The 288,358-nt window shown below is 44.1% G+C and overlaps 2 protein-coding genes, 2 non-coding genes and 2 pseudogenes across 7 annotated transcripts; 4 read left to right on the top strand and 2 right to left on the bottom strand.

The window, feature by feature from the left end:
* Window positions 1-94,087: 94,087 nt before the first annotated feature.
* trnar-ucg (transfer RNA arginine (anticodon UCG)) lies at window positions 94,088-94,160 on the bottom strand. The gene has a single exon. It is a non-coding gene; the product is annotated as a tRNA-Arg (tRNA).
* Window positions 94,161-98,550: 4,390 nt separating this feature from the next.
* On the top strand, window positions 98,551-153,581 carry polg (polymerase (DNA directed), gamma). The gene is made up of 23 exons (XM_070858461.1): window positions 98,551-98,958; window positions 101,033-101,643; window positions 102,800-102,995; window positions 103,931-104,098; window positions 105,874-106,020; window positions 112,863-112,942; window positions 114,359-114,541; window positions 119,231-119,379; window positions 121,581-121,704; window positions 122,955-123,179; window positions 126,112-126,229; window positions 127,797-127,883; window positions 128,419-128,544; window positions 130,812-130,972; window positions 132,049-132,102; window positions 134,013-134,130; window positions 137,639-137,774; window positions 143,494-143,740; window positions 146,062-146,184; window positions 147,819-147,987; window positions 148,845-149,053; window positions 149,680-149,840; window positions 152,706-153,581. Exons 2-23 carry the CDS (start codon window positions 101,054-101,056, stop codon window positions 152,768-152,770), a joined length of 3,636 nt encoding a protein of 1,211 aa, XP_070714562.1. The 5' UTR covers window positions 98,551-98,958; window positions 101,033-101,053; the 3' UTR covers window positions 152,771-153,581.
* fanci (FA complementation group I) lies at window positions 152,634-242,676 on the bottom strand. 4 transcript variants are annotated; one of them, XM_070858457.1, is made up of 40 exons: window positions 242,606-242,676; window positions 241,234-241,341; window positions 240,530-240,594; window positions 239,875-239,968; window positions 239,562-239,634; window positions 238,167-238,297; window positions 232,090-232,243; window positions 231,829-231,886; window positions 230,905-230,946; window positions 230,673-230,796; window positions 230,327-230,412; window positions 229,915-230,047; window positions 221,071-221,163; window positions 216,752-216,888; window positions 216,094-216,274; window positions 215,601-215,688; window positions 215,004-215,134; window positions 212,182-212,252; window positions 209,823-209,937; window positions 209,214-209,336; window positions 208,691-208,759; window positions 206,842-206,943; window positions 204,988-205,182; window positions 201,535-201,656; window positions 195,612-195,776; window positions 192,325-192,504; window positions 191,680-191,846; window positions 182,826-182,905; window positions 182,525-182,641; window positions 178,383-178,434; window positions 177,124-177,251; window positions 170,882-170,950; window positions 169,923-170,019; window positions 166,651-166,835; window positions 162,424-162,480; window positions 159,930-159,989; window positions 159,038-159,127; window positions 157,521-157,616; window positions 155,989-156,120; window positions 152,634-153,128 (listed from the first exon to the last, which is right to left on the bottom strand). In XM_070858457.1, the coding sequence occupies exons 4-40, from the start codon at window positions 239,956-239,958 to the stop codon at window positions 153,063-153,065; spliced, it is 4,053 nt and encodes a 1,350-aa protein (XP_070714558.1). In that variant the 5' UTR covers window positions 239,959-239,968; window positions 240,530-240,594; window positions 241,234-241,341; window positions 242,606-242,676; the 3' UTR covers window positions 152,634-153,062. The 4 variants fall into 4 exon arrangements, with proteins under 4 accessions (XP_070714558.1, XP_070714561.1, XP_070714560.1 ...); XM_070858460.1 differs by having other exon boundaries at window positions 169,923-170,016; XM_070858459.1 differs by lacking the exon at window positions 242,606-242,676 and adding an exon at window positions 242,532-242,552.
* Window positions 242,677-243,222: 546 nt separating this feature from the next.
* trnar-acg (transfer RNA arginine (anticodon ACG)) lies at window positions 243,223-243,295 on the top strand. The gene has a single exon. It is a non-coding gene; the product is annotated as a tRNA-Arg (tRNA).
* Window positions 243,296-257,538: 14,243 nt separating this feature from the next.
* LOC139228139 (UDP-glucuronosyltransferase 2C1 pseudogene) lies at window positions 257,539-259,156 on the top strand (annotated as a pseudogene).
* A 7,890-nt stretch (window positions 259,157-267,046) lies between these two features.
* Window positions 267,047-268,652, top strand: LOC139227592 (UDP-glucuronosyltransferase 2C1 pseudogene; annotated as a pseudogene).
* The last annotated feature ends 19,706 nt before the right edge of the window (window positions 268,653-288,358 follow it).

Here is a 288,358-nt window from a genome sequence, read left to right as displayed (position 1 = left end):
GCGATGGCCAAGCATTTTCTCACGGTGGTGAAATTGGGTGGAGAGTCAAGAGGGTCGAAAGCGCACCGCGCACTCACACGACCTCCAATCTCTGTGGGTGCAGCACCAACAGGGGCCTTGGAGGAACTTGTCCATCCAGTTGCCTGTTCGGATGTGGATACTGTGTGCTGCAGGATCACGATAAGCCCATAAAGAGTGACAGACAGACAAACACACACACACAGAATCCTTTAACTATAAGCAACGCCTTAAAAATAAATATTCCAGTTTTTCGTGGTGTGAAATAACTCTGTTCCATCCCTCACAGCCTTGATGAACCAGCTATAAATGCAGAAACAGAGTGGGGTGGGGGCGAAGGAACCATTTTCTGCAGAAAAATATCCTCAGGTTTTTTTTTCCTGATGTAAGGAGGAGAAAAATAATGAAGGAGCTTCAGTTAAAAACACAATTTTCAGCTCTAACAGTAAAAAATACTGGTGGGGGGAGGGGGGGGGTAGACCTTACAGCATTTGCATAATAGTTATAACAGACTATGAAAGCAGAGAATCAGCAGGAGCATCAGCTGCTATAAAAACTAACACTAAGAGCATGCAATTAAGAATAATTATTCTTAATGATTACAGAAAATCGAGCGGGAAGGTGTGCATTTACTGAGGGTCTTGCTGCCCTTGCATTCAGATGAACAGGATGCAAAGCTCAGTGCTGAAACAGAGACTGCTTTCTGTAAAAATAAATGCACACCTATATTTCCTGGTTTCAAGGCCTCTCATTTAGCAGCTGCATGCCAGGGACGTACAGCTCTGTGGATTTAAGCTGACAGGAAGGGCTTTTAAAAAAGCAAAACGTTTCTTCCCAAAAGATATAGGGATTACGTTAAAATAGCTACTTTGGCGCAAGGCGACCTACATTTACTTCCTTTCTCAAATATTCTTCTGGTTTTTAATCCAGTGCAGAATATCCATTGGGGAATATTTCTTTGATTCCAAACAGTTTTCCCTGAAACAATTTTTTTTAGGCCGCAATTTAAAAAAAAAACACTTTTGTTGTATCTAACCAACACCGTTGTTGCCAAGGTGTAAAAGACACAGGGAATTCTATCTTTTTTTGTTTTTAAAAAAAACGTTTATTTTTAAATTTCAATATTGAAATAAATGTGACAAAGTTTAAAATGGTGTAACGTTAAAAAGAATATGTTCGCAGAGTATGTATGATGAGGGTGACAAAGGGGCTACTGTTGTTTTAACTGTTCACAATCTGCTCGCCAGCGGCTATAAGCTCTCACTCCATGTAATTATGTTAATATACGGCAGCTTGTCAGGATTTTGTTCATTAGGGGCAGTTGTTTCATTGCTTATATTTCTCTCTCTCTCTCTCTCTCTCTCTCATAATCTCCGTGTGATTGGGGCCGATGTTTACAATCTTGAAACACGGATCATCGCCTTGTTTGCGCTGGGAAACCTCGCAGTCCGGATTGCCAGTCATTAGAATTTATTCTCTTTGTTTTATTTAACTGTTGCAGCTGGAATTAATCCCGCCCCCCCCGCCAACCCCCCCTCCTCCCCTCGGCAAAAAAATATTTTACTAAAAGATCTGAATAAATAAAATTTTTGCAAATTTGCTCAATAATTAATTCTCATTTATGTACAAGAATTCTATCCGACATTAAAATAAGGTTTGAAGTTTTTTCCTATTGGTTGAGAAACAGGTGAGAGAACACAGAGAACCTTAGTAGGAAATTAGGCTCAATAAATCTGTCCATTTCGATCAGCAAATGGGGACAAGATTTAGTTCAAAGTCAGAAAAATAAAAAGTTTGCAAATATGTCTTTCAAAAACATTTTATCTACATGTTCTTTGTGACTGCTCTATATACCTGTTCTGGGCAAACAGCTGACATTTTAAACTGAAATACATGGTGATTGACTGCTGTTTAATGTATAACAAGATAGGGTTTTAAAAAATATAACTACGATCGAGCTTGAAGTTTTGTTCATGTTCAGGGGACATTTTAATACGTGAGACATTGAATAGCATGAAAAAAAAAAATTCATTTATAAAGTTGACAGATTGAATAATATTTGAATCTTGCAGAACCACACAGATAATGGTCTGGCCAAATACAGTGTGCCCATAAACTCTTTCTATAACGTTCCACAGTATCTGATAGAAGCAAAGTCCAGACAACTGGCATATAGCCTTAAATTCCTACTGGCTGTTTTATGATGTATAACTACTGTAGTTACAAAAAAAAGTATATCGTTAATGCATCAAAACTGATTAATCTGAATAATAGCTGATGTATTGGACAATAATCCTTCGAAAAGTTGTAAATTTAGCGGACATCCAAACCTCTATACTTTGAATAACTGTGTTGTGATCTGTTCGTAGTTTCTAGGGTTTATGAGGCCGATCCTTGTGACTGGGAAACAGGGCGCACGAGACAATCAATACCTGAACTGTACAACTTAGATACAATAATCATGCAAAGGAAATTACAGGTTGGTGCAAAAATCAACATTGTATGTAAAAGATGCTAAAAAACCTATGCAGTAATAGAGATTTAAAATCAGCGTCTCAAAATTTTCCCCATTGTGAATAAGTACAGTATCTTCAGCCATCTCTGCTCATTCATCTCCAACATTCAATGGAAAGACAATGGTGGCACTGTTATTTGTGTAGAACAATATTTTTACAATAAGCCAAAAGACATGGGCCTCAGAACTTTACAATTGCGGATGGTGAGTCTTACAAGTAAAAGTGGGATCGTTATACCTACGTACATATTGAATGATATTTAACAGGCAAATGTTTACGATGAATAGATACACAAAATGGTCATGATTTGACACAGGCAAGTGTTTATTGGTGGGCATGTAAAATACTAGAGAAGCCAGGCTGTTCATGCATGGTAGGCCTCAGACCAGCACAAACAGCAGCTTACTAAAGCAGGCTGCATTACATTAGTACTGAATCGTATAGCCACATGGCCTTTCCCTATTCAGAACATTCTCTCTTTTCGTGTAGATCAACCACAAAGAGATGGCCGTTCCGGGGCAAAATTATCTTTTTTTCTGCTCCGAAAACATTGCAAAAACCATCCTCAACATGTGGAAAGGAATTCCTTCTGTGTGTAACAAAATTAGAATCCTATTCTTGATAAACAAATGCAGGAAATCTTCCCGGGTGATTCCTACCCCATCATGTTTTATGTTCAATCACAATGTTCTTTCAAAAACAATTTTACAAGATATATTTTGTTCTCTTTAGCACCAAATTCATGTTTAATTTTAAAAAGTCTACAACTTTGTGATTTTGAATATGATGTACCTAATTCTATTTTTAAAAGTAGTTTTTCATATGTAAAGAAAGAAAGACTTGGATTTATATAGCGCCTTTCACAACCACCGGTCATCTCAAAGCGCTTTACAGCCAATGAAGTATTTTGGAGTGTAGTCATTGTTGTAATGTGGGAAACATAGCAGCCAATTTGCACACAAGCAAACTCCCACAAACAGCAATGTGATAATGACCAGATAATCTGTTTTTTTGTTATGTTGATTGAGAGATAAATATTGGCCAGGTCACCAGGGATAATTCTTCTTCAAAATAGTGCCCTGGCATCTTTTACGTCCACGAGAGAGCAGACGGGGACTCGGTTTAATGTCTCATCCAAAAGACTGGCACTTCCGACAGTGGAGTCCCAGCCCAGGTTTTTTGTGCTCAAGTCCCTGGAATGGAACTTGAACCCACAACCTTCTTACTCAGATGTGAGTGTGCTGCCCATTGAGCCATGGCTGATGCACTAAAACTTTATATGAAATAGGAGGAGGACAGCAGAATCAATGTATTAATTTGTGTGGCACAGAGGGCTTTTTCTGTTTCATTGCTCCTTCGCCACCATCACCCACTGCAGAGACAGAATAAAGCTTGCCAGTCCCAGGCAGGCTGTGCATCACGATACCTTCACAAACAGCATGTTTGTTCCTTATAATCCAACATTGGTCTTAACCCGGGTCAAACAGTCTGTTTTTTATTGTCAACTCTCAGCTACTAAAGAGAAAGGTTGGTTAAAACATCACTTTGATTTCCTCCAAATTTCAAGCTTCCCTTTCTTGAAGGTTCTGACTATAGTTCCACGCTTTTCTACAAAACTCCAGTGCCTCCTCTAAGCGGCCATTCTTTGTGGACCGTGTAGTGTTGACAGGCTATTTTTTTCTGGTGGCATCACAACTGTGTCCTCACCCAGCATCCACAACATGCCTTGCCCACATTCAGAGAGAGAAGTCAAATAAAAGTCAGTCTGGCTTTCTGCGTTGATTGTAATCCAGTGCCCCTTGTGTGCAAAGGAAGCGTGTGCGTGGATGTTGGGTGAGTACAGGATTGGGTCCTGCTGTGAAGTTCCCATGGTGGAATGGTCAGGCATGAAGAGTGGAAACTGAATGAGGTTCCGGAGGCTGGTTGATGCATGTGGGCCTGTGTTCCCAGCAGTAGTCAACACCCTCGGAAGAGATGGGGTAAGAAAAGTGGAGGGAAAAGAAGTAGATTGGCCAGAGGGCAGTGAACAGCAGGTACAGATCGATGCACAAAGACTGACAGGGAACCACCGATTGTGAAAATGTGTAGCACATCTGCACAGACCCTCTTGGACGTTTAAGCATCAAGAAAGTGATGGAGAATCATCCATATCTTCAGGATATTAAATGCAGTATATATTTTTTTAATATTTTAAGCGCGCATGCTCTGGAGACGGGCTCCCCATGAGACAAAGTGCCATGACGCAAAAGGCACATGCTGTTGCTATGACAGGTTGCTAGGAATCTTGCGGCCCTTTAAGGCATCGGTCACAGCAGTCAAGGGTCCACTTCCCTGTATAATATGCTGTTCCCTGTGCCAAGGATTCAGTATTCAAAGGGTTAACATTGACACAAAAACATGTGATTATTTTATTTTTGTTAAATGCGTCACGTGGAATAATCATTCATTGGAAATATTAAATTCCAGCAATTTCAGAAAGAAAACGTTTCTTTAAAGGAGAAACACCATAGATTAAGGAGGTGGCGGGTGGGGGGAATTAAGTCAGCCAGTGTTCCCGGTCCTGATCTATTTCCCCCATGGCTCCATGCTGAAAATTGTGCAAGGGCAGAATCGTGGTCGGATGTGATGGCCCACACGGTAGATTGCCCTGCTTGCATTCACTTGCTGGGCACATGCACGAAGAGGTGCAAGCGGCTGAACCTCAGAGAACACAAAAAGTTAGCACTTCAGTGGACAAGGGGAACGAATCAGCGAAAAAAAAACACACAACGTAGTGTGAAAATATCTATCTACAGAATGAATTTTTTTTAAATAGCCAAATTGTTACTGTATATATTCCTACAAACCCAAAAATCAATGCAATTTAATTTTCTTTTGCATTTCCAGTTAATCTTTGATTTTTATTCAAAGTTAATAAAATCCTGCTTTATCTCAAAACATCACTGAGTGTTATATTTTTGTCGGATGCAGTGTTTAAAATCTCCTTACTGTATCAATCTAAGTTGGGGGTGAAGGAAAGTCAGACAGTGTCTCTTTAAATGCTATTTACACGACGGCAATTATTTGGTAAAATCCCCAAACGAGTTTATTCACTGCAAATGCTGAAGCGATAGAGGGCACGTTATTCATCGCCCTTCTATAAAAAGGATGGTAGGAATGATCGAAGAAGTCAGAAATAATGTTAATTCAATTAAAATTGAGGGCAGATTTTCTGCTTGAAAGAATACGAGAGACAGGATTGGGTCACGCGAGCTTCATTTATCGCTGCTTGCTTAGGTAATTAGTGTAATGAGGAAAGTCGAGGGGGGGGGGAGGAGGTGTTAGTGGCGAGCATGATCGTGGATTTGACAATTGTGTTGCCTACCTTATGCCCACACTGAGTGGTGACACGTCCATTTTAGAAGCTGCAGGATTCCCCCCTCAAGATGGCTGCAGAGCAAAGAGCTCTCTCTGCACAAAATGGCACCCGGCTGGCCATTCAGGATGGCATTCCCCTTGCCTTCTGGCACGTTGCTGTGCATGATTCACAGCGGCAGCTTCACGTTTTCAAAAGGTCACAGTGCCGTCTCACCAGGGAAAAAAAAATAGATCGCAGTCTTCAGAGAGGATTTCAAGGCTGATTTGGGTTTTTGTCGTATCGAAAGATGTGCTGGAAAATAGGAGCAATGATTCTGTTATTCTCTCAAGCATTCATGTCTTGCCCTAGCTCTGCTGAACTGCTGTTCTGTGTCTCACTGATACATGGCCTCACTGGGAGGTGAGATTCTTAGGGATGGGGAGGGGAGGAAAGCTGGAAAGAAATGGGGGTCACATTCTTCTCTTTATGCTGCAATCATTTCTCATTCTCTTTGTAACGACCCTGTTATAATTTTTGTTTCCTAATTAATAACCAAGCTTGGTTGGAGAATTCTAGAATCTGGATCAGAAAATTTGGCTTGCAGAAGAAAAATAAAAAAGTGTACAAAAGCAAAATACTGCGGATGCTGGAATCTGGAATAAAAACACAAAATGCTGGAAATCTCAGCAGGTCAGGTAGCATCTGTGGCGAGGAAGTAGTGTTAACGTTTCGGGTCGAGTGATCGACCCGAAACTTTAACTCTGCTTCCTCTCCAAAAATAAAAGTGTTGATGATTGCAATCATTGGGATAAAAGAATCACGGACATGTTTCAAAACTGAACCCCTGGACACGATGCAGTTATAATTATCCGACTGTTGTGAGAGATAACATCAATACCCAGTAGTGTGATAATTCATCGATTTCAAATGTGAGGTGCCTGGATATCATATCCTGTTCCAAAATACGTTTTTAATTCTCCCCTCCTGTCCTCACCTCATGGTGCTGCCTTTTTCTGGGGTTACTCTTTCACTGGTGCCAGAAGCTCTCTGGTATATCAGCCAAGTGGTCATTCTTGCTGTGTGAATCTAGGTGCTCAGTGATGGCAGAGTATTCGATCACGGAGTTTGGGGGAGGAGGACATCACAGCAAGCTCGACGCCCCAGCTCACACCCTCCAATATTCCAGCATTGCCCGACTGGGCATCTTCCCCCCACCCTTCCCCAATACCCCTGCCCAACCATATGTGGCAGAGCCTTCCGTCATCTCGGCCCCACACTGAACTCTCTCGCTAAACCCTTCCACCTTATTATTTCTCTCGACAACTTCAGTAACCTCCAGAAGACCTACTGCTTTGCCCTTACTTCACCTTTGGCCACCTCTCCTAACTACTCTTCTACTGCAGCTTGTCTGTCTCACCAACCCCCACCCTGTCCCCAACCCCCTGCTCCTTTTCCTACTGGGGCGCAGCTTGGGTGCTTGTTATACTAAAGTGCAAGTTGTCACGAGCCAGATCCTGTCCTCACATAATGAATGTGCGCTTTCTGGCAGGAATCAGTAACTGTGATCAGTGGAGGGATACTTTAAATGATTTTCCTCCTCCCTAACCCAAGGGCCTTAGTCAGGCTAAGGTGTACCTGTCCACTTAAAAAGCAATTCTTCCTTACAGAAACAACCTAGAGCATGATCTGCTGAGTGTAAAAGTAGTGGCAGAAATAGGGTTGCCTCATATGCTGTTAGACACAGGAAGATAAAGAAGAACCCGGGGCACTGAGGATAATTATAACTCCCATACTGCTGCCCCAGCCAGGAAGAGTGAACGAACATGGAACTTTCCAGGTTGGTATGTCTCACATCAGAGTATTTACCAACTGAGCCATAATAGGTGTGGGGCGGGGGCGGGGGCTGCGGGGGGGGGGGGGGGGGATGATCGAAATAATATTGGGCCAGATTTTAAAACATAGTACTCAGAGAGGAGCCAATTTCTCACCTTCTATGAATAAGAGTTTTACACCATCCTTCTACCAATGTCTTTCATTCTGGTCTTATCAAAAGCTACCATCAATGGTGCTTTATCAATTGAGAATGAGAATGTTGACGCCCAGCACAGAATTCCACAGGGATATTCTACGCTATTTAGACTTGAAATTCATGTCTACATAACTAGCGCACGGAAGTCTAATACCTCTCTGACCACTAGATTAATAAGGACATGACTCCATCTTGAACAGGTTGATGCTGCGTTAGAGCAGCAGACAAGAGAATATCACACAAACACGTTAAGCTTTTGATGTTAATATTGCAAACATGAATTCCTATGCTGCTAATTCATACACTATCACAGGGTGTAAGATTTGCAGTGGAGGAACATTGTCATGGGCTCCAATAATTTATCTTATAGTTGTTTTTTATGTCAGGGAACCAGATTGCAATGACTCTATTTTCCTTGTTTTTCCTCCCTTTGGCTCTCCCTTTGGCACTCTCTGACGGCTGACAAGACCAGTTGCCAGGACTATCAATACTGTTGTGAGCTGCCAGTGAGGACGTGTGAGAGAACGGGCTGGGGAGAAGCAGGGAGATGCCAGTGAGATTGTGTCAGAGAATTGCTCAGGATGAACTAGAAGCCTGTAGTTAGGAAGTGTGGGAGAGAGAGCCAGGCAAGGGATTACTCTCGCCCTTTTCCATCTTTCTCCATGAAGAGACTCTGGCCTCTGCTTACTACTGTCCCAAAGAAACACAGCCAAAGCCAATAATGCAGCTAATTAAACCTGATCCTGCTGTTTATTAAACATCTATTTCAACTTGCTTGCAATTATATAATATAACATTAGGAAAAAAATGTAAATTAAAGGGCTGTCTGAAAGCTCAGTGGGCAGCACATTCGCCTCTGATTCGGAAGGTTGTGGGTTTAAGTCCCACTCCAGGAACTTGAGCACATAAATCTAGGCTGACATTCCAGTGCAGTGCTGAGGGAGTACTGCACTGTTGGAAGTGCCGTCTTTCAGATGAGACGTTAAACCGAGGCCCCTTCTGCTCTCTCAGGTGGACGTAAAAGATCCCATGGCACTATTTCGAAGAAGAGCAGGGGGAGTTATCCCCGGTGTCCTGGGGTCAATATTTATCTCTCAATCAACATAACAAAAACAGATGATCTGGTCATTATGACATTGCTGTTTGTGGGAGTTTGCTGTGTGTAAATTGGCTGCCGCGTTTTCCACATTACACATTCCAAAAGTACTTCATTGGCTGCAAAGCGCTTTGAGACGTCCAGTGGTCATGAAAGGCACTATATAAATGCAAGTCTTTCTTTTTTCTTTACATGTACCAGTTGGTTCTGAGCCACACAGACCAACATGGTCCATTGCCAGTCTGTGCTGAGATAGTTGATCTCAGGCTGAAGCAGGGATGGAACAACTTGCCTCAGTTTCCCTGAGTTTGAGATGGCTCATGTTCCTGATCACTATCCAGTGACTCCTGCTGGAAAATAATCATGTGTCGGGTGAGGGCAAGATCGAGCTTGGTAATGCCCCCAGTGAATAGTCTATTGACACGCACCTATGCACACACACCAAGGATGGCATCAGAAAGTGGCTGGTGTTCATGGAATCCATACCCCAGCACGTGCCAGATGTGAAGAGAGAAAATTGGAGAAAGGAAAAAATAAACAAAGTATCTTATAATCCTATCTTTTAAACAAATGACTCGTTTATTTCAGAGCCATATCAGTAATTTTATTCGATTTAGAAAAATTCAGGGCTGAGCTTCGATACTAGTCTAGACAACAGCTGCACAATGCAGTGAAACTCAGTACTCGGTGGGGGGGGGGGGGCTTATGAATGGGTTTAGGGATTTGATGAAACTCTATGGCACTGTCAAGCATTTATTAAACCCAGCCTCTGAGTTTCTTACCAGATGTAATGACGAGCGATGCCATTGGTTTTTAATGATTGAGGGTCACCTCTGCCTCCCCCTCCAGTCGATGCAAGTGTCCTTCAGGAACGGTGAAGATGCCTAAATCAGAAAAATACAAAAAAAACAAATGCCAAACCAACTGGTAAGCCTCAAATTTGTGATGAAAAATTAGACAGGAGGGGTGGAAACATCTAACAGTGACACAACATGCAGACCCAAGTGCCCATGCTCTAACTACCCAATCTCAGGAGTGTCGCAGAAGCGAGGTACTGGGCAGAGGTCAGCTGATTGCCTGTCCTGTTGCCTTCTGACAGAGAAGACAAGGAGAACAGAATGGAGAGGAAAAAAATAGGGAGTGGAGCTGCCTGTGGACACACAATGTGTATTAAACACACACGCTCAATGCATAGCAAATTCCTTTTAAGCATTGCATCCATGTTCACTCAACACCAGATATGCAATGCCACTGGACACTGCAGGGGGTTGGAGAAGAGGCATAGGTCTACCTTAACACTATTGATCCTTATACTTTGAGCTCTGTGGGTTTTGGTAGAGTTCAAGATACAGAGCTTTGATATTGTGAAATTGAAACCTTTTTATTTTCACATATAGGTTTGTGGATCACACTACAGTATAACACAGGATCTTATGCCATGTTTATACAGGGTTTATTTGAAGGCCTCAATAACACATGAACCGTAGACAAGTTACAAGAGAAATTACAGTATAATTGGGGCAAATATATGCACCTATTTTCTTGCACAAAATTATTCAGCATTTTCTTTCCCATTTTCTCTAACTCCTCTCTCCCCGACTGAAGACGCTGATTCTCAATGGGGTACAGTTCCATGGGCACCGACTACCCTCCAGTACTTCATACAATAAGCCATTCTTCATGTGTAAGCCTAGGCAGTGACACACACGGCAATTATCAATGTTTCACCACTGACAATCGGTGTCTTGTGAGCCCAGTGTGGACCGAGCCCCTCCACCACCAACACTGCCCCCCCACCCCCCCCCCAAGTCTGACTTCTAATGGACCAACGCCTCTCCCCTTGGCACTGCTCCTAATGTTAATGGAAGTGATTCTGGCTGCTGTATACTGTACATGGGAATTGTGGCAGAATTAGGAATTCATGCCTGCAGAATCCAAGGGCTGGAATCACTCCCATCGGGTAGGAGCAAGACTGAGGAGAGAGGATTGGTGGGTGTGTGTAGGGGGGGGGGTGGGGATGAAGAGAAAAAAAAGCAGGAAATGGATAATAATGGAGGGAAGAGTGTAAGTGGAAAATGAAAGAGGGTGAGGAGTGTGCCAGCATGAACTAGGGGGAGGGGAAATGTGTGCCAACCTGAGCTGGGTTCGAAGGGTGGCATTACCAGATGGAACTGAGGAAGGAAAAGAGTAGCAGCTTCAATTAATGGGGAAAAATGGAGAAGAATGGAGAATGAATTTGAGAGGCTTGGAGGAGAGAGGGTGATTTGGAATTTCCACCACCAAGATGGCTGCTGGTTGGGGTTCCTATCTCCTCCCTCCCCAGTTAATTTTCCTTATTACGGCTATCATTTCCATTGTCCCAGGGATACCCAGATGTAGGAAAGTGATGTTGACGTAACTTTTGGAGAACCATTGGTCCAGTTGGTTTGTTAAAAATCCCTATCGCCATGCTTGTTCTTTTCTATTTAAGATGAATTAATATCCCCTTCTTTGGCTTGGCATCCATTTTTGTCTGATTATGCTCCTGTGAATTGCCTTGGGATGTTTTCTCTATGCTAATGTTGCTCCCACCGTGGCCTCACCCCTCCCTAGCTCTGTAATCTCCTCCAGCCCCACAACGCCCCCGTGCCCCCCCCTTCCCCCCCCCCCCCCCCCCGAGATGTCTGTGCTCCTCTAATTCTGCCCTCTTGAGCATCTCTGATTATAATAACTCAACCATTGGTGGCCGTGCCTTTTGTTGCCTAGGCTCTAAGCTCCGGAATTCCCTCCCTAAACCTCTCCGCCTCTCTACCTCTCTTTCCTCCTTCAAGACGCTCCTAAAACCCTACCTCTTTGAATAAGCTCCTGCGATCATTTCTATTTATGCGGCTTGGTGTCAAATTTTTATCTTATAATACTCCTGTGAAGCGCCTTGGGATGTTTCACTATGTTAAAGGCGCTATATAAATACAAGTTGTTGTTCTTGTTAAATGCAGGTTATTGCAGTTATTAAGTTGCAGCAGCCGTGTCAGTCACATCGTAGTTTTATAATCTGGGCTAGTCTACCGTGGTCAGTCCTTGAAGCTGTTGGTCATCTTTTACTAGTTTTCTAGATTGGCACTCCTGAGTGAGTGTTGGCAAAGTATCCGAATATAGAGGAGTGGGGGCGTATCACAGCCAAACTCAATCTAGTCCTCACCTGCCACCAGAACACTTTCCATCAGGGAGCACTCCACAGTGATCAAGAGTTGGAACCCTGACTAGTTTCCCCTAACCAAGGCTCATTGTTCTCAGTGCATAACCTCAGTCAGTCAGTTCCTGCTGCAGAACATTCTGCAAGACTGAAAATTCCACAGCTGATAAGAATATAGGACGTGATATATTTGGTTAAAAAAAATCAATCGCATACCAATTTCTCTTAATTTATTAATATTAATACTTTACTAGCAGGTCTCCCATGGGGTTGCTCATAAGTTGGATGATGCGCTGCTTTATCAGGACAGGAATCCTCTAACATGTAACACAAAACGATCAGGAATTTCCTCAGGAATTCACCTCCGATATATTATTCTGCTCCTAAGATGCAGCTGGGTCCCTTTTAGGATCTAATTGTTGTTAAGTATACACTGCCTGGAGTTGGAGTTTGCAATTTATTCAATCAGGGAACTTTGCAGATTGGAAAGTGCTTCTGAATTTCAAGCTGCAGGTAAGTAGCACCCAGCATTAAAATAGGAAGACTGACTTTCTTCCTATTTTAAGAGTTACAGATGCAAAATAACGTGTGCCATAAATCAATAGATACATTTATTTATATACAAATAGCAGGTCTTCTATAAAATTATAAGGGGCCTAGATAGAGTGGATAAGAAGGAACTATTTCCCTTGGCAGAGGGGTCAACAACCAGGGGGCATAGATTTAAAGTAATTGGTAGGAAGTTTAGAGGGCAACTGAGGGGAATTGTTTTCACCCAGAGGGTGATGGAGGTCTGGAATCATTGCCTGAAAGGGTGGTAGAGGCAGAAACCCTCACCACATTTAAAAAGTACTTGGATGTGCACCTGAAGTGCCGTACCCTACAAGGCTACGGAACAAGAACTGGAAAGTGAGATTAGGCTGGATAGCTCATTGTCGGCCGGCGCAGACACAATGGGCCAAAATGGCCTCCTTCCATGCTGTAAATTTCTATGATTCTATCTCCCATGGCATTGCTCACGGTGAGTCAGAGGTTACACTGTTGCAAGGGGGTAACAACTGAGGTGTGAAGTGGCAGAGGAATGTACCCCTCGAATGAACTCATTTAGAAACAATTTTGTAACAGGTCCCCTGAGACAGCAAGGCTGTGGATAGCTTAATAAATTACAAAGTATTTATAGCACAGAAACAGGCCATTCGGCCCAACAGGTCCATGCCGGTGTTTATACTCCACACAAGCCTCCTCCTACCCTTCTTTATCTAACCCCATCAACAAACTGTTCCTTCACACAAAAATAATAAATCTCCGCATGCAATACAAGGCTAGCAGCTCATTATTCTCCATCTGTTTAGTCTTTTTATAGCAAATGTTAAGAAATACATAAATCTGTTCTTATTTGCATTTTTCCTTATCTCTGCAACAGTAACTGGCATAGTTAAGCAGAATCTTCTGGTAAAACATTTTAAATTTGCACTTTTGTTCATAATCCCCCTCCAAACTTGAACAATGGTTCAGTCCTTCCAGAAGTTGTTACTATTTATCTTCAGAACCTAAAATCATCTGTTGTTCATATAAATCAAAAAGCATGATGGATGGATAGCATTCGATTATTTTGGCTATGAGTTGAACATAACTATGTTTTTTAGAGAATTGGGTTGAATGAGACACTCAACTGAAGCACAAAGGGCCTTTCGTGCTTGACGCCACTAAAGTACAAAAGAATAGGAAAATGGCCCAGGTAATTCAAAAAGTACAGGTTAAATTAAACTAACCTCGTCTTTTCAAAGCTTATACTTTGGTTAGGCCATATCTGAAATACTTTGTACAGTTTTGAGTTCCTCATGATAGGAAGGATATATTAGCCCTGGTGAAAGTGCAACATAGTTTTGCAAGATACCACCAGGGATGAAGGGTCTGGGTTACAAGGAAAGGTTAGAGCAAGTAGGGCTATATTTGCTTGTACTGAGAAGATTGAAGGGAAGTTTGATAGAGATGTTCAAAATGATGAAGGAGATAGACAAGGTAAACATAAATAGTTTCCATTGATAGGTAAATTGAAAACTAGAGGCCATGGTCTCAAGATAAGCATATGCAACAAAACAGAAGAGGTTAGAAGACTTATTTTCATGCAAAGAGTTATCGTAATGTGGAATGCTGTGTCACAAGTGATGATCAATGCTAAAATGCTTCACAATTATGTTCCCACTTCTTCCATCATTCTTTGTTCAACCACCTCCCATCAGGTTTCCATCTTGCCCATACCACCAACACAACACATGCCAAAGTCACTGTGACTGAAACCATGGCTCATTGTCCCTCTACATTCTCACTGATCTCTCTGCTGATTTCAATACTATGAACTATTCCATCCTCCTCAAGCACAGATCACCTCCCTGGCTCTGCTCACTCCTGCTTCCATTCCTACCTATTGCAACTTGGGATACTATATTGCTTCCAATGGCATCTCCTTTAATGCCCACAATAATTACCACTGGTGTACATCAGGGTTAGTCATTTACATGCTACTCATTGGTGATAGCAACTGGAAGCATTGAAGTCAGCTTTCACATGTATATTGATGACACTCAGCTCTATCACTCTACCTCTTCATTTGACCCTAGGGCAGTTGACATTGTCTCCAACTGCCTATTTAGCTCAGTTGGTATCACGCTCATCTCTGAGTCAGAAAGTTGTGGATTCAAGCTCCGCTTCAGGACTGAAACATATAATCTAGGTTGATACTCCAGTGCAATACTGATAAGAGTGCTGCATTGTCTGAGATGTTAAACTGATCTGCTTGTTTGGTGGATGATCCCACAACACGATTAAAAGAAGAGCAGGGAGTTTTCCCAATGCCTTGGCCAATATTCCTCCCTCACCCAAAACCAGTAAAAACAAATCAACAATTCAATTATCTCATTTGTTGTTTATGGGGTCTTGCTGTTTGCAAATGGGTTACAACCCATGGTCCCTGTAATTTTTTGGGGGGGCCACAGTGCCCATTCAAAATACTGCGCATGCCGCCAAGCTAGCTGCATGGAACCTTCAGAGCTCTGTGTGGCTGCACAGCTTAAAGGGAACATTGGTTACAAGATATACCTTCATAACAATGGCAAGTACATTTCAAATATATTCATTGGCTTTGAAGTGCATTGGGACAGAAGATACTACTTACCAATAGAATTTATTTCTCTGAAGACCTGGATGAGCCAAAATGTCCTCCAGCCGAATGTCAGCAAATTCCAAACAATTGTATTTCAGCTTCCACAAATAAACAGTTAAGACCCTCTGGCCTCAACTCCATTTACCTTCCTGGTTGTTATCTCCGGCTGAGCCCAGAGGTGTGGAGCCTTGGTGTCTCACTCAAGGTCAGTCATAGCTTCTTCCCCACATTCATGCGTCATCAAGACTGCTTTCCCTCATCTCCGAAATGTGGCTCACCTCTGACCTCACCTTTCACATACTACCGATGAAATTATAATTCACAGCCTTTTTCACCTCAAGACTGCACTTCCCCAATGCTCTCCTTGCAAGCCTCCCCACTGCCAATATCCACAAACTTAAAATAATTCAAAACACCATGACCTACTTTCTCACTCAGTTGTTGCTAAGCTTCACTGGCTGCCCATGCCCCAAATTCTCATCCTGATTCTTAAACTCCTCTCTGCCTTGCCTCCCCCTGTCGCTATAATATTCTTCAGTCACATGTTCCTGCACACACATTCCACTTCACATTCCCTACTACTTCCACTCAGTCTCTAGCTGCTCTTTGGCTACTATGCCTTCCCCCACTGGAACTTCCTTCTCTCAGCATATCCACCTTGTGACCATCTTCCAAGGCCTTCTAAAGAACCCTCTATTCAGTTATGTTTTCACCCTTCAAAGTGCCTCTCATCCCTTTTGCCCTCCTGCTCAGTGACCACTGCCCTGCAAAGCACTCCCAAGTCTTCTGTCATGAGGAGCGCTATACAAAAACATGTTTCTGTAGTTCACCTGACTGGGACTTAAGAATTTAGAAACAGGAGTAGGCCATTCAGCCCCACTTGCCTGTTCCGCCATTCAATGAGATCATGGCTGATCTGCGACCTAATTCCATATATCTGCCTTTACTTCTACCATCCTTTGTGTGTAGAAGTGTTTCCTAATTTCATTCCTGAAAGGACTGGCTGTAATTTGTGACTATGCCCCCTAGTCCCAAATTCCCCAATCAGCGGAAATAGTTTCTCTCTATCTACCCTATCTGTCCCCCTTAATATCCTGAAAACATCGATTAGATCACCCCTTAAACTTCTAAATTCGAAGGAATACAACCCTAATTTGTGTAATCGCTCCTCGTAACTTAACCCTTGTAGACTTCTTGGTACAAAATCTAGAGGGAGCTTTACTCTGTATCTATCCCATGCTGTGCCTGACCCAAGAGTGCTTGATGGGACAGTGTCGAGGAAGCTTTAGTCTGCATCTAATCCATGCTATCCTTGCGGTTTACAGTAGGAAAGTGTTCAGTTTTCTATATCTAACATCTCTTGCCTTGAGAAGGACAAAAATCTACCCAACAAAAAGGAGACGCATGCACACGCACACACAGACATGCACCCGAGTGAATCAACATGCTGCCCGCACCAGGACACACACTAAAGAACCCTTGGACTTTTTCAAAAATCTTATTGGAAGGTCATTGACACACTTTCATTGTTGATGCGAATCACATCAAAATGAATTACTTCCAGAATATTTCAATACTGGGCGAGGACGTGGTTGTGGTGACGGAAAGTGGCAACTGTTCATCTTCCCTGTGATTAAGACTGTGGCTTTAAGTTTGGCTGGTATCCATTTCAGTAATGTAGACACGTACTACAGCCAATAACCCCATGTGTACTTAACCAAAATTGGGGATGTTCCAGTCAGAAAGAGAAGTGTCTGGCAAGGGAAGGAATTAGCAGAACTACAAAAGTAAAAATGTTAATTGATTAAATCGAAAAAATGAAAATCCCAAACTGCAGCACTACAGAAACTATAAATGTCAGAAAACCATTATAGCTGGGAAATATGGACAGAGTGACTAAGCCTGCAATTGATTAAAAAATAAACATTAATTCTGATGTTGGTGTAGATCTGATTTTTTTAAAATTTGATTTAATATAAGACATCCAAACTAGAATGTGCACCCATTGATTCAGCTGGGCCATTTGAAGCAAGCATTATTTGCATAGACATACAAACATGCTTCTTGGTCTGGATTGAACTAAACAGCGCAAACCTGTCTGGTGGGAAAATATAATTAACGAGAACTTCGGTTACATACTTAATAAATGGACGGAGACTCTTGCGTTTTAAGCAGTACTTGTCAGTCAGAGCTGGGAGAAGTGTACACAATACCACTATTCAGTGCAGAGGCCTAGAGATTTCAATTGAATTAAAACAGCACAAAGAAGCCAGATTTTCACAGCCTCCCCCCTTATTGATTATTAAAATCTCCTCACAGTATAGCATAGTGGAGAAAGAAGCTGGTTATTGTGCAGGTACCGGGTTGAAGTGTTAAGGAATGCGGGCAAAAAACATTCCAATATTGCGCTCTGGGCCTGAGAGGGATTACAGGCCAGCGCTAAGAGAAAAACAAAATGAGAATCCACAATGTTTGCACAGTGGGGTCACTCGATCTCAAGCCGCTTTCTCATTCACAGAAAAAGCAACATTAAAATTTCCCCCAAAGAAAATCCCTTTCTTTTTTTTTGCCAAGGGTTCTACCCTCCTGTCCTGAAGGCACTGACATGCCAAAGCACAGTTCCATGGGTACTCACCCAAGTAAGTAGCTACTCTTGAACTGTGAGCACGGACCGTGATTATCAGTGGGATATTCAGTTGTGTGTGTGTGTGGGAGAGGGGTGGGGGGGGGGGGGGGTGGAATGACTGGGTGAGAAAAGAACTAGGCTTGGCAGTGTGCATGCACTCCCTAGCAGAATTCACTGAATATAGATCACTGCCCCTGAAACAGATTGCGATGTTTAATTTTATGTCATGCAGTGGAAGCTGGTTCAATGATTCAGTGCCACTATTTGTTTAAATGCTTACTCACGCTGGTGCATTTTCTGGATTCCTGCCTCTCATCAGGCTTGAGCTTGAGCAGGAAGAGCATGGGAACAGTGGGAACACTGCAAGACTCCATGCGACTGATCTCAATCTCCACCGAGTCTGTAATTAAATTCCTTCACCACTGATCGTTCCCACAATGATGTGTTGTCATAGGCTGGTTCCTTCATCTCCCCTCTCCATTTGGGAGTATCAGAATAATGGCGAGATTGTGGGGAGCCCATCTCTGATGTTGCTGCATTTGTACCTAACCTTCAGTGATAACTTGGTGCAAGCATCCTAAGGGGACACCATTTGCAGGAAAGAAAGCATCTTTGGCAAACCCTTCTGCACACAAGACACAATGACATAAATAGCATTGTCAAATCATTTGCTGATGATGCCATTGTGAAGAGAGTAACACAGAGCTTTACTGCCTCCCCAAAACAAAACAAAAAATGGTGTCACATTTTTCGCATGGAGAGTGTATCCCAATAGCATTTTGTCTGCAGTGAAAATTCCATCCCCTCTTATGTTTTTTTAAATTCTAATATCAGGTGGGACTCTAGTTCAGAGCAATTTCTTCTTCATCTCCCTCTATTTTATCAATGCTCCGTGCTCCTCTAAACTTTCCGCTCTTCACCCCTCCAACTTCCAAATGCACCACCCTACACACTCTGCTGTATTAACATAGCAAAGTTCAGGATTGGGAAAGATTATGCAGTTCATCTGTTCAGTCCCAAAATCTAGTGCCATTCCACCACCCAATCTCCCAATATCTATCCTTGGCCATTCATGTTGGTTTCCCAGTTTTAACAACATATGCTCATCGTGGAATTCATATACTCAAGAGCAGGAACATATTGAGGACCAGGGCCCACAAAACCAGAACCAGTGATATATCACTGCATTAACAAACAAACTTCAAGTCACTCAAATCCATTCAAAATTAGCTTTATTTTTTTTTAAATTATAAATACTTCAAATAAATAGATGCATTATCATGACTTGCAATAGATAGGAGCTACATACACACTAATCAAAAGACTCAGGCAGAAATGGACTTCAGTACACCTCACAGATTTATCAAGTCACCCTGCTCCAGAGAATTATCCTATTTAGCCTACTTACAGCATGATTTTGTATAAAAGTAACTCATTTTATTTCACCTTATGGCCTGATCAGTAAACGCACAAACATCATATACAGCATGTATGTTCCAATTCAATCCCAGGTCTCTGTCAGTTAGTTGATGTCAGATACAGTAGAACTTGGCTGGTAAAATTGGCGTCAGTGTCCCTGGGCTAGAGAGGTATATATAAAAAACATAATCAGCCAGGTTGCTGCTCCACTATTCAGTGACTCCTACTATTATTCAACAGTCAGCTTAGCTCAGTCAGCATCACTCGGATCTTTTAGTCAGAAGGTTATGGGTTAAACCCCACTCTAAGACCTGAGCACATAATCTACGCTGATACTACAGTGCTCTATTGTGAGAGTGCAGAATATTCGGACACCGTCCTCCACATATGTTTTAAACTGAGGCCCTTGCCTGCCTGCCTGCCTGCCTACTCCAGTGGTTCAAGGAGGTGCAAGCGATCTCATGATACAATTGGAAGAAGAGTAGGGAATATTCCTGAAGTTTTGGTCAACATTTCTACCTCACATACCACCACCAAAAAAGAATGGAAGATCATAATAACTGGTCATTGGTCTTATTTGCTGCTTGTGTGACTTTGTTGTGCACGAGTTGGCTGCAGCACTTATTCACATAGCCTAGGAAGAATAGTTGCACATCAAAGTAATTGACTGCATGTAAAGTGCTTTAGGAAGTCCTGAGAGATTGATAAGGTACTACAGGGTATATAAATGGAAGTCTTTCCTTCTGTGTGAATGTGTATGTGTGTACGCACACATGTGCATGTGGATGTCAGGTGAGCACAGCAAAGAACTTGGTTCTGATGTCCATTCAATCAAAATAGTCTGCCGAGACTTGCTATGTAGGTGCACACATGAAGAATAGCCAATGGGATTTGGTGCTGGAGAGCTGCTGGGGCCTGTGCAGCGACACCTCAGCGAGAATCAGCACCTTCAGGAGAGGGAGGGAGAAAAATGAGAAGGAAAAACAAATCATTGTTTTCATGTCCTTCAGCCAACATTCTCCAATATGGGGTTAAAGAAAAAGATAATTTAAAAAAAAATCTGCCCTTCTTTTCCTTGTGAAATTTGTACCTATTGGAAGGATTGTTGCGACAACATTATGGGATGATATCGATTCACAGAGATACTGGTCAGTCACTGCAGTTGTAAATATACAGGCTTTTTTTTCAAAGAAGATGTGCTGCTTTTGGAGATTCACCAAAGAGAGTCAGAGACAGCGAGTGAGGAGGAACCAACACTGGATTCCACTGCTCTCAAGAGTTATCTTGATAAATTTGAGGCAATGCTACCGTATCGTGTTCCCCCTTGTTCCAAAATGTACAAGGAAATTACAGGAGAGAATGCAGCCATATAGTCAGAGATTACACTAAGCTTGCACAGATCCCTGGTGAGGCCACAATTGGAGTGTTGTGTCTCGTTCTGAACATCCAACCTTTGACAGGAAATTGATGTATGGGAGAAAGTTGAGAGAAGACGGCCAAGGATTATTCGAGGATTATTCAGGGCTCTAAGTTAAGTGGAATGAGTCACTGAACAAAACTTGTTTTCATTGCAGAAAAAGATATTGGGTTGGTGGTCATGATCCGATGTGCCAAAATCTATCAGGGGTCCTGAGCTAGGGATGAAAAAAAAGCAGCCAGAATTGCTACTAGCGATCACGATCCTTTTATTTCTGTTAGATTAGGAACATGTGCGTCCATTGGGCGAACACACATTCGGGCTCAGTTGCAATGCCTCCAAGTTGAATAGTCTTCAGACACTGACCATTTTGGATGCAGAATGGCCATGTGGTTGAGTAATCAATACAGGCTAAACATAAAAACAAAATTAATTTTGCATCGCATCTTTAGTTAAAAAAAATATTCTGCTATATGCATTACAAAGCTGCCTCAAAGCAATTGACAAAAGCAAAACATATTTATATTCGGCAAGATTTTTTAAAAAAACTGAGTTGAGGGAAGAGGCAGCAGCTGAAGATGGAAGCATTTTTAAACCATTTAGATTGTTTAGCCTTGGTGAAAGAGAAAAGACTCACCAGACATGCTGATGTTGAAAAATGCATTTCAATTTGTAAAGAGGCTGCCAGAAAACAATATAACTGTTTTCAAAAGAAGCTTCTGTTTGTTTAAGATCTCTCCCACATCCCTTCAGTTCTCACTGCATATTCTTCCCTTGCAAGCCACTCACCAGCTCGTCTCCCTCTCCAGCAAACTGCTGTTCTCAACTGACATCGTTCCTGCTCCAACTTCCAGGTGGTATTGATTAAAACCAATACAAGAGCCCATCCAATTTGAACAAATTCCAATTGGAATTTAGAAGGGGGAAAGGCAACTCTTAATCAGCTTGGTTGAATCACAGCATCTACTCGGCAAGGAATGGTAGATTATCGTCTACCAGAATTCCTGCTTCACCCTCCCCCACTCCCCAAACATATAATCATAAGATGCAGCATCTCAATTTCATGTGACAGCCCCTACAGCAGTCCGATTGGAAAACTGGGAAATTTATTTTAGATTTTGAAATCCAGGCGCAGCACCAAGGATAGTGCAAGGCAGCTTCAAGGTAGGAAAGAGTAGGGGTGAAGATGAGGCAAATCAAAAAATAGTGATTAGATAGCACTTTTCTTATGCTTTGAAGGCTTTTAGATTCTAGAAGGAAGGGAGGAGAGGAGTTAGTGTTTAGGGTGTGTTATTCTCAATTTGAAAGGAACGAGAGAGAAAAATTCAGAGTAGCAATGGCCATAGTAGTTTTGATAAAAAGGTATAAAAGAGAAAAAAAGAGACAGAGAGAGAGGCAGACACAGACTGACAGAGACAGAGAGAAAGAGACAGCGAAAGACAGAGAGACAGTGAGACAGAGGGATTAATTTTAACCTAACCCATCTGGCCGGAAACTGACACAATTGGATCGGCCACACGTTTTACGTCCTGTCTGATTTTACAGTCCATTAAAGTCAATCCGATCCCATCAGCTACCAACCAAATAGGTTATGTTAAAATCATCCCCAAAAAGATTAGAGGTGCGAGGGATTTTAAGATGAAAAAGCACTTTTTATGTCAGAATGTCCCAAAGCACTTCTTAATTAATGTATTACTTTTGAAGTGCAGTCACTTTTGCCAGGTTAGAAAATTCTGCAGTCAAGTTGTGCTCAACAAGGTCCCACAAACAGCAATGAATTAAATGACCAATTAATCTAATTTTGAGGGATAACTATTAGACCAGGACACTGAGAAAACTCGTTGCTTTTTTTTAAAATAGTGAAATGTGATCCAATGAACAGGCATATGTAGCCTTAGTTTAACATCTCATTCAAAAGACAGAACCACCAACAATACAGCACACACTCAGTACTGCACTGGAATATCATCTTAGATTATCTGCTCAAATCCTGGAGTAGAGCTTGAACCCACAATCTTCTAACTCAGAAGCATAAGTACTACTACGACTAAGCCAAGCTGACAATTGACCAGTTGAAACTCAACTCAACTGAGGCAATCTAAAATACAGCCTGCCCAAAAGTGATGAATCATTAAACATACCAGTTGAAAATAACTGGGTACCATATAAGTTTGAGGACTCGTTTCAGGACTCTTTCTCACTCAGAGGCATACAGAAACTGCTGATGGAGGTCAAGAACTATAAATGGTCCTTCCCAAGAGTTCCAATTCTATTCCCAATCAGGAATTTCAGAAATTTCAATAGAAATTGCTAGCTATTTTTAGGGGAATAATTAATATAATGATACTAATCTTTTGGCATTGGTACGGTGCTAACCCAATGCTAACTGTTGGAATAGATGGACTATAACAACTGTCACAGGTGGTCTCACACTGGGAAAGGAAGACATTAACTGCTGGTGTGAAGCTCTGCCAAAAAGGGATTTATTGAAAAATTAAAAACAAACTGTGATAGCATGCAGTACAAAATTCACATTTAAATGTGAATTGAGTCTTTCCAATAACTAAAAACTATATCGGTCAATCAAAGGTTGACCAGCAATGGTCCATAGTTGTGTTGGGAAGGCATTCATTGAGATCCACTTTCCTCAATTTCACACAACGGAATGAATACACAGTTTCCTGGTGTCTGCTGTTTATGGCTCTCATTTTTAATAGACACCCGCTCTAGCCAATGGCTTCCAAACACATCATTATACATAGGCTCTTGTATGGCACCTTACCACATCTGTTAGACACATCTCAAAGCACATCACATACAATAAATGACTTGTGGAGAGCAGTTGTTGTTTAAGCGAATTCAAAAGCCATTTTGAACATAGTTTTTTTTAAATGGTGTTGATTGAGAGACGAATGTTAGTCATGACACTAGAAGAACTCCCTACTCTTTTTCCAAGATTACATAGAATCATTAACAACTGGAACAGACAAACAGGCCTTTGATTCAGTTTTCCTCCAAGGAAAGGCACCTCTCACAGTGCAGCACTCCCCTAGTACTGGACTAGTGTATCAGCCTGGATTATATGCTCATATCCTAGAGTGAGGCTTGAACACACAACTTTCTGATTCAGAGACAAGAGCACCACCAGAGGCAGGTTGACACAAATGTGAGGCTAGCATCATACTTCAACAATCCTAAGCGTACACAGCATTCTCAAGCCCCAATTTCTCACAATGTTCATTGTTGGGCAATTTACATCAGTTGGGCTGCAGACATCTCCACAGTTGCCCTGTCTTTCCTCCTCACATGCATTATCCGTCTGTATATCTGATGGAAATTTAATTAGCCTAACCGCACCAAGCCAAGTGAATCCAGGACAAGTTCAGGCCTGATACTTGAATTTACACCTTCCCAGCTGGATTTGGAGTGCTTGAATTCCCCAACTCCCAGCACACCCTCCCCCATCCCCCTGATCCAAATAGTATCCTCTGTATCACAAAGCAAGGAGGTTCACGTGAAACCCATAAATGGTGGATATTTTGCTTGCTCTCTCTGTTTTGCTGGCATTCAGTAAAAAGTGTGCCCCTCCCCACACATTTCTGATCATGTTTTAAGTCTGAGCTGAAATTAAGTCACATTATTTTATTTTTGTTACATTTTTTTTTAACTTTTTTTTTAATTGCCTTGGATTAATTCCCAACATGAAATTTATTCTATCCCGGTAAAACTATTAATTCAGCTCATCTGGACCTCAACAAGGAACAGTATATTTTGAGAAAGTGAACAACATGTCCTTGGTGGTGAGGATGCCTCAGTAAATTGAACATATTTCCCTGGGAGGGGGCAGCAGAGGGGTGGAATATTTCAAAACATAAAATTGCATTAAGAAGGCCTATTCACAGCTACTGCCCCACTCATGTATGTTTTAATTCGTAAGTTAAGAACTAGTAGAACTTTGGTTAAAAGGGTTGGCGGTTTATTGGGCAAAAGTGTCCTTGCAGTATGTTACTGGGTTACACAGAACAGAAGTGCCAGATTCCATCCTGGTCTGTGCAGAGGTAGCTGACCTCATCTTGGCAGAAACTGGGGCACTATAATCGGTTTCAGTCCCTGTTTGGAGAGCGCAATAAACAAAAGAAAAATCAGGTAGTATTCCTGCTCTTATTGGCTAGGTGGTGACACCTCCTCCTTCTCAAAAGGGCATATGTATGGGCACTGGATGTGGGCAGGAGCAGGTTTGGCTGCTCACAGTGGCATGGCTACATTCATTAGGCATTTAAAAAATGGCCAATTGGCTAAGATACCAGAGGGCAACATACACTTGTGGAACTGTAACTCAGCAAGTGTTAGCAGTGATGTAAGAGGACAGAAAAAAAGCTGACGGTTAAAAGGAAAAGATTTGAGGGTGCAGGCAAAAAAAATCAGGCTTTAAAATGTATTTTAAAAATGTTTAAATTTAAATTTGCACTGTAAAACCTCTTCATCTCCAATACTGATCGTCCCAGCCAAGACAAAGAAAAAAAAGGAATATTGTGCTCTGATGAAAGGTTATCAACCTCGAACATTAACTCTGTTTCTCCCTCCACAGATGCTGCCTGACCTGCTGAGGATTTTCCAGCATTTTCTGTTTTCATTACAAAAAGAGCACTAAGGTCCTGTAGTTACACATCACATCTATTTTATTCTGAACTACTTGTGGTGTGTTCTGTCCAAAACCATTTCAGGATTAACCAGCTGAACCCTTGCATGGATTTTTTATATTGTCACGGTAAACAGAATAAATCCCATTAGTAAAAATGAAATAAGCTTGGAATTGAGAGGGGTAGGAAAATTAAACAAATCAAAGTAGATACTGAATATGATAAAGCAATATTAAAAAGTGCAGTGAGACGGGAGTATGCCCATTATACCAGTCCTACAGGGATACATGCACAGGGCAACCACATTTACTTCAATTTAATTTAATTTAATCAATATTTTCTCATTCAGCTCCATTTTGGAGGCACCATGCTCAACCTCAAGACCCTCTGTCCTCACAATAGTTCAACCACAATTGATCAGCAATTGATCACAATTGTTTCAACACTTCATTTTTAAAAATAGGTCGATTTTGGACAGAAAATACGTTACTCACTGTGAAAAAACTGTTTCTAGAATTTTCAGATTTGACCACTATTTAAAGAAATCATAAATATATCTTTAAAAAAATGTCCACAAGCCCAACAATTATCAAGAAATATTCAAGTAAAAAGAAAAACTGAGTACTGAAAATACACAGAAAGTCTGTCAGCATCTGAAAAAGGAAGAGAAGCTGCCATTTTGGGTGGGACTCCGCATCTTAACATTAACTTTGTTTTTCTCTTTCAGAAGTTAATTAATCTGCTGTGTATATTATATTTTTAAAGCTATTTTGACCCAGCTGTGTACTTTCTATCAGTGTTTCTCTGTAAACTAATTTTCCTCCTCCTTGCTTTAAGGTGCTGTGTTTTGCTGGGAAATATTCCTCACCTCACCCAACTTTGGCACTTCCCAACAGGAATCAGGGAATAGTGCTCAGAAATGAGGACCCTTTCTTGTAAAGCCAATTATTGCATCCAACCAAAGATTAGCTAGTTCAGCACAAACTTTCCTGGTCTGTGTGTTACAATGTCACACAGTTATCACAAGTTGCATTATTTTCCCAAATTAAATCTTAATTGTCAGTTATAGAGTAAACTCTTCCCAGATCTAAAGACACTGAAAAGGTCTGCCAATGGATCAAGTGTTTAATGAAATAGCTTTCTCAGCATTTGACACATTCAACGTACAGGTTTCACAGACCCAAACATTCTCTTTCATCATTTCATCTCGGTCATTGTGAAATGGGTGGTGTGGGAGTTATTGTAAGAGAACAGGAGCTGATAATAAATTTACAATTAAAGCAAAAAACATCAAGAATCTGCAGCTCAACCCAAAACCAGGTTGTGCTAACTCACAAATTGCTTTGCTAAAATAACACCCAGCTCCGTATATGCACTCCATTTGTACTCAGGTCCAAACATAATTGGGGAGCCATTTGCACCAGTCACACTGGCCTTTGCCCATATACCAATCCAACCCCACCATTAGATTGTGAACAATTTCTGCTCACGAAGGCATTCTACTCCCGATCTCAATTATAAGTTAGAGTAACATTTGGCCAGCACAGACCAAGGGGTCAAACCTTATTTGATTCTGTGGCTCAGTAATATATCATGCACTTATCAGCAGGACCATCAGGGCAGCCCATGTTATGGTCATTATAGTATATCGACCTCTCAGAATAAACAAGGTGATCATAACAGCAACAGCTTTCTATTTAAAGACTTCAATTAAAAACGTATTTCAGTTAAATCCCTGGCTAGAAATGAAAAGTTGCCCTTTCAACAGCAATTTATAAAAGCACATCCAATTCCACCAAAGATACAGGACTCACATGTGAATTATCAAACTCAGTGTGGAATAATGGGATATTGAACATCAGGCAAGTGTTTCAGGGCAGTGCCTATGGGTATGAGTGAGGCAAGGCTACCTGTACAACCAACTTCCTTGATTCACAAGATACTGTATGCCTTCCATTGATCATCAAGGAAGCTCGTGTGCCAGTTCTACAACATTGGGACAAATAGATGGGATGGTTGATAGATGATTTCCCCATAGAGTGCTTTAAATAGACTCCCTGACCGCACAGTGGGAAAGATTTGCATGGATCTTCAGCCGTGTAAATGGGGACATTTTTCCGGCCCCAGCTCTCGCTATTGAACCTGCATACTGCTCTGTTTATTCCAGTGTTAGTTCACATATACAAAAATAATTGATTGAAATTGGAAATATTCCAAAGCCCTTCTTAAGTGGGCCCTTCGTGATCAGTCAGTATTCTCCCGGCAAAGAAGAAAGTGTGGGCCGTAGAAAAAAGATTGAGTGGCGGGTGAGCAAAAAGGGAGACACTTGAACCCTTATCAAAATTCAAACTCAAGTTTTGGATCAAGCTGGTTGGAGTGGCTCACAGTGTGACCGAGTGACCGGATGACTGGGAGAAATACTGGCCTCTCACCAGTCTGAAGACAGATTGACCCAGACACTTGTGTTGTCTGATGATTTACGGGTCCCAGCCCCGGAGCAAAACGCCCTATTTAAAACAATCCCCAGCGCCCAGTATACTACCCTGAGAATAACTAGTCCAAAATTCACAAAAAGTCTGTGAAAAATGTAAAACCGGTGTCAAATTTATATTTCGACCCAGCATTGCGTTAATCCACTAGTTCAAATACTGTGAAATTATATAATATATATACTTCCGTCACACAAATTTCATATCGGTATTTGACCTTTGAAAAAAGTGTTTTAGAATCTCCTACTGATTCGCTTATGTTAATATCTATACTTGTTTTACTATTTTTATTTATGATATTATTTTTTATTTAAAATACATTTTCATTGTAAAAATCGTCTGAAGATTATTTTATAATCTATGAAGGAAATTTTATATTGCATTTCAATTTTAAATAATTATAAAATTAATCTTAAAAGTTTAGAAAGAGCATTTGCTATAGCCATGCAGTGTGTATCCTCGGAAGTGCTGAATTCCGATGTTGACTGATGGAGCGGGGTGATTATAGCCCTCACAGGATTAGGTCAGATATTAGGTGGCATTTTGGAGGGCTGGAAAAAAAAAGAACGAAAGTGAGACAGACAGAGCGGGGACTGCTCGTCGCAAAGTGGACATCTCATTAGAATTCAGCACCATGTCACTGGCGGATTTGAATGGACAGCTCCCAATGTGGTCTGTCTGTGATGGAGATGGGACTGAGGGTGCCTGACAGCCCCCGCCTCCTTCCAAGTGAAAATAAAGAAAAGTTGGCGTTATTTCTGCTCCACTTCATCGTTCCTGGATACCCAGAGGCCAGCAGCAAACAGCTGCCACCGTTGCCTGAAAAGTGACCAAATTATCGAGAACTTGACCTCTTAAAGGGGCCAACCTTAAACCCAATCAAAAAGTCTGGGATGCTAATCTGACTGCACATTCCGCGCCGGTTGGGTTTGGAGTGTAATCTAATAAAGGAATGTTTAATCTATTTAAACCAGAGGGCTGTCTTTGGTGAGCCGCTCGCATTAAACAATTACTGTGAACCCTGAGATCTGCACAGCGGATTTTAAGACGTTCAACCAATGTGCTCTTTTGATATGATAAATAGCAGAGGGGGAAAAAACAATTTAAGATTTCATTGCTGCATACAGTCGGGTGTGGTGCTTCACAATGTTTAAATAACATCACAATTAGCGTTATAAAACCAGCAATGGGCCTCTGCAATCGAGAGACTTTTGAAAATGAAGAGTTGTTCATCTTATGTAAAGGGAGATCATACTCACATTGTTTCGCGGCCCATGCTCCTTATTCGTATTGTCTCGAGTCGATCTACTAACTGTGGCTAGGAGTTTTCTTTTCTTACTCTTTCTGTGCATTCTCGTCATCGTTTTATTCGAGCTCTCCCTCTCTCCTCGAAGCTGTAGAAGTGGTTTCTACTTTCGGTTATCTAGCTTTATGATGGATCAGCAATACTCATACAGCTAGATAACCAAAGACAGCAGCCAACTTCCGCTCCACATCTCGGGCGGTGGAAGAGGGGGGTCAAGAAGATTTTCCATCTGTCATCAAAGAAGGGAGAGAGAATATCAGCAACAAACAACTGGCAACTCCACGCACCTCTCCCTTGGCGAGCTGGGTTCTCCCTGGACTTTTGGGGTTGGGGCAGGTTCAGGAATGGAGACGCTTCGCACGAACGGAGCTGAACGTGTTTGCATTCAAGTCATGATCTGATCTGAGTCTCCCACTGCCTGAGAGAGCGCGCTCTCTCTCTCGCACACTCTCTCTCTCACACACACACACACACACAAGATCCACCGCTATTCACATGCTAATTGGTCTTTCAATGGTGACGGAACTACAACGCCAGCCAATCCCAGTCTTCCACCAGCCTTATTCAAATCACAAAGATTTCCCGCCCTTTTCGCTTTCAGAAATTACCTCCAATTCAAATTGTGCCTGGCACAATTCACTAACTGAACCTTTGGAGCTAAAAGGGTGTCAGATTAAAACGATCTCCCCCACCCCTTTCCCCACCCCCAACCCCCCACCCGCCATTGATGAGAACGCAAGAAGTGAGATTGCCGTAAGAAATTCCACGATCAAATATTAAGAATGATTATTTTAGACCAATCAGGAGCCAAGGGCCAGTGGTGGGAGATTTCAAATTAAATTCAAACCTCCATTCACTTTGAGCATTAAATGATTTCCTGTGTCTAAATCCAGCCATATGCAGAGACAAAAACTGCATCCAAAGTCACTGTTTACTGGCTAATCCGTCAAAACATATTTAGCAAGAATCTCATTCTTAATTACAGTTACTGGCCGTTATGATTTCGTGTTCCAGATTGCATGGAACCGGTCATATTCCGCCGAATTATAACACACAATGCAGTGATCTTCATTTTCATTTTAAAATATATGTTTTAGTTTATTGCTACAATTACAAATTATCCGCATATTTTACAATCCATGCAAGAAAGGATCCTCACGAATCTGGTACCGTTCACGTAATTCCTTTTCGCCACTTCACCCTATGGCAGTAAAGGTTCCAGAATGGGATCTGGCAAATGAACAGGCTCATTATACACAGTCTGCAATTAGAGTATAAGGCTTGGATTCCCTGAAGAATCCTGAGAGCTCGGCTACAAAAGAGCTTACTCAAAAATAAAAATCGTGGCACCACAGTGTAAGCCACGAGCCGTGTATCCGGTATTCATTTTCAGCCTGTGCAGTTAACGTAGATTTCTTTCGCAAAGCAAACTAGGGCCAGTCATTAACCAGGAACAAAATCGACTGCAATTTAAGTGGGAACCAGAAAAGTGCACGGAAATTGAAAATTTGCACGCTTTCTGTGTCTCTTCGCTGCAAATTTCTGCGCTGCGTCTTCCAACCCACTGAATGCTTCACATCATTGTGGTTAAAATAATCAAACATGTTCTGGTTCTGATTTATCTCCTATATTTTGCTGCTTTTGCAAAAATTCCCCAGTTTCCAAAGAAATATGAAAAGTAAAATTAAAATAGGAATAAGGTAGGGATATTAAATGCACAGTAAATCTTTGTGATTTTTTGCAAAGAATATTAGACATACGTGCGCCCAGAGATGTGGAATTATTGTTTCAAAATGAATTCATGATAGAATTGAATGTTTCTGTGTTACAAACAGCAATGAACTGTACTTGAACTTGATATGACCTATAAAGAGAAAAGCGGGAATTGTTTTCTGTTTAAATAATAGTAATTCATAAAATAATGTAACAAATGTACTGCATTTGGATTTACAGATACTTTTTTCACCGGCTCGTTTATGACCAATTTCTGGGTATGTGCTGGCTGGGGTTAACACGGAATTAGCGATTAGTCGTGGGAGTCACTTAATTTAATTTAATTTAATTGCAAGTCCTGACGACCTCAGAAAGTCAAATCTTCTAAAGATAACTGGAAAATAACCTATTTACTTGCGTCTATTCTTCATACGCTACATCTCTCGTCCTGGTCTTAACCTGGCTGACAGAGTGCATCTGAACAGTTTACGATCCGAATTAAACGCAAAATTAGAAAAATCGAGGGGGTTTCTGAAATTTATTTGGAGTTCATGCAGAAGTATGACAGGTTTTTTGGTATCAAGTAGAACTCTAGGTGTTAGATTTTAGGATACATATACACACATTTGAATTTAGAAATTATGTATATACAATATACATAGATAGATAGATAGATAGATAGATAGATAGATAGATAGATAGATACCCCTCTATTTATAAGTGTGCATGGTTTCAAATAGCGTTTTTCACGAGAAATGTATACAAAAATGTCATTTACAGAAAATCAGCTAGTTAAAACGCCAAGGTCTATTTATCTTTTCATGTGTGGGTCTAACACAGAAATGTTCTGTTCTCTTTGCCAGTATTGTCCTCACATGCTTTTTCACTCATCCGTCTTAACCTGAAACAACACCTCAATTTAGTTTGGTGGTTGGGAATGTGCAAGGGTTGTTCTTTTATTATAGAAAGTCTGACACCAAATGAGAAAAATACACCGAGGTGTAATTGTAAAACTATGTTCAGAGAATACTGCACAGGCGCTCCAATACACCGCCAAAACCTAAGTGGTTGTTGCCTCTCCTGATTTTAAACTTACATAATGGAAAGGTGGCATTTGATCACCAGATTTACAAGGAAGTTAAAGTATTTCTAGAGTTTAACAAGTTCCTCCCGCTCCCCTATTTTTGGAAGGGGAGAGGTAGCAAACTCGAATTCTGCCCGTCCTCCGGCCCAGTTCAGTCTCTCTTTAAATGTCTCCTCTGATTCTTCAATCAATCAGCTCAAAAACATTGCTATTTTAAATTTTAGCTTTTCCTAAACACGTTCCAATCTCGCTTCAAGTCCACATTTTTAGCATTATTGCAAGGACGAGATTTCTGTTTCGATTTCAAGGAAATCAAAAACAATTACTGACATTAAAAAAATGAAATGCACAGGAAAATTATCCCGAGTAAACTGATCTCTTCTGGCATTCCAGTATTATCATTGAATTATTTCACAAAAATAAACATGTATTATCATCTTGATAATAAAAAATGTACATTTCATAATTAATTCATTTTATTTGAAAGATAAAGAATCCTAACAAAATGTTCCTAGCCTTTTTTTAATGTTAAAAAATCCCGTCTGCTTGGCAGCATTTAGTAAAGATTTTTATATATATTTTGCGGATTGAGCCCACGGTTCAAATCCGATTACATCGATTTGTCCCATCGATGCCTAATTCCGAAATCCTTTACCTCGGAAGGTTTGAGGCCTGCTTTTTGGGGAGGGTGGTTTGATAAATCAGTTCGGTTCGATTCATTAATTTTTGTGGTACAGACAGGTGGAAAGGATTCGATCCAACTCCTTCTGGAACTCTGTGATGCAGTTGCCTTGTGACGAGGCAACAGTTCCTCTGCCTCTTGGAGAACATCCCAGACAGGTTTCCCATAGAAATCTCTCAATCCAATGGACCTCGAGAAGTTTCGGTCTACAACAAATACACATTCATCTTTTTATTTCAATATATAGCTGTAACGATTGATTTTCTTCTTTCAAATGATTCCTGCAGTCTAATACAACGATTTCCTTTTTTCCCAATTCTGAAAGATCGTCAAGTCTTATTAAAATGCTCACTGCTGCCCATGATCCTTTCAATACAACCCCAATTCTTGACCAAGTCACCTAGGGGGAATTTAATAGACAGCAGATTAATCAATAATTTGCTGTGCCACCACTTCCGCCCCCCCCTCCGCCAATATTAATTTATAAATATCACAACTGCTGAAAACAACTGTTTCGTTAGAAAAAAACTAAATTGAAAAGTACATCATTGAATAGATATGGGCCAACACCGTGAGGTCAATTGATTCAAAAAACAGTGTTCGCCTAGGCAACATCAACATCTCATTGGTGATCCTTACAGTAAGACAAATCCACTCGTAACTAAAGCCGACATCACTTGAACAAATCGTACATCCCAACACATCCACGGTCCCGAGGCCCGACACCGCATGGAACAAGATTCATTTTAGCTTATTTAAAGTTTCCATAAAAGTACAAGGACTAAACAACGTCTTGTTTTCGCGTTTTAAAATCAGACACTGCAGCGCGCTGCCAGAATTAATGCTCGCCAGATTGACAACTGCAGGTTACAATACACCTTTATCATGAGAATCTCTGGTCAGCGTAACCCGTTCCAACCCCAACTTCATGCCTGCATCTTAAAAATAATAGCTTGTACTTTTCAAGCTGCACAATTGAAATTCAATCATTTTCGCCCAAAATCAAGGTGCCGCTGTGATTTTAAGCAGGTATCAAATTGAGAATTGTTCATTAGATTAAAAACTATTTGATTAGTTGGCGTTTTTATAATCTCTGAAAGTCACACTGAGGTGTTGAACACCCTTGGTTGTAATCAATTAAATACAAAATGGCTGCTTCGAATAACTAGTTATAATTGTCTAGGTATTTCTAAAACCATTCAGTGCAATGTTTTAGCAGGAGCAGGGAGTTATTACAATTCTCGGGATCATTATCGTACTTCTCACAATAGCTTCACCGTGTCTCTGGTGGTTTTTGTGAGTTTGTGATTCAACAGACGTATTCATTATTAGAGATCAACTGCAAATGATTTTATTTTGAATTACACGAAAAAAAGCTGTGTCACGATGCAAGTGTAACATGGATTTTGGTCATAACAGACACCCTTTCCAGTTGGAGGCTGGAAATAATTTAGATCTATGAAAGTATTGCGTTCATGTATAAAATAAATGTACCGAACAAAGAATTATCAGTTTTGTAATTTCCATATATAGCTGATCTCCACCACGCAACGATTAATTACATTGGATGAACTGCTTTAGATGAAATTCAAATCACATAAAATCTGGAGGCTAACGTTATGTAACTCAGATCTGCCAGGCCAATTACAGAATAATGTCTAACAGAAATCTACTCATTATTCGCTTCCAATCCAAGGGCCCCTTCTTGTTCAGATGAACTGATATTGTGTTAAATTAATACTTCCGACATTACAAGTGACTACACTTCAACACTACGTCATTGGCTGTAAAACGCTTTGGGACGTGAAAGGCGCTATATGAATGCAAGTCTTTATTTTAAAACAGATAGTAAGTGGCTTTTATAAAATTAAACTGAATATCACACAGCTAGATAATCTACATCTGGATTTTAAAAATCAATTATTGCATAGAGTAAATGTATTGCAGTTTCTTTCCTTATAAATGGAATCAGTTTTGAAGGAAAATATTGCTTGATCCGTTTATGAACACTTAAGTTAATATTTAGGTTGTAAAATTGTGCCACGCGAAGTGGGTGTTTGTTTTAAGAAAATCTGGATGCATTGTACAGTGTGCATATATGTATCGGGGTGTGTATGCATGTAATATATATAGGTGCATGTAAGTGTGCGTTTGTAGGTGTATATGTATGATTTTTTTTATGTAGGTATTATACAGAGGGTATGTACATTTATATATAGAGAGAAAGACAAAGACAGAGAGAATGTATATTGTAGAGCGTGTGTGTGTAGCTGTATCTATCTATATATATATGGAGAGAGATGTGTGCAGGTATATAGGGGTGTCTGTATGTGTATATATATAGATTTATAGTATTAGGAATGTTCTTTTGTTATTGGAATAATTTGCAACAGTGAAATGTTACACAAAGCATTCTAACAGAGCCACTTTGCTCTCCTGAAGCAGTCTTTACAAAATTGAGGGTCGTCATGCTACCGACGTTTAAAAGAAAATGATATTTTTCCCCCCAAAAAAGGAAGTATTTGATGAAAAATACTAGTGTCACATTTCACAGCGTCAGGTGTTAAACGGATTAGCGTTCTGCTGGGTTAAATGTCATGGCGATTGACATCTTCTTAGGATTGATACCAAGTGCCTACAGCAGTAGCGCAGGGTGGGTCTGGCCAGTTAATCTTTTTTTCAAGAAAAATTTGTCCAAAATGATTTACAACTGTGGAAGCAGATTTTGACTGTGAAAATGACCCCAAACTCTTAATCATAGGTAGAGAGAAATACAGACACAGACTCTCTCTCACATGCCCAGTCTGATCCAACGGGTGCTGACCGGGGTTCTGCAATAGTCCTGTCCTCATAAGTGTATACCTATTCCCATTTAGCCTATACCTATTCCCATTTAGCCTCAGCACGGATTGAACGTTCCATCTTAACTGGAAATCTACATGTCTTTACCGTTACATATAAATTGCAATATTAGGCGCTCTCTGGTGCGGTTAACCAAGACATGGGCAATATCTCCCAAGTGATTTCATGCACGTTACACATTTCCTGTAATAGTCAAGGCGGTGGGTGGACAAATAGTTAAAAGAGTGACACCCTACTTAGGAGACTCTGTCAGAATTTAATACGAGCGTTTGAAACAATAATCCCTCACGCCTCGTGTTGTACAGCATTTATTTATTTACATTAACTCTTGCAAACCATCAGGATCCTCCCCACCCCCCCCCCCCCAAAAAAATGCTTGCACGAAAGCTTGCTATTTTCAAGCACACGTGTTATATAATTGAGCCCAAGCCAGTGATTCAGTTTTACAATCACAACAAGCGTCGGATAATCAGTCTCCTATTCACATCAGGAAAAAAATTAATCACGTTGGGAAGCAGGCACGGTCCCCACTGTACGTGCATTGCGTCTGACGCACTTTCTTTATAATTATTACAAGTTATTTTTAGTAAAACCTCGAGTAACCTCCGCTATTTAAATTCCCACAGTGAGCCTTCTTTTAATCAATGCAAAGTGTGCTTGCCAAAGATCTAGCAGCAACTAAATCAAAAAGGCTTATCAGAAAATGGCACAAAAATGGTCGGGTCAGTAAAGATTGTGATAATAAGTGGCACTTTTACCCCCATTATTCATACCTCGTATTAACAGGGCCAGTGCACTCCAAACCGTCTTGTTCATGTATTCAGCTGAATTCGGCCCTCCCCTGGCCGAAATATAAGCAAAGTATAGCTCTGAATGCCTACTGGCCTGTTGCAATTAACTTACAATTACTATTTTTTGCCGTGTCTTGTTATGTGTCCAATCAAATTATTTCAACAAAAAAAATTGCAAAAGAATCCTGCTAGCTGCTGGTATTGGCGTAAGGTGTAAGCTGTTACATGCCGAAAAAGATATGGGTGTAAAAAATACAAAATCGTGACTGCGAAGAAAGGGTCAAACCACTCCGAACAATTCAACTGAAATTAACAAATAACAAGATGAAATGAACACAGAACAAAGTGAAATTAACACCCAGCCAAGTAGTGTCTCGGGCAATATAGAAAATAAGGCACACATTATACAATATTCCAACTCTAATTGCTTCCAAACACAGACTTTAACTGCCCGCTACCCTCCCAACACACACACACACAGACACTTTTACAGAATTATATATCCGTTTCCTGGCTCCAGGCAAATCCCAACCAGGAATAAACTAACCTTGTCTACAGGGATTCCCTTTTAAGAATCACCTAAGGTAGGACCAGCTCCAAAAGAGGCGAGTTGGACAAGTCGGAACAATGCGGTCTCGCTTCGGTTTGTCCGCTTCTTATAATTACCGTAAGATTTTTTTTAATGGGTGAGGGAGGGGGTGGGGGCGATTGGCGTCCTTTCTGGTATACAGACTTGACAGTGAACTGCGGCGTCAGCGAGGAGAAGAATAGGGAGCCGCCGGTGACCGTGGCCTTGTCCTTTCCCCCTCCCTGGGTCAGTTGGCCAGAGCTGCTTTTTTTTTTGAAGAGGGCGAGAAAGAGGGGTGTGAATTGAAACAATGAAAACGCGGGTCACCCTGATCACCAGCCTAGTTACCAAAAACAGTGCCCACAGTAAGGGACTAACCAAAAATCCACCAAGTTGAACGCCGCTACTTCGGCCTATCACATGTCCAATCACAGTTCCAACTTTAAACAGACCTTTCTTTACGGCGCCACTTGTCCCTCCCCCCCCCCCACACTTTTTGACGCAGGTTCGCACCCCACCCCCTCAAACTTTGGGTACAAAGCACATCGAGATTTGCACCGGCGGCTCGGCGCAATGAAAGCAGCTTCGGCGCCAGCTTAGCGCGGCGAGGCAGCGTGCACTTCCGCGCAGTGCTGGCGATGCACCGGCAAATGGAGACTCAGAAAAATAGAAAAACATGTCCCTTAAGGATATTGATGGCTAGATTTCAAATGACAAGGGTCAGAGGGGAATGGGGACGTGGGAGGGAGCTTTTCATCGCCGCTCTTGACCTGTACCTACCCGCCGATCTGAGATCTGCCTCTTTCTCTGCGTCTGAAGGCTGGGGCTGCGTCTCTCCAAATCTCTCCAGTCTCCAACACAAGCTTCTTCCTGCGCAGCCCCGTGCTGACGTCAGCCCCAGCACTAACCGACAGACTGCAACCATCCAGCTACTGTCGGGGGCGGGGGGTGGCAGGCATCCTAACACAACACGCAATGACTTCCCTCCAAATTCTTCGCCTTAATGAACACCTTTCAATAAAACCACTGTGAAATCAGACCCTTTCTCTCAGCTCCCGGAACCCATCTCCCATCGAGTTCAACTAACACTCCAATCACCCCTCAACTGCTTCAGGCAGCGATAGACCCGTCACAGAATCTAACACGGGCAGGTCCACGTTCACCTATCTGCATCCGATTTTATATATACATTTGTGGCATCAAGTTAGATTGATTGTTTGTCAACCCTCGCTCTCGTTTCCTTACATAAAATTTTGCAATGCAGAAAATAGAGCCACAATTTAAGGACACATTCTTTCTGTAACAAAATGTTGCAGCTCGTATCTAAATGATTGGTTTCGATATAAAATCAATCGTCCGATGCTTGAGCTGATTGTGTTTACTGACTATAACTTGCCTGGTTAATGTCAGATGCCTCCGCCCTTACTTGCTAGATGCTTATTAACCCAATGAGATATAAAATACCTATCAACCGCAGGGGGGTGTGGGGAGGGCGGTTGCGGGGGGATATCAGGCAAAGTTTTTTTTTAGTGTTTAATTATACTTTGTAATCTAATGAGGAGTCTGGGTATTTGTGACTGAGCTGCTGAGTTTAGCTCGTTCAGGAATGGCAAGACAAAAGTCTCTCGCCCTCGTCTGGGGTGTGTTGCGAGGGCGGAAGGTTGGTATCTCCCGCGGTCCACAAACGGCCAGAAGCAGCGGGGTAGGGACCGCCGCATGAACTTGACAGCGGGAGAGGCTATCAATCTGATAGCAGACAGCTCAAGTTCATTATCACCCGCCACCCCACCGTCTCTGCTCATTTTACATTCAGCTTCAGTCTCTCTCTCTCTCTTTCTTTCTCTCTCAATCTTTCCTCGCGGACAGGAGCTTAAATTACTAAACACCATCACTGATTTAAATCAATATTTCCTTTCCACAAGAAAAATGTTATTCGCACATCTTTTAAAAAATACATAATTTAAAATCTACTTTATAATTAATATACAGACAGGGAGGATTCTAACGCCTGCATGAAATATATTAAAATGTTAGCATTTAAAAAACTAATATAACACACACTTCACCTGTTATAAATTAGAATTTAAGAAACCTCCATACCTCATTCCTAAAGTATTTGTATTCATTCTCAGTCCAACCAAATGATTTGCCCCCGGGTTTTTTTTTACATTTTAGTTCCAAACAATTCCTAAGACAATAAGTTTTCTGAGAGTTCCTTTTCTCTAATTAATTTCACAGTGTCCAACTTGTGCGGTTCCCTTGTTACCAATCCCGCGTTTCCTATTGAATTACCTCTGCTCCATTGCCCCTCAAATAACCACGCCAAGCCAACTTTAGCCCCCAACATTTTCTCACAGACCAGCTTGGGGGGGGGGGGGAGGAGACACGGTGCTCAATCGCATTTTGCCCCCTTCCCCTCGCCACCGAAGAGAGCGAACGTGTCCTGAAACTCAACAACATCCAAATTCTTTGTTCCTGTCACATCGGGGCATCCATTGTCCGCCCTCTAAACCAAAGACTTCATTTTTAGCAGCTTTTCAATAAACTCGACATCAATGCGTTTTCTGCACACTCCGCCGAACAAAATGATTTATGTGCCAGCCGGTCTGGGGGGTGTGGGTGGGGAGGGGGGTGGGGGGTATATTTATATAATTCCACAATATTGGAACAATCGCGATTAAATCGGATTCGCACACACCAGGTGCGCTGCTGCTTCAGTTCCCAAGAAGTTTAGTAATTACTGCAAAAATTAAAAAGATTGTTTTTTAAAAAAACATCTTAGCACTACTGATTGTAGTCACAACCTCAAATGGCAGAGTGCGGCGCGCAGTCCAAGATCTGAGCGTTTGAATCCTTCCATTCTCCCTCCCCAATTAACAAAGTATTTTTGGGGGATTCAATCAAAAGGTTCTTGGGAAGCATGACTGGACTCTGTTACCTTGGGCAGCCGTCTCCTAGATTGCAATCCCAGCCAGCGATCTGTACGAGTTGCCTGCGCTCACAGTCTCCTTCTCCTGGTAGGGGGAGGTGTGCTATTTCTGAGGGAGCCTTTTCCCCCCACCCCTCCCTCTCTCTCTCTCTGTCTCTCCACGGGCTCCTGTTCGGAAACAGGGCTGGCGAGAGAATGAAGAGCGATGAGGAAGAACAGGAGATGTCACATAGGCATTTCTCGATGTGTCACCAGGGCAAAGCCTGTTCACGTTGCCCATACGTCACCTGCAAAGTGCACCAACCCCTTCATTCCCCCCTTAATTCTGCGCAATTATTCCGAAGGATCTCGTGCACCGATTGCAACAACAACTAAAAAATAAATATATATATATATATTTATGCATTTTGAATTGTAATGCTTTAAACATTTGCCGGAGAGCCCAACATTTCATACGGGACGTACAGTCAACGTGAGACGTATGTACGTTGGGAAACGTTATAGAGCAAAGGATTCTCATTGGAAAAAAATTAACTCGAATTTTCTCACTTTTTTATTTTTTTCTACCAAGTCGAAATATGCATCACTTTAAATATGGACCTGCTGCTAATTCCTACTCGCAAGAACACGATGGGTCTGCCTCGTGTCGTGGTGCTCCGTCTGGACTGCATATTATTGTCCCAAATAAATGCATTTAACATAGGCACAAAAAAACACTCAGCCCGAAAACATTTCTTTAAATCCGTATTGCTTCCCAATCTTTCGCACAAAAAGTATGCTTCATGGGAACACCTCCCCCACTGAGTTCAGATATCAAGGCTTCAATTTAACGTCCCTGATAATTTGGAGAGCAGGAAGGCTTTCTGCATATGCTTCAGGCGCGAATATTCCAAGCGTTTCATGTTTGCAATAAGGAATATTCATATTGTGGAGGTTAAACAGATAGCTAGATACTGGACTTATGGATACATTGACAGACAGACCTGGCGAATTAGTCCAGCTATGTTCTGTGTGAATATTTGTATTATTGTCGCTCCCTGTGATTGTCAGGTCGCTTCCAGATCTGAAGGTTATCTGTCAGGAAGCAAACTTCACATTTAGCACTTTGCAAAGATTAGCCTTGGCTGTGTGTGTGTTGAGGGGGGGGGGGGGGGGGCGGGGGGTGAGGTGCGCGATGTTCCAAATACAAGGAACCTCGTGAGATTTAGGAGTCGCTCTTGAAATAAAAGTATAACCAAAAAATGGGATTGAGCATATTATAATCTTCCCACCTCAGGAAATGCACAAAGGTAAATTACTGTCACATTTGCAGCAAGTCAGACAGAGTCAACACACAAAACAACAAGGTCCAGTGCTATTGAATATTTAACATCTCGGAAGCTGGACACTGGGAATTAAGCCGTTAAACAATTCTTTTATTGTCTGAACATGTGTTGCATGTAAGTGGATTGCTTACGTTCTCTGTCAGGTTGTCCGCACTGCTAATCCTTCCGATTCGAATATTTTCAGCAAGGTGGGATTCCTAATCGCACCCCCCCCCCCCCTCCCCCCTTCCCTCTCCCCCCAGTACGTTGCCATTTGTTTTCGGCGATTGTGAAGTTTAAGATGACAAGTTGTGAGAGCGGCGAGAGGTTTACGTTCACCGTGCGCTAAACGGCGTTGAAATTACATTCTGAGCACAGTGCAAACACTTTGGACTGACCTGATCTGATGTCCAGAACCCTAGATACTTAAGATTAAAGAATTTTAACACACATATATATATCCATCCATTTATAATCGAGAATTAAGAGCTGTTTGTAATCCATGTGTTAATTATATTTCATTTTATTGAAAATAATCTCCATAAAGGGTTTTACTTTATTGTTAACCAGTGTTTATTACAACTAATTGGATTTCCAACAGGGGGTTGAGTTAACAATGAGACTTTATTTTTACTTCTTAAAAATATGTTCTGTTCTGTGACTCTTTTGTAAAGGGGCAGGTTATGCAATGTAAAACCGGAATCGTATTTTTGAACACACATTTATCAAGCTAGCTCACTTGCATCAGATTTCTGTTTGAAGTCCACACGTGTCTGCGAGATTTGCTTTACTGTAAGAATCATTTAATGAGAATGCCGCTGAAATAAAGCGGCCACGTTCAAATCTAGGTGCACTCCCGTGCATCCTTACGTCCTATCGGTTGCGTTCAATATATAATTGATATTTTAACGTGAACATGTACACTAAAATAACCCCCAAGATTCAACAAGGGCCTAGAAATATTTACGTTTAAATATGTTTGTAGGAAGAGTTCTCAAAATATTCTATGATTAAGACAACGACTGTGGTGTTTCAGTACTTATTTGCTTTTAGGAGGGATTTTCAGAAGCAGAAATATTTCCAACCGACTGTTTGCTGAGAATATTTTTTTTCTTGCAATAGATTTACACAGATACCCGTCTTTGCATTTTTTTTCCAAATGATTTTTACACATCACAATTTGCCAGCGAATTCATTTTCTATTTTTTAGTTTTATTTTTGCACTGAAAGTTTCCTACCCTCGCCCCCTCACACACACACACACACACACACACACACAGATAAACCACTTCCTCAGAGCCCTTCTACCAAAGGGCGACCCCAATTCGCTGTGGAAGGGGCAGCGGTTAAGTTGCTATAATAAGGTCCTTGACCTCGGCCTCTGTTTTGTGCCTCTACTAGTGTGGAATGTTTAAAGATGAATGGAAATCCACTCGTTTTGTTTACATTGTGTTATTTAAGGTCCTATAAACAGTCTCTATTACCATTGTTGTGCCTCTTAATTACAGACTTGTTAAGTTAAAATGATGGAGTGCTTTAACGCCTGTTTCTGTCGCGGGCTCTTCACCTTGTTCCACGGGATATTATCCCTACGATCCACACATTGACACTTGCGTGTTTGCAGGGGTTTTCCCCGCAAAAGAGTAATCGGTTTCAACGTTTTACTTATTTGGGATAACTGTAATTTTTACAAAAAAACTTTATTTATTTATAAATAATTTCCCTTCTTCCCAAGGTTTGTGGAAATAAGGCATATTTGGGTTTTTTTAAGTGCCAACTTATACATCAATTTCTAATCCCCGAATAAGGGAACATGCTTGTGTCAAACGTATCTGAAATGTTTGTGTCAAAAGTAACTGGTGTAAATAAACACGAATAGCAGATGCGTGTCGCTTTCGTTCACAACAAATACTGTCAAAGATACAGGGCGAGAGAAAGAATAGTTAGGTCTTCTGGCTCCAGGTGAAAAGTCATTTTACAGCGAAGAAATAATTCAGAAAACGAAAGTTCTCATTGACGAAAAAACAAGAAGCAAGCTAATGTATGCCTCATCATTTTGGAGAAAATATTTTTGGCTTCTAATTAATAACTCTGATGGATTATTTTACCTATAAATGTGTGGTGCTATTGCAGTGAACTACTAAATTGTTTAAATCAGTGGCTATTTACTAAAACTTGCAGCAATTTACTAAAACCTCACTAAGCCATCTAATCAAATAGAACAACAGCTGGTTGAGGGGAGTGATAGAGTTGATAAATATATTTATAAATCTCTTTTAATAAATTACATTTGTATTAAATTTTTAAAACTTGTCTTCGTTATAATTAAGGCTTTTCGCCAGCTGTCATCTGATATATATTTCCAATATATGTGACAAACTTTTTAGTACAACACACAGTTTTGAGGATTCATATTCCTCCCTGGCCTTTTTAAAATATTGATATGTTTTACAGTCTTCAAACAATGCAGCACGGGCAATTCTAGGGATTGCTTCCAACCTTGCAATGAATTCACAAAAAATCCAAATCTGGAAAAAAAAGGTTTACGAATCATTCCCGAGCGCTGGTTTTGCTTCTTCTATTGCATGTTAAAATTCAGTTAACATGTGACGGTGAGTGTGTGGGGGAGGGGGGGGGGGGGGTGGGGGGTGCATTAATATAAAATGGAGACAGAATTTGCCAGTTTGTAGATCAGAGTTAACAGGAACTGTGATGGGTTTCGGGGTCTGAGGCCCAAAATGATGGAGTCGAGCGACCCCTAGTGGAGAGAAAGGTCACTCTAGCAGATCGATTCAACTAGGCTATTCCGACCAAACCACAAATATAGGGATGCTATTTAAAAAAGAACAAAAGTTGCATCTAATTGTAGAATATTTCGAACCTAAACTATATTATGGGGCACTTTATGAACGATACACATTACATAAAGCGACGATTGATCACAATGAATAATCACTCCCCTTTGTAGTGAAGCGTCTGGAACTGAAATAATTGGGAAATATCCGCGAATCCAAGATGGTTGGACACCAGAAATCTGCAACAAAATTAAGACCAATAATTACCTTATACTAAAATGCACTGTTGCCTCATTTGAGCTGAAACTATAGTGAAAATTGTAAAACTGGATCAAAGCGTGTGGAGGGTGGTTACACAAGGTGGCTGGAGACGATCTGCATATGCAAATGCAAATATATGTTGTTTAAAATCAAATCTAAACAGTTGCTGCTATTTGGCTCTCCCTTTGTGTTTTTAATTAGACCTGTCACTGAACCGGTGAATTTAAATATTGCGGTACAATTCGAATAAAACGACCCGAGCTGGTTTAAATATCATTGTTATTTTCTCTTTTCTAATATTTAAAAATAGTTGATATGTTTGGCTCTAAAAAACGATGTTAAAATATAACTCGTAAATCTCTCGATGGTTCTGCGAGATAACTCAAGCGATAGGAAATTACTGTGAACACATTTATTCAGAGACACACTATACCTAAAACTAAATTAAAAATGAACTCTGTTCCGCCTCACAGGGGCTGTTATATAATATGACTGATATGGCATTACAGGTGGTGATTCATATTCTGACGGAAGAAGTGATACGGGGGAGATGGAAGTATTTTTAGACGTGTATATTAAAATCTGTTTAAAGCTTCAGTTAGTTTGAGGCACAAGTGTGTGTGTTTGCAGAGGAGTCGTTTGAAATAAAGCCAGTGATTGCTGCATCAATTTGATAAAATGATCAATAACACAAACGGTTTATCTTTCGGAAATGTATTCTTTTTGCTCAGTTAGAAGACGAGATTTAGAAACAAATTTAGAATTCTTAAAATCTATGGAACAAAAGATGATTGCTGCCAGTTAATCTATAAATCTATGTGCTCTATAAATGAGTGCGTTGTGCAAGTGCTTTAAGGACCTATTGCATACAGTATGCGTGTATAGATACAAACATCTGATCTATGATTTAAAGTATACTCACAACGCTAATTAATTTATCTATTAATTTAATAGTGACGTTGGAAATTTGGAGGGACACGAAATTTATTTGCTGTATTTTAATGAGAGTCTAGCCGTCACAAAAATCCAATAGTATATCTCTCTTACACACACACACATATTTAGATCTAATATATACTGCACACACACACACACACACACACACACACACATATATATACTATATATACTGTGTACATACGGACATATATATATCTAATATATATATACTGCATACATACAGCCACACGTATATATATGTCTACATAACAGACACATCCGTATATAATATATATATACACAGACACACACATACATATAATATATATATATATATATACACACTGTCTACGTACAGACATACACATATATAATATATACTATATACATACAGATATACATAGATATCTAATATATGCACTGTATACATACAGGCACACACGTATATCATATAATATATATATGCTGTATATATACACACTATATACACACACACACATATATATATATATATATATATATATTAATGGCAGATATTTGCATCTTTCTATATTAAACTTTGTTGCCTTCGTTCAGATTAAAGTCCTTGTTGTATTTTAAGTTCTATTTGGCAAAAATCACAGATATGATTTTTAATACATGAATACATTTTACTGAAGCCGAGTCTAGTTTTATTGTTTAAATAGCGATAGAGGCACAAGTTCCCCTCAAAGTCCAAAGGGAAGTTAATCAGCCCGGAAGAGTTTTATACATCAAAATACTCAATTCCTCGCAAAATAACCGCCAGAGATTTGGGTTCTTCTCTGAGTTCCACCTGTTTTAATATTTATGAATTTATTAAGACTCCAGAGATGAGAAATATCTTCACGTCAATTGAACGGATATTCAGCGCAGTAACTTTTCAAGTTCTTTATTGAAAGTTTCAATCATTTTCTTGAAACAATTGGATCGACTCGAACACATTAGCTGGCTGGAAAGTTTCCTGTTACATTGAATCGAATTATTGAAAGGCATTTAATGCTTGTATCGATGGATTCATGTCTGGTCCCTTAACAATGTCAATTGCTAATTACAATAGAATATTGATCCAAACACGTGTTTCTTTCGGAATTAATACATTCGATTCCGCATCAATGGGATACTGCATCAGTAAATAGTTTGTTGAGGGATTACATGTGAAACTGGTGGTTTTAAAGAGTTTAAACGGCCCTGAGAGATATTGCTCTGAACCTAAATGCATATCTGAGAAATTAATTCTTAAATAATTACTTCCTACAGATTTTGCATTGAGGTTTGTTTGTTTATTATCCTTGCTGTTATGTGCCAGTAAATAGTATGTACCAGTGAATATTATGTACCAGTTAATATTATGTAGCCGTTAATATTATGTGCCAGTTTCATTTTAGGCTTCAAAATGAATCATTTCCCCTAGTTTTGTTTTTATGTCTGGTCCTGACTGTCCATTGTGATATTTGATTAGCAAAATATAATTTTTTATTGTTCATTATCTTAATATTTCGAAAAATTAAAGATTCGAAAAGTATCAAGCTTCTTTACATGGAACATACCCAGGGCGATTCCCATTCAAAAAATGTCCATTCCTGGCAATTAATCGAACAATAATTGGGCTTTGGTTCGACTTAATTTAAACAATCTTTGATTGTTGGGAATAAAACTGTGCGGCGCATAAAACACCATCTTCGGTTATGTCTGCATTTCCCCCACAGATTCACCAAAAATGTATTGAGGTGATGTTTTAATTTGAGATGTGAAACTAATCATGCGTAATTTACGTTTATAGTTTTTAGCAGCAGTATATATTCTGGAAGAATAGGCGAGGCATTTCATTTACCCCGCCCAAGGAATTCGAGTTTACCGTTTTCCTCGTTCATATTTCGTTGTATTTAACATTCCTTTCGAGCTGTCTAAGTGTTTTGAGATCAGAACCTGTTCCTAAATAGGAGAACATTCTTACAATGGAAAGATCAATTTTGTAACACTGAGATAGAACGTAATTGCTAACCGAGGTTACACTGGTATTGAGTGCAGGCGCATCTAGTTCTGGTTGAATTATGCAGAAATATGAAGCCTATCCCTTTATTTGACAATACAATTGCTATCAAATCCAGTAAAGTACTGGTGGAATTAAATAGGATATAAATGCAGAACTAAAATAGTCTTCCCCCCAAAATCTAAGTTTACATGGTGTTCATATTCTTTGATCGGCATATCAAACGGTAGTTTTACATCGACCGTCATTGTAAAATTTCATTTCAGTAATTAATTTGCTTTACTTTGAAATGATTAAATGAGTTTCACTGAAAATATTTCAAATTGTGTCTTAAATTTAATGTATAGGAATCCTAATCTCTGTTGTGCATTCCCGTGATATTCCCAGCCATGCTCCCCATCCCTATAATAATCCCATCCAAACTCCCCATCCCTATGATTCCCAGTCAAGCTCCCCATCATTGTGATATTCCCACGCAAGTTCCCAATCCCTGCGATATTCTCATCCAAGCTCTCCATCCCTGTGATATTCCCAGCCAAGATCCCAATCCCTGTGATATTCCCACGCAAGTTCCCAATCCCTGTGATATTCTCATCCAAGCTCTCCATCCCTGTGATATTCCCAGCCAAGATCCCAATCCCTGTGATATTCCCATCCAAGCTCTCCATCCCTGTGATATTCCCAGCCAAGATCCCAATCCCTGTGATATTTCCACGCAAGTTCCCAATCCCTGTGATATTCCCATCCAAGCTCTCCATCCCTGATATTCCCAGCCAAGATCCCAATCCCTGTGATATTCCCAGCCAAGTTCCCAATCCATGTGATATTCCCATCCAAGCTCTCCATCCCTGTGATATTCCCAGCCAAGATCCCAATCCCCGTGATATTCCCATCCAAGCTCCCTGTCAAACATCCAACTTGAGGGATCTATCAGAAAATGGCCTCACAAGTTTCAAATCAGGCAACCAACGATTTCACGGCGTGTCCCTCGGCAAACAAAGTACCCAATCTGAATATGTATTTGTTTTCAAAGGGATCCAGTCAGCATAAAAAGAAAACTGAAATTTATATAGTGGGTAAAGTGTTTTTGTATTTTAGTCGGCATTTAATGCAAAAAGCGCCGCTGCATTAGATGCGATATTTTCCATTTCCTATTAACTTCTAAAGTATTAAAAATGGAAACAAATGGAAGCCCCCAGCATCCCCTGAGCTGTGGTGAGGTATCTGACAGTCCTTAGGCTGTTGACCATGACCGGACTGTGTTCTGATTTACATTCATTGGGTTGCAGGTAAAATTACACATTCATTTGACGAATACCCCATCGCATCGAGTATGTCACTGTCTTGGGTAGCCAATGCATTACCTCTTAAACTCCTGCTACCGGTGTATGCACCGCTACCTGTGGGCTTTAGAGCAGAAACGTAGTTCGTTTGCGAACCCCGCGATATGTAATGAAGCAGTTTTGAAAGAGGAAAAAAAAACTCATTGCAAAACCATCAGTGTGCAGGAAGTGTCACCAGAGAGTGGGTAAGAATTCGGGGCTAAGTTGGCACATTCAAAACTAATAACATGATTTTTTTTGTGCATTTGCTTCTGATTGACTGCCACTCCGCAGAATCTCTTTTTGGAAACTCACTCCGTCCGTCCAACACAATGAAATCTCTTGGCGGAATGTGGGAGGGAATCCTGTACTGTACTTGAATCTGTAAACATTAAAACGCCCACATTCTGTCCGACAAATGCATGATCTTTTTACATAATATCTGTGTAGCGATAGAGTGAAAGAATGAGAGAAAGAGAAAGGGAAAGTGAAAAAGAGAAGGTTGAATAGAAAAACAGGTGACAAGAGTCAGATAGATCCGATTACTGATTGATGCAGGAAGAATTGGTTTGTCTTTTGCATTTATTTTCTGTAGAGTGTGGGGGCAATCTAAATGTTATTTAGTGTCGTGTTACCGTTTACCACGCTCTGCACACGGACACCACTCTCTCCCCCCAACCAAACCCCACCTTGCTATCCATTGAAAGGTGCTGATCTATACCCGATGTGACCCAGGACTGAGGAGGCGGCGCTCGCCTCTTCGTTAGAGGGTATCTCACACAGTGTTTCGAGGTGTCAGTTGAGTAGTTAATTATTGGTGGCCAACACTGAACTGCCCGAAACCAACATTTACATCCCCGAATTCCCTTAGAATGCCCTCCGTACTGAACTTTGAATATAACTGGATACTTTTTTTTTAATGTATTGTATGTCAGAGTTTAAGCTGACACAAAAATTCAGCTACAATTTTGTAAAGCTTGAGTGTGTCTGCATTATTATTTGCACCTTCCAAACAAAGCGGCACCCGCGGCCACCTTACCGACACAACTGAAGGCTGAAGCGCCGCCCACTTGTATTTGGCTCTCGGCTATTGCCTTTCGCCAGGTATTTGGCAACATGCAAAGCTTGTCAGGAACGCTCCTAGCGCCAGGAGACTGTTGGAGTTTATTCTGGTGTCGGTGGGCAGCTGCTCCTTGGTTTTAAAGTCACTCCATTAAAGCCAATCATAAAGCGAACTTATATTCGCAAATATGTCCCTGCTCTGGAAATGGGCGCTCATTAAACTGATCACGCTAACTGATCACATTGGTCATAGAATCATGGATTCATAGAAATTTACAGCACAGAAGGAGGCTATTCGGCCCATCGTGTCTGTGCTGGCCGAAAAAGAGCCATCCAGCCTAATCCCGCTTTAGCCCTGTAGGTTACCGTATTTCAAGTGTACATCCAAGTACTTTTTAAACGCGACGAGGGTTTCTGCCTCTGCGACCCTATCAGGCCCCCACCACCCTCTGGGTGGAAACATTCCTCAACTCCCCTCTGATCCTTCTACCAACTACCTTAAATCTATGCCCCCTAGTTGTTGACCTCTCTGCTAAGGGAAATATGTCCTTCCTATCCACGCTATCTCGGCCCTTCATAATCGTATACACCTCAATTAAATCTTGCGTCAGCCTCCTATGTACCAAAGAAAACAACCCCAGCCTATCCAATCTTTACTCATAGCTAAAATTCTCCAGTCCTGGCAATATCCTTGTAAATCTCATCTGTACCCTCTCTAGTGCAATCATATATTTCCTGTAATGTGGTGACCAGAACTGTACACAGTATTCTAGCTGCGGCCTAACTAGTGTTTTGTACATAAACCCCCTGCTCTTGTATTCTATGCTTCAGCTAATAAAGGAAAATATCCTGTATGCCTTCTTAACCACTTTATCTACCTGTCCTGCTACCTTCAGGGATCTGTGGACATGCACTCCAAGGTCTCTTTGTCCCTCTACATTTCTCAGTATCCTACCATTTATTGTGTATTCCCTCGCCTTGTTATAGCCCTCCCCAAATATATTACCTCACACTTCTAAGGGTTGAATTCCATTTGCCACTGTTCTGCCCACCTGCCCATTGATATCTTCCTGCAGCCAACAGCTTTCTTCCTTACTATAAACCACACAGCCAATTTTCATATCATCTGCAAACCACATGGCCGATTTTGGTATCATACCGACTGATCACACGGAATGACCTGGGTGAGAGGCACAACAGAATGACCGAAAATCTCCACAAAAAAAACAAAGCGGCAAATTAATTTTTAATTGTAAATAGGTCGGTTGATTTTCGAAACAATTAACATAATTTGAAAAGTTTACACAAATACATTCGTCCCTTTCTGCAACAAAATCTCTCTCACACTGTCATTCACTAATAGGAACACACAACCAGAGACTCTAATCAACTAGAGAAAGAGGCACAGAAATGAAACTATACTCATAAACTAGACAGACACGCACACTAATAAACGAAACAATCAGACGCAAAAACGGACACACTCTAGTAAGCTAGGCACACAGACATGAATAAGCTGGACATGGTAACACAGGCAGACACATACAAACATACATTAATACAGAGAAACAGACACCCAGACACGGGCAGCACATACATACACACACACTAATACAGAGAAACCGACACAGGCAGACACATACACAAACATATATATACTAGCCAGGAACATGATTACAGAGACACATGAATACTACCAGACACAGAGATGCGCCTTTCATAAACGAGATACAGACATTAATAAACTGGACATACTAGCACATACACGGATACTATTAGCCACATAGACACAGACATGAGAATAAAAGTTTCTGATTTGGATCCTGTCAGTCCTAAATATTTTATAATCTCTTTTTAAGTAGAAAGATTGCCAATACGTTATACACAAGCTACTGAACTGGTCCAAGTAGTGACACTGTCCTTATACTGGACTGTGGATTGGCCTATATACTGGACCGGTCACTCTACTGGACTGATTCCAGTTGGGTTTTTTTTTTAGCAGCCAGTTGCAATGCCGGGTACTGACGCCGATGAATGTGTCTGTAGGCGGGTTATTTGCGATTGCGGCAGGGATTCGGACACGGGCGTGGACCATTTCTGACTTTGCCCAAAATGCCTTTGATTTCCCTCAGTGTCTCAGACGGACGAAGCGGTTGGTTCCCACAATGTATATTACTGTGACGGGTTTCTGTCGTTTAAAATGTAATTTGAGCACGAAGTACATTTCTTTAAAATTACAAAAATCCCGAATTCCCCAATAAAGGAGGATGCGGGAAATCTTTTCATCTTGGCAAACAGAAAACAGAATTTACTGTGTATATATATTGTCAATCGCAAACTTCGGTCACCTGGACACCCCGATGCAAACTTTTACTAACGTTACATTTAAATGGTCTGTAGCAGAGTTTTGCATTAACTTTAACAAAAATGTAAATTCTATTCCGAGTTCTCCTGCACAGACTTGAACCTATGAACCTAAAAGGGTTACAAGTGTGGGTACAAATCTGTCCGTGAGCTTGCAATACACAACTTGCAAAATACACAAATGTTACTTGAACTTTCAAACTTACTGTGTGCCACTTGTCTGCTCTGCTCCCTCCCGCTGCCGCTGTGACTGGCCTCCACTTGGTGACTGCGCGGGGTTGAGCCGCGGCTCGTGCCCGCCATCTGCCGGGCGCGCTGGGGAACTGCAGCGAGGAAGGGTAGCTGACTGAACACTGGGAGGGAACAGAGATGAGACCAAAGCTGACCAAAAACAGCAGGCAGGGAGTTTGGCGCGCCGGCGCATTGCTGCTGTCACAGTTTTGGCAATTCACAAAAAAGAGGATTTCACAAAGGAAATGAACAGTGTCAGCTGTGACTCAGTGGGTAGCACTCTTGCCTAAGAGTCAGAAGGTTGTATATTCAAATCCCACTTCAGTGACTTGAGCACAAAAATCTAAGCTGACACTCCAGTGCAGTGCTGAGGGAGTACTGCACTGTCGGAAGTACCGTCTTTCGGATGAGACATTAAACAAAGGTCCCATCAGCTCTCTCAGGTGGACATAAAAGATCCCATGGCATCATTTCAAAGAAGAGCAGGGGAGTTATCCCCAGTGTCCTGGCCAATATTTATCCCTCAATCAATATTACTAAAAAACAGATTATCTGGTCATGATCACATTGCTGTTTCTGGGAGTTTGCTGTGCACAAATTGGCTGCTGCATTTCCTGTTATGTCTTTAATACTCTTAGGAATGACTCCACGAGGTCTAGTATTATACTTGAGCTGTTATGACCTTAGTCCCATTTATTGTAACTCCAGAGTGAGGCACAAGCATGGTGGGTAGCCTTTTATACTGGGCCCTGCACACCGATGCAGCTGACCCTCAGGTCTCCCACCGCAGTGCCCTCTGGTGGCACACCTTGTGTGACTATACAGTTAGTATACATGGTCTACATACATGACATCACTTCCCCCAAAACTTTAATGCAAATTGATTCGTACATTGACGGTGACCTGGGCTTTGCTCTTCCTGGTTGACCATTGGAGGATTGCTTCTAGCTTGGGTGGGTTGGTAGTGAGATTTGTTGCCAGTGGAGGGTCCCAGTGGCTTCTGGTTGTGAGTCCATGACTACTCCATTCACCCCCCCCCCCCCCATACAGAGATCATGCTAATGGCCCATTACATGCAAGTTGCATTCAAGTTCATCACATGGGTTTTACATTTACATCTTGGTACATTTGTTGGGTGGATTTCAATTGCGTTTTTTTTGTGTGGTACATTTACATGATCAGTACAGGTATATCAGTACAGGTACACAAGGACAGTCTAGTTCCAGCACGGCCGGATGAGATCTGGGTCGTCTGATGGCGGCGCGGTGGCCCATGCTAGTGGGTCTGTGGGCAAGGTGAGCTCATTTTGCTCGAGTTGCCGGAGCTCAGGGTTCTTGCCATTACTCCTAGTATCGGGCAGGCCCAAAGATAGCTGATGTGTCTGCGACCTCCCTGTCCTTTTCATTTGCAAAGTGTCACTGCTGCTCCCTGGGAAGCGGTCTGAGCGAGTGAGCGTTCCGTCTAAGCGATGGTGGGGCTGCCTCATCTTGTCTAGCAGTTCGCAGGGGACTGCTGACTCGCTTTCCTTGAGGGCACTGTTGTGAGCACTCTCTAGTTTGAGATCCTGGCTGGTCAAGGTCCCGTTCGGAGGAGCCGTTGCGGGTGACCCTTCGCTCTTGGGCATTGCCGTGGTGGCGACTGGGTTTGTGGGCTGCGCCTTTTCCACCCGGATGGTGGGCCACGGTAGCCAACTGCGAGCATAGGTGCAGTTTACTGTTTCTGGCCCATGGCGGTTCATGCCATCGGGTACCTGCACTGGTAAACCGATCTGATACAGGGTATCGCTACCGGTGCCTCTACTCTCTGGGGATCATTTACTCTGCGGCTTGTCTACTTCTGTCAGCTGTGGGGACACTTTATGACACATCATTTTGGTCCCGGGAATGCAGGCTACAGCATTGGGTAGCCTGCTGGACGTGTATACGAATGTTAGGTGTTCGCCCACTACATTGGCTGATTGCAATTTGCCCCCGACATCGCTCAGCAACATTTTGTTCATTACAGCTGGACTTTTACATTGCTTACCAATTTCAAGCAGTTCATTCAAAAATGGCGGGTTGCTGGCCTCCTTTAAAATGGCCTTACTACTTTTACCCCAATCGTCTTCGTTGCGTGGAACCATTTGTCTTTGCTCCATTAGCGCTGCATCTCGTGGTTTGGATGCCATCTTTTCTCTGTCCATGATGTCGACTGCCGCGATCTTCTTTCCCAGGGATTCTGCTACTGAAGCTGGGAAGGCGCCCTCGGATCCAATCTTCCTCCCCAGGAGTCCTGCCACTGAAACCGGGAAGGTGCGTTCAGGTCGCCTCGGTCGGATCATCGCCACGCAGTCGTGATGAGCGGTCTGTGCCTCAGGGGCTGCGCGGATCTGCTCTCCGGTGCCTGGTCCAACTGAAGGTGGGGGCTTGCTCTGCCTCTGAGCATGGGGCACATCGATCGCTGGAGGGATGAAGACTTCCCAGTTCCAATGAATCTTCCCCATCCATCTTTTTCCAAGTAGCGTTGGTCCATCACCTGAAACAATCCACAATGGTAAATTGTGCACCACGCCATCATGGGATACATTTACATCCGCAGTACCAACAACTGATATCAGTTCCTTGGTGTAGGTGCACAGCTTTGCCTGAACCGGGACCAGCTTGGGTCATTCAGCTTGATCGTTCCATAGCCTCTCAAATGCTTCCTGGCTCATTACTGACTGACTCGCCCCCGTGTCCACTTCCATGAAGACTAGAACGCCATTTATCTCGACTTCCATTATCACTGGAGGACAATCTGTGGTGCAGGTATATACTCCATACACTTCGTCCTGGGACTGAGCTGCCTCTCTAGCCATCTCCTCATAATCCATGCTGGATTCACAGCCATCTGCTGACTCCTCTTCCACTTGGTGAGTCACAGCTCTTTTGCACATTCGTTGGAGATGGCCCTTTGTTCTGCAGCCTTTGCACACATAGTCTCTGAACCGACACTGAAGAGCCCTGTGATTACCTCCACAATGCCAGCATGGTGCTACTCGACTTATGTATGCACCCCTCGGCGGACTCTGAGTTAAAGGACTCGGGGGCTTGTACGCTCTGCCCGGGGCAGATTCATGTTCAACAGTTCTGCCTGTGAAAGGCGCCTTTCTAGTTACAGTACTTGCCGGGTTTGAGTCCTGAGAATGAGTCATCATCTGCTTGGAGTTGCAGTTTGAGGTCATGAATGCCTGGCTGATTGCCTTCTGCAGAGTGACGATGGTTTTGGCAGACAGTAGCCTGTGAATAAGGGTCTCATGACCAATGCCAGTTGCGAAGATGTCCTGGAATGCATCGGCGAGGAATGCGCCGAATTCACACGGTCCTGCCAGCCTTCTGAGGTCGGCAGCGTACTTCGCAATTTCCTGGCCCTCAGGGTGGCGGTGTGTATAAAATCGATGCCTGGCCATGAGGATGCTCTCCTTCGGTTTGAGTTGGTCCCGAATTAGCACTTTCAGCTCCTCGTATGACTTGGTCATTGTTTTCTCTGGTGCAAGCAAGTCCCTGACGAGGCCATAGACCGCGGGCCCACAACTGGTCAACAGGATAGCTCTGCGCTTATCTGCCAGCGTGGCCAGATCATCGCCTACCAGGTCATTTGCTACGAAATATTGGTTGAGCCGCTCTGTAAAGGCTTCCCAATCTTCATCCTCTGAGAACTTTTCTAATGCACCAACATTAGTCATTTTGTGTGAAAGTTCGTAATCTCGTCACCAGTTGTTATGTCTTTAATACTCTTATGAATGACTCCACAAGGTCTAGTATTGTAGTTGACCTGTTGTGACCTTAGTCCCATTTATTGTAACTCCAGAATGAGGCACAAGCGTGGTGGGCAGCCTTTTATACTGGGTTCTGCACACCTATGCAGGTGACCCTCAGGCCTCCCACCGCAGTGCCCTCTGGTGGCACACCTTATGTGACTATACAATTAGTATACATGGTCTACGTACATGACATTTCCTACATTACAACAGTGACTACACTCCAAAAGCTGTAAAGCGCTTTGAGACGTTTGGTGGTCAGGAAAGGCACTATATAAATCCAATCTTTTTTTTCTACTCACACTCAAATGAACTTTTCATTTTAATAACACTTCTGATTTTCCCACACTGTTCATCCTGATGATATTCTGTTGAATTGAAAGATCTCTTTATGGGGAAATTGTGTTGATTCCCAGTGAGTATTGGTATTGTTGAGGACATTTTGAATCTAATAAATGTGACAGCTATTTACAGTAGATTGTCCCAATTAACAATAGTTTGCGTATACTGTACACATCAATGTTAAAGTATATTTTTTAAGTTTTTGTTTCAAAATTCCCAACAGATTTGTATTCGTGTGCTTTCCTATCAAAACATCTCAAGCTGAAGGCAGTTTTTTTTCAAGTTTCTCCCCTCCTATCCAGAGGGGCTGGTTTTTGTTGGAGTAGAGTTCCACAGGCCATCCTCCTTCCAATACCGAGTGGCTCAAGCAGCCATTCTTTGTGATCCATGACAGCACAGCCATACTCAGTGCCCTCGTCACCAACATTCACATCCATGCTCTTTCCAGCAGGGGTTACTGGGTAGAGGTCAGGAGCAGGAACGCTGCCTAATTTCCACCCCTCCCCCCTCCCCCCCCCCCTTCCTAGCCTAATGGGGTTGAGTTTAATCACAGTGTTTTGGTCCTGTCATCCCAGCCTGTGGAGTTTGCACAGACCATGGATGAAACGTGTGATTTTTCATCTTCTCGTTGTGTATGCTTCAGTTCCACGGTGAGTAGTACTGCAACCCACTGAGGCAAGAAAGAACTGTATATAAACAAGCTGCAGGGTCTTGAGGTTAGAAACTGTTAGTGATCACAAAAGAGAGAATATTACACCATCGCACTGAAGTTGTGATTGTTCTTTCACAAGGACAGTTCTAGCAGCACATGACAAGAATCAAGTTCTTTCTCATGATTGAAACTTGCTTCAATAAAACACTATCATGTGTGTGACATTTCAAGAGTTATTCACGTAAGTTTCTAAAGTAATTCTGGAAATTGAACGTGTGATAATGCACTGCACTGAGCTATTGCTTTTAATATCTGCACAGTGAGAAATCACATCCACCGACAGTGACATTACCAACAGAATAAAAGTACCTCTAGCCTCCCATTCCCCTCTAAAGTCTGTGAAGTGTTGTTTCCCAGCTCTGTGCTGATCTCTTCAGTTTGAATCTCTTCAGTCTAGTTTCCACCCTGCTTACAGTACGAACACCATCTTGGCCCAAATCTCCTACGTTCTTTGCAACCACAGCACATTGTCCCTCCATGTTTTACTTTACTTTTCCATGGCATTCAACATGGTCCACATTACTATCTTTCTCCACTACCTCTCCTCTAAGGCTCACCTCTTGTGGCAGTGCCCTTGTAAGGTTCCAATCTTTTTTTGTCCCAATGCAGCCAGTGTACCTTCAGCAATGGATTCTCTTCCTGCCCGCACAAACTCACTTCTGGAGCTCCCCTGGAAGGATCTAACCTTGGCCTGTCCCTCTTTCCCATCTACATACTGGCTCTCAGTGGCATCTGCAAGCAAGAAGGTTAGCTTCCATATGTCTGGTGACGACTTCCAACTATACTTCTCCACCACTTTCCTTCACTCAGAACTGCCCATGTGCTGGCAAACTGCCTGATCTAAGATGTGGATCAGTCAGACTTTCCTCTAGCTGAACATCCATTTTGTTGGCCCAAATTCTGCCACCCACATCCTGTCCCGATGCCCGATGAACCTATCACCCTCTTACCGTCAAAGCCAATTCAGGCCCAAATGGAGGAAGTAAATAGTGATTGGAAAATATATTCAGTGTAGATCTTTCCTTCCCAGTCCTCTCATCTGCATACATCTAGCCACATATCCCAGGTTGCAGAGTCAAGAACTAGGTGGCATAGTCTAAGGAAAAGGGTCTGGCCATTTAAGACAGAGATGAGGAGGAATTCCTTCACTCAGAGGGTTTTGGAATTCTCTATCCCAGAGGGCTGTGGATGCTAAATCATTGAGTAGATTCAAGGCTGAGATCGATAAGATTTTTGGACACTAGGGAAATCAAGGAATATGGAGATCAGGCGGGAAAGTGGAGTTGAGGTCGAAGATCAGTCAGGGTCTTATTGAATGGTAGAGCAGGCTCGAGGGGCCGTGTGGCCTACTGCTGCTACTATTTCTTACGTTCTTATGTTCTATGTGGAATACATTTCTATTCAGGACCACTACATGGATTGTTCTTTGATCGTGCTGAAGACTATTAAAATAATTGTGTGTGGGGGAGTGAGCTCTTCCAGATCATCAGGTTAAAAAACAATAACATGGAAATGCAACACTTTTGACACCCAATGGTAATATCAGGCACTCCCATGTTAGGCATAGCATAGTTAGGTGCAGAGTACAACTCCCTCTATGGCTACAGTTTGCTGGAAGGGGCTGATCATTTGTAACCCTGTTATGGTCTAGGCTCACACATGACACATCAGTGCGATGTTGGGAATCGTTGGTACCCAATGTGTATCACAGCCTTTAAAAGAGGAGAAAATAAAGGCAAAAGAATATCAGTTGCTATTGACTTACATTAAAGTCAGAGGGGTCTAAATTTAACATCGCTGTGCCAGCTTTATGGGCCTAAAGCAGGTCCAAGTGTAACCAGTTTAGCAGTGCTGAGGCCGGGAGTTCGGACCACTGCAAAATTGGCTGGAACCTTTTATAAGGCAGCCCTGATGGCTGCCTGAAATGAGTGCAGGCCTGATTTCAATATAGAAATGAGGCTCGAAAAAATCCCCCAAAATTTGGAAAACGTTTCGTATTTTGTTGAGTTGGAAGAAGCAATAATGTTCCTCCTGGCTTCACAAAACAACTGTGGGCTTCTACCAGCTCACCATGCCCCACCTCCCTATTTCATTATTTCAAAGAAGAGCAGGGGAGTTTCCCCCGGTGTCCTGGCCAATATTTATCCCTCAATCAATATTACTAAAAACAGATTATCTGGTCTTTATCACATTGCTGTTTGTGGAAGCTTGCTGTGCACAGATTGGCTGCCGTGTTTCCTACATTATAACAGTGACAATACTTTTTTTCAAAGTACTTCATTGGCTGCAAAGCACTTCGGGACATCCTGAGATTGTGAAAGGCGTTATATAAATGCAAGTCTTTCTTTTTCCCGAGCGTCTCTAGCCTCTGGACTTGGCTCTGGACCTTGGCCCAGGCCAAAATTTGTGAGGCCCCGAAATTCGTAAGGCCCTATCAGGCGAGCTGCGTCGGAGAGTCTGATTTGTTCTAATGAGGCACGAGGACGAATATATTTAGGCTTATATGTTCCATGTGCCATTGCTGTGTGCTGCCATAACCACATTTGGATGTTGAGGAGTTTAGGCCCCAGAGTTTCAAGGAAAGCGCCAGAGTTCAGAGCGAGAGACAGAGAGTGCGAATTTGCAGTTTCTGCATGCTTCTTTTCAGATGATTCCAAATTTGCTGACTTTGAGTAGAGGTAGGTCAGTGAAAAGAGCCTTTGTTGTGAGGAATGTCAGGCTGACTACTGCCTAGAGGGCGGCTTCTGCGGCTTTATCAAAGATGGAAGAGATGTGCGATCCCAGTGTGACTTTTCTCACAGTACAGATGTTTCAGGGCAGTTTCAAAAAGCATTTTGTTCATCTAAAAGGTTTTATCACACAGTGACCGCACTTAAAAAAACCCTCTATTTTATATTCTTATTAAAGGAACACGATAGCCTTGCATTCATTTTGGTTCTACTGCAAGCTCAGTATTTGACACTCAACATGGTGATACATGTTCATCATCTCTATTGTGACAGTTCATTTCATTCTCACATGTTGCCACAATTGCATATCTTCTCTTTAAGACCGCAGCAATGCATTAACACACGCACAAGCTTGTTATCTCTCTCTCTCATCTCTGCCTTCAACCTCTTTCTCACTCATAACCTTCCCTACAGGTTATTGTTTAATGATTGATTCTCAGCAGAGCTGTGTTTAATTCCTCTGCACCCTCACTCACCTCAGTTGAGGCAATTCCAACAGCTCATCTTCAAATTTTTGCATCACCTCCAAATTCTCTCTCTGTTTTTACCTGTCTTGTCTCTCTCTCTCTCTATTTGATTGTTACCACAAAATAATATCCCTTGGAAATGGTCGCGGTGAGTAAGCACTGTTTAATTGCTAATTGCTATTAAGTAAACACTAGGTGAGTTCATATAGGGGTCAATTATGAGACCACAGATATTCTGGCTCCAGTATTTTGTATTCTAGGATTATTTCATTACACTTTCCTTTGAAGTATGACTCAGAAATTTAAGTGTGACACTTGAAGAGTGGCAGAGAAATGTGACGGATAGGAAATGCACATTAGACACACCATTGAATCTGGCAGGGCAGGTTGAGAAAGTGGTTAAATAAGCATATGGGATCCTGGACTTCATAAACATGAGTACAAAAGCAAGGAAGTTATGATGAACCTTTATAAAACACTGGTTCGGCCTCAACTGGAGTATTGTGTCCAAATCTAGGCACCGCACTTTAGGAAGGATGTGATGGGCTTAGAGAGGGTGCTAAAAGATTGACAAGAATGGTTTCAGGGATGAGGGACTTCAGTTACGTGGATAGACTGGAGAAGCTAGGATTGTTCTCCTTAGAGCAGAGAAGGTTGAGAGGAGATTTGATAGAGGTGTTCAAAGTCATGAGGGGTCTAGACAGAATAGATAGAGAGAAACTGTTCCTATTGATGGAAGGGTCGAGAACCAGAGGACCCAGATTTAAGGTGATTGTCAGAAGAACCAAAGGCGACATGAGGGAAAACTTTTTTACGCAACGAGAGGTTAGGATCTGGAATGCACAGCCTGAAAGGGTGGTGGGGGCAGATTCAATTGTGGCTTTCATAAGGGAATTGGATAGGTGCCTGAAGGGAAAAAAAAATGCAGGGCTACGGGGAAAGGGCAGGGGAGTGGGACTGGCTGAAGTGCTCTTGCAGAGAGCCGGCATGGGCTCAATGGGCTGAATGGCCTCCTTCTGTGCTGTAACCATTCTATGATTTTTATATTGTAGATAGATAGAGGGCCATTATTCCGATGAACATTCCTCTCTTGTACATCCCAGTCTCCAAATACAACATCTTACTCTCTGCATCCTCACTGTGCCGAAACCAAAACTCTTCTCCTACACTAACTAATTCAGTGCCAAGGACTTCAAACTACAAATTCCCTCTTACAATTTATAGACTGTTAAACCCAAAATTGGCATCACCGAATCATTGCTTCTTCATTTGCCTTGTCTCTGCTCCAATCATTCCATCACTCCAATGTGTCCTGCACATTGAGTATTTTTCATGGTACCAGTGGAACTGGACGACCAGCTCTTTAACCCATTGATGCCTGACATGGCATTTATGCAACCTTTTTATTTTTTGTTAAAAAAAAGAGCAAAAATTACTTCCGTCCCTACAATAAGAGGGGCACCAACAGTGACCAGCATCTACAACAAGGAGGCCCGAGTGTGAGAGGGAATTCTGAGTGTGACAGGAAACTCCGAGTGTAAAAGAAAGGAAGATTTGTATTTATATAGCGCCTTTCATGACCACCATATATCCCAAAGTACTTTACAGCCAATGAAGTATTTTTGGAGTGTAGTCACAGTTGCAAAGTAGGAAACTTGGCACAGCAAGCTCCCACAAACAGCAATGTGATAATGACCAGATAATTTGTTTTACTGATGTTGATTGAGGGATAAATATTGGCCCGGACCCAAGGGTAACTCCCCTGCTTTTCTTCGAAATAGTGCCATGGGGTCTGTTACACCCACCTTGAAAGAGCAAACGAGGTCTCAGTTTAATGTCTCATCCGAAAGATGGCACCTCCGACAGCACTCCCTCAGTACTGCACTGGAGAATCAGTCTAGATTTTTTTGTGTGCTCACTTGAACCCACAACCTTCTGACTCAGAGGTAAAAGTGCTACCCTCTGAGCCACAGCTGTGATTGGGAATTCCAAGTGTCGCCGGAAGCATTGTTGCTGTATATTTCCCCAATGAAACTTCCATCACTCAAAATACACAGAAATTCATTTCATACACGTTAAGGGACAGGAAACAGAATCACAATGTGAAATAGTTCAATATTGAAACAGTTATAGCATGGGTGAGATGCAGAGTTAAGCTCCCTCTCCAGCATCAGTAAATTACTTCAACCCTTAACTGACAATTACGTAGAACTTCCAAGGAATGCTCCCTACTTTATCACCATGACACTTGGAGCCGGCAGGTCATGTGGTGAACCCTCCAGGAATATGTCCAGCCAGAGTTGGCAACCCCACTTCCTCACAGAGGCTATGCATATGGGCTCTTGTGATTGAGATTATTAAATTAGTGAGCCCAATCTCAGTGTTACATCGGGTCCTTACAGCCTTCAACAGAGGCAACTTTCAGCCCAATCAGTCAGGCCTGGATTTGAACCCTGGTCGCGGAGAGGAAAATATAATGCCTGGTTTTAACACCCCCACACCCGAAACGAATGGGGTTAAAATATCAGCAATGTGCACTCACAGGAGCCATTTTAACTATTTTAAGGTAGTGTGTGAGGTCTTCACCCCAGCCCGGCAAGGCCGTCACTGACAGTCAAAAGTCGGAGTCTGTCGACACCAATCTACAATTGCCAAACTTCCATGGTTGTCCTGGAGTCTCCAGGAATTTAAGATTCATCTCCAGGAGACTGCTGCGAGCATCCCAGGAGAAAAATCATAAGGGCAGGAAAAAAGCATTACTTTTTTTCATTTTTTTACCACTTAGCTTTATTAGTTACAAAAAATATTGGAGATGGGGTAAAAAGGCTGCTTGACTGAGCGATGCATTTGGAGGCAGGAGGTCATGTGATGAAACCTCCAGGATAAGGTCCAATCAGAGGCCCCAACGCTAATTTAATCGGAAGCAGACAGTTTGGCACCTGGTGCCAGCCTCACCAGGAAAGCCCGGCACAGAGGATCAGCAGGTCCAGAAGATGGCCAATAAGGGCAGAAAACGCTCGTGGGAGTTGTGTACAGACCACCAAACAGTAGTAGTGAGGTTGGGGACAGTATCAAACAAGAAATTAGGGATGCATGCAATAAAGGTACAGCAGTTATCATGGGTGACTTTAATCTACATATTGATTGGGCTAACCAAACTGGTAGCAATGCGGTGGAGGAGGATTTCCTGGAGTGTATTAGGGATGGTTTTCTAGACCAATATGTTGAGGAACCAACTAGAGAACTGGCCATCCTAGACTGGGTGATGTGTAATGAGAAAGGACTAATTAGCAATCTTGTTATGCGAGGTCCCTTGGAGAAGAGTGACCATAACATGGTAGAATTCTTTATTAAGATGGAGAGTGACACAGTTAATTCAGAAACTAGGGTCCTGAACTTAAGGAACTTCGATGGTTTGAGGTGTGAATTGGCTAGAATAGACTGACAAAGGATACTTAAAGGGTGGACGGTGGATAAGCAATGGCAAATATTTAAAGATCACATGGATGAACTTCAGCAATTGGTACATTCCTGTCTGGAGTAAAAATAAAATGGGGAAGGTGGCTCAACCGTGGTTAACAAAGGAATTTAAGGATAGTGTTAAATCCAAGGAACAGGCATATAAATTGGCCAGAAAAAGCAGCAAACCTGAGGACTGGGAGAAATTTAGAATTCAGCAGAGGAGGATAAAGGGTTTAATTAGGAGGGGGGAAATAGAGTATGAGAGGAAGCTTGCCGGGAACATAAAAACTGACTGCAAAAGCTTCTATAGATATATGAAGAGAAAAAGATTAGCGAAGACAAATGTAGGTCCCTTGTAATCGGATTCAGGTGAATTTATAATGGGGAACAAAGAAATGGCAGACCAATTGAACAAATATTTTGGTTCTGTCTTCATGAAGGAAGACATAAATAACCTTCCGGAAGTACTCGGGGATCGAGGGTCTAGTGAGAAGGAGGAACTGAAGGAAATCTTTATTCGGCAGGAAATTGTGTTCGGGAAATTGATGGGATTGAAGGCCCATAACTCCCCGGGGCCTGATAGTCTGTATCCCAGAGTACTTAAGGAAGTGGCCCTAGAAATAGTGGATGCATTGGTGATCTTTTTCCAACAGTCTATCGACTCTGGATCAGTTCCTATGGACTGGAGGGTAGCTAATGTAACACCACTTTTTAAAAAAGGAGGGAGAGAGAAACTGGGTAATTATAGACTGGTTAGCCTAACATCAGTAGTGGGAAAAATGTTGGAATCAATCATTAAAGATGAAATAGCAGCGCATTTGGAAAGCAGTAACAGGATCGGTCCAAGTCAGCATGGATTTATGAAGGGGAAATCATGCTTGACAAATCTTCTGGAATTATCTGAGGATGTAACAAGTAGAGTGGACAAGGGAGAACCAGTGGATGTGGTGTATTTGGACTTTCAAAAGGCTTTTGACAAGGTCCCACACAAGAGATTGGTGTGCAAAATCAATGCACATGGTATTTGGGGTAATATACTGACATGGATAGAGAACTGGTTGGCAGACAGGAAGCAGAGAGTCGGGATAAACGGGTCCTTTTCAGAATGGCAGGCAGTGACTAGTGGAGTACCGCAGGGCTCAGTGCTGGATCCCCAGCTCGTTACAATATAGATGAATGATTTGGAAGAAGGAATTGGCTGTAATATCTCCAAGTTTGCAGATAACACTAAACTGGGTGGCGGTGTGAGCTGTGAGGGGGACGCTAGGAGGCTGCAGGGTGACTTGGACAGGTTAGGTGAGTGGGCAGATGCATGGCAGATGCAGTATAATGTGGATAAATGTGAGGTTATCCACTTTTGGGGCAAAAACGCGAAGACAAAATATTATCTGAATGGCGGCAGATTAGGAAAAGGGGAGGTGCAACGATACCTGGGTGTTGTGGTTCATCAGTCATTGAAAGTTGGCATGCAGGTACAGCAGGCGGTGAAGAAGGCAAATGGTATGTTGGTCTTCATAGCGAGGGGATTTGAGTATAGGAGCAGGGAGGTCTTACTGCAGTTGTACAGGGCCTTGGTGAGGCCTCACCTGGAATATTGTGTTCAGTTTTGCTCTCCTAATCTGAGGAAGGACGTTCTTGCTATTGAGGAAGTGCAGCGAAGATTCACCAGACTGATTCCAGGGATGGCTGGACTGACATATGAGGAGAGACTGGATCAACTGGGCCTTTATACATTGGAGTTTAGAAGGATGAGAGGGGATCTCATAGAAACATATAAGATTCTGACAGGACGGGACGTGTTAGATGCGGGTAGAGTGTTCCCGATGTTGGGGAACTCCAGAACCAGGGGATACAGTCTTAGGATAAGGGGAAGGCCATTTAGGACTGAGATGAGGAGAAACTTCTTCACTCAGAGAGTTGTTGACCTGTGGAATTCCCTGCCGCAGAGAGTTGTTGATGCCGGTTCATTGGATATATTCAAGAGGGAGTTAGATATGGCCCTTACGGCTAAGGGGATCAAGGGGGATGGAGAGAAAACAGGAAAGGGGTACTGAAGGAATGATCAGCCATGATCTTATTGAATGGTGGTGCAGGCTCGAAGGGTCGAATGGCCTACTCCTGCACCTATTTTCTATGTTTCTATGTTTCTATGTAAAAATATTTGATTTTTTTTCAACGTCTCTCCGGGCTCCACAATGGATCTTTGGGCCTCCCCTGCCACAGGCTTCCCATGCTCACCTGGGATCCTCCCTTTGTCGGCATTGAACATTCCCCCGGGTCCCCAGCTGCGGCCTCCTGCCACACTCAACTGACTGCCGCCAGCTGGCCGGATGTCACTGACACCAATAACAACAACATCAACTGGTATTTATATAGCGCCGTTAACATCCCAAGGTGCTCCACAGGAGTATTATAAGAAAAAAAATTTGACACCGAGCTGCATAAGTAGAATTTAGCACAGGTGACCAAAGGTTTGGTCAAAGAGGTAGGTTTTAAGGAGTGCCTTGAAGGAGGAATGAGAGGTGGAGAGGCGGAGAGGTTTAGGCAGGGAGTTCCAGAGCTTGGGGCCTAGGCAACAGAAGGCTCGACCACCAACAGTTGAACGATTATAATCAGGGATGCTCAGAAGGGCAGAGTTAGAGTTGCGCAGATATCTTGCGGTGGGAGCGGGGGTTGTGGGGCTGAAGGAAATTACAGAGGTAGGGAGGGGGCGAGGCCATGGAGGGATTTAAAAACAAGGATGTGAATTTTGAAATCGAGGCGTGGTTTAACCGGGAGCTAATGTAGGTCAGCAAGCACAGAGGTGATGGGAGGCCAGGTTCGGGCGGGAGTCGGGCCTGGTCTATTTAAATGAGGCCTGGGAGTTAAAGTGACCCAGGCCTCATGTCCAGAGGCCCAGACTCACCGCTTGCCCTGAGTTAAAATTTGACCTAAAATCTTTAAATTTTAACTATCATATTTTTACCCCATACCATATACTGGTAATTATTGATGCTATATTATGCCAAGACCATTCTTGCAGCTAATCTGAGGCATTTGACATATGATTGAGGATTCATAGGTGGACATTAAATATGGATGCCCACTAGACACAATGTTTCCCCTCCTCTACCGACACACATAAGGAGATATTAGGACAGGCGACCAAAAGCTTGGTCAAAGAGGTAAGTTTTAAGGAGCGTCTTAAACAAGAAGAGAGAGAGTTAGAGAGATTGAAGCGGTTTAGGGAGGTATTTCGTAGTTTAGAGCCTAACCAACTGAAGGCATGGCCGCCAATGGTGTGGCGATGGAAATCGGGTTGCACAAGAGGCCAGAATTGGAGGAACGGGGAGATATTGGAGGGTTGTAGGGCTGGAGGAGATTACAGAGATAAGGAACCAAATTTAAAACTCATGTCAGGAAGTCTTTTTACCCAGAAGTCGGTAAGTGGGATGGACATCTGTGTAGGGTCGTGGAGACAAAAACCTCTGGAATCATTATTAAAAGCTTTTAGATGCTGTGATGGGGGAGCTGTAGGCTCTGTTTGAATGATGAGCTAGGATGGGGTGAACGGCCTTCCTCGTCTGTACCTATCTTGTGTGTGATGATTTTCTGGAGATGGTTTCACACCCCTTGCCTAAGTGCATCTCTGCTGATATTGCACTTGAATCACACAAAATATTCAAAAATCACTTCAGGTCCATGTCGACTGTGCATTGTAAGTGAGCAAGTAAATACCAGCAAAGCTGGAACACTTATTCTGCCTGGGCAAGGTACTTACCCAGCCTGGTGAATTCAGCAGCACAATGTGCAGTCACCTAGCAACCAGCAATGTAAATACAGCCTGTTCCATGGCTCAGAATACACCTTGATCACAGGCTCGTCGGGTTTTCACAGACCAGAGTGAGTAATTCATCTCATTTTTAAAACATTGAAAACAAATTTTGTTTCATGAGAAAATGTGTTCAAGCTGGTTCAGGCTGTGAGTGGCTGAGCCATGCTAACCCATGTTTAATCTCTAGTCTGTGCTATCAGCAAGATAATGGGAGGGAGAATACTCAGTGTCAGCCATGGCTCAGTTGGTACCAGTCTCGCCTCTGAATCAGAAGTTTGTGAGTTCAGAGACCTACTTCTGAGGCTTGATCACAAAATCTAGGCTGATCGAGGGAGTGCTGCACTGTCGGAGGTGCTGTTTTTCAGATGAGATGTTAAATCAAGGTCTTATCTGCCCGCTAGGTGGATGTAAAAGATCCCATGGCACTCGTAGAAGAGCAGGGGAGTACTTCCCAGTATTCTGACCAATATTTATCCATCAACCAACATCATTAAAATAGATCACCTAGTTGTTGTTGCTGTTTGTGGGACCTTGCTGCATGAAAATTGCATTTCCTACATTACAACAGTGTTCAAAAGAACTTCATTGGCTGTAAAGCGCTTTGAGATGTCCTGAGGTAATGAACGATGCTTTATAAATCCAAGTTCTTTCATTCTTTCTAAATGGTATCAGTGACATTGGGAGAGGGAGGGGCAAATCGTCCAGGGTTCCTGTTTCTGATAGAGAAAGAAAGAGCAAGAGAGAGAGAAAGAAAGAAAGAAAGAGAGAAAGAAAGAAAGAGAGAAAGAAAGAAAGAAAGAAAGAAAGAAAGAAAGAAAGAAAGAAAGAAAGAAAGAAAGAAAGAAAGAAAGAAAGAAAGAAAGAAAGAAAGAAAGAAAGAAAGAAAGAAAGAAAGAAAGAAAGAAAGAAAGAAAGACAGACTTGCATTTATATAGCATCTTTCACAACCACCGGACACCCCAAAGCGATTTACAGCCAATGAAGTACTTTTGAAGTGTAGTCACTGTTGTAATGTAGGAAACATGGCAGCCAATTTACGCACAGCAAGCTCCCACAAACAGCAATTTGATAATGACCTGATAATCTGTTTTTGTTCTGTTGATTAAGGAATAAATATTGGCCAGGATACCGGAGAGAACTCCCCTGCTCTTCTTCGAAATAGTGCCACAGGATCTTTTGCGTCCATCTGTGAGACCAGTTTAACGTCTCATCCGAAAGACGGCACCTCCAACAGTGCAGCACTCCCTCAACACTGCACTGGAGTGTCAGTCTAAATTTCTGTGCACAAGTCTCTGGAGTGGGACTTGAACCCACGACCTTCTGACACAGAAGGTCGTGGGTATCCAGTTACCCCTCGGAAAAAGTGCATGTGGGTGTGTGTATGTGTGCTGCAAGAAGACAGTCAAGCTTGGCCACGATGCTGGTGACTGTTGAATAGCCTGCTGACACTCACAATCCAGGCTCATGCATGAAGAATAGTATCATGGCTCAGCTATCAGAGGACAGCCAGGATGTGTACAACTGTATCCCAGCAGAGAGTCATCACCTTCAGCAGAAGGAGGGGGGAGTAATTGTAGAACAAAACTCCAGGCATTGCACTGTGCATAAATGAGGTGCTCACACTGGCAGCTATTGATTTCTATTGGCTCGCTTAATTCTGTATCACCCAGATTTGCAATATGCAAAACTTACTGTGATGTTCCTATAAATTCTCGTGAGAAAGAAAGTCTGGAAATAAAGATCCCATCTGGCATCTTCATGGGACTTTGAGACGGAGCTGAAACAATGCCAAATGGGTCTGTTCAGCAGAGAATGAGTTCATGCAAATGAGGCTGAGTAGACGCATAGAATGGTGTTGATTGGCCAACAAGTACTGTAAAACCCACAATAGAGGCCCAGTTTCACACAGTCACCAGAACCCCTCATTGTTCTCTCCTGAAACTGCTGCTGTGACAGGAGGGAATCACACAGTGACAGCAGCGAAACTCCAAAAGTTTGCCATAAAAATATTAAATGAGCACGTTGTTTAACAGTAACGCCGAACACTAAGGCAGGAATGTATCTCTTCCCTCAGCCCATTATTAACCACTTTTGTATTTTGTTTCACATTTTGTGAGCGCACAGACCCTTGGTTTGATGAAATCCGGGATACACATGGGTCTTTCAGTTCATTAATGCCTAATTGAATTGATTTGGTTGAGTACGAGACTTCCTCGTTTGCATTTTATGACTGGCAGGCTCGCTGAATGAATTGTTTCCATGTGTGGTATGAGAGTACGATGCCACCAGCGGGCACACTGGATGCCATGGTTACGATGCAGCAAGCGTGCCAGCATGGTGACATAATTTTCAGTCCCGGCGCCTACCGTTGCTGGGAGACTAAGAGCCAGGCTGTGAAATAATTTTTTCTTTAAAAAAAAATCTAAATACATAGCTTAGAGTAGGCACAGAATGTCACATCGATGCCAGGCAAATTCAACTGATAGACAGACCTGGGGCTTAGTCTGTCTCCATCCGCTAAATAAAACCGCACTGTTACTGCCCTGCTACCATTGAGGAGCCAATGCTCTCCAATTGAAATTCATTTATATGGACCGAATATGAATTTGAAACAAAACCCATTCTCCCTATCACCTCTTCCCTTTCTCAGTAGTAAAAAAGAAAAAAAGTCTGCATTTCTATAAGCGCCTTTCATGACCTCCAAAAGCCAATGAAGTACTTTTTGAAGTGCAGTCACTGTCGTAATGTAGGAAACATGGCAACCAATTTTCATACAGCAAGCTCTCACAAACAGCATAGTGATAATGATCAGATAATCTGTATTTTGTGAGGTTGATTGGGGGATAAATATTGACTAGGACACTGGGGATAACCTCCCTGCTCTTCTTCAAAATAGTGACATGGGATTTTTTTCGTCCACCTGTCAGAGCAGACGGGGTCACACTTTAACGTCTCATCCGAAAGACAGCACCTCCAACAGTGCAGCACTCCACTTGCATGGCAGCCTGGATTTATGTACTCAAGTCCCTGGAGTGGGACTTGAACCCACAACCTTCTGATGCAGAAGGCAAGAGTGCTGCCTACTGAGCCACAGATGACACCCAGTGGTATGGACATGAAAGACTTTTGGTTTGATCACTAGACTGTGCCAATCTGAACTGAGGAGATGATAGGAGATCTATAAATGGCCTCAGCAACCGCTAAAGGTTCCAACTCCTTATCATTGATCCATCATCCCTGTTGGAAAATACACACGTGTGGATATCGGGTGAGTTAAGGACAGATTTAGGATCAGGTATTATGTCTCCTCAACAGCATACCTTCCCTCGGGTCCTGAAAGCATTCACGAAGATTTTATGATTTGTGTTACTTTAATGCCATGGTAACCAATTTATTTGATGTGGTCTTACCATCACTGTAAACAGAATGAATTTTCATAAAGTACTTTATTGGCTGTGAAGCGCTTTGACACGACCTGAGATCATGAATGGCGCAAGTTCGTTCTCTCCAGTCGGAATCACTGGATAGCAATCGAGACGATTTTCCTGAGGCTAAGTGTAACAGTCCTCCTTCCACAGTAGCTGAACACAGCCTCATGTTGCCCCAGTAATGCCTTTACTCACCAGGTCACCTGCTTTGTTTTGATAAATCCAACTGCTTTATAAAATAGAACCTGCACACTATTCTATATACAATTCTTTATTGATGTTTATCATTTCTAACTTATCTGTAGGACTGTTTCAGTTATCACTGTGCAACTTCTTTTACGCAATGAGTTGTGATCTGCAATGCGCTGCCTGAAAGGATGGTGAAAGCAGATTCAATATTAACTTTCAAAAGGAAATTGGATAAATACTGGAAGAGCATAAATTTGCAGGGCTATGTGCAACATTCCCGCTAAGCTACGCCACTGTGAAGTGGCGGGAAAGGTCCCACACAGGCCGCTCACCGGCTTTTCCGTTGCAAATACCGGGCATGCATGGAAATTTGAAGGGACTGCGCATTAAAAGAAACAGGCCACGCAGGGAACAGGGGCTTACAGGGAACACTGGCTATGAGGAAAGAGCGGGGGAGCGGGACTGATTGGACAGATCTACCAAAGAGCCAGCACAGGCACGATGGGCCGAATGGCCTCCTTCGCTGCTGTAAGATTCTATGATCAATGTTCTATGATCTATGAGCTTGTTCATGCTTACACGTGAAGAATGGCCACTTGACGGAGGTGCCTGGGGAACCGTAACCCAGGGCAGCTTAACATCTTCGAAAGAGGAGGGGAAAAACCTTCAGGTGGAAAATAAAGAAAGCCGAAATTAGTTAAGTTGACACCGTGATGGCACAGAGGGGATTTTTAACCCCACACAATGTTCTGGGAACCCAGGGGTTAACTGCTCGGTGTAAGATGTTTCATTGTATTCCTGTGGCCTTGTTGCTATGACAGCCAAATATTAAAGGATCTCTCTCACTACAACACCAGCTTGCTCATCCTATCCTCCCCAAGAACAGACAGGGAGCAAGCGCCCAGTTCTGCTCCGAGGGGAGGTTCAGAGTGTGGGTTAATCTCTCAGACTTTGCCTGAAAAAGCCAACATGACACAATTCAAAACAACTTGATATATTTGTCAAAAAAAATGATCACACTTTTATTTTCCGCTTCCGTTCCCCTTTCACTCGCCTCCTTTTCTGCAAACTCGGACTTTTGTTGAGTGATGGTTCTGGAGGTGCTGATCACTCTATGGCAACTCACTCAAGTGTGAATCTTCACACATCGCCTGTGAGCCTTGGCAGTAAGTGTCACTGAGGGGTGGCCAAGCCTGATGTGGTCCTCACCCAATATCCACACATGCACTTTCTAGCACAGGGCTGTGGATAGTGTCAGCTGTGGTCCAGTTGGTAGCACCCTCACCTCAGAGTTATGGAAGGTTGTAGGTTCAAGTCCCACTCCAGAGTCTTGAGCACTAAAATCTAGACTGATGCTCCAGTGCAGTGCTGAGGGAGTGTTGCACTTTTGGAGGTGCTTTTTTTCAGATGGGACGTTAAACTCAGGTAAAAGATCTCAAGGCATTATTTTGAAGAAGAGCAGGGGAGTTATCACCGGTGTCCTGGCTGATACGTTTCCCTCAATCAACATCACTAAAAAAACTGATTATCTGATCACTATCACATTACTGTTTGTGGGAGCTTGCTGTGCGCAAGTTGACTGCCGTGTTTCTCACATTACAACAGTGACTACACTACAGAAGTACTTCATTGGCTGTAAAGCGCTTTGAGATGTCCAGTGATTGTGAAAGGCGGTATGTACATGCTAGTCTTTCTTTCTTTTATCACATTGCTGTTTGTGGGAGCTTGCTGTGTGCAAATTGGCTGCCACGTTTCCTACATTACGACAGTGACTGCAATTCAAAAAGTACTTAATTAGCTGTATAGCAATTTGGGGCGGTCATGAAAGGCGCTATAGAAATGCAAGTCTTTCTTTTTTTCTTTTTAGGAGCAGGAACCCTGGTTGATATTCCCATCCCTAGCCCAGAGGTGCTGAGGCCAGTTGTGGTCCCTCCTGCAGCCACTCTGGCTGAGATTAACGAACTCAGCACAGACTAGGGCTGTAACCCAGGGACACTCCTAGTCTGTGTGGCGCCGTCACCTATTAACCTGACCACCCTGACTCTCGGGACAACTGCTTGCGAATAATCTGCCGACTGTTATTTCAGCACACAGAGCTGTAGCACAATCACTTTTCCCATGTTTTTTCTTTTTACAGCAATGATCAAACCAGAAACTAAGATGAAGAAGTCATTTCTCAGTGGCTCTGTTTACACAGGTCAATAAATTTGGGGTCGTTTTTCACATTTGTATACGTTGTTAAGTTGATATTTCATTGTGGCATTGAATGGGGAGAAGATCAAGGTGAGAAACCAGAATTCAAGTTACACTATGAAACATGGTCACAGAACTTCGAAACATGTCACTCATTTTCAGGTGATACGTGTCTGACAAAAGGTAATCGACTTGAAACGCTAACTCGGTTTCTCTCTCTACAAATGTTGTCGGACCTGCTGAGTATTTCCAGCATTTTCGGTTTTTATTTCAGATTTCCAGCGTCCGCAGTACTTTGCTTTTGTGATACTTGTCCTGCTGGCCAGTTACCCATGGCCCAAAATCCTTTTCTCTGCCAATTTTACTCCCCTGCACCTCCTCTCCTGAAAACGAAAGCAAAATATTGCTGGACGTCTGAAATAAAAACAGAAAATACTGGAAAACACTGAGCTGGTCAGACAGCATCTGTGGAGAGAGAAACAGAGTTAACGTTTCAGGTCGATGATCTTTCACCAGAACTGGAAGATGTTAGAGATGAAAAGCTTTTAAGCAATTCAGGGAAAAGGGGACTGGGAAAGATAAAAGGGAAGGGTCTGTAATAGGGCGGAGGGGATTAAGGAGTGCATGGCAAAAGGGGGTCTCTGGCCCCATCTTTTGTTTCTTTACTTGTCCCATTATCACACCCTTTTGTCTTGCATCTGGATTGTGATTAAGGAGAAAATCAAAGTGTTGGATTGCTGAAAATAAATCAACCTACAGGTTAACTAGAAGTGTTTAAATCACAGATTTCAGAGCTAACCATGAAAATACACAGAGCGAAGATTTTCATAAAGATGTGATTCCGGCAAATTTTTCCTCGATTGTCACACAGCTTCAGATGTCACCAGTGTTCTACAGGCTTCTCCGGGAAAAGGGTATTCTGTCTGACCAGCAGATCCAACTAATCCAGGTAAAGGAGGAAAAAATCATGCGTTTAAAAAAAAAGTGGAAATACCTAATGAGAGTGACGCAGTTGCTAAAATTGGCCCCAGTGCCTCTGGACTGGAAAGGGCAACATCAGCTAGGCTTGTACCTACCCTTGCATGTTGCTCAGTGACTTGGGCTGATGTCGGCAGAGAATGGGATCAGGCTTGGCAGTGATGCTACTCATGGTTAAATATGCTGCCAACACCCAGGGCTAAAAATTCGGTTGCTTGGCGGCACCCGTTAGCATCCGAGAGGGCCGCCAATGGGCCATTAAGCTCTTTCCGACCAAGCGCCGCACTGGCAGCGCCTCCCGCGACCTTCAGTGGAGGTTAACCGGCGTCGCTAAGAGTGAGTGCTGCACACTCTAGCGCCACCCACTGGGTGACATCACTGAGTGTGCAACGCCCCCGTAGCACCGCGGTCGTGAACTTGACTGCTTTCGCTGCCGTCACACCTGGCGCTACTTCCGGCAGGGAAAGCAGGTGCCGGGGCGATATGTCCGAGGGGGAGCAGGCAGGCAGTTACAATGATTTTTTTTCCCATTAATGCATCTCTCCTAGATGCTGGACACTGTGGTTAGCAGCTTGGCTTTTCTGTAACTTTTCGGGTGGTCCAGCCGATCTCCCCTTTAAGCGCTGGGATGCCGGTTTCCCAGTGCCAGAACCTCAGCAGCGCTCCCGCGAAAGCGCCTCAGGAATCAGGGTTAGTGCCCTGAGAGTGGTGTGGAATGCTTCCCTTAGCGCTCCTCTGCCCTCTTGGGGCGCTAAAAGTGAATATCCCGGTTGGAGGCGGTAAACATCACCCGGTGCTAAAGTTAGCGACCAGACGGTGTTACCGCCTCAAACCGGACTATACTGAAATTTTAGCCCTCACTGTCTAGACTCACAGATAAAGACTGACAACGAGGTTGAGGTACTGGATAGCTGCTGGTGCTTGTGGAATTGTACCCAAGCAATCGTCAGCAGTTTCCCGAAAGAAGGGGAGAAAATTAGGTGAGCAATCAGATAACATTAACTAATTGAAACAGGGGGTTGCCTTGGAGGGGCAGTAAATAAAAGGAGGTTTATTTTTTGCACTTGCTTCTTTGTTAAAGAAAAGAAAGACTTGCATTTATATCACGCCTTTCACAACCTCAGTACATCCCAAAGCGCTTCACAGCCAATGAAGTACTTTTGAATTGTAGTCACTGTTGAAAGGTAGGAAAACATAGCTATGTGCACAACAAGCTCCCACAAACAGTAATAGGATTAGACCAGATAATCAGTTTTTCTTATATTAATTGAAGAATAATTATTGGCCAGGACACCAGAGATAACTCCCTGCTCTTCTTCTAAATAATGTCATGGGACCTCGGAAAGCAGACAGGGCCTCGGTTTAATGTCTCATCTGAAAGACGGCACCTCTGACAGTGCAGCACTCCCTCAGCACGGCACTGGAGTGTTAGCCTAGATTTTTGTGCTCAAGTCTCCAGAGTGGGACTCTGATCCCACAGCCTTCTGACTCAGAGTGCTACCCACTGAGCCACAGCTGACACTGTTGAAATATAGGGCTAGGAATTCTGTATCACCCCGGTTGAGGAATTAACTTTTGAAAAGTTGTAAGTTTAGTGCCAGATGTTAATCAATCTCCTCGCCCACAAAATTGAGTCACAGTACTCAAAGAATGCAGGTGGGTGCTAAATCAGGCGCTAATGGGGTAGGTGGTGGCATTAGGCTCCAAGCGATAACGATTATGAAGTGTTGTGTAATCGGGAGTGAGCTTTGGCGATGGCACCTTCCAGCCATTAAAGGGGAGGGTCACTGGAGTCTGCACACCAGCCCCCAATGACTTGTGGAGTGTAGAATGGCAATATGTTGTGGGATGTATTGCAAAGTCCTGTGACGACTCGCAACACTCCAGCGACGAAGCAGCCTTTATCTGGCTGCAGATACACCCTGCACTCGCTGCCACGCATAAATGACCTTTGGAACGGAAGTACTGGGGCGCATCCCTTTAAGTAGCGCCTTGCCAGCCATCTTGTTCACACTTCTGCTCCCGAGGGGGTAAGGCGGGGGGGGGGGGGTGGTGGTGCTACTGAAGTTTGCAGATCGGGCACCCAGCTGATTCACTGACATCACGATCTGCATGGCGAAAGGTGGCGAGGCGCTAATTGTTATCACCAGCGCTGCGAGACCGGCAAACATGATGTGCGGTGCGTGATTCGCCCCGCCATGGCGCTACTGCCTGAGTGTCCCATTAGCGCCCCCCCCCAGGCGCTAACAGGAGGCACTAAGCAGCCAAATTTTTCCCTCTAATAATTTTAGTTTTTGAATTTTAAAACATTTTTTACATCGTGTTCTATCCCTTTTTCCTGCAGAAGGAAAGCAGCCAAGAATTTAAAATTGGCAAACTGCTCTCACTGTTGGAAGGGGAAGGAGGTTGGGTCTTGAAGCCATTCTCTGATCTGCTGAATGAGGCAGGCTATGTACAGTTGGCCAAAGTCTTACGCAACACAGCATTAACAAGGAGCCTAGGTAACGAAAACTGAAGTAAACTTGGAATGGTTGTTTTTATTTGCATGGGAAATTTTAAAAAGGCTCTCGGCCTATCACCCCTTTCCTACCAAAGGGCAAGTATAGTCTGCTGCCTTGTGGATTCTACATCATCCATTTAATCACCTTCCACACAACATGTTCTATCTACATACCGTACTACACTCATTTAATCTCCTTCCTCACACCAGGGTAAAAATTCATCTAGGCCCATTCATCTAGGTGCGCAAGCAGGTCCCAACCGGGAGGCCCGAGGATGGCCCGAAATTGGGCTTCGGACCTCATTTCAATAATTTGCCCAGTTAATTCCATGTGTTCACCACTGTTTGTTTGAAGAAGATCTTCCTGACGTCCGTGCTAAATGTCAGGAATGTCAGCATCAGCACAAACTTGGAATTAAATTCTGCCAGCACTTTTATAATGCCATCAAAAAGTGGATGAACTCATCCTTGAAGTAGATAATGGCCTCCACAACTTGCAAGCTGTGACATTTCTGCAGTACATAACATCTCATCGAAATTGAATATTGGGAAGACCAAAGCTATTGTTGTCGGTCCCCACCACAAACTCTGTTCCCTAGTCACTGACTCCATCCCTCTCCCCAACTTCTGTCTAAGGCTGAACCACACTGTTCACAACCTTGTTGTCATATTTGACCCTGAAATGAGCTTTCGACCACATCTCCACAGCCTAGCTAAGACCACCTATTTCCACCTCCATAACTTCGCCCATCTCCTCCCTTGCCTCAGCTCATCTGCTGCTGAAGTCCTCATCCATGCCTTCGTTACCTCTAGATATGGAAGAAACGTGCGGCTAACTAGACTCCCCACCTACCCTTTTCTTCAACGACTGTCTGTCCAACCTGTGACAGAGACTGTAATTCCAGTATTGGACTGTACAATCACCTGAGAACTCACTTTTAGAGTGGAAGCAAGTCTTCCTTCGAGGGACTGCCTATGATGATGATGATACCTCTAGACTTGATTATTCCAACGCACTCCTGGCTGGCTTCCCACATTCTACCCTTCGTAAACAAGAGGTGATCCAAAATTTGGCTGCCAGCGTCCTAATTCGCACCAAGTCTCACTCACCTATCACCCCTGTGCTCACTACACTGGCTCCCGGTTAAACATCGCTTCAATTTCAAAATTCTCATCCTTGTTTTCAAAGCCCTCCATGGCTTCGCCCCTCCCTATCTCTGTAATCTCCTCCAGCCCCACAACACCCCCCACCCCCCGAGATGTCTGTGCTCCTCTAATTCTGCCCTCTTGAGCATCCCTGATTATAATCGCTCAACCATTGGTGGCTGTGTCTTCTGTTGCCTATGGCCCAAGCTCTGGAACTCCCTGCCTAAACCTCTCTGCCTCTCTACCTCTCTTTCCTCCTTCAAGATGCTCCTTAAAACCTACCTCTTTTGGTCACCTGCCTAATTTCTCCTTATGCGGCTCGGTATCAAATTTTTTATCTCATAATACTCCTGTGAAGCGCCATGGGACGTTTCACTACGTTAAAGGCGTTATATAAATACAAGTTGTTACTGTTGTTGTAACAATTTAATGAAATCATGGATAGTCGAAACACAGCACCAGGGTTCTAAAGAGTTTTGGAGGACAATCACAGGTTTTAATGACTGTAAATTATAGGGGGAAAGGAAAAGTAAGGGAGGTAGGTGAAAAATTTGGAGGTGCTGAATAAGACTAGAAGATAATGCATTTTTTTTTCATTCATGGGATGTGGGTCATCGCTGGCAAGGTCAGTATTTATTGCCCATCCCTAATTGCCCTTGAGAAGGTGGTGGTGAGCTGCCTTCTTGAACCGCTCCAGTCCGTGTGGTGAAGGAACTCCCATAGTGCTGTTAGGGAGGGAGTTCCAGGATTTTGATCCAGCGGCGATGAAGGTACGGCAATATATTGTGTGTGACTTGGACAGTAACTTGGAGGAGATGTTGTTCCCCTGCACCTGCTGCCCTTATCCTTCTAGGTGGTAGAGGTCGCGGGTTTGGGAGGTGTTGTCAAGATAGTGAAGATGTAGCGAGAACAAAGGGTGTATAAAATGGTGCATTTGGAGCCCAGGGGATTAAGAAAGGCAAGTTCAGAGGAGCATTGACTTTATTAATATGAATAAAACATCTTATGTTATCATAGTTCCCAAACTACTGTATGGATAATGAATCAGTGGGTAAATATAGTAGCCATTTTACATATAGCAAGATGCCATGTACAGCAATGAAGTGAATGATCAGTTAATCTGTTTTTGATGGTGTTTGCCGTGGGTGGCATGTTACGCCCTGATCTTCGTTGCATAATGTAATGGGATTTCTAATATCCACCTGAATCACTGGAATAAGAATTGTAACATTTTTGTACAAAAGACGGCACCTCCAACAGTGCAGCACTCCCTCAGCGCTGCACTGGAGTGTTAGCCTAGATTATGTGCTCAAGTCTCTGGAGTGGGACTTGAAGCCACAATTTTCTGCTTCAGAAATGGGAGCACTACTGAGTGAGCAAATCTAACACTGAAAGAGTGTGAAATGTTCAAGGCTAGGAGTAAATGAAGAAGCACATGACTAAGCGTTTTCTCAAATGACTATTCCTCCATCACCCATTCCCTTACTGGTTCAACAATAGACATAGATAGCTATAATTTTCTATTGTTGAACTGGCTGAGCAACAATCTCAAAAATGATGCTTGTGTGTGTGTTCACAGAGAAGCAGGATACTGGTGGTAAGAGAGGGAAACTATGGAAACAAATGCAAACACTTGAACAAGAGCTCGAGAAGGGTTATGTGGAGGAGGCGCTTACCCTCAAAAGAACCCTGGGAGACATGAAGAGAGAGTATTTACTGCGGTAACATAATACCATATCATTATAATTACATATTAGCATGATTCTGATGATGGTTGCCAACACCATCAAGTGTGCTTCTGGTTAAATTTCTGTACAACTATTTCAATGTTATAAATTCAAGTATGAAGTTATGGTTTTTGCAATAATTAAAACAATTTTATTTAATGATGTTGATCACTAGCAGTGTTTTTTTGAGAAGTTATCCAGCTCTGGAATATATACTCCCTGCAGAATCCAATCCAATATGTAATATATGTAAACATAAGAATGCTTGGAACAAGAAAAGGCTGTTCAGCCCATCAAACACAGTCCATCAACAATCTGTCCTATCACTGATATGATCCCAACCCTTCAACAACCTATCCTATTACTGACACTATCCCAGCCCTTCAACAATCTATCCTATCACTGATACTATCCCAACTCTTCAACAACCTATCCTATTACTGACACTATCCCAACCCTTCAACAATCTGTCCTATCACTGATACGATCCCAACCCTTCAACAACCTGTCCTATCATTGATACCATTCCAACCCTGTTAGCATTCTACTCAGGTTGTACAAACTCTCCTAAAAGTAAATCAAGCAAAACTCCTGAATATGTCCCTAATCCCACATCCCACATTATCCATCCTTGGCTAGTTCCCTTCCTTGCTATGACAGTTCCATCGTGCTCCACACAGCATTCAGTCATCTCTAATCACCAACAGCTTATTTTTCACTGATGCGGAACCACAATATGTAGATTTGGACATCAATGGTTTAACCCTCAAAGGTCTGCAATAGTGTTCTGTGCTAAAATATATTCAAAAAATAGGATTCCATCTTTTTCAGTCCAATCAAAGATGACTTAGAATTTAAGTTTAGATATTTGGCCTATTGTTGAATAAATGGAGGGAGATTCTGTTTCCAATGTCAGCTATAAGTAAGAAAGAAAGACTTGCATTTATATAACACCTTTCACAACCACTGGACATCCCAAAACGCTTTACAGCCAATGAAGTGCTTTTTTAAAAGTAAATTAAAATATGAATAGCAGTATACCTTCACTAGTCATAAAATCAATTATTTTACATGTATTTTCCCCCCAATTTTCTCACACCTTTTCTGAAAGTGCTGCAGTTCAATTGCATGAGTATTTATTAATAGGCTGTCCATCTCTATGCCCAAGTAGACATTCTATATACGTGAGCATGGACTGCAGCCCCGGTTTTTCAAGTCAATGGAGTGTAAAATCGGGTGGGGTGCAAATCAGTCGACCGACCCGAACCCGCCCCATTCCTGCCAGGTGGGTTAGGTTACAATCAAGATTAGTGAGTGGGGAGCCGGCGCCTCACAACTTGAGCCGCCTCGGGGAAATCCCCTCCGTGCCTTTCAGTTCCGCGCGGAGGGGTTTCCTGTACGGGTTGCTCCTGCACACCCTCAACTTTGCCATCCTCGCCGGCCGTCCGGACACGCCATGGCGTACTATCTTGCCGTCCGGAGGAGGCGGGGGTCCCCGATGGAGGGCACTCTACGCAGGGGTCCTCCCACTATTCATCGGGGACTTGGCCTGGAGGGTGGTGCACGGAGCAGTGCCGTGCAACAAATTTTTAAACCGGTTCACGGACTCCCAGGCCGCCTGCAATTTCTACAGTCTGGAAGAGTCCGTGTTCCATGTTTTTATGGAATGCACAAGGTTGCAGCCCCTGTTTTATTATTTGAAGGGGCTGCTCCTGAAATTCTGGCTGCACTTCCTGATCTTTGGGCACCCTGTGCGGAGGGGAGCGGGTAGGTCCGAAGGCCTCCTCGTAGGACTGCTCCTGGGCACGGCCAAGGGTGCCATCAGCCGGTCCAGGCAGCGGGCGGTCGAGGGGGTCGTTCAACCTGACTGCCTGCCTCTCTTCCGCTCTTACATCCGGTCCAGGGTGTCCTTGGAGATGGAGCACGCTGTGTCCACCGGTACGCTCGCGGCCTTCCGCGAGAGGTGGGCACCGGAGGGACTGGAGTGCATCATCACGCCCGGCAACCAAATTTTAATTTGATTTTACGTTTTAAAGTTTAATTTGTTTTAATTGCCGGTGCTTTTAGTGTCCCCCTCCCCTTTTATAGGGGGCACTGGAAAAAATTTGATTTTAGCGCCCCAAAAAAAAACCCCCAAAAAAAGGAAAAAAAAAAAGGGGCCTTGAAAATGTCTGCTGTGTCACCCAGGCGGGTGGCACGGTTTAATGTTTATGTTTATTTTCAGGTAAACTCAAAAGAGTTAATGAGTGGGGAGGGAATCACAGCCAAGCCCAAGCCAGTCCTCATCCAGCAATCACACACGGACATGAATATACATCTTGCCCTTCTGCAGGGCCACAAGGGTGGTCCAGAACATTTTCTGATCAGAACGTCATCAACCATTGTGAAGAAGTCAACAATTTCACATTGAGCTGATTAGTTATTGTAATCTACCCCAGCCACCAGACCTCACAAGGAAACTTTGACCCACCACTGCCTCAGCCTTAAACGCCTTTCTCCCCCTGCCCGAAGGTGATTCTGTGCACAGCCACTTCTCGACAGTCCCCGGCAGCAGCTTCCATGCTGTGCGATTTTAACGCCTGGGCAGCCATTACTTGGCCCTTTTCTTCGGGAAAGTGGCTTGCTAATGAAATTGACCCCTCAATGTCCAGGCTCGCATATAAAGTATGGACACTTGGGCATGGTGTCCAACACCTGTGGAACTGTGCCCCCGCATGTGACGGCACCTACAGGAAGGGAATAAGCGGGGCGGGGAGTGGAGTGGAAGAAGAAAATGCTCTTTGACAAGACTAACTGATACTTAATAACTTTTAGGTTGCAGGATTTGGAAAATGAGTTGGATTTAGTGGAAAGGGAACAAGATGTGGCCAGAAGGGAGCGAAACGTGGCCGTGCAAGAGAGAGAATCTCTACTGAGGCAGAACAAGGAGCTTCTGAAAACATTAAAACACTTGCGCCAATCCCTGGAACGGCAGGAAAGCAAATGGTATGGAGCAGCCCAGACCAGCCAGGCACTGCTCTATAAGGCACCCACCAGAAACAAATGCAATTAATTTCCGATGATCCCAGCAGAACTTGATATTCAGTTTGTTTCCTTTCATGTGCAAATGCAACGCGTGTTCATTTGTGAGATTCTTTTCACTTTTAATGAGACAGCTTGCTTCCCGTTGCTTTATATCTTCTCTCCACTATGTTTTGTATCTTGTCCAAGGTATTTCAGGCACATTTCATGAATTGATGATGCTCTTCCGAGGTACAATAATTAAAAGGGCTCACTTTGCTAATCTTCTGAAATGGTTTGAGTTGCAATATATCCTAATATATACAGTGCACTAGCACATTGTCTTGTTCCTGAGATGAAGGAGTGTGCGATCTGAAGCATGACAGGTGTGACGCTTACAGGAACCGCGCAGTCTACGCAAGGTTCTTTATACATTATACAAATACTGCAGTGAAAAGTGAAATTAAAAAGTCAGCAAAAATGGCTAGCAAAAGAATATAGAACAGCAGCAGGGGGTAGAAACAAGTGTGCCTCTTTCTTGATTATTTTGTTATTTTGAAAAAAACACATGGGTGGTGCACCAGTGGAGCAAGTGTTTTATTTTGGCCCAGACTGATGGGATTAAAACCTCCCCTTTCTGCTGGCTGTAAGATTTGGGACCAGTCCCAACCCAGTTCCTTGTCAACCTTACAATATCAATTCTCCAGCCCAACAGATATATTCATTTAATTTGTTAGTGATTCCAAACGCACCACAGGCTATACATCCTCCAGCATTTCGCGGGCTCTCATCATTTCCACCTTTGCCCAAGTTATCTTCCCATCTCATGAACCACAAGTCTACCTCCAATAATGGACCTTACTCCTGACAGATGGAGCAGTTCATCATTCATTTCAAAGATGGCCACAACATTTTGTTAGCCTCCACGTTGCCAAGATCACCAACATGTTTTTCTTGGTCGTCTGGTCCACCATGATGTTTTGCAAAAGGGTTGTAAAACTGCTCCAAATTCAGCACTAAATTTCTAACCCCACTCACAGAAGCCATAGGCTGACTGATGTGAGATATTGGAAAATATACTGGAGCTGTGTGGGCTTATTATCTGAGGTTGGAATATGTTATTAAGTTAGACCAGTGGGAGCTTTTCTCTACATATAAAACGTACTGTACCTTACATGGGAGTACTTAATGGCAAAGAATAGAAACAGTTTTACCCTACAACCAATTTTGTCTGTATCTTACCTGCAAGTGCTTGATACTGGCACGGGATGCCTGGAATGGAGGACTGTTCTATTCCTAGTAATAACATCTCAAGTAAACACCAAAACAACATTTTTCTTTTTGAACAATGTGACGTTTGTGTTAGGCCTGTATATGGCAGATGCCATTTAACATAGCTTAGCGTAGTGTTATGCACATGGGCAGGGCAACTGCAAGCATGTTTATACTATGCAAAGTTGCAAGCTCAAGGTTGCTGAACACAAGAAGGACCTGGAAGTTATAATACATGAACATCTGAAGGTGCCTGAGGCTATTGCAAAGGTATATAGGCCTAGAAATTGAAGCTTGGACATCTAAGGCCCCAAATGGTTGGCAGGAAGCGCACGGTACAATTCTGCTTGAGGTCCCCTCTATTGGTTTGCCCTGAGGAAGCCCTAGGGATCGTCTGCAACAAATAACATGAGTAATTTCCCTGAATGTGGAGCTGGGAGACATAAGAACAAAAGAAATAAGAGCAGGAGTAGGCCATTTGGCTCCTCGAGCCCACTCCGCCATTCAATAAAATCATGGCTAATCTTCTACATCAACTCCACTTTCCTGCACTATCCCCATATCCCTTGATTCCCTTAATATCAAAAAATCTAGCGATCTCTGGCTTCATTATACTCAACGACTAAGCTTCCACAGCCCTTTCGGGTAGAGAATCCGTAAGATTCACCACCCTCTGAGTGAATATATTTCTCTTCATATCAATCCTAAATGGCAGCAATGTTCCTCCAGGCCCCATATTTAACTCCCCTCCTAGATTTCAGTCGCTGCCAACCCCCAATCACAGACCCCTGACTTTCTCTCCCGACCCCCAGTCCTCTCCCGACCCCCAATCACAGACCCTTGGCTTTCTCTCCTGACCCCCAATCCCCCAATCCTCTCCCGACCCCCAATCACAGACCCCTGGCTTCCTCTCCCGACCCCCAATCCTCTCCCGATCCCCAATCATGGACCCTAGGTTCCCTCACCCGACAGCCCAGGCTCCCAGTCCTGATACCCCGATCTCCCTCATCCCTAATCCCAACCTCGCCACTTCCCCCCTTGGACCCCAACTTCTGATTCCAGGCCTGCCTGGCCCCACGACTCCAGAACCCATCCCCCCCCCCCTACAGCCCGATCCCCACCCCTGACCTAACCCTGGCTCCTGCGACTCCAGGTGACCAACCTGATCCTGACCCCTGGTCCTGTGCACATTTAAGGAATTCCACTCCTCTTTATCCATTTACTCCTTTTGTCCCAATAAATGACTGGATAATTAAAATCTCCTGGAATAATAATTCCTATTCCCCTCTCTGATCCTCTCTAGGCCCATGCCTCAACCTATCTTCTGCTGAAACCCTTATCTGTTCTTTTGTCACCTCCAGACTCGACTATTCCAATGCTCTCCTGACCGGCCTCCAATCTTCTACCCTCCACAAACATGATCTCCTCCAAAACTCTGCTGCCCATATCGGAATAAGTATCCCAAGTCCTGCTCATCCATTAACTTGTGCTTGTGACCTACATTATCTTCTGTTCCACCAACGCCTTGATTTTCAAATTCTCTTAGTCGTGATCAAATCCTCCATAGCCTCGCTCCTCCCTATCGCTGTAACCTCCTCCAGCCTTACAACCCTCCGAGAATGCTATGTTCCTCCAACTCTCGCTTCTTGTGCATCACCCACTTCCTTTGCCCCACCACTGGTGACCGTGCTTTCAATCGCTCAGGGCCTGAGCTCTGGAAATCCCTCCCCAAACCTCTTCACCTCTCGATCTTTCTTTCCTCCTATAAGACTCTGCTTAAAACCTACATCCTTGACTAGGCATTTGGCCCCACCTGTCCTTATGTCTCCTTCTTTGGCTCGGTGTTAGTTTTTGGCTGATTACACTCCTGTGAAAAGCCTTGGGACGTAGTATGAATGTTAACCTGCTCCTTTATTCCTTACCTAGTCAGTCCCTATTAGTAATATTGAAGTGATAGTTTCCACTCCTGCTCAGTGTTAGTGCTATTAAATCTATAATCTTCCTGTGGCATCATTTCTTCTAATTCCCCTAGTTTATTTCCCACACTCTGAGAATCGCAATATATGCACTGTATTTTTTTTCTTCATATTTTAAGCTACTCCTTTTGCACTGATTATTTTGTCCGTGATGATTGACAGTAGCAATTCCAAATTGAATTTTAATTAATTCAGTGTTAAATAATTTCAATGCAATTCAGAACTGCTGTATGATTAAGTAGGGGCACAAAGTTAAGATTATAGTCAGAAAAATGAAGGGAAAGTAAGAAAGACTTGCATTGTTATAGCGCCTTTCACGACCACCAAAGCACTTTACAGCCAATGAAGTACTTTTGAAGTGTAATCAGTGGATTGGAAAATCGCAAATGTTTAAAAAAGGAGGCAGACAGCAAGCAGAAAACTATAGACCGGTTAGCCTAACATTTGTCGTTGGGAAAATGCTGGAGTCCATTATTAAGGAAGCAGTAGCAGGATATTTGGAAAAGCGGGTCATATTCCGGTTGGCAAACATTAACTGGTGGGGTGTCACAGGGATCGGTGCTGGGGCCTCAACTATTTACAATCTATATTAATGACTTGGATGAAGGGACCGAGTGTAACGTAGCCAAGTTTGCTGATGATACAAAAATTGCTGGGAAAGCAAATTATGAGGAGGACACAAAAAATCTGCAAAGAGGTATAGACAGGCAAGAATTTGGCATATGGAGTACAATGTGGGAAAATGGCAGAAAAAATAGAAAAGCAAATTAAAACTTAAATGGAGAAAAATTGCAAAGTGCTGCAGTACAGAGGGAGCTGGGGATCCTTATGCATGAAACACAAAATGTTAGTATGCAGGTACAGCAAGTAATCAGGACAGCAAATGGAATGTTGGCCTTTATTGCAAGGGGGATATAGTATAAAAGCAGAGAAGTCCTGCTACAACTGTACAGGGTATTGGTGAGGCCACACCTAGAGTACTGCGTGCAGTTTTGGTCTCTGTATTTAAGGAAGGATATACTTGCATTGGAGGTTGTTCAGAGAAGGTTCACTAGGTTGATTCCGAAGATGAGGGGGTTGATTTATGAAGATAGGTTGAATAGGTTGGGCCGAGACACATTGGAGTTCAGAAGAATGAGAGGTGATCTTATCGAAACATAAAATAATGAGGGGGCTCAACAAGGTGAATGCAGAGAGAATATTTCCACTCAGAGGAGAAACTAAAACTAGGGGGCATAGTCTCAGGATAAGGAGCCGCCCATTTTAAACTGCGATGAGGAGGAATTTCTTCTCTCAGAGGGTTGTAAATCTATGGAATTCTCTGCCCCAGAGAGCTGTGGAGGCTGGGTCATTGAATATATTTAAGGCAGAGATAGGGATAGACAGATGTTTGAGCGATAAGGGAATAAAGGGTTATGGGGAGTGGACAGGGAAGTGGAGCTGAGTCCATGATCAGATCAGCCTTTCATTCATTCATAGGCAATCCCTCGGAATCGAGGAAGACTTGCTTTCACTCCTGAAGTGAGTTCTTTGGTGGCTGAACAGTCCAATGCGAGAGCCACAGACTCTGTCACAGGTGGGACAGATAGTCGTTGAGGGAAGGGGTGGGTGGGACTGGTTTGCAGCATGCTCCTTCCGCTGCCCGCGCTTGACCTCTGCACGCTCTCAGCGTTGAGACTTGAAGTGCTCAATGCCCTCCCGGATGCACTTTCTCCACTTAGGGCGATCTTTGGCCAGGGACTCCCAGGTGTCAGTGGTGATGTCGCACTTTATCAGGGAGGCTTTGAGGGTGTCCTTGTAACGCTTCTGCTGCCCACCTTTGACTCATTTGCCGTGAAGGAGCTCCGCATAGAGCACTTGCTTTGGGAGTCTCGTATCTGGCATGTGAACTATGTGGCCTGCCCAGCGAAGCTGATCGAGTGTGGTCAGCGCTTCAATGCTGGGGATGTTAGCATGGATGAGGACACTGATGTTGATGCGCCTGTCCTCCCAGGGAATTTGCAGGATCTTGCGGAAACATCATTGGTGATATATCTCCAATGACTTGCGGTGTCTTCTGTACATTGCCCATGCCTCTGAGCCATACAGGAGGGCGGGTATTACTACAGCCCTGTAGATCATGAGCTTGGTGGTAGATTTGAGGACTTGGTCTTCGAACACTCTTTTCCTCAGGTGGCCTAAGGCTGCACTGGCGCACTGGAGGCGGTGTTGAATCTCCGCATCAATGTCTGCTTTTGTTGACAAGAGGCTCCTGAGGTTTGGGAAATGGTCCACGTGCTCGAGGGCCACGCCGTGGATCTTGATGACCGGGGGGCAGTGATGTGTGGCGAGGACAGGCTGGTGGAGGACCTCTGTCTTACGGATGTTTAGCATAAGGCCCATGCTTTCATATGCCTCAGTAAATACATCGACTATATCCTGGAGTTCAGCCTCAGAATGTGCGCAGACTCAGGCGTCGACCGCGTACTGTAACTCAACGACAGAGGTTGGGGTGATCTTGGACCTGGCCTGGAGGCGGTGTAGGTTAAACAGCTTCCCATTGGTTCTGTAGTTTAGTTCCACTCCAGCAGAGAGCTTGTTGACTGTAAGGTGGAGCATGGCAGTGAGGAAGATTGAGAAGAGAGTTGGAGCGATGACGCAGCCCTGTTTGACCCCGGTCCGGACATGGATTGGGTCTGTAATGGATCCGTTGGTAAGGATCACAGCCTGCATGTCGTCGTGGAGCAGGCGAAGGATGTTGCCAAACTTTTGGGGGCATTCGGAACGGAGGAGGATGCTCCATAGACCCTTGCAGTTGACAGTGTCAAAGGCCTTTGTAAAGTCGAAGAAGGCCATGTAAAAGGGCTGGCGCTGCTCCCTGCATTTTTCCTGCAGCTGTTGTGCTGTAAAGAACATGTCCATTGTGCCTCGTAGGGGATGAAATCCACACTGTGACTCCGGGAGGAGCTCCTCGGCCACAGGGAGAAGACGGTTGAGGAGAACTGTAGCGACGTTGTCCGCTTATTTTAACTCAACGAGAGGTTGGGGTGATCTTGGACCTGACCTGGATCAGCCATGATCTTATTAAATGGCGGAGCAGGCTCGAGGGGTCAAATGGCCTACTCCTGTTCCTATTTCTTATCTTCTTATGTTGTAATGTAGGAGGGGACAGAAAAATTTGTTGACACAGTGTTCTTAGGGCATGGAATGCCCTACCAGAAACAGTGGTGGTAGCAAAATCCATACTAACATTTAAAAGGGATCTGGATAAATATACAAAAATAAAATATGTTACAGGTTTGGGGAAAGGGTAGGGGAATATGACTAGGTGAATAAAGAGGAGGAGAAGTGTGAAATATTAGATAAAATAAACATAGTGAGAGAGGGGGTATTAAGGGGTTTTGCAGCTTTGAAAGTGGATGTCCCCAGGCAAGGATGAAATGTATCCCAGGCTGTTAAGCGAAGCAAAAGAGAAAATAGCAGAGGCTTTGACGATCATTTTCCAATCTTCTCTGGCTTCAGGTGTGGTGCCAGAGGACTGGAGGACTGCTAATGTGGTACCTTTGTTTACGAAGGGAAGTGATAGACCGAGTAATTACAGGCCAGTCAGCCTAACCTCAGTGGTGGGAAAATTATTGGAAAAAATCCTGAAGGACAGATTAAATCTTCACTCAGAAAGACATGGATTAATCAAGGACAGTCAGTACAGATTTGTTAAGAGAAGGTCGGGTCTGACTAATTTGATTGAATTTTGCGAGGAGGGTTGATGAAGGCAAAGCATATGATGTAGTGTATATGGATTTTAGCAAAGCTTTTGATAAGGTCCTACATGGCAGACTGGTCACAAAAGTGGGATCCAGGGCAAAGTGGCAAATTGGATCCAAAATTGGCTCAGAGGCAGGAAGCAAAGGGTAATGGATGATGGGTGTTTTTGCGACTGGAAGGATGTTTCCAGTGGGGTCCCGCAGGGCTCAGTACTAGGTCCCCTGCTTTTTGTGGTATACATCAATGATCTAGACTTGAATGAAAGGGGCATGATTAAGAAGTTTGCAGATGATACTAAAGTCGGCGGTGTGGTTGATAATGAAGAAGAAAGCTGCAGACTGCAGGAAGATATCAACCAAGATATGGGCAGAACAGTGGCAAATGGAATTTAATCCAGAGAAGTATTAGGTAATGCATTTGGGGAGGGCTAACAAGGAAAGGGAATACATATTAAATGGTAGGACACTGAGAAGTTGTAGAGGAACAAAGAGTACTTGGAGTTCGCAAATTCCTGAAGGTAGCCGGACAGGTACATAAGGTGGTTAAGAAGGCATAGGGAATGCTTGCCTTTATTAGCCGAGGCATAGAATATAAGATCAAGCGGGTTATGTTTGAACTGTATAAAACACCTGGTCGGCCACAGCGAGAGTACTGCGTGCAGTTCTGGTCACTGCATTACAGGAAGGACGTGATCCCACTGGAGAGGGTGCAGAGGAGATTGATGGGATGTTGCCGGGAGTGGAGAATCTAAGCGATGAGGAAAGATTGGATAGGCTGGATTTGTTTGCATTGGAACAGAGGAGGCTGAGAGGAGACCTCATTGAGGTGTATAAAATTATGAGGGGCTTAGATATAGTCGATCGAAAGGGCCTATTTCCCTTAGCAGAGGGGTCAACAACCAGGGGGCATCAATTTAAAGTAATTGGTAGAAGGTTTAGAGGGGATTTGAGGGGAAATTTCTTCATGCAGAGGGTTGTGGGGATCTGGAACATATTGCCTGAAAAAGTGGTAAAGACAGAAACGCTCACCAGCTTTAACAAGTAGAAACATAGAAACATAGAAAATAGGTGCAGGAGTAGGCCATTCGGCCCTTCGAGCCTGCACTGCCATTCAATAAGATCATGGCTGATCATTTCCTCAGTACCTCTTTCCTGCTTTCTGTCCATACCCCTTGATCCCCTTAGGCGTAAGGGCCATATCTAACGCCCTCTTGAATATATCCAATTAACTGGCATCAACAACTCTCTGCTGCAGGGAATTCCACAGGTTAACAACTCTCTGAGTGAAGAAATTTCTCCTCATCTCAGTCCTAAATGGCCTACCGGTTCTGGACTTCCCCAACATCGGGAACATTCTTCCCGCATCTAACCTGTCCAGTCCCGTCAGAATCCGATACGTTTCTATGAGATCCCCTCTCAACCTTCTAAACTCCAGTGAATAAAGGCCCAGTTGATCCAGTCTCTCCTCATATGACAGTCCAGCCATCCCTGAAATCAGTCTGGTGAACCTTCGCTGCATTCCCTCAATAGCAAGAATGTCCTTCCTCAGATTAGGAGACCAAAACTGAACACAATACTCCAGGTGAGGCCTCACCAAGGCCCTGTACAACTGCAGTAAGACCTCCCTGCTCCTATACTCAAATCCCCTAGCTATGAAGGCCAACATACCATTTGCCTTCTTCACCGCCTGTTGTACCTGCATGCCAACCTTCAATGACTGATGAACCATGACACCCAGGTCTCGTTGAACCTCCCCTTTTCTTAATCTCTCACCATTCAGGTAATATTCTGCCCTCGTGTTTTTGCCCGCAAAATGGATAACCTCACATTTATCCACATTATACTGCATCTGCCATGCATTTGCCCACTCATCTAATCTGTCCAAGTCACCCTGCAGCCTCTTAGCGTCCCCCTCACAGCTCACACCGCCACCCAGTTTAGTGTCATCTGCAAACTTGGAGATATTACACTCAATTCCTTCATCCAAATCGTTAATGTATATTGTAAAGAGCTGGGGTCCCAGCACTGAGCCCTGCCGCACTTCACTAGTCACTGCCTGCCATTCTGAAAAGGACCCATTTATCCCGACTCTCTGCTTCCTGTCTGCCAACCAGTTCTCTATCCACGTCAGTACATTACCCCCAATACCATGCGCTTTGATTTTGCACACCAATCTCTTGTGCGGGACCTTGTCAAAAGCCTTTTGAAAGTTCAAATACACCACATCCACTGGTTCTCCCTTGTCCACTCTGCTAATTACATCCTCAAAAAATTCCAGAAGATTCGTCAAGCATGATTTCCCTTTCATAAATCCATGCTGACTTGGACCAATCTTGTCATTGCTTTCCAAATGCGCTGCTATTTCATCCTTAATAATTGATTCCAACATTTTCCTCACTACTGATGTCAGGCTAACCGGTCTATAATGACCTGTTTTTTCTCTCCCTCTTTTTTAAAAAAGTGGTGTTAGATTAGCTACCCTCCAGTCCATAGGAAATGATCCAGAGTCTTTAGACTGTTGGAAAATGATCGCCAATGCATCCATTATTTCTAGGGCCACTTCCTTAAGTACTCTGGGATGCAGACTATCAGGCCCTGGGGATTTATCGGCCTTCAATCCCAACAATTTCCCTAACACAATTTCCCACCTAATAAGGATATCCTTCAGTTCCTCCTCCTCACTCGACCCACTGTCCCCTAGTACATTCGAAAGGTTATTTGTGTCTTCCTTCGTGAAGACAGAACCAAAGTATTTGTTCAATTGGTCTGCCATTTCTTTGTTCCCCATTATAAATTCACCTGAATCCGACTGCAAGGGACCTACGTTTGTCTTCACTAATCTTTTTCTCTTCACATATTTATAGAAGCTTTTGCAGTCAGTTTTTATGTTTCCTGCAAACTTCCTCTCGTACTCTATTTTCCCCCTCTTAATTAAACTCTTTGTCCTCCTCTGTTGAATTCTAAATTTCTCCCAGTCCTCAGGTTTGTTGCTTTTTCTCACCAATTTATTTGCCTCTTCCTTGGTTTTAACACTATCCTTAATTTCTTTTGTTAGCCATGGTTGAGCTACCTTCCCCATTTTATTTTTACTCCAGACAAGGATATACAATTGCTGAAGTTCATCCATGTGATCTTTAAATGTTTGCCATTGCTTATCCACCGTCCACCCTTTAAGTATCCTTTGCCAGTCTATTCTAGCCAATTCATGTCTCATACCATCGAAATTACCTTTCCCTAAGTTCAGGACCCCAGTCTCTGAATTAACTGTGTCACTCTCCATCTTAATAAAGAATTCTACCATATGATGGTCACTCTTCCCCAAAGGGCCTCACACAACACGATTGCTAATTAGTCCCTTCTCATTACACATCACCCAGTCAAGGATGGCCAGCTCTCTAGTTGGTTCCTCAACATATTGGTCTAGAAAACCATCCCTAATACACTCCAGGAAATCCTCCTCCACCACATTGCTACTAGTTTGGTTAGCCCAATCAATATGTAGATTAAAGTCGCCCATGATAACTGATGTACCTTTATTGCACACATCCCTTATTTCTTGTTTGATGCTGTCCCCAACCTCACTACTACTGTTTGGTGGTCTGTACACAACTCCCACTAGCGTTTTCTATCCTTTGATATTCCACAGCTTCACCCATACCGATTCCACATCATCCAGGCTAATGTCCCTCCTTACTATTGCATTAATTTCCTCTTTAACCAGCAACGCCACCCCGCCTCCTTTTCCTCTCTGCCTATCCTTCCTAAATGTTGAATACCCCTGGATGTTGAGTTCCCAGCCTTGGTCACCCTGGAGCCACGTCTCCGTGATGCCAATTACATCATATCCGTTAACTGCTGTCTGCGCAGTTAATTCGTCCACCTTATTCAGCATACTCCTCACATTGAGGCACAGAGCCTTCAGGCTTGTCTTTTTAACACACTTTGCCCCTTTAGAATTTTGCTGTATGTGGCCCTTTTTGTTTTTTGCCTTGGGTTTCTTTGCCCTCCACTTTTACTATTCTCCTTTCTATCTTTTGCTTCTGCCTCCATTTTATGTCCCTCTGTCTCCCTGCATAGGTTGCCATCCTCCCTGCCATGTTAGTTTAACTCCTCCACAACAGCACTAGCAAACACTCCCCCTCAGACATTGGTTCCCGTCCTGCTTGGATGTGCACTTGAAGTGCTGTAATCTGCAGGGTTAAAGACCTCGAGCTGGAAAGCGGAATTAGGCTGGATAGCCTCTTGTCGGCCGGCACGGACACGATGGGCCGAAATGGCCTTGTTCCGTGCTGTAAACTTCTGTGATTCTATAGTATAGGCATGAAGGGCTGAATGGCCTCTGGTGCTGTAAAATTCCAAGATACTAACTTGTCCTGCTGAAGGGTCCTATTCCAAATGCATTTTAATCCGTTATTCTCTGCACTGCTGAAAAACTGCACTTAAATTTGGTTAAAATTAAATTCATGATGTGCAAAATCAAAATTGCGACCGCGGCAGGACTCGAACCTGCAATCTTCTGATCCGAAGTCAGACGCCTTATCCATTAGGCCACGCGGCCGACAAGCAAACTAGTGGCAGCAGTATAGAAAAGCATTTGCGGCGCTGACCAGCTATGCCCCTATTTTCCAATCATAGGACGGGAATTCATTCATCATCCACATCGACCCGCGGCTCGGGCAGATGCATGGATCCGTCGAGTACGAAGAAATTTGGGGTTTTGTTTCCCCATTTAAATTCATTGGGGAAGAATTTAACATTTTTTTTGTGTGTTTATTTTGGCACCTCCTTTTGCAACTGTCACCTCTTTTTAAATGATTTAAAAATTAAGCGCGCGGGCGAGATTACCAGATAAAGCCAGGGTCCACCTCTCCCCCCCACAGCGCCGCCTGGAGGGACCTGCGTTCAGCACACATCGCCACCTGCAGGAAACATCGCTCCGCCCAGAGCGCCGCCCTAGCGGATGTACGCATCCCTGCAAGAGAAAAAAAAAGACTTGGATTTGTATAGCGCCTTTCACGACCACCAGATGTCAAAAAGCGCTTTACAGCAACTGAAGTACTTTTCAACTGTATTCACTGTTGTAATGTGGGAAAGCAATCGCCAATTTGCGCACAAGCAAGCTCCCATAAACAGCAATGTGATAATGACCAGATAATCTGTTTTTTTTGTTATGTTGATTGAGAGATAAATATTGGCCAGGACACCAGGGATAACTCCCCTACTCTTCTTCGAAATATTGCTATGGGAGCTTTTAGGTCCACTTGAGAGAGCAGATGTGGTCTGGGTTAACAACTTATCTGAAAGACGGCACCTCCGACAGTGCAGCACCCCCTCAGTATTGCACTGAAGTGTCAGCCTCGATTTTTCATGCTAAAGTCCCTGGAATGGGACTTGAACCCATAACCTTCTGACTCAGAGGCGAGAGTGCTATCCACTGAGTCACAGCTGACACTGTCAATATTGGTGCTGACAATAGATCTGCCCCCAGGATCTCAACCTCAGGGCAGAGAGCCCCTTGCTAGAACCTGCTGTCCATGTTCACTATGCTGCCTGAAATTATGGTTGACCAGGAAGGCTACAGATGCCATCCCAGCTCTATGTGGAGATGCTGATCTCAGCCATAGAGTGGTAACTGTGTATCAGTTGGCCTCAGCGCCACTGGGTTAGAGAGGGGACAATCACTGAAGGTTTCTGCTCCTGATTGGCATCCAGTGACCTGTTGCAAAATGTACATGTGGACATCAAGAGAGACCAGGATCTGTTGTGATGCCCTCTCTGATAAGATATCCTGCCATCACTCACTGTCTAGGCTCATTTGGCTATGGTGCTGAAGACCTCTCCTAGGCAAACCGTTCCAGTGCAGCTATGGTATCAGCTTCTACCAATAATGCGGAAGATTGCCCTGAGTATGTCCTGTCCACCAAAGAATAGGATAAATTTAGCCTGACCTATCAGCCTCCTCCCAATAATCAGTAAAGTGATGGGAGGAATCAACAACAGTGCCATCAAGTGACACCTACTCACCAATAACCTGTTCACCAATGCTCAGTTTGGGTTCTGTCAGAACCATAAGGCTCAATGCCTCATCAGAGCATTGATCCAGACATGGATGTTCGAGGTGGATGCCAGAGGTGAGGTGAGACCTTGACATCAAGGTAACATTGAACCGAGTATAGTACCAAGCAGTCTTAGCAAAACTGATCTTAGTGGGGGTCAAAGGAAAACCCTCCAGGGGCTGAAGTTATACCTGACACAAAGGAAGATGGTTGTAGTTGTCAGAGGTCTGTCATTACATCCTCAGTACATCACTACTTGAATTCCTCATGGAAGCATTCTCAGCCCAACCATCTTCAGCTGTATCATCATAAAAAAACTTTATCGCTGTCATAAGGTCAGGTGTGCAGTGGTTCACTGATGATTCCACAGTGGTCAACCCGAATTCCTCCAATAATGAAGCAGCCCATGCCAGCCTACAGCAGTTCCTGGAAAACAAATGGCAAATAACTTTCACATTATATAAGCATCAGGTAATGAGCACTTCAAACAAGAGAAAGCCTAGTCATCTCCCCTTGACTTTCAGTGGCACCACAATCGGCAAGTTCCCAACCAGCAGCATCTTGGAGATCACCATTTACCAGAGGCTGAGCTGGACCAGCCATATCAACACCTAGGGCTACAAGAGCAGGGCAGATCTGGACATATGTGTCCAGTTCAGACTCACCTGCTAACCCCTCAATGCCTCTCTACCATCTACAAGGCTCAAGTCATCAAGGAGCGTGATGCATTACTCACCACTCACCTGGGTAGGTGCAGCCGCAACAACACTCAATAAATTCAAAACCATCCAGAACAGAACAGTTGACTTGATCTGCCACTGGATTCAATATCCAATATCTCTGGCACTCTGTAGCTACAGTATGAGTGATCTACAGGATGGACTGTAGCAATTCATTAAGATTACATTGACAGCACCTACCATTATCTTTGGGTCGATGACTTACAATTTGTTACTGTGAGTTGAAATTTACAGCACATGGATAATGGGAGAACAACAAGCAGAGCATCGGAATAGTTGAGTCTGGTGGTAATAAAGGCATAAATGATGGTTTCAGGGGCAGATAAGTTGAGGTGTGGATGGAGGCTGGTGCTAATACAGAGGTAGAAGTAAGCTGTCTTTGCAATGGAGAAGATATGGGTTTGGAACGTAGCTCAGGTTTAAATAGGATGGCATGGTTGCAAACAGTTTGGTTCAGTCTGACACAATGGCTGAGGAGGAAGTTGGAATGGGTGGCATGAGTAGAGTTTGTGGAGAGAACTGAAGACGATGGCTTTGGTTTACCCAAGATTTAGCTGAGCATGCAAGACCGATTGTCGGAAAAGTAGTCTGACAGCACAGGCAGTGGAGAGGTGTTGGGGAGGTAGAGCTGGATGTTATCAGCGTGCACGTATAAGCTGCGCATAATGTCACCAAGGAGCAGAAAATAGATGAGGAAGAGGAGAGTACCAAGGGTGGATGCTTGGGAGACACCGGAGGTGATGATGCAGGGATAGGAAGTGAAGCCATTGCGAGAGATGCTCTGTCGACAATTGGATAGGAATGAGTGGAACCAATCCAGGGTAGTCCCATCGAGCTGGACAACAGAAGAGAGGCATTGGAGGAGGATAATGTGGTCAATTGTGCCAAAGGTTGAATCACAAAGAAAGCTAAAAAAAAAACAAATGGCCTGTTCAAACTAAAACAAATACATGCGAATAAAACTGGTTTTATATTGGAATTTGGAGATTTAGCCCAATATAACACTCAATGTCCTGTGCTGCCGACCAGATATGACGATCATTGAGCAAACCAATGGACCCCATTTATTCGTACTCTGTGGTCACCCAGCATGCACCAGAGACCAAAACGGTTCAATTATATGATATGATGGGGGGATTTGCAGGTTTTTCCAGATATATGATGTAAGAAGGGTTAAATCGCTTTTTCTATCCAAGAAGACTTTCTTTTCTTGTAAAATGTCTAACGCTGTGGCAAGTTGGCAATGTGGGAATACTGAGGGCTGCAGCTGGAAGTACCTCATAAACAGTCTCACCCTTGGTTTAAATAACACTGCAACATATTACTATTCAGTTGATGATTTCATTGGGTCAGTCAGCAAGGCTGGAATATGGGTAAAAGCGAGAAACTGGGAGTAAGAGGCAGACAGGTTGCACAGCCACTGGAATGAAGAGACCTGGGTCTATTTTTTTAAAATTAGGTGCTTTTCTTTTGGGGGAAAAAAATATATCTGGCTGAGATTAATGAAGTGTTAACCTGTGAGTAAAAAGATGTTGGAACAAAATTAGAAAATGCTGGAAACATAAAGCAAGCCCATCAGCTCTGTAAAGTGACTTCCTCGACCGATGGGCACTGCAAGGAATAGAGTGTCTGGCAGACACACATAACTACATTCTGATATCGAATTGATAAATTTTCCATTTGTTTAAATGAAAGAAACTTGCATTTATGTAGCACCTTTCACGACCTCAGGACGTCCCAAGGCCAATGAAGTACTGTTGACGTGTTTGTCATTGTTGTAATGTTGGGAATTGGATTGTATGTTTGAATTATTATGTTAGTCGAGGGAGCACTTGTAAATTTGTTTTCTTGTTGATGATACTCCCAGTGTCACCTTTATAGGTCAATTAAAAATAGGCGCTGTAAAGAAAAAGAGACAAATTAGGTGTACTTCAGGTTTAGTCATTTTGTCAGAATGATTCTATTGAAGGGTCTTATTAACCTGCTGTTTCTCTTGACAGAAGCTGACAGTCCTGCTTTGTATTTTCATCATTTCTTCCTAAATTGTGAATGTTCGAGGTTGGGTCCCTCGCAGTCCTGCAGATGGCAGTGTGGCTAGAGGTTTCTAACGCTTCATCCGAGGCCATCATTTCCTTTCCTCCTTCGCATTCGGCCAGGACGCAAGTGTGTTCCTGCTCTGCATGGGTTCAGATGTTTGCAGGGCAGTGTGATGTGTGTGTGTATTGTGCTCCCGTTGGCCTCACATCACCAGGCACCAGAGGAGACTCAGGAGTCAAACTGAGACTGATTGCAAACCCATCCTCAAGGAAGCTTTTAATCCACAGAGCGAGCAGCGTCAAAACAGATGTGTTTAAAGCAAAACGCGAGTGAGTCTCACTTAAAGAGACTTTTCACAACTCTGCCTCTTGAGTTAGTAACATTATCAACTCATGCAGTAAATTAATTTGTAATGAATTGAATACATTTTTTTAAATGAATCTACGAATTACCAACTTTTAATTCAGGGACTCAGTGAAGCAGTGACCTGTTTTCCAGCTGCCAATCTAACTGCGAGGTTCAGGTACGTTTGCAAAGAAGCTTAGAGGTCAATGTGAATCCGGGGAGGCGCTTAAATGCACACAAGGGGCGCGTTTAGTTGCTTTCAATCGGGGTTGTGTGTAGCATTTTTGCCAGATGTGGGGAGGAATAGGGTTGGAGGGGTTATAGGGTGAGAGGATTGGGAATAAGTGTAGGATATCAGGAACAGGGGTAGAGGGGAATCAGTATTAGCGAGGGGCAAATAAGAACATAAGAATTAGGAACAGGAGTAGGCCATCTAGCCCCTCGAGCCTGCTCCGCCATTCAACAAGATCACGGCTGATCTGGCCGTGGACTCAGCTCCACTTACCCGCCCTCTCCCCGTAACCCTTAATTCCCTTATTGGTTAAAAATCTATCTATCTGTGACTTGAATACATTCAATGAGCTAGCCTCAACTGCTTCCTTGGGCAGAGAATTCCACAGATTCACAACCCTCTGGGAGAAGAAATTCCTTCTCAACTCGGTTTTAAATTGGCTCCCCCGTACTTTGAGGCTGTGTCCCCTAATTCTAGTCTCCCCGACCAGTGGAAACAACCTCTCTGCCTCTACCTTGTCTATCCCTTTCATTATTTTAAATGTTTCTATAAGATCATCCCTCATCCTTCTGAACTCCAACGAGTAAAGACCCAGTCTACTCAATCTATCATCATAAGGTAACCCCCTCATCCCCGAAATGAGTAATCAGAACTTGGGGTCTGCTAATGTTTTGTTTTGCTGCTAATTAAAATGTATTGCAAACACCAATAACAACTAGTATTTATATATAGTGCCTTTAAATTAGTAAAACGTCCCAGGGTGCTTCACAGGAGCATTATTGAACAACATTTGATACCGAGCCACATAAGGAGAAATTAGGGCAGATGACCAAAAGCTTGATCAAAGAGGTAGGTTTTAAGAGGCGTCTTAAAGGAGGAAAGAGAAGTAGAGCTTAGGGCCTTTGTAGCTGACGCACGGCCGCCAATGGTGGAGCAAATAAAATCAGGGATGCTCAAGAGGCCAGAATTAGTGGAGAGCAGATATCTCGGAGGGTTGTGGGGCTGGAGGAGATTACATAGATAGGGATGGGCAAGGCCATGGAGAGTTTTCAAAACAAAGATGAGAGTTTTAAAATGGAGGCGTTGTTTAATCGGGAGCCAATGTAGGTCAGCGAGCACAGAGGTGATGGGTGAACAGGACTATTGGGTGACCCCAATATCTAATCAATCCCTCCATGCCCCGAGGCTTCAGTGGAAGTGGAAAAATTGGCTTTTATTTTGAAAAAACAGACTTTTGATGTTTAGTTTAACATTTTTGACATTTTAGGGCAGTTCAAAACACCAGTTAGGACTGGCTGGGAATGTTGAATTAACTGAGAAATGTAGTGACAGTCGGGATATGAGAGCTTAATCAAACCTGTAAAACCCCTTGAATATTAATGTTTAATTACAACCTATTTGAAATCTGTCATTATGCACTGCAACCTAGTGAATCATGAACAGCCTTGCTGGGCCCACACTCCACAGCTTAAAATGTTTATTTTTGACCCTGTCTCCTTGCATCATCCATCATTCCCGGTTGTGAGGACATGCAGAAGACTAGTTCTGTGACTGGCCCATCGGTGCTACTTCAGGGCAGCCTAGGTTGCGTCATCCTCCCTTGCTCTGTTTGGGGAAACCACCCAGTGCTTGTGTCCCACCAGTATCTGACGGAAATTTGCCACGTGGATAATCGCATGAGGTTCGTCTCCTGGACTAGCCGGGGGGATAGCAGTTGATTAGTGAAGTTTAGATTTTGGTCTTTAAGTGAGCTGTAGGGCCAGTCCAGTGCCATTATTAATTAATCATGGTTACTATTTTTAATTCTATCATTGCCTTTCCACGTAACAGTGACTGGGGGGAGAAAGATGCTTAAGGGTTATTCCAACTACAGGCCATTCAAACTGCTAGTGTAGCAATGAGACAAAGCATTTTGATCATTTTCTGGTTTTTGTTTTTTTTCCTATTTCATTTGAGAATGGAATGATGGGAAGAGTAAAAACCTGTTAACCCGCTCCCTTTCCCATTTCTTGCACCGTAGGAAGGATGAAAGAGGGATAGAATGAACCATCTGTTATTGAAGAGGACATCACTGGCAGCGTTACTCCCAAAATGGAGGGTCACCGTATCAAGATGGGCCAACAACTCTACTGCGAGCTCCAACCCAAAGGAGTGTGCCGATCACGGAAAAACACAGATCCGCATGAATCCATTAAATATCCAGATGCTGTCCAATGGTCTCCATCAACAGATCTTTGGAGATATCCAGGTTGAGTATTTGGAGGAGGCCATCCAGAAGAGCATTGAGCACCTCAAATGTCACGACCTCTGGGGCAAGGAAGCCTCCATAATACCCGATGTGGAATTGCAGCTGCCCAAGATGTACGGCAGCAACATTGACGAGCATTTTCGTACTCTTGCTCAGAAGCAAAGCTTCCCTTACTTGGAGGCAGCCAATGAACTGCTGCAGTGTGACCTCCCCGAGATGCCCGCAGAGTGGACCTGGGCAGTTGGCTGGACAAAGTATGGTCTGGATGGCCAAACAACACCTGTGGACTTTCCTGATGACAAGGCACTGGTGTTTGATGTGGAAGTGTGCACATCCGAGGGCCAATGCCCAACATTAGCTGCAGCTGTCTCTCCAAGTGCCTGGTAAGAACTTGGTCATCATCCTGTGTGGAGGGGAGCGGGCAGGTCAGATGGCCTCCTCATAGGACTGCTCCTGGGCATGGCCAAAGGGGGCCATTATCCGGTCCAGTCAGTGGGCGGTCGAGGGGGTCATTCAGCCTGACTGCCTGCCTCTCTTCCGTGGTTACATTTGAGCCAGGGTGTCCCTGGAGATGGAGCATGCGGTGTCCACCAGTACGCTCGCGACCTTCTGTGAGAGGTGGGGCGCCGGAGGGACTTGAGTGCATCATCGTCCCCGGAAACCAAATTTTAATTTGATCATTTTTAATGTGTCGGTTTTAGTGCCCCTTTATTAAGAGGGCACTTGATTATCATTTCAACTTAAAATAGTTGCTTTTTTCCCTATTTCATTTGAGAATGGAATGATGGGAAGAGTAAAAACCTGTTAACCTGCTCCCTTTGACTATTTATTGTTTAAAAAAACTTGGTCATAAATGAGAGAGAGAAGAATTTTATGCTCCGTGCTAGGGAATGAAACCTTTCTTTACTTTGCACACCATGTTAAGAAGCTCTCCTTGGTAATGCAGCACTAGTTAGATACAGAGTAAAGCTCTCTAACCTCCAGTCTTGGAAGAGCTTCATTTTGTAACCTCTTGCAGTTTCATTGCCAACAATGCGAATTTGAGGACTGTTTTACACAGTGGGCCCATGCCCCCTAGGAACTGGATTGAGACTGACCAAGTCATTTCACTTAGGACCCTTCCAACCAGTAGACATAAGGCTTGCAGTCTATCGATCTGGGTTCAATTAGAAATCAGGATCTATAGATTAAAGGTCAATCCACCATACCACCTACTTATTTGGGACCTTTACCCAGCAAGTGAAGAATTAGGCAGGGTTCCTGCTAGCCATTGACTACCAGTAACTGGGTGAGTAATCATAGTCAAATGTGATGACCCCAATGGTCAAATTCCCTCCTGACACTCACGGTCTAGCCTTGTAATTGAAGAATATACATTTGGTGGAGGTGCTGGATTGTGGGCAGTGCCCATGTATTTGTACTCTAGCAAGAGTCAGTATCTTGAGAGGAGAGGAAAGTAAGGCCTCAGCTATAATGTGTGATGTGTAAAGCTGTCTTGCGTTCAGACTGGATTCTGCATACGTCTTACCTACTCCTCAGGTACTCCTGGTGCAGTAAGCGGCTCATCGAGAAGCGTTACACCTGGTCCAGTCAGCTGCTCCTGGCCGACCTAATTCCCCTGGAGACATCTGGAAACTCCACCCATCCGTCGAGAGGTGAATGGCCAGAGAGACTAGTCATTGGCCACAATGTCAGCTATGACAGAGCAAGGGTCAAGGAGCAGTACCTGATGAAGGTGAGTCAACCAATTGATAAATGCTCTTCTCCAACAAATCCTTTGTCTGATTTCCAGCACCTTATTGTCAAAGGGAAATCTTCAGAGTGAGATGTTGATGGCAGAAGATACTGGAAGGATTCTTGCCACTGTACTATCTCCTGAAGGACATGAATGTAATGCTTAGACAAGGAAAGTCCCACATTTGATCTTGGGTAGTCCTGAGCAGTCAAGATGTGGAGAGGGGTACTTTTAAGACTATCTAAAACCGAGATGAGGAGGAATTTCTTCACTCAGCGGGTTGTGAACCTTTGGAATTCTCTGCCCCAAAGGGCTGTGGATGCTGAATTGTTGAGTCTATTTGGCGTATTGTTAAAATCATTTTCTCGCTTTCTAATAGCACTGTCTCTTTATATTATATTACGGCCCAGCTTTCATGCTCCACGTGAGCCTTCTCCCACCCTTCTTTAGCTACTCCCATCAAGATATCCTTCTATTCCTTTCTCCCTCATGTGTTTATCTTGCTTCCCCTTAAATGCATTTATGTTAGTCGCCTGAGCTACTCCCTGTGGTAGTGAGTTCCATATTCCAACCACTGAAGAAGATTCTCCTGAATTCCCTATTGGATTTATTAGTGACTACCTTATATTGATGGCCCCTTAGTAGTCGAATAACTAAAAGAGCATCCTCACCAGCATTCCCTATAAGTTGCGCGGCCGCACAGCGCTCTAGGATCCCGCGCAGCCGGCTTTTCCATGCAAGAACTGCGCGGGTGCTGTATTTTGAAAGGCACCAAAGAAAATTAGAGGGAACATTGCTCCTCACACTCGTGTACTTTCCTTCTTTCTTTCTCCCTTGCTCCCTGGTCACTTTTTGCTCTCTATGTGTGACTGTATGCCCAGGATCGGTGTCTGACTGCTCACGGGACATGAACTCTCTTCGCTCTGTGTCTGCAGGGGACGAGGCTGCGCTTTCTGGACACCATGAGCTTGCACATGGCTATTTCTGGCCTGACTGGCTTCCAGCGCAGCCTCTGGATGGCGAGTAAGAAAGGGAAGAGGAGGGGCCTGGAAGAAGTGAAGCAGCACATCAAGCGAACCACCAGCAAGCCCAGAAGTCCAGGGGTAAGTGCCGCAAAATAACCTCGTGTTGCTCGACTTTAAAAATAAAGGCGTGAACATATACAGAATCTGGAACAATGGATAACGTGAAAGGAAAAGGACTTCAATCATAGTGTCCTAGAGGTACAGTAGCATAGTGGTTATGTTACTGGACTAGTAATCCAGCGGCCTGGACTAATAATCCGGAGACGCGAGTTCAAATCCCACCACAGCAGCTGGGGGAATTTAAATTCAGTTAATTAAATAAATCTGGAATTAAAAAGCTAGTATCCGTAATGGTGACCATGAAACTACTGGATTGTTGGAAAAACCAAACTGCTTCACTTAATGTCCTTTAGGGAAGGAAATCTGCCATCCTTACCCGGTCTGGCCTATATGTGACTCCAGACCCACAAGGGCAATAAATGCTGGCATTGTTGGTGACGCCCACATCCCGTGAGCGAATAAATTTTTAAAAACAGCTGTACCTGGAGGAATCTGGTCTGTACCAGGACATTGTACAACCATCCATGTTGTCTGTCCATAGGTGAGAGTACTTTTATCCTCTATCCCTCTCAGGTGACATAGCTCACCTCCGATAGGTTTTCCTGACTTTTTCTACTTTATATCTTTATGGGTGGGGATTAAATAAGTTTCCGCCCTTTCTAAAGGTATTTTTTTTGCTAAGTTTTCCTCTATATTTGTTTAATTATTATCCTGTCTTCACTCCGAGGGCAGATACGTGCCTTTTCCAAGCTGCTGCTGCCAGTGCCCCCTGCTGGAAGTGCCAGGTGTTGCCCTCTACTCTGCCCCCCATTCTCCCTACTGGAGTTGCTATAGCCTCCATTGTCACCACCGCACTCGACAGGGCTCGGAGCAAACACGACCCGCATCCATGCTCTGAGGCGCTAAGCCTTTCGTCACCTCAGTAGATCTTGCCTTCAGATTAGAACAGTAATTTTAAAGTGTGCGTGTGCCTGTGGGTTGGCTGGGGAACACACATCACCGGGAGACAAACGCAAAGTCCATTTCCACTGCCATAAAGAGTATCCCGAGGAAGGACATCGGTCCAGAGCCAGTGTTCCATCATGGCAGACACCAAGACTCACTGGTCTTTTGCTAAGTGGCCTCGATGAGGTGAGGCAGCTTCAGGGATTTTATAATCCAGTGGTTTTTGTGCCTGTAAGTTGGGGAGGAGGAGCTGCCTGCGAACTGTCGTGAAATATAAATGGGGGTTAGGCACTCTGATTTGATTCATTGATGTCCATTGACCCTGTGCGTTTCTAGCCCCTGATTTCAGAGGGCTTGAAGATATGCTGCGTTTATAGGCTATATGGCACAGAAACAGGCCATTCAGCCCAACCTGTCCATGCTGGTGTTTATGCTGCACTCGTGCCTCCTCCCGTCTTTCCTCATCTAAATCTATCAGCATAACCCTCTATTCCCTTTTCCCTCATATGCTTGTCTAGCCTCCCCTTAAATGTATCTATACCATTCGCTTCAACCACTCCCTGTGGTAGCAGGTTCCACATTCTCACCACTCTCTGGGTAATGAAGTTCATTCTGAATTCCCTATTGGATTTTGTGTGACTATCATATTGATGGCCTCTAGTTCTACTCTTCTGCCCACCCCCCCCCCCCCGAAAGTGGAAACACTCTCTCTGTATCCACTCTATCAAGACCTTTATTAAGTCACCCCCTCAGCCGCCTTTTTTCAAGAGAGAAGAGATTTGTTATTAAGCATTGGATCGAAAACATACATTTGCTGGAGGCCCATGTTTGTACTGTCCGTGTTGCAGGTTGGAGCCTGGGACTGGGTGAACATCAGCAGCATCAATAACCTGGCCGATGTCCACGCACTCTACGTGGGGGGAAAGCCACTCGAGAAGGAGGCCCGTGAGGTTTTCATCAAAGGCACCATGAAAGATGTTCGGGAGAACTTCCAGGTAAAACAACAAAGTAGGCTGGGACACGTTTATCACATAACACGTACCGTAGCAAAGGATCCAAAAACATTAGGATGTTTTGTAGTTGTTTCTTTTTAAAATATATAATATATTGAAAATTAGTGATGTCGGAATTATAAATTCCTGTAAATTAAATTATAAATTGGGCCACAATCTTCGGACTCTGAGACAAAAGTGCTATAACTGAGCCACGGCTGATACCTAAGAGGCAGTTTCCATTAAAGTTATAATGGAAAATGCCTCTTGGATGTCAGCTGTGGCTCAGTGGGTAGCACTCTCGCCTGAGTCAGAAGGTTGTGGATTCAATTCCCATTCCAGAGATTTGCGCACATAATCTAGGCTGGTACTTCAGTGTAGTACTGAGGGAGTGCTGCACTGTTGGAGATGCCATCTTTTGGATGAGATGTTAAACCAAAACCCCATCTGCCCTCTCGGGTGGATGTGTTAGATCCCACGGCACTATTCTAAGAAGAGCAGGGGATTTCTCCTCATATCCTGACCAACATTTAACCCTCAACCAATCCCCTGCTCTTAGAATAGTGGCGTGGGATCTAACACATCCACCCGAGAGGGTAGATGGGGTTTCGGTTTAACATCTCATCCGAAAGATAGCACCTCCAACAGTGCAGCACTCCCTCAGTACTACACTGAAGTACCAGCCTAGACTATGTGCGCAAATCTCTGGAGTGGGACTTGAATCCACAACCTTCTGACTCAGGCGAGAGTGCTACCCACTGAGCCACAGCTGACATCCAAGAGGCATTTTCCATTATAACTTTAATGGAAACTGCCTTTTGGGCATTAGCCTTGGCTCAGTTATAGCACTTTTGTCTCCGAGTCCGAAGATTGTGGTTCAATTTATAATTTAATTTACAGGAATTTATAATTCCTATTATGCAAGAGATTGTAGAGGGACGTGATCGGAGCCCAGGAGAGGCGCGAGTTCAGGGCCCAGAAGAGGCGAGGGCCCAGGGGCAGCATGGGCCAGCCCACACTGTGATATGTGTGTGCACTGTCCGTGCAGCAGAGCTGGTCTCCAGTCGTCTTGGTTAATCCTTGCTACTGGACCAAGACCTAGCTTTGTCAAGCCCGTGTGGTGGTTGGTGTGCAACGGTCACCACACGTTAAAAAAAATCCAAGCACAGGCATCTTCCACCCTTCAAGACTTAGTTCGGACCTGGAATTTTAGGTCCATCATTGAAACACCTGTGAACGTTTTGACGTGGAAGCAGGTCATCTTCGATTCCGAGGGACTATGTATGATGATATGTTCTTAATGGACTACTGGCGTGAAGAATTAATTGGATGCTGCAATGCAGGGAGGACTTTATGGATGGATGAACTAAGATAAGCCAAATGGCCTTCCTCCTCTGTAATTATATTATGATGCTATCCTAATTGATTTCAGGTTAAAATTTTCCGAGACGCCCCATAGTTGCAAACATACCTGAGTATGGGTCATAAAGGGTATTCCCTTCACAAAAAAGTGTTTGGCAAGACTTTATACATTCGTATGTGTAAACACAGAATTAAACGTGAAGATTGTGTCAGTTTACATTATTGTGTCACTTGACTTGATGGAAATGATGCACAGTTCTCTTTCTCGTCTCCCTCCCCAAACAAAAACAAGTAAAATATTTCGTCCCATTCACAGCGCCCCCTTAAAACCTAAATAAATTTACTCTGCAGTTTCAAAGTACTTTATATTCAAAATAACTATAAAATACATCAATAAAAAGCAATTTTAAAGTCATTTTTTTCTTTTGACAACCTGCTACATCTCTCAAAAGAACATAAGAAATAGGAGCAGGAGTCGGCCCTACGGCCCCTTGAGCCTGCTCCGCCATTCAATAAGATCATGGCTGATCATCGACCTCAACTCCACTTTCCCGCCCGATCTCCATAATCCCTTCATTCGCCTAGAGTCCAAAAATCTATCTTGTCTCAGCCTTGAATACACTTAACGTTCAACATTCATAGCCTTTTAGAGAATTCCAAAGATGCACAACCTCATGAGTGAAGAAATTCCTCCTTATCTCAGTTTTAAATGGCCGTCGCCTTTTCCTGACACTGTGCCCATTAGTTCTAGTCTCTCCATGCAGGGGAAACAGCAGCATCTACCCACTTAATTCCCCTCAGAATCTTGTGTTTCAATGCGATCGCCTCTCATTCTTCTAAATTCCAAAGTGTATATGCCCAATTTACTCAATCTCTCCTCATTGGACCACCCTCTCATCCCAAGAATCAATCATAGAACCATAGAATTATAGAATGGTTACAGCACGGAAGATGGCCATTCGGCCCGTCGATCCCGTGCCAAGTGAACCTTCGGTACACCGCCTCTAAGGCAAGTATATCCTTCCTCAGAACAGGAGACCAAACTTGTGCGCAGAACTCCAGATGTTGTCTCATCAAAGCCCTGTACAATTGTAGCAAGACTTCCTTACTCTTGTGCCCCAACCCCTTTGCAATAAAGGCCAGCATGTCTTTGCCTTCCTTATTGCTTGCTGTACCTGTCTGCTAACTCTGTGTTTCCTGTTCAAGGACACCTAAATCTCTCTGAACACCAAAATTTAATAGTTTCTCACCATTTAAAAAAAAAAAATTCTGTTCTATTCTTCCTACCAGAGTGAATAATCTCACATTTTCCCACATCATCTACTACCTTATTGCCCATTCACTTAACCTACCTTTATCCCTTTGCAGGCTCTTTGTGCCCTCCTCACAGCTTATTTTCCCACCTAGCTTTGTATTGTCAGCAAACTTGGATACATTACACTCTCCATGATGTTGCCAAAGGGGAGCTGCTGCCATGCATCCCATAAGTGGCTACTTTGAAAACAACAGCAGGCTTCAGAACGGCCTGAACATAAGAACATAAGAATTAGGAACAGGAGTAGGCCATCTAGCCCCTCGAGCCAGCTCCGCCATTCAACAAGATCATGGCTGATCTGGCCGTGGACTCGGCTCCACTTACCCGCCCGCTCCCCGTAACCCTTAATTCCCTTATTGGTTAAAAATCTATCTATCTGTGATTTGAATACATTCATTGAGCTAGCCTCAACTGCTTCCTTGGGCAGAGAATTCCACAGATTCACAACCCTCTGGGAGAAGAAATTCCTTCTCAACTCGGTTTTAAATTGGCTCCCCCGTATTTTGAGGTTGTGCCCCCTAGTTCTAGTCTCCCCAACCAGTGGAAACAACCTCTCTGCCTCTACCTTGTCTATCCCTTTCATTATTTTAAATGTTTCTATAAGATCACCCCTCATCCTTCTGAACTCCAACGAGTAAAGACCCAGTCTACTCAATCTATCATCATAAGGTAACCCCCTCATATCCGGAATCAGCCTCGTGAATCGTCTCTGTACCCCCTCCAAAGCTAGTATATCCTTCCTTAAGTAAGGTGACCAAAACTGCACGCAGTACTCCAGGTGCGGCCTCACCAATACCTTCTATAGTTGCAGAAGGACCTCCCTGCTTTTGTACTCCATCCCTCTCGCAATGAAGGCCAACATTCCATTCGCCTTCCTGATTACCTGCTGCACCTGCAAACTAACTTTTTGGGATTCATGCACAAGGACCCCCAGGTCCCTCTGCACCGCAGCATGTTGTAATTTCTCCCCATTCAAATAATATTCCCTTTTACTGTTTTTTTTACCCAGGGTGGATGACCTCACACTTTCCGACATTGTATTCCATCTGCCAAACTTTAGCCCATTCGCTTAACCTATCTAAATCTCTTTGCAACCTTTCTGTGTCCTCTACACAACCCGCTTTCCCACTAATCTTTGTGTCATCTGCAAATTTTGTTACACTACACTCTGTCCCCTCTTCCAGGTCATCTATGTATATTGTAAACAGTTGTGGTCCCAGCACCGATCCCTGTGGCATCACCACTAACCACTGATTTCCAACCCGAAAAGGACCCATTTATCCCAACTCTCTGCTTTCAGTTCGCCAGCCAATTCTCTATCCATGCTAATACATTTCCTCTGACTCCGCGTACCCTTCTGCAGTAACCTTTTGTGTGGCACCTTATTGAATGCCTTTTGAAAATCTAAATACACCACATCCATCGGTACACCTCTATCCACCATGCTCGTTATATCCTCAAAGAATTCAAGTAAATTAGTTAAATATGATTTCCCCTTCATGAATCCATGCTGCATCTGCTTGATTGCACTATTCCTATCTAGATGTCCCGCTATTTCTTCCTTAATGATAGTTTCAAGCATTTTCTCCACTACAGATGTTAAACTAACCGGCCTATAGTTACCTGCCTTTTGTCTGACCCCTTTTTTAAACAGAGGCGTTACATTAGCTGTTTTCCAATCCGCTGGTACCTCCCCAGAGTCCAGAGAATTTTGGTAGATTATAACGAATGCATCTGCTATAACTTCCGCCATCTCTTTTAATACCCTGGGATGCATTTCATCAGGACCAGGGGACTTATCTACCTTGAGTCCCATTAGCCTGTCCAGCACTAGCCCCCTAGTGATAATGATTGTCTCAAGGTCCTCCCTTCCCACATTCCTGTGACCAGCAATTTTTGGCATAGTTTTTGTGCCTTCCACTGTGAAGACCGAAGCAAAATAATTGTTTAAGGTCTCAGCTATTTCCACATTTCCCATCATTAAATCCCCCTTCTCATCTTCTAAGAGACCAACATTTACTTTAGTCACTCTTTTCCGTTTTATATATCTGTGAAAGCTTTTACTATCTGTTTTTATGTTTTGCGCAAGTTTACCTTCGTAATCTATCTTTCCTTTCTTTATTGCTTTCTTAGTCATTCTTTGCTCTTGTTTAAAATTTTCCCAATCTTCTATTTTCCCACTAATCTTGGCCACCTTATACGCATTGGTTTTTAATTTGATACTCTCCTTTATTTCCTTGGTTATCCACGGCTGGTTATCCCTTCTCTTACCACCGTTCTTTTTCACTGGAATATATTTTTGTTGAGCACTATGAAAGAGCTCCTTAAAAGTCCTCCACTGTTCCTCAATTGTGCCACCGTTTAGTCTGTGTTTCCAGTCTACTTTAGCCAACTCTGCCCTCATCCCACTGTAGTCCCCTTTGTTTAAGCATAGTACACTCGTTTGAGACACTACTTCCTCATCCTCAATCTGTATTCCAAATTCAACCATACTGTGATCACTCATTCCAAGAGGATCTTTTACTAGGAGATCGTTTATTATTCCTGCCTCATTACACAGGACCAGATCTAAGATAGCTTGATCCCTTGTAGGTTCTGTAACATACTGTTCTAAGAAACAATCCCGTATGCATTCTATGAATTCCTCCTCCAGGCTACCCCGCGCGATTTGATTTGACCAATCAATATGTAGATTAAAATCCCCCATGATTACTGCCGTTCCTTTTTCACATGCCTCCATTATTCCCTTGATTATTGCCCTCTCCACCGTGAAGTTATTATTTGGGGGCCTATAAACTACACCCATCAGTGACTTTTTCCCCTTACTATCTCTAATCTCCACCCACAATGATTCAACATTTTGTTCATTCGAGCCAATATCGTCTCTCACAACTGCCCTGATATCATTCTTTATTAACAGAGCTACCCCACCTCCTTTCCCTTCTTGTTTATCTTTCCGAATTGTCAGATACCCCTGTATGTTTAATTCCCAGTCTTGGCCACTCTGCAACCATGTTTCTGTAATGGCCACCAAATCATACCCATTTGTAATGACTAGTGCCGTCAACTCATTTACTTTATTTAGAATGCTGCGTGCGTTTAGGTAGAGTGTTTTAATACTAGTTTTTAAACCATGATTTTTAGTTTTGACCCCTCCTGCAGCCCCTTTATATTCAGTGGCCCTTTTTGTTCGTGTGCAGCTGTCTGACTCTGGGAAAGCATGCTATCGACTGCGCAATCTGAGCTGTGAATCCATGGTCTGCACACCCGCTGTGGACAATGAAGGCTGCATTCTGGCCATATGACTGCTTGTAGTCGTCAGATATTCTCCTTTCCCTGCCCCCAATCCCAAATAAGAACAGATCACCCCGCTGTAGTGAGGCACTGGACATAACACACCAGTCTGAGAACCAACAGAAACTCCTGCCCACTGTAATTGGGCAAGAGTGAGGGATGGCTAACTTGAAACGTAAGCCCATCGCCCTCTGGCCAGGTAGCGTCGCCTCTGCTGATCGTGCTATCCAGGAGCCTGTTTTCGGAAAAGCTTTTGAGTTCCAGGGCTGCCTTGGAATACTGTAGCCAATCACCGAGCACGGTGACTGGTGCCTTGTTAGCATGGCTCAGTAGGAAGCACACTCTGTAGATTGGCAGCCCCACTCCTGGACTGGAGCACGTCATCTACAAAGACACTTCATTGCAGTGCTGAGGGAGTGCTGCATTGTCTGAGCTGCTGCCCTTCGGATGAGACGTCAAACTGAGGCCTTGTTTGCCTATACAGATGGATGTTCATGATCCTTTGGTATTAAGAGCAGGGAGTTTTGACAACATTGCTTCCTCAATCAACAGATTAACTGGGGAATCATCTTTTTGATATTTGTGGAATCTTACTTTGTGCAACATTTGCCTATGTAATAAGTCACTGAATTTCAAGATAATTTTGGCTGAGACGTGATAAACAATGATATCAATTTTAATTTGTTATTGCCTGTGGCTTGAATGACCCGTTCTTTCAGATAAAGCAAAAAGTCCAGAACAGAATGTTCTCGGAGGTGTCCAAAATAAACACAGGCAGACAATTTATCTTTCACATGAATTGCTTTATTTTTTAGTACCTCATTTTGTGTGTAATATTCCAATGTGGTTTGTGCTTTTATCCCACTGCTGACAGGAGCTGATGCGTTACTGTGCGCTTGACGTTAAAGCTACCTATGAAGTGTTTTGTGAGGAGCTTCCGTTTTTTCTAGAAAGGTGAGGCGTTTTTTCCGACCGACTCATCTTTGCTTCCCTGGTTGACCGTCAACCAGAGTAGGCCAGTCACAGGGCAATAGTGACTGCGTCACCAGATCTCCCTGTGTAAAATCCTCTGCCCAAACAGTTCGAACAGCAACGATACTGAAAAGAACACTAAAAGCATCGCCTAGTGTGGTGCTGAGCAACACACAACAATAACTTGTATTTATATAGCGCCTTTAACATAGTGAAATGTCCCAAGGCGCTTCACAGGAGTATTATGCGATTAAAAAAAATTGACTCCGAGCCGCGTAAGTAGAAATTAGCGCAGGTGACCAAAAGCTTGGTCAAAGAGGTAAGTTTTAAGGAGTGTCTTGAAGGAGGAAGGAGAGGCGGAGAGGTTTAGGCAAGGAGTTCCAGATCTTGGGGCCTAGGCAACATAAGGCACGGCTACCAATGGTTGAGCGATTATAATCGGGGATACTAAGGAGGGCAGAATTAGAGGAGCGCAGACAAAAAGGTTCCAGACTCAATCCCCCGTCTTTGCGAGCTGATTTCAGCAGGGTTTTGTCCAAGGTGTTCAATTAAGCCCCTTGCCCCTGAGCGAGGAAGGGTTCCTGTTCCCAAACACTGTCCAGGCACACTCTGCTGGAAGTGCATGTGTTTAGACAATAAGTGAGGACAGAATTGGACTTGGCTGGATTCTCCCCCCCACTGTTGAATAGACTGCCAACATTTCCTGTCACGGATCATATTTGGGTTGGGGGCCATGGGAGTGACTGGAACCTATAGCACTGTACCCTATAGAGAGTTGAGGGGAAAATATGACAGACTTATGGGTTAGTGCCTGCTGACTCTGAAAAGTGAGGCTTGTTTACCTCAGATATTGCTATCTGGTACAGATGCTGTCTGTCCCCTACACACCTTGCCATTCAGATGGATTAGCGGTGGAGACAGAGTGGTTGGTCTCCCCTTGCTCAGTAGACTTACAGTGCATTGAGATGGATGATAGCCTTATCCCTGTTCCAGGACCTTTCACTGGCAATCCAGTTAATGACGAAACAACCCGAGCCACTGCTGGAGATGCCACTAGTTCTAGCAAAGGCTGCTGCTTCCTCGCTGGGCAATTGGACTCATTCTGCGCCACGCAGGGCACTAACTGTGGCCAAAGGTGGGCAGAGGAAACATTACAGGGACACCCTCAAAGCCTCCCTGATAAAGTGCAACATCCCCACTGACACCTGGGAGTCCCAAACCTGTCCTACCCACCCTTTTCCCCAACGACTATCTGTCCCACCTGTGACAGGGACTGTGGCTCTTGTATTGGACTGTTCATCCACCTAAGGACTCATTTTAAGAGTGGAAGCAAGTCTTCCTCGATTCCAAGGACTGCCTATGATGATGATGATGATGTGGCTTCTCCTTTATGATTAGGTGCCCACACCCGGTGACTTTTGCTGGCATGCTGGAGATGGGCCAGTGTTACCTTCCCATAAACCACAACTGGAAGCGGTACCAAGATGAGGCGCAGAGTACGTATGAAGAGCTGCAGCGGGAGATGAAGCAATCTCTCATGAACCTAGCCAACGATGCCTGCCAGCTACTCGACGATGAAAGGTGCGTTACTTTATCTTTAAAAATTTACTTGCCAGAACCCTCCCAGTAAACTGGGACTCTCCCAAGTGCTTGGGCACATAATCTCGGCTTGCACTTCAGTGCAGTACTGAGAGAGCGCTCCATTATCGGAAGTGTCGCTCTTCAGATGAGATGTTAAAGCGAGGCTCCGTCTGCCTGTTCAGGTGAACATAAAGATGCTGTGGAACTATCTGAAGAGGTGGCTCACAGGGAGCTCTCCCCGTGCCTTAGCCAACCTTCATCAATCAGTGTAGCCAGGCAGGTGAACTGGTCATTCAGCCCAATGGAACTTTGCCGTTACAGAATGACATTTGGCTACATATCCGCAATGACCGACTTCAAAGTCATTCATTGTGTGAAGTGCTTTGAGATATAGAGTGGAGCTTGAACCCACAACCTTCTAACTCGGAGTACAATAAGTGGATACAGAGAGAATGTTTCCACTTGTGGGGAAGAGCATAAGAACATAAGAATTAGGAACAGGAGTAGGCCATCTAGCCCCTCGAGCCTGCTCCGTCATTCAATAAGATCATGGCTGATCTGGTCGTGGACTCAGCTCCACTTACTCGCCCTCTCCCCGTAACCCTTAATACCCTTATTGGTCAAAAATCTATCTATCTTTGACTTGAAAACATTCAATGAGCTAGTCTCAACTGCTTCCTTGGGCAGAGAATTCCACAGATTCACAACCCTCTGGGAGAAGAAATTCTTTCTCAACTCGGTTTTAAATTGGCTCCTCCGTATTTTGAGGCTGTGCCCCATAGTTCGAGTCTCCCCTACCAATGGAAACAACCTCTCTGCCTCTATCTTGTCTATCCCTTTCATGATTTTAAATGTTTCTATAAGATCACCCCTCATCCTTCTGAACTCCAACGAGTAAAGACCCAGTCTACTCAATCTATCATCATAAGGTAACCCCCTCATTTCTGGAATCAGCCTAGTGAATCGTCTCTGTACCCCTTCCAAAGTTAGTATATCCTTCCTTAAGTAAGGTGACCAAAACTGCACGCAGTACTCCAGGTGCGGCCTTACCAATCCCTTATACAGTTGCAGCAAGACCTCCCTGCTTTTGTACTCTATCCCTCTCGCAATGAAGGTCAACATTCCATTTGCCTTCCTGATTACCTGCTGCACCTGCAAACTAACCTTTTGGGATTCATGCACAAGGACCCCCAGGTCCCTCTGCACCACAGCATGTTGTAATTTCTCCCCATTCAAATAATATTCCCTTCTACTGTTTTTTTTCCCAAGGTGAATGACCTCACACTTTCCGACATTGTATTCCATCTGCCAAACCTTAGCCCATTCGCTTAACCTATCTAAATCTCCTTGCAGCCTCTCTGAGTCCTCTACACAACCCGCTTTCCCACTAATCTTAGTGTTATCTGCAAATTTTGTTGCACTACACTCTGTGCCCTGTTCTAGGTCATCTATGTATATTGTAAACAGTTGTGGTCCCAGCACTGATCCCTGTGGCACACCACTAACCACTGATTTCCAAACGGAAAAGGACCCTTTTATCCCGACTCTCTGCTTTCTGTTCGCCAGCCAATTCTCTATCCATGATAATACATTTCCTCTGACTCCGCGTACCTTTATCTTCTGCAGTAACCTTTTGTGTGGCACCTTATCGAATGCTTTTTGGAAATCTAAATACACCACATCCATCGGTACACCTCTATCCACCATGCTCGTTATATCCTCAAAGAATTCCAGTAAATTAGTTAAACATGATTTCCCTTTCATGAATCCATGCTGCGTCTGCTTGATTGCACTATTCCTATCTAGATGTCCCGCTATTTCTTCCTTAATGATAGTTTCAAGCATTTTCCCCACTACAGATGTTAAACTAACCGGCCTATAGTTACCTGCCTTTTGCCTGCCCCCTTTTTTAAACAGAGGCGTTACATTAGCTGCTTTCCAATCCGCTGGTACCTCCCCAGAGTCCAGAGAATTTTGGTAGATTATAACGAATGCATCTGCTATAACTTCTGCCATCTCTTTTAATACCCTGGGATGCATTTCATCAGGACCAGGGGACTTGTCTACCTTGAGTCCCATTAGCCTGTCCAGCACTACCCCCCTAGTGATAATGATTGTCTCAAGGTTCTCCCTTCCAACATTCCTGTGGCCTGCAAATTTTGGCATGGTTTTTGTGTCTTCCACTGTGAAGATGGAAGCAAAATAATTTTTAAGGTCTCAGCCATTTCCACATTTCCCATTATTAAATCCCCCTTTTCATCTTCTAAGGAACCAACATTTACTTTAGTCACTCTTTTCCGTTTTATATATCTGTAAAAGCTTTTACTATCTGTTTTTATGTTTTGCGCAAGTTTACCTTCGTAATCTATCTTCCCTTTCTTTATTGCTTTTTTAGTCATTCTTTGCTGTTGCTTAAAATTTTCCCAATCCTCTAGTTTCCCACTAACCTTGGCCACCTTATACGCATTGGTCTTTGATTTGATACTTTCCTTTATTTCCTTGGTTATCCACGGCTGGTTATCCCTTCTCTTGCCGCCCTTCTTTTTCACTGGAATATATTTTTGTTGAGCACTATTAAAGAGCTCCTTAAAGTCCTCCACTGTTCCTCAATTGTGCCACCGTTTAGTCCTTGTTTCCAGTCTACTTTAGCCAACTCTGCCCTCACCCCACTGTAGTCCCCTTTGTTTAAGCATAGTACGCTCGTTTCTGACACAACTTCCTCATCCTCAATCTGTATTACAAATTCAACCATATTGTGATCACTCATTCCGAGAGGATCTTTTACGAGGAGATCGTTTATTTTTCCTGTCTTATTACACAGGACCAGATCTAAGATGGCTTGCTCCCTTGTAGGTTCTGTTACATACTGTTCTAAGAAACAATCCCGTATGCATTCTATGAATTCCTCCTCCAGGCTACCCCGTGCGATTTGATTTGACCAATCGATATGTAGGTTAAAATCCCCCATGACTACTGCCGTTCCTTTTTCACATGCCTCCACTATTCCCTTGATTATTGCCCTCCCCACCATGAAGCTATTATTTGGGGGCCTATAAACTACGCCGACCAGTGACTTTTTTTCCCTTACTATCTCTAATCTCCACCCACAATGATTCAACATTTTGTTCATTGGAACCAATATCATCCCTCACAACTGCCCTGATATCATCTTTTATTAACAGAGCTACCCCACCTCCTTTCCCTTCTTGCCTATCTTTCTGAATCGTTAGATACCCCTGTATGTTTAATTCCCAGTCTTGGCCACCTTGCAACCATGTTTCTGTAATGGCCACCAAATCATACCCATTTGTAATGATTTGTGCCGTCAACTCATTTACTTTATTTCGAATGCTGCGTGCATTTAGGTCGAGTGTTTTCATCCTAGTTTTTAAACCATGATTTTTAGTTTTGACCCCTCCTGCAGCCCTTTTATATTCAGTGGCCCTTTTTGTTTCTTGCCTTTGGTTTCTCTGTCCACCACTTTTACTCATCTCTTTTCTGTCTTTTGTTTTTGTCTCCTTTTTGTTTCCCTCTGTCTCCCTGTATTGGTTCCCATCCCCCTGCCATATTAGTTTAACTCCTCACCAACAGCACTAGCAAACACTCCCCCTAGGACATTGGTTCCGGTCCTGCCCAAGTGCAGACCGTCCAGTTTGTACTGATCCCACCTCCCCCAGAACCTGTTCCAATGCCCCACGAATTTGAATCCCTCCCTGCTGCACCACTGCTCAAGCCACGTATTCATCTGTGCTATCTTGCGATTCCTACTCTGACTAGCACGTGGCACTGGTAGCAATCCCGAGATTACTACTTTTGAGGACCTACTTTTTAATTTAGCTCCTAGCTCCTTAAATTCGTCTCGTAGGACCTCATCCCTTTTTTTACCTATGTCGTTGGTACCAATGTGCACCACGACAACTGGCTGTTCTCCCTCCCTTTTTAGAATGTCCTGCAGCGACTTCCGGATCGTTGGCAGCAGTCACGTCCTTAAACATAACTAGAGGCCATCAATATAAGACAGTCACCAAGAAATCCAATAGGGAATTCAGAAGAAATTTCTTCAAAGAAAGAAAGACTTGCATTTATATAGCGTCTTTCACGACCACCAGACATCTCAAAGCGCTTTACAGCCAATGAAGTACTTTTGAAGTGCAGTCGCTGTTGGAATGTGGGAAAGAGTGGAGAGAATGTGGAACTCGCTACCTCAGGGAGTGATTGAAGCGAATAGTATCGATGCATTTAAAGGGAGGCTAGACAAGCATATGAGGGAGAAGGGAATAGAGGATTATCCTGATAAATTCAGATGAGGAAAGAGAGGAGGAGGTTCGGGTGGAGCATAAACATCGGCATAGACTGGTTGGGCCGAATGGCCTGTTTGTGTGCCGTATATCCTATGTAATTACCATCTTTGCTTCTCCGCAGTTCATTTACATTTGTCAACTAGTGGGAGCTGCATCCTAATGCAATAAATACTGAGAGGGCTATTGTTTGGCAGGCATTCAAAGAGGAATTGGATTGATCTCTGACTCACCGGGAAGTAGAGATGTGTTTCACTTTGCGGTCAGAGGTTGCAAAATCGGTCAGACTGCGACCAAAGTGGTCCTTTCTCGTTGCTGTGTTCGTATGGTTGACAGATGAGGCAAGTGTTGCTGTCATTATGCACCTATTCTATGTCTCCCTGATGTTCAGGTACAAAGATGACCCCTGGTTGTGGGACCTTGAATGGGACACCCAGGAGTTTAAACAGAAGAAGAACACAAGGAAAAAGGAAAAAGTGTCGACCAGCACCAGCACCAGTGGAGCTGCAGGCTGCATCTCGGCAGCGGAGTTTGAGGAAGGTCAGATAACTCTGGAAGTTGCTGTCTGCGTTCATGTGACAGTTCTGGTCCGCTACCTTGACACAATTGTTGAACTCGGCTTTAGGGGCTCTGGATGTGAGCTGTTAATTCCGTGTAGAGTGCAAGTCAATGATGGTATTTGAGGAAGATCAGATAGTAATGGTGGGTGAGATGGGCTCTCATCTGCTTATCCTTCTCCTCTGCTTGGAAAGGCTCAAGCAAAATGAGGCTGCACTGTCGGGTTAATCAAAATTCCAGTGCAACAGTTAAAGTTTCGGAGTGACTCCTGACAACGACCGGAAGCTGCACAAATAAAAAAAAAAATATCTGGCAAATTAAAAAAATAATGTTCACGGCTCGTGTCGCTCTGTGATGATGAAGCCCCATCAACTCTCGGTTAAAACGCTTTTTACCGAAATCGAGAGCCCCAGCCACCCTAGCTGCGGAGTTAAAAGGGAACGTGACATTTTTAGAATTGTAAAAATCTAAATGCTCATTTAAAGAGGCGAGGAAATTATTTTGTTGAAAAAAGACGTGAGGGGGTATACCTGTACAGACTGTTGCCATCACGTTAGACTGAAGTCAGTTGGAGGAATCTGTTGATTTATAGGAATCATGATGATTAATTTTGAACCATTGCTCCCTCCACCTGTTAAATGTAACTGAAACATATTCAACACGACGCGAGTCGGAACAGAAATCGAAATCACTTGTCAGGGCTGTCAACACTATTAGTCGAACTGTCTGATCAGAAACACTGAGGCAGATCACAATCCCCTTTCAAACAAGTACCTGGATAAATTCTACAATTCACACAATTAATAAATTAATCTACAACTGAACAAGATTTTTTTTTATCCACTTCTTAATTCATCATTTTCGGAAGTTCGGCGACAACAAACAACAAAAAAACCACGAGAACTGCACAAGTGCAGCGACTTCCGGATTGTTGGCAGCAGTCACGTCCTTAAACATGTGACATCAGAAATGGAGGCCACTGCCACATTCATTATGTCACTGGAGCAGAGCTTTATGATGTCACATCTGGGGCGGTTCCCTTCTAAATGGCTACACACAAGCCATCTCTAACCACTACTTCAAAGCATAAAGCATTCAGCAAGGGAGGGATTTTCCTCTCCTGTTCCTCCTAAGCTCCAAGTGTTCCATTCCACACAGGTTTCCTCCACCCTGCATCCCCACTGTTGAAATGAAGACTCGTCGCACCATCTCCTGCTCTCGCTCTTTCCCAGAATCGCAAAACAGCAACTCCTCATCCCTCGCGATATTCATGTCCTCCTAAATCTAAAGACTTTCGAAACGCAAGCTAGGAGTCACCCTACTACTATTATCTCATCTTTTCTGCTGCACCATGGGCCTTGGTCTTTCACCTAGGTGACGACATAAATTAGGAATCCAGCCTTTAGTCCCCCGTCCTAATAACTCCTTCTTTGGCTCAGATCCAATCTTTGTCCGATTACATTCCTGTGAAGCTCCTTGGAACGTTTTACTATGTTGAAGATACAGTATAAATGCAAGTTGAATCATGGAACGATTTACATGAATTTACCGGCCCATTAACTGTATTCTGTATATGTCTTTAACTAGTGCCGAGGAGGATTTGTTCATCCATAGGCTCGGCATCTTCCTGTTTGTTACTGTGCACTTGTGGATGTAGTAGAAAAGAGTATACTGTGGGATGGAATTTGATCTGTTGGTGGGTTGGAACATTAAACCACGTAACACACGGGAATAGGTAACAAAGTGGTAGCATTCTTGCCTCTGGGTCAGAAGGCCATGGGTTCAAGCCCCGCTTGAGCATACTGTCGGAGCTGTCGTCTTTCAGCTAAGACAATAAACAAAAGCGAAGGGGCAGACGTAAAAGATCCCATGGCACTAACTGAAGAAGAGCAGGGCATTTTTCCCAGTGTCTTTGCCAATGTTTATCCCTCAACCAAAATCACTAAAACAGATTGTCTGATCATTATCTCATTGCTGTCACATTTCCCTTCACTCCAACAGTGAATACACTTCAAAAGTACCTCATTGGCTAAGTTGTGGAAGATGCTATATGAATGCATGTTTGTTCTTTCTTGCTGTTTGTTCATGGAACATACTGCGTCCCTCCCACCTTGCTACCTACTACTGTTTGTTTTCCGTTTACGTCTGAGGTTTCTTCTGATACTGTGCTTCTATTCTTACAGATCCAGGGCCTCCCTCAGAAGAAGAGGAACTGAAGGTTCCCAAGAGTAGAGCCCTCCTGGAAAATCTGCAACAGACCGTCAGCCTTCTTCCAAAGAGGAGACAGCACCTACCAGGCCATCCAGGGTCAGTGGGCCACATTCAAAAATAACTTTGTCTTCAATGGCTCAATGTGGTTGTAAGGCATGAAGACCAGGGAGATGACAAGGATCAATCCCCAGTTTGCATTGAGTTAGCTGATCTCAGACATTGAGGTTGTAGAGATGCTCTAATTGGTGTCCATGTCCCTGGGTTAAGGAGGGGAAGAACCAGCTAGGGTTCTGACTATTAACTGAGCTTGCTGGAAAGTGCATGTGTGTGGAAATTGGCTGGAGACAAGGTCTCACTTGGCTTTGATGTCTACTGACACTCATTTGTTTAGGCTCACACATGAAGAATGACCACTTTGGCAAGGCAACAGACAGTTTTTTAAATGTTTTATTCGTTCCTGGAATGTTAATGTTGCTGGCAAGGCCAGCATTTATTGCCTTTGAGAAGGTGGTGGTGAGCCGCTGCAGTCTTTGTGGTGAAGGAACTCCCACAGTGCTGTTAGGGAGGGAGTTCCAGGATTTTGACCTAGAGACGATGAAGGAACGGTGATATATTTCCAAGTCAGGATGGTGTGTAACTTGGAGGGAACTTGCAGGTGATGGTGCTCTCATGCGCCTGCTGACCTTGCCCTTCTAGGTGGTAGAGGTCACGGGTTTGGGAAGTGCTGCCGTTATTAGCAATGTTCCCCTTAATTTATATTTGGGTGTACGGGCCCTTTAAGGAGCTGCGAGGCCCATTCAAATTTCTGCGCTTGCGCAGTTTTTCCGATCGTGAAGCTGGCAAGTGGCCTGCGCAGGACCTCCAGAGTGCTGTGCGGCTGTGCAACTTAACGGGAACATATAAAGCCCACTGGTACCCATAAAATGAGCAGCCATTGAAAATTGTGTTGAAGACTGATTTTGGTCAGTTTCAGGCTGAGGAGTCATCGTCATCATCATCATAGCCAGTCCTTTGAAATCTATGAAGACTTGCTTCCACTCTAAAAGTGAGTTCTTAGGTGACTGAACTGTCCAATACGGGAATTACAGTCTCTGTCACAGGTGGGACAGACAGTTGTTGAGGGAAAGGGTGGGTGGGACTGGTTTGCCCCGCGCTCCTTCCGCTGCCTGCGCTTGTATTCTGCATGATCTCGGCGACGAGACTCGAGGTGCTCAGCGCCTCAGTTTCAGGCTGAGGAGTGTCGTTCGCTAAGCTACGGCTGTTAAATCCAGACATGAGACGGTACAGGAAACGGCTGATCGAGACTTGTAAACCGTTGAATCCATTTCCTTTCCGTGCTCTTGCAGGTGGTATCGAAAGCTATGCTTGAAGTGGAATGATGCGCAATGGTTGCCAGGACCCACTCTTATTAGTCTCCAGATGAGGGTCACTCCGAAACTGATGCGTTTAACCTGGGATGGATTCCCGCTGCACTATTCAGAGGGCCATGGGTGGGGCTATCTGGTCCCGGGAAGAAAGGACAACCTACCAACTAACCCCAATGACACAGATGCATCTTCCTGTCCTTACAAGTAAGTAAAGACTTTTTTTTTATCCATACAAGTATTAAGGAGACTCCTCCCTGAGTTTATTGGACACTTAGATGACTGTTATTCCCTGATTACATGGGGATGGGGGGCGGTTGGGATTGTGGGGGGGGGGTGGGGTTGGGGTTGTGGGGGTGGGGGTGGGGTGGGGGTGTGTGTTGGGGGTGGGGTGGGGGGGTGTAGGGAGTGGGGTGGGGGGGGTGTTGGGAGTGGGGTGGGGGGGGGTGTTGGGGGTGGGGTGGGGGGGGTGTTGGGGGTGGGGTGGGGGGGTGTTGGGGGTGGGGTGGCCGTGTGTGTTGGGGTAAGGTTGGGGGGGTGGGGGCTGTGTTGGGGATGGGGTGGGGGTGGCGGGAGGGGGAGGGGGGTTTTGGGGGTGGGGTGGGGGGGTGTTGGGGGTGGGGTGGGGGGGGTGTTGGGGGTGGGGTGGGGGGAGTGTTGGGGGTGGGGTGGGGGGAGTGTGTTTGGGGTGGGATGGGGGAATGTGTTGGGGGTGGGGTGGGGGGAGTGTGTTGGGGGTGGTGTTGGGGGTAGGGTGGGGGGGGGTCAGTTGGGGGTGTGTGTTGGGGGTGGGGTGGGGGGTGTGTGTTGGGGGTGGGGTGGGGGGTGTGTGTTGGGGGTGGAGTGGGGGGTGTGTGTTGGGGGTGGGGTGGGGGGTGTGTGTTGGGGGTGGGGTGGGGGTTGTGTGTTGGGGGTGGGGTGGGGGTTGTGTGTTGGGGGTGGGGTGGGGGGTGGGGTGGGGGGTGTGTGTTGGGGGTGTGTGTTGGGGGTGGGGTGGGGGGTGTGTGTTGGGGGTGGGGTGGGGGGTGTGTGTTGGGGGTGGGGTGGGGGGTGTGTGTTGGGGGTGGGGTGGGGGGTGTGTGTTGGGGGTGGGGTGGGGGTGGTGTGTTGGGGGTGGGGTGGGGGGAGTGTGTTGGGGGTGTGTGTTGGGGGTGGTGTTGGGGGTGGGGTGGGGTGTGTGTGTTGGGGGTGGGGTGGGGTGTGTGTGTTGGGGGTGGGGTGGGGGGAGTGTGTTGGGGGTGTGTGTTGGGGGTGGTGTTGGGGGTAGGGTGGGGGGGGGGTCAGGTGGGGGTGTTTGTTGGGGGTGGGGTGGGGGGTGTGTGTTGGGGGTAGGGTGGGGGGGGGTGGGGTGGGGGGTGTGTGTTGGGGGTGGGGTGGGGGGTGTGTGTTGGGGGTGGGGTGCGGGGGTGTTGGGGGTGGGGTGGGTGGGTGGGTGGGCGTTGGCATGCGCATGCATTTCCCGGGCTGCCCTGATGGCCTATCAGCATCAACTAGTGTGATCCTGAGCCATACAGACCAAAACAATTTTTTTGTTTTCCTTCATGGGATGTGGGTGCTGCTGCCAAAGTCAGCATTTATTGCCCATCCCTAATTGCCCTCGAGAAAGTAGTGGTGAGCCACCTTCTTGAACCGCTGCAGTCTGTGAGGTGAAGGAACTCCCATAGTGTTGTTAGGAATGGAGTTCCAGGATTTTGACCCTTGAAGGAGCGATCTATGCTGAGCTAGCCGATGTAGACCAGGGAGGGCAAAATTATCCAGAGCTCTTGCTGCTGATGAATATGTGCAGGCCAAAATGGCAATTTTTCTTCTTATTTCTTCACAAAAATGTCGTTATTTATCATAAAACGACAGGCTGGGGAATTTCTAGCCCTAAATAGTGATTTTACATAAGAAGGGAACTCAGAAAATTGCAAACAATTGGTCCTATATGCAGGCTATAAAGCCCATTAAACTGCCTTTTAAAATAGTCATGCCTTTGTTACCTCTAGACTTCCAACACACTCCTGATCCACCTCCCATCTTCCACCCTCCATAAACTTAAGCTCATCCAAAATTCTGCTGCCCGTATCCTAACTCGCACCCAGTCCCATTCACCCATCACCCGTGCACTCGCTGACCTACATTGGCTCCCGGTTGAGCAATGCCTCAATTTAAAAATTCTCATCCTTGTTTTCAAATCCCTCCAAGGCCTCGACCCTCCCTATCTCTGTAATCTCCTCCTGTACGACAACCCTCCGAATCTGCACTCCTCCAATTCTGACCTCTTGCACATCCCTGATTTTAATCACTCAACCATTGGTGGCCGTGCCTTCAGTTGCCGATGTCCTAAGCTCTGACCCTCCCTAATTCTCTCCGCCTCTCTACCTCCACCTCTTTGACCAAGCTTTTGGTTATCTGCCCTAATATGTGGCTTGATGTAAAATGTTGTTAACGCTCCTGTGAAGCGTTTTGGGACTTTTTATTATGTTAAAGGTGCTATAAAAATGCAAGTTTTTGCTGTTGTACCTGTGTGAGAACACCACCGCAGGTCGGGGTTATAAACAGAGCTGGAGCGCCGGGCCCTTAAACATCGTGGCGGAGGTGCGGCGAATAAGGGTATGGGACCCAGAAGAGCCGAGGGCCCAGGGGCAGCACGGAGCCAGCCCACACTGCGATATGTGTGCGCACTAGGTCCGTGCAACAGAGCAGGTCTCCAGTCGTCCTGATTTACCCTTGCCACTGGATAAAGGCCGAGCTCTGTCAAACCCATGGGGTGGCTGATGTGCAACGGTCACCTCACGTTAAAAAAATCCACGCACAGGCAACTCCCACCCCCTCAATTGGAGTTCAGGACTTGAACATCGGGTCCTTCATTGAAACATCTGTGAACTCTCGTGGAAGCATGTCATCCTCGTTCGAGGGACCGCCTATGATGATGATGATGGATGAGCTAGCATATCCGTACGTAACTTTTACCTCTTGTTGTAAATCCTCTGACACCATTTTGGGCAGTCCTTGTGCAAGATCTGAACATTAATCTTGTCTTTTCACTTGCAATCTCGACAGACCTGCTGTGCATTTCCAGCATTTCCCATTTCATTTCAGGTGTCCAGCAGTGGGGTTTTTCTTCTATCTCAGTTTTTGCTTTTTTTTTTGTCAGAACCATTGAGATGTTGCACAGAGAACATTGCAAAAAGAAAGGGCACGAACAAACTGAGCCACTGAAGACGTCATTCAGCGATGAGTTCATGCTGACAGAGAATAGTATGTGGGAAATGGTGAGAGCGGAAAGAAAATCAATGATGGTTGCGATCTATAATTTAATCTTCCTTTCTGTGACGTACGATATGAACATTCGAAAATGCCGGACAGGTTGAAGACCATCTGGCCTGTCCCTGACTCTTGTGATGCCTGATTCACCAGGCCAAGAGACTCCCTACCCCCCTAGGTGCCATTCTTTAGGTAGGGGATTAAGGGATAGTATATAAGTATTAGGCAGTCCCTTGTATTGAGGATGACCCACTTCCACACCAGAAAGGGATGAGTTCACAGGTGTTTCAATGAGGGACCTGACATTCTAGGTCCCGAACTATATGTTGAAGGGTGGAAGATGCCTGTGCGTGGATTCTTTTAATGTGGGGTGGCCGTTGCACACTAGCCAGCACATGTAAGGGATAGTGAGCACAGGCAGGTACATGGAGTTGAGGTATCGATCAGCCATGATAAAATCTAATGGCGAAGCAGGTTCGAGGGGCTGAATGGCCTACTCCTGTTCCTATGGAGTCTCCTGGGAAAGGCAAAAACCCAGGTCAAAGGCTAACTACGGAAAGTCATGATAAACTGTTCCATATTTTACACACAAAGCAAAAACTGTAAATGTCAAGTTTAAAAAGGCCAAGTTCAGTCGTCATTCCAAGCTGTTAGCTGATCTCCGTTGGGGCAACAGTAAGTACTTCATAATTAGCCTCAGTGCCCTTGGGCTAAGGATAGAACAAATTCACTTGGGGGTTCCACTCCTGATCATTACCTAGTGATCCTGTTAGTAAGTGCATGTGTGGGGTTTGGGTGAGTGCAGGATCGATGACAACAACAACAACGTGCATTTATATAGTGCCTTTCATCCCAAGGCACTTCACAGGAGCGTTGGCAAACAAAATTTAACACTGAGCCACATGAGATATTAGGACAGATGACCAAAGGCTTGGTCATAGCAGTAGGCTTTAAGGAGCGTCTTAAAGGAGGAAGGAGGGTTAGAGAGGCGGAGAAGTTTAGGGAGGGATTTCCAGAGTTTAGGGTCCAGGCAGCTGAAGATACGGGCACCAATGATGGGGCGATTAAAATCGGGGATGTCCAAGAGTGCAGAATTGGAGGAGCGCAAAGATCTCTGGGGGGTTGTGGGGCTGGAGGAGATTGGAGGGATAGGGTCGAGGCCATTGAAAATAAGGATGAGAATTTTAAAAGTGAGGCGTTGCCGGACCAGGAGCCAATGTAGGTCAGCGAGCACAGAGGTGATGGGTGAACGGGACCTGGCTACGATTGCCCCCATGGTCAAAAAGCCTGCCGACATTCACCGTCTAGGCTTTCGCCTGAAGAATGGTACCAAAGGGGGAGCGGGCAGGGAAGTGGAGTTGAGGCCAAGATCAGATCTTATTGAATGGCGGAGCAGGCAAAAGGGGCCAAATTTATTGTGTTCTTATGTAGAACAGCGCTGGTAGAACTGTATTCCAGTAGGAGTGAGTGCTTCCAGGGGAGGAAGGGATAAAGTCAAACAACTTGGCATTGTGGTAGGATGTAAGAGGCAAAATCCCTGGGATTTTCTGTGACGAGTCTATCTGTCGCCACCAGGTGGAGCAGCTGAGCCATTTTGAGAACGACCATGAAGCTGATGTCTCAGGGCCCGGTAAGGGCAGCAGAGAGATGAATTCTGAGCAGGTGAAGCATTGAGTCTGTTTAGAAATGTCAAGGTATTTCCCTCTGTTTCTGTCCTCATTCTGAGAGGTGCTTCGAAAGGGTGAGCAAGTCATCAATCTGGCACCATCTCACCCGGTGATTTGAGACAAAAGGGCCCCAGCTACCCTCCCGGGTGGATGTACAAGAATCTTTCTCCTTCTTAAATTGTGTTGTGCTTCCAGTCCGCTTACATCATGCAGGCCTCGTTGTGACCTGGTGTTCGTCCATCTGTTCGCCTATCATGACTGCCTCATTTTGATTTATAATTGGTTTAAAATATTGTAACGGTGCTTACATTAAGATATCATGATATCCCCAACAGATTCGTAACATCTCTTGTCTTCCTTCCCCCCCCTCCCCGCCAAAAAAAAAACACTCCCTGTGGTTTAAAAAGTCACGTCGTGCTTGAGCTATTGCCCTGCATTGTAAGTTGCCATGGTTACTGATTTATTCCACTAGATAAGTTGACTTAATTTCCAGTGATGCAGAATGTCATTACTCTGTGTGTTTTCTTTAGGATCAAAATGGGGAGGCACAGCCAAAATCATTTCTTGAGGATAGCTGCCATTCATATCACCATGGCAATGGTCCGTACAGTGAAGTCAACGTGCCTGGATGCTGGTTTTTCAAACTTCCACACAAGGTTTGTTATTTTCCCTTCCCGGGTTGATTGTTTCCTGTGCTTATTGACTCCTACGCTGCTTGGCTACGGGCTGAACCGACGGCGCCAACCTTGCTTTGTCCCAAATTTCTTCCCTTGTCTTCTGAGGGTGATGACTCTTGCTGGCTTCTGATTCCACACATACAGACACCTCATACCTCGAGCAACGGCCCATTCGTCCTTTCTGTCTATGAGTATCAACAGGCAATGCAACCATGAAGGACATCAACAACAGCTTACTGCATTTACATAGTGCCGTTAACGTAGGAAAATATCCCGAGGCGCTTCACAGAGCCCTAATCAAACACCATCATCCATCATAGGCAGTCCCTTGAAGCAAGGATGACTTGCTTCCACGCCAAAAAGGGATCAGTTCACAGGTGTTTCAATGAAGGACCTAATATTCCAGGTCCCGAACTACATCTTGAAAGGTGGAAGATGCCTGTGCTTGGATTTTTTTATTAACATGTGGTGGCCATTGCACACCAGCCACCACGGGCTTGACAGAGCTAGGTCTTGGTCCAGTGGCAAGGATTACCCAAGACTAACTGGAGACCTGCTCTGCTGCACGTACTGAGCGCGCCCAATATCGCAGTGTGGGCTGGCCCGTGCTGCCCCTGGACCCTCACCTTATCTGGGCCCCAGATTCACGCCTCTCCTGGGCCCCGGTCACTTTAGGGACTCTTGCCACTCCTTCGCCTCTCCTGCTGTGCCTGCCCGCACTGCAATCAGCGACCTGCCGTTGCCCTCCTGCAGCAGCACGTGCTGCTCCCTGCAGTGGTATGCCGCTGCACGCTGCTCCCTCCAATGGCCCCGGCCTGCTGATGATCTAGGACAATGGAGGTTGTGCCAACACAGGAGATATTATCAAAAGCTTGGTCAAAGAGGTGGGTTTTGAGGAGGAGAGGCAGATGGAGAGGAAGAGGGGTTTTGGGAGGGAATTCCAGAGCAGGAGGTCTCGGTGACTGAAGGCACAGCCAGCAATAATGGAGCAAAGGGAGGCAGGGGATGCACAAGATGCCAGAGTCAAAGGAAGAGAGTGTTCAGGGGCGGGGTTGTAACGCTGGATAGGGTGAGGCCAGGCCACGAGCGATTAAAACACGAGGCAATGTGGAGAGGGGCTGTGATTATTGTTCCACCTGCAGAGTCTAAAGGGGCAGTGGTGGGTGAAGTGACCAAGATGAGAAGGGAGTTGCTGAGGTTAGCCCTCAGTAACTCACTGGGTGGGAAGGTTGGACAAGAGAGGAGGAGTTTGTGGGACATTAATGTGTGCAAATCGGCTGCTGCATTTACTGAGACAACAACAGTGAGGGCACGATCGAATTAACTTTATATGCAGTACCGCGGGGACATTGGAGAGATATTATAAGTTGCTATATAAATGCAAGTTCTTTCTGCTAGCAGGGGCACTGGATGGGGATCATGTTGGATAATTTTTCCCTCCCTAATTCATGAACAACTATAGCACCACAACTGATGGCTCACCTGACCTCGGCTAACTTAGCACATAGCGGGGATTGAATCTGCGGCTTTTGTATGAATGGTTTACTACCACACTGTTTGGCAGCGGCTATTCTGAGCTCAATGCTGCCCCTCGGGGAAATGCTGACAAAGCTGCCCGCCCAGACTGGCACAATGGTTTTCCATGACCTCTGGGACTAAAACCTGTGACCTATGAACTTTAGAGAGAAAGAATTGCATTTATAGAGCGCCTTTCACGACCACAGGACGTCCTAAAGCAAATTACAGCCAATTATGTACTTTTTGAAGTGTAATCACTGTTGTAATGTGGGAAACGCGGCAGCCAATTTGCGCACAGCAAGCTCCCACAAACAGCAATGTGATAATGACCCGATAATCTGTTTCTGTTATGTTGACCGAGGGATAAATATTGGCCAGGACACCGGGGACAACTCCTCTGCTCTTTTTCGAGAGTGCCATGGGATCCTTTTTGTCCACCTGAGAGAGCAGACCTCGGTTTAATGTCTGATCCGAAAGACGGCACCTTCAACCGTGCAGCGCTCCCTCAGTACTGCACTGGAGTGTCAGTCTAGATTTTTGCACTCAAGTCTCTGGAGTGGGACTCGAACCCACACCCTTCTGACTCGAGGTGAGAGAACTACCCACTGAGCCAAGGCTGACACACTTGTACTTTAGTTAACCTTTTAAAACGTTCTCAGTATTGAGATAGAAATCGGTGAAGTGATGGCGAAACTGAATGTTTGTTTTCGTCCTTTTATTTACCTCAGGACGGGAACCAGAACAATGTCGGGAGCCCCTTCGCAAAGGATTTCCTCTCGAAGATGGAAGATGGTACGTTGCAGGCGAGCACCAATGCAACAAATGCCGCCAGAGCGTTGGAAATCAACAAGATGATCTCCTTCTGGAGGAACGCCCAGAAAAGAATCAGGTGATGGGTGATCCCCTATCCCGTTTTCACCCACGGTTACTCATTGCCCACATAGTCTCTTCCCAGTGCGTGCGTGTGTGCCAATTGAAGTCCCTTACCCCAGCGTAAATGCATCCCCAGTCCGCCATAGATGGGGCATTGTGTGTGGGTCACGGATTGTTAACAGGTTTATTGGGTATGAAGTGAATAGTGCGTGTCGAGACTTCTGGATTTCATCCACTCCAATGATGTCCCTTGTAACACACGCACCGAGCTTTCCGAGAAATTGGGTATGGGTGTAAAAGGGGTTGGAAGAACGTAATCTGTCTTCCCTGAGTTCCCTCTCCCCACCCCCCCCCACTCCCGCTTCCCCTCCTTCTCTTTCTCCCCCCCCCACCACACTCTCTCTCTCTCTCTCTCTCTCTCTCTCTCTCTCTCTCTCTCTCTCTCTCTCTCTCTCTCTCTCTCTCCCCACCCCCTCCCTCTCTCTTTCCCCCCCCGCCTCTCCCTCTCTTTCCCCCCCCGCCACCCTGGTCTCTTTCCCCCCCCGCCACCCTGGTCTCTTTCCCTCCCGCCACCCCTGGTCTCTTTCCCTCCCCGTCCCTCTCCCCCTGTCTCACTCCCTGCCGCTCGCAGACCCTCTATCTGAGGAACAGTGTGGTCTGTCCATTGCGGGACCCCGCTTCTTGTTCCAGTTTCGGGTGGGAGGCATCAGGGTCGGAATCGAGAGAACGCAGGCACAGAAGGACAGAAAAAGGGCAGTACAAATAGATACTCTGGGACAAAAACCACAGTGCTGCACAGGGAACATTTAATTTCTGTGTAATTGCTGAGAAAATGACAAAATGTCAAAGGGCTCAATGAATTGCCCTCCCTCGCCTAGTATTATGTACTTTCGGGATCTGTGTGAACTTGCTTGCTATGCAGCCCCAGACATGGTGTTCTTACTGAAGCATGAATTATACCATATGTTGAGCTTCTGGGAGCTGAGATAGCGGGGATGTTAACATCAATGTTGTCAGTCCCAGTAAACATGTTAACAGCAGGAGACTGTTAAACTATGTAATGAAATAACGACAATTTGATTCCTTCTACAGTTCTCAGATGGTTCTGATGCTGAAAAGAAGTGAGCTACCTCGAACAGTCACCAGGTGTGTATAACAACTACAACGACTTGTAAAACTTCCCAAGGCGCTTCACAGTTGCGCTATCAAACAAAATTTGACACCGGACCAAATAAGGAGAATTAGGCAGGTGATCAAAGAGGTAGGTTTTAAGGAGCGTCTTAAAGGAGGAAAGAGGTAGCGAGGTGGAGTGATTTAGGGAGGGAATTCCAGAGCTTGGGGCCTTGGCAGCTGAAGGCACAACCGCCAATGATGGAGCGATTAAATTTGGATGAGTGCTGATATCTTGGAGGGTTGTGGGGCTGGAGGAGGAGATTAGAGATAGGAAGGGTCAAGGTCATGGAGGATTTGAAAAGAAGGATGAAAATTATATCACCAGTCCTTGGGCTTTTTATCTTGTCGATTTGCTTCCCTCCTCTCCTGAAGACATTGACTCCTTGCTGGGGTCTGGTTACTCAAGCCATCATAGGCAGTCCCTCAAAATCGAGGAAGACTTGTTTCCACTCTATAAAAGTGAGTTCTCCAGTCCAGTGCGGGAATTACAGTCACAGGTGGGGCAGACAGTGGTTGAAGGAAAGTGTGGGTGGGGAGTCTGGTTTGCTGCACGCTCCTTCCGCTGCCTGCGCTTGTTTTCTGCATGCTCTTGGCGACGAGACTCGAGGTGCTCAACGCCCTCCCTGATGTTCTTCCTCCACTTAGGGCGGTCTTGGAGCCAGGGATTCCCAGGTGCCAGTGGGGATGTTGCACTTTATCAAGCAGGCTTTGAGGGTGTTCGTGAAACATTTCCTCTGCCCACCTGGGGCTCGCTTGGCGTGAAGGAGTTCCAAGTAGAGCACTTGTGGCACGCCCAAAGAAGTTGGTCGAGTGTGGTCAGTGCTTCAATACTGGGAATGTTGGCCTGAGCAAGAACACTGTCATCAAACCCGGACATCAAAATCCACGGTACGGCCTTGGACAACGTGGACCATTTTTCCATACCTCGGGAGCCTACTATCAGCAAGGGCAGACCTCAATGACGAGGTCCAACACTGCCAGCGCAGCCTTTGGTCGCCTGAGGAAGAGAGTGTTTGAAGACCAGGACCTCAAATATGGCACCAAGCTTATGGTCCACAGGGCAGTAGTGATTACCGCCCTCCTATATGGCTGAGACGTGGACTATATACAGCAGACATGTCGAAGCCCTGGAGAAGTACCACCAGCGTTCCACAAGATCCTGCAAAACCATTGGGTTACTCAAGTGGACGCCATCCAACTGCCTGTTCTTCATTTGTGAACCGAGAGATTGAGTGTTAACTGGCTGTTTTACCAGGGAGGGCACAGAAGTACCGGGTATTGTCTCCACCTGAGGTTCGCACACTCTCAAGCAAACTTTCCAACTGGGATCGTTGGATAATGGCACTAAGCCAAGGCTTCTCACACCGAAGGAAGGACATAAGAAATAGGAGCAGGAGTAGGCCATTTGGCTCCTCGAACCTGCTCCACCATTTAATAAGATCATGGCTGATCTGATCATGGATTCAGTTCCATTTCCCTGCCCGCTCCCCATAACCCTTCACTCCCTTATCGCTCAAAAATCTGTCTATCTCCGCCTTAAATATATTTATGACCCAGCCTCCATAGCTCTCTGGAGCAGAGAATTCCACGGAGTTACAAACCTCAGAGAACAAATTCCTCCTCATCGCAGTTTCAATAGGATGGCCCCTTGTTCGGAGACTATGTCCCCGAGTTTTAGTTTCTCCTATGAGTGGAAATATCCTCTCTGTCAACAAGGTAAGTGCAATCAGCTAGGATCCCACCAGATGTAGAACATAGCGGGATGGAGCCTCTTGGCCAGGAGTCGTACTCTGCACTATGCACTTTAGTGATTCCCTAAGGCTAATGAACATTATTGGAATATTGACCGCATCCTGTTAAATGTTTCACTTTCACCATTGCAGGCATCCTGCCTACGATGAAGAGAACGGTTATGGAGCTATTTTGCCACAGGTGATTACGGCTGGCACAGTGACCCGACGGGCAGTCGAGCCAACCTGGCTAACGGCCAGCAACGCACGGGTATGTGACGGTAATAGAGAATGTTAGGAACATGGACTTTTTCCTCTTAAACACTGTTGATAACCGGCCCAATCCTCACAATCCTCATCTCAAGGAAATGGCTTGATGGGACAGTGTAGAGGGAACTTTACTCTGCATCTGACCTATGCCGTACCTCAGCTGGGTTGCTTAATGTTGATAAATGCTTGAAATGTGAATATTTTGCATTGATCAGTGTCTGTTGTGGCTCAGTGGGTAGCACCCTCGCCTCTGAGTCAGATGGTTGTGGGTTCAAGTCCCACTCCAGGAACTTGAGCACAAAAATCTAGGCTGACACTCCAGTGCAGTGCTGAGGGAGTGTTGCACTGTCGGAGGTAGTGTCTTTCGAATAAGACGTTAAACCGAGGTCCCAGGTTGACGTAAAAGAGCTCGTGGCACTATTTTGAGGAAGAGCAGGGGAGTTATCCCCGATGCCCTGGCCAATATTTATCCCTCAATCAACATCACTGAAACAGATTATCTGGTCATTATCACATTGTTATTTGTGGGAGCTTGCTGTGCGCAAGTTGGCTGTCGCGTTTCCTACATTACAACAGTGACTACACTTCAAAAAATACATAATTGGCTGTAAAGTGCTTTGGACGTCCGGTGTTCGTGAAAGACGCTATATAAATGCAAGTCTTAACATTGCAAGATATTGTAAACTATTTTGTTAAAGATGTCAGGGAGCCTGTGATTCAAGTGCCAGTATTTTGCTCCTGACTAGGTCATACTGTGCTCCTGCAGCTCGTCATTATTAGAAGCCCTTAGTTGTGTAACTGCGTCAGAATTAATACGTAAACATCAATTTGTTTTAATTATTTTTTGTAGTGTCCTGAAAACGCCACAATTCCCCAGGCAGCCTCTGGTATCTGACCCATGCGGCCATTCTTCATTGTGAGCCCGGGCACTGTAGACATTCGGGGTAATGTTCACTTTGTGCAATAGTGTAAATCGGACAATAGCGAATCGGCAGCCCGTTATAAATCTCTCCCCATTCTCATTTCCAATTATGTCGAGTGGGAATAAAAAACGAGAGATGTAAACGGGCTGCCGATTTACTATTGTCCATTTTACACTATCGCACAACAGCAATTTATATTTATATAAGCGCCTTTAACGTAGTAAAACATCCCAAGGCGCTTCATAGGAGTGTTACCAAACAACATTTGACACCAAGCCACTCAAGGAGAACATAAGAACATAAGAAATAGGAACAGGAGTAGGCCATACGGCCCCTCGAGCCTGCTCCACCATTCAATAAGACCATGGCTGATCTGATCATGGACTCAGCTCCACTTCCCCGCCCGCTCCCCATAACTCCTTATCCCCTTATCGTTTAAGAAACTGTCCATTTCTGTCTTAAATTTATTCAATGTCCCAGTTTCCACAGCTCTCTGAGGCAGCGAATTCCAGATTTACAACCCTCAGAGAAGAAATTTCTCATCTCTGTTTTAAATGGGCGGCCCCTTATTCTAAGATCATGCCCTCCTAGTTCTAATTTCCCCCATCAGTGGAAACATCCTCTCTGCATCCACCTTGTCAAGCCCCCTCATAATCTTATACGTTTCGATAAGATCACCTCTCATTCTTCTGAATTCCAATGAGTAGAGGCTGAACCTACTCAACCTTTCCTCATAAGTCAACCCCCTCATCCCAGGAATCAACCTAGTGAATCTTCTCTGAACTGCCTCCAAAGCAAGTATATCCTTTCGTAAATATGGAAACCAAAACTGCACGCGGTATTCCAGGTGTGGCCTCACCAATACCTTATATAGCTGTAGGAAGACTTCCCTGCTTTTATACTCCATTCCCTTTGCAATAAAGGCCAAGATACCATTGGCCTTCCTGATCACTTGCTGTACTTGCATACTATCCTTTTGTGTTTCATGCACAAGTACCCCAGGTCCCGCTGTACTGTGGCACTTTGCAATCTTTCTCCATTTAAATAATAACTTGCTCTTTGATTTTTTCTGCCAAAGTGCATGATCTCGCACTTTCTGACATTATACTCTATTTTTGGACAGATAACCAAAAGCTTGGTCAAAGAGGTAGAGTTTAAGGAGGAGAGAGAAGCAGAGAGGTTTAGGGAGGGAATTCCTATATTTAGGGCCTATGCAGCTGAAAACACATCTGCCAATGGTGGAGCGATTAAAATCAGGCATGCGCAAGAGGCCAGAATTGGAGGGGCACTGAGATCTGAGGGTTGGAGGGGGTTACAGAGATAGGGACGGGCGAGGCCATGGAGGGATTTGAAAACAAGGATGAGAATTGAGGCATTACCAGACTGGAAGCAAGCACGGGGAGGGGGCGGTGTCTGATGGGTGTTTGCATCGGTGCTTACCAAGGAAGAGGGGACTTTGCCAAAAGCTACGGTAAACGAGGTTGTTGCCAGGACACTGAATGAGATAAAAACAGATAAAGAGGAGGTACTAGAAAGGCTGGCAGAACTTAAAGTGGATAAGTCACCAGTCCGGATGGGATGCATCCTAGGTTGCAGAGGGAAGTAAGGGTAGAAGTTGTGTTGGCCACAATCTACCAGTTCTCCTTAAATAGAGGGGTGGTGCATGAGGACTAGAGGATTGCAAATGTTACACCCTTGGATAGACTAGAGAAGCTGGGGTTGTTCTCCTTGGAGCAGGGAAGGCTAAGAGGAGATTTGATAGAGGTGTTTAAAATAATGAAAGGTTTAGCTAAAGTAAATGAAGAGAAACCATTTCCAATAGCTGAAAGGTCAATAACCAGAGGGCACAGATTTAAGGTGATTGGCAAAAGAACCAGAGGATTTGGAATGCACTGCCTAATAGGGTGGTGAATGAATACAGATTCAATAGAAACCTTGAAAAGAAAATTGGATGATTTCTTGAAGGAGAATAAATTGCAGGGATATAGGGAAAGAGCGGGGAAGTGGGACTAACTGGATTGCTCTTCGAAAGAGTTGGCACGGACTCGATGGGCCGAATGGGCTGCTTTTGTGTTGTACTATTCTATGATTCTATGGGTGAATGGGACTTGATGCAAGTTGGGATACGGGTAGCAGAGTTTTGAATGAGCTCAAGTTTATGGAGGGTGGAAGATGGGAGGCCAGCCAGGAGAGCATTGGAATAGTCGAGTCTAGAGGTAACAAAGGCACGGAGTAGGGTTTAAGCACCGATCAAAATACCCGCCCCCCCCCCCCTGAATGTCTACAGACTATTCAAGTGTGTGGGGGACAGCCAATCACAATCATACTGTCACTCAACATCCACACATGTGCAGCCGGGTCATTGGGTACTGATCAGAAGCAAGCCCACGAGGCAGTTTTGCCCTGGCCCAATTGCAGCACCTCCTCAGCTAACTTCGCGCAGATTCAGAATGGAATTTTCCTGGTCTGCATAGCGCATTACCACTCAGGCATTTACTCACTGAGGTGCCACGATGGGAGCCATTATTATATTGTTAACCCTATGGAGAATGTAAATGGATTGCATTCCTTCCTCTCCCTTCACAGGCCGATCGTGTGGGCAGTGAACTGAAGGCAATGGTTCAGGTACCTCCTGGGTACCACTTGGTCGGAGCAGATGTTGACTCACAGGAGTTGTGGATTGCAGCCATCCTCGGGGAAGCCCATTTTGCTGGAATACATGGTAAGCAATGTTCCCTCTTATTTTTCTTTTGGGTGTGCGGCCCCTTTTCGCCCAAGCGCGGTAGTTTACATTGAAAAAGCCGGTCCGGGGCTGCCGGGCCTGGCGGAGAGCGCCGCGCACTTTCTCGGGAACATTGATGGTAATCCGGACACACTGAGGTCTGAGGTGTCGCAGACTCCTGGAACCACAAACTCCAAAAGTGGACTACATCCTACAGTTCAGGTGTTGATCTCATCTACACAATGTACATATTGAGGGAACTCTCCCAATTAATTTTTTATCATACACAGATCACATGGCCTTTCAGCCTGAAGTCAGGATGAGCTATTTGCATCTTTCTCCTTTTATATTAAGGGTTAGGTAAAGCAGTAATGGGGGGAAATGGATGGTGGGACTCTGGCCTCTTATGCATCACCCCTCCCTTTGCCCCATCACTAGCACCGCTGCCTTCAGCCTTCTCGGCCCCATGCTCTGGAATTCCCTCCCTAAACCCCTCCACCTCCCTCTCCTCCTTTTAAGACCTTCCTTTAAATCCATCTTTTTGGACAAGATTTTGGTCACCTTTCCTAGTATTTGATTTTTTGGCTCGATGTCCATTTTCATCTGATTATGCTTCTGTGAAGTGCCTTGGTATGTTTTACTATTTTGAAGGTGCTCTATAAATGAAAGTTTTTACATCGGATATACAGCACAGAAACAGGCCATTCGGCCCAACCAGTCCATGCCAGTGTTTATGTCCACTCGAGCTTCCTCCCGTCTTTCCTCATCTAAATCTATCAGCATAACCCTCTATTCCCTTCTCCCTCATATGCTTATCTAACCACCCCATAAATGCATCGATACTATTTGCTTCAACCACTCGCTGTTGTTATGTCTGTAAAGTACTTATGAATAACTCAACGAGGCAATGTGTTGTACTCAAACTGTAGTGACCTTGGTCCTTTATTCGTAACTCCAGAGAGAGGCAGCCGCGTGGTGGTTACCCTTTTATACAACCCCTGCCACCAGGGCAGGAAACCCCGGTCTCCACCAGTTGCACCCTCTAGTGGTGCCAGCATAGTATATACACAGTGTAAACCTTATTGACAGTGCATCAGATAAACAAGTCTCCATCTTATGCAACTATACAGTGACTACACAGAGAGTATATCTATAGTCTGCATATATAACACCTGTGGCAGCGAGTTCCACATTCTCACCACTCTTTTTGGGTGAAGAAGTTTCTTCTGAATTCCCTATTTGATTTCTTGGTGACTGTCTTATATTGATGGCCTCTAGTTATGCTCTGCCCCACAAGTGGAAACTTTCTGTATCTACTCTATCAAAGCCTTTCATGACTTTAAAGACCTCTATTAGGTCACCCCTCAGCCGCCTTCTTTCAAGAGAAAAGAGACCCAGTATGTTCATCCTTTCCTAATCGGTGAGACCTTGCATTTCTGGTATCATCCTTGTAAATCTTCTCTGCACCCTCTCCAGTGTCTCTACATTATTTTTATAATATGGTGATCAGAATTGCACACACTACTCCAAATGTGAAGTTATTGAACATTTTTTTTTAACATTGGGATTTATGCATTTTTTTTAACATTGGGATTTATGCTTGAATGCAGCCTGTACTGATGAAGTGAAATGCTGATTGTAAGGGTCTGAATGAAGTGCATTTGGGCAGTCTGAGTTATTGCTTCTAATTTGCTACTAAAGAAAAAGCCATCGGGTGCCTGTCGTGGCCAAAGCAAAATGTCACATTGGTGAGCGAGGTTGGAGCTGAGGCACCAAGGCTTAATCTACACTTCCTAAGTATGTTACAAATTTGGGTCTACCGTTAATACCTTCTTGGGTTCAGTGGCATTAGTCACGCCTGTGACCATTGTCCACATGTTGTGTTTCTGGGAGTTGACTCGTACTGCCCTGCAACAGCAGGATTGTGACAATACCCCCTTGTGCCTAAAGCTGGATATTTGTGTCTTCACACACACGCTTCTTTAATCTCTCCAAAGGCAACCAACTACAACTTGCATTTATATAGCGCCTTTGATGTTGAAAACATTCCAAGTTGCTTCACAGGAGCCTAATGAGACAAAACTTGACCAAAGAAAAATTGACCAAGCAAACACTTGGCTGTATAGGGCCAACTACAAATCGATCAGTAAAATTGATCAGTATAATATAGAACAGTAGTTAGAATCGGACACACTTATTCAATCTGCACAGCCTTACGTACAAAATAAAGAAAACACTACGCTTCCTCACATCAGTGAGCTCTCTTACTTGACTTAAACAAGAGGACTTCTAACTGTCGTCCAGCATTTCTAACCGCTTGGTCACAGCCTTTGCTGAACCTGACTACCTTGCAGCATTCTGTTTCAATAATCTGACTGCTTCGCTGTGTCCCTGTCTGTTTTATCTTCCTTTCTTTACAGCCAAAAATGAAAGCTGCCACACTGCCGAGAGCTGAGGAGCAGAGGCTTGCCAACGCACCATTGTGATGCATTTATCAATTACTGACACGTTAACAAATTGCTGCTTCTTTAGTCTTTGGAGAATACAATGAATATTAACCATATTTCATTTAGGTGCCTTCTTTCTGCATGGGCTGAATGGCCTTTCAACATTGTTGGCATTTCTAATGTTCTACAATTATAAGGAAAAGAAAGACTTGCATTTATATAGCGCCTTTCACGACCACCGGACGTCCCAAAGCGCTTTATAGCCAATGAAGTACTTTTTGAAGTGTGGTCACTGTTGTAATGTGGGAAACGCGGCAGCCAATTTGCGCATTATTCCAGTAATGACGGAACATAGAAACATAGAAAATAGGTGCAGGAGTAGGCCATTCGGCCCTTCTAGCCTGCACCGCCATTCAATGAGTTCATGGCTGAACATTCAACTTCAGTACCCCATTCCTGCTTTCTCGCCATACCCCTTGATCCCCCTAGTAGTAAGGACCTCATCTAACTCCTTTTTGAATATATTTAGTGAATTGGCCTCAACAACTTTCTGTGGTAGAGAATTCCACAGGTTCACCACTCTCTGGGTGAAGAAGTTCCTCCGCATCTCGGTCCTAAATGGCTTACCCCTTATCCTTAGACTGTGACCTCTGGTTCTGGACTTCCCCAACATTGGGAACATTCTTCCTGCATCTAACCTGTCTAACCCCGTCAGAATTTTAAATGTTTCTATGAGGTCCCCTCTCATTCTTCTGAACTCCAGTGAATACAAGCCCAGTTGATCCAGTCTTTCTTGATAGGTCAGTCCCGCCATCCCGGGAATCAGTCTGGTGAACCTTCGCTGCACTCCCTCAATAGCAAGAATGTCCTTCCTCAGGTTAGGAGACCAAAACTGTACACAATACTCCAGGTGTGGCCTCACCAATGCCCTGTACAACTGTAGCAACACCTCCCTGCCCCTGTACTCAAATCCCCTTGCTATGAAGGCCAACATGCCATTTGCTTTCTTAACCGCCTGCTGCACCTGCATGCCAACCTTCAATGACTGATGTACCATGACACCCAGGTCTCTTTGCACCTCCCCTTTTCCTAATCTGTCACCATTCAGATAATAGTCTGTCTCTCTGTTTTTACCACCAAAGTGGATAACCTCACATTTATCCACATTATACTTCATCTGCCATGCATTTGCCCACTCACCTAACCTATCCAAGTCGCTCTGCAGCCTCACAGCATCCTCCTCGCAGCTCACACTGCCACCCAACTTAGTGTCATCCGCAAATTTGGAGATACTACATGTAATCCCCTCATCTAAATCATTAATGTACAGTGTAAACAGCTGGGGCCCCAGCACAGAACCTTGCGGTACCCCACTAGTCACTGCCTGCCATTCTGAAAAGTACCCATTTACTCCTACTCTTTGCTTCCTGTCTGACAACCAGTTCTCAATCCATGTCAGCACACTACCCCCAATCCCATGTGCTCTAACTTTGCACATCAATCTCTTGTGTGGGACCTTGTCGAACGCCTTCTGAAAGTCTAAATATACCACATCAACTGGTTCTTCCTTGTCCACTCTACTGGAAACATCCTCAAAAAATTCCAGAAGATTTGTTAAGCATGATTTCCCTTTCACAAATCCATGCTGACTTGGACCTATCATGTCACCTCTTTCCAAATGCACTGCTATGACATCCTTAATAATTGATTCCATCATTTTACCCACTACCGATGTCAGGCTGACCGGTCTATAATTCCCTGTTTTCTCTCTCCCTCCTTTTTTAAAAAGTGGGGTTACATTGGCTACCCTCTACTCTATAGGAACTGATCCAGAGTCAATGGAATGTTGGAAAATTACTGTCAACGCATCCACTATTTCCAAGGCCACCTCCTTAAGTTCTCTGGGATGCAGTCCATCAGGCCCTGAGGATTTATCGGCCTTCAATCCCATCAATTTCCCCAACACAATTTCCCTCAGTTCCTCCTCCTTACTAGACCCCCCGACCCCTTTTATAACCGGAAGGTTGTTCGTGTCCTCCTTCGTGAATACCGAACCAAAGTACTTGTTCAATTGGTCCGCCATTTCTTTGTTCCCCGTTATGACTTCCCCTGATTCTGACTGCAGGGGACCTACGTTTGTCTTTACTAACCTTTTTCTCTTTACATATCTATAGAAACTTTTGCAATCCGTCTTAATGTTCCCTGCAAGCTTCTTCTCATACTCCATTTTCCCTGCCCTAATCAAACCCTTTGTCCTCCTCTGCTGAGTTCTAAATTTCTCCCAGTCCCCAGGTTCACTGCTATTTCTGGCCAATTTGTATGCCACTTCCTTGGCTTTAATACTATCCCTGATTTCCCTTGATAGCCACGGTTGAGCCACCTTCCCTTTTTTATTTTTATGCCAGACAGGAATGTACAATTGTTGTAGTTCATCCATGCGGTTTCTAAATGTCTGCCATTGCCCATCCACAGTCAACCCCTTAAGTATCATTCGCCAATCCATCCCAGCCAATTCACGCCTCATACCTTCAAAGTTAGCCTTCTTTAAGTTCTGGACCATGGTCTCTGAATTAACTGTTTCAAAGCGGGAAGGTGACCCATTTACAGTAACGTATAACAGACCAGAGTGCATGTACATACAATAACATTAATCAGTCTTGAATTAAGTTATGTGGTGTCGTCTGGGGTTTTAACCAGAACGATGGGCTATCTTTGTAGGTGGCATTTGGTGACACCACTATTCCTGGCTAGAATGGAGGTGATTGGGTAATTCCACCATCAATCACGCCTGGAGACTGCACTGTTGTAAGTGACCGTGATTGAGTTGAAGCACATAATTTGTATGTAACTATGCTCCACTCACTGCACGTGGCTGCAGCAATCACCCTGCTTTTATCGGGAGAAGTTGCTGTCATTTCGATCACGGGTTCTGTTTGCTGTATTTGGTATAAATAGACTTTGTAGGCTGTTTGGTGAAGTACGCCGTTCAAACAGACTCTATCTGCTCAGTAAATAGACTTTGTTTGAGTCCTGCCTTAAGTCCCATCCCTGCCTCCAACTCATTGGCTGACACAGTGGTGCTAATAGCCACTCTGATCTGTGTACAGCCGGTGTGCCAGGATAATGTGGCTACTTCTCCTCGGTGAGATCCTCAACAAATTGATTTTCGCTCTCTGTCCCTGAAGCCTGATGCAATTAGCAAACCATTCAGCTTGGTGACTCTGCTACCTTTGGCTATAAATGACGTTCCACCCAACTTTCTCTCCCCTCAGGCTGCACTGCATTCGGCTGGATGACACTGCAGGGGAAAAAGAGCGGTGGCACAGACCTGCACAGCAAGACAGCTGCCACTGTGGGAATCAGCCGGGAGCACGCCAAGGTTTTCAACTACGGACGGATATACGGTGCTGGGCAGCCGTTTGCAGAACGGCTCCTCACGCAGTTTAACCACCGTCTGACACCTCAGGAAGCCGAAGAAAAAGCACGGCAGATGTACGCAGCGACCAAGGGTATCCGGAGGTGAGCTCTCTCTACACCATTTACTCTCGGTCCAATTCATTCTTATTGGCAAATAACCTGTTTACTGTGATGCTTGTTAGCTCTTTGACAGTGCTGGAGAGCGTGAGGCTGGGGCATCCAGTGACCTCTTCGGTGGGTAAAATTGTGTCAGTTGATTTTTCAGTTTCTCACACGAGCTCTACTCTGAGTCAGTTTGCACATTTGTGTTTTATTGAGTGTGATTTTGTGGTTCAGACACACCCATTTCTCGTCCATTATGATCCTTTACTGTCATCTGAGGACACTTTTGTCCTGTCTACCTGGGTTGGATTAGATGGGACTGCAAGGAAAGAACTCATTGTACATGAACAGTTTATTAATTATATAGCGCCTTTAATGTAATAAAAACGTCCCAAGGTGCTTCACAACGGCGTTGCAAGACAAAACAGATAGATTTAACACTGAGCCACAAAAGAAGAAATTAATGCAGATGACCAAGAGCTTGTTTACAGAGGTAGGTTTCAAGGAATGTCTTAAAGAGGGAAAGAGAGGTAGAGAGGCGGAGAGGTTTAGGGAGGGAGTTCCAGAGCTTAGGGCCCACGCAGCTGAAGGCACGGCCGCCGATGGTTAAGCAGTTATAATGTTGAGGGATGTTCAAGAGGAAATAATTTGAGAAGTTTAGTAGGAGATAAACGCACACTGAATTTAATGGTTACTTTTCAGGAATACTGTGTGTCCGTTCGTGCCTCGTCTTTTCTCACCACTCAGTTTTTTCACCTCTGCCACCTATTTACCTCCATCTCGCTCCTGATGGCAGTGACTCTTGCCGAGTTATAGTTCCATAAGTGCCAAATACTGTCCCGTACCTCACCCAAGTGGTCATGTGTGAGTGTAAAGCATGAGTGTCGGCAGCTTGTCCAGACTTCAAATACAAATCCTGATGTACACTGTCTGAACTGCATCAGCAGTGGCTGCTTCTTCATAGGCAGTCCCTCGCAGTCGAGGATGAATTGCTTCCACACCAACGAGTTCTCAGGTGACTGATGAGTCCGATGCGGGAACCTACCGTCTCTGTGAGGCAATCGGTGGTTGGAGGGACCGGTGGGTGGGGTGCTTGGGTTGTTGTGCACTCCTTCCACTGTTTGCGCTTGTCTTCCGCATGCTCCCGGCGGAGAGACTCTCGGTGTTCGGCGCCTTACCGGATGCTTCCCCTCCACTTTGAGCGGTCTTGGGCCAGGGATTCCCAGGTGTCGATGGGGATGTTGCACTTTTTCAAGGAGGCTTTGAGGGTGTCCTTGAAGCGTTTCCTCTGCCCACCTGGGACTCGCTTGCCATGTCGGAGCTCTGACTAAAGCGCTTGTTTTGGGCATGCGGACAGTGCGGCCCGTCCATTGGAGCTGATCGAGTGTGGTCAGTGCTTCGATGCTGGGGGATGTTGGCCTGAGAGAGAACGCTGACGTCAGTGCGTCTATCCTGCCAGTGGATTTGCAGGATCTTGTGAATGCAGCGTTGGAGATACTTCTCCAGTGTTTTAAGCTGCCTGCTGTACATAGTACATGTTTCTGAAGCATATAGGAGAGTAGGTATCACTACTGCCCTGTAGAGACCATGAGCTTGATGCCGGGTTTGAGGATTAGCAGTGGCTAAGGATACATGCACAATACAGACTAAAGCAGACTGTGATTCAAATATTTATTTAGAGAATTAGGCAATTACTTAACTGTTAATGTTTGTGGAGTGGCAAGTCTTCTAGTCCACAGACAGCAAGTACAAGTATATTGACGTTTTTCTCCAGTATAATAAACTGAATGTGAAGAGTTCAAATAACAGGTAAAAAGGAGGAGGATCAGGGAAGGCTATTGAAGTGAACAAAATAAATGTTTTTCAAGAGGTGATTTCTAGTGAAAAGGAGGGTTTGAGGGACTGATCTCCGAACAAGAAAAAAAGACTTGCATTTATAGAGTGTCTTTCAGGATGTCCCAAACCACTTTACAGCCAATTAAGTGCTTTTGAAGTTTACTCACTGTAGGAAATGCGGTAGCCAATTTGCGCATAGCAAGCTCCCATGAACAGCAATGACCAAATAATCTTTTTTTTGTGATGTTAATTGAGGAATAAATATTGGCCAGGACACTACTCGACAAACAGCATATAAAAGTATACTCCAGTATCATAAACTGATGAAGAGTTCAAATAATAGCTGAAACTGAGGAGGAGGCAGGCTCGTTAAACCTAATGGCTTAAGAGTTCTTTATGGTCTCATTTCATTACACGAACTTTAAAATAGCAGAAACTTGAACTGACTAAGCCCGAATTCCAGCTGCTACTTTGATTTGAAACAGGTGTGTGCTTTCAGAAGATGGGGAGTGGCTGGAGAAGGAGCTGGGCATCTCCGTGGAGAGGGCAGAAAACGGAACTGTCTCTGCCACGGATGCACGGAGAATCCAGAGAGAGGCTGCAAAAAGGTCGGTGTGCTTTTGGAAATTGGTAAATACCTAAATATAAATGTACCTCGCTATCTATGTCAGCAACTCTTCTAATGCAATCCAGGGGGTTGCCATTTGCAGCCCACCTTTTCTTCCTTTGTGGCTTTCAACAGACTCTTTGACTGTAGGGTACCGACCGGCTGTAGGGTATTGACCTTTCTAGGATTCACCTCCTTCCTCCTCTTGCTCTCTGGCAAAAGACAGCGAGGGAGTGCTATTCGGAGGCAGGAATATCCTAGCTTCACCACAGCAGTTGAAATTCCTATTAAAATACAAGCATTGAGCCAGTAAAAAAAGTGCTAATGGCAATTGAAATCAATAGCTCACTATCCAGGGGAATCGCAAATCTCACCATAGTGGATTGGAATGGGCTCCAGACAAGAAGTTTGTACTGTATGTAGTTACATTAACGTATAGATATACTGCTGTGTCGAAATGCAATGTGTGCATTTAATTTGCCTGCAGTAACTCCTCTAGTTAACGTGAGCGAAAATATTGAACTATAAGACAGGAAAACTGGAGGACATTACACCTGATGACATTAAAAGTTATTTAAACATGTCCAAGGTAAATCGAAACACGGTTTCTTTCGGTGCCACTGGATGCTGTTGTAGGTTTGTTGAGTTGGTCTTTGCCTCTGGGCAGCATTCTGTAGATGCTGAAGACTAAAGTGGCTGAGCTCAACAGAACCCTAATCACCATGCAGTCATAGAATGTTGGGATGGAGGTTTCCATCTTTCCCTGCCCACCAGTCCAGTGAGATTGTGTGAAGTGGCACTGATCAAACAAATTTATTTGTTCATGGAGGGGAAAAAAAAAAGCTGTGAGAAATTATCCCGGGGGTGCATAAAATTCTGAGGGGTCTAGATAAAGTGGATAGGAAGGACCTGTTTCCCTTAGCAGAGTGGTCAATAACTAGCAGGCATAGATTTAAAGTAATTGGTAGAAGAATTAAAGGGAAGTTGAAGAGAAATCTTGTTACCCAGAGGGTTATGGGGTGGTCAGGAACTCCTGCCTGAAACTGTGGTAGAGGCAGAAATCCTCAACGAATTTAAGTAGTACTTGGATATGCATTGGAAGTGCCATAACCTACAGGGCTATGGACCAAGAGCTGGCAAGTGAGAATAGACTGGATAGTTCTTTTCCGGCTGGCGCGGACACGGTGGGCCAAAAGGCCGCCTGTGCCGTAAATTTCTATGACTCTATGACATCCCACACAGCAGTTTGTGAAGAGATGCAAGGACCAAAGTCTGAGACAAAAGTCAACTATGACCTGAAGTCATGATGAAACTCAGCTAAGATACTCTTGCAGTTGAAATGTCTGCCACTCACTATCTGGCCTCATGTGAAATGTGGTGCAGTGAGGAATTAGAATTGCATCCCATTACAATCAGCACCTTTAAGGGCGGGGAGGAGGGATCTGCTGAAATAAAATTGTACCAAGTTCAGCCAGAGTCCCCAAAAGCAGGATATGAGTCTCCCTGCTTTATTTCTCTATCCTCCATTCATTGTTGTGCTTATGTTCAATTAGAATCTGCACTCATTGCTGTTCTTCTGTTCAGTTAGAATAATTCAACAATTTTAAAGCATTTTCTTTCACTTGGACTGTACAGGTCTAACGGTGCCAAGTGGAGGGTTGTGAAGCAACGGGTCTGGAGTGGGGGCACAGAGTCCGAAATGTTCAACAAATTGGAATCTATCGCCACATCCCGCTCCCCCCGCACTCCAGTCTTGGACTGCTCTATTAGCAGAGCTCTGGAACCAGGTGCAGTAGGATATGAGGTATTGATAACCCTTTTTAATTCGATTCCTACTCTTTGTTTCAAAAAGGTTTCATGTAGCAATGTCTAAAAACTCACAATCTTGGGATTAAGCTCAAATGGCATTTAAACAGGGGCAGCAATAATCCATCTGACCTCCCTCATTCTTCAGACTTTTAAAGCTTAATCTAGAAGTCACCTAAATACAATATCCTGAACTGCCTTGTCCTGCCTCCTATACTTTGCAACTTTGGTGTTTTGCATTGTGGACTTAGCAGCTCTCCTTAGCTGATCAATAAACAAATGCAGCCAGGCTAAGACCATATTTTCTTTGTACAACAGAACTTTTTCCTTTATGTACAAAAGTGAAAATATGAAGTTTGGAAAATGTGCAAACTGTGATTTGCCCTTCTGCACTTTATTTTCTACACTTCTATGAGAATATAAGCATGTTTTTAAAAAAAACTTTGGGCCTATCCAAATGGACTTTCCTAGCCTGCACATTGCTAAATTCCTCTATCTATTCAAAATATAGGTAGTTGCTGTCTCTATTTCAAAGCACTGTGGTTATGACAAACAAGTTTTATGTCGAGGGTTATGGGGAGCGGGCAGGGAAGTGGAGTTGAGGCCAAGTTCCGATCAGCCATGATATTGAATGGCGCAGCATGCTCGAGGGCCCAAATGGCCTACTCCTGCTCCTATTTCTTAGGTTCTTATCTAGTTGTTAAAACCTAAAGTGGGGACAGGAGGAGAAAGAGTTAAAAGCAATTCCAGTTGTCATTTTAAGACTTCACAGCAAAAATTTGATTCATACACCTTACAGATGTGCGGAACTAGTTCTGACCATTTTGATGTTCTGCCATTCCTTCCCTTCCACAGTTCATGACCAGCCGTGTGAACTGGGTGGTGCAGAGTTCGGCTGTGGATTACCTACATCTGATGTTGGTGTCCATGAAGTGGCTGTTTGAGGAGTTCGGTATTGATGGCAGATTCTGTATCAGCATTCACGATGAGGTCCGTTATTTAGTGAATAGTGAAGATAGATATCGAGCGGCGCTGGCACTGCAGATTACTAACCTTCTGACGCGGTAGGAGACACGTTTTTTCTTTCAGATTCAACTTTCTTTTTCCAGATGTTACTTTGATTTCATGAAGGTAGATATTACTCATGCAAAATTAAACTGGTATTTTTGTCATCTCCAATGGCTCAGTTGATATGCACATTGTGCAGTGTGGGACTGGGTAATACAGCTGAGCAGGTCTCAAGTTCAGTACTGTTCCTGTGGGGAGTTGGCTGCTGCAATTGGCTCCAATACGTAGAATGTGCGGTTGGGAAATCAGTCATGGTTCCTGCTCCTGCTCACGACCCCGTGTCCACCTGCTTCAGAGTTCATGTGTGGACACAAGGATCGGGTTTAGTTGGGACATCCCCCACCCCCCTACTATTAATTGCCTCCCACCACTCACTGTCTGCACCTAAAAATGTGAAGAACAACCACTTGGGTGAGCTGCCAGAGGATGGAACTGTACTTCAGCAAGAGTCAGCATCTTCAGGACAGGAGAGAAGAATTGGAAAAAATAGGCAGGGAAATGTATTATAATGTTGGACAAAAGGCGGTAAATAATCTGCAAGGTGTACTCCAAGTGAAGTGTATGTAATATTTTGGAAGCGGACCAGTGCTAATTGTGAACTCCATTTTTTCCTCATTTCAAGCTGCATGTTTGCCTACAAACTGGAGATGCAGGACCTCCCGCAGTCCGTAGCATTCTTTAGCGCAGTGGATGTCGATCAGTGCCTGAGGAAGGAGGTGACGATGGATTGTCAAACTCCATCCAATGTCACAGGACTGCAGAGACGATATGGAATCCCACAAGGTACAGTTGTCGGGCCGTGTGTGGTGAGGTGTGTATAAGTGAGACAAATTGTAAGCTTTGAGTTCCTAACGGACGAGATGAGATGAGATAAAAAGAAGAATGAATGCTGGTAACTTGAAGCAAAACAATAGAAATGCACAGGAAGGTAGAAAAGGGAAAGATAGGTTAGTATTTTGAGTGGGACTCCCATCAGAACTTAATGTGACTTAACTGGAAATTGGGGCTGTTTTTGGTAACATTTATAGTGAGATATTGAACAGATTTTCAATCTGAAGTACTCTCCACCCAGATAAGTTTATTTTTACAAACTTACTTCAACCGTCATTGAGAAATTTTACATTTACACAGATGTGGGTCCCCAATAGCCCATGTAGCAAGTTCCTGATCTTTAAGAAAGGAGCGGAGAAGCCACGATTAATAAATGGGAACATCAAAAGTTAGCTTAGTATCTGCTCTAAACAACCAGGTAATCATTCCAGCTTCCCCATTTAAAAAAAATTACTTCTCAAATCGGAGTACTTTCTCTCCTTCTCAGTTACTCTTCAGCCACTAGGCAGCAGTATAGCATTTCTCAGTTTCGAAGATATCAGTACATTAGTTAGCCTAACAAATGCAACTGTTGCTTCTTTGTTCACCTCAAAGCCATTGGTACAAATCAGGCAAACTATGTATTGTATAGGAGCTGACACTATTCTAGATTCGACAATGTTACTGTGATTTTCGGAAATAAATCATTTTGAGGCAATCTAATTGAATGTTTCCAGATTGTAAAGGCATTTTACAAGGCAGAATGTTCAAATCCCAGGGGACATAGGTTACAAATTAGAAATTGGCAGGAAGGAGGAAAGTGAAGGGACCATTTTCAACCAGAGGCTAACTTGAGTTGTGGAATAATTTACCAGGAAACACCATTGAAGTAGATAGTATAAATAGGCCGAGACGCAATTGGATTAATCTGTAAAGAGAAGGTAGAGATGATCTGAAATAAACAGACAACGTTGTTGGGTCAAATGGACCTTTTTGTGTTGCTAAAATTTCTTATGTTCTGTGATGATTTGGTGTTATGTGGGTTTTGACTAACTCATCAACACTCCACTCAAAATTAAGTACTTACAGCCCCTTAGGTTGAATATGTCACACATCCACGTGCGAGACAAATGAACAAATTGGTTCCTCTGCAGGAGGCTTGCAGTTCCTCTGGTCTACAGTGTACAAAAGAATTGACAGAGGGGCTTACAGGAGCTGTACAGTACCAGATGTTAATTAATTGTCAGCTTTTACTCTTTGCTTTAAAAGATTAATGTGGCACCACTTTAGTCATTATCTTTTGAAGCTTACAAAATATACATCTGTGTTTTTTGGCACCATCTGGAAAAAAAAATAATCTTATAAAAAGTTCTGAATGCTGGCAAATGGCCCATTCAACACTCTGCCTGCCTCCCACAAGCACAGCTTTTGTCAAACTCTCAAGCAGTGAATTTGATATTAACTATAGCCAAATCCAATCTTAATCCGCCCCCCAAGATGGATAATAGTTCTTCCTAATATGTGGTTATATATTAAACTATCTAAAACTGAAGTGCTGCAGTTAGCCTCTGAGCTAGGGAGGAGAAATCAGGCAGAGTTTCTGCTGATTATCCCATGAATCCTGCTGTAAAGCGTGCAGGATCACTCACAGCAGTGATCCCCACGCCCCTTCCCCCAATTGAATAGATTTAATGCTCGCCGTCTAGGACAGTATTCTGGTGAAGTAGTATTGAGACTGTATCCCAGCAAAGGTCAGAGGTGGGTAGAAAATTAACTCTTTTGAAAAAAAATCTTTGTTCATGGGTTTATAGTTAGGGTTGTACATTTCTTAATTCAAATCTTCTAGTCCATTAATGTATTGATAGTCACCAAATTCTCCCTACCTCACAAAGAAATTGGATGTTGAAGCTATTACTACTTAAAAGTAAGAAATGGGTCTTTCAACTGCAGCAAGCTAACCTGCTGCTCAACTCGTAGAATCAACGTAGAATGGGTTGAACCATAGCGACTAAAAGGTCAACCGTTCTGTGCTAAGTTAGCTTATCTCAGCCAAGATGACAAGAGTTGCTACAATTGACCTCAATTTCCCCGGCAAAACAAGTAGTATCAACTTGACCCATCCACCTCCACGGAGGTGTGTGGGGTTGCTGACCCATCCACCTCCATGGCACGAACCTGGTATTGCAGTACTTCCAGGAACGGTGCTTGGGCTCTAGGCCTTTTGGCTAAGAGCATTAGCGCAGGATGATCCTTGATATGTGCAAGGTGACCTCTGGCGTTTGTGATCTGACAAAGAATTGGAAAGATTGGCTATGAAAAATTTTTTAAAAAGTAGTATCAACCAGGGTTATTGCTCCAAGTAGATATCCATTGGCTCTGTTGGGAAGTACAGGGAATGATAGGATTTAATCTTGACTGAGTTGCCCCAATCGTCAAAAAGCCTGCCAACACTCACTCAAAGTTGGCAGTTGGATCAGTGGAGTAACTAGCACCTGCGGAGTGTACCCCAGCAAGCATCAGTGACTTTAGCAGATCATGGGGAGGAATATCTCTCCTGCCGCTGCTGACACCATAACCCCAATGCTCGAGACATGCAAACATTTGCTGAAAAATAAAATTTTGCAAAAGCAAGAAACGCTTTGTTCAGAGCACATGCCCTCTGAAATGATTGATTATGGAATTGGCTGTCCTGATCGGGATACATTCCAGTTCATGAATAAAAGACAACACCTAATACTTGGAAAAGTAACACGAATTAAGCTTTTGTCATTTTATTAATAATTGTGCATTTTTCAGTTTTTACATACTTTGTATAATTTATACTTTTCTTTCCTGCAGGAGAGGCATTAGATATTTATCAAATCATTGAAAAAACAAGTGGGTCTCTTAACAAAAGAAAATAAACACGAGACAGGGATTCTTCAGACCAAAGTAAGGCAACTTCAGGGAAGCAACAAAACACCTAACCCAATTTACCAGATCCGAGTTGAGTGTGGGGTTCCTCTGCTGCTCAACTTGTAGAAATTGATGAACCCTTGAACATCAAGACAAGCCCTGAAAATCAGGCTGGGATTGAGTAAGCATGACAGAGGCTGAACCAAAAGTCTGGAGAAGGATGATTGCATCTTGAATGCACCCACTACAGCATCTGAACCAAACTTAGTGGACAGGCCCTCCGCCCTTGCTGTTACAGGTTCATCTTTTTCTTTTTTTCTTCTTTGGTTCTCTGTTTTCCTGGTTTTCATCTACAGCGATATTTGACTAAAGAAGGACAGTAAGAAGTTCTGCTATATTAATTGTACAACATACAAACCTCTTTAAATATATTTGCTTCATTTAACACAGAATTTCAGTAATGCTGTAAGACTTTTCTCTTTCCTGTGCTGTAATTACTATAATTGTATCACTATGAGCTATGAACAACCACTTGGCAAATCAACATGATCATTTCCCCAGTGATTGTTCATGGGTCAGGGATTAGCACCATTGGGGAGCAGTAATAACTGGGTGTATTTAAAGTCTCTTAAGATGAGCATGTTACTTGGCACAGCTCTCACTATAATTGTACGATCCATACTCATGAACTCCTGAAGACACTCCTCATTACCAGTCAGAAGGGAGTTAAACTCGCACATTTATTCGAAGCGTGCAGTTCAGACTTCCTTTTCACCCCTACTGTGTGGAATTCCTAACACCAATATAAAATCCTCTTTATTTGTGGCTTAATTGCTTAAGGTACGAACAACATCTGCATTTTTTGATATGTAGTAAGGTAAGAATTGTTCTGGTTATATCAAACATGCGTTCATATAAATTTCCTTTTCGAACACATTTAAAATCGTCACACAGTGACCAAAGCAAGTTTGCCTACCTCCCACCCTCAACGATTTAAGTTGCACTTTATATAAATTATGACAGACTACATTAAAAAGCTCAGTACTCAAGATACAAAGAGTTATTCAGTGACTGTTTAGTTCAAAAGAATTATTGAAGTAAAAATTTAATTAGTTAAAAGACTGTGCAATTGACATAATTGAAATATCATGAAACATAAGAACATAAGAAATAGGAGCAGGAGTAGGCATACGGTCCCTCGAGCCTGCTCCGTCATTTAATACGATCACGGCTGATCTGATCATGGACTTGGGTCCACTTTCCTGCCTGCTCCCCATAACCCCTTATCGGTTAAGAAACTGTCTCTCTGTCTTAAATTTATTCAATGTCCCAGCTTCCACAGCTCTGAGGCAGCGAATTCCACAGATTTACAACTCTCAAGAGAAGAAATTCCTCCTCATCAAATGGGTGGTCCCTTATTCTAAGATCATGCCCTCTAGTTCTAGTCTCCCCTATCAGTGGAAACATCCACTCTGCATCCATCTTATCAAGCCCCCTAATAATCTTCTACGTTCCAATAAGATCACACCTCATTCTTCTGAATTCCAATGAATAGAGGACCAATCTCCTCAACTTTTCCTCATAAGTCAACCCCCTCATCTCCTGAATCAACCTAGTTAACCTTCTCTGAACTGCCTCCAAAGCAAGTATATCCTTTCGTAAATATGGAATTCCAGGTGTGGCCTCACCAATACCCTGTACAACTGTAGCAAATCTTCCCTGCTTTTATACTCCATCCCCTTTACAATAAAGGCCATGATTCCATTGGCCTTCCTGATCACTTGCTGTACCTGCATGCTATCCTTTTGTGTTTCATGCACAAGTACCCCCAGGTCCCGCTGTACTTCAGCACTTTGTAATTTTTCTCCATTTAAATAATAACTTGCTCTTTGATTTTTTTTCTGCCAAAGTGCATGACCTCACACTTTCCAACATTATACTCCATCTGCCAAATTTTTGTCCACTCACTTAGCCTGTCTGTGTCCTTTTGCAGTTTTTTTGTGTCCTCCTCACACATTGCTTTTCCTCCCATATTTGTATCGTCAGCAAACTTGGCTACGTTACACTCAGTTCCTTCTTCCAAGTAGTTAATATAGATTGTAAAAAGTTGGGGTCCAGCACAGATCCGTACGGCACCCCACCAGTTACTGATTGCCAAGCCGAGAATGAACCATTTATCCCGACTCTCTGCTAGTTAGCCAATCCTCTATCCATGCTAATATTACCTCCAAGTTCTCCCTGCGAACTTTAAACTTGTGCAGTAACCTTTTTATGTGGCACCTTGTCAAATGCCTTCTGGAAGCCCAAATACACCATATTCACTGGTTCCCCTTTATCCACCGTTTGTTACATCCCCAAAAGAATTCCAGCAAATTTGTCAAACATGACTTCCCCTTCATAAATCCATGCTGACTCTGCCTGACCAAATGTTGCTTTTCCAAATGTCCTGCTACTGCTTCTTTAATAATGGATTCCAACATTTTCCCAACCACAGATATTGGACTAACTGGTCTATAGTTTCCTCCTTTTTTAAATAGGGGCGTTACATTTGCAGTTTTCCAATCTGCTGGGACCTCTCCAGAATCCAGGGAATTTTGGTAAATTACAACCAATGCATCCACTATCCTTGTCGCTACTTCTCTTAAGACCCTAGGATGCAAGCCATCAGGTCCAGGGGATTTATCCGCCTTTAGTCCCATTATCTTACTGAGTACCGCCTCCTTAGTGATTGTGATTGTGTTAAGTCCCTCCCCCCCATTGCCCCTTGACTATCCCGAGACCATTTGTAACCCCCATTCGTTTCTACTTGTACCACCTTATAGACCTGCTGCACCATGTGTCTCTAGCTTCTATTCACAGCCATCCTAGATGGCATTCAGTATTTTCCCCTTTCTTACTCCCCAACAAAAAAAACATGGACGGCTAATAGGAAGTAGGGTTCCTTCAGCTCCCATACAAAGGGCCACATTAAAATAGAACTATTCAATAAATTGTTGACCCTGTACTTCCTCCCACTTTTCCTCTAGGGAAGTGCCTCCATTTAGCAATACCCAACAGTGACCTGATTGAAATTAACTCAGTGGAGGAATTTGCAAGTACAGACCTACACCCTCCCTCCATGGTTTCGTATATTACAGCAGTCGCGTGTGATCTTTGAATGAGACATTGCTCGAGATGTGTGCAAACTGACCTCAAGAAGAATCAGAAAGTGCTTTACCATCTTTACCTGATCATCTCCTTCATTCTCACCATCCTGGATTTCCGCCGCTTCCTGTTCTTGAAGTGCTGCATCCAACGTGGCTGCATTAATCCGGAAATCTCGTGACGTGCTGAGCTTCATGTACTGCATCAAGTTCACCTAGGAGAGAAAAGAAATCTTAGTAGATACAGAAAGTGCAGAACAATGAATCACGTGGCCTGTAGCAGCTTTTCAAAGATGACTTGTTGATTCACTTGTAACAATTGAGGTTGATCCCAACAAGATAGCAAACAATAGAGAAAAGGTAAACACTACAAATTTAATTACAACAGTAGAAATAAAGCAGCACTGATTCAAACTAAGGAAAGATAATAGAACACATCAATAAGTTCTTCACACAGCATGATCAATGTGTAGAACAGACTTCCAGATAGGATAGTGAAACCGTATAATCACTTAACTAATTGGAGACTGTGGTGGCGACAGGAAGAAAATGAACCGCAGCATCTTTCTGGAAGGATTAGCCAACTTGGGCAGAGTGGCCTTCACAACCATATGTAGTGAAAGGGAAGAACCAGGTTAGCTTGCTGAAGTTGTAAAGCAAGAACTAAATTCCAGTAACCGCCATCCACTGGCACCATTGGTAAGAAGCAGCAAAATCCCCTTGCCATTAAATGCACTAATGCTTGTTGTATGCCACTTTGAACTATTGTAATATATTTGAGAAAAAAATATTTTCTTCGCTGAGGTAGGTACATTTTCAAAAGAAAAATTCTCAACATGCCATCTGTCATAGGCAAATGTACGTTGCAATGTTGCAGCAGTAGCAGAAAAAACACATCCCTTGTCCTGATTCCGGTTTAAGTACCAGTGTTTTTGTTGCTAATTTTTTTTACACAGTTTCAGGGTCTTTATCTGGTGCACTGTATGCAGTTTTGGTCAATTGACAATTGGAAGAATATTACTAACATGTTTCAGAAATGTAATTGATGAGAAAGGTTAAGGAAGTTGGGTTTGTTTTCTTTGGAACACAAATTATGCTTTCAAGATTATGAACAGGTTGGGAAAATTGATCCTGGCAAATTGTTCAGTGATGAAAGGCTCAAATCACAGGGAACTAGAATTAAAACCAACTCTGGATTAAGGAAAATGAGAGGTTTACCAACTTCACCCACAGGGTAATCCAGTCGTAGAATAAATTACCAGGAAAGAATATTGAAGATAGTATAAATGGGCTCGAGGCAATTTGTTGTATTTCTGGAGAAAGAATTGAAGGATATAGCCAGACGATGGGTTGGTGGAGTTGATTGGGATCGATGTACAAGAGAGAGATAGACTTGTTGGGCCTAATGACGTCTGCCTGATTTGTAACACAGAGGTGCCAGAGAGAGGATTATAAAGGAGATTAACTGCCCTCGGGATAAACTGTTTATATTTCCCTCAGCATCTTTTGTCTCTGTGTGATAATACAATTTTTCTGACTGAAAAAACAAATAAATCCAACTCAAATTGAAAATCAACACTATTTCCCCAACAGAAGTAGGAGGGCAGCCACCTACCTTTGATTTCTTGGTCAGGTGAATCAGAAATTTCTCGTACTGCTCAATGGCAAATATCAGGTTGGGAATTGGCTTGGTTTCACGGAGCACTCGGGCCTGAAAATAGAACAATGCGACGAGACGTAAACTACCGTCAGCCTGAAAGAGACTATGCGCAGCAGGTCAATGAAAGGGCAGGGTAATGATCAGACAATGCCCTAAGGATCCACAATTATCCACGGAGATCGCAATGGTTATAGCAAGTTACAAATTTATTTCACAAGGAGTAACATTTTGCAAATGACAAACACCACCAGAACTCAAGCCAGAGGAGAGACATTTTCCAATAGTCTGGCCCAAATGGTTCAAAGCACCACGTGACATAGTACAGAGCCACAGAAGGTCTCGTGTTCAATTCCCAGTGTAGGCTGAGTTTTTGGATCTTCATTGGGCACTTTTAATTAGCTTCTGTGCCCTTCTGTGGGTTGGAAGACTGAGGAAAACAACCGGTGTTCCCACTTGCAACCACTATCCGATCACCTCTACTGGACAGCTGCTGGCAACCGTGGATCTGCACCCCAACAAGATTCAGCACCTTCAGGAGAGGAAGTGAGAAAACTGGTTGGGGGAGGGGGGGGAAGAGAAAGAGGGGGAAAGGTGTTGCCAACATATAAGTATTCCACTATGTCACAGAGTGTGAAATGAAATAACAAAATCCCGCCACAGAATGAATTTGGGCAAAACCTCAACACTAAAATTCACAATTTATTTCCTTTATAGTTATATGTAACTATTACTATTGAAACTAGTTAATTAAAAACATATTTTGCTGGAAATTGTGCTCATAGATGTCAAAAGAGATTAGGATAAGGCCTGGCTGTCATGCCATCCGTAGTTGAGCAGCTGACTGAAGCATACCAGCTTGGACTCGCACACAATGACAATTTCGCTGCCAACAACTGTGGAATCAAAAGTCAGGAGGGGAAAGCTGAAAGAAAAATCTGATCCTTACACCTGGCATAAACTGAATCTATTACAAGTACTGTTTCTACTAGCTTGAATTGAATTAGTGCAATACCCTTGAACCCTTCTGGAGAATGATTCCTCTTATTTGTGCGAACTGAATATATCTTTAGATAATGTAGTAGTTAATGGTAGTTATCCCTCTTAACATAGGTCTGAGCCATGAGTAAAAATGTAGATGTATATATTATATAGAATTTTCATGTTAAACAACTAAGAAAATAAATTGTATGAGAGGGACAAAGCAGCACAAGCTCAAACCAGTAAATGGCAAATTGAAGATTGATATCAGGAAATTCTTCTTCACACACAGTGATCAACACGTGAAATGGATTCCTTGATCGTCGTGGAGGAGAAAACCCTGGAATCATTTAAGAACCATTAGATGATGCAATGGGAGATCTGTAGTGTCGTTATGGATGGATGGACAAGATAGCCGAATGGCCTCCCTTCATGTATTTATGTTGTGAACAGAAAGCCTCTGAACAGGGTTATAGATTTTACAGGTCCTATACCGTTGCTGCGGTGATGGCTGCCATCTCCTTCTTCTTGTCCTTTTTCTTTTCTGCACCTCCTCCGAAGCTCACCGTCTCACTCTGGATATTCTATCCGGGAAACTCGAGAGTTAGAATTGGAATGGCCGACAACTTGTTCCTTTTCCCCCTCCCTGCCCCCAAATAGTAATACAATATTCACGTAGTTACAAGTGCTACAACCTACTTAAAATAAATGGGAGTACAAGCTATGATTTGAAACATATGGGGATTTCTCCAAATAAAAATGGTTGACATTTCAAACAGAACAAATGCACAATTAAAACCCAGATTTTTTTCAAAAATAAATTTTAAAATAAGCTAAAAGAGCCCCCATTTTGATCACAGCTATACTGAAGTTAGTCATTTATTTTCATTAAACAGGCTACATTAGCTCAAGAAACTAAATCGCTTGGTGTGCCACAAGACTATGTGCAGGTTGCAAGTTCAGGCCCTGGTGGTGCTGCAATTCCCCTTGGGTTGGGGGGGAAAGATCAGTCTGAGTTTCAGCTCCTAATTACTGTCCAATGACCCTTACTAGAACATACATGTGTATGCATCAGGTGAGAACAGGATTAACCTTGGTTGAGTTCTCCCTCCCTCCTCTCCTGTCAAAGTCTGCTGACTTGGGTGAGGTGCTGGAGGGCAGTAAGTGCCCATGGAATCATACTCCAGCAGAAATCAACACCTTCAGGACAGGGGAAATGCAAGTGTTATTTTTTTTAGATAATGAACAGAATGAAAAATCATAGAATTGACTGATTTATGCAACATAACACCCAGCACTGGCCAACTGCAACTTAAAATGTGCCAACATTGCTATAAAATCATATACAACTGTATGAATAAATACTAAAAATGAAGAGTTACATACCTGAACATAGGTTATGAAAGCATAGCATTGTGGGGTCAGGTGTGATCCTGAAAGTTTAACCTGAAGGCAACAGATCAAGGACTTTAATTTGCTGCTCAATTGATTGTTTATCACAAACCTAGATTCCACAAAGGCAGAGTGTGAGAACTGTAACATGTTACACCACATGGTGGAGGGAAGCAGGTTTGCTCTCGGGTGCTGCTCAGTTCCTGATCTCGCTTGACGCTGTGGGAGGTGCCAAGCTCCGCATGATAGAGGAAAAATGAAATGAACTCAGAGGAAGTGTCATCTCTCAGCTCCTCTTTAGGCACTGGCAGAGCCTGAAAGCAAGTTGTCCTTCAGCCTGATTGAGTTTGCGGCCCACAGCAGAGAAATTCCATACTGCTCTTTGATCAATCTTTTAGTCATCCTTCCTCATTCAGTGGCTTTGAATCTATTTTTTGATTTGTCAGTGAAGTGCCTTGGGCTGTTTTTCTACGTTAAAAGGTGCTTTATAATTCTTGAATGCATTATGCCTTGGATGGTAGGACAGCAGATTGTAGCTGCAATTCTCCACAGGACAAGAGCCCAGTATTGCCAGCAAGGATGGGCAACGAAGAATGCAAAGCTAAATCAGCTGCATCCCACAAGGACCATGGGGCGAAAAATACATGAACTGCCAGGCAAGTTCCCCAGGACACCCTTAATCATTTCCTAAACAACCGCTGGTAGAAGGCTGTGGCTAGCTTTTCTGCCTTTCCTTCTGGCTGGGAAATGGTGCATGAGTTGGAGGGGGGTGGGGAAAGAGAATACATTTTTTAAAAAGCTGGCTCCACCCAATGGCTCTGTGGATAAATACACTGGTGTGTTACTGAGGTATAGTAGTATTAGGCAGTCCCTCGTATCGAGGATGACTTGCTTCCACATCAAAAAGGGATGAGTTCACAGGTGTTTCAATGACGGATCTGATATTCTAGGTCCCGAACTACATATTGAAGGGTGGAAGATACCTGTGTGTGGATTCTTTTAACGTGGGGTGGCCTTTGCACACCAGCCACCACACGGGCTTGACAGAGCTAGGTCTTGATACAAACCAGGAAAGTCAAGGTTTAATCTCTGACCTGGACTGAGTTAACTGATTGCCAATTAGCCGCAGTGTCAGGGAAGGAGAATCAGCTAGAACGCCAACTGGTATTCAGTGACCCTATGTTGGAAATTGCGTGCGCCTACACTTCAAGTAAGGACATGATCAGGTAAGGACTGCGATGCCCTCCATGGTTTAATAGCCTACTGACACTGTCCAAGTATAGTCACAAAGAATGGACATTTGAGTGAGGTACTGGAATGTTGCTGGTGCCCGTGGAACCAAGCCACGTGTTCAGGAATGGAAAAAAAAATTACGTAAATCAAATTGTTTTAATCCCACCAAGTAGCACAGGGGTCGTTTGTTCTTCAGGAGCTACCAGTGCATTGTTTTGCTGCCCTCTTGTGGTACCACTGTTCATTAAAAAAGCACCTGACATTACCAGCAACTGAACCTCTGCTGGCCTGGCATGTACTTTGTAGACTTAAACTGTAAAATACACAAATAAAATCTATACAATGTGTATAAAACATCAGGCTATACAGCAAATGTTATTAAAGGGGTACTGTCTTCATTGAAAACACAATTGCATTTGGGGAGGGAGAACTGCTGTAGCACATCATGTGCCGCTGATACAATTATACAATTATTCTTGTGTTCTTCATTTGCTAACAAAGAAAAGATGTGCCCAATGCTTTTTCATAAAGGTGGTGCTCTTTAAAATAAATACTCCACACTGCTCGAGAAAGAGAGCGAACATTGTACACCAACTGAGGTCCCTTTGCCCAGTACATCATCTGGGAATCAGGACAGGCCCAGAATACAAAGAAAGTAATAAGAGGTGCAAAGAGGAAATATGGAGGAAAAAAAACTTGCAAGTGATAGCAATGGGAGAAATGCTTGCACTGCGGTAAAGGGAAACATGGGCCTAATAAAGATAGATGCAGGCGAGAATTATAATGGCCAATAAGGAAATGGCAAACTTGTTAAATGAGTACTTTTTAATCTGGTCGATGGAGAAAGGACAAAATACCAGTAGTACAGGGGAACCTAAAAGTAAGTAATGGGGAGCAACTTAGTAGATTTAATATAAATAAGAAAATGGTAAAGAAGAAAATAATGAGACTCAAGATAGACAAATCTCCAGGACCATGGTTTCCACCCCAGGGTATGAAAATAAATGGTGGGGTGAGGGGATTACAGATGTGTTAGTCATATGTTTCAAAGTTCTTTAGGTTCAGGAATTGTGCCTATGGATTGGAAAACTGCAAATGTCACTCCTTTATTTAAGAGGAAGGGACATACCAGGCAACTACAGTTTAACATCAGTTGTAGGGAGGTTACTGGAATCTAATACCACACACCAATGTTTTTTTATTGAAAGAAAAGGGGGCATGCAGCTTCAGAAAATATCAATAGTTTGATACTCACCAGCTTCTCAAATCTTGCAGGAAGATGTGCCACATGTCCTGTGTAACCCTGGATATACTGGAGCAAAAGAAATAAAAAGTTAAAATACCATATCGTCAAGTAGAAAGACGCACATTTTCCTATAGTCAGGATATTCAATTCCTCCCATCTACCCAGGAATCATAGAACGGTTACAGCACAGAAGGCAGCCATTCGGCCCGTCGAGCCCATGCCAGTTCTCTGCAAGAGCATCTCTGCAAGAGCACCTCAGCTAGTCCCACTCCCCCGCCCTTTCCCCATAGCCCTTCAATTTTTTTTCTTTCAGGTACTTATCCAACTCCCTTTTGAAAGCTGTGATCGAGTCTGCCCCACCACCCTTTCAGGCAGTGCATTCCAGACCCTAACCACTCGCTGTGTAAAGTTTTTTCTTATGTCGCCTTTGGTTCTTTTGCCAAACACTTTAATTGTGAATCCTCTGGTTCTCGATCCTTCTGCCAATGTGAACAGTTTCTCTCTATCAACCCTGTCCAGATCCCTCATAATTTTGAACACCTCTCTTCTATGCTCTAAAGAGAACAACCCCAGCTTCTCCAGTCTATCCACGTAACTGAAATCCTTCGTCCCTGGAATCATTCTCGTAATTTTTTCTGGACCCTCTCTAAGGCCTTCACATCCTTCCTAAAGTGCGGTGCTCAGAATTGGACATAATATTCCAGTTGGGGCCGAACCAGTGTTTTATGCAGGTTCTTCATAATTTCCACGCTTTTGTACTCTTATACCTCTATTCATGAAGCCCAGGATCCCGTAAGCTTTAACTGCTTTCTCAACCTGCCCTGCCACCTTCAACGGTTTGTGCACATATACCCCTACGTCTCTCTGTTCATGCACCCCCTTTAGGATTTAGTTTATATTTTCTCCTCATTCTTTCTACCAAAATGTATAACTTCACACTTTTCTACATTAAATTTCATCTGCCCATTCCACCAGCCTGTCCATGTCCTCTTGGAAGTCTATCACTATCCTCCTCACGGTTCACTATACTTCCAAATTTTGTGTCATCTGCAAATTTTGAAATTGTGCTCTGTACATCCACATCTAAGTCATTAATATACAGCAAGAAAAACAGTGGTCCTACCGACCCCTGGGGAACACCACTTTATATCTTCCTCCAGTACAAAAAACAACCAATCAGTTAGCCAATTTGTATCCATGCAGCCACTGTCACTTTTATTCTATGGGCTGCAACTTTGCTGGCAAGCCTATGTGGTACTTCGTCGAATGCCTTTTGGAAATCCATGTACACCATGTCAACTGCATTGCCCTCAGCAACCCTCTCTGTTACCTCATCAAAAGATTCAATCAAGTTGGTTAAGCACGATTCGCCTTTAAGAAATTCATGCTGCCCTACCTTTTCCCCCTCCTAGTGGGAATGTACCTCGATTGTACCCAAACGATTTCCTCTTTAAAAGGCAGCCCATTATTCCATTACAGATTTGCCTGCCAATCTTTGATTCCAATTTACCCTGGCCAGATCCGTTCTCATCCCATTTAAATTTGCCTTCCTCCAATTAAGTATTTTTACTCTAGATTGCTCCCTGTCCTTTTCCATAGCTAATCTAAACCTAATGATACTATGATCACTGTTCCATAAATGTTTCCCTGCTGACACTTGCTCCACTTGGTTTACCTCATTCCCCAGAACTAGATCCAGCAATGCCTCCTTCCTCATTGAACCGGAAACATATTGATCAAGAAAGTTCTCAACACACCAGAAATTCTTCCGCCTCTGCCCTTTACAGTATTATCCCAGTGTATATTAGGATAGATGAAGTCCCCCATTATCACTATTCTATAGTTCTTGCATCTCTCTGTAATGTCTCTGCAAATTTGCTCCTCCATGTTTTTCCTACTAGTTGATTGCCTATAGCATACACCTAGTAGAGTAATGGCACCTCTATTATTTAACTCTAGCCATATAGATTCTGTCCTTGACCCCTCCAGGACATCCCCTCTCTCCAGCACTTAACATTTTCCTTAACCAATACTGCCACACCACCTCCTATCTTTTCTTCCCTATCTTTCCTGAACATCCTATATACAGGAATATTTAATACCCAATCCTGCCCCTTTTGAGCCAGCGGTCAATTATTGCCACATCATATTCCCATGTGGCTATTCACCAACCTTGTTTACTGTACTTTGTGCGTTCACATACATACACTGTAAACCTTAGACCATCCTGTGTTCTCTCTTATTCTGACCCCACCTAATACCTTACTATTTCTTGCTTCAGTGCCATCTGTCTCTCCCAATCCTTTGTGCCCTTTGTTTCTCCTTTCTAATGCTACATTCTGGTGCCTATCCCCCTGCCAACTTAGTTTAAACCCTCCCCTACAGTACTAGCAAATCTCCTTGTGAGGATATTGGTACCGACTCTGTTGAGGTGCAACCCGTTCGGCCTGTATAGGTCCCACCTCCCCCAGAGCCGGCCCCAGTGCCTTGGGAATCTGAAGCCCTCCCTCCTGCACCATTTCTCCTGCCACGCATTCATCTGCTCTATCCTTCTATTTCTATACTCACTTGCACGTGACATCGGGAGTAATCCAGAGATTGCTACCTTTGAGGTCCTGCTTTTTAATCTCTTTCCTAGCTCCCTAAAATCTGTCTGCAGGACCTCATTCCTCTTTTTACCTATGTCATTGGTACCAATATGGACCATAACCTCTGGCTGTTCACCCTCCCCCCTCAGAATGTTCTGGAGCCGCTCAGTGACATCCTTATCCCTGGCACCAGGAAGGCAACATACCATCACGTCACGTCTGCAGCTGTAGAAACGGCTGTCTGCTCCCCAAACTATCGAATCCCCTACTGTAATGTATGCACCTGTGAGTATGCTCACAGGTTGGTAGATCTGTTGACTTGGGAGTGGCTTAGCCAGTCACGTGATGGTCACAAGACTCAATAAAACCCCAGCCAGTTAGTTTCGGGGGATCCACAATGAGGCAGATGGTTGTGAGCCTGGTGGATGAACTGGTAATGTGTAGTGTGAGTGTTAAACCTTTTGCTAATAAACCAACTAGTTCTTAATAGCAATGTGTTGCTATGAATTCTTAAGCAAAGAATCCATGAAGCAAATACATTACACCTACCACTATTGCTTGTCCACTCTTCTTCCTCTCCACCTGTGCAGCTGAGACACCTGCGGTGCCATGGAACTGGCTCTGGTTGGATTTCCCAGAGGAACCATCGCCCTCAACAGTACTCAGAACAGAATACTGGTTGGAGAGCGAGATGTACTCAGGGGATTCCTGCAACTACCTGCCTGGTCCTCCTCTTCTGTCTGGTAGTCACCCATTCCCTCTCTGCCTGCACACTCCTTAGCTGTGGGGTGACCATCTCCTGAAATATGCTCTCCATGTAGCTAGCAGCCTCGCTGATGCGACACCAGCTGCTGCTCAAGCTCCAAAACCCAGAGCTCGAGCTCCTCCAGCTGACGACACCACCTGCACACGTGGGAAGCGTCCTGGAGCTTCCACATGGCACAGGAGGACTAGATCCCCAGATATTAGAATTACCAGGCACTTGCATGTAATACTATAAAAGCAAAGGTGCTCCTCCCCTGTCCTCTTCCCAATCTACACGATCCTTGTTAAATTGACCAATTGGTACAGCAGAGGAAGGAGGAGAAAACAAAGACAATTCTTCCTTTTCCTTCATATAACTTGCCCAAAAAACATTCAAAAGGAAACTGGATTGATTCCTGATTTAGCAGGGAATGGAGTATGTTTGGGGAAAGAAAAGATGAAGCATGGTCAGATTGGATCTTGAAACTGGGATTGAACAATGAAGTGAGGTTGTCTTCTGGCTGGTCAAACTAATTCTCTACTGTGATTGTTTTGCCAGAAAAATTGTCAACTGTCCACCTATAAAGGCACAAAAATGATTTTGCCTGCAAGCAAGTTTCTTGCACTTACCTACTAAGCCATTAAAGGAATATTAATATTTATTATTTTTCCCCTTCTCTTTTCTTTGCTCTCCCCATCAGCCCACCACTACTGAACGGTGAAAGGGGCAGGAAATTCAAGTTGGGGCTCACCATTCAATTTTGTTCCCTTCTCAACCTGCTCAAACTCGTACAGGATGAAAAGAAAATCCACCCATAAATGCATTGCTCACAACACTACTATTGTATTGAAATCATGGCTCAGTATTTTTCAGGATTAAGCTGCACCAGCTTTGCATACTTACATATTTCACCAATGATGTGAGAATGTTGTATACTTTGGCCAGCTCCTTCAGGAGAATGTCCACACAGCTCCCAGACGGAATGGATGTCTGAATCAGCTCATGGAAAGCAGTCAGCAGGGTACCCAGTTGAAGAACTATAGCTTTCTCTACAGGTTCTCTCACAGTTAATGCTTGAGAGTTCTCATCTGGGATGGACAAAAAATTTTATATTTAACATGAGCAAGCAAGTTGTTGAGAGCTTGAGTTACAATCTTTAACCCTCCTCTTATTGTATCTCTGACAGTTCTTATCGGTTATGTAGTCACCTCCAGTTTGCAGTCAATTACTCATGAACGACTGATTCCTTTCAAACTGATCCCCATGAATCACCTTCCAGGGATCTAAAAGCATGCAGCACATAGTGAACATGAATACAGTTTGAAAGAGCAACCGACCCTTGCAAGAAAGTATGCATGTATGTGGACATGGGGGGAGGAGACAGGAATGAAATTGGTTGTGATTCTCCCTCTTCTATGATAGAATAGTCTACCAACACTCACTGTGTAGGCAGACAACAACAACTTGCATTTATATAGCATCTTTAACGTAATAAAAGTAGAAGTATTATCAAACAAAATTAAACACCCAGCCACATCATGAGGTGACAATAGATGACTAAAGCTTGATGGAGGTAAGTTATAAGGAGTACCTTAAAGGAGGAGAGAGTTAGAGAGGTGGAGAGGTTTAGCGAGGGAATTCCAGAGCTTACACCTAGGCAGCTGAAGGCACAGCCACCAATGGTGGAGCGATTAAAACCAGGGGTGCGCATGTGGCCAGAATTGGAGGAGCGCAGAGATCTCAAAAGGTTATAAGGCTGGAGAAGGTTACGAAGATATGGAGGGGCGAAGCCGTGGAGGGACATGAAAACAAAGATGAGAATTTGAAAATTGAGGCGCTGAGAGTTAGGACACAGGCAGCAGAGTTTGGATCAGCTCAAGTTTATGGAAGGTGGAAGATGTGAGGCAAGCCAGAAGAGTGTTGGAATAATCAAGTCTAGAGGTATCAAAGGCATGGATGAGGGTTTCAGCAGCAGCCGAGCTCTGGCAGGGGAAGTGTCGGGCAATGCTACAAGGGTGGAAGTAGATGATCACGCTGATAGAGCGGATATGTGATCAGAAGCTCATTTCGGGTCAAATACAACTCCTAGGTTGCATACGATCTGGTTCAGCCTCAGACAGTTGCCATGGGGAGGGATGGAGTCGGTGGCTAGGGAGACCGAAAAGAATGACTTCGGTCTTTCCAATATTTAGGTGGAGAAAATTTCTGGTCATCCAGTACTGATGTCAGACAAGCAGTGTGACAAATTAGAGGGACAGTGGAGGGGTTGAGCGTGGTGGTGGTGAGATAGAGCTGGGTGCTGTCAGCGTTCTTGTGGAATCTGGTATTGTGCATTCGGATGACAGCGACGAAGGGCAGCATGTAGATGAGAAATAGGAGGGGGCCAAGGATAGAGCCTTGGGGGACTCCAGAGGTAACCTTGCAGGAGCGGGAAGAGAAGCCATTGCAGGTGACGCTCTGGATAGATAAGAATAGAACTAGGTGAGTGCTGTCTCACCAAGCTGGACGACAGCAGAGAGGTGTTGGAGGAAGATGGTATGGTCAACCGTGTCAAAGGCTGTAGACAAGTCAAGAAGGAAGAGGAGGGATAGATTACCACGGTCACAGTCATAGAATGTCATTTGTGACTTTGATGAGAGCCGTTTCAGTACTGTGGCAGGGGTGGAAACTTTTTTGGAGGGATTCACATATGGAGTTCCGGGAAAGATGAGCATGGATTTGGGAGGCGACAAGACTTTCAAAGACTTTGATGAGGAAAGAGAGGCTGGAGATGGGCCAGTAAGTTTACAAGGGCAGAGGAGTCAAGGGTGGGATTTTTGAGAGGGGGGGATGATGGCAATATTGAAAGGAATGGGGACTAATGTTCCCTTTAAGCTGCATGGCTACACAGCTCTCTGGACCTCCCACACAGCCAGCTCACCAGCTTCTCAATAGGAAAAACCACACATGTACGGTATTCTGAATGGGCTGTGTACCCAAAAAAAAATTAATGGGGACAGTACCCGAGGAGAGAGAACAATTAACAATATGAGCCAACATGGGGGTCATGAAGGGAAGATGGGTGGTCATTAGTTTGGTGGGAGTAGGGTCGAGGGAGCAGGAGGTTAGTTCTCGAGGATAAGTTGAGCTCGGAGAGAGCATGAAGAATAGCCACTTGGGTGATGGAAAGGTGACTGGAGAATATGGAACTGTATCCCAGCATAAGTCAATGCCTTTCTGGAGCAGAGATGGAGGGAAAATGGATAGGGGGGTTGGAAAAAATGTTTTCTCTCCGGTATGCACACTTCATTTTCTGGTCACACCATTCAGAAACCCGAGTAAACAATCAGCCCTCTAAACGCATAATCAAAACAAGGACTTAGTGCAATGAGACTATTGTAGTCACTCTTCCAAGTATTGCAAATACTTCACCTTTAGTGTTAATCTGAGGTCACTTATACCAGTTCCTTCTCTGATAAACTAAAAGGGACTAAACTAAAACACAGTATTATATGACTATTCAATTATGGGCTTAAACAATCTTGTACAATGCTCCAGTGACTCCCTGCTGCATTGTGAAGCCACTCATTGTTCACCTGCAACTATCTTGACTTGGCTACTCCAACTCACCCCTGGCCGGCCTTCTACATTCCACGCTACGTAAACTTGAAGTCATCCAAAACTCAACAGTCCGTGTACTAACCCGCACCAAGTCACGATCACCCATCACCCCTGTGTTTTCTGATCTACACTGGCTCCCAGTTAAACAATGCCTCGATTTCAAAATTCTCATCCTTGTTTACAAATCACTCTATGGACTTGCCCCTCCCAATCTCTGTAATCTTTTTCAGTCTCACAATCCCACCAGATGTCTGCTCTCCTCAAATTCTGGCCTCTTGAACATCCTTCATTATAACTGCTCAACCATCGGTGGCCGTGCCTTCAGCTGCCTGGGCCCCAAGCTCTGGAACTCTCTCCCTAAACCTCTACAACTCTCTTCCCTCCTTTAAGACACTTGTTAAAACCTACCTCTTTAAACAAGGTTTTGATCATCTGCCTTAATTTCTTCTGTGGCTCAGTGTCAAATTTATCTGTTTGTCTGTAACACTGTTATGAAGCACCTTGGGACGTTTTACTACATTAAAGATGCTATATAAATAAAAGTTATTATCTATTCTTCCACCCATTTCCTTTACCTGTGAGTTCTTTGTCAGAGCTCAACTGGCCCTTCAGCTTTGTGATGAGCCAGTCTACTTCTTCCAAAACCTTCTCCGCTTGGGACAAAACCAACTGCTGCAAAAGAAAAAAAGCTTAGTGCAGCAACTACTGATTTTGGTAACTAAATATTCTCTTTGTACAGTGGTTAATTCAAACTAGCATAAAACGCAATAAAAGATGTGTAAAACGAAATGCGACGGTTTTGAGAAAAGCAATTTTCTGTTTGTTGACCAGATAAATGTTACTAAATGTTAAATATGAGGGAAGTACTGATGCTGGGCTGTCTCATCTCTAACAGGCAAGTTCCCCTCCTAGCCAGATACCATCCTGACATGAACATATATTGCCATTCTTTCATCATCACGAATCAGAGTCTTGGAATTCCCCACCTAACACTATTGTGGGAGTACCATCGCAGCAATTCAAGACCCACCACCACTTTCTCAGGATAACTAAGGATGGGCAATAAATGCGGTCACACCAGCATCACCCACATCCCAAGAACATTTAAAAAAAAAGGCAGCTTAAAATACCACTGGCAAAGCCAAGAGACAAGCAGCCCTCTCGACTGCAAGAAGTGAGTGACCCAGGGAGACTAGGGAGAAATTAAGATCCTCACAAAGCTGCAGTAAAAATGTCAGTACTGTGCACTAACTCTCCAGCACAAGAGGCCAATTTTCACCCCCCTGTCCTATGAAATTCTCTTCAAAGCCACTCTCAATTTTCTATCTCTCCCTCGTTTCAAAAGCCTCTTTCAAACAGATCTGTTTGATCATGACTTTAGTCTCCCTCCTAAGTTTCTTCACTTCTCATTCAGCATTCCCTCGCCCCCTTGTGATGCACCAAAGAGACGTTAGTTTATGAAAAGAGCACTATTTAATTGCAAGTAATTATTGTATCAAAAAGTGCAAACATTTTTCTGGTACAATGTGCTTACCACCACAGTTGGAGCTGCAGTCTTCGAGTTCACGATGGCGAAATGGGATTGTTCCTCTATTTCAATGTCCTATAGAAGACAAGAAAACAATATTATTGCACAGTAAACAGCAAAGCACAACCACCCAGTATAAGAGAGAAACTTGTTGAGCACCTTTGAAATTAACAACTATTTTACGATGAACTGGTCTAAACAGAAAGCTCCACAGTAGCTCAGCTTCAGGGCCATCAGCTTCCAGCACATTGCTGCAGCCCTTCCCACCACATCCAAACTGGGAAAATAGGCCATAGCTGAGAAAACTCAATTGGCTTTGACAATATTACACAACAAAATCAAAGCAATGATAAAAGTGAATAAGTACATGCAGCTCACACCGAACAAACCAGGCATTGCTTTATAACCTGCACAACTAATTACTTTTTGCAGTGCAAAGTGCTTTGCAATATTTCAATGTCAAACAGTGAGTTACATAAATGCAAGTGTTTGGTCCTTTCTTCAATGGATTACTTCAGCATTAAAATATTATGTATCTAGGACAAGAAAAGGCTGTTAGGCTTGCATGAGTTCAGCCTATTTGATGCTAGACTCATCCCTATGTATCTATACTTCTTCCTCCATCTCCTGGTAGAAGCAAAAGAAAACAAAACAGTAACCAGGCCAAAAATGCCGTGTCAAAAATTCCCCTCTAACCTTTCAAAGGCGATAGGGCAAGCCCTGGGTGCCCAAACACATTCGTTATTTCACAGAATAATTCACCTTGTCTTCCCTCTGCCACGTCATTTAAAAAAAACGTGTCTAATGTCTTTTTGAAGGACTGCAATGAACCAGTACTCACGACCAGCTCTGGCATCCTATTCAACAGCTCATTCGCCCTTTGAGAAAAGTAAAACGAAAGCATATCTAACCTCATTTCAAACAGGCTGCCCCTAGTTCTACCTGGCATTTAATATCTAGCTATGTGGTGGGCTTCTGCACATGTCTGACATCTTACTAACCAAAAAACAACTGCAGTAAAAGTAACTTGCTCATTCATAGGCGGTCCCTCGAACGAGGATGACTTGCTTCCACAAGAGTTCACAGATGTTTCAAAGAAGGACCCGATGCTCCAGTCCTGAACTTCAAATGAGGGGGTGGAAGATGCCTGTGCGTGGGTTTTTTTAACGTGTGGTGACCGTTGCACATCAGCCACCACACGGGCTCGACAGAGCTAGGCCTTTATGCAGTGGCAAGGGTTGAACCAGGACGACTGGAGACCTGCACTGCTGCACGGACCTAGTGCGCACACTTATCGCAGTGTGGGCAGGCTCGTGTTGCCCCGGGCCCTCGGCTCTTCTGGGCCTCACACCCTCATTCACCAGACCTTGGTCAATGATGTTCCAGGGCCTGGTGCTCCAGCTCTATTTATAGCCCTGACCTGCGGTGGTGTTTTCACACAGGTCAGGGCAGCTCACGGCCGGCCCTGGAACATCATGTGTCGCCCCGACTTGTGTGAGAAGTAACATGCTAATAAACTAACAGATACAGAAAAGTATAGAAATCAAATGTAAGCAATAGAAATCTGATGATCTTATGCCCTTATGTCCAGTAACAACAGTTGGAAAGTTTATTATCTAAAGCACTGTCAGAGTGCCAATGTTTAAAAAAAATCTTGATGAAAAATAGTTTCCCTAGTTTCTGCAGTTGTTTGCAAACCAAGTACATTCCTGTCCTAACATGAACACAGTTTACAATCAGCCGGCACAATAAAACTTTAATAAAAGGGATGTCAAAGCATTTGGTACTTTAGAATGCATATTTTATATTTCAGAAAACATTTATTGCATATATGGATGGAAATGTTAAAATTGTTGAGGACAGTAACTTATGTTGTGAACTGGGAATTAACCTCATTGAATATAACTGCATCCTATAGACCTAGCAATGATGATGTGATTGACGTATCAAAGGAAATGTCAGATTTTTGCATGAAGCATTTAGGGGAAGAGTTCTAGGAGTGAAATTAAGGAATAAAAGTTTAGCATACTGAACAAAACTCGGCCTCTCTCAGAAGCTGTGAGATCAACACATGTCAGATGACCAACTCCATAATTTTCGAATGATAAAACTTTAGTGTAGTGTAACAAAATTTGCAGATGACACAAAGATTACTGGGTGTGCGGGTTGGGTAGAGGACGCAGAGAGGCTGCAAAGAGATTTAGATAGATTAAGCGAATGGGCTAAGGTTTGGCAGATGGAATACAATGTCGGAAAATGTGAGGTCATCCACCTTGGAAAAAAAAACAGTAAAAGGGAACATTATTTGAATGGGGAGAAATTACAACATGCTGCGGTGCAGAGGGACCTGGGGGTCCTTGTGCATGAATCCCAAAAAGTGAGTTTGCAGGTGCAGCAGGTAATCAGGAAGGCGAATGGAATGTTGGCCTTCATTGCGAGAGGGATGGAGTACAAAAGCAGGGAGGTCCTGCTGCAACTGTACAGGGTATTGGTGAGGCCACACCTGGAGCACTGTGTGCAGTTTTGGTCACCTTACTTAAGGAAGGATATACGAGCTTTGGAGGGGGTACAGAGACGATTCACTAGGCTGATACCGGAGATGAGGGAGTTACCTTATGATGATAGATTGAGTAGACTGGGTCTTTACTCGTTGGAGTTCAGAAGGATGAGGGGTGATCTTATAGAAACATTTAAAATAATGAAAGGGATCGACAAGATAGAGGCAGAGAGGTTGTTTCCACTAGTCGGGGAGACTAGAACTAGCGGGCACGCCTCAAAATACAGGGGAGCCAATTTAAAACCGAGTTGAGAAGGAATTTCTTCTCCCAGAGGGTTGTTGTGAATCTGTGGAATTCTCTGCCCAAGGAAGCAGTTGAGGCTTGCTCATTGAATATATTCAAATCACAGATAGATAGATTTTTAACCAATAAGGGAATTAAGGGTTAGTGGAGCTGAGTCCACAGCCAGATCAGCCATGATCTTATTGAATGGCGGAGCAGGCTCGAAGGACTAGATGGCCTACTCCTGTTCCTAATTCTTATGTTCTTATTATGTTCTTATGTACCAAATACTTTGACATCCCTTTTACTAAAGTTTGATTGTAAACTGTGTCCATGTTAGGACAGGAATGTACTTGGTTTATAAATAACTGCAGAAACTCCAGGGAAACTATTTTTCATCAAGAATCTTTTTTAAACATTGGCACTCTGACAGTGCTTTAGATAATAAACTTTCCAACTGTGGACATAAGGACGTAAGATCATCAGATTTCTGTTGCTTACATTTGATTTCTATACTTTTTGTATCTGTTAAAAAAGGAGGGCTGAGAAAACAGGGAATTATAGACCGGTCAGCCTGACATCGATAGTGGGTAAGATGATGGAATCAATTATTAAGGATGTCATAGCAGCACATTTGGAAAGAGGTGACATGATAGGTCCAAGTCAGCATGGATTTGTGAAAGGGAAATCATGCTTGACAAATCTTCTGGAATTTTTTGACGATGTTTCCAGTAGAGTGGACAAGGGAGAACCAGTTGATGTGGTATATTTGGACTTTCAGAAGGCTTTCGACAAGGTCCCACACAAGAGATTAATGTGCAAAGTTAAAGCACATGGGATTGGGGGTTGTGTGCTGACATGGATTGAGAACCGGTTGTCAGACAGGAAGCAAAGAGTAGGAGTAAATGGGTACTTTTCAGAATGGCAGGCGGTGACTAGTGGGGTACCGTAAGGTTCTGTGCTGGGGCCCCAGCTGTTTACACTGTACATTAATGATTTAGACGAGGGAATTAAATGTAGTATCTCCAAATTTGCGGATGACACTAAGTTAAGTGGCAGTGTGAGCTGCGAGGAGGATGCTATGAGGTTGCAGAGCGACTTGGATAGGTTAGGTGAGTGGGCAAATGCATGGCAGATGAAGTATAATGTGGATAAATGTGAGGTTATCCACTTTGGTGGTAAAAACAGAGACAGACTATTATCTGAATGGTGAGAGATTAGGAAAAGGGGAGGTGCAACGAGACCTGGGTGTCATGGTACATCAGTCATTAAAGGTTGGCATGCAGGTACAGCAGGCGGTTAAGAAAGCAAATGGCATGTTGGCCTTCATAGCGAGGGGATTTGAGTACAGGGGCAGGGAGGTGTTGCTACAGTTGTACAGGGCCTTGGTGAGGCCACACCTGGAGTATTATGTACAGTTTTGGTCTCCTAACCTGAGGAAGGACATTCTTGCTATTGAGGGAGTGCAGCGAAGGTTCACCAGACTGATTCCCAGGATGGCGGGACTGACCTATCAAGAAAGACTGGATCAACTGGGCTTGTATTCAGAAGAATGAGAGAGGACCTCATAGAAACGTTTAAAATTCTGATGGGTTTAGACAGGTTGGATGCAGGAAGAATGTTCCCAATGTTGGGGAAGTCCAGAACCAGGGGTCACAGTCTAAGGATAAGGGGTAAGCCATTTAGGACCGAGATGAGGAGAAATTTCTTCACCCAGAGAGTGGTGAACCTATGGAATTCTCTACCACAGAAAGTTGTTGAGGCCAATTCACTAAATATATTCAAAAAGGAGTTAGATGTAGTCCTTACTACTAGGGAGATCAAGGGGTATGGCGAGAAAGCAGGAATGGGGTACTGAAGTTGCATGTTCAGCCATGAACTCATTGAATGGCGGTGCAGGCTAGAAGGGCCGAATATCCTACTCCTGCACCTATTTTCTATGTTTCTATGTTCTATGTTAATTTATTAGCATGTGTCTTTTACTGCGGTTGTTTTTGGTCAGAGTTTTTTTTTTAAAACATTGGCACTCTGACAGTGTTTTAGATAATAGATTTTCCACTCTGAAGTATGTACTGGAATGCACAATGTCATTGTGCTTGGCACTAGATTTATTCAGACAACTGTATATTTTTAGGTCAGCAACTACTTCTGCAAATTTTAGTTTCTGCAAACCTCTGAAAAAATATCTTGATTCACGCACCGTATTAATCTACCAACAACCCCAGCGAAAGCACTGAATTACCTTCAGTCCAATTTTGAATGTGAATAGTTCTGTGTTGGCACAAGTTACGCAATTCTGGTAAGGCATGCAATGACCATCCTCTTCTTTCACCAACGAATATAAATATATCAGAAACTCAATTTGACTGCTTTTTTCCCCGTCCAAGTCCCAAGTTAAAAGCTATAAATATCCCTCTCAACCAACATTCTAGCAAAGAAGCCGGATATTATTTTTAGTCCCAACCTCTCTGAAGAGGCTTGTTTAGCTTGGGTGGTGGGACAGTAGAATTCGTGTGCTGGCTTGTACAGATACATTGGTAATCATAGCCCCAAAATGTGGGTCGAAGATTCTGCTGCAACGACAAGGCAGCTGGTCCCAACAATGCAAATGGACAAAGTCGACACATGGGTGCCACTTGCCCACCATGCAAACTGAATAAGCACCAATGGAAAACCATAAGGCGTCAGTCATTTAGGGCTGAGATGAGGAGAAATTTCTTCACTCAGAGGGTGGTGAACCTGTGGAATTCTCTACCACAGAAGGCTGTGAAGGTCAAATCACTGAATATATTTGAGGAGGTGATAGATTTCTAGACACAAAAGACATCAAGGGGAATGGGGAGAAAGCATAAATATGGTGTTGAGATAGAGGATCAGCCATGATCATATTGAATGGCGGTGCCGGCTCGAAGAACCGAATGGCTTACTACTGCTCCTATTTTCTATGTAACAGTAGCACATTCTCTCCATTTACACTTTTGGTATTCAATTAAGGATTGCTGGAATGTGGACAAGTCCCTCCAAATCAATCACCTCTCTAAGTCAACCACTTACCCAGTTTTGCATCAGACATCAGTAACCCAGTACTTCTGTACATAGAGCACTGAACCATAACTAAAATCCAGGTATATAATTAGGAGCTGTGGACTAAGATTGATATCCAAGTGGCTAAACTGATAAAATAGAATGTGAATTGTGGTCTGTGCTAGTCCATCTATATCTTCTCAATCATCGTGTAATTTGTTTAATTATTTGCCAAATTCATGGTATAAATTGCCAACAGTTAGAAAGCAGTATTAATTTTTACTGTAAACTAAAATATTGCATGCATTGCAAAATGGGTACGACAGTGTGAAAGCATTTTTTTCTGCTTTCCTGCTGTCTGTTCTTAATTGTAAAGATGAAAAACAGCGCAACTGGGCCAAATGATCTAGTTATGTTCCATACTTCCTTGCACAGGGTTCTTACCTGATCAATATCCCCCAGACGACTGTGGACATCTTGGGACAGCTCTTGCAGCAAGCTCACTGGACTCTTATGCAACACATGCAGACTGAACATCATACTCATCAATCCTTTACAGAACGGCACATCTTCTGTGGAGCCAACAACATATTTGTACAGTATTATACGTGTCCACTTAAAGAGGCGCTGATCCTCTCAGGCAGTTTGTGTGCAAACCCATTCCAGATCTCTGCAGTATAAAGTTATATCAATAAATCTAATGGGGCCGAAATTAATGAAGGGCAAGGGCCACCCAAAGGACCGCCGATGGCTGCTGAGATACCAGACGGTATTCTGGGCAGGGTTTTCGGCAAAAAGGTCCTTGAAAGGGCGGCTGGCGGCAAAAGAGAGACTTACATCGTCAATCTGGGCGGCAGCGGGCAGGAGCTCTCATTCTCGGTGACAAAGGTGCTTGCCGCCCAAGTGCCACCGAGGATGGAGTTGGGCCCATGGAGGGTCGAAGAGTTGCAAATAAAAAGCATTAAAAAAAAACATCGGAAGGCCTTCAGGGGATCCCATCAAAGTAAAGAATTTTTTTTTAAATGGTTTACTAACCTTTTTTGTCAGCTCTTCATATCCACTGTCAGGGACAGACCAGCCTCCTCACAGCGGTCCACCCCCGTTCTGGCGCCGACTCCCACCCGCACCAATCTGGCATCTCGGCGGGCGGGAGTCCACTTATGCCACTCGGCCGTCCGCTGACGTCTTTGGGCGGTTCTCCCCTCCTGCCCGCTCCAGCCCAAATTGAAACTGCCGCTGGCCGCAACTCGAGGAGGAATTTCGGCGGCAGTGGGCGGTAAAGCCATCAATTTCGGCCCCAACATTTTGTTTCACTTGAGGTTCATTTTGAGATTAAAATTTCCCACCGTTTCTTTTTGACAACACCACAGATAGTGTGCCTAAAGTCCAACATGCCTTCTAACAGAACACTGAGATTATTGATCTTAGTAAGTTAGGAACCAGAAATATTTAGATCTTATGAATAAACTGCAGTTATCTTTCACTATTATCTTTAGAAAAACCTTTATAAATCTAATTTTAAAAGATCCATATTTAACAGACAATATACTTCAAGCAATTTTTTGAGAGTCCATTTTGATGCCTGATGCAAACATCAACCTGTTTTTTCTCTTTCACATACTGGACTTGCTGTTCATTTCCAGCAGTTTCCATTTTATCTCCAAATATTATGAATCTCAGGTCTGCACTTGAAGTACTCTTACCTAGATTACTTTCTTTGCAAATCTTTATTGTCCATGTTAACATTTGGGCAAACTATCAAGAAAACACAATAAATTAATGGTAGATAATATTATGCACATTCAGCTGATAATCAGCGGTAAATTTTTCAAATTAAGATAGGAAATAAATATTTTGGATTACAAATAATCTTGCAAGCATTTTGTTAAAATAAAAACCCTTTCCAATTCCAATGCAATAAAACCAACAGTCTGACAAAGAAAACTGGCATCGTCATAGTAACATATTTATTGTAAAGAAAGGGACATAATCAGCGCTGCTATTCTAATAATACCTCAATCGTGACTACTTTTGTGAAACTGTTCACGGTGTCATTGTGGTGACTGGGCTAGACTTTCCCCTTCATTTTCGGCTGTTTTCTTGGCGGTGCAGCTCTTTTTAGGTGAAAAACCGCCCGGCAAAAGTTTCCTCTTTAATTTTGAGAGTTCCGCTGACATTTTGAAAATACCGCTGGGGAGGGGGAGCAAACTGCCCACGTGCATCTGCGTGCACCGCTGAGAAAACCGCCAAGTTTTGCCTCAACAGGGACCCATAAGCATCGCCAAGGAAGCCACCCACGAAAAGCTGCCAGAAACAGGGCGGTCGGTGAGTACCCTACAAAGAAAGGTAAGTTCAAGGTTTTTTAATAATTATTTTTAAAATTCCATAACGACAATTATGTTAAAAAGGGTCTTGAGAATGTTTTCTAACTTTTTAATTTTTTGTTTAATTGAAAAAATATTTTTTGAGTTTGCCCCCTCCCTAGGCCCAACCGCAGCCTCGGTCTAAATTTTAAGTACTTACCATCCATTCCGGTAAAAAAGGCCCATTTTACCTAGTTTCGCCTTTAACCGACCGCCGAGAAACTGCTGAGAATCTTGGTGTAAGATCCATTTTTTTGTCAGGTGGTATTTTTCACCTTTTTTATGGAAATTTTCACCAGCGTTATTTGCAGAATCTTAGCGGTCTTTCTGGGCGGCAATCGAGCAGTCGGGGGGCTTTAGGGAAAGTCTATCCCTATGTTTCTTGAGTACCTGTCTGTTTTTCCAAGATACTTTCTCATCTGAATATTATCGGATAAAAAAAAATACAGCGGCAGCAATAGAAAAATAGCTCTAAACATCCAAACAACATCACTGCAAGATTCCACACAGAAGAGCAAGACAGCTTGGAGGACAAGTTTCACCACAACAGATGGCAGACTTTGTCAAAGTGACGACTTGCTCACTGGCCCTGGGGCAATGGTATGTTACTGGCAACTGGTGAGCATGCAGTGCACATGGAGAAATCTGTCAAATGGACAAGCAGTTTTTCTTTCCCCTCATTTTCACCATTTTCACCTGCTTGAAAATCCTCTCTCCCTATCTGATGTACCTCCATTAAGCATTAGACCTTCTACTTGCAGGGAATCAAGCTCAATTGGAAGACAAGGCTGTCCCAGTCTTATGAAACTCGTTTTTCACTACAGGCAATAGAAACATAAATACTTAATATGGATTGCTGCAACACCCAATTATTTTGACAAGTTACCAAGCTTGACTCAAGTCCACCAATTTCCACCCTTCTCTAACCTTCACATGGTCCATCTCTGACTCTTCCCTTCCCTTCCTCGACTTCTCTGTCTCCATCTCTGGGGTAGACTTTCGACCAGTATCCACTATAAGCCCACTGACTCCCACAGCTACCTGAACTACACTTCCTTCCACGCCGCAGCCAGTAAGGACTCCATTCCATTCTCCCAGTTTCTCCATCTCCATTGCATCTGCTCGGATGACGCCACCTTTCACACTAGTGCTTTTGACACGTTTTCCTTTTTCCTCAACAGGATTCCCCTCCACTGTGGTCATCATGGCCCTCGACCATGTCCATTCTATTTCCCGCACCTCTGCTCTCACCCCTTCCCCTCCCTCTCAGATCCATGACAGGGTTCCCCTTGTCCTTAGCTTTCATTCCACCAGCCTCCACGTTCAACAGATCATCCTTCCATTTCCGCCACCTCCAGCGTGATCCCACCACCAATCAAATTTTTCCCTCCCTTTCAGCATTCCGAAGGGACCGTTCCCTCCGCGACACCCTGGTCCATTCCGCAGTTACCCCCAGCAGCCCCTCCCCTTTGCACACGGCACCTTTCTGTGCAAGCGCAGGAGATGCAACATCTGCCCTTTTACCTTCCCACTATCCAGGGCCCCAAATACTCCTTCCAGATGAAACAGTGATTCACTTGTACTTCTTTCAATTTATTATACTTTATTCCCTGCTCACGATGTGGTCTCCTCTACATTGGGGTGACCGCTTTGCGGAACACCTCCATTCAGTCCACAAGTGTGACCCTGAGCTTCCTGTCACCTGTCACTTTCATTCTCCACTCCACTCCCACTCTGACCTTTCCGTCCTCGTTCTCCTACACTGTTCCAACGAAGTTCAACGCAAGCTCGAGGAACAGCACCTCATCTTTTGTTTAGGCACTTTACAGCCATCTGGACTCAACATCGAGTTCAACAATTTCAAAGCGTAACCGCTGCCAATCTTTGGCTCCTTCCCCCGCCCCCAACCCCGAGCCTTTTTTTTTTCTCCTGGTCTCTAATGGCAGCTGGTCATTATTCCGCCATTCACATTCGATATTGACAAATATTTTTCAAACACCTGGAATTACAATTTCAATTCAGCCCATCTCTCCTGCCTTCCACCCTCACAGTAAGAATCTGTTCTTTTCAAACACTCTCCAGTTCTGACGAAGGGTCGTCGACCCAAAATGTTAATTCTGCATTCTCCCCACAGATGCTGCCTGACCTGCTGAGATTTCCAGCATTTTCTGTTTTTATTCCACCAATATTAAATAGGTGTCTTATAGAAGAGAGCATCAGAAACAGCTTTTATATAATGTGTTACTATTTAACCAAGAACAAAAACTGCACACAATTTATTTGAGGCAACACGACTTGAGATTGCCGACATAATTTGGAACTTCTGGAAAAAGACACAAAATGTAATTTTTCTGACTGGGTGATGCTGTGATCATTCACCTCTGGCACCAGGATTCAAATCCTACTCAGAATGATGAGATGAAAAACTTCTCTATCTGCTAAGCGGCTTAAGTGAAATATGCTTGGAAGAATCTCAGTGCAGTTCCTCGTGGGCATGAGCTCACAGCACAAACTGTCCTTAATTACAAAAAAAGACTTGGATTAATATAGCGCCTTTCACAATCACCGGACGTCTCAAAGCGCTTTACAGCCAATTAAGTACTTTTTGGAGTGTAGTCACTATTGTAATGTGGGAAACGCGGCAGCCTATTTGTGCACAAGCAAGCTCTCACAAACAGCAATGTGATAATGACCAGATAATCTGTTTTTTGTTATGTTGATTGAGAGATAAATATTGGCCAGGACACCGGGGATAACTCCCCTGGTCTTCTTCGAAATAGTGTCATGGGGTCTTTTACTTCCGCTTGAGAGAGCAGACGGGGCCTCAGTTTAACGTCTCATCTGAAAGACGACACTTTCGACAGTGCAATGCTCCCCCAGCCCTGCACTGAAGTGTCAGCTTAGATTTGTGTGCTCAAGCCCCTGGAGTGGGTCGTGAATCCACAACCTTATGACTCAGGCAAGAGTGCTACCCACTGAGCCACGGCTGTCAAACTGTCCCTAAATGGCAAACTTACTCAGAGAGCCTATTGGGATGGCTGCTGTGGGAGATGGAAAAGCATTACACATTTACAGGAGCAATCACCCTACTGATGTTGGGGGCAGAGTAGATACAGAATATTGCTTCCTCATGCTAACATTAGAACATAAGAAATAGGAGCAGGAGTAGGCCATTTGGCCCCTCGAGCCTGCTCCACCATTTAATACGATCATGGCTGATCCGATCATGGACTCAGGTCCACTTCCCTGCCCGCTCCCCATAACGCCTTATTCCCAGCTGTACTGTATCTGACCTAGGAATGCTTGATGCAGCCACTGAATAGCTGCAATGAGAACCTGTTTCAGTCCCTGGCAGTAACATCCCTCCCATTGATGATCACAAAACAATAGAGAAGAAATTGTGCTTTTTGCTGGACTCTCAAACTCACTGCATTATACTGGTGAAAAACTAGAAAGAACTGTCAGAGTTGATGTTTACATACTTGTTCAGATGCGGGTTCTAATAGCCGTGAGAGTGTTGACAGTATGCTCACTAAAAGCTGTGCTTCCTTGCTGTTAAAATCCTCTTCATCCCCACTCAGTTGTGTCATGAGGGATCTCTGACAGCAAATAGATCAGAACAAATATATTTAAATGTGAATAGTGAATGGAAGAGAGAGCTATCTCATGCTTATGAGAAACATAAATAAGATGTATTTATCATAGATTGTTGCAGGTGCACAATAACGCTTAAAAAGATGCTCAGTTCTGATTTAAAAGCAGCATCAAGCATAAGAAACTTACCTGGAACTGTCTGATGTGGAAAGTTGCTTTCTCTGCAATATTGATGTTCTCCTGTTCTCCTTCCCCATCACTCACCACATCTAAAAATAAAATGCACAAAACATTTTTCCGGCATTTTCCCCTCTCCTGAATGGTTACTGTACCACAGGCACCGCTGGTACCTCTCCTCATTAACTAGTCTTCAAGGAATCCAATGGGAGCATCAAATACTCCTAGATCAGGTAAAGCATAGGTTAGATGCAGAGTAACACTCCTGCTACAATGCTTCCTCAAACATTCCCAGGTCAAGTACAGGACAGGTTGGATAAGAGTAAAGCTACCCCATCTCTGTTCCATCAAGTTCATTCATGTCAGATAGAGCATGGGTTGAATGCAGAATAAAGGTCCCTCTACATTGTCCCAATAATATGCTTCCGTCTGAAACAGAGAAGAGCATGATACTCCAATCTTGATCATTAAAGGGAAAATCAATTGAACCTTGGATCCAGTTGCAGCATGAACAAGATGTTGGGAGCTCGACGCCATATTTTCTTCTTCCACCTCGTTGGGTTCCTGCCCACATCACACACCATTTCTCATGGTCCAACCCTTGATTTACACAAAACGAGCTCTAAACTCCAAAATGGTTTCCCTGACAGAGGAAAAGGATAATCTAAGACATTGTCAATGCACACATGTTCTCGATGCTAGTTCAAAAAAAGTTTCCCTTTCACATCCTTGGTCAGTTAAGGAATTGGTGAGGGTGGGGCAGAAGGAATGAAGAGAAGAAATTTGACAAACCAAAACCATCACAACTATTCCACTGCTCTTAAATATTCAAAACTATAAAGCTTCATATGCATGAAGGACAGCTCATGTGGGAATGTCAAAGACAACAGCAAACAATCAACAGCAAGAAAATAAGATATCTACACAAATGCTTTTGAACAATTTCAGATATGATTAAAATTGATCTGCATCGGCAAGTTTGAAGTGACTCAAATATACATGTTGTTTTAAAACTGCAGAGCTTCACACCTGTCACCCTGAGCCAGTCACTTATACATGGTGGCTGCAAGTCCCACATCCTCAACAATGGTTACCGAGTTTAGACTTGTGTGGCAGTACTTTTGACAGCCACAAGTTGCACTTTTGACCAAATTTCAAACTGAAGTTGTCACTCTTCTGCAATCAGTTTTTACTTGAAGGAAAAATAATTACAAAAACACAGCAATGGGACACACAGCCAACTGAATATTGTAAAACATGCAAATATACAAGTAACTTCGAAATAGCAAAACTACACACATTTACCACCATGCCAATAGAATCAAAGAAACATAGAAACATAGGGGTCAAGTTTCGGCCTGAGTTGCTCCTGTTTTTTTGGAGCAACTGGTTTAGAATGGAGTATCTTAGAAATTGCAATTCTCGGCATTTAGTTTGCTCCAGTTCTAGTCAGTTAGAACAGTTTCAGATTGGAAAAGATTTTTTTTTCCAAAAGGGGGCGTGTCCGGCCACTTACGCCCGTTTTGAAAGTTTAGGCAGTGAAAACTTACTCCAAACTAACTTAGAATGGAGTAAGTGTAGATTGTTGTACGCTCAGAAAAACCTCGCCTACACTTAGAAAATCAGGCGTAGGTTACAAATCAGACGTAAGGAATGGGGGGGGGGGGGGGGTTTACAAACATTAAACACTTCAGTTTTACAAATAAAGAGCCATCATCAATAATAAATGATAAATACATCAATAAATCAACCAATAAATCAATCAAAAAAAATTAATAAAAAATAATTTAAAAAAAATCAATAAATAAAACATTTTCTACTTACCGACTGCAGCACCGGGAGCCCTCCAACAGCGTGCTGGGACGGCCCCCACCCCCCCAGTGTGTCTCTGTCAGTGTCTCTATCTCTCTGTCTGTCTGTGTGTCTCTCTCACTCTCTGTCGGTCAGTGTCTGTGTTCTGACAGCGAGGGGAGGGAGGGGAGAAGGGGGGAGGGAGGGAGGGAGGGAGGGGAGAAGGGGGGAGGAAGGGGAGAAAAGAGGGAGGGAGGGAGGGATTGGAGAGAGGGAGGGAGGGATTGGAAAGAGGGAGGGAGGGAGGGATTGGAGAGAGGAGGGAGGGATTGGAGGGAAGGAGGGATTGGAGAGAGGGAGGGAGGGATTGGAAGGAGGGAGGGATTGGAGGGAAGGAGGGATTGGAGGGAGGGAGGGAGGGAGGGAGGGGGAAGAGAGGGAGGGAAGGAGGGGGAAGCGAGGGAGGGAGAGGGGGGAGAGGGAGGGAGGGGGGGGAGAGGGAGGGAGGGGGGGAGGGAGAGGGAGGGAGTGGGGGAGAGGGGGAGGGAGGGGGGGAGAGAGGGAGGGAGGGGGGGAAGAGAGGGAGGGAGGGGGGGAAGAGAGGGAGGGAGGGGGGGAAGAGAGGGAGGGAGGGGGGGAAGAGAGGGAGGGAGGGGGGGAAGAGAGGGAGGGAGGGGGGGAAGAGAGGGAGGGAGGGGGGGAAGAGAGGGAGGGAGGGGGGAAGAGAGGGAGGGAGGGGGGGAAGAGAGGGAGGGAGGGGGGGAAGAGAGGGAGGGAGGGGGGGAGGAGAGAGGGGGGGAGAGAGGGAGGGAGGGGGGGAGAGAGGGAGGGAGGGGGGGAGAGAGGGAGGGAGGGGGGGGAAGAGAGGGAGGGAGAGAGAGGGAGAGGAGAGGAGAGGGAGGCTGAACGGGCCTGGCCCAGCCGTGCCCAAGACTTCAGGCGGGGCCCGCCCCCCCCCCCCCCCCCCCCCACCCCCAGCACCGGAGTTAAAGGTAGGTGGCTGGGGGTTGGGTCGGGTCCTGGGGGGTGAGTCGAGTTGGGTCCGGGGGGGGGGGGGGGGGGGGCAGCAGGGGTCGGGTCCGGGTGGCGGGAGCGGGAGTCGAGTCGGGTCAGGGAGCAGAGCGGGAGTCGAGTCGGGTCAGGTCCCGGCAGGGGGGGGGGAGGGGGGGGTCGAGTCGGGTCAGGTCCGGGGGGGTGGGAGTCGGGTCAGGAGCTTGTGGGGGGGGGGGGTTAGTTGAGAGAGTCAGCTGAAGGGAGGAAGCAGGAGCTGGGCGTGGGAGGTGCAGCCTGATCCACACTGTCCCAATGAGCCCATTTGGCCAGGGCTAGGGGCTGCGTGCTTTGGGCCCCTCCCACACAGTTTTGGGAGCCTGGAGCTACTGCACATGCGCGCCCACTGTAGCGCCTGTGCAGACGTCCCGGCACTGTTTTCAGCGCAGGAACCTGGCTCCGCCCCCCACAGCTCGTGCTGCGCCGCGCCCAGCTCCAGAGGACCTGTAGGGAGCCGGAGAATCTTTAAGTATTTTTTAGGCGCACTTGTGGGCGCGAAAAACGGACATCCAGGTCAGGGCTGCGCCGTTCTAGGCGTGGCCTGAAACTTGGGCCCATAGAAACTAGGTGCAGGAGTAGGCCATTCAATATCATGGCTGATCTTTCCCTCAGTACCCTTTTCCTGCTTTCTCTCCATACTCCTTGATCTCTTTAGCCGAAAGGGCCATATCTAACTCCCTCTTGAATATATCTAATGAACTGGCATCAACAACTCTCTGCGGCAGGGAATTCCACAGGTTAACTACTCCCTGAGTGAAGAAGTTTCTCCTCATCTCAATCCTAAATGGCCTACCCCTTATCCTAAGACTATGTCCCCTGGTTCTGGACTTCCCCAACATCGGGAACATTCTTCCCGCATCTATCCTGTCCAGTCCCGTCAGAATCTTATACGTTTCTTTGAGATCCCCTCTCATCCTTCTAAACTCCAGTGAATAAATGCCCAGTTGATCCAGTCTCTCCTCATACGTCAGTCCAGCCATCCCTGGAATCAGTCTGGTGAACCTTCGCTGCACTCCCTCAATAGCAAGAACGTCCTTCCTCAGATTGGGAGACCAAAACTGAACACAATATTCCAGGTGAGGCCTCACCAAGGCCCTGTACAACTGCAGCAAGACCTCCTTGCTTCTATATTCAAATGCCCTAGCTATCTTCACCGCCTGCTGTACCTGCATGCCAACTTTCAATGACTGATGAACCATGACACTGAGGTCTCATTGCACCTCCCCTTTTCCTAATCTGCCGCCATTCAGATAATATTCTGCCTTGGTGTTTTTGCCCCCAAAATGGATAACCGCAAATTTACCCACATTATACTGCATCTGCCATTTGCCCACTCACCTAACCTGTCCAAGTCTCCGTGCAGCCTCTTAGCATCCTCCTCACAGCTCACACCACCACCCAGTTTAGTGTTATCTGCAAACTTGGAGATATTACACTCAATTCCTTCATCTAAATCGTTAATGTATCTTGTAAAGAGCTGGGGTCCCAGCACTGAGCCCTGCGACACTCCACTAGTCACCGCCTGCCATTCTGAAAAGGACCCGTTTATTCCGACTCTCTGCTTCTTGTCTGCCAACCAGTTCTCTATCCACGTCAGTACATTACCCCCAATACCATGTGCTTTGATTTTGCACACCAATCTCTTGTGCGGGACCCTGTCAAAAGCCTTTTGAAAGTCCAAATACACCACATCCACTGGTTCTCCCTTGTCCACTCTGCTAGTTACATCCTCAAAAAATTCCAGAAGATTCGTCAAGCATGATTTCCCTTTCATAAATCCATGCTGACTTGGACCGATTCTGTCACTGCTTTCCAAATGCGCTGCTATTTCATCCTTAATGATTGATTCCAACATTTTCCCCACTACTGATGTCAGGCTAACCGGTCTATAATTCCCCAGTTTCTCTCTCCCTCCTTTTTTAAAAAGTGGTGTTACATAAGCTACCCTCCAGTCCATAGGAACTGATCCAGAGTTGATAGACTGTTGGAAAATGATCACCAATGCATCCACTAGTTCTAGGGCCACATCCTTAAGTACTCTGGGATGCAGACCATCAGGCCCCGGGGATTTATCGGCCTTCAATCCCATCAATTTCCCCAACACAATTTCCCACCTAATAAGGATATCCTTCAGTTCCTCCTTCACACGAGACCCTCAGTCCCCTAGTACATTCGGAAGGTTATTTGTGTCTTCATGAAGACAGAACCGAAATATTTGTTCAATTGGTCTGCCATTTCTTTGTTCCCCATTATAAATTCACCTGAATCCGACTGTAAGGGACCTAACGTTTGTCTTCACTAATCTTTTTCGCTTCACATATTTATAGAAGCTTTTGCAGTCAGTTTTTATGTTCCCTGCAAGCTTCCTCTCGAACTCTATTTTCCCCCTCTTAATTAAACCCTTAGTCCTCCTCTGTTGAATTCTAAATTTCTCCCAGTCCTCAGGTTTGTTGCTTTTTCTAGCCAATTTATATACCTCTTCCTTGGTTTTAACACTATCCTTAATTTCCCTTGTTAGCCACGGTTGAGCCAACTTCCCAGTTTTATTTTTACTCCGTGTGATCTTTAAATGTTTGCCATTGCTTATCCACCGTCAACCCTTTAAGTGTCCTTTGCCAGTTCATGCACAACTGCAGTATGCTTGCAACATTAATGGAGGAAGGAAAACAAGCAAACTTGCATTTATGCAGCATCTTGTGTCACTCAGATACATCCCTAGACACTTTACACAACAAATTACTTTGAAATGCAGTCATTGTTACTACAGGCAGGCACTACAGCCATTTTGCACACAACCAGATCCCAGAGACAGTAATTGTATGAATAACCAGTTGATTTGTTTTTGATTGTGTTGGTTGAAAAAAGAAACTTTGATTTGTATAGCGCCTTTCATGACCACCGGACGTCTCAAAGCGCTTTACAGCCAATTAGGTACCTTTTGGAGTGTAGTCACTGTTATAATGTGGGAAACACGGCAGCCAATTTGTGCACAAGCAAGCTCCCACAAACAACAATGTGATAATGACCAGATAACCTGTTTTTTTTTGTTATGTTGATTGAGGGACACCAGGGATAACTCCCCTGCTCTTCTTCGAAATAGTGCCATGGGATCTTTTACATCCACTAGAGAGCAGACGGGGCCTCGGTTTAACGTCTTAGCCGAAAGACCTCCGACAGTGCAGCTCTCCCTCAGCACTGCACCGGAGTGACAGCTTAGATTTTTTTTTGTGCTCAAGTCCCACAACCTTTTGACTCAGGCGAGGGTGCTACCCACTGAGCCACAGCTGACACACTTTTGGTTATGTTTATGAAATGACTCATTAATGCTAAAATGTGTGATGCATTGATATAAATTAAATAAAACTGAGCACCAATATAATAGTTTTGGCACTTCTGGTACATTACAACAGCAACGACACTCCAAAAAGTACTTCATTGGCTGTAAAGTGCTTTGAGACGTCCGGTGGTCGTGAAAGGCATTATTTCAATGCAAGACTTTCTTTTTTTCTTTCTTTGAGGGATGAATACTGACCAGGACAACTCCCTGCTCTTCTTTCTAATACTGCCATGGAATGTTATTGTCCACCTGCATAGCGCAAACAGGATTTTTGTTTCAACATCTTATCCAAAGGATGTCACCTCCAACAACACAGTACTGCACTGAAGTGTCAGTCAGATTATGCGCTCAAGTAGAGCTTGAACCCACAACTTTCTAACAGAGGGGAGAGTGCTTTCAACTGAGCCAAGTAGGTGCTCAGTTTTATTTAATTTATGTCAATGTATCACATATTTTAATATTAATGAGCCATTTCATAAACACTACATCATGTATGTTTCTCTTCGGCCTCCTACACAGTTCCAATGAAGCTCAAAGTAATCTTGAGGAACAGCATCTCATCTTTCGGGGACTAGGCACTTTATAGCCTTCTGGACTCGACATTGAGTTCAACAATTTCATATCATAACTTCTGCCCCCATTTTTTCCAGGGATGAAGTTATTTGCACTATGAAAATGCTCTGATTGGCTCTCCATTATCACATGAGCTGATTGTTGATTGGTCCCCTTGAAGAATAAGCCACACCCAGATGTTTCTCTGGAATGTGTAATTCGAACCGCCCAGCCAAAGTTCTGTGTGACTTTGCAAAGTGTAATTCAAGCCATTCTGACTTCAGAACCCGGAGAGGATAGAGCTCCACCAAAAGCCTCCCACGTTCCTGACCCATCGCAGCCCAAGTGCATGCCTCCCCCAGCCCAAGTTCCTTACATCCACCCCCCCACCCCCCCAGCCCATGTTCATGCCCCCCAGCCCAAGTTCCTGACCTTATCTCCCCCCCACCCTCCATAGATGGGGCACTGTGTGTGGGTCACAGATTGTTAACAGATTTCTTGGGTATGAAGTGAATAGTGACAGTGTCGTGACTTCCGGATTTCATCCACTCCAACGATGTCCCTTGCAACACATACACCGAGCTTTCCGAGAAATCGGATGTGGGTGTAAAGGGAGTTGGAAGAATGTGATACGTCTTCAGAGTTTCCTCTCGCCCCTCCAATCCCCCTCCCGCTTCCCCTCTCTTCCCCCCATCGCCCCCTCTCTTCCCCCTCCCAGTGTCTCTCTCTCTCTTCCCCAGTGTCTCTCTCCCTCTCGCCCCGTATCTTTCTCTCTGTCACACCTCCCTCCCCCCCCCCCCCCACCCCCACCCACCCCACCACCTCTCTCTCACTCACTACCTCCGATGTTTTGTCTCCAACAGAAGGCCGCAATAATGCAAAGGCTGGAAGCAAATCCAGCGGCAGAAAATGTTTCAGCAGCATACTCCATGCGGAATCTTAGGAAGATCAGCAGCACCTCGTTGCGGGGCCCCGAGGAGTCTGCACATGCGCAGAAAAAACAGTGCAAATAGTCACTCTGTTTTCCAGACAGCAAATGCTGATTCTGCTATTCCCATTTACACCTCTTCTAGACCCATCTTTTGTTTCCTTACTTGTCCCATCACCATCCCTTTTGCCTTGCACCATTATCCTTTTTGTCATTCAATCTCTCCTGCCTTACACCATCAGACCTTTCCCTTTTGTTCTTTCCTCCCCTCCCCCCTTTCCATGCCTCTGTACTTCTTAAAACCTTTCACATCTGTAATATTTTCAAGTTCTGATGAAAGGTCATCGACCTGAATCGTTAACTCTGTTTTTCTCTCGCCACGGACGCTGCCTGACCTTCTGAGTATTATCATCATTTTCTGTTTTTATTTCAGATGTCCAGCATCCGCAGTATTTTGCTTTTGTATCATGTTTCAGTGGGATACGGCATTGAAAAATCTGACTGGATGTTAAAGGCTCATGATATTCTCATTTGGGTGATCCGATCAGTCTCACTCATTGTTTAAAAGCTGTAACACATGGGGACCCATCCTTACATCATCTTCTTCTTAGGCGGACCCTTGTATCGAGGTTGACTTGCTTCCACACCGAAAAGGGATGAGTTCACAGGTGTTTCAATGAAGGACCTGATATTCCAGGTTACGAACTACATATTGAAGGGTGGAGGATGCCTGTGCGTGGATTTTTTTTTATCATGTCTTGGCCGTTGCACACCAGCCACCACACGGGCTTGACAGAGCTAGGTCTTGGTTAACTGAGACGACTGGACACCAGCTCTGCTGCACGGACCAAGTGCACACACATATCGCAGTGTGGGCTGGCCCGGGCTGCCCTGGGCCCTCTCCTGGGTGAAAGTTAATGCACTAAGATCAACAGCAACCACTCTAAAATAAAAAGAGGAATGCTGCAAGCACTCAGCAGGTCACGCAACATATGTAGAGAAACATAATCTAACTTCCCTCAATTTCTATCCTGTACAGCACACAATCGGCCCAAGATTCACGTTCAACCACAACTTTCTCTCACTTCCTTCCTCACCTTGTATATGCCCTACTGCTGACTGGAATCTTGCTAAATCATTCATTTCCTTATACAGACTTTTACATCTTAAGAAGAATGTCTCAAGCAATACAAATCATGCCCACTAACCTATTGCACTGAAGAACTGCTGAATCTTGTTCTGGTATCTGTGTTGCACAGTGTTAAATATACGCAGTAACCCCTCCAAACAGAGTAATGAAATAGTCCTTCCTTTTTCTTTCTTCCCAGATTCTTCAACTGCTGATGGGATTGAAGTGTATCTCCACAAAAGAACTCTACCAAACAACAAATAACAGCTGGTGATGATACAGAATCACATTATTTTAGAAATACAGCAAAGAGAATCTGTAGTTTGCTGGTCCAAATATGAATTTGTAGAATGTCAGTAATTTTTCTGTTTGAATATTAGACAATGAAAGATAAATGTAGTTTTCAATAAAATCAGAAAATGCAGGTAATACACAGCAGGCGAGGCAGCATTTGGAAGAGAAACAGTTTACATTTCAGGTGAGATTCTTCAACAGAACCTGAAACACTAAAATCTCTTTTCCCTTTCGGAAGCTGACTGAACTGCTGTGCATTTGCAGCAGTCTCTGTTTTTATTTTAGATTTCCAACATTCGCTGCTTTTCCTTTTTTGCTCATTGCTGGCAAAAATTAAAACATTTGGCAAGATAATTTTATAGAAATGTTTTGAAAAAGCAAACATATTTGAAATATGTGATCTTGTAGATACGTGAACATGCTGTCTTACCGAGTGATATCACATAGATATTTGAATGTTTTCTCAGCATTTTGCCCGTCTGCTCCATGTGCCTGTCCAGTCTCCTCGAGTTGCTGTATTTTCTGCAGTGCCACACTTGCTGCGTAACGCATAAACTCGTTACTGGAGCGCAACACAGACAAGCTCTCCTCGTGGCTCTGTGTATTATCTCTAAAAATAAATCATAGCTCCTTTTAGGAAATTATCAAGTTGATCTTTGGTACATATTGTCAATTAATATTTTTATGACTGAGATTCATAGATTTTTAATAGGTAAGGGTATCAAAAGATATGTAGCAAAGACAGGTAAATGGAGTTGATGTACAGATCTAATTCAATGTTGAAACATGCTCAAGGGGCTGAATGACGTACTCCTTTTTCCATGTTGCAGTTCCTTGACAAAGATAAGTAGATACTGTATACACAATAGGAGCATTTAAGATAGGGAACAAAGACTGTTTAATCTCTGATGGACTAGCACTATCCTTTAACAGTAAGTCTTATAGGCCTAAAAGTACCAAGTTTAATTGCCTAGTGTGTGTGGAGTTGGTTGTTCTCAGACAGGATAGCAGTTGGGGTGCTACAATTGGAACTTAGGAATAGGAGGCCATTTAGTCCCTCGAGCCTGTTCTGCCATTCATGGCTGATCTGTGAATTAACTTCATATACCCACCTTTGCCCTATATCCCTGAATACCTTTAATTAACAAAAATTTATCAATCTCAGATTTAAAATTAACAATTGATCGAGCATCAATTGCCATTTGCGGGAGAGAGTTCCAAACATCTATCACCTTTTGTGTGTAGAAATTGTTTCCTAATTTCACTTCTGAAAGGTCTGGCTCTAATTTTTAGACTCATCATCATAGGCAGTCCCTCGGAATCGAGGAAGACTTGCTTCCACTCTTAAAATGAGTCTTTAGGTGGCTGAACAGTCCAATACGAGAACCACAGTGCCCGTCACAGGTGGGACATAGTCGTTGAGGGAAAGGGTGGGCGGGACTGGTTTGCCGCATGCTCTTTCTGCGGCCTGCACTTGATTTCTGCATGCTCTCGGCGATGAGACTCGAGGTGTTCGGCGCCCTTCGGCCAGATGTCAGTGGGGATGTTGCACTTTTTCAGAGAGGCTTTGATGGTGTCCTTGTAACGTTTCCTCTGACCACCTTTGGCTCGTTTGCCGTGAAGGAGTTCCGAGCAGAGCGCTTGCTTTGGGAGTCTCGTGTCTGGCATGCGGACAATGTGGCCTGCCCAGCAGAGTTGATCAAGTGTGGTCAGTGTTTCAATGCTGTGGATGCTGGCCTGGTCAAGGACGCTAATGATTGTGCCCCCAGTCCTAGACTCTCCAATCAGCGTAAATAGTTTCTTTCCATCTATCCTATCTATTTCCTTCAATATCTTGAAAACTTCTATCAAATCATCCCGTAGCCATCTAAATGCCAGATAATACAACCCTAGTTTGTGTAATCTCTTCTTGTAATTTAACTCTGAGGTATCATTCTGGTAAACCTACTCTGCACTCCCTCCAATATATCCTTCCTAAGGTGTGGTCTAACCTGGGCTTTGAATAGCTGAAGCATGACTTCTACCCCCTTGTATTCTAGTCCTCTGGATATAAAGGTCAGCATTCCATTAGCCCTGTTGATTATTTTCTGTACCTGTTCATGACATTTTAATGATCCATGTACCTGGACCCCCCAAGTCTCTTTGGACCTCCACTGATTTTAGCTTTTCACCATTTAGAAAGTATCCTGCTCTATCCTTTTTAGGTCCAAAGCGGATAACCTCACATTTGCTTACATTGAAATCCATTTGCCAGTTTTGCCCATTCGCTTAATCTATCAATATTCCTTTGTAATTTTATGCTTCCATCTACCTTGGCTACAATGCTGCCTATCTTTGTGTCATCGGCAAATTTGACCTTGGGCTGCTGGAAAGGGAAAGAAGTGAGCCCAAATATCTGTTCCTGATCACTAACCAGCAACCACAGCTGGAGACTGCCAATGATGCCAACCAAGAATAGCATCTGGCTGTGATGCCCTCCATTGATGAGCAGCCTGCCACCACCACACTATCTCGGCTCGCAAAGGGCAAACAGCATTTGAGCTAAGCTCAAGAGGGCTAACCCCATCTATGGAGCTATATCTCAGCAAAAGCCACTGCTTTTAGGAGAGGAAGGGAAAACCCGGTCATATTTATAGCTCTGCAAGTTTATAAAATGAAATTGGAAAAAAGCAAAATCACTGTGCATACACAGGAGATTATCTTTTACTTTGCTTTCAGTAGTCCACTGGGCTTTGCTAATTATTATACTAAAGAAAAGTCTATGATACATTTCAACTGAAAAGAAAAAAATCGATAATAAATTGTCCTGCCTCGTAAAGAGCTGGGGACTGGAGCAGCACTGAGATATTTGGTGACAATGGCCTTTTCACATCAAGTACAGCAAGCTGATTTGTGGGGCTTTTATCAAAATCAGAGTCATAAAATAAGAGAAACAGGATAATTTGCAGTCATAAAAATGAAAATGGTGGATAGCATCTGAAAGAAAAAAGACAGATGGTTTCAGGTAGGACTCTTCAGTTACACTTTTTCCTTTCAGATGCTGACTAACCTGCTATGCATTTCCAGTGTTATTTCAGATTTCCCTCATGCATTTATTTTTTCCCCGAAGTTGTTAGTCAGAGTCCTGGCTTGTACACCAGTATATTGATTATCAAAATTTGTCTTTCAAGGAAATAATCAGATTATTGATGAGATATTTTTATCAAAGCACATGTAAGCTGTTTTTACGTTTCACTACATCTGTTCCCGATGTACAGGTTTCACGCAGCCAGTGGCAGCTCCAAAAAGTAACTTTGCAAAATTCACTACAGTTAATGGCAAGTTTACGTTGGTGCATCAGCAACCAACTCCACTAATGTCACATAAAAATGGCTGAATAGGTGGGGCTATCCCACAGCTGTTACGGATGGAGGAGCAGTTGAAGCCAACAAAACTTCCCCTTTGTTTTCATAACTTGTTCCTCTTAAAAGAAAGCATAAAATGTGTTTTTTTGGTGGTCTTGGCTGTTATAACTGTGAAACAGTCACTTCACTCCAAAAGTGCTGCATTTTGTGAAACACTTTGAGATGTTTTTATGATTAGGCTCAATTGTAAATGTGAGTAATACAACATGACAAAGTGCATTTCTCTATAACGTGACAAAAGCTCATTCATGTACAAAGATATTGCTGTATACAGTACTTCCACTCTGCAGGCCACCGAGCTGGTCTGCGTTACCTGAAAAGTGCTGTCAGTAAGCAGGAAACAAAACTGAAGGTTAGAAGACTCCTGGCCATTTTACTGGACGTGGGGGATTTGCCTTTCCCGGATTTCTCTTTCAAAAGTTCCGAAAGCTTGTGGAAACGGTTGAAAAGGCTTATAACATCTTCAAAACGGTTCATACTATAACAAGATGATAGAAATAATCTTATAATTTATCAGCGAAACAACTTAAAATACCTAGGAAAGGATTATTCATGAGACCCAGAAGGGATTAAAAGGTTCAAAGTTTACTCAGACAATATACAATTAATAAATATTCTGTTATGCAACACATGCTGCAATTTTGCTTCTCCTTAATTTTACTGGAAATTTTAGCTAGTGTAAATCGATATGAATCAATTTCGAGAGGCTCCAGATGTAGGTTTGCTCTCAGCCCAAGTCAGTATACTGAGGCAAAACATATAGGGCCCAAGTTTCGGGCCGCGCCCTGGACGCCCGTTTTTCGCACCACAAAGTGCGCCTAAAAAATACTTACCTATTCTCCGGCTCCCTGCGGATCCTCTGGAGCTGGGCGCGGCGCAGCACGAGCTGTGGGGGGCGGAGCCAGGTCCCTGCGCTGAAAACAGTGCCGGGACCTCTGCACATGCGCGCTACAGTGGCCGAATGGCCTCACTGGGGCTGCGTGGATAAGGCTGCCTCCCACGCCCAGTTTCTGCTTCCTCCCGACCGGCCCGACTCCCGCTCCCCCGCTGCAGTACCGGACCCGACCCGCGCCCTCCCCCACCCCCCGCCAACTACCTGTAAATCCGATGCTGGGGGCGGGCCCCGCCCAAAGTCTTGGGTCCGGCCCGGCCCGTTCAGTCAGTCAGTCAGTCCAGTCCAGTCCAGTCAGGTCAGTCTCTCTCTCTCTATCCCCTCCCTTCTCTCCCTCCCCCCTCCTCCCCCCTCCACCCCCCTCATCCTCCTCCCCCTCCTCCTCCCTTCGCTGTCAGAAAAACACACTGACAGACAGAGAATGAGAGACACACACACAGACAAACAGAGAGATAGAGACATTGACAAGAGACACACTGGGGGGGCGTCCCAGCACACTGTTGGAGGGCTCCCGGTGCTGCAGTCGGTAAGTAGAAAATGTTTTATTTATTGATTTTTTTAAAATTTTATGTTATTAATTTTTTTGATTGATTTATTGGTTGATTTATTGATGTATTTATCATTTATTATTGATGATGGCTCTTTATTTGGAAAACTGAAGTGTTTAATGTTTGGAAACTTCCCTTTAAACCCCCCCCCCATCCCCCCCATTCCCTACGTCTGATTTGTAACATATGCCTGATTTTCTAAGTGTAGACAAGGTTTTTCTGAGCATAAAAAAATCTACACTCACATATGAACATAAGAACATAAGAATTAGGAACAGGAGTAGGCCATCTAGCCCCTCGAGCCTGCTCCGCCATTCAACAAGATCATGGCTGATCTGGCCGTGGACTCAGCTCCACTTACCCGCCCGCTCCCCATAAGCCTTAATTCCCTTATTGGTTAAAAATCTATTTATCTGTAATTTGAATACATTCAATGGAGCTAGCCTCAACTGCTTCCTTGGGCAGAGAATTCCACAGATTCACAACAACCCTCTGGGAGAAGAAATTCCTTCTCAACTCGGTTTTAAATTGGCTCCCCCATATTTTGAGGCTGTGCCCCCTAGTTCTAGTCTCCCTTACCAGTGGAAACAACCTCTCTGCCTCTATCTTGTCTATCCCTTTCATTATTTTAAATGTTTCTAAAAGATCACCCCTCATCCTTCTGAACTCCAACGAGTAAAGACCCAGTCTATTCAATCTATCATCATAAGGTAACCCCCTCATCTCCGGAATCAGCCTCATGAATCGTCTCTGTACCTCCTCCAAAGCTAGTATATCCTTCCTTAAGTAAGGTGACCAAAACTGCACGCAGTACTCCAGGTGCAGCCTCACCAATACCCTATACAGTTGCAGAAGGACCTCCCTGCTTTTGTACTCCATCCCTCTCGCAATGAAGGCCAACATTCCATTCGCCTTCCTGATTACCTGCTGCACCTGCAAACTAACTTTTTGGGTTTCATGCACAAAGACCCCCAGGTCCCTCTGCACCACAGCATGTTGTAATTTCTCCCCATTCAAATAATATTCCCTTTTACTGTTTTTTTTCCCCAAGGTGGATGACCTCACACTTTCCGACATTGTATTCCATCTGCCAAACCTTAGCCCATTCGCTTAACCTATCCAAATCTCTTTGCAGCCTCTGTGTCCTCTACACAACCCACTTTCCCACTAATCTTTGTGTCATCTGCAAATTTTGTTACACTACACTCTGTCCCCTCTTCCAGGTCATCTATGTATATTGTAAACCGTTGTGGTCCCAGCACCGATCCCTGTGGCACACCACTAACCACCGATTTCCAACTCGAAAAGGACCCATTTATCCCGACTCTCTGCTTTCTGTTAGCCAGCCAATTCTCGATCCATGCTAATACATTTCCTCTGACTCCGCGTACCTTTATCTTCTGCAGTAACCTTTTGTGTAGCACCTTATCGAATGCCTTTTGGAAATCTAAATACACCACATCCATCGGTACACCTCTATCCACCATGTTCGTTATATCCTCAAAGAATTCCAGTAAAATAGTTAAACATGATTTCCTCTTCATGAATCCATGTTGCGTCTGCTTGATTGCACTATTCCTATCTAGATATCCCACTATTTCTTCCTTAATGATAGTTTCAAGCATTTTCCCCACTACAGATGTTAAACTAACCGGCCTATAGTTACCTGCCTTTTGTCTGCCCCCTTTTTTAAACAGAGGCGTTACATTAGCTGCTTTCCAATCTGCTGGTACCTCCCCAGAGTCCAGAGAATTTTGGTAGATTATAACGAATGCATCTGCTATAACTTCCGCCATCTCTTTTAATACCCTGGGATGCATTTCATCAGGACCAGGGGACTTGTCTATCTCAAGTCCCATTAGCCTGTCCAGCACTACCTCCCTAGTGATAGTGATTGTCTCAAGGTCCTCCCTTCCCACATTCCCGTGACCAGCAATTTTTGGCATGGTTTTTGTGTCTTCCACTGTGAAGACCGAAGCAAAATAATTGTTTATGGTCTCAGCCGTTTCCACATTTCCCATTATTAAATCTCCCTTCTCATCTTCTCGGGACCAACATTTACTTTAGTCACTCTCTTCCATTTTATATATCGGTAAAAGCTTTTACTATCTGTTTTTATGTTTTGCGCAAATTTACTTTCGTAATCTATCTTTCCTTTCTTTATTGCCTTCTTAGTCATTCTTTGCTGTTGTTTAAAATTTTTCCAATCTTCTCGTTTCCCACTAACCTTGGCCACCTTATACGCATTGGTTTTTAATTTGATACTCTCCTTTATTTCCTTCGTTATCCACGGCTGCTTATCCCTTCTCTTACCGCCCTTCTTTTTCACTGGAATATATTTTTGTTGAGCACTATGAAAGAGCTCCTTAAAAGTTCTCCACTGTTCCTCAATTGTGCTACCGTTTAGTCTGTGTTCCCAGTCTACTTTAGCTAACTCTGCCCTCATCCCACTGTAGTCCCCTTTGTTTAAGCATAGTATGCACGTTTGAGACACTACATCAGTCATTGAAGGTTGGCATGCAGGTGCAGCAGGCGGTTAAGAAAGCAAATGGCATGTTGGCCTTCATAGCGAGGGGATTTGAGTACAGGGGCAGGGAGGTGTTGCTACAGTTGTACAGGGCATTGGTGAGGCCACATATGGAGTATTGTGTACAGTTTTTGTCTCCTAACCTGAGGAAGGACATTCTTGCTATTGAGGGAGTGAAGCGAAGGTTCACCAGACTGATTCCCGGGATGGCGGGACTGACCTATCAAGAAAGACTGGATCAACTGGGCTTGTATTCACTGGAGTTCAGAAGAATGAGAGGGGACCTCATAGAAACGTTTAAAATTCTGACAGGATTAGACAGGTTAGATGCAGGAAGAATATTCCCAATGTTGGGGAAGTCCAGAACCAAGGGACACAGTCTAAGGATACGGGGTAAGCCATTTAGGACCGAGATGAGGAGAAACTTCTTCACCCAGAGAGTGGTGAACCTGTGGAATTCTCTGCCACAGAAAGTTGTTGAGGCCAATTCACTAAATATATTCAAAAAGGAGTTAGATGAAGTCCTTACTACTAGGGGGATCAAGGGGTATGGTGAGAAAGCAGGAATGGGGTACTGAAGTTGCATTTTCAGCCATGAACTCATTGAATGGCGGTGCAGGCTAGAAGGGCCGAATGGCCTACTCCTGCACCTATTTTCTATGTTTCTGTGTTTCTATGTTTCCTCACCCTCAACTTACTCCAAACTAACTTAGAATGGAGTAAGTTTTCACTGCTTAAACTATCAAAACGGGCGTAAGTGGCCGGACACGCCCCCTTTTGAAAAAAAAATCTGTTCCAAACTGAAACTGTTCTAACTGACGAGAACTGGAGCAAACTAAATGCCGATAATTGCAATTTCTAAGATACTCCATTCTAAACCAGTTGCTCCAAAAAAACAGGAGCAACTCAGGCCAAAACTTGGCCCCATAGAAACCAACCAATTATCAGACAGCAGAATCAATTCATGCAGAATCACAAAGTAACATATTAATGAGGATTTCTATTTCCTTTAACTTTTGTCTCCTCAAATCCTCCACTCCTGAGAACAGCAATTCATCCTGTAGTATAGCTCTACAGGTATCAAATGGTTGTTCTGTGTATGTGACCCTAAATGACAGGTGTCAGCAGGCCGTACTGCCTTAGGAGCTATTGTAGCCAAGCCTGATTCTATTCTCACGCACAATGGGGTCATAAGATAGCTATCAAGACTGCAAACTATAGCCAGTTTTCCCCATCCTTGGGCTGCAGATGTGGAGGTCAAGTGTAGCGCCTGCACCACGATCCAAGCTGAGACAAGCTAACTCAGCACAGACCAGTAATCAAATCTGCAATCTTCTTACTTTGAATGGCTCAGTATCACATCGAAGTATATTTACCCACTGAGCAATTGGGAGTATTATTAGGAGATATATAAAACAAAAATTATTTAAAATATGTGACAGAAAGCTACAAAAAGCTCAGCCACATCCAGAATGATGGTGCTTTGCAGGATTAAGATACAATCTGCTAATAACATTGGAAGCCATGAATTTCAAAAGAAATGCAATTTTTTAAAAAACTGTACTTTATAACGTACAAAAAATGCTGACTGAATTGTGCTGTAACATGCACTCTTGTGATTTAACGGCTATATAAACTGTTGGGAGCTCACAACATGCCAAGTACTCATAGAGGAGAGAAATTTCATGATCTATCATCAAACCATCTTAATACCTTCAGCTATACTTTATAAAAAAAAACACAGCCACTTATGCATTATGAACTATTCATTAATAATTTTGGAAACAGGAAAAGGCCATTCACCCCAACATCACAGCCCTTTTTCATAGATCTCATCATACTTCTCAATCCTTTCTCTCCAGAAGCAAAACGCAGTGCCAGTTTAAGTCCCATTCCAGGAATTGATCATATAACCACTTTAGTGCACTACTCAGGGTGTACTATATTCTTGGATGTACCATCCTTTGGGTGAGATGTTAAACCACAGCTCACTCAGTCTGTTCCACTAGTTCAGGTGGACTTAAAAGATCACTTACTACTATTTGAAGAGCAAAGTTCTCTCAATACTGACAGTCTTTCCTCCCTCAACCGATACAACCAAAAGCACGTTAACTGGTTATTCATCTCATTGTTATTTGTGGGATCCGAAGAGTTTGCAAAATGGCTGCCACATTTGCCTACATATAATTAATTAGTTTGAAATACAGTGATGTTATGTGAGCACCGTGATATATTTGTGAGAAATGCAATGGGCACTTCAGTGCAGTACCTGTAGTTGCTGGTTATGAAGTTGTACTCCATCAAAGCTTCATAGACTTCCATTACCAGGACAGCATAGATGTTATTTTTAATACCAACATTGGACGTTAATGAAAAATCTGCTGATTTGTCCTAAAAGCAGGAAAAGAAAAGGCATTCAGAAGGCATTTGATAATATTTGGCACAAGGCATTACAGATAAAATTGAAGCACATAGAATTGGAAGCAATCTCGTGGACTGGACAGGAAACTGGTTAGGAAATAGGAGACAGTGAATTGGTATTCTCAAATTGGGTGCAGTAGCAATGATGTTCCCCAGCTTTTCACTCTGTATATAAATGACCTGGATTCATGAACGGAACGGCATATATCTAACTTTGCAGATGCTGATAAACTAGGATGCATAGTGAATTGTGAAGAAGGGAGAAGAAAAATTATAAAAGGACATAGATAAATTAAATGAGTAAATGACAGATAATTGCAGGGAGTTGCAGTTCTAACCAAACATGAGGCAGTACATGTTGGTTGCGAGAATAGCAAATGGGAATAAAACCTACATGGGAAGCACTGTTGGTAACAGATGAACAAAGGATATAGGAGTCCAGGAACATAACTCATTAAAAGTTAGCTTGTAGGTGAAAAAAAGAATTAAAAAGGCTAATGGGAAAATAAGCCTCATCACAATAGGTATAAAATTTGAAGATGAGACTAAGGGCCCAAGTTTCCACAGGATAAAAAACGGGCGCCCCTCCGAGCTGGGCGCCTGTTTTTCGTGCCTAAAACGGCGGCAGAAAAAAACCGCGCTATTCTCGAGCGCTTTGCAGCACCTTGTCTGTTTGGCGCGGCGCCCAGGGGGGCGGAGCCTACACCCGCACCGATTTTGTAAGTGGGAGGGGGCGGGTACTATTTAAATTAGTTTTTTTCCTGCCGGCAACACTGCGCGTGCGCGTTGGAGCGTTCGCGCATGCTCAGTGTGAAAAAAACATTGGCACTCGGCCATTTTTGTAGTTCTTTGTAGCTGTTTAATTTTTGAAATTTTTTAAATAAAATCACATTGCCATCAGCACTGAGGCTTCCCTTCTCACTGTCTCCTTCCCCTCCCTCCCCTCCGCGGCAACAAACGGCTGTCTCCTTCTTCTCCCTCCCCTCCACGGCAACAAGCCACTGTCTCCTTCCCCTCCCTCCCCTGCGCGGCAACAAGCCGCTGTCTCCTTCCCCTCCCTCCCCTGCGCGGCAACAAGCCGCTGTCTCCTTCCCCTCCCTCCCCTGCGTGGCAACAAACGGCGGTTTCCTTCGAACGATGGCTGAAGCACTTTCACACAGGTAGGAAGATGGTTTATTTAATCTTTTCTTTGCTTATAAATGTTTATTCAGGTTGGATTCATTTGTATAATATTTGTAGAAGTATAAATAAGGATTGATTGTAGAATTTAATGAGTTCCCTTCTCCCACCCCATCCACCCCCCTCACCTCGTTCTGGACGCCTAATTTGTAACCTGCGCCTGATTTTTTAATGTGTAGAACAGGTTTTTTCAGTTCTACAAAAATCTTCACTTGCTCCATTCTACTTTAGTTTGGAGTACGTTTTCACTGTGGAAACTTTGAAATCAGGCGTCAGTGGCCAGACACGCCCCCTTTTGAAGAAAAAATTCTGTTCTAAAGTAGAACTGTTCTACCTCACTAGAACTGCAGAAAAAAAAAATGTGGAGAATTTCTAAGATAGTCCGTTCTCCACCAGTTGCTCCTAAAAATCAGGCGCAAATCATGTGGAAACTTGGGCCCATTATTACTGCAATTACATAGAGCACTGGTAAGATCTCATTTGTACAGGTGTTCAGTTTTGGGCACCTCACCGTATGAAGGTTCTGACCTTGGAGAATGTCCAGTGATGACTAATTGAGATGATATCAGGGATAAAGGGATTCAGCTATGACGAGAGACTGGGTAAACTTGGGTTATATTCCCTGGAGATGAGGAGGTTATGGGGCGTTCTGATCAAAATATTTAAAATAATAAATCGGAAACAACTTCTCTCTAGTAAGGGAATCCAGAATAATTTTAAAATTTGAACTGTGCTAAAAGTAAATTCTGGAGCACAGTGCCTTAGAAGGTTGTGGATAAAAAGTTAATGAAGTGTTTAAAAAGGAAATAGATAGATACTTACTTGAGAAGTAAGGGATATGGAGAAAACAGAGGGAATTGGGATTAAAAAGACAGAGATGCCAGGCTTAAAAGGCTGAATGGCCTACTTCTGTTCCTATGTATGGACAGCATTGGCAGGATGATCACCAGAGGTCACAGCATGAACTGGAAATTCACCAAAGAGTATTTATCTGTATAGCTAAATGGAAATGGGTTAGATAATTTTTGTTCAGGAAAACAGATTTTTTTGTTGAAAAGGAAGCTTTAAGAAAGTATTTGTACTAGATTCTATAGAAACTATAATATGGGTTTCCCCGATAGAGCTGTTGGTATCATCATAGGCAGTCCCTCGGAATCAAGGAAGATTTGCTTCCACTCTTAAAATGAGTTCTTAGGTGGCAGAACAGTCCAATACCAGAACTACACAGGTGGGACAGATAGTCGTTGTGGGAAGGGGTGGGTGGGACAGGTTTGCCGCACGCTCTTTCCACTGCCTGCGCTTGATTTCTGCATGCTCTCGCCGATGAGACTCAAGGTGCTTCAGTGCCCTCCCGGATGCACTTCCTCTACTGAGGGCAGTCTTTGGACAGGGACTCCCAGGTTTCAGTGGGGATGCTGCACTTTATCAGGGAGGCTTTGAGGGTTTCCTTGGAACGTTTCCGCAGCCCATCTTTGGCTTGTTTGCCGTGAAGGAGTTCCAAGTAGAGCACTTGTGCAATGTGTAACTAAGCCGTGCAGAACCAGTAACTTCAACTTTTATTTCTTTTCTCCAGTCTGAATACATATCCACAAGCCCAGTCTTGCTAACAAATGTATTTTGTTGGTCCAGATCAAAAAGCGTATCTCTCGTACTTGTTGACAAAAGATCATCGACATGAAACATTAACTCGGTTTCTCTCTCCACAAATGCTGCCTAACACTGCTGAGTACTTCCAGCATTTTTTGTTTTTATTTCAGATTTCCAGCATCCACTATATTTTGCTTTTGTCTCTCATACTTGTTATCATTTGATGGCCCAAAATTCTGGAGCCCTAGTGGAAGGAGGGGAGTGATAAACATAAAATCAAGGCTAGAGAAAGTTAAAACATTTAACAAGGTTCACACAGAGTAAAAAAAAGTTACAAAATATCTGACCATAAACACATTCAATAGAAACAGATCTAAAATAGAATGAAGTGGAAAGTTAATGATATTTTGATATCATCCAATTGCATGTTTGAAGCAAGAAACAACCCAGACCAAATAGCTTTGACACAAATACTCATCATGGTCGCATAAATGAAAAGAAACGAAATTAAATGTGGATGCACATTTAGAGTTACCAGTTCAAAGTCTTCCAGTTCACTCTTAACCATTCTCCGGGTGATTGAGTCCAGCTGCTCCTCCAAGTCATGCTGAAAACTACCTTCATCATCATCATCATCATCATCATCATCATCACCACCACCACGATGACCATGTAATAAGGACTGTTTATACCAGGCCAAGCAGTTCTGGATACAGCATAGAAGGTGTGCCTGTGCAAAAGAAAAGTACAAGAGCTGCGTAACTAATGAAGTCACAGTAACTGAAATGAATCACTCAGAAATCATTTGATTTGTGTGTGTCAGCTGTGGCTCAGTTGGTAGCATCCTCGCCTGAGTCAGAAGGTGTCATCTTTCGGATAAGATGTTGAACCGAGGTCCCTTCTGTTCTCTTAGATGGAAGATCCCATGGCATTATTTTGAAGATGATCAGGGGAGTTATCCCCAGTGTCCTGGCCTATATTTATCCCTCAATCAACATCACTAATCTGGTCATTATTACATTGCTGTCTGTGGGAGCTTGCTGTGCGCTAATTGGCTGCCATGTTTCCTACATTACAACAGTAACCACACTTCCAAAAAAAAAGTACTTCATTGGGTCCCAAAGCACTTTGGCTGGTGGCCGTGAAAGGCACGAGAGAAACACACGTCTTTTTTTACTCTTTTGAAAAAAAAACTTGAATTTATATAGCTTGGTACCACATCTCAGAAAAATCCCAAATAAAATTTACAAAACATAAATGAATTATGAAAAGTAATGACTGTTTTGTAGATAAATATGGCAGCTATTTTGCATGCAACATGCCAGAGACTGCAATCAGTTAATCTGTTTTTATAAATAGTGTTGGTTGAGGGAGAAATAACAGCCAGGACACAGTGTCATGAGATCTTAAACATCTACCTAAACCACTGGAACAGGCAGATGGGCTTCAATTTACCATCTTATCTGTAGGACAGCATTTGTGATAATGTGATACTGGCTCAGCAATGTTCGTGAGAAGCATCTAAATTACAATCAAATCAAGGAGCAGGGCTTGAACTCCTACCTATTGAATTAGAGTGCTGCCAACTAAGCCCAACTCACCCCACGCATGTGTAAAATCATTGCCATTGTGCAAATCACTTTCAATGTTCCCGCTAATTTTTTGGGGATGCACGGTCCCTTTAACGGGCCATTCAATTTCTCGCACATGTGCAATTATTTCAATTATAAAGCCATTGAACAGCTTACACGGACCCGCCAGATCGCTGTGCAGCTGCGCAGCTCAACGCAAACATTGGTCACTTTCCTATTGTACAATAAGTCACTTTTAGTTACATATTTAAATAAGCACACTCTTGCTTTTTTCTCTCCGTACCTTTCCTGAAGGTTCTTGCTGGGGTACAGTTCTGGAGGCATTAGCTGCCCTTTGGTACTTCACCCAAGTGTCCAATCTTCATATGCGAGCTTTGACAGCTAGCAAAGACTTTTGAACCCAGGTCATGCAATATTACAGTTGAGCCTTGTGCTGCCCTCAAACGATGTCCACACAGGTGCATTTTTTGGTGGGGGTTCACTGGATCAGGCGCAAATACCCTGTCAAACTTTTCCTTTCCCTACCCTAGGGAAACGGATGCCAATTATAGCATCCCTACCACCATCCCAGCTGAGATCAGCAGGCTGATAGACTAGGGACTGAACCTGGGGCCTTCCAAGCATGTATGGCTCACTCCTACATAGAAGTGAACTTACCACGTGAGCCAGAACAGTACTTGTCACAGCCTTTGGGTACGAAATAATAAAATGCTTTATATTCCAATATAGTCATTTCTCAATGGATGTCTCCAGATGCATAAATTAACAAACTTAATAATAATAAATTATTTGATTACCAGTGGTTCTTGGAGGTAGATCTGACCTCCCTGAGTGGTGATGCAACTTTCCAGCTTGAGAGGTGGCAGCAGGTCCTCCTCCAGTTCATAATATCGCTTCAGCTGAGGCAAGATCAGAAATGCAATGTTACAGCAGTATACGTTTATTTTTAGAGCTAGGAGTTGTGATGTCAATCAGTATCTATCATTCAGTAATCAAGATAACTGTAAAAAGTCTTATCTGTCAGGATCCTGCATGAATGAATATGGGTCATTTTCTAGTATGCCCACAGCAAAAGTGGCACTAATTAAAAATCTCATTTGGAGACACCCATGTTTGGTGTCAGAAATAGAAAAATGAACATTGGTACAGAAGCAAGTGTTTTGCTGAAGTTGGAACAGTATTTAGAGAGAGCTTTAGTCTGCATCTAATCCATGTTGCACCTGACCTGGAGTGCTTAATGGAACAGTGTAAGAGTTCTACTCTACATATAGCCAATGTTCCCGCTAATTTTTTTTGGTGCGCAGCCCCTTCAAAAAACCGTGCATGCTCAGTTTTTGGCATTGAAAAGCCAGCAAGCTGCCTGTGCGGGGTTCAGAGAGTTGCGCAGCTTAAAGGGAATATTGCATTGAGCCCATGCTGTACCTGACTTGATACTGATTTGGAAAGTGTTCCATTCCCTAGCATGGATATCTCTCACCCTGACCACAAGGTTCAAACATAATGATTAAAAAAAAACATTAGTGGCTTAGTTCCGACACACATCAGAGCGTGAGCACATGACAGTGCTAATGACAGATTTGTCCCAACATAGAGTTGATTTTTACTTACATATTTCCAAACAGAGTTCAGTGTCCAAGGAAAGCACGGCCCAAATCATGCCATGAGAACAGGAGTACAAGGGGGAAGTTAAGTTAATTACTGACAAGCAATTTTAAAGGGGGTGCAGGAACAGAGGGGTTCGGGGGTTCACATAAACAAATCTTTGAAGGTGGCAGGGCAAGTTAATAAAGCAGTTAAAAAAGCATGTTGGATCCTTGACTTCATAAATAGAGTACAAAAGCAAGGAAGTTATACTAAACCTTTAAAAATCACTGGTTAAGCCTCAGTTGGAGTATTGCGCCCAATTCTGGCATCCACACACTTTAGGAAGGAAGTCAAGGCCTTGGAGAGGATGCAGAGGCAATTTCCCAGAATGAGGGGCTTCCACTTATGTGCAAAGACTAGAGAAATTGGGATTATTCTCCTTAAAGCAGTGAAGGTTAAGGAGAGATTTAAAAGAGTTGCTCTAAATTGAGAGTGGTTTTGATGGAGTAAATAAGAGACTGTTTTCACTGGTAGGAGGGTTGGTAACCAGAGATCATAAATTTAAAGTAATTGTCAAAAGAACCAGAAGGGACGTGAGGAGAATTTTTTTTAATGTAGCAAGTTATGATGATATGGAATGCACTGCCTTAAAGGTGTGTGTGTGGGTGGGGGGGGGGGGGGGGGGATGCAGACTCAATAGTAGCTTTCAAAAGGGAATGGATATATACTTGAAGATAAAATTTTGCAGGGCTATGGGGAAAGAGCAGGGGAGTGGGGCTAATTGGATAGTTCTTTTAAAGAGCCAGTACATGCACAATGGGCCGAATGGCCTCCATCTGTACTGTATGATTTTATGGTTACTCTCAGATGCCTCCCAACAGCTGGTTCAAAAGCAGCAGGAACCTGTAAGTAGGTTGGCTTTCTCCTAAATGCAAAATAATTTATAACCAAAGGCCGCACAACTAGGAAGAATATATATATTAAAAATTTCTATTGGGTAATTTGCCCAAGCTTTCATCTTGGCAAATTAGTGCCACTGTTTATCTACATCCTGGCACTCACCTGTGAAAGCAGCGTTTGTAAGATGGTATTTGCCAGCTGCGAATTTCGGCGTAGAACATCAAATAAACCCTCAAAAAAAATAGGAGAGAAACAATTAAACAAACTACCAAAGAGCAACTCTTTAACTTGTTCAAAGATATGGGAGTAGGAAGCGACGGGGATGGGTCAGACATATAGTCAGTAACAACCATAATCAACTCGCTTAGATGAATGCAACAGTGAAAAAGTACCCAGCATGGATCACACAGATTAACTTGGTGAAGCAGTCCTCTTTTAAAGAGACAAAAGAAATAATAAATGACTGGCCCTTAACCAAGTCACTATTTAAAGCAGTGGGCATGGAATCAGCAGGTTCATATTTCCCTGTTGACTGAAAAGAGAAAGCATTAATGCTGATCTAAAAAGTGAAGAGGAAGATGTGGGGTTCAAAAAGAAAACTTCTTTCAAGCTGCACAGGAAATGCTAAGAGTTATTATAGGGATCAAATGTGACATATTACAAGGACAACTTTTAACATCAATACCTCATAGAGCATGAGTCTAACATCAGCTTGCTGGCTGAGACAGCGCCTCAGGCTGCCCAAGATCTCCAAACATAGGGATTCATTAGCAGAGGCGTTGTAACGCATATGCACATCCACTTGCACCTGAACAGCGACAAGATGAAAAAATAATATTATTTCAGTTCCCTGGTGTAATTTATGTTTAATAAAACATTAAGATTAACCTAACTGATCATCTCAGACCATTCCTCCATGGCAACTAGCCTGCAGACCTAGATCCTCTGCTCTCTACTGAATCAGGGGTCACAATTTGGATTAATTCCACTAGATGGTAGGCTATTTCTTAAGTTCAACTGGTTCCTCAGCTCAAGATCAGTAAGGGTTTGCTTTTACTGCACAAATCCATATCCACCTCCAGGTACAATTTAACTTATTTTCTTGGTCCTTTTTCCAAAGAAAGGAAAGCTGCTCATTAACAGAGAGCACATTAACCAACTACTAAAAAATCAGACTTTAAACTAAGACAAGAAAGTTAACCTTCAAGGGCCAAGTCTGTAAAACTTGATGAAAAATCAACATGGATATTATAGTTATAGATACAAGTGGAACAAATGAATGCAGATGATTTACCTGACTGGCCGTGAGAGATTGGGTGCATTGACTGGAAGCCAGGCTTCCCAACACCTTAAAGTTCTTCAGCAACAACAGAAAGCCAGTGACTGCCGACTTCCGGGAGTCCAAGTGGCTGAAGAAAACGAAGAAAGAGCGAGGCAGATGAGCAGTAAAATGAGTATTTATAAACATGCCAGATCAAAGTTACAAATGTGATGCAGTTTGTCCAGTGATACAATTCATCATTTTATTTTGATGAATAGAATAGCCTCGCCCCTTCTCCACATAGACCATCCATTCAGCATTTTCTCACCAGTTCACCAGAGCTGCAAACATACATAATTTCATTCAGATTCAAAAACACAGAAGATTGGCAAAGCTGCTTATAACAAACAAATCCTGAGTTTGGATGGTACATGGAAAATCTGTTCTGCTCTATTCACATCTTCCAGATCGATCTTCCAGTTATCTTGCAATTTAAGCAAATAGATCTACCTAGAATATATGAAGTTATAGAAGTACAGATATAATATATCTTATGATTTCCATTTATATGGCTATGTCAAAATGCCTCAAAGCACTTTACACAATTAATGAATGTTGGCATGCAGTTACTGTTGTTACGTATGCCACTTTAGACAGCTGTGGGAAAAACACAGCTTACTTCAGGGCGAGTCACAGCAACTTAATACTCCCTTTCATTTGTTTTTAATGTTCTGCTCATCCAGGTAAAGAATGTTAATGCTGGGAAATTCAAAACTTTCCACTTAATGCATCCAGTGTCAGCATCAAGCACTTTCAGGCCAGGTACAGCAGATGCAGAATAAGGTTCCCTCCAGTCTGCCCTGGCAATGTGCCTCAGCCACAATCTCAGATGAACACCCTGAGTGCAACAGTGTGGCATTTTTTGCATTTCTATGACCAAACGTCCTCACTTTGATCTGAATGGTCAATCAGTGGCAATTGGGTCAATTTTGTGGCTTGGACCCATGTCCACAAGCAACTGGATTGTGACTGCCCAAAGTAGTTTCACAAACGACTCTTGCAACCAACATTCATTCCATCAGTCTGGGTTAGATTTGAATCCAAAAATACCACTGTATCTGACCCACCCAGTTCCGTCCACTTTATTTTATTCTATAACGCATAACTGAGCCATAAAGACCATGAGGAAGAAATTGCCCTGCGTCCCGATTGGGGCAGTAACCTGCTCGGGGCTTCCTGTGACCAGCGCGGAAATCCCACCTCGGCTGCAGAATTGGCTTTACCACCCGAGAGAGAAAGTAGAGCGCAATCTTATGTAGAGATGTTTCAACGCCCCTCCCCTTCGCTTAAAGGGAAGGACTGATGCACACTCTACATGGCCTCTGATTGTCTCTACTAGGCCACCAAAGCAGCGAGGTACCAGGACTGTGGCCCGGCACACAAACAGAGTGCCGGGCTGCACTGGACAACACAAGGAGACAAGAATTGGATCTAACTAGTGAGTCAGCAAAACCGTCAAGATGGCGGCGTTGGGCGCTCGCAATCTCCCCATTAACTTCCGCCCCGCAAGCAGATGTCGGCCGGTTCGCGCCTGCCTTGTGGGGCAGAAAAAGGTCGGCGCGTGACGCTAAGGGGTTGCCGCGCACGGCAATGACGTCATCGCCGGCTGTGCAGTGGCCCGGGCACAGCTCTGCCATGGCAGCGCCTCTGCTAACTCCCGGGCAATTTCCTGGAGGCTGCTAGCGCCCTCCCCACCCTGGAGATGCTAACTGGCATTGCAAAAAGGGTCAATTTCGACTCCCATGAGTTTACTAATGGCATTCCCAGTTGTCATGGAGTTAAATGACCTCCACGAGGGTAACAGTTGGGTTCCTGCTCCTATTTGCTACAGGTTTACCCCTGCAGATATATGGGCGTTGAGTGAGGACAGATTTGGGTTCAGCTATGATGCCTCCAAGATCAGATGACCTGCTAACACTCACAATCTATAGATGAAGAATAGTCACATGGAGGTACCAAATGGCTACTGGTACCCATGAAGCAACTGTAAGAGTCAATTCCTTCAGCAGAGAATGGGAGATTAAAGAGTTAACTTGTGAAATCAGTACATTATGTACATTAAAAAAACCAGATAATGATGAAGAACAACCCATTAAAAACCTGCCGCCACATGTCTTGGGGCACAATAATCTTCCAATGTCATTCAAGTGCCTTGAATTGGTTGTTATTCAACAGATTAATTATTGCACAATTTGTCTGTGGAGTAAACAAGACATGGGCTCTGCTGAACCATCAGAAACGAACACGGCTGTGCTCAAGCTACTGAGAATAAAAACATTTTTTTGAGATAATAAAATCCCAGACAGCTCTGGTTGGTTTGTTAGTTATTCACCTGGAAAACATGGCTTTCCGCAGGACCAGAATTAACGAATCTTTCATGGACATACTGACCTTCAGCAGGGGCTTTTTAAAAAAAAGAACAAAACAGGTTATTAAAACAAACCACAGTGCAATATATAAAAGTAAGGCACTTGCACAATTTTGGGTATCATATCACATTAAACATAGGCTAAAAGTTAGGCTGTCCCGCTAACTGAGTTTCGATATGCACTCCACAGTGTAGTGGAGCTGTGCCAAATCTGAGCTGGGGGAGCAGTAAGGGGGCTACTATTGATCTCAGCACTCCTGTACTAGAGAAATAAAACAACAGCCATTATTTCTGTTCTAGATCACTGCCCATTGATTCCTGATGGAAAGTACAAGTATGAGGACAGGATCTGACTTGACTAGGATACCATTACCATGGTCAAATATCCTGCTTTATAAAGACCGAATAAAACTGAAGGTTTCAAAATTACATTGAAATGCATCAAGAATATCAACTGAATCCTGGAACTGCGGCCTAAATTTTAATGGGGTGGTGCGTTGGGAGCCGGGGGGGGCTCCGAAGCGGTCAGGAAACCCGGGAGAACGAGTTCCCTGCAGACCCTGGCGAATTTAACAACAGGGCCCAATTTAAATGGGAAACCTGGGAAATCAGCCAGCCAGATTGAGAGACTTGCGAAACCCAACCAGCTAAAGTTAAATTCAAAATGGAGGATAAATCAGAGGCTGCCAGCCTCTTTATAATATTTAAATGGGTGACCTGCCTCCTGGGAACAGGTTGTCTGCCCATCCCTCCACCCCCCACCCCGCCTCTGTTATAACTGGAAGTGGGCGGGTTGGAAGCGGGTTTAGATTTTTAACACTTTAACTTACCATGCGACCACAACCCACCCGTTTATTTAGCTTAAAATACTCCCCTGCATTTCAGCCATTGCTCAGTTCAACCCAATGGTCTTCAATACATTATATAATGACTAATGCACTTATAAATGATCACAAATGTCAGCTATGCATGTTGGCACTGAATCTGTTCCTAAACATAGGCTATGATGGTCTTCTTTTAAACACAGGCTGTCATGACACGTGACTGAATGGGGATACAGCAGATTGAAGAGCTTCCTAATCTTCTTTGAGTAGTGCCATAGGGCCCAAGTTTCCACATGATTTGCGCCTGATTTTTTAGGAGCAACTGGTGGAGAACGGACTATCTTAGAAATCGCAATTCTCCACATTTTTTTTTCTGCCGTTCTAGTCAGGTAGAACAGTTCTACTTTGGAACAGAATTTTTTCTTCAAAAGGGGGCGTGTCCGGCCACTGACGCCTGATTTCAAAGTTTCCACAGTGAAAACGTACTCCAAACTAAAGTAGAATGGAGCAAGTGAAGATTTTTGTAGAACTGAAAAAACCTGTTCTACACATTAAAAAATCAGGCGCAGGTTACAAATTAGGCGTCCAGAACGAGGTGGGGGAAGGGAAGTCATTAAATTCTACAATAAATCCTTATTTATACTTCTACAAATATTATACAAATAAATCCAACCTGAATAAACATTTATAAGCAAAGAAAAGATTAAATAAACCATCTTCCTACCTGCGTGAAAGTGCTTCAGCCAGGAAGAATGCTGCAGCAAGCCTCACAAAACGAGGCAGCCGTTCCCGAAGGCAGGCGGGCGGGAGGGAGGGAGGGAACCGACCGAACGCGGGGGGAGGAAGCCGTTCCAGACGGCGGGCGGGAGGGAACCGACCGAACGCAGGGGGGGGGGGGGGAGAGAGGGAAGGAAGCCGTTCCAGACGGCGAGTGACCGAACGCAGGGGGGGGAGCCGTTCCAGAGAGAGGGACCCAACCGACCGAACGCAGCGGTGGGGGGGGGGGGGGGGGGGGGGGGGGAAGGAAACCGTTCCGAGCGGGGGGAGGGGAGTGCGGGCCCAACCGACCGACCGAATGCAGCGGTTGGGGGCGGGGGCGGGGGGGGGGGGGGGAGGAAGCCGTTCCAGACGGCGGGAGGGAGGGAGGGAAGGACAGAAGGCTGCAGGAAGCCTCAGAAATTGAGGAGCCATTTCCCGACGGCAAAAGGGGGAGGTCGTCGGGAAACGGCTGCCTCAACTTTCTGAGGCTTCCTGCACTCTTCTCACTGCTGCAAGAAGCCTCAGTGCTGATGTGCTGATGGCAATGTGCTTTTATTAAAAAATGTTCAAAAACTAAACACCTACAAAGAACTACAAAAATGGCCGAGTGCCAATGTTTTTTTCACACTGCGCGTGCGCGAAGGCTCCAACACGCACACGCAGCGTTGCCGGCAGGAAAAAAACTAATTTAAATAGTACCCGCCCCCTCCCACTTACAAAATCGGCACGAGTGTAGGCTCCGCCCCCCTGGGCGCCGCACCAAAGAGACAAGGAGCTGCAGAACGCTCCAGAATCGCGATTTTTTTTTCTGGCGCCATTTTAGGCGCGAAAAACGAGCACCCAGCTCAGAGAGGCACCCGTTTTTTATCGTGTGGAAACTTGGGCCCCTTGTCTCTTTAACACCCACCTAAACCACTGAGAAGGCAGATGGTTTAACAGCTTGTCTGAAAAGCAGCATCTCCGACAATGCAAGACTCCCCTAGTATTCAACTGTATCAGGTTATGTTAATTCAAACTCCTGGCATGAGGTTCAAAGTAAAAGCACTATCAAATCAGCCAAGCTAACATGGATCAAATTTGTTCTGCAACAATAACATGTTTTATACGACTAGGAAATTACACAGCGTTTATAGATTAGAAACCAGTCACAGCTTATTACAGTATTATAGAAGCTGTCAAAACAGCTGGAACAAGATGCTTTACCTGTACAGCCTTTAGTAGTCCCTGGACCGTGCTAAGGGGCAAGTAGGACAAGTGGTCAAACGCCTCAATAACCTTGGAAGAAGAGTCTAGGAGAATGAGGGGTGCAGAGGTAACGATATCAGATAGCAAGTCTGAGAAAGAAAGATAATAAAGAGTTTTATGTTTCTTGAAAGAGTTCGCCACAAACAGTATAACCTGTAAATGACCCAGTGGTGGAAAAACAAACTATTGAGGAATAAGCACACTTGAGGGTTCAGATCAGCTTTATGGATTTAACAGGTTAAAACTGCAGCATGCCAGCAGAAATCCACATTTACAATGTATTCTCAAATACTGCAGTTAGTCCAAAACACATATTTTACATATACGATACCAACATCCAGCTTGGACCGGGAGAATTTAAATAACAATGTCTTCAGACTCTTGCTTCTCTTCCCACCGCCTCACACCCACCTCGCCAACTCCACATGTGGAAATTTGATTGGGTGATTATGGCAACCTAGAGTTAAAGTTCTCAGATCAATAGGCTTTATACTCCAGCCCAGTGCTGTGAGTGGTTCCTTCATTCTCACAGGGTGAAGTTTCCCATCTACTTGCCTATATAGTGATTGATAGGTGAAGTGGTCTTTGTCACCACCCTGTTCAGAACTTGCTCCAGGATTTCACTTCTAATCGGCTCATGCACCTGAATCAAGAACAATTTTTTAAAAAACAATAATTCTGTTGCATATCAGCCAGACTTAAAATCTGGATATTCAAAATGAGGAAGGGGGAAAACAGTAAAGACAGGAAAATTAAATGAAAACACATTAGAAAGCATCCATCCTTGGAATCTGACGTTAAACTGATACGCTCGTGCCGATTCTAGTTGCTCAGATGGATGTTAAAGATCCCATACCACTATTTGAAGCTCAGCAGAGTTCTCCCAATGCCCTCATCAACATCAACAAAATCAAAACAGATTATCTAATCATTGCACTTATTCTGATCCGTTCTGTGCAAAGTGCATGCTACTTTTGGCTGGAACTCAGTGTATCTTTCTGAAAGATAAGAGTGACAGAGTGCAGCACACAGTATTTCACACACTAACCTTGAATGTTTCGAGAAGGATCTTGGCTCCCAGTCTGCAGGTCTGTTGTGCTGGAGTTTTTGCTGCAGTTGGATTTGTCTCAGCAACTTTCCCAAATGGACCTGCCTTTGGTCCAAAGGAATCCATGAATATAAATCCCAGCTGTACTAGAGCTTGGGTAACATGGTCCCACCCAAACACACTGCAGGGAGAAACAAGGGAAAAGGCTCAAACTGAGTGCAAATCATTTATTTAATCAAACTCTAATAGCCAAACTCAAAATTCAATATTTGAGTTGCCAGACAGTCGAATCTTTAACAGCTGAGTCACTAGTCTGCAACAGAAAATAATGGCCCAAAACCACCAGTTTTAAAAAAAGTCACACCCTCTTAAGAGGAGTCCAATACCTGTACATCTATTACCAATTTTAAAATATTTAAGAGCAAGATGTTCTATTACCATTATATTACTAAACACAGGTTGGTCAAGCAGATATCTTAGAATGGTAATGGAATACCACCCCGACCCCACTGTTTGATTTTAAAATAAGCTTAAAAATAATATTTTATTAGAATTGGCAGTACAGTAAATACCTGAAATTTCTCTTTTAATAGTAACAGTGATGGTGCACATCAGCTTATACTTTGAACAGCAACAAGTTGAAAGATTAAGTACAAACCTGTTTGTCACTGTCTCCAGAATCATTTCAGACACTTTGAACTGACCAGGGATCAAATCCTGGAGGAATTTTGAATTCTGATGAAACTGTCCATCTTTAAAACTTTTTATAATCGCTGTTTTTAGAAAGTCAAACACCTAAAGGTTAAATAAATAAAAATCATCAAAAGAACCCATCTCTGGCAAGAGCAATTCCAATATATTGTCCAGCCATCTTTCATATATTTGAAACTATTAAAATAAAACCAACTATTTTTGAAGATTATATGTATTTAAAATTATTTATCGGGATATATAACCACAAGCTCTGGAAATATACTGCACCTGAAAGAAAGAGAGGTCACTATTTCAAGAAAGACTTGCATTTATATATTTCAGGACCACCGGTCATCCCAAAATGCTTTACAACCAATGAAGTACTTTTTCCAACTGTAGTAACTGTTGTAATGTAGGCAGACAATTTGCGCACAGCAAGCTTCCACAAACAACAATATGATAATGACCAGATAATCTGTTTTAGTGATGTTGATATTGTCCAGGACATTGGTGATAACTCCCCTGCTCTTCTTCAAAATATTGCCAAAGGAGCATTTACATCCACCTGAGAGAGCAGACAGGGCCTCGGTTTAACATCTCATCCAAAAGACAGCACCTCAGACAGCACAGCATTTCCCCAGCACTGTACTGGAGTGTCAGCCTAGATTATTGCACTCAAATCTTGAGTTGGACTTGAACCTCAACTTTCTGACCCAGAGGCAAGCATGCTACCCACTGAGCCGCAGCTGATATTTCAGGTGAGACCTTCCTCAGAACATGCATGACCAGCCGAGAGTGTCTTTTTTGCATTGTGCATTTCCAGCATTTTTCGTTAAAAATGAAAATTGTTTAGAACCCTTCAAGAAATTAGAATGGAGATGGAAATAAGGAGAAATATTCATTGTCACCTAATTTGTTATCTGGTGAGGTCAATCGGTGTTTTTTTAATTTTGTGAAACTGTACATTAGTACATTCCTAGCACTGCACAAGACTCTGAAGCTCGCAAAATCAGCTGATTTACTGGTTCTCCAGAAACTACACACCTGCCCCAAGCGCACAACTAAATGTGATGCTTTCCAACACATCACAGGTGGAGAAATAAATCTCCAATAAAATGAGAATTCAGACAGAATGCGGCATAGTAGTGCAGTGTCCAAAGCCTTCTCCCATGCTGTGATGAAATAGACAACACCAGTTCCTCATCTTGACCACATTCATGGTGCATTACCGGTGGCCTACACGTACCTTATTTTGTAGTCCTCCCTTCAGGTAGGGCTGGATTCAAACCCAGATGCCAAGAAGTAAAAGGGCAATATTCTAACTCACTATACCACGTCGTCCCACTCAGAAATTCGTAAGAGGAGTGTTGCAAATTACAGTTTCTAAAATAAAATGTTGGCTTCTGTACAACTGTCCAATAATCTATTTTTGTTCCTCACTAACTATTTGGTACTGTCAGTCAAGCGGTTAGCAGGAACTGATCAGACATGAGAATCATTTTGGACAATAAATTTCGGAAGGCAAATGATTGGTCCACACCAAAAACTGAAACATTTAAGTAAGCTGAAATTACTGATCATTTAAAAAGTTGTAACTAAAAGTTTAAGATAAGCTAAAGCTAAATGTTTAAAAGTTCAAATTCTAGTTCAAAGTTTAACATTGCAAGCAGCCACAGGACTAACTAAGACATGCATAGGATCCAGGACCTGAATTAATAAGCAGCCTCATTTACTTCTTCTGACGAATGGAGACCAGGGGTCAAAGGTATAAATTGCTTAGGCAATTCCAAAATATTTATTTTGAATGTTGTTAGTGAGCACCACCATGGGAAATTGAACTAGTCTATATAAAATTCATTCGTGCAACTTTTAAATTTGTAATAAACCAGCTCCACTTGTGTAATAAACATTATAGCTTTTACATCATTCATCTAATATACAGTTTTTGACTTAAACAAAGTTGTTTGTTCACTTGAGTAGTAACGAATTCAGTCTTTTGGTTATAATCATTTTATTCTTTAATTTCAGCAGAAAACAATTTGCAAGCGGAGTGTAGTCACAGATAGAGCACATGAACTTAGGCATGGGTCCTTTCGGCTCTCGAACAAAGGAAAAAGCTTACATTTATACACTGTTTGCTCATCAAACTACAGCAGGCATTGTCTAATGTGGTAGTCTCTAGCTACTGCATAGTCCAGAGACACAAGTCTGCATCTTCTTCTTCAACATACATCAACAATGTAAGAAGCACACAAAAACATCATGGCCTTGCTGTGGTACCTTCCAGTCTCTAGACTTTCCCATCTTGCACAATGGGGTAGAAATTCATCCCTGCTGGAAACCTGGCACACCTACCGGCTTCAAAGTGTTTTTACCGTCACGTCAGACAAGGTGGACTCTTGATCGATTTTCAGCTCTTCGACTTCCGGTCCGCTCCAAAAAAATTGCTAGTCATAATGGGGGTGGAAGTGCGGCGGTAGGTACTCCAGAGGGGCGAAACGGAGTCTCCGCCACAGTCAGTCAGTGGCGAAGCAGTGCAGAGGTCAATGTGCATGTGCGTCACCACGTCTCTCCCCTCATTTAAAGGGAAGGGAACCAGTGATTATTTAGCTTCGGTCCACTGGGCCACCAGGAAAGGTTTCAGCCAGGCCAGCGGCCTGGCACCCAAGAGGGGGTGCCAGACTGCCTGGTTTGCGGCCCGGCCGAACCCGGTGCCATAATTGTCGGCCCATCGGGAAGTCGGCCGGCAAAAAAAAACACGGTGGCTGCAGCAGTGCACCTGCCCCTTGAAGGGCCACTGCGCTGCCATGGCTCACAGAGTGAAAGGGTGCATCGACTGAAAAGGCTGTCGGGGGCACCGCATGGTGGATCTATGATTTTGTCAGCTAAATTTCGCATGAGGCACGATGGAGGTGCGGGAGATCAGCGGTGCGCCTTTTGATGATGCACTTAGGACTGTCGGCACTGAGCTAAGGCTGTCCATCAGAGGAACAGACAGTTTGGAGTTTTGGGGGTTGTCGGGCTAGTGGAGATTACACAGATAAAAAAGGGTGAGGCTATGAATAAATTTGAAAATGAGGATGAAAATTTTGAATTTAAGCTTTGGGAGAGAGAGAGAGAGAGAGTGAGAGCTGTTGGTATATAGAATTTGGTTAATTCAGCTTCTGAAAGATGTTCATGTTTAGTTCATTCGATATAGGGAAAAATGTGGTTGGTATCATTGGAGCAAGAGAGAGAGAGAGAGAGAGAGAGAGAGAGAGAGAGATAGATTTCACTTGCAAACACCAGCTGTTGCTATCAACTGACCTTGGATAGAAAGAAAGACCTGGATTTATATAGCGCCTTTCATGACCACCGGACATCCCAAAGCGCTTTACAGCCAATTAGCGGGGCGGAAGTGGGGACTGGCAAAAAAATTCCCAAGCTGAATTTCGATCGTGGTGGCTATCAGACCGGAAGTCAGCAGCCGTTCAACTCTGCCGCCTGGCCGCTGCTTTCTGGCAGTAAGTGGCCTTTTTGGGAGGCTGAATTTCGGCCCCAATATCTCTAATCTAAACATTTTATTCTATTCTAATCAACATAACAAAATAACAGATTATCTGGTCATTATCACATTGCTGTTTGTGGGAGCTTGCTGTGCACTAATTAGCTGCCATGTTTCCTACATTACAACAGTGAATACACTCCAAAAGTACTTATTTGGCTGTAAAGCGCTTTGAGACGACCGGTGGTCGTGAAAGGCGCTATATAAATCCAAGTCTTTCTTTCTATCCAAGGTCAGTTGATAGCAACAGCTGGTGTTTGCAAAGTGAAATCTATCTATCTCTCTCTCTCTCTCTCTCTCTCTCCAATGATACCAACCACATTTTTCCCTATATCGAATGAACTAAACATGAACATCTTTCAGAAGCTGAATTAACCAAATTCTATATACCAACAGCTCTCTCTCTCTCTCTATCCCAAAGCTTAAATTCAAAATTTTCATCCTCATTTTCAAATTTATTCATAGCCTCACCCTTCTTTATCTGTGTAATCTCCACTAGCCCTACAACCCCCAAAACTCCAAATTGTCTGTTCCTCTGATGGACAGCCTTAGCTCAGTGGTGGCACTCGGCTCTGAGCAGAGAGTCATAAGTTCAAGTCCTACTCCAGAGACTTGAACTTATAATCTATAATATGCCAACAACAGTACCTCATTACTTGATGATTCAGCTTACCAGTAGGCTCCCACTCAAGTCTATTTGGAGATCCCAAGTGAAATAAAGTGATGGAATATAAACATACCTGATCCTCGAATCGGTGTATCCTAGCTACAGAGAGCATCAATGCAATGTTGAAAGAGCAGAGGACCCGGCTTGTATCTCCTTGCTGACCGGCCTAGACAAATGGCAAACACAAGACATTTCAAGATCATAGTCAGAATAGTTTTATTTATTTAAAAAAAAATATTTTTGGAACAAAATACTCCTTTTTTTCCTGCAATTTTTGTCCGCCTGATTCTTTACCTCTACAGCCATGAACGAGTACATACTGGCGCCTGGGTGATCACCAATGCCACCTGCAGCTGACGATTGCAGACAAGACCTCGGTGATGTGACCCTCTCCACCCATTCCCCGATTCCATTACCCTGTTGGAAGATACTACAGCCTCTGCAACTGACGGGGTTCACATTCGAAACAAAACGGAGAGGCATCCAAACCCACATCTCTCCTCACTGTCTTTTCCGGTTGGCAAACAGTAACTAGTGGAGTGCCGCAGGGATCGGTGCTGGGGCCTCAACTATTTACAATCTATATTAATGACTTGGGTGAAGGGACCGAGTGTAATGTAACCAAGTTTGCTGATGATACAAAGATGGGTGGGAAAGCAAATTGTGATGAGGACACAAAAAATCTGCAAAAGGATATAGACAGGCTAAGTGAGTGGGCAAAAATTTGGCAGATGGAGTATAATGTGGGAAAATGTGAGGTTATCCACTTTGGCAGAAAAAATAAAAAAGCAAATTATAATTTAAATGGAGAAAAATTGCAAAGTGCTGCAGTACAGAGGGACCTGGGGGTCCTTGTGCATGAAACACAAAAAGTTAGTATGCAGGTACAGCAAATAATTAGGAAAATAAATGGAATGTTGGCCTTTATTGCAAGGGGGATCGAGTACAAAAGCAGAGAGGTCCTGCTACAACTGTACAGGGTATTGGCGAGGCCACACCTTGAGTACTGCGTACAGTTTTGGTCTCTGTATTTAAGGAAGCATATACTCGCATTGGAGGCTGTTCAGAGAAGGTTCACCAAGTTGATTCCAGAGATGAAGGGGTTGACTTATGAAGATAGGTTGAGCCTATACTCATGGGAGTTCAGAAGAATGAGAGGTGATCTTACCGAAACATATAAGATAATGAGAGGCCTCGACAAGGTGGATGCAGAGAGGATATTTCCACTCATAAGGGAAACGAAAACTAGAGAATATAGGGCCCAAATTTCGAGCCGCGCCTAGAACAGCACAGTCCCAACCTGGACGCCCGTTTTTCGCGCCACAAAGTGCGCCTAAAAAAAACCTCCAGATTCTCCACCTCCCTGCGGTCCTCTGGCCCTCGGCGCAGCGCAGCAGGAGGCGGAGCGAGGTCCCTGCGCCGAAAACAGTGCCGGGACCTCTGCACATGCGCGCTACAGTGGGCGCGCAAGTGCAGTAGCTCCAGGCGCCCGAAACTGTGTGGGAGGGGCCCGAAGCACGCAGCCCCTAACCCTGGCCGAATGGCCTCACTGGGGCTGCGTGAATAAGGCTCCTCCCACGGGCAGCTCCTGCTTCCTGCCGACCCGACTCGACTCCCGCTTCCTGCCTCCGGACCGGACCCGGCCCGACTCCCGCTCCCCGCCACCCCCCCCCCCCCCTCCCCCCGCGGACTGGACCCGACCCGACTCCCCCTCCCCCCTCCCCCTTCTCCCCCATCCCACCCCCTTCTCCCCCTCTCCTCCCCCTCCCCTTGCTGTCAGAAACACAGACACTGACAGACAGAGAATGAGAGACACACACAGACAGACAGAGAGATAGAGACACTGACAGAGACACACGGGGGGGGGGGGCATCCCAGCACGCTGTTGGAGGGCTCCTGGTGCTGCAATCGGTAAGTAGAAAATGTTTTATTTATTGATTTTAAAAAAAAATTTATTAATTTTTTTTGATTGATTTATTGATTGATTTATTGATGTATTTATCATTTATTATTGATGATGGCTCTTTATTTGTAAAACTGAAGTGTTTAATGTTTGTAAACTTCCCTTTAAACCCCACCCTCACCATTCCCTACGCCTGATTTGTAACCTACGCCTGATTTTCTAAAGTGTAGACAAGGTTTTTTCGAGCGTACAAAAATCTTCACTTACTCCATTCTAAGTTAGTTTGGAGTAAGTTTTCACTGACGAAACTTTGAAAACAGGCGTAAGTGGCCGGACACACCCCCTTTTGAAAAAAAAATTCTGTTCCAAAGTGAAACTGTTCTAACTGACTAGAACTGGAGCAAACTAAATGACGAGAATTCCGATTTCTAAGATACTCCGTCCTACACCAGTTGCTCCTAAAAATCAGGAGCAAATCATGTGGAAACATAGAAAATAGATGCAGGAGTAGGCCATTCGGCCCTTCGAGCCTGCACCACCATTCAATAAGATCATGGCTGATCATTCCCTCAGTACCCCTTTCCTGCTTTCTCTCCATACCCCTTGATCCCCTTAGACACGAGGGCCATATCTAACTACCTCTTGAATATATCCAATGAACTGGCATCAACAACTCTCTGCGGCAGGGAATTCCACAGGTTAACAACTCTCTGAGTGAAGAAGTTTCTACTCATCTCAGTCCTAAATGGCCTACCCTTATCCTAAGACTGTGTCCCCTGGTTCCGGACTTCCCCAACATCGAGAACAATCTACCCGCATCTAATCTGCCCCGTCCCATCAGAATCTTGTATGTTTCTATGAGATCCAGTCTCATCCTTCTAAACTCCAGTATAAAGGCCCAGTTGATCCAGTCTCTCCTCATGTATCAATTCAGCCATCCCAGGAATCAGTCTGGTGAACCTTCACTGCACTCCGTCAATAGCAAGAACGTCCTTCCTCAGATTAGGAGACCAAAATTGAACACAATATTCCAGGTGATGCCTCACCAAGGCCCTGTACAACTGCAGTAAGACCTCCCTGCTCCTATACTCAAATCCCCTAGCTATGAAGGCCAACATACCATTTGCTTTCTTCACCGCCTGCTGTACCTGTATGCCAACTTTCAGTGACTGATGAACCATGACACCCAGTCTCATTACACCTCCCTTTTTCCTAATCTGCCACCATTCATAATATTCTGTCTTCGGGATTTTGCCCCCAAAATGGATAACATCACATTTATCTGCCATGCATTTGCCCACTTACCTAACTTGTCCAAGTCACCCTGCAGCCTCTTAGTGTCCCCCTCACAGCTCACACCGCCACCCAGCTTAGTGTCATCTGCAAACTTGGAGATATTACACTCAATACCTTCCTCCAAATCACTGATGTATATTGTAAAGAGCTGGGGTCCCAGCACTGAGACCTGCGGCACTCCACTAGTCACTGCCTGCCATTCTGAAAAGGACCCGTTTATCCCTACTCTCTGCTTACCGTCTGCCAACCAGGACTCTATCCACATGAGTATATTACCCCCAATACCATGTGCTTTGATTTTGCACACCAATCTCTTGTGTGGGACCTTGTCAAAAGTCTTTTGAAAGTCCAAATACACCACATCCACTGGTTCTCCCTTGTCCACCCTACTAGTTACATCCTCAAAAAATTCCAGAAGATTTGTCAAGCATGATTTCCCTTTCATAAATCCATGCTGACTTGGACCGATCCCGTCACTGCTTTCCAAATGTGCTGCTATTTCATCCTTAACAATTGATTCCAACATTTTTCCCACCACTGATGTCAGGCTAACCGGTCCATAATTACCCGTTTTCTCTCTCCCTCCCTTTTTAAAAAGTGGTGTTACATTAGCTACCCTCCAGTCCATAGGAACTGATCCAGAGTCGATAGACTGTTGGAAAATGATCGCCAATGCATCCATTATTTCTAGGGCCACTTCCTTAAGTACTCTGGGATGCAGACTATCAGGCCCTGGGGATTTATCGGCCTTCAATCCCATCAATTTCCCTAACACAATTTCCCGCCTAATAAGGATATCCTTCAGTTCCTCCTTCTCACGAGACCCTCGGTCCCCTAGTACTTCCGGAAGGTTATTTGTATCTTCCTTCGTGAAGACAGAACCAAAGTATTTGTTCAATTGGTCTGCCATTTCTTTGTTCCCCATTATAAATTCACCTGAATCCGACCGCAAGGGACCTACGTTAGTATTCAATAATCTTTTTCTCTTCACATATCTATAGAAGCTTTTACAGTCAGTTTTTATGTTCCCGGCAAGCTTCGTCTCATACTCTATTTTCCCCCTCTTGATTAAACCCTTTGTCCTCCTCTGCTGAATTCTAAATTTCTCCCAGTCCTCAGGTTTGCTGCTTTTTCTGGCCAATTTATATGCCTCTTCCTTGGATTTAACACTATCCTTAATTTCCCTTGTTAGCCACGGTTGAGCCACCTGCCCCGTTTTATTTTTACTCCAGACAGGTATGTACAATTGCTGAAGTTCATCCATGTAATCTTTAAATGTTTGCCATTGCCTATCGACCGTCAACCCTTGAGGTATCATTTGCTAGTTTATTCTAGCCAATTCATCAAACCATCGAAGTTACCTTTCCTGAAATTCAGGAGCCTAGTTTCTGAATTAACTGCGTCATTCTCCATCCTAATAAAGAATTCTACCATGTTATGGTCACTCTTCCCCAAGGGCCTCGCACAACAAGATTGCTAATTAGTCCTTTCTCATTACACATCACCCAATCTAGAATGGCCAGCTCCCTGGTTGGTTCCTCGACATCTTGGTCTAGAAAACCATCCCGAATACACTCCAGGAAATCCTCCTTCACCGCATTGCTACCAGTTTGGTTAGCCCAATCAATATGTAGATTAAAGTCACCCATGATAACTGCTGTACTTTATTGCATGCATCCCTTATTTCTGGTTTGATGCTGTCCCCAACCTTACTACTACTGTTTGGTGGTCTGTACACATCTCCCACTAGCGTTTTCTGTCCCTTGGTATTCTGCAGCTCCACCCATACAGATTCCACATCAACATTGCTAATGTCTTTTCTTACTATTGCATTAATTTCCTCTTTAACCAGCAATGCCATCCCGCCTCCTTTTCCTTTCTGTCTATCCTTCCTAAATGTTGAATACCCCTGGATGTTGAGTTCCCAGCCTTGGTCACCCTGAAGCCATGTCTCCGTGATGTCAATTGCATCATATCCGTTAACTGCTATCTGCGCAGTTAATTCGTCCACCTTACTCCGAATACCCCTCGCATTGAGGCACAGAGCCTTCAGGCTCGTCTTTCTAACACACTTTGCCCCTTTAGAATTTTGCTATAATGTGACCCTTTTTGCTTTTTGCCTTAGGTTTCTCTGCCCTCCACTTTTACTTTCCTTCTTTCCATCTTTTGCTTCTGCCTCCATTCTACTTCCCTCTGTCTGCCTGCATAGGTTCCCATCCCCCTGCCATATTAGTTTAACCCCTCCCCAACAGCACAAGCAAACACTCCCCCTAGGACATTGGTTCCGGTCCTGCCCAGGTGCAGACTGTCCGGATTGTACTGGTCCTACCTCCCCCAGAACCGGTTCCAATGTCCCAGGAATTTGAACCCCTCCCTTCTGCACCACTCGTCAAGCCACATATTCATCTGAGCTGTCCTGCGATTCCTACTCTGACTAGCATGTGACACTGGTAGCAATCCTGAGATTACTACTTTTGAGGTCCTACTTTTTAATTTAGCTCCTAGCTCCCTAAATTCGTCCTGTTGGACTTCATCCCGTTTTTTACCTATATCGTTGGTACCTATATGCACCACGACAACTGGCTGTTCACCCTCCCTTTTCAGAATGCCCTGCACCTGCTCCGAGACATCCTTGACCCTTGCACCAGGGAGTCTCGGTTGCGGCTGCAGAAACGTCTATCTATTCCTCTTACAATTCAATCCCCTATCACTGTAGCTCTCCCACTCTTTTTCCTACCCTCCTGTGCAGCAGAGCCACTCATGGTGCCATGAACTTGGCTGCTGGTGACCTCCCCGGTGAGTCATCCCCCGCAACAGTACCCAGACCGCAGACAATGCTTAGTATAAATACTAATTTAACATCTCGATAAAAAGATAAACAAACAAACAATGCAAAGCTTCGCTTCGCCCTCTGTACAGGTGAGATGCATTCAGCGTGTACAATTTAAAGTGTAATTCATGCCCTTCAAGGAGGAAAGTAGTTTTGCTTTAATCCTACAGATTTATCGGCCTGGAATTTCCTGCGTATTTGCACGCACAATCAGGGCGCAAATCAAATATGCAGCCTTTACAGTGGCAAACTTGGGGCCAAAGTCTCAGAATAAGGGACCGCCCATTTAAAACTGAGATGAGGAGGAATTTCTTCTCTCAGAGGGTTGTAAATCTATGGAATTCTCTGCCCCAGAGTTGTGGGGACTGGGTCATTGAATATATTTAAGGCGGAGACAGACAGAATTTTGAGCGATAAGGGAATAAAAGGTTATGGGGAGCGGGCAGGAAAGTGGAGCTGAGTCCATGATCAGATCAGCCATGATATTAAATGGCGGAGTAGGCTCAAGGGGCCAAATGGCCTACTCCTATTTCTTATGATGTTCTTATGTCTGGCACCAAGCATCAACATGCCAATGGCACTGCCCCCACCAGTCGCAATCTTTTGAAAAATTGCATTTATACATTCCATTTGACATCGGAGGTCAACTACTATAGCTTGTCATGTCCCAGCAGGCGTAGAATGGGGGGGGGGGGGGGAGGGGGGAATGGAGGGATAAGGGAGGTAAACAAATGTGCTACAGAAGATGCGAGTTTTAAGGAGGTTTTGAAGGAGAGACCTGGAAAGAGTTTTGGGAGTGAATTCCAGAGTTTAGTGGCCAAATGACTGAAGGCTCTGCAACTATTTTTAGAGCAAAGGGAAGGATCGCAATGTAGGCCAGAGATGGAAGAACGGGTTGGAAGAGGTTGCAATCGTAGGAAGGGGCAAGATGATAGAGGAAATTATATGCCGAGGGACAGGAAGCCAATGGAGGTCGGCCAAGGATTCGGGCGATAGTTGGATGAGATTTTGTGCAGGATAGAAGCGATTTATATAAGGAGGAGGGTGTTGGATGAGATGAGTCGAGTGTGATAAAAGGTTTCAGAGGCAGTGCTGGTGAGATAGAGGCAGAGACCAGCAATATTTCAGAGGTGGAAGTTACTTTACATTCAACTGCCGAGTACCTAAAACTCTCAGGATCTGAGCGAACAGGTGAATAAGAATCATATCTCAACTAAGCAAAACTAGCAATAATTGCAGCCACAAGAAAATTTGCAACTCAGACCATCAGCAATAACTTGCATTATTTTTTTCACCTTTAATGTATTAAATATCTCAAACTGGTTCACGAAGCCGAAACACATGCCTTCATAATATCACCCATCTCCACCCTTGCCTCAAATTATCTACTGGAGAAATCCTCATCCGTGTATTTATTATCTCTAGACTTGATTATTCCAATGCACTCTTGGCCGGCCTCTCTAGTTCTACCCTCCATAAACTTGGTCATTCAAAATTCTGCTGCCCTTTTCCTAACTCGAACTAAATCCTGCTCACCCATCTCTACTGTGCTCTCTGACCTGCATTGGCTATCAGTTAAGCAACACCTCAATTTTAAAATTCTCATCCTTATTTTCAAATCCCTCCATGGCCTCACCCCTCCTTATCTCTAATCTCCTCCAGCCCTATAATCCCCCTAGATCTCAGTGCTCCACATATTCTGGCCTTTTGAACATTACCGATTCTAACTGCACCACCGTTGGCTGTCTTGCCTTCAGCTGCCTAGGTCCTAAGCTCTGGAATTCCCTCCCGAAATCTCTCCGCCTCTCCACTTCTCTTTCCTCTTTTAAGACACTCTTTAAAACCTACCTCTTCGATCTAGTTTTTGGTCATCTGGCCTAACATCTCCTATATAACTTGATGTCAAATTTTGCTTTTTTTTTTATAATGCTCCCGTGAAGCGCTTTATTAAATTAAAGGCACAATATAAATATAAGTTGTTGTTTTGATGAGGTCTTTGAAGACAGGGTGACAAGTACCAAGCAAGGGGTAAGGAAGGAATTCTGAAGTTTAGGGCTGAAACAACAGAAGGCTCTTTCACCAATAGAGTGGAGGGAGAAGGGAGGAGAGTGCACCAGAGGCCAAAGTTTGAAATTGAAGTGCACGAGTTATGGGGAAAGCATCATGGTAGAGAGACGACAAAAGAGATGTCTATCGGAGTAAAACTGAATTTAAATTTTTTAAAACTGCTGTCTTAGCAATTCTGAAATGAAAACAGAAACAATAATTTAAAATGGTAAAATCCACAGGCAGACGTAATTTTTTAAAAAATCTTCTCGGCATTTTGAGCGTGATGTGAGTGGGTCACAAAGGTGTTACATAATTGATTATTTAGAGAGAAGGAACAACCAGATGCATATTAAATTGTTGGAAACCACGTGCCGCCATTGCATGCAATTGTGTATCTGCTGCTTTTGACTGAAAGTAGAACAAGATTGTTTACCTCAGAAAACCATTCTGACCTAGGGCAAAACAAACATACATATATATTTGATTAAAAAGCTGTCATAGAAGCTCTCTAAGTGTTCCTCTCAATCATCCCAAATTTTAGGCAGGTTACCCTACATACATTTCCTCCTCCGGGTATCCTCAAAATTTAAAACAAAACTCTTAGCACAAACTCAATCTTTCCCAGGACCTCAAAACTGCCAAACTTCTTGTATCAATCTTCCCTTTCATTTAAAATCTAAAGGCTTTTAAACTTCAGTATCACCTAACTACTTCCTGAATTATTTCATCTCTTTTACTTTTCCCAAACTTGCTAATGTCCTGCACTACAACCCTTTACCCAGGTTTCTCAAGAACACAAAAGTAAAAGCTACTAACAGAAACAGAAGATTCTGCCACACCTTCAGATATTTGATGAGTTCACGACCCAGGTCATGGTCCAGCTTGATGGCGAATACAATGTGAAGAATGACTGTTCCCTCCATGTGACGGAGCTGGTCCTGTGGCACAGTGGCAGCCTCCAACTCCATGGACCTTTACAACAAGAAAAAACACAGCACCCTCCAGTGCATGAAAAAAGTGGTAAAGGAGATAATGGAATATGAAAAGCAGAGATTTTGCAATCTCTAGAACACTTTGAACAGAGGGAGGAAGGGGTGTGGTGAGAAGACAAGAGGGGAATTGTTTTTGATCTCTATCCAGTAACCTATGTTAGAAAATACATCAGGTAAGGTCAGGATCAGGCTCAGATGTGATGCACTCTTCCTACACATGAATAATGGCCACTTTAGGTGAGAAATGGTTATAACTCACTCAGTTCCTGTCTGTTCTTCGTTCTGCAGCTGATCTTGTTGATGGAAGAATGCTATGATCCCTTCTAAAAGAGTTTTCTTACAACCCTGTTGAATAAAAGGAGTAATCACTAAGTAAATAGACAGTGACCATTCTAATTTTTCATCTCCAACTGCAATCTTAATCTAGTAGTGAATAATAGGTATGATTTCTTATCTAGATCTAGCCAGCCTACATATACTAAAATCCCAAGCATCATATTGATTGACACACATTGTCTGATCTTGTACAGTGAAAAATGTAATTTTCTAAAAGGGAGGAAGTCTTACTGTAAACCAGCACACCAACATCTGTTCTGTCATCTTACCTTAGCAGAGAGAAGGAGTAACTGGTAGACAAGTGGAGGCAGTTCCTGTAGGTCCAACTTGGGGAACATTCTCAACACTTTCACCATAACAAACTGAAGTTCCTCTGTACTGACAGGCACATCCCTGTCGGAAAATATACACACAATTTTTATCTGCTGAAATTCATTTCAAGAGGATGTCATTTTTTCCGTAACGTTAGTGATGGAACTGACTGAACATTAAAAACTTTACCTAAACATTGATGTGAGGTGAATCACACACTTTGAATCCCATCTGGAAAATATTAAAAATACCTTTTTTTTTTTAAAAACAAAAGCTATTATCTTCATAAGCATATAGTCACACTATTTATGAATACAAAAGAAATTCAAGAACAAAGTATTTAAATACAAAAACATATAATTTATAGATAGCCAGAAGTACATTGCAGGCTAGAATCTAATGACGGAGTTTGCTTAGCTTACATATAAAATAATGGATACAGGTACTTGGGAGCAATGTTCCATTTAATTTCTTTTGGGGTGTACGGGCCCTTTAAGGGGCTACGTGGCCCGTTCAAAATACCGCGCATGAGTGTTTTTTCCTATTTAAAATCCGCAAGAGCTGCAGAGCACTGCCCGGCTGTGCGGCTTAAAGGGAACATTGGTTGGGAGAGAGTTACATATCCCATTCCTAGTCTGAGCGGAGTTAGCTGATCCTGTCACACACAGCATTTGGCGCCCTGTGACTAGCCTCAGCACCCTGGATTAGGGAGTCCTGACTCCCATTACTGATTACTCTGTTGGAAAGTCCATGAGAGAACAGAATCAGCTCTCCAGTCAGTTAGCCTGCCAATGCTCAACATCTAGGCACATACATGAATACTAGCTACATGGACAATTTAACTGGGGGGGGAGGGAGGGAAAGAGGTGTGGTGCTGACATTCGTGGAACAGTACCTCATATAATGTCAGAATTTTCAGGAGAGAAGGGGGAGGGACAAAAACACTGCAGCTAAATTTATCAAAACATAATCTTAAATTACCAGGAAATTCGCTGGTTTTCATAGGTCATATTCTCATGTTACTAATTGCTTCTTGATCAAATATCTAATTTCCTAAAGCATTGCCATCTAATTATATGGTGCACTGGATTAGCCAAACATGCCATTACTTGCCTGCTGGAGCATAGCGTATTTATCAGTTGCTTCTTGTATTCTTCGCCACTCAACTGACCTAGTAAAAAAGAAATGGAACAAAAATATTTAAAGCAAAAGACAACAGCTGCCTACAATTCCTTAAGAATATATAATCTACATACCAAGGGTGTTTGGGGCAGGATCAAGGAACAAAAGACACATATATCCCTTACTCCTGCAAGTGTGACACCAATAAATAGATTGAGAACAAATTTTAAATATTTTTCAAACTTTCCTTACCTCCACCATAATTCAGGCTTTCTTGAGAGGCCAGAACAGTAAGTAATGTCGGGAAAAGATCCAGCGATTTGCCATTGATAATGCTGCCACCTTTGATAGCATCTACATACAGACTCGCCAGTTCAGCTAAAGTGCCGCCAGGAAGCTGATGGGCCTAAAATCAAGACTTCAGATTATGAAGACATAATGTGCACATTCCCCATCGGATGTTGCAACTTCTCACCCCACCCCCTCCCCCATCCTACACACCTCTATACACACACCCCTAGACACACACATACACCCCTACCCCCTCAACACAACTAAAAGTTGTGACACAGGTTAGCAAGACCCTAAAAAAGCAAACCAAGCACCAGGGTTTATTTCTAGAGGTATAGAATTGAAAAGTAGAGAAGTTATGCTAAACCTGTATCAAACCATTCTCAAGAGTACTGTGTACAGTTCTGGTCGCCATATTATAAAAAGGATGTCAAGGCACTGGAGTGCGTGCAGAGAAGATTTACAAGGATGATAGCAGAAATGCAAGGGTATACATATCGGGAAAGGATGAACAGCTTGGGTTTCTTTTCTTTTGGTAAAAGAAAGTTATGGGGTGACTTTAAAATTATGAAAGGTTTTGATAGAGTGGTTAGAGAGAGAATGTTTCCACTTGTGGGGAAGAGCAGAACTAGAGGCCATCAATATAAGATCTTCACCAAGAAATCCAGAGATTTACCTAGGGTGGTGAGAATGTGGAACTCGCAAACACAGGGAGTGGCTGAAGCGAATAGTATAGAAGGGGAGACTAGATAAGTATATGAGGGAGAAGGTAATAGAGGGTTATGCTGATAGATTTAGATGAGGAAAGATGGGAGGAGGCTCGAGTGGAGCATAAACGCAGGCATGGACTAGTTGGACCGAATGGCCTGTTTCTTTGCAGGATATACTATGTAAATATATCTGTTTTCCAATAGAGCGTTACCTGCAGGGTTAACTCCTGCAACACTTTCTTGGCCAGCCTTCCATCCTCCACCCTCCTTAAACTTCAACTCATCCAAAACTCTGCTGCCCGTACTTGTCCCACTCATCCATCACCATTGTCCTTTGCTGACCTACACTGGCTCCCGATCCCCTAGTGTCTCCAATTTAAAACTCTCATCCCTGTTTCTAAATCCAATCATGGCCTCTTTACCAACAGCTTTGATGGCTCATGTGCTCAGATACTTCTCTACATAATGATATACATGATTGGCTATGTTGTTGATTTATCAGCAGTCAAAGTATCTAAGGAAAATCAAAATTTAGTTTAAACAAAAGAATCATTTTTAGTGACAGCAAAAGGCGATATTGTCCACAAGCCTTTTGATAGATCTCAACCCCACCAACTTTCTCACGATATTCCCTTCTCTCACTAGAAAAGCATCCAATTGTCTCTTGAACCAATATAGCATGTTCGCTTCAATAGCCTTCAGAGTGAACTAACCTACAACTCTATTATACTTTGGTTGCCAAGTTTCCACTTGGTTTCTCTATTTTTAATGTGTTCTCTGGTATTTTAATGTTTCACCTGCAGTGAACAATTACTTTGTCAATTCCTTTCATAATCTCAAAAATATCAACTGGGTCACCTCAAAGTTGTTACTTTTACAAAGAAAACAAGTTCTACATTAACCTTTCCTCAGAACTTTGATTACTCCTGACAGGAAAAACTGAGGAGCTTATTGTTGTGCATCTGTAAAGCATGCACTCCCATGTTCCGCCACCAGGGAGCGCATCCCCTGCAGTCCCAAGGGATCCCAGCATTCCTTGGGAGCACTGTATATAAGCCGGCCCCCCAAGGCCTGTTCCTCACTCTGGAGTATCTTATTAAAGACTAAGGTCACTGTTATTTTAACCTCCCTGTGTGCAGTCTCATCTGCCTACAATAACTGGCAACGAGAATACGAATCCAATGCAAAGATGCAGCAAACTGTGGGCATCCTGGAGAAGTTCTCGGAGGGTGAGGACTGGGAATGGCTAGACCAGTACTTTGTAGCCAACGAACTGGACGGAGAAGGAAGCGCTGCAAAAAGGAGAGCGGTCCTCCTCATGGTCTGCGGGCACCGACCTACAGCCTCATGAAGAATCTTCTGGCTCCGGTGAAACCCACAGATAAGTCGTACGGGGAGCTGTGTACACTGGGTCGGGAGCATCTTAACCCGAGGGAGTGCGTGCTGATGGCGAGGTATCGGTTCTACACGTGCCAGCGATCTGAAGGTCAGGAAGTGGCGAGCTACGTCGTCGAGCTAAGGCGACTTGCAGGACAATGTGAGTTTGATGGCTACCTGGAGCAAATGCTCAGAGACTTTTTTGTATTGGGCATTGGCCACGAGACCATCCTACAAAAACTTTTGACTGTAGAGACACTGACCCTCAGTAAGGCCATTGTGATAGCACAGGGGTTTATGTCCACCAGTGATAACACCAAACAAATTTCTCAGCACACAAGTGCCAGCAATATTCATAAATTAACTGGAACTGTGTTTGCGAGCAGAAATGTACAGGGCAGAAACCACGAGTCTGCAACTGCCAGCAGACCTCAGGTGACCCAGATGACTCAGAGTCCCCAACAAAGGATGAATGCAAGGCAATTCACATCTTGTTGGCGTTGTGGAGGCTTCCATTCAGCCTATTCATGCCGCTTCAAAGGGTATGTTTGCAAGAGCTATGGAACAATGGGCCACCTTCAATGAGCTTGCAGACGAGCTGCAAGCTCTGCAAAACCTGCTAACCACCACATGGCAGAGGAAGATCGGTCCATGGTGGATCAAAGCAATTTGCGAGCCTCCGAGAGAGGAGGCAGATGCTGAAGTACAAGGGGTGCACACATTTTCGATGAAATGTCCACCTATAATGCTAAATGTAAAACTGAATGGCTTACCCGTAGCCATGGAACTGGACACTGATGCTAGCCAATCCATCATGAGTAAAAAGATGTCTGAGAGACTGTAGTGCAACAAGGCACTCAGACCAGCCCTGAGCCCCATCCACACGAAACTGAGAACGTACACCAAAGAGCTTATCACTGTCCTGGGCAGCGCCATGGTCAAGGTCACCTACGAGGGCACAGTGCACAAACTGCCATTCTGGATTGTCCCGGGCGAGGGCCCCACACTGCTTGGAAGAAGCTGGCTGGGCAAAATCCGCTGGAACTGGAATGACATCCGAGCGCTATCACATGTCGATGAAGCCTCATGTATCCAGGTTCTTAACAAATTTCCTTCCCTTTTTGAGCCAGGCATTGGAAACTTTTCCGGGGCGAAGGTGCGGATCCACTTTGTCCCAGAAGCACGACCCATTCGCCACAAGGCACGAGCGGTACCTCACATGAGGGAGAGAGTGGAAATCGAGCTGGACAGGCTGCAACGCGAGGGCATCATCTCCCCAGTGGAATTCAGTGAGTGGGCCAGCACGATTGTTCCAGTACTCAAAAGTGATGGCACAGTCAGGATTTGCGGCGATTATAAAGTAACTATTAATCGTTTCTCGCTACAGGATCAATACCCGCTACCTAAGGCAAACGACCTATTTGCGACACAAATGTAGGAGGCAAGACGTTCACCAAGCTCGACCCGACTTCGGCCTACATATCGCAGGAGCTGGAGGAGTCTTCGAAGGGCCTCGCCTGCATCAACACGCACAAGGGATTGTTCATCTACAACAGATGCTCGATTGGAATTCGGTCGGCTGCGGCGATCTTCCAGAGAAACATGGAGAGCCTACTGAAGTCGGTGTCACGCACAGTGGTTTTTCAGGACGATATATTGGTCACGGGTCGGGACACCGTCAAGCACCTACAAAACCTGGAGGAGGTCCTCAGTGACTGGATCGCGCAGGGCTGCGACTGAAGAGGTCGAAATGCGTCTTCATGGCAACAGAAGTGGAGTTTTTGGGGAGAAAGATCACGGCGGACGGCATTCGGCCCACAGACGCCAAGACAGAGGATATCAGAAACGCGCCCAGACCACAGAACGTCACGAAGCTGCGGTCGTTCCTGGGACTCCTCAACTATTTTGGTAACTTCCTACCGGGGACATGTGTTATTGCGTAAAGGTGAGAACTGGGTATGGGGAAAAAAAACAAGTAATTGCTTTTGAGAAAGCCAGAAACATTTTATGCTCCAACAAGCTGCTTGTATTGTATAACCCGTGTAAAAGACTTGTGCTAGCATGTGATGCGTCGTCGTACGGAGTCGGGTGTGTATTACAAGCTAACGTTGCGGGGAAGTTGTAACCTGTCGCCTATGCCTCCAGGAGCTTGTCTAAGGCCGAGAGGGCCTACAGCATGATTGAGAAAGAGGCATTAGCATGTGCGTTCGGGGTAAAGAAAATGCATCAGTACCTGTTTGGCCTCAAATTTGAGCTGGAAACCGATCATAAGCCCCTCATATCCCGGTTCGCTGAAAACAAGGGGATAAATACTAATGCCTCAGCCCGCATACAAAGGTGGGCACTCGCGCTATCAGCATATAAGGCTATACCATCCGCCATAGGCCAGGCACCGAGAACTGTGCGGATGCTCTCAGTCGGCTACCATTGTCCACCACGGGGATGGAAATGGCGCAGCCCGCAGACTTGTTGATGGTCATGGAAGGTTTGAAAATGATAAATCACCTGTCACGGCTCGCCAGATTAGGACTTGGACCAGCCAAGATCCTCTGCTGTCCCTAGTAAAAAAACTGTGTACTGCATGGGAGCTGGGCCAGCATCCCCGTTGAAATGCAAGAGCTAATCAAGCCGTTCCAGCGGCGAAAGGACGAGCTGTCCATTCAGGCAGACTACCTGTTGTGGGGTAACCGCATAGTGCTACCCAAAAAGGGCAGGGAGACGTTCATCTCGGATCTCCACAGCATACACCCGGGTATAATAATGATGAAAGCGATAGCCAGATCCCATGTGTGGTGGCCCAGCATCGACTCTGACTTAGAGTCCTGTCTACGGCAATGCAGCGTGTGCTCAGTTGAGCAACGCACCCAGAGAGGCGCCACTAGATTTATGGTCTTGGCCCTCCAGACCATGGTCAAGGATCCATGTCGACTATGCGGGCCCGTTTCTCGGTAAAATGTTCCTGGTGGTGGTGGATGCTTTTTCAAAATGGATTGAATGTGAAATAATGTCGGGAAGCACCGCCACCGCCACCATCGAAAGCCTGAGGGCCATGTTTGCCACCCACGGCCTGCCTGACATACTGGTCAGTGACAACGGGCCATGTTTCACCAGTGCCGAATTTAAAGAATTCATGACCCACAATGGGACCAAACATGCCACCTCGGTCCCGTTTAAACCAGCCTCCAATGGGCAGGCAGAGAGGGCAGTACAAACAATCAAACAGAGCCTCAAACGAGTCACAGAAGGCTCACTCCAAACCCGCCTGTCCCGAGTACTGCTCAGCTATCGCATGAGACCCCACTCGCTCACAGGGGTGCGCCCGGCTGAGCTACTCATGAAAAGGACACTTAAAACCAGACTCTCACTGCTTCACCCCAACCTGCATGATCAGGTAGAGAGCAGGCGGCAGCAACAAACTGAGGAGCTTATTGTTGTGTATCTGTAAAGCATGCACTCCCATGTTCCGCCACCAGGGAGCGCATCCCCTGAAGTCCCAAGGGATCCCAGCATCCCTTGGGAGCACTGTATATAAGCCGGCCCCTAAGGCCTGTTCCTCACTCTGGAGTGTCTTAATAAAGACTGAGGTCACTGTTACTTTAACCTCCCTGTGTGCAGTCTCATGTGTGTTAGGAACACAATACTTATAATATGTCATATTCGGTGTGAATTTTCAGACAATCTAATAGCAAGTGCAACAAATGCAGAAGCAGAATTTTCAATCAGATAACATGACTAGGTTAGGTCACAAAATACTACATCCTCACATGACAGGTCGCTCATTTCTCCCACTTAACAGTTTTCTTTAGGCTACTTGTTTCTGGGCTAGTGGGTGATATGGAGCCAGGGTCCAGTTAATAAACAAACATTGCTGAACAATAGATATTTCAAATGTTATTAAATCTCTCGCTAGTAAGTTGTACCTGTATAACTTTTATCAATTTCATAATTTACCTCAAGCATCAGCAAACCAATCATGTCTGTTGCTATATCTGATTGCAGGTCTCCCGATTCAACGAGTTGCATGCAGTGTTTGTAAACAAAAAGCCTCAGACAAATTCCTTCATTCTGAGAACACGGGGAACCTATAAAGGGGAAACAAAAGACGTACAGGTTGAATCTCTCTTATCCGGCACCCTCGGGGCCTGGCCTGTGCCGGATAAGGGATTTTGCCGGACGAGGGGAGGTCACGTTAAATTGGATGTACAGGTACTGAGCAAGGGATATCGGGGCTGGCTGGCTTGGGGCTGGGAGTGCGGCAGAGATCGTGTGTGGGGTGGCGGTGGATCACGGGGTCAGGCCAGCGATTGCAGGAGTCGGCAGCGAGGAAGGACTTCAATTTGTTCATGTCGGAGCGGCTGGGAATGGTGCCGGACGAGGGGTGGTGCCAGATAAGGGAGGTTCAACCAAAGAACATAAGAAATAGGAGCAGGAGTAGGCTATTCGACTTCTTGTGCCTGCTCCGCCATTCAATATGATCACGGCTGATCTTCTATCTCAACTCCACATTGTCATCCGATCCCCCATATCCCTTGATTCTCTTAATATCCAAAAAATCTATTGATCTCTGCCTTGAATTTACTCGATGACTAAGCCTCCACAGCCCTCTGGTGTAGAGAATTCCAAAGATTCACAACCCTCTGAATGAAGAAATTTCTCCTCATCTCAGTCCGAAATGGCCGACCCCTTATTTTGAGACTGTGACCCCTGGTTCTAGACTCCCCAGCCAAGGGAAACATCCTCCCTGCATCTACCTAGTCAAGCCTTGTAAGAATTTTGCATGTTTCAATGAGATCACCTCTCTTTCTAAGTTCCAGAAGGAGAGTAGATAGGCCCAATCTACTCTCATAGGACAGCAATGTGACTTTCCACCAATTTCACCAAACCAGAGATGAGAGATCAGGTGCGGCAGAGAGTTGGCACAATGTCCTTTCAAGTCTGGGACATGGATTCAAATCTAGACTTCTTTCTTAGCTGTTCTTAATAGGTACATTTTATCAGTGCAAAACGGCCCAGAATTTGTATCCCATTCACAGCAGGCACAAGAACAGCCAGATTAAGGCTCACAATTATAAATGTATTTTGTTCATTTATTTATTACCCAACCAGTGCAAATATTGGGCCTAAATCAGTAAAAGCCACTTTCAATTGTCTTCAATACTATATTAACACATTTATATTGCTGAAAATATAAATGTGTGTCCATAGTTTATTTTCTTTATGCAATAAACTATCAATGTGCATTTATTCCAACCAAGTAAGAAGAGTAAGGAGGCAGGGGGTGGAATCTGTTGCATGCTTACAACTGGAACATGATATACAAATGTTATCTCTTTTTGACACACTAACCTTTAAAAATAGCTCTCACAAGCATCCCAATTTCCTTCCCTTTCAAAGCATGACGGGTTATCAGGGCACCAACCTGTAACAAAAGAAGTCACAACATTCAAATTGTAAATTTAGACTGTTGACCAATTAAACAAAAATGAACAGTCAAAAGTCAAGGTTCATATGAGGCTGAATGTTATGTATCACACTATCCATAAAATCAGTCTAGAGTACACATTCCTTCTGTATAAAAATAACACCTTGTATTTATACATCACCTTTAATGTAGTAAAACGGTATTTGCAGAACCGAAGGAATTGCAGCAATTGCTCACCTCCTGCTCTTTCATGCGCTGCAGGCATTGCTGCAATCCTTCCAGATCCTCAGCTGTTGCCAAACCCAAAATCTTCTGATCCATCTCAGCTCACCTAAAAAAAAACTAGTGTTTAATAGAAAGACCTGCCTTTAATAGAATGCCTTACCACATCTCTCAGAAATATCTCAAGATGCTTCACATACAAAACCTGCTACAAGAACCCATCAAGAACAATGAAATGAATGACGAGTGCATCTGATTCAAGTCCCACTCCAGAGAATTGAGCACATAATCCGGGCCGACACTTCAGCGCAGTACTGAGGGAGTGCTGCACTGTTGGAGGTGTCGTCTTTCAAATGAAACATTAAAGTGATAAAAATGGATTATCTGGGTTTTTTCCCATTCTCTCTCTCTTGATTGCCTAGGCCCCAAGCTCTGGAATTCCCTGCCTAAACCTCTCCGCCTCTCTACCCCACTTCAAGACGCTCCTTAAAACATACCTCTTTGACCAAGCTTTTGATCACCTGCATTAATTTCTACTTATGTGGCTCGGTATCAAATTTTTAATCTCATAATACTCCTGTGAAGCACCTTGGGACATTTCACTACGTTAAAGGCGCTATATAAATAAAAGTTATTGTTGTTGTTGAAGGAAGGTTATTAACCAAAGTACCTGGAGAACTCGCTGCCCTTCATTGAATAGTGCAAATACAAATTGGAATTATCCCTGATGATTTTCTGTGAAACAATAAATTCAATGTGAATTTTCTCTGATCAATTGCGAAGAAAACAGTGGGATAAAATCTGTTAGATGCTTAAAATAGGCACATGCTGTACAAATGTACCACAACAGAGAGATAGAACTTAGTTTTAAAGTCTCGTACAAAGGACATGCAGCACACTGTACTGGAGTGCCATTATCAGACAATATGCAAAAAATCTGAATAAATTAGTGGACATTGCAGTCCATTTACGTGTAAAATCCTAAACTACAATGATATTTGCATTGGCCTTTCCTTGAAGCGTAGAGAAAGCCTAACCTGAAGTAAGCAGCACGAGGGCCACATTCCAGAAATGCAGATACCATTGTAAATGTAATTGGGACTGATGAAGGTAACAATAATTTCAGAACACAGCCAATTGATAGACAAGGCAGAAAAATGACAACCTGTGCCTTCTATTATATGTTAGTAAGATAAAACTACCCCAACAGTATTATTTACAGGACATTGCTAGACTTCTGTTGAATTGTATATCACAGGTAGGTAGATCATAGAAACAAACGTATGGAATCTTAGGGTACAAATCCTATCATGCAAATATTCTTTTGCTAGTTTATCATATACTTTGGTCCTATAAATAGTTAAACATACACACCATCCAAGTCTGTTCAAATAATTTTAATAATCTGTTGAGGGAACACAAGTTTTCCAGAAACTCCTCTTCTTTTTGGTTTGGAACAATCTTGGTGACAGGATTTAAATGCTAAAGACATAAAAGAGATAGTCAATATAGCAGCACGATTTCAGTAACTTTCTAAGGAGGTTGTATCGCGATACAACAATACACCCGTTTTAAATAGTCAATTCAAGTCATGATCAATCTAACCACACACGATACCCAGGATTTGAATCGAGAGCTGAAGAGGCATGATCAGCCACTGGGACTTATTAAATACCTTTCACATGTACGTACAAACTTTTGATTCCTAAGTGAAATAACTAGACTCACATCAGTCTGATATGCATTTCCCATCATGCAGCACTTGATCTGGGTGCTACGTAGCTGGAATCCAATGCAAGTAACTCCACGTGACTATTTATAACCTAACCTACCACTGTAATTCTAAGTAATATATTTGCAAATAAATTCAAATTTATTTCAACAAAATTCAAAATATACCCTTTAAGTGAGACTGATTGCAAACATATTTGACCTCTGATGAAGGATTCAACTGAAAACATTAACATGTCTTTTCTATTGCAAGTGCTGGCTATAACCTGCCTACATTTTTTATTTTTATTTCAGAATTCTAGCAGTAGTGTTCAGTCAAAATCACTAGATGGTCACCCCCAAAACCAGACAGACAAGAGTGTGGAAGCGGGTCGCCCTGACCAATGGGGACTCTGGGGAAGGGGATATCACTATGGCAGAGTGAGAGGAGAGTCACCCTGGCAGACATATTTGTGAGGAAGGGGAATCACTCTGGCACAGACACATTAGTGAGGAAGGGGAATCACCCTAGCACAGACACATTAGTGAGGAAGGGGAATCACCCTGGCACAGACACATTAGTGAGGAGGAGGAATCACCCTGGCACAGACACATTAGTGAGGAAGGGAAATCACCCTGGCAGAGTGAGAGGAGAGTCACCCTGGCAGAGTGAGAGGAGAGTCACCCTGGCACAGACACATTAGTGAGGAGGGGGACTCAGACTGGCAGAGTGAGAGGAGAGTCACCCTGGCACAATTAGTAGGGACTCTGGGGAGGATGAGCCACCTTGGCACAAAGGTGGTTGAGGAGGGGGTTACTCTACTGCTTGCCTGTAGTATTATTTTAATACAAATGTGGTACATCAGTTCCGCTCTCCTCAAGCATAAAGACAGCCCCTTCTATATATACACACACACACATACTCCGAGCCCTGTTTGGCCTCAGACTGGAATTGCTCTCACAGGATTGAGGCACCAAACCCGGTCTGCCAAGTGACACCTGGCCTACCCTGCGCATCCCCACCCCGCAGCGTTACCTTTGCCCGGGCTCGGACTCACACGGACAACACCACCATCGCACGGCCCGCGCAAATACAGCCGTCCTATTGGCCAGCACTAACCCCAACTCTCTCCTCGCATTGGTCCAGACCGCGGCCAATCCGCTCCACGCAGACGCCAAAAAGGCGAGCCCGCCCTTTCGTTGGTCCGTCGCTGCCATTGGACAGCGAATCTGTCAATCGACAACGGGACCCCTGTGGATTGGTCCGTCTCTGAGACCCTGAGCTGCGGTTCGGATGAATGGAGTTTCTTCAAATAAAATAGCAACTGGATCCAAACAAGCAGCACCGGCAGATTAATTGCATCTCGCAATAAATTAAATGAACTTCATTCAAAACGAACTGACAGGAGAATAAAAAATAGTTTCAAACCCGTTCCCTAAGGGTCTTGATGAATTGCAAGCCTGAGTTCAATAAAAAATCTAAAACACGGTCCCCAATAACTGTTTTTCATTAAAACTGATTCTGAATCGTAGGTTTTTAATCGGCTGTTTGTTGGTGTTAGTTGAAGAAAAATATCTGGAAAAAGTCCCTGATGTAACTAACAAAACCTTTTGTGGTAGGATCCTAAGCCCAAACAGATGGGGTATCTCCATGGGCCAGTGGCGCAATGGATAACGCGTCTGACTACGGATCAGAAGATTCTAGGTTCGACTCCTGGCTGGCTCGAAATTTTTTATTCAAGAAAACTTAAAAAACAATGTGAGAATGCTAAATAAATGTATGTTCCTAATTCTACAATTATTAGAATTTTTATATTTATGTGAATAAATAAATTAGGCATAAATGTTAAAATTCCTGCTTACAACAACAAGAACTTGCATTTATATAGCACCTTCAACGTAGTAAAATGTCCCAAGGTGCTTCACAGAAGCCTTATCAAACAAAATTTGACACTGAGCCATTAAGGAGATATTAAGACAGATGACCAAAAACGTGGTAAAAGAGGTTTTAAGGTGATTCTTCAAGGAGAAAAGAGAGGTAGGGAGGCAGAGAGGTTTAGGGAGGGAATTCCAGAGCTCAGGCTGAAGTCACAGCCACCAATAGCTGAGCACTTAAAAGTAGGGATGCTCAAGAGGGCATTAGAGGAGCACAGATATTGCGGAAGGTTGTAGGGCTGGAGGAGATTACAGAGAAAGGGAGGGGCAAGGTCATGGAGGAGTTTGAAAACAAAGATGAGAGTTTTAAAATCGAGACGTTGCTTAACGAGGAGCCAATGTAGGTGAGCGAGGACAGGGGTAATGCACAATATTCCTGTTTAGCTGCGCAGCCACACAGTCGCGCAGCAATTTGCAACTCCTGTGCTGGCAGCTCAGCGCCGTTCTAATGGCAAAAAACATGCATGTGGGGTAATCTGAATGGACCACACAGCCCCTTAAAGGGGCCGTGCACCTCCTAAAAAATGAGCAGGAACATTGGTGATGAGTGAACGGGATTTGGTGCGAGTTAGGCCACAGGCAGCAGAGCTTTGGGTGGTAGAACGTGGGAGGCCGGCCAGAAGTGCATTGGAATAGTCAAATCGCGGGGTAACAAAGGCATGGATGAGCGTTTCAGCAGCAGATGAGCTGAGGCAGGAGCAAAGTCAAGCGATGTTTCAGAGATGAAAATAGGCGATCTTGGTGGTGGTGCGGCTACGTGGTCGGAAGCTAATCTCGAAGTCAAATATGACACCAAGATTGCGAACAGTCTGATTCAGCCTCAGGCAGTTGCCAGAGAGAGGGATGGAGTTGGTGGCTAGGGAATGGAGTTTGTGGTGGGGGCTGAAGACAATGGCTTCGGTCTTCCTAATATTTAGTTGGAGGAAATTTCTGCTCATCCCGTACTGGATGCAGTCTGACAACTTAAGGCCAGTGGAGGGGTCAAGAGAGATGGTAATGAGGTAGAGTTGGGTATTGTCAGCATACATGCCAAATTCATTCAACTCTAGGGGCTGGGATTTAACTATATTATGCCTGGGCTATTTACGCGTTTTGTTTACTGAAAAGTACACTTTGTACTTTGTCCAAGAATAATGATAACATTGAACTTTTGTTAATGTTTGAGGGACAAGGTATCTATCTGTATTTCCATGCTTTGTTTAGTAACGTAAATCAGGAATTTTATTCTTGAATGATTACAGATGCAGCTACAGAGAACAGTGAAGGTGTTATATACAAAATAATGGTTAACAAAAGGTATCTAGGTAGCCAAAGCACACACTTCATGCCATCTGAGTTTTGAAACCTTTCTTGTTTTGTTTCAGATTCCAGAATTTCAATTTTTTTTAAAATCTAATTATTATTAATTTAGCTTGTCCTGTTCTACATTTTTCAGCCTTGTATCCCCCACTCTCTTCACCCCAACATTGTGCCTACAGCCATCTACACTCCTAAACTCTGGAATTCCCTCCTTAAACCTCTCCACCTTCCCATGCCTCCTTAAAAACCACCTCTCTGAGTAAGCTTTAGTCACTCCTCCTAATAAATCCTTTTTTGGCTCAGTGTTTTGCTGTTGTCGTTCCCTGTTAGAAAATTTGAAAATGATGTTCGTGGGTCATGAACTGGAAAAGACTGCAGTCCATCCAGCCAGGCCCAATCATCCATTCCCTCAGTTATCTATGTCATTCTCTTGTAAAATTATGTACACTATTTGCTTCCACTGCCTCCCAGGGCAGTCAATTCTATATAACAACAACAACTTCCAAGGCGCTTCGCAGGAGCAATACGAAAGAAAATTTGACACCGAGCCACATAAGGAGATTTTAGGGCAGATGGCCAAAATCTTGAACAAAGAGGTACGTTTTAAGGAGAGTCTTAAAGGAAGAAAGAAGGGTAGAGAGACAGGGAGGTTTAGGGAGGAAATTCTAGAGCTTAGGGTCTCGGCAGCTGAAGGCATGACCACCAATGGTGGAGCGATTAAAATCAGGGATGCACAAGAGGCCAGAATTGGGGGAATGCAGAGATCTCTGAGGGTTGTAGGGTTGGAAGAGATTATAGAGATAGGGAGGGGTGAGGCAACGGAGGGGTTTGAAAACATGGATGAGAAGTTTTGAATCGAGGCATTGCTTATCCGGGAACCAATGTAGATCAGCGAGCACAGGGGTGATGTGTGAGCGGGACTTGGTGCGAGTTAGGACATGGGTAGCTGAGATTTGTTGACCTCAAGTTTACGTAGGGTAAAACATGGGAGCCGAACCAGGAGTGCGTTAGAATAGTCAAGTCTAGAAGTAACAAATGTAAATATATTCACCACCTACTACATAAAGTAATTAAATCTAAACTGCCTGTGTACCTACAGTGGGTGGTACCAACGACATAGGTAGAAAAAAAGATGAGGTCCTGCAGGCAGATTTTAGGGAGCTAGGAAAGAGATTAAAAAACAGAACTTCAAAGGTAGTAATCTCTGGATTACTCCCTGTGCCACACGTGAGCAGGGATGTTTGCTAGTGCTGTTGAGGAATGCTTAAACTAAGTTGGCATGGGGATGGTCACCAGGACATAGCATTAGAAAGGAGAAACAAAGGGCACAAAGGATTGAGAGAGATGGATAGCACTAAAGCAAGATATTAGGTGGAGTCAGAATAAGAGAGAACACAGGATGGTCTAAGATAGATTTATAATGTATATATGTGAATGCACAAAGCATAGTAAGCAAGGTTGGTAAGGTGCAGGCGCAAATAGCCACATGGGAATATGATGTTGTGGCAATAACTGACAGCTGGCTCAAAAAGGGCAGGATTGGGTACTAAATATTTCTGGATAGAGGGTGTTCAGGAAAGATATGGAAGGAAAGATAGGAGATAGTGTGGCAGTATTGAATAAATAAAATGTTACAGTGCTGGAGAGAGAAGATGTCCCGGAGGGGTCAAGGACAGAATCGATATGGCTAGAGTTACGAAATAATAATAATAATTATCATCATCATAGGCAGTCCCTTGAAATCGAGAAAGACTTGCTTCCACTCCAGAAGTGAGTTCTCAGGTGACTGAACAGTAATTCTGGAATTACAGACACTGTCGCAGATGGGACAGACAGTGGTTGAAGGAAAAGGTGGGTGGGGAGTCTGGTTTGCCACACGCTCCTTCCGCTGCCTGCGCTTGTTTTCTGCATGCTCTCGGCGACGAGACTCGAGGTGCTCAGCGCCCTCCTGGATGCTCTTCCTCCACTTAGGGACACAAGGAATAATAGAGGTGCCATTAAACTACTAGGTGTATTCTATAGGCAACCAACTAGTGGGAAAAATATGGAGGAGCAAATTTGCATAGAAATTACAGAGAGATGCAAGAACTACAGAGTAGTGATAATGGGGGACTTCAACTATGCTAATATAGACTGTGATAATAACAGTGTAAAGGACAGAGGGAGAAGAATTTCTGAGGTATTTTCAGGAGAACTTTCTTGATCAGTATATTTCTGGCCCAAGGAAGGAAGCATTGCTGGATCTGGTTTTGGGGAATGCCTTAGTGTCAGTAGGTAAACATTTGGGGAACAGTGATCATAAGGTTTAAATTAACTATGGAAAAGGACAGAGGGAGTAATCTAGAATAAAAATTATTTAATTGAAGGAAGGGAAATTTCAGTGGGACGAGAACGGACATGGCCCAGGTAAATTGGAATCAAAGATTGGCAGGCAAAACTTTAGTGAAACAATGGGCTGCCTTTAAAGAGGAAATAGTTCAGGTACAGTTGAGGTACATTCCTACTAGGGGGAAAGGTAGGGCAACTAAAGTCGGAGCTCCCTGGATGACGAAAAGAGATAGGGAGTAAGATGAAGCAGAAAAAGAGCATGTATGTCAGGTCGAGAATACATCTGAAAATCTAGCTAAATATAGAAAGTTCAGAGGAGAAGTTAAAAAGAAAATAAGAGGGGCAAAGAAAGGGTATAAGAGTAGAATGGCAGCTAATATAAAAGCTAATCCAAAAGTCTTCAATAGGCATATAATTAGTAAATGGGTAGCGAGTGGAGGGGTGGGGCCAATTAGGGAATAAAAAGGAGACCTACACATGGAGGCAAAGGGTATTGCTGAGGTACTAAATGAGTACTTTGGATCTGTCTTCACCAAGGAAGACGGTGCTGCCATAGATATAGTAAAGGAGGACTCTGTGGAAGACATGAGTGAGAAAGGACACATGGATCTGGATCTGGAGCATATACTAGATATTGTTCACCTGAATCACATAGTACACAGAGGGAGGATGGGATGCAGTTACCGATTGGAAGGATGTCTTGTCTGGGGGTGAGAAATAAAGAATGGGCATGGCACAAATGTTTTATCACAAAAAGAAAGGCTTGCATTTATACAGCACCTTTCATGACCACTGGACGTCCAAGAGTGCTTTACAGCCAATGAAGTACTTTTTTTTTTGGAACTGTTGTAATGTGGGAAAAACAGCAGCCAATTTGCGCATAGCAACTTCCACAAATAGCAATATCATAATGACCTGCAGTTACAGCAGGAGCAGTGAGCTCGGGGCGAGAAAATGGAGAGGGATGTGATCAGGACCCAGGAGAGCCGTGAATTTGGGGCCAGAAGAGGTGAGGGCCCAGGGACAGCACGGGCCAGCCCACACTGCGATATGTGTGTGCACTAGGCCCGTGCAGCAGAGCTGGTCTTCAGTCGTCTTGGTTAACCCTTGCCACTGGACCAAGACCTAGCTCTGTCAGGCCTGTGTGGTGGCTGGTGTGCAATGGCCACCACATGTTAAAAAAATCCATGCCCAGGCATCTTCTACCCTTCAAGATGTAGTTCGGAATCTGGAATATTAGGTCCTTCATTAAAACACCTGTGAACTCATTCCCTTTTGGTGTGGAAGCAAGTCATCCTCGTTTCGAGGGACTGCTTATGATGATATGCAACGAGGGGGAAGAGGAGATACTGAATGGGATAAGAATTTGATAAAGACAAGGTACTAGAAAGGCTGGCTGTACTTAAAGTAAATAAATCACCAGGACCAGATGGAATGCATTCTAGGATGCTGAGGGAAGTGAAGGAAGAAATCACGGAGGTACTGGCCATAATCTTCCAATCCTCCTTAGAAACAGGGGTGGTACCAGAGGACTGGAGAATTGCAAATGTTACACCCTTGTTCAATAAAGGGTGTAAAGATAAACCCAGCAACTGCAGGCCAGTCAGTTTAACCTCAGTAGTTGGGCAGCTTTTAGAAACAATAATCAGGAACAAAACTGACAGTAACTTGGACAAGTATGGATTAATTAAGGAAAGCCAGCATGGATTTGTTAAAGGCAAATTGTGTTTAACCAACCTGATCGAGCTTTTGATGAGGTAACAGAAAGGGTTGATGAGGATAATGCAGTTGATGTGGTGTACATGAATTTCCAAAAGGCATTCAACAAAGTACCACATAATAGGCTTGCCAGCAAAGTTGGAGCCCATGGGATAAAAGGGACGGTGGCAGCATGAATATAAAATTGGCTAAGTGACAGGAATGGGGAGTAGTGGTGAACGGTTGTTTTTCGGATTGGAGGAAGGTATACAGTGGTGTTCCCCAGCAGTTGGTACTAGGACCACTGCTTTTCTTGATATATATTAATGACTTGGATGTGGGTGTACAGGGCACAATTTCAAAATTTGCAGATGACACAAAACTTGGAAGTATAGTGAACAGTGAAGAGGACATAGACAGGCTTGTGGAATGGACTGACACATGGCAGATGAAATTTAATGCAGAAAAGTGTGACGTGATACATTCTGGTAGAAAGAATGAGGCGAGGAAACATAAACTAAAGGGTACAATCCTAAAGGGGGGCATGAACAGAGAAATCTAGGGGTATATGTGTACAAACTGTTGAAGGTGGCAGGGCAGGTTGAGAAAGCAGTTTAAAAAAAGCTTATAGGATCCTGGGCTTCATAAATAGAGGTTATAGAGTGCAAAAGCATGGAAATTATGATGAACCTGGTTTGGCCTCAACTGGAGTATTTTGTCCAATTCTGGACACCGCACTTTAGGAAGGATGCGAAGGCCTTAGAGAGGGTACAGAGGAGATTTACTAGAATGGTACCAAGGTTGCAGGACTTCAGTTACATGGATAGATTGGAGAAGCTGGGGTTGTTCTTCTTAGAGCAGAGTAGTTTGATAGGTGATTTGACTGAGGTGTTCAAAATCATGAGGGGTCTGGACAGAGTAGATAAAGAGGAACTGTTCCCATTGGCAGAAGGGTCGAGAACCAGAGGACACTGATTTAATGTGTTTGGCAAAAGAACCAAAGGTGACATAAGAAAAAACTTCTTTACACAGTGAGTGGTTAGGATCGGGAATGCATTGCCTGAAAGGGTGGTGGAGGCAGTCTCAATTACGGCTTTTGAAAGGGAGTTGAATAAGTACATGAAAGAAAAAAAATTGCAGGGCTACGGGGAGAGGGCAGGGAAGTGGGACTAGCTGAGGTGCTCTTGCAGAGAGCTGACATGGGCTCGATGGGCCAAAAGGCCTTCTTCTGTGCTATAACCATTCTATGGCGAGGAGGCCCCGACCTGCATAAGAACACCAGTGGCAGGTTGGGGCCATAAAAGGAGCGACGAGTGGCCTTGGGAGTGGCTTGGAGGCATACTACTCCAGGGAGCAGTGTGAGCTGGTGCAAGAGGGTGACGGCAGCGAAGAGTGACGTCATCAATGTCCAGGTCGGTGATTGGAGCGTGGGCAGGTACTGCGGGAGTGACGAGGTCAGGGCGAAAAAACGCGAGAGACTGTGGAGGGATGTGATCGGGGCCCAGGGGAGGCATGAGTTCGGGGGCCAGGGGCCCAGGGGCAGCACGGGCCAGCCCACACTGCGATATGTGTACAAGCACTAGGTCCGTGCAGCAGAGCTGGTCTCCAGTCGTCTTGTTTAATCCTTGCCACTGGACCAAGACTGTGTGGTGGCTGGTGTGCAATGGTAAAAAAATCCACGCACAGGCATTTTCCACCCTTGAGGATGTAGTTCGGGTCCTTCATTCGAAATGCCTGTGAGCTCATCCTTTTTTGGCGTGGAAGCAAGTCATCCTCGTTTCGAGGGACCGCCTATGATGATGATGATGAACCATTCTATGCTTCTATGATACCTTCCCTATTCTAAGTTTGAGCCTGTGTCCCCATTCTAGAATTCCTGGCCATCTTATATATTATCTGGCTTCAATTTACATATTTCCCGAGGTATTTTGAATACTGGAGTATATCTCCAAAGTAAACTGTTAGCGTTAGTGTTTTCTCAGAAGAATCACTCAACACTCAGAGTCGGTTCCAATGCTGATGCGGCCTTTATTACGTTTAGCGGGGAGGAAATCACAAGACTGAGTCCAGGCTTCTCTCCACAGAACAAAGGGTTACATTCACTTTTATATGTTTCACAACAGTTACAAACAGTTTACTACAGTTACACAGCCCATCACGGCTGGACACAAGCCAATCACAACGATTATAGATTACATATAGGTTCTTTTAACCCAATAGAATTCCCCTTATGTCTCAGGAACCATGTGTTCGTCTCTTGTCAGCTTGGGCTGATTGATATAGGTTCTCTCACTAGTTCTTTCTTTTTGGAGAAATAATTGGTTTATAACCTTGTTTACAGGAGATGGGTTCTCTTATCTCTTTCTTCCTGGGGAATTAATTGGTTTATGGTCTTGAATATGGGAGATGGGTTCTCTCCTCATTATTCTTATCCTGCATCCAAGGCATTCCTATAGTGGGCCTCACAGGGTTATTGCTCGGTCATTGAACATTCAACAGTTCACAGCTTGACTACCTGATTTCCCATCATGCCTGGGCAGCCATTTTATGTGTGGCCACTTTAAACTTATATGCGTTTAGATATATCTAGCAGGTGCCTAATGCCTAGTATTCTGGTATATTCTAAAGGTGCCTACCTCCTACAACATAAACAATCCCAGGCTTTTTAATCTATCCTCATAGCTCAGATGCCTTAAGCTAAGTATCAGCCTGGTTGCCTTTTTCTGTATTGCCTCCAATGTCTACATAGCCTTGTTGCAGTACCACAACCAGAATTTTGTACAGTACTATGGGTACATTAATCTGCATAGGCTCAGAGCTCCATGTGTTGGTGCTCTATTCCTCTCTAGATATGGATAACATTATTTCGAACAGTCTGTTTTTTGCAAGGACATCAGCCCTTCTTCCACTCCCCTTTCATACTGATCATGTGGCGGCCAGAAAACAGTTGCGTTTTCTGGTGATACCCCCCTCCCCCCCACCACACCTTCCTTTGCCCCCTCATCCCTCCTCTGCACCCCTGGGTGGAAGGAGAGTTTGAGTGTGAAGGCAATCTTGCACTTAAATGGCTATTTGTAAAATGGTTCTGGCAAACATGTGGGTGAGCCGATAGTAGCGGAATGCTTTCTTACCTGCGCATGGCGCATTGCTCTAAAAAGAGGTGAATGTGTAAAAAAAACTATTATACAATGTATGAACCTCTGTTTCCCATATCCTAACCCTCACAAAGTCCCACTCAACCTATACTCCTGTATTCACTGACCTACTTTGGTCGCCGTTCCGCCAACCCCTTTGATTTTAAAATTCTCATCCTTGTGTTCAAATCCCTGCATGGCCTCACCCCTCCTTATCTGTGTAATTTCATCCAGCCTTACAACAATGCAAGAACTTTGTGTTCCTCCAACTCTGGCCTCTTGTGCATCTCTCACTCCCTTCACCCCACCATTGGCGCCGTGACTTCAGCCATCGACGCATGAGTTCTGAAATTCCCTCTCTAAACCTTTTCACCTCCTTTAATACGCGCCTCAAAACCCATCTCTTTGACTAAGCATCTAGTCACCCGTTCTAATATTCTCTTCTTTGGCTCAATGTGAATATCTGTGTGATAATGCTCCTGTGAAGCACCTTGGGACATTTTCTTGCATCAATGGCACTATATAAACGCAAGTTGTTGTTGATTTGAATCTGGTTGTTCCGTTCCCATCTTTTCTGCACGTGTCTAATGCTTTAGCGCTTGCACCAAAGAAATAAGCTGCAACGCACATAGGGGCAACCTCAGCCAGGCAGAAATCCGCTGTTTGCGCGGCCCCTGTGCAAACAGCACAATTGGGGGCTTGGAATGCTGACAATTCTATTTTATGCTTTTAAATACTGGTGTAGCTCTCATGAAAAATAAATTTGCAGATAAGAAAGAAAGACTTGCATTTTTTTTTAGCAACTTTCATGTTCACCGCACATCCCAAAGCACTTCAAAGACAATTAAGTACTTTTGGAGTGAAGCCACTGTTGTAATGTCAGAAATGCAGCAGAGAATTTGTGCACAGCAAACTCCCATAAACAGCAATGTGATAATGAGATCATCTGTTTTTAATGATGTTGGTTGAGAGATAAATTTTGGCCAGAATACCAAGTATAACTCCCCTGCTCTTCTTGGAAGTAGTGCCATAGGATCTTCCACATCTACCTGAGAGGGCAGGCAAGTCTCAATTCAATGTCTCATCTGGAAGATCAGCACTGCACTGGAGTGTCAGACTAGATTTTTGTGTTCAAGTCCCTGGAGTGGGACTTGAACCCATAACTTCTGGCTCAGATGCAAGGGTGCTACCCACTGAGCCACAGCTGACACTAGCTGCTTCTTGATTCTTCGGAGTGAGACTGCCCCTCCTCCTAGTTACAGTAATGATTATTTCTCAGAAGTGTTAACCTGTCTTCCCACCAAACACAACCAGGCACTGATAACCACAGAAATGTATGATCCGGAAAATAGCTTTAAACGTAAATCTGTAACAGTTGTGGTGTGCAATGAACATCTGAAAAGATCATTTTCATCTTTTATTTAACGGAGGAGGGGTAATTTGAAATTCTGTAGCACACATTGCAAAGGTTAAGTGGGATTCTGCACTGTGAGACATAACTACATATAACAAGACAGAAAACACTGAATAATGCAATGAAATTAATAACGGCAGAATATTTTAATACATTTTTATTTATGTCACGTAACGTTTACTGATGCAATTAGACAATCGTAAATGTTATAAATATATTGAAACACAAAGTGACTACTGCAAAGAACATGGTGTTACAGCATGATCATGTGAGCTGTCAAAAATGTGAAGCATTCTACAAGTTGAATTACAAAAATTGTATAGTGTTGTGGAATATTAAAAATATAACACTCCACACAAAGTCCATATGTAGAAAAAAGAATTGTTTATTTAAACCTGATCGATCAAGGGAGATCCCGTTGCATCAGTACCGTTACTGGATGCAATCCTCATCGGTCTCGTGGAACAGCCTGGGCTGTTACATTTTATACATTCAAAATACAGTCAAAATAATGAAACTACGCGGGGAAGTGTTCCATGGGTTATTTGCCACAAGTCCCCGGCCATCTACTACTAATACATTGGTTAATACAGTTACAGTAATTTCATTGGTTAATACAGTTACGGCCACTTTGGCTGGGAGGCCCCTGTGGGTTACGTGTTACATTTCTGTGAACTTTGTTCCCAAGCATGAACTCTTAGATGGTGTCCTTGATAAGTACATCTGGTTATTCTCATTACAAAGAGGCTTTGTTTTCTGCTATCTCGTGTGACTCGAAAATGGCTGCCTCAGCATATTATTTTACGAGCTGTCTACATTTGTCTTGTATGTGCTCTCAAGAGAGGTTATCTCCTCAGAGAATGTTCTGACCTTAGGCCTTGCCCCTTGTGAGACCCTTTGTTCTTTGTTTCAGCCTTAATTGCTGGAATGCAGGACTCAGCTATTCTGCCATGAACACATTTCTTTCAGCCTTTCTTGCTTAAGATTTTAACTTTACTAAATTACTTTTCCCCTGATTAATTTTTTTGCTACTACTTACAGCAATCTTTTTGAGAGTCTGTTGAACGAACAAGTGTGAGCAAATTCTCAAAGGTTCTGCATTAAGCATAGTGGTAACAATTCTGGACAAGTTAACCACTAGAACAAAGAAATTGTACTATTAACCTTTGCAGACAGATCGCTTCTTGTTTTATTTTATTAGGTTTGCCTTATATGAAGTTATTTTTCTCTTCTCATATGATAAGTAGACATACTGTGCGTCAACCGTTAACGGGATACAAGTGGTCAGGTTCATTTATGCTTTTAGAGCTTAAATAGCAGGATAGTGAGCATCTTTGGCAAACATATCTCCAAGAAGAAGGAAGCTGACAGAGACAGGCTAGACAGACACTGGTACCTCCCAGATCGGTAATGTACGATCTGTTTATGAATCAAGGTTATAAAGGAATTCTGTGTCGTGGATTGTTTCATTTTCTTGGCCGAGAAATTCGGGTTATTTGCTCCTCCCAGGGACGCTAACGGGGTGCAAATGACTTTGTGACCGGGCACGACACCGCTAACGACTCCCGCTAAATTCAGCAGGAGTTTAGCGGTGGCGGTAACCCGTAACGCCCTGCTCTGCTGTGCTGATGTTATCACCATGCGCAGCACCCCATTAGCGCCCCAGACCCTAAATTAGGTATCGCCCCCCTGAAGCTGCGCCGGGCGATGACAAGCGACAGCTTCAGGTGACGTGTACTGGGCAGCCGTCCACTCGCAGGACTAAAGTTAAAAGGGAGGTGTGCTGCCATTAAAAAAAAATCAGCAATATTTTTTTTGTGCGCCCTGTTGCCGCTTTGAACATGGGGTCCATGCCGCGATCAGTCAGCCCGGCACTCTGCTTTGAGTGCCGGGCTGTTGGCATGGCATCCTGCTCCACCGTGGTAGAAGTAGAAACCTTTTTTTGCTGCTGAGTATGCAGCTTGGGCCCTCCCCTTTAATTCCGGGAAGAGCCTCTCCTACGCGACAGCGCTATGTGACACAGTGCATAGCGGTGCACCCTGCTCCCGAGGCGTACGCCCCGCTACTGTCCCAGAAAGGAAGTGGAACACTTGATTTTGCGCTCAACTTCCTTTCGGGGGCGGCAACCCTAATTTCTTGCGAGAGGCGAGACTTCTGCACCTGGCGCAAAGTCTCGCGCTTATCGAGTGATACGTGGTACCGTATTTTTCCTCCGAAAGTCTCTAACCCAAATAACTTAAGACTAAGGATGAAAGTATAGAAATGATCATAAACCTTTGATTAATATAACATTGTCACAACTAGTAATGTAAAGTTTTGGAAGATAATTTAAAATATTGTGTTTCATTAAATACCCAAAACATAAAATGCTGGAATGCTATTTCTCTGAGGTCATTCCAACAATTCTGGCAGCGGTGCAACTAGCAATTGGCTACCTAATAGGATAGATCGAGCAAAACTATTTCCTCTGATGGAGAGATCCAGAACAAGAGGGCATCAAGCTAGGCCACTTAGGAGTGAAATTCAGAAGCAATTTTTCACACAAAGGGTAGTGGAAATCTGAAACGCATTCCCTCAGAAGGCTGTGGATAATGGGTCAATTGAAATTTTCAAGACTGAGATTGATAAATTTTTGTTAGGTAAGAGTATGAAGGGATATGGAACAAAGGCAGATATATGGAGTTCAGTTACAGATCAACCATGATCTAATGAATGCCGGAACAGGCTCAAGGGACTGATAGGCCTGTTCCTATGAGACTGAAGGGCGTACACAACCCACACTCACACTACAAACACACTTCTGGGCACACAAAAGGAATTACACTGGCAGTACATTGCCGACACATTGCATTTCAGCTTCAAAAACACTTTCAGGCTGAACCACACACAATAACCCAAAGAATAGGCTCTCACTGCATATAGCCAGACAGAGCAATCTGGCAGGTTTGAACTGATCTTCACCATACACCCCTCCCTTGGTAGACCAGGTTGCATTGTGGTTTACGCTGAAGTTATTTACAGCTTTCCTCTCTTTTTTTCCCCACATCACACAACATCCGTCACAGACAGAAGACAGCGATCTGTGCCCACAGCTCCACCCTGGCTGTATCTCTGAATGATGTAGGTCAACAGAAGTGGCTCAGGTGATTTCTCCTCTCAATGTCTTCCCCTTTCCCAGTGCCAGCTGTGGCTCAGTGGGTGGCACACTTGCCTCTGAGTCAGAAGGTTGTGGGCTCCAGGAACTTGAGCACATAATTCTAGGCTGCCACTCCAGTGCAGTGCTGAGGGAGTTGGAGGTGCCATCTTTCGGATGAGATGTTAAACTGAAGCCCCTTCTGCCCTCTCTGGTGGACGTAAAAGATCCCATGGCACTATTTCGAAGAAGAGCAGGGGAGTTATCCCTGGTGTCCTGGCCAATATTTATCAATGTAACAATAAACAGATTATTTGGTCATTATCACATTGCTGTTTGTGGGAGTTTACTGTGTGCAATTTGGCTACCGTATTTCCCACATTACAACAGTGACTACACTCCAAAGGCTGTAAAGTGCTTTGAGATGTCTGGTGGTCGTGAAAGGCGCTATATAAATGCAAGTCTTTCTTTCTTTCTTTTCTCTCACCCTGTGAGGCAGAACTGGCATCCATGACAAGACAGCTGACACCAGTAACTCACCAAAGTGGCAATCACAGTGTCACTGTGCTGGACCTTAAAGCACCCTGGTGTATAGTACTCGAACTGGCTGGTCCCTGTTGCACTGTGCTGGAACTTGCTGGCCCTCGGTGCACTATGGTGAAACTTGCTGCTCCCTGAAGGACTACATTAGCAATTGCTGCTTCCAAGTGCCTTCTGCTGCAAGTTCCTGCTCCCTGTTGTACTGTCCCAGAATTTAAAATTCCTGGTGCACTGTGCTGGAACTCATTGCTCCCTGGTCATGTGTTGGAACTTGCTGCTGCCTCGTCATGAGCTGCAAGTCAATCACAATTTGCTGCTGTAGAAGCCCAAATTGTGATTCCACATGAGAAGGCTTGCTGGACCACAGGCCCAATTTGGTTAAAGTCAAACCCTGAATGGGTCGTAAAGGCGTAAATGTCTCAGAAATGCTCTTTGTCAATTTATGATGCATCACCAATATTTCCTTTCAATTCTCCAACTGGATCTGGATATCATTTCCCCTCAAGATGGAGTGTCCTGGATGGAAAAGCAGATTACAGGTTGCATGTGTTCTTAGTATCATCATCACCCTGTCTTGTTTAAGTACACAGGGGGCTAATATATTGGTTGTACCTGTCGCTGGAAGTCACTGGGTCAATATGAGAATTCTAATAAAGAACTGAGACTTCATGGGCACGACATCATAGTGCTACATTCCACAACATCTTGGTACATCAAAGAGAGGCCTGATCTATATCGATCCATTGTGATTGAATTGCAAGAACCCCGTGGAAAAACTGAAGCTGAAGACATTACAAAACGTTTTCTACAAAAGACACTGGCAGCCTTACAGATTGACTGGATGCCCTGGGGCTTTGTACAGCTGTAATATGAGATAGTTTCTTCTATGCGTGCACATCACAGTTGGATTCGAGAGTTCAGCACAGCAATTTTCAAAAACAAGGGCGTGTTAAAGCAATTTGAGGATGCAAACTTTGACTTAGTACATACAGATCCTGCTTTTGGTACAGGTCCAATGCTTGCTTATTATTTAAAACTCCCTTTGGTGTATAATGTTCTATGAGCCATCAGTGTGGAAGCTTATTTCCTCTCTGCCCCATCACCACTTTCCTATATCCCGATCCCTAGATCACAATATACAGACAAAATGAGTTTTCTTCAAAGAACACTAAATGTTATCCAAAATCTCCTTCAACTATCCATTTCAGAATTTATCATTCAACCCATTTACAATAAACTCTGCCATCGATATCTGGGCCCAAACACAGACATCGTAATAATTCTCCAAAGGGCAGATGTGTGGTTGATGAGAGTAGATTTTATCTTTGAATTCCCAAGACCCACCATGCCAAATATTGTGTATATTGGAGGATTCCAGTGTAAACCACCCAAACCTCTAGCAGCAGAGTTTGAAGAGTTTGTCCAAAGCTCAGGGAAGCATGGGATTATTGTGATGTCATTGGGGACCGTTACCAGCTATTTGCCGATGCAGATTACAATGAAACTAGCAGAGGCCTTTGCTCAAGTACCCCAGAAAGTTATTTGGAGATATGATGGAATGATCCCTCCCAACATAGGAAATAATACACTACTGGCAAAATGGATCCCTCAGAATGACCTGCTAGGGCACCCCAAGACACGAGCCTTCGTTGCCCATGGTAGCACCAATGGACTTTATGAAGCCATCTATCATGGGGTGCCAGTAGTTGGCATACCTCTGCTTTTTGACCAGTTTGACAATTTACTCAGACTTGAAATCCGAGGTGCAGCAAAAATGATTGATGTCGCAACCATGCAGACAACAGATCTAGTGCAGGCACTAAACAATGTCATAAACAACACATCTTATCGGGAAAACATGCAGAAACTCTCTGCTCTCCACAGGGACCAACCAGAGTCTCCAATGGAGAGAGCCATTTTCTGGATTGAATATGTTGCACGACACAAAGGTGCAGCACATTTGCGCTCAGAATCTTACCGACTCCCCTGGTACGCTTACCATTGTGTGGATGCAATGATCTTCCTGTTGCTATGTTACTAATGGTCACAGTACTGACGGCACTAATATTGAAGAAACTTTGTAACATCGCTTGGAAGAAAAAGTAAACAACTCAGTAAGATTTATCCTTTCGAATTGGGAGCGGGGCTTTGAGTTCTTTCAATTTAACAATAGTAAGTTTTAGTCCAGTATCTGATGCATGCAGCCCTGTTTCTAGATATCATGAATTTTAAGAAAGGCTGTTTGGAAAGTACCACATGAATGACCTGTCAGTTAGTTATAGTTGAGATGTGTAGATATGGAGAGGGAAATGCTGTAACTAAATTGGCCTGGATTTTGCTGTCAGCGTTGCAACTAAAGAGTATGCCACTGGCATCCAAATAGAATACCTACTTAGCTAATGGGGACCCTTCTTCGCGAACGTGCATACTAGCGGGCAGTGTAATGGCCAACAGATCCCAGGGGTGCAACGTGTGTGGAAGTACACCTGGCATCACACGGGCCGGTGCTCCAACTAGGAAACAGAAGGTCTCTCATTCATTTCAACTCTCATTACTCGAGCCTTCCAGGATTTAAATGTGCATAAACATCTATACAATACACTTCTGTAACAAACGTACTTTGTGTATGTTTAATTAGTGAAGTTGAGTTATGAATGGTAATTCAATTCAAATACCTCAAACGGTGCAGTTAGATAGAAAACAAACTGTACAGTTGAACTGCTGAGAATATATTGGGAGAAGTGTCTCAACAAAGAACAGCATCAATAGCGGACTGCTGCTCTGACCGTCTGTAGTCTCACTGATGGCCCTGACCGCCTCTTATTTAATAATGTTCCCTTTGCATTAGCTACAGACCTGCGTACAAAATCTTGGACATTTTATAGAATGCAATGGGGGAAAAAGTACCATAGTATTGCTTCCCTCTTAGATAACCAAATGATCCGAGATGAAAATGATGTTAAAACATGCTGAACGATGCTTTGGATCTTTTGAGGTATCTCCTTACACTGATGCAAATAGGCAGAGGACTGTAAAATTTTCATACGTCATTGCTGGGCAGTTGGTGGGCAATTAGCTCAACTCTGCGCCAGCATTGAGGATTTCCCCATCGGTGCAGATCATCTGTCAACTCAGAACTTGACAGATCGCAAGTTCTGAATTTAGCGCATGGAAATCCCAAGCTTCATTTCATTTGAAAGGCGGTACGACGACATACTCTGAGAGTATGCCGTCATACCCACCGCAAATGCACCATAATTATTAAATATTATTCAACATTAATCATCATATTAGTTCATGTACATAGAGAACATGACGCAAGAATGTGATTCTTTTAGGCGTCACTGACAGTGAAGCCCATTTTCCTGCGACCATGACCACGGGAAATCCGCTAGCATGTCGCAACCATGCGGCCAACAGATCTACTGCAGGCACTTAACAAGTTTCACAGTTTGGATTATGAACTATCATGTACATGGAATGTAGAGTATTAAACAATAACTCAGCAAATTCTCAGTGTCTGCGTTCATCCAAACTCTCTCACTCTGTGTTAACCTCATTCCGTTTCAGCTATGAGGAAGGGTCAAGTCCAGGTTCACACTGTCAGACATGTGGTCAGTTGTGGGGTTCCATTAAAACCAGCACCAACTGACAACTTAAATCCTTCTTTGGATAAATGTCTTTCACCTTTGTCCATAATGCTGAATGAGGGACAAATGGAACAAAAAGAATCGCTTCTTTGCTCTTCTTTGCTAGTGTCAGCATAATTGAAATTCACCATTTTTGTTTTGATGGACTTTAGCTTTGCCAATGTTTCGAAAGTTGCTGCTATAAATAATGCCTGGGTTCACAAGTAAATTGGGGTGAAAGAAACATTTCCTGAGAGTGGGACAGGCTGAGTGTTAGAGGACCTGGCATCTGACAGAGGGGCAAAGCTATGTGCTGATGGAAGAGCTGATATTTGAGAGTGGGAGAAGCACTTGCCCTAACAAGCTAACATGCGACTATTGAAGTGAGTTAATTTACTTGTCATTATGGCGCATGAATCATGTAATAAGAGCTTGTCTTCAATTGATAGCTAACCTTTATCCACACTTTATTAAACAACAGCAGTAAAAATAAGAGAGAGGGTGTATGTAGAAATATAGAAACATAGAAAATAGGTGCAGGAGTAGGCCACCCGGCCCTTCAAGCCTGCACCACCATTCAATAAGATCATGGCTGATCATGCACCTCAGTACCCCTTTCCTGCTTTCTCTCCATACCCCTTGATCCCTTTAGACATAAGGACCATATCTAACTCCCTCTTGGATATATCCAATGAACTGGCATCAACAATTTTCTGTGGGAGAGAATTCCACAGGTTAACAACTCTCTGAGTGAAGAAGTTTCTCCTCATCTCAGTCCTAAATGGCTTACCCCTTATCCTTAGACTGTGTCCCCTGTATCTGGACGTCCCCAACATCGGGAACATTCTTCCTGCATCTAACCTGTCCAGTCCCGTCAGAATTTTATATGTTTCTATGAGATCCCCTCTCATCCTTCTAAACTCCAGTGAATACAGGCCCAGTCGATCCAGTCTCTCCTCATATGTCAGTCCTGCCATCCCGGGAATCAGTCTGGTGAACCTTCGCAGCACTCCCTCAATAGCAAGGACGTCCTTCCTCAGATTAGGAGACCAAAACTGAATACAATATTCCTTGCCGATTGCTAGTAGAGGAATGAAATTTGTCTTGATCAATCTTTCCTTTCTTTTTTTGTTGCTTTAATTATTTTAGACAAGATGTTTTCCCACTCATAGGACATGGTTCCACACAGAATACCTGTTAAGCTGCCTTTTTCAATGTCCATCAGGGTAAATACAGTAAGGGTCATCCATGGATAGGCAGTTCTATACAGCAGAGTGAGGCATGCTCGGTGACTGGGCTAGGGTAATCCCTTATCAAAGGGGTGCTGGGACCTTACAGTGGTGAGGTAAGATGCTGCAATAGGTTTTAGCTCCAGCAGGTCCTTGTTAGCATTGTTTATTGTGGGATTGACTTCTCAGTTGGCAGCTCTGGGCCTGGTCTGGTTTTGTAGGTTTAGGGAGGGTGGAATGTTAGCCCCCAGGGAAGGGCCCATCACTCCTGGTGTTCTCCAGCTATGTGTGCAGCCCAAATATTAAACACTCAGGCTGGCAGGCCTCCCACATGTGCTAATCACATATTGGTGATTAGCATAGGCTGTTTGTTGGTCATGCAGGAGCTTGTATCTGGCAGTGGGCCATGGTGCTGATGATGGAGAAGCTGATATTTGATAATGGGACAGGCTGCATACTGGTGATGGGACAGACTATGTGTTGGTGATGGACAAGCTGATATTATGCCTTTCATATACTACATCTTGAAGCTGCTGGCACAGGGATTTTCTGGCATGTCCTTGTTTTGCGACAGTGGGGAGTGAACTAACAGACGTGATGGCACTTTCCATATGCTGCCTCTACACTGTACAGGCTCTTCCAAAGCCCCAAGATGCACAGGCCCCTTTAAGGAATCACAAATCTTTAAAGCCTACAACAGTCTTGCAATTTCCTGTCCTGGGCAAGGTGGCCATTAACATGTCCAAGGCTGTGCGCAGTAGAGGGGGTCGTTCGGCCCAACTGCCTGCCTCTCTTCTGCAGCTATGTTCACCCCCGGCTGTGGCTGGAGATGGAGCATCCAGTGTCCACTGGCAGGCTTGAGGCTCTCCGTGACTGGTGGGCACCGGAGGGATAGGAGTGCTTCATCACCCCAGAAAATAGAATTTTGATTTAATATGCTCAGTTTCCGTTAATTTTGAGTTAAGTTACAGTTTTATTAGTTGTGCCCATTTAAGAAGAGGGCACATGCTTCCTCCTAACAGGTGATGGCAATTGCCATTAATTAAGTTTTAACCAAAAGAGGTTGCAATTTCCTGTGCCCTTATGACTGCGTCCAATTAGACCATTCAGTGCCTGCCACGAGAGGTGGGCACCGGAGGGACTGGAGTGCATCATCACGCCCGGCAACCAAATTTTAATTTGATTTTACGTTTTAAAGTTTAATTTGTTTTAATTGCCGGTGCTTTTAGTGTTCCCCTCCCCTTTTATAGGGGGCACTGGAAGAAAAAAAATGTGATATTAGTGCCCAAAAAAAAAACCCCAAAAAAAGAAAAACACAAAAAAAAACAAAAAAAAGGGGAAAAAAAGGGTCTTGTAAATGTCTGGTGTGTCATCCATGTCGGGGGGCACGGATTAATGTTTATGTTTTTCAGTTAAACTCCAAAAGAGTTTCAGTGCCTGCCGTTGAATGCCCATCCAATTATAATTAGTCCCAACAGAATTTGGGGCAATTCCAAGGCTGCAGCTGGCCACGTGGTTCAATCCCCAACAAAACTAGCCCTACATTACAACAGTGGCTACACTTCAAAAGTACCCCATTGGTTGTAAGCGCTTTGAGTCGTCTGATGGTCATGAAAGGCGCTATATAAATGTAAGTCTTTCTTTATCTGACTTCCCATTTTGTTGTCTTAGCCATTGTTACCCTAATTCAGCCTTTTCTGCTCCTATTTTCAGACGGGGGGGGCGGAGGGGAGTTACTGCAAAGCTTTGGCCACACACTAATATGTATGTGCTGTTTTCGTGGAAACAGAGTAATTCAGAATGAAAGTGGTTAATCATGAGACAGAGTAATGACCATCAGCTGGTCTGTGGCGGCAGAGAACGAATTGCAAACCGAGAACTTGCCTCAGAATTACAAAATTATTTCGTGCAGTTATGTCTTTGGACTGGAGCACCGATAGCCGAAACTTTTTTGCAACCTATGGCTGAAACCTCAGCTACTGGGAACGCAAGACATTTTACGGCACCCATCAGTAAGTAAACGATTACAGCTTTATAATGTTACAATCTGCAGGCCAAAACTAATATCTCAGATGTGAGCAATTGGCCTGACTTCAACTTAGACCCGCAGCTGCTGAAGAAACAATTGTTCCAAGAATTGTACTTGGGAAATGGGGCGGGGGACTGAACTGTATAAAGTGGCAGCCCAACTTTCGATCAAGAAGAACTTGAGTCATATTTGACGATGATAATGGCCCCTGGAGGTCTGCTGCAATGTAGCGTGAGCGATAGCCTCTCTGTTGGTTCAAGAATGTTGTTTAAAAAAAAACCAATTTCGTGCAAAAAGAACTATTGTGCGGGTAATCGAGAAGCCTGCGATGGGCTTTTTTTTGCCGTTTTGATTTGGAATTCCTACACGAGAGGCGTACGGGCATTGATCATAGAAATCTCGGAAGCTGTGTCAGTGAGACTCCCAACAAAATTTAGACTTGAATGTTCATAGGGTGCAGAGGAAGATATAGATTTTACACCACTGGTATCATGTAAATGCACCTATACTGCAAACACACTGATGCTCTTTCCCACACACACACAGACTCACTGTATACACATACACACACTGTACACGTATGCACACACACTGCAAACACGCAACTGCACGCACGCACCGTTCACACGCACACCCATACTGCAATCTCACTTTCTCACACGCGCGCACTCACTGCATACAAACACGCACACGCGCAGCAAACACACTACTGTTCGCACTGCAAACACGCAAACGCACACGGAAACATACACGTCAAGCACATGCACACTGCAAACACGCACACTGCAAGCACGCACGCACACGGCAAACGCGCACTGCAAACACGTGCACGCACACATAAAAACAAAGAAACATAGAAAATAGGTGTAGGAGTAGGCCATTCGGCCCTTCGAGCCTGCATCACCATTCAATGAGTTCATGACTGAACATGCAACTTCAGTACCCCATTCCTGCTTTCTCGCCATACCCCTTGATCCCCCTAGTAGTAAGGACTACATCGAACTCCTTTTTGAATATATTTAGTGAATTGGCCTCAACAACTTTCTGTGGTAGAGAATTCCACAGGTTCCCCACTCTCTGGGTGAAGAAGTTTCTCCTCATCTCGGTCCTAAATAGCTTACCCCTTATCCTTAGACTGTGACCCCTGGTTCTGGACTTCCCCAACATTGGGAACATTCTTCCTGCATCTAACCTGTCTAAACCCATCAGAATTTTAAACGTTTCTGTGAGGTCCCCTCTCATTCGTCTGAACTCCAGTGAATACAAGCCCAGTTGATCCAGTCTTTCTTGATATGTCAGTCCTGCCATCCCGGGAATCAGTCTGGTGAACCTTCGCTGCACTCCCTCAATAGCAAGAATGTCCTTCCTCAGATTAGGAGACCAAAATTGTACACAATACTCCAGGTGTGGCCTCACCAAGGCCCTGTACAACTGTAGTAATGCCTCCCTGCCCGTGTACTCCAATCCCCTCGCAATGAAGGCCAACATGTCATTTGCTTTCTTAACCATCTGCTGTACCTGCATGCCAACCTTCAATGACTGATGTACCATGACACCCAGGTCTCTTTGCACCTCCCCTTTTCCTAATCTGTCACCATTCAGATAATAGTCTGTCTCTCTGTTTTTACCACCAAAGTGGATAACCTCACATTTATCCACATTATACTTCATCTGCCATGCATTTGCCCACTCACCTAACCTATCCAAGTCACTCTGCAGCCTCATAGAATCCTCCTCGCAGCTCACACTGCCACCCAACTTAGTGTCATCTGCAAATTTGGAGATACTACATTTAATCCCCTCGTCTAAATCATTAATGTACAATGTAAACAGCTGGGGCCCCAGCACAGAACCTTGCGGTACCCCACTAGTCACTGCCTGCCATTCTGAAAAGTACCCATTTACTCCTACTCTTTGCTTCCTGTCTGCCAACCAGTTCTCAATCCACGTCAGCACACTACCCCCAATCTCATGTGCTTTAACTTTGCACATTAATCTCTTGTGTGGGACCTTGTCGAAAGCCTTCTGAAAGTCCAAATACACCACATCAACTAGTTCTCCCTTGTCCACTCGACTGGAAACATCCTCACACTACAAATGCACGCACACTGCAAACACACAGACGCACACTGCAAACGCGCACACAAGCAAACATACTGCAAGCGCACGCGCACTGCACACGCGCATGCACGCACACACTGCCAACGCACACGCACACGCACACCGCAAACGCGCACACTGCAAACACACACTGCTGTTCGCGCGCCACGTACACTACCGTACATACACTACTGTACATACGCACACTACTGCGCACGTGTACACACTATCGTGTACACATGTACACACACTACTGTACGCACGCAAACGCACTACTATTCAAGCGCGCGCACACCTCGCACGCGCACTACTGTTCACACACACACACACACACTACTGCTCACATGCACGCATGTGCACACATACACAGCAAACACACTACTGTTCTCACACACACACACACGCAAATACACGCCCGCGCACACTGCGCGCGCACACAAACATCCTCTCTGCAAGTAAGACATAGTGAACTTCATTTCCCTCCCCCACAATTGTCATTTGATTATAGGTGAGGTGTCTGGGTAGTATTGAGATTGATCCTGAACTTCTTTGCATCTCACACTGCATCCATGTCTCAGACAGGAGGCTGGCTGTGACTGCTTCCAGAGTTCTACTATAGCCGCAGTACCTCCTGAATGCGGCACGTCAAAAAAAAAATCTCGGTGATTTTTTAATTTTGCCTACCTCACCCTGTGAGGCAGAACCTTGTGAAAGGACCACAAAATTAGTACCTCACTAAGTTGACAAGCATAGGGTCATACCTGGGGCTTACTGCTCCTGTAATGAAACTTGCCAAGCTCTTGTCACTAGCTGCAACTCCCAACATAATTTTCTGTTGTAGAGTTAAAAATGTTGATTTCACGTGCAAAAGCTTATAGGGCCACGAGCCTTATTTGGTTTAAGTAGAACTCTGGGTAGTAAAGGAGTGGATGTAGCAGAAATATCCCATTGCATCACCAATAATTCTATTCAATACTCCAACAGGATCTGGAGATCAGTCCCTCTCAATATGAAGTATTCCAGATGGAACAGTAGGTTACTGGCGACATGTATTCTTGCTACCATCATCTTGTCCGATTACACAGGGGGCTAATATATTGGTTGTACCTGTCGATGGAAGTCACTGGATCAATATGAGAATTTTATTAGAAGAACTGAGACTTCATGGACACGACATCGCTGTGCTTTATTCCTCAACAGCTTGGTACATCAAAGAGAGGCCTGATCTATATCGATCCATTGTGGTTCAAATGGAAGAATGCCTTAGCAAAAATGGAACTGAAAAAATAATACAAAATTATCTACAAAGGACATTGACAGCCTTAAAGAACGGGGAGACGCCATGGGCCTTTGTTCAGCTACGATATCAGCTATGGTCTGTTTTGTATTCATATCATTTTTGCGTTGGAGTGTTCACCACTGCAATTTTCAAAAACAACGATGTCTTAAACCAACTTGAAGATGCAAACTTTGACTTGGTATTTACCAATCCTGCTTTTGGTACAGGTCCAATGCTTGCTTATTATTTAAAACTCCCCTTGGTGTATAATGTTCGATGGTTCATCAGTGGAGAAGCCCATTTCCTCTCCGCCCCATCACCACCTTCCTATATCCCACTCCCTGGCTCACAATTGACAGACAAAATGAATTTTCTTCAAAGAGCACAAAATGTTATCCAAAATCTTCTTCGATTAACCATTTCAGAGTTTATCATGTACCCCATTTACAATGAAATCTGCCGTCAATATCTGGGCCCAGACACAGACATCGAGACAATTCTCCTCAGAGCAGATGTGTGGCTGATGAGAGTAGATTTTATCTTTGAATTCCCAAGACCCACCATGCCAAATATTGTGTATGTTGGAGGGTTCCAGTGTAAACCACCCAAACCTCTAGCAGCAGAGTTTGAAGAGTTTGTCCAAAGCTCAGGGAAGCATGGGATTATTGTGATGTCAGTGGGGACGGTTATCAGCTATTTGCCGATGCAGATTACAATGAAAATAGCAGAGGCCTTTGCGCAAGTACCCCAGAAAGTTATTTGGAGATATGATGGAAAGATCCCTCCCAACATAGGAAATAATACGCTATTGGCAAAATGGATCCCTCAGAATGACCTGTTAGGGCACCCTAAGATACGAGCCTTCATTGCCCATGGTGGCACCAATGGACTTTATGAAGCCATCTATCATGGGGTGCCAGTAGTTGGCATACCTCTGCTTTTTGACCAGTTTGACAATTTACTCAAACTTGAAATCCGAGGTGCAGCAAAAGTGATTGATGTCGCAACCATGCAGACAACAGATCTATTGCAGGCACTAAACGAGGTCATAAACAACACATCTTATCGGGAAAACATGGAGAAACACTCTGCTCTCCACAGGGACCAACCAGAGTCTCCAATGGAGAGAGCCATTTTCTGGATTGAGTATGTTGCATGACACAAAGGTGCAGCACATTTGCGCTCAGAATCTTACCGACTCCCCTGGTACACTTACCATTGTGCAGATGTGGTGATCTTCCTGTTGTCTGTGTTACTAATGGTCACAGTGCTGACGGTTTTAATATTGAAGAAACTTTGTAACATCACTTGGAAGAAAAAGGAAAAAACTCAGTAAGATTTATCCTTTCGAATTGGGAGCGGGGCTTTGAGTTCTTTCAATTTAACACTAGTAAGTTTTAATCCAATATCTAATGCATGCAGCCGCCTTTCTAAATATCATGAATGTTAACAAACGCTATTAGTGAAGTACCACAGGAATGACATGCCTGTCAATTATAGTTCTGTGTAGATACAGAGAGGGAAATGCTGTACCTAAACCAAATTTTATAGGAAACAACATAATTGGCCTGGATTTTGCAGACACAGCATACTTGCGGAGTACGCCGCCGGCATCCAAATAGAATACGAACTTACCTGACGGGGACGCTCCTTCGTGAAATTGCTCTGACGCTGCATTCTAGCGGGCAGTGTAATGGCCCACAGATCCCAGGATCGCAGTGTGTGTGTGGAAGCGTAGCTGGGATCGTGTGGGCTGGTGCTCCAATCAGGAAACGGGTGGTCTTTCATTTAAATTCTTATTACAAGAGCCGTCCTGCATTTATATGTGCATAAACATCTATACAATACATTTTTGTAACAAACGTACTTTGTGTTTGTCTAATTAGCAAAGTTGACTGATGAATGGGGATGGCGATCTATGGATCAATTCAAACACCTCAAAACAGTGCACTCAGTTTGCAGAAAATTACACAGTCTGACTGCTGAGAATATATTGGGAGAAGTGCCTCAACAAGGAATTGCGTCAATAAGCGACCGCTGCTCTGACTGTAGTCTTACCGATGGCCCTGACCGCCTCTTATTTAATACTGGCCCAGAAATCCTTCTGGGGACCTTCCCGTGGACAATTGCCTTCTCATAGATATTTTTTACGAACTTACCTAGTGGTCTAGGAGGCGCCCTGATTTCTGATGGGGAGGCCTTTTCCCGCGCTGCGAAGCGCGCTCCCATGCAGAGGGTCCCGACGCAGAAGATACAGTCGTGTGACTGCTTACCCAATCAGGCTCCCATTAATGGCACTGAGACTCGCGTATCTGAGTTCTCCATTCTATTACTAGGAACAAAAGCAATCTCACAAAATAATAAAAAACAGACCACACAATTAAAATTAATTGAAATCAAAGTTATTATGTCTTACAAAAATAAAATATTTTCCCTATTTAAAAAAATTTTCAATTATTAAAAATAAACTTACCGTAGTGGGGAGGGTTTTTAACAAACTATGTGTTTATAATTTTATTTTACAATTCTTTGTGTGTTTTAAAACACTTGCGCCTATAAAAGTAGGCTATGTGCCATCCTTTTCAGGCACAAGATTTTTGAGGACGTTTGCTGGGTAAGATATGGGTAAATAGCCCAATCATGCCCGTACAAATGTCCTTGCTCCCGATCTGGCCACTGTCTGTCAAGTTCCAGCTTGCGCATTGCGTGCTGGGGCTGTGGGCTTCTCCAGGATCGCTGGCTTCTCCAAGGTGCAGGGCTCCATTGATTGTACCCACAGCACCTTGCGAGCACCTTTGGAGAATCCAAGATGTACAGGAACAGAAAAGGCTTCCATTTCATTAACGTGCAGCTCGTGTGTGACAACATGCATCGCACCATGTCAGTTGATGTGAGATACCCTGGGCGCACCCATGATACCCCTCACCTTTTGCTAAGACAATTTTCCTACATTAACAAAACAAATATACTTGCAATAGAAGAATTATTTTTACTTCTCGGGTTGAATGTCCAAGGATGATGGGGATATATCTTGTGCCATGTGCTTCCAGCTCTTTAGTTCTGTTGGCCCACCGAGGTAGAGGCTGGAGGCCTAGTGGTGGTTAACGAAAGTCTCAAGTGTAAATTTTATGTTGGATTGCTGCTTCAGGTTTACTATTTCCAATTGTTAAAGAAGTGTCATATCATCCAAGAAGGTGAAAGATAAATTTGTGCAATAACTGCAATCTTCTGCGATAATGCTTTCCTTCCACTTACTACTAGGGGGATCAAGAAGGGGTATGGCGAGAAAGCAGGAATGGGGTACTGAGGTTGCATGTTCAGCCATGAACTCATTGAATGGTGGTGCAGGCTCGAAGGGCTGAATGGTCTACTCCTGCACCTATTTTCTATGTTTCTATGTTTCTAATTTTCTGCGATTGTTCTCTGTTAATTTATAATGAACCTGAATTGTAGTTTCTACCCTGAGTCACACAGCTATATTTATTCATCTGCTGTCCAAAGAGAACACGAGAGTGTATCTCAGTTCAGCAACGTTGTATTGTCAAGTATTATATACACAAACAACAACAACCAACTTGTATTTGGAAAGCGCCTTTAACGTAGTTAAACATCCTGAGACGCTGCATAGTAGTATTATGAGATGAAAAAATTTGACACCAAGCCGCACAGGTGACCAAAAGCTTGGTTAAAGAGGTATGTTTTAAGGAGCATCTTGAAGAAGGAAAGAGGTTTAGGCAGGGAGTTCCAGAGCTTGGGGCCTAGGCACGGCCAACAATGGTTGAGCAATTTTATAATCGGACGCTCAAGAGGGCAGACATCTCGGGGGAGAACATAAGAACATAAGAATTAGGAACAGGAGTAGGCCATCTAGCCCCTCGAGCCTGCTCCGCCATTTAAAAAGATCATGGCTGATCTGGCCATGGACTCAGCTCCACTTACCCGCCCACTCCCCATAACCCTTAATTCCCTTATTGGTTAAAAATCTATCTATCTGTGATTTGAATACATTCAATGAGCAAGCCTCAACTGCTTCCCTGGGCAGAGAATTCCACAGATTCACAACCCTCTGGGAGAAGAAATTCCTTCTCAACTCGGTTTTAAATTGGCTCCCCCGTATTTTGAGGCTGTGCCACCTAGTTCTAGTCTCCCCGACTAGTGGAAACAACCTCTCTGCCTCTATCTTGTCTATCCCTTTCATTATTTTAAATGTTTCTATAAGATCACCCCTCATCCTTCTGAACTCCAACAAGTAAAGACCCAGTCTACTCAATCTATCATCATAAGGTAACCCCCTCATCTCCGGAATCAGCCTAGTGAATCGTCTCTGTACCCCCTCCAAGGCTAGTATATCCTTCCTTAAGTAAGGTGACCAAAACTGCACACCAATACCCTGTACAGTTGCAGCAGGACCTCCCTGCTTTTGTACTCCATCCCTCTCGCAATGAAGGCCAACATTCCATTCGCCTTCCTGATTACCTGCTGTACCTGCAAACTAACTTTTTGGGATTCATGCACAAGGACCCCCAGGTCCCTCTGCACCGCAGCATGTTGTAATTTCTCCCCATTCAAATAATATTCCCTTTTACTATTTTTTTTTCCAAGGTGGATGACCTCACTTTCCGACATTGTATTCCATCTGCCAAACCTTCGCCCATTCGCTTAACCTATTTAAATCTCTTTGCAGCCTCTCTGTGTCCTCTACACAACCCGCTTCCCCACTAATCTTTGTGTCATTTGCAAATTTTGTTACACTACACTCTGTCCCCTCCTCCAGGTCATCTATGTATATTGTAAACAGTTGTGGTCCCAGCACCGATCCCTGTGGCACACCACTAACCACCGATTTCCAACCTGAAAAGACCCATTTATCCCAACTCTCTGCTTTCTGTTAGCCAGCCAATTCTCTATCCATGCTAATACATTTTCGCTGACTCCACGTACCTTTTATCTTCTGCAGTAACCTTTTGTGTGGCACCTTATCGAATGCCTTTTGGAAATCTAAATACACCACATCCATCGGTACACCTCTATCCACCATGCTCGTTCTATCCTCAAAGAATTCCAGTAAATTAGTTAAACATGATTTCCCCTTCATGAATCCATGTTGCGTCTGCTTGATTGCACTATTCCTATCTAGATGTCCCGTTATTTCTTCCTTAATGATAGCTTCAAGCATTTTCCCCACTACAGATGTTAAACTAACCGGCCTATAGTTACCTGCCTTTTTTCTGCCCCCTTTTTTAAACAGAGTCGTTACATTAGCTGCTTTCCAATCCGCTGGTACCTCCCCAGAGTCCAGAGAATTTTGGTAGATTATAACGAATGCATCTGCTATAACTTCCGCCATCTCTTTTAATACCCTGGGATGCATTTCATCAGGACCAGGGGACTTGTCTGCCTTGAGTCCCATTAGCCTGTCCAGCACTATCCCCCTAGCGATAGTGATTGTCTTGCGGTCCTCCCTTCCCACATTCCTGTGACCAGCAATTTTTGGCATGGTTTTTGTGTCTTCCACTGTGAAGACCGAAGCAAAATAATTGTTTAAGGTCTCAGCTATTTCCACATTTCCCATTACTAAATCTCCCTTCTCATCTTCTAAAGGACCAACATTTACTTTAGTCACTTTTCCTTTTTATCTATCGGTAAAAACTTTTACTATCTGTTATGTTTTGCGCAAGTTTACTTTCGCAATCTATCTTTCCTTTCTTTATTGCTTTCTTAGTCATACTTTGCTGTCGTTTAAAATTTTCCCAATCTTCTAGTTTCCCACTAACCTTGGCCACTTTATACGCATTGGTTTTTAATTTGATACTCTCCTTTATTTCCTTGGTTATCCACAGCTGGTTATCCCTTCTCTTACCGCCCTTCTTTTTCACTGGAATATATTTTTGTTGAGCACTATGAAAGAGCTCCTTAAAAGTCCTCCACTGTTCCTCAATTGTGCCACCGTTTAGTCTATGTTCCCAGTCTACTTTAGCTACCTCTGCCCTCATCCCACTGTAGTCCCCTTTGTTTAAGCATAGTATGCTCGTTTGAGACACTACTTCCTCACCCTCAATCTGTAAGGGAGGCCAGAGGAGATTAGAGATAGGGAGGGGCGAAGCCATGGATGGATTTGAAAATAATGAGAATTTTGAAATCGAGCCGTTGCTTAACCGGAAACCAATGTAGATCAGCAAGCTCAAGGATGATGGGTAGATCAGCAAGCACAAGGATGATGGGTGAGCGGGACGTGGTGCTAGTTAAGGCACAGGCAGGTGAGTTTTAGATCACCTCTAGTTTATGTAGGGTAGAATGTGGGAGGCCAGCCAGGAATGCATTGGAATAGTCAAGTCTTGAGGTAACAAAGGCATGGATGAGCTGAGGCAAGGGCGGAGACAGGCCGATGTTACGGAGATTACACTCTGGTTCATAGGGACTGAGGGCTTGCTTACAGGAGTGGTCTTCAATGCTGAGTAAAGCTCAAAAACATAATATAGATCCTTAAATCTGTCCAAGATTTTATGGAGTGGATTGTAAGTTGGACACCTGGATTCTCAATGAAGGTGCTACTTGACCCATAAAAGGATTGGATGATGAACTTTTGATGTTCGCCCAATTGTGTCTGGTGCTGTGATGCCAAGCCAAGCCATCCCCTCAGGCAGTTCTGATCAGCATATGACGGCAAATGTCCCTGTTGGAGAAGTTCATGGACTCTCTGCAGGTGGAGCAATTTTGTCGACCTTTTCTCTTTATCATTTTGTTTGTGGTGAGGGTGTCTATGTCTCTAAATGAAGACATAGACACTAAGGCAGTCACTGAGGTGTGTGAGAGTTGCATGCTAATGACTTGCTCTCCCAGTTTGGGGAAATACCTGGCCTGTGCTCCATGTCTTGCGCAGAGCGTAGCTGGAATCAGGAAATCAGCAGAGCAAAGAATCGAATGGATTCTTTCCACTGCTGTACCATGGGCTAGAACATCCACTTTTGTGCTTCTCGCCCAAAAATGAGCATTATTTCCGGCGTGGGCGTTAAAGGGTTTTCAGATCGCCGGCTTCTCGCCCATTTTCAAAACACCTAGTTTACATTTTTGAAAATGGATGTTACCGCGAGCGATTATGAAATGGGCGGCAGCGTTAAATTTTTTTTGACCACCTGCCGCAAAGTATGGCTGTCCTTAGCAACGGCATGGCAACGCTCGATTCCTGCGATTCTGGAGGTCAAGAGTCACCATGACTTGCGCAGAAGAGGAGACAGCGAGAGGGGGAGCTCGGAGGGACTGAAGGCATGGCTGGGTGTGGTGTAGCTGCTTTGGGAGGAAGGAGGGAAGCTTTAGAGCTTCACAGCAAGTAGGCAAACACAAATTAGCTGTTACCAGCCACATATTTGACCAAATCTGCCTTATAATGGAGAGAGAGGAGGCATCACAGCATGCTGTGGAGACTGAAGCTGGAGAGAGCAGTGAGGTGGGTGAGGAGCATATTGGAGGCCGCAAAAGAGCCAGGAGGTTCTCTGATGAGGCAAATGCCTCCCTCCTGCAGGAGATCGAGTTACACTGTTGTGATTTGACACGGATTGCGTGAGAAGCCTACCTCAAAGGCCTACCAGAGGATATGGACCGAGATAGCAGAGGTGGTCTTGTTGGCGAGCAACCAATGCCGCAAACGATGGAACGACCTTGTGGGATCTGCAAGAGTAAGTATTACATTGATTTACATGTACTTACAAATCAAATTATAAAAATATATAAGTCACTCATGACTATCAGCAGATGTGAGATCTTTTACCGGGAATGTTTTACTCAAAGCCTGCGGTCATGGTGTACGTCTTTAGGTAAAGAATGATAATAATCATCACCATGATTTATTGTGTGTTGTATCAGTCTCTGTGACAGTATCTAGCAATGATATCATGCCATGTCGTCCTGTCACCTTTTACAGAAGAAGCTATCGACGATGAGGTCTGTGCAGAGGCGAATGGGTGGGGGGCCACCAGTCCCCAGCGACATCAGAAATGGAGGAACGAGTGATTGAACTCGTGGGAAAGCACCCCTGGACAGCCACGGACGCATCTGCAGACCCTGAAGTGATGCGACGTGAGTAAAGCTTACACCATTGCGTGATGTAAAGTCAATAGATGCCACACCCACTCCTATCCGAACACATATATGATAGTTGATCTCTAAAGTGTCATTAGAAATAATGCTGGCCTAATGAAAATCATTGCAATGCACAATGTGTTGATGGCCATGAAATGTGATGTCTGCGATGATTTTGAGAGCGGTGGTGCTTTTGTCATGCATATGCTGGGTAGTGCTGGACTCACTTTTTTACCCTAGCTCCTCCTTCTCCTCTAATAACCATTTGTGTTTTGCAGCTCAGCCAGCAGCGCGTCCCAAGGCAAGACCACGGAGGCCAAAAGGTGGGGGCGCGGGGCTGGACTCGCCGGGCGATCCTACGTCTTGTGCTGAGGAGCTCCTATTCTCGCCCGTCAATCCGCTGGGTCTGTTCTCCATGGATGAGTGCGCGGACTTCGAAGAACCTGCATCGCCATGCTCCAGAAGCCATTCCACCCTAAGGCCATCTAGTGCTCCTCTGGACATTCCCACCTTCACTCTGGAGGTACTGGCCCCAAGCACCTCTCCACAGGGTACCCCATTTGTCCCCAGAACGGCGGAGGCCTCGTGGATGCGGCAGATCTGTTCCACGAGCGCAACATGATAGCAGAGAGATGGTACAGTTGTTCAGGAGGACTGTAGATATTGGTGACCAGCTCATCGAAGCATTGGGGGGCATATCCCAGCAGCTGGCCACCATGACCGAGTACATTCCGCGCATGATGGAATCCCTGGATGCGATAGCCAGGAACACTGCTGCCACAAGCCTCCTAGTAGTCCCCGAGCGCGGCACTCCACCCCTAGGTTCTGCACTGCCACTGCGAACGACAGATGAGAGCAAGGACCAAGATCCTGCTTCTGCATCAGAGAATGTTGCCCCCCCCGTACCCGTGCAACCACCACATCTGCCTTCATCCCCCGCACCCAATGAGGCACCACCTGAGGCGCTCCTCGGCCAGGCGCCATGGAGCGAGTAGGGGAAGGAGTAGAGGTGGGGAGAAGGAAAGTGAGGTGCATGGGCGCAGGTGATGGCTGTGTAATATCTCCATCTGGGTGTATGCAATATGGGGGCTGGGGACCACGCTCCTGCTTTGCTTTTGTATTCTATGTTGCTGGACTTGTTAACGTGATCTATGTCAATGGTGGAAAAAGCGGGGTGTGGGCAGGGGTTGGGTGTTATTGGCTGTGATACTTATGATTTCAGACCAATGTTGGTATTAAACTTTTGTTATTGAACATAACCTTGTTGCGCATTGTCTCAGATAGCTGGACCATTATACACTGGTGATTTCTTACCATGAAAGGGTTAACATCAATCAACGTAAACTTTAACTGACACCAAGGTGATGGGCACCATTGATGTCTGAGCTGCACACATGCAGCAATGTGTCAGCGTTGTCACTCACATCAGCGCTCTTTCAGGCAAATCTTTCCGATATCAGATCCTCAAGAGCGGGATGTAACAAATGCCAGCCATACCGCTGGCATTTGTTCTGGTTAGTTCCACTTTTTGGGGCGGTTTTTTGAGCGAGCGATATTCTGGGTGATGTGTGCGAGGTGGTGAAATTGACGATGGGCAATCAACATGGCTGCTAGTTTGGGTAAATATGCTCTTTACAACAAAAAACAGTGGGCGGGAGTTCATATTGAATCTCGGCGTTAATGCGTGCGGAAAGTAACGCTGGGCAATATGGGCGTTGATTTCGCCCATTCTGCTGATTCCTCCCCAATTTTGGATCCAATTTGCCACTCTCCCTTGGATCCTATGAGCTTTTACTTTTTTGATCAGCCTACCATGTGGTACTTTGTCAATATTTCACCATCTTCCTCCTGAACTTCAGGTAATATTTTTTCCCGGCATTAAGCACGTTGGGAAAATAGCGCTTGCTGATAGTTTTTTTTTTAGGAGACTTGTCAGTTTCCATTTTGTGCCAATATGGGCGTTATGTCATTTCAGCAGTAAAGTGGGTGTTAAGCATGCAAAAAAAAGTGGAGGTTCTAGCCTCATGTGTTTTTGATGTAACACATTTCCTACACTCTGCCTCTGGCCTAATATGAACAGATACCTGAGGGAACTAATTCCTCGCAATGAAACATGTTGTTCTTGAATGCCTTTATGATCTCACTTCACATAGATCTCACATCTCTGGAGTCTAAAATGTCATTACTCAAACATGTAGAACATCTGTTCCCTGGGGAGAGCCTGCTTTTCGATGTAAATATGGTTATCAATTATTAACTTTCATGGTTTTTAATCATTTTTAGTGCACTCATTTCAGTTTGGATTATTAAGTGTCATGTTTATTACTCTACACTCAATGTACAATAACTCAGCAAATTCTCAGTGTCTGCATTCATCGAAACACTCACTCCATTTCAGCTACGAGAAATTAGGCTATATGGGTTGAACTAAAGAACAAAAAAGGGGAAAGCACACTGCTGGGGGTTTATAGTACACTCCCAAACAGTCTGAGAGAGATAGAAGAGCAAATTTCTGACAAGTGCAAAACAATAGGGCAGTAATAGTGGGGGATTTCAATTACTCTAATATTAACTGGTATACTATTAGTGTAGAGGGCACAGAATTACTAAATTGCATTCTGGAGAACTTTTTTAGCCAATACGTAGCGAGCCCAACAAGAGGGGGGTAGTTCTGGATTTAGTGTTGGGGAATGAAGCTGGGCAGGTCGAAGGAGTATCAGTGGGAGAGCATTTTTATGGTAGTGATCATAGTTCAGTTAGTTTTAGCACAATTATGGACAAGGGCAACAACAAAAAACAGTAAGGGTTCTAAATTGGGGGAAGGCCAATTTTACTCGGCTGAGAAGTGATTTAGCAAAAGTAGACTGGAAACAGTTACTTGAAGGTAAACCAGTGCCGAGGTATTCAAGAGGGAGATATATGGAGTTCAGGGTAAATATGTTCCCACAAAGAAAAAGGGTAGAACTGCCAAATGTAGACTCCCTTGGATGACAAGTTACATACAGGGTTGCATACGATGAGGCAAAAAAGTGAGATTAGATATTGTGAGCTCAATACTACAGAAAGTGCAAGAAGAGTATAGAAAGTGCAGGGGTGAAATTAAGAAGGAAATTAGAAAAGCAAAAAGAGGGCATGAAAAAATACTGGCAAGTAGAATCAAAGAAAACCCAAAGATGTTTTACAATTACATAAAGAGCAAGAGGATAACTAAGGAAAGGGTAGGGCCTATGAGGGACCAAAATGGTGATCTATGTGTGGAGGCAGAGGATATGGGTAAGATACTAAATTAATACTTTGCAGCTGTCTTCCCAAAAGAGGATGCCGACATTGAAGTTCAGGAGGAAGATGGTGAAATATTGACAAAGTACCACATGGTAGGCTGATCAAAAAAGTAAAAGCTCATAGGATCCAAGGGAGAGTGGCAAATTGGATCCAAAATTGGCTCAGTGGCAGGAAGCAAAGGGTAATGGTTGAGACGAGTTTTTGTGACTAGAAAGCTTTTTCGAGTGGGGTTCCACAGGGCTCAATACTTTTTGTTGTATATATTAATGATTTAGACTTGAATGTAGGGCGCATGATAAGGAAATGTGCAGATCATACAAAAGCTCTAGACTACAGGAAGATATCGATGAACTGGTCAGTTGGGCAGAAGAGTAGCAAATGGAATTCAATCTGAAAAAGTGTGAGGTAATGCATTTGGAGCGGGGCAACAAGGCAAGGAAATACATAATAAATGGGAGGATACTGAGAGGTGTGGAGGAACAGAGGGACCTTGGAGTATATGTCCACAGTTTCTTTAAAGATAGCAGGGCAGGTTGATAAGGTAGTCACAAAAAGGCATATGGAATGTTTTCCATTATTAGCTGAGGCATAGAATAGAAGAGCAGGGAAGTTATGCTCGAACTGCATACAACATTAGTTAGGCCACAGCTGGAGTACTGCATGCAGTTCTGGTCACCACATTAAAGGAAGGATGTGATTGCACGAGAAAGTGTGCAGAGGAGATTTATGAGGATGTTGCCAGGACTGGAAAACTTTAGCTGAGGGAAGATTGGAAAGGGTGGGGTGGTTTTCCTTGGAATAGAGGAGGCTGAAGAGAGATTTAATTGAGGTGTATAAAATTGAGGGGCCTATGTGGATAGGAAGGACCTATTTCCCTTAGCAGAGGGGTCAATAACCAGAGGGCATAGATTTAAAGTAGTTGGTAGGAGTGGTGAGGAAATATTTCTTCACCCAGAGGATGGTGGGAGTCTGGAACTCACTGCCTCAAACAGTGGTAGAGGCAGAAACCCTCATCACATTTAAAAAGTTCTTGGATGTGAACTTAGAGCCGTAATCTACAGGGCTACGGATCTAGTGCTGGAAGGTGGGATTAGGCTGGGTCGCTCTTTTTAGATTGGCACGGACACGATGGGCCGAATGGCTCCTTCTGTGTCGTAATTTTTCTATGACATCGATGGGCTGGATTTTAGACTTTTCTGTTTTTGGGGCAAAAATGGAGCCGGGGCGAAAAAGTTACCAGCCGGGAATAGCTTGCGCTTTAGTATATAAGTTTGGGCATCTGGGCCCTGTGTCAGTGGGTGCAGCACTAAGGAGGCATTGTACACCTCTCGGCACAAGAAGGGAAACCTCCGAGCTAAAGAGCCAGGCCTTATGTGCTCCGAGAGAGGCCTGGGAGTGGGGGAGGGGGAAGAGGGGAAATCTAACAAAAAAACAGCAAAACATTCCTAAACCATTGCCACGTAAATCGCACGAAAAATTTAAAACAAAAACACTCGCACTTAATTTTACAGCATGTTACCTTCCTCTGGATCGCCCTGATTTCCCAGGCGATCATTGCGGGCGCAATTCCGGGCGGACGGATCGGTCAAAACTCGTGCCGGTGTCACAACTTGGGGTGTTGCACACCCGGCGAAGCTCTTCCCGGCGATGCTGCTTAGCGCCGCCGCAAAACCGGACCGGAGGATCGCGACGGAGCACAGGAGACCTCACCACCGCCTTTCACACCGCTCTGGGGCGAAACCCGGAGCGTGAAGGACCGGAAAATCCAGCCCTATGATTCTATGTAAACGCACCCATGCTGCAAACACATTGATGCTCACAAACTCACATTACAAGGACAATGATGCTCACACATACTATACTTTTTTTCATATGAGTCCCTGGATGTGGCCGTCACAAGCAAGGCCAGCATTTATGGCACATCCCTAGTTGCCCTTAAGAAGGTGGTGGTGAGTCGCTGGCGTAAACCGCTACAGTCCGTGTGGTGAAGGTATTTCCACAATGCTGTTCGGTAGGGAATTCCAGGATTTTGACCCAGTGACGGTTGTTATGTTTAGATTAACTCCACAAGACTGTATATCCTAAGCTCAAACTGTTGTGATCTTGGTCCCTTTATTGTAACTCCAGAGTGAGGAGGCAACATGATAGACTGCCTTTTAGACCTGCTTGCCCAGGGTGTGCAGGTGATCCTTGGATCTCCCACAGATGCGCCCCCTGGTGACAAGTCTTACACATTGGTAATGTTTACATACATAACATCATTCCCCCCAAAGTCTTATGTACAAGTTACTTACAAGTTGAAGCGATCCGGGGCTCTGCCTTCCCGGGTTGATCGCCTGAGTTTAAAGTCCTGGCATGGGTGAGTCGGTCAGATCATTGCTGCACTGCGGTGTGGCTGGTCTGATCGGACTGTCGGGCATGGTGGGTTCATCCTCGTGGTTGACCACAAGGTCGATTGCTGGTTGGGTGTGTGTGGGTGGATCAATAATGGAAATGTCCTCTTCAAACTGTTCTTGGTTGTCAGTGAACCGCAGTTTGGTCTGATTCAAGTGATTTCTGCACGTTTGTCCGTTCAAAAGTTTGACAACAAACACTTTATTCCCCTCCTTGGCTAACACAGTGCCAGCAACCCATTTAGGACTATGACCATAATAAAGAACAAACACAGGGTCATTAACTTCAATGTTGCGTGATACAGCCTGGCGATCATGGTACATGTTATGCCGGTGAGGCCGGGTTTCTACATCATCATGGAGATCAGCGTGGACTAAGGAGAGCCTGGTTTTGAGTGCTCTCTTCATTAGCAATTCTGCAAATCATGGGTGGCGAACATGGTCTGGAGGCTTTCAATAGTAGCAGTGGACGTACATGATGACATTATTATACATTTGGTGTAAGCGTCCACTGCTACTAGGAACATCTTTCCCAGAAAGGGGTCAGCAAAATCTACGGGGATCCTTGACCACAGTTTGCAGGGCCATGACCACAGACTCAGTGGGGCCTCCCTTGGTGCATTGCTCATCTGTGAGCAAGTGTTGCATTGGTGTACGCATGACTCCAACTCCGAGTCAATGTCGGACCACCAAACGTATGACTATGCCTGGGTGGGTACTGTGTAAGTCGCGTACAAATGTTTCCCTGGCTTTTTTTTGCAAAATTACATGATTCCTCCATAGGAGACAGTCCAAAAGGATGGACATTTCGTCCTTGCGTCGGTGGAACGGCTTAATTTCGTCTTGCATTTCCCCTGGGACTGCCGACCAGCTCCCATTGAGGACGCAGCTTTTTATTAGTGTTAGCTTCGGGTCCTGGCTAGTCCAGGTCCTGATCTGGCGAGCTGTGACGGGTGTCCCCTCGCTCTCAAAAGCATCCATTACAAGGAGCAAGTCTGCGGGTTGTGCCATTCCCACCCCGGTGGTGGGCAATGGTAGCCAACTGAGGGCATCTGCACAGTTCTTAGTGCCTGGTCTGTGGCGGATTACATACGCAGAGAGTGTTAGTGGCGGATTACATACGCAGAGAACGTTAGTGCCCATCTTTGGAAGCGGGACAAAGCATTGGTGTTAATACCTTTGCTTTCTAAGAACAACTAAATGAGCAGCTTGTGGTCGGTTTCGAGCTCGAACCGGAGCCCAAATAGGTATTGGTGCATTTTCTTAACCCCATATATGCATTCTAATGCTTCTTTATCAACCATACTGTAGGCTCTTTCAGCCTTAGATAAGCTTCTGGATGCATATGCAACCAGTTGCAGTTTGCCTGACCCATTGGCTTGCTGTAACACACAACTGACCCCGTACGAAGATGCATCACAAGCTAGTACTAAACATTTACCCGGATCATACAATACAAGTAACTTGTTAGAACATAGCAGGTTTCTGGCCTTGTTAAAGACTGTCTCTTGAGCTTTACCCCAAACCCAGTCATCACCCTTGCAATGCAATGGTTCCAGCAAAGTGCTCAACCCCGGTAGAAAGTTCCCAAAATAGTTGAGGAGTCCCAGGAATGAACGCAGCTCCGTCATATTCTGTGGTCTGGGTGCATTCTTGATGGTCTCCGTCTTGGAGTCCGTGGGTCTGATGCCGTCCGCCGCAATCTTTCTCCCCAGAAATTTGACCTCTGGCACCAGAAAAGCACACTTGGAGCATTTCAACCTGAGTCCCACTCTGTCCAGTCACTTGAGAACCTCTTCCAGGTTCTGCAAGTGATCGGTGGTGTTGCGGCCAGTGATCAAGATGTCGTCTTGGAACACCACGGTGCACGGAACCGATTTCAGCAGCCTCTCCATGTTCCTCTGGAAGATGGCCGCCGTCGAGTGAATCCCAAAGGGGCATCTGTGGTATATGAACAGTCCTCTGTGCGTGTTGATGCACGTCAATTTTTTCGAAGGTTCAGCCAGCTCCCGTGTCATGTAAGCAGAGGTTAGATCCAGCTTGGTGAATGACTTCCCCCCCCCCCCCCCCACTGCTAGCGTTGTAAACAGGTCATCCACTTTGGGTAGTGGGTACTGATCCTATAACGAGACTCGGTTGATCTTTACCTTGTAGTCCCCGCAGATTCTGACCGTCTCATCGCTCTTCAACACCGAAACAATTGGACTGGCCCACTCATTGAACTTGACTGGCGATATGAGCCCCTCTCGTTGAAGCCTGTCCAGCTCGATCTCGACTTTCTCTCGCATCATGTATGGAACCGCTTGGACCTTGTGATGAACGGGTCGTGCATCAGGGACTAGATGGATCTGCACTTTGGCGCCTGTGAAGTTGCCGATGCCTGGCTCGAATAACGATGGGAATTTGTTTAGCACTTGGGCGCACGAGGCGTCATCCTCCGAAGACAGTGCTTTGATGTCATCCCAGTTCCATCGGATCTTTCCAAGCCAGCTTCTGCCGAACAATGTTGGGCCATCGCCTGGTACAATCCATAGTGGTAAATCATGCACAGCTCCATCGTACGATACCTTCACTGCCACACTGCCAATGACTGGTATGAGCTCTTTGGTGTAGCTTGGTTTGGATTGGGCTTAGTTTTGGCCTTTGTGCCTTGTTGCCTCACAGTTTTTCAAAAGCCTTCTGGCTCATAATTGACTGACTTGCCCCCGTGTCCAATTCCATGGAAACTGGAATGCCGTTTAATTTGACTTTTAACATTATTGGAGGGCTTTTGGTGGTGAAGGTGTGTACCCCATACACTTCCTCTTCAGCCTCGGGTTGAGTTGCCTCTCTTACTTGTTCAGCGTGATCTGCGCCGGATCGGTCATCTTCTGCCGACTCTGCCACGTGGTGAGTCATAGTATGTTTGCACATTCGCTGGAGGTACCCCATTGTTCCACAGCCCTTGCACACGTGTGCTTGAATCGACATTGATGGGCCCAATGATTACCCCCGCAGCGCCAACATGGTGTTAATGGATTCGCATTCATGCACCGGGCGGACTCAGTCATCCTAGGTCTGGCCTCTGCGGGCATGTAGACACTGCCATGTATAGTTCTGCCTGCTGAAGCCGTTATTTTATGCACAGTACTTGCCAGTGAGTTCAGATGCTGCAATGATATCTGTTTAGTGTTATCATTCGTGGACATAAAAGCCTGGGCTACCGTGATGGCCTTGCTCAGATCTAGGGATTCGGCAGACAGCTGTTTGCGAAGAATGGCCTCGTGGCCGATTCCAAGCACAAACAAGTCACGCAACATTTCCCCCAAAAATCCAGCAAAAATGCAGTCCTGCAAGGCGTTTTAGGTCGGTGACATAGCTCACCAGATCCTGGCCCTTGGAGCGGTGGTGCGTATAAAAGCGATACCTGGCCATCAAGATGCTCTCCTTCGGCTTGAGGTGTTCCCGAACCAGCATGCACAGCTCTTCATATGTCTTGTCCGTTGAGTGATGGTTGAGTGATGCTCAAGAAGCCAGAATTAGGGGAGCGCAGATATCTTGTGTGGTGGGTGGGGGATGGAAGAGATTTGAGATGGAGAGGGGTGAGGCCATGGAGGGATTTGGAAACAAGGATGAGAATTTGCTATTGAGGGAGTGCAGTGAAGCTTCACCAGACTGATTCCCGGGATGGCAGGACTGACATATGGGGAGAGACTGGATCGGCTGGGCCTGTATTCACTGGAGTTTAGAAGAATGAGAGGAGATCTCATAGAAACATATAAAATTCTGACGGGACTGGACAGGTTAGATGCAGGAAGAATGTTCCCGATGTTGGGGAAGTCCAGAACCAGGGGTCACAGACTTAAGGATAAGGGGTAAGCCATTTAGGACTGAGATGAGGAGAAGCTTCTTCACTCAGAGAGTTGCTAACCTGTGGAATTCTCTACTGCAGAGAGTTGTTGATGCCAGTTCATTAGATATATTCAAGAGTTAGATAAGGCCCTGACGGCTAAAGGGATCAAGGGGTAAAGAGAGAAAGCAGGAAAGGGGTACTGAGGTGAATGATCAGCTATGATCTTATTGAATGGTGGCGCAGGCTTGAATGGCCTACTCCTGCACCTCTTTTCTATGTTTCGTCGGTGCTAGCAGATTTTTGATGAGGGCATATATCGTGGACCCGCAAACGGTGAGGAAAATCGCCCTGTGCTTGACCGCGGTTTTTTCCTTTTCCAGCTCGTTGGCCATGAAGTACTGGTCAAGACGCTCAACGAAGGCTTACCAATCATCACACTCAACAAATCTCTCAACAATACCAATGGCAGCCATAACTGCGTGAAAGTTCATCATCTGTTACTCGTCACCAATTGTTACATTTAGAATAACTCCACAAGACTGTATAGCTTAAGCTCAAACTGTTGTGACCTTGGTCTCTTTATTGTAACTCCAGAGTGAGGAAGCAGCATGGCTGAGACCTTAAACAATTATTTTTCTTCGGTTTTCAGAGTGGAAGACACAAACACCATGCCAAAAATTGCTGGTCACGGGAATGTGGGAAGGGAGGACCTTGAGACAATCACTATCACTAGGGAGGGAGTGCTGGACAGGCTAATGTCACTCAAGGTAGACAAGTCCCCTGGTCCTGATGAAATACATCCTAGGGTATTAAAAGAGATGGCGGAAGTTATAGCAGATGCATTCGTTATAATCTACCAACATTTTCTGGACTCTGGGGAGGTACCATCGGATTGGAAAGCAGCTAATGTAACGACTCTGTTTAAAAAAAGGGGGCAGACAAAAGGCAGGTAACTATAGGTCGGTTAGTTTAACATCTGTAGCGGGGAAAATGCTTGAAGCTATCATTAAGGAAGAAATAGCAGGACATCTAGATAGGAATAGTGCAATCAAGTAAACGCAACATGGATTCATGAAGGGGAAATCATGTTTAACCAATTTACTGGAATTCTTTGAGGATATAACGAGCATGGTGGATCGAGGTGTACCGATGGATGTGGTGTATTTAGATTTTCAAAAGGCATTCGATAAGGTGCCACACAAAAGGTTACTGCAGAAGATAAAGGTACGCGGAGTCAGAGGAAATGTATTAGCATGGATTGAGAATTGGCTGGCTAACAGAAGGCAGAGAGTCGGAATAAATGGGTTCCTTTCGGGTTGGAAATCGGTGGTTAGTGGTGTGCCACAGGGATCGGTGCTGGGACCACAACTGTTTACAATATACATAGATGACCTGGAAGAGGGGACAGAGTGTAGTGTAACAAAATTTGCAGATGGCACAAGGATTAGTGGGGAAGCGGGTTGTGTAGAGGACACAGAGAGGCTGCAAAGAGATTTAGATAGGTTAAGCGAATGGGCTAAGGTTTGGCAGATGGAATACAATGTCGGAAAATGTGAGGTCATCCACCTTGGAAAAAAATTACAGTAAAAGGGAATATTATTTGAATGGGGAGAAATTACAACATGCTGCGGTGCAGAGGGACCTGGGGGTCTTTGTGCATGAATCCCAAAAAGTTAGTTTGCAGGTGCAGCAGGTAATCAGGAAGGCGAATGGAATGTTGGCCTTCATTGCAAGAGGGATGGAGTACAAAAGCAGGGAGGTCCTGCTGCAACTGTATAAGGTATTGGTAAGGCCGCACCTGGAGTACTGCGTGTAGTTTTGGTCACCTTACTTAAGGAAGGATATACTAGCTTTGGAAGGGGTACAGAGACGATTCACTAGGCTGATACCGGAGATGAGGGAGTTACCTTATGATGATAGATTGAGTAGACTGGGTCTTTACTCGTTGGAGTTCAGAAGGATGAGGGGTGATCTTATAGAAACATTTAAAATAATGAAAAGGATAGACAAGATAGAGGCAGAGAGGTTGCTTCCACTGGTCGGGGAGACTAGAACTAGGGGGCACAGCCTCAAAATACGGGGGAGCCAATTTAAAACCTAGTTGAGAAGCAATTTCTTCTTCCAGAGGGTTGTGAATCTGTGGAATTCTCTGCCCAGGGAAGCAGTTGAGGCTAGCTCATTTAACGTATTCAAATCACAGATAGATAGATTTTTAACCAATAAGGGAATTAAGAGTTATGGGGACCGGGCGGGTAAGTGGAGCTGAGTCCACGGCCAGATCAGCCATGATCTTGTTGAGTGGCGGAGCAGGCTCGAGGGGCTAGATGGCCTACTACTGTTCCTAATTCTTATGTTCTTAAGTAGACTTTTTTTTATACCTGCTTGCCCAGGGTGTGCAGGTGACCCTTGGGTCTCCCACAGGTGCGCCCCGTGGTGGCAAGTTTTACACATTGGTAATGTTTACATACATCACAACGGTGAAGGAACGGACGATATATTTCCAAGTTAGGATAGTGTGTGACTTGGAGGGGAACTTGAAGGTGGCGGTGTTCCCATGCACCTGCTGCCCTTGTCCTTCTAGGTGGTAGAGGTCGCGGGTTTGCAAGATGCTGCCATTTGATTATAGGTGAGGTGTCTGGGTAGTATTGAGATTGATCCTGAACTTCTTTGCATCTCACACTGCATCCACGGCTCAGACAGGAGGCTGGCTGTGACTGCTCCCAGAGTTCTGTTATAGCCGCTGTACCTCTGACTGCGGCACGTCTAAAAAATATCTCAGGTGATTTTCCCCCGCTCCCCACCGTGAGGAAGAACCTGGAACTTCGTGAAAGGACCACTGAAATCAGTACCTCACCAAGCTGATAAGCATAGGGTCATACCTGGGGCTTACTGCTCCCTAGTGTACTGTGATGAAACTTGCTATGCTCTTGTCACAAGCTGCAGCTCCCAACACAATTTCCTGTTGTGGTGTTAAAAATGTTGATTTCACGTGCAAAAGCTTACAAAGCCACAAGCCTGAATGGGTAGTAAAGGAGCGGATGTAGCAGAAATGTCCCATTGCATCACCAATAATTCTATTCAATTCTCCAACAGGATCTGGAGATCAGTCCCTCTCAATATGAAGTATTCCAGATGGAACAGTAGATTACTGGCTACATGTATTCTTGCTACCATCATCACCCTGTCTTGTTCGATTACACAGGGGGATAATATATTGATTGTACCGGTACTGGATCAATATGACAATTTTATTAGAAGAACTGAGACTTCATGGGCATGACATCACTGTGCTGTGTTCCTCAACAGCTTGGTACATCAAAGAGAGGCCTGATCTATGTGGATCTATTTGGCATTGTTGCAAAATTAAGTTAATTTAAGGGTTAAGTCATGGCAGGAGAGCCCAGGCCTGTGGCATGCTCCTCCTGTGCTATGTGGGAAATCAGGGACAGTTCCAGTGCA

Source organism: Pristiophorus japonicus, chromosome 17 (assembly GCF_044704955.1).
Source record: "Pristiophorus japonicus isolate sPriJap1 chromosome 17, sPriJap1.hap1, whole genome shotgun sequence".
NCBI lineage: Eukaryota > Metazoa > Chordata > Chondrichthyes > Pristiophoridae > Pristiophorus > Pristiophorus japonicus.
The sequence above is the reverse complement of the archived record's forward strand: the minus strand, read 5'-3'. Positions and strand labels throughout refer to the sequence as shown.

Excerpts from the sequence above, each read along its gene's own strand:
- fanci (XM_070858457.1), bottom strand. The coding sequence starts at position 239,958 with ATGGATCAGAAGATTTTGGGTTTGGCAACAGCTGAGGATCTGGAAGGA. Across the intron at positions 201,657-204,987 it reads AACTGGAAGACTTTGAACTG|GACAAATCAGCAGATTTTTC; the intron begins GTAACTCTAAAT and ends TCCTGCTTTTAG. Across the intron at positions 159,128-159,929 it reads CTTTCATAACCTATGTTCAG|AATATCCAGAGTGAGACGGT; the intron begins GTATGTAACTCT and ends TTTCCCGGATAG.
- polg (XM_070858461.1), top strand. The coding sequence starts at position 101,054 with ATGAACCATCTGTTATTGAAGAGGACATCACTGGCAGCGTTACTCCCA. Across the intron at positions 112,943-114,358 it reads CTTCCGTTTTTTCTAGAAAG|GTGCCCACACCCGGTGACTT; the intron begins GTGAGGCGTTTT and ends CTTTATGATTAG. Across the intron at positions 149,841-152,705 it reads ACGATATGGAATCCCACAAG|GAGAGGCATTAGATATTTAT; the intron begins GTACAGTTGTCG and ends TCTTTCCTGCAG.